The 276922-nt window shown below is 32.0% G+C and overlaps 5 protein-coding genes and 1 long non-coding RNA gene across 27 annotated transcripts in view; 4 read left to right on the forward strand and 2 right to left on the reverse strand.

Annotated features, from left to right (window-relative positions):
• LOC139514480 (leucine-rich repeat and calponin homology domain-containing protein 1-like) overlaps positions 1-37656 on the forward strand; it is a 55048-nt gene extending 17392 nt beyond the window's left edge. Inside the window, exons 3-20 of one of the 13 annotated variants that reach the window (XM_071303787.1) lie at positions 7560-7689; positions 9054-9159; positions 10362-10498; positions 11004-11134; positions 12207-12333; positions 13830-14633; positions 15921-16123; positions 18451-18600; positions 19776-19817; positions 20704-20787; positions 22163-22300; positions 23349-23664; positions 24599-24697; positions 25740-25806; positions 26493-26614; positions 27035-27172; positions 27881-27958; positions 35881-37656. In XM_071303787.1, the coding sequence (XP_071159888.1) occupies positions 7560-7689; positions 9054-9159; positions 10362-10498; positions 11004-11134; positions 12207-12333; positions 13830-14633; positions 15921-16123; positions 18451-18600; positions 19776-19817; positions 20704-20787; positions 22163-22300; positions 23349-23664; positions 24599-24697; positions 25740-25806; positions 26493-26614; positions 27035-27172; positions 27881-27958; positions 35881-35997 (2989 nt within the window). In that variant the 3' untranslated portion in view covers positions 35998-37656. The remainder of the gene's footprint in view (positions 1-7559; positions 7690-9053; positions 9160-10361; positions 10499-11003; positions 11135-12206; positions 12334-13829; positions 14634-15920; positions 16124-18450; positions 18601-19775; positions 19818-20703; positions 20788-22162; positions 22301-23348; positions 23665-24598; positions 24698-25739; positions 25807-26492; positions 26615-27034; positions 27173-27880; positions 27959-35880) is intronic. The other 12 variants (XM_071303792.1, XM_071303789.1, XM_071303788.1 and 9 more) reach the window with 12 other exon arrangements.
• Positions 37657-53479: 15823 nt separating this feature from the next.
• On the forward strand, positions 53480-59516 carry LOC139517552 (rhodanese domain-containing protein CG4456-like). Its single transcript, XM_071308756.1, has 4 exons — positions 53480-53659; positions 54545-54703; positions 58533-58692; positions 59104-59516. The coding sequence occupies exons 1-4, from the start codon at positions 53494-53496 to the stop codon at positions 59177-59179; spliced, it is 561 nt and encodes a 186-aa protein (XP_071164857.1). The 5' UTR covers positions 53480-53493; the 3' UTR covers positions 59180-59516.
• A 1027-nt stretch (positions 59517-60543) lies between these two features.
• Positions 60544-74396, reverse strand: LOC139517553 (putative ankyrin repeat protein RF_0580). 3 transcript variants are annotated; one of them, XM_071308757.1, is made up of 2 exons: positions 74295-74396; positions 60544-61815 (listed from the first exon to the last, which is right to left on the reverse strand). In XM_071308757.1, exon 2 carries the CDS (start codon positions 61782-61784, stop codon positions 60774-60776), a length of 1011 nt encoding a protein of 336 aa, XP_071164858.1. In that variant the 5' UTR covers positions 61785-61815; positions 74295-74396; the 3' UTR covers positions 60544-60773. The 3 variants fall into 3 exon arrangements, with proteins under 3 accessions (XP_071164858.1, XP_071164860.1, XP_071164859.1); XM_071308759.1 differs by lacking the exon at positions 74295-74396 and adding an exon at positions 73069-73174; XM_071308758.1 differs by lacking the exon at positions 74295-74396 and adding an exon at positions 64169-64307.
• Positions 74397-75072: 676 nt separating this feature from the next.
• LOC139517554 (uncharacterized) lies at positions 75073-77068 on the reverse strand. Its single transcript, XM_071308760.1, has 3 exons — positions 76669-77068; positions 75854-76017; positions 75073-75491 (listed from the first exon to the last, which is right to left on the reverse strand). The coding sequence occupies exons 1-3, from the start codon at positions 76998-77000 to the stop codon at positions 75121-75123; spliced, it is 867 nt and encodes a 288-aa protein (XP_071164861.1). The 5' UTR covers positions 77001-77068; the 3' UTR covers positions 75073-75120.
• Positions 77069-96765: 19697 nt separating this feature from the next.
• Positions 96766-205987, forward strand: LOC139517557 (uncharacterized). Of its 8 annotated transcripts, none has more exons than XR_011663154.1 (6): positions 96766-97138; positions 108716-108930; positions 180116-180200; positions 198903-199021; positions 204690-204892; positions 205578-205987. It is a non-coding gene; the product is annotated as an uncharacterized lncRNA (long non-coding RNA). The 8 variants fall into 8 exon arrangements; XR_011663155.1 differs by lacking the exon at positions 96766-97138 and adding an exon at positions 105480-105590; XR_011663157.1 differs by lacking the exon at positions 180116-180200.
• Positions 184655-187913, forward strand: LOC139517555 (transcription factor Sox-2-like). The gene has a single exon (XM_071308761.1). The coding sequence runs from the start codon at positions 186098-186100 to the stop codon at positions 187058-187060; it is 963 nt and encodes a 320-aa protein (XP_071164862.1). The 5' UTR covers positions 184655-186097; the 3' UTR covers positions 187061-187913.
• Positions 205988-276922: the final 70935 nt, after the last annotated feature.

Below are 276922 nucleotides of genomic sequence, written 5' to 3' on the forward strand. Positions count from 1 at the left end.
CCCGACCATCATCCCAGATGGCCTCTATTGTGAAAAGACCTACCTATTGTATTTATTGTGAACTTGTTCTCTTCCTGAATATGCATGAAATATTTGCCACTGGATGTTAAGCAACCAACAATCAATCAATCAATCAATTATTCATCATGCTACATTTGCAAAAGTGGAGAGGGGTAGGACCCCCCCCCCCCCCCCTCCCTCCTTTTTTTTTTGGACAATCAATGCATTTCAATGGTGACATATAGTTGGAACCACTCCTTTATCCTGGGTTGGGAACCCCCTTTTAAAAATGTCTGGATCTGCCCGTGATTTGTTTGGTACCAATTGAGGTCTACCAGTAAACTGATCTTAATTTGTTATACTGATAATTGTTCTATCATTATTTCAGCAGTCATTCTGATCAGTAATGGAGTTAGAAGGGTGCCTGCACCTTTAGGTCCTTAGAATAGGGGAAACAAATATTTAGTCAATTTTGTGTAAAAATAAGGTCCTCTAATTCCTATAGGATAGGATTCCTAGCCCTGTTGGTGTCAGCCTAATTATAATAGTATGCAATGATAGTTATCCCATTTCCCTCAGAAACATCCTTCAGCACTTGTGTATTCATACAATCTCAAGACATTGCAAGAGACCATTGTCTCTCAAATATTTTTTAGACAACTAAGAGTGTAAACTATCAGAAATCAAGATAATTCAATATGTGCATCTCAAGAAATGATCTGAATGGTGATATGAGTCAGACAGCTAATTTTTGTATAAATCAATAGTAAAAACTACATCTACAGAACAGAAATGATGGGTTGAACTTTTGTTCAGAATCTGTTTAATTATAGGGGGAATACAAAGGGTAAACCACATGAAGTCAGATCATACATTGTTATGTCATTTTTTGCTGAAAGCTATGGTTATCTATATAACCATTGCTTGTTTATCTAGACTTAAAATCTTATAGATTAACTCAAAACAATATCATTACATAGTTAAATATATCTACTCCTTGAAGTTAAGTCTTAAAATTTATTGAAATATATTTTGACTTGTACAATGCTTTATTAGATAAAGAAGAAGATGAGGTTTGAATGTCTCATTAGCATTTTTACTTCATATGTACATTCTGTAGTTAAGATAAAAAGAACAAGTGATCATGAACAGTCATCAAGTTCCCATAACCAGACAATTGAAAATGATGAGTCAGCTAAAAATAACAGATGAATCCAACTTAATTAGTCAAATGTATTTGGCATATAACAGAAACTAATATTGCAATGTTATGAATTAAGTTAATAGCATTTCAGCAAAAGAGTATTACATTTGGGAAGTTGCAGTTGATAAAGTGTTTTTTTTTCCATATATTTAGTAAAAACTCTCATGTAGCTAATTATTATACCAAACAAGTAGAATGAAGTTGGGGAGTATATTGCTTCTGACTCATTTTCTGTGAAATATTTTCAGACAATAATAAGAGTCAGACTTGGATATATGGTTTAATACAGTGCATAAATAAGTCAAGGTCATACATACTAAAATTAATAATTTTACAAAATATGGATTTTTATATTATTAGATATATGGAACCAGGTCTTATTAAAACAGTATTGGTGTGAATTTTGATTTTGGAGGCTTTGATTAATTTTAAATTTCATAAAGACATCTTCTGAGGAGGTCAACTTTGCTATAGTAATGAAAGATTTGGAAAAGTTTAAGGTGGAATATCTCATGCAAGAAACTCTACTTCTCTTTCTGTAATTTGGCTGTTCGTCCACTGGCAAACAGTTATATATTAAATTGTAATTCATATCAGATAAAGGAATGATACCTTTTCTGCAAAATAAACATTTTATAATAGTGAGTAATTAGGGTAGATTGAGACTGTTAACATAACACTGAAGCAAGTTAGTGGAGTTTTAGGGGGTTTGTTTGAAAAGTATGGATTTATATAGGAAAATGAAAAAAATGTTTTCTTTAAATCAGATTGATAAGAGTCCAGCCTCAAACATGAGTCTACTAGACAGAATGATATGTCTTCCTGTAGAGTTTTAACTTCTGAAAAAGATGGATCAGTGTATCAATCTAGTACATTTAATGGTCATGTACATGGTGACAGTTACCATTAAATGATAACATTCCCTCTATTAAATTTGAATGATATTTTGAGAGTTTTTAAATACGTATATACATTTTTAATTTCCAAATTTGAATATCTTTACTAAACACTTGTGTGAAAAATATAATTTCAACAGATTAGAAAACCATTACTTTTTCCACTAGGGGGTAATAAAATAAAAAGTGTAACTATTTCAACAAGGATAGTTCCCTACCTTCTCTACACAAATATTTGATCAAAGAGTGATTACCTACATGAAATATGCCAAGTATGTTTTTAAAACAATCATAGGAAGTAAAACAGGACATCCTTTGTTGGTTAAACACAGGTGTTTTATTTACTATACAGATATTTGGTGGGATCATTACATTTTATCAAGACATTTCAGTCTAGAAAATAAGATATAAATAACACGTCACAAGTGAAGGGCTGAATTTAATATGGAAATTATTAAAAAGTAGCAACAAATTAAGTTGACATTGAGAAAATGTTTTATGCATGCATATATAGGTTTTATGGGATGAGAAATAGGGACAACATAAAACAGGAAAGGATCTTTGGACTTGATTGAATAAAGTAGACAAACTGATCTCTGTCTCAGATCTAGAACATCCTGCAGTTAGAAAATTTATTCAGCAACTAAAATAGCCATAATACTTGTTCATGATTCCATTGAATTCTCTAAGTAAACAACATAATCAATCCTAAAAAATATTTGTTGACATATGTACAGTTTATAAATATGGAAATAGTTTGAATTCTTGATGATCTTTTTTAACAATTTTGAAAGAGGTACGATCTTACATCCAGCTTGGTTGGACAAAGTATATACTGGGGATAGGGATGGGGGTATTATAAATCATTTAAAGGTCAAGCTAACATTTATAATTTATTAGTATAACAAAACATAAACTTTGTATCCAGTCTTTATTTATTCTTTCATGCAATGAATGTGTAAGTCTTAATTTATGCTGCCAACTGTTTTATATTACACTCTGGAAAGAAATATAAACATCCAGTCTTGTATCACAATTTGTCCACAACTTTGCCATATTGAATGCTTCAACTATACATCCAATTTTATAGTCAGATTCAAAAGGTCAAGAGAACTACATGTCTAAAGAGATTATGATTGCAGTCATTGTTGATCTCTGATCTGAGGGATAGTGTAACATGACTGGTTATCTGTTTGTCATTAATATAAGAATAAGGAGTTGTGGTATGATTGCTAAAGAAGTAACTATCCACCCAAGGTTAAATGACAAGTATGTGAACAAAATTAATACAGGTTGCTGAGTTCCTAAACCCAGCAAGAAAATCCTGCCCTGAATGGTGTGCTTCAGATTGTCCATAAACAATGTATACAATGAAATGTAATAATTAAGTATAATGATATATAAAGACAAGGATTAATTGTACATGTTGTACACATGGTTAAATTCATCCTAGAATAATTAAATATAATGATATATAAAGACAATTCTAACATGACTTCCTTCAAACGCTTTGAGTACACACCCGTGGTAAAATATGAATATATTGCCAGTGCTGTTCCGATTGTACTCCCACGTCATATGCTTTTTTTTTAATGAGATACCCGACGTCATAGAATAATGACGTTAGAATGTAAGCATTTTACGGGAAAATACACGCTTGTGAATCCGAAAATCATCACAAGGAAACATACACAAATGATGCTAAAATGTGGCAAAAGCCCTTTATTGTACATCATATAAGACATATAAAAAAATTATCATTCAAATTCATCCAAAACTGTCTAAATACATTATTTTAAATAGTTTAAACATGTCACTAATGCAGTTTGCTCCGTTCTTTTACGCTAGTTTATTAGTGCGTTTATTTATGGGAACGGCAAATATTTGCCTACACCTAGAGCGCTTCGATCCAAAAGAATTGCCGTATGTGTCCTATCAGAATCGAAATAATTCATGGGGGCTTGAATATATCTAGATTTTACCACAGGTTGTCCCTTTATGCCGATATTTTACCCCTCGCTATCGCTCAGGGGTAAAATATTTGTCATAAAGGGCCAACCCGTGGTAAAATCACGATATATTCAAGCCCCCATGAATTATTTCTTAAGTATTACATGTACCTGATGGTTATATACAATGTACAATTCTTATTCAGTGTTTTACATAATACATGGTATCTATTTTGACCTAAAGGTGTTGTTGATACACAAGGTTAATCAGTGAAGGTGATGGTTGATAAAGTGCTAATGGAAAGGTTGATAATTTATAGATGATTGTTTTTCTGTGTTACATTCTAAGTGTGAAGGATGTTTTCATGTCAGTCGAAAGGTGTTAATTAAACCTAATGTTTATATACGATTACATGTCACATATAAATATTGTTCCTGATATAGTGTATTTTATCAATATTTATCAGACAGACATTATAAGAAATGGTATTGCTCTTCAAAGTAAATTTAAATATCAATCTACTGTCTTAGAGGAAATGGTCATTCTGGATATTTTTTATAGCCTGGCAACAAAATTTTAGCCATAATAGTTTTATCTTAAGTTTAAATATATTTATTTATAGTGGATTGGGAAACAAGTTTTTGCAACTTATATTAATTCGCGGGTGCGAGTGCTGCCTTGTTGCCTCGTTTCCTCAAGACCATACTCGCAAATGGTGTCAAGTCCCTGAAATTTTCATCCCGAACAGGAATCGAACCAGGAACCTTTGTGTTAGTAGTCTGATGCACTAACCACTACACCACGACTCTCAGTTTTATCTTTGTCTGTCATTCCTTTATTCCATCATTAGCTAATTTCGTCATTCTGTCATTCTGCCATTCTGCAACTAACTGTTATACAGGTTTTTCAGAACATCTTTACATATTGAGCAGATTTTTCGTATGTCAGTCTACTATGATCAGTTACAGAAAGAGGTTATGTTTGGTTGACATACATGGATTTTTGCTGAAATTACAGATTTTTAAATTTTTATTAAAAAACAGTTGTACAGACCTTCATTTTAAAATTACCACTCCTAAAAGGTGCAAACAGATATGTGTCCTTCTGACACATCTAGTTTTTTATACGACTACAAAAATAATTTGCGTCGTATAATGCTATCATGTCGTCGTCGTCCAAAGACACATTTAGTTTCTGGACAATAACTTTAGTTTTAGTGAATTGATCTCTATAAATTTTTACCAGAAGGTTCATTACCACTAAAGGAAGGTTGGGATTGATTCTGGGGGTTATGGTCCCAATAGTTAAGTAATAAGGGGCCAAAAAGGGGGCCCAAAGTGAGCATTTTTGCAGTTTTCAAACAATAACTTGTGTTTAAGTGTATGAATCTCTCCAGTTTCCAGACCATGAAGGGATGGTTAGTATTGACTACGGGGGGTTATGGCTCAAAATGTTTTGGAGTTAGGGACAAAAAAGAGTTAGGGACAAAAAAGGGGGGAAAACTAGGTTTTTATGGTCAATGGACAATTAAGACAATTTAACACAGTCTAAGGGAGGTAAATCAAAAACATTTAACATACGATGTTGGGTATGTTCAGATATACCTCCCTTACACTACTTGTTAATTATGTATAAAGGAATGTCAGTTTTTGGACTAATTGCGAAAAAAGGGGGGTGGTAGTAGTTTTCAATTTTTTTCTTCAAATTTCTCAAATTCCTAATTTTTGAAAAGTTTAAATAAGAAATCTTTAATTGCACAATACTGCGCAATAGATTTGTAAGATCTTGACATTTATTTTGTGTCAGAAACTCATATTATGTCAAAAAATTTATCACAATCCAAATTCAGAGCTGTATCAAGCTTGAATGTTGTGTCCATACTTGCCCCAATTGTTCAGGGTTCAACATCTGGGGTTGTTTAAAGCTGCGCCCTGCAGAGCACCTGGTTAAAATAAAAATAGTATCTATGAAATTTTTCAATGGATTAATGAAACTGTTGAAAGTTAAGAAATTGTTAATTAATCAGCCAAAAACTGGATCTTGCTCAACATTTTTATGCCCCACCTACGATAGTAGATGGGCATTATGTTTTCTGGTCTGTGCCTCCATTCGTCCGTCTGTGCGTCCTTCCGTTCGCTTCAGGTTAAAGTTTTTGGAGAAGTTGAAGTCCAATCAACTTGAAACTTAGTACACATGTTCCCCATGATATGATCTTTCTAATTTTAATGCCAAATTATAGTTTTGACCCCAATTTCATGGTCCACTGAACATAGAAAATGATAATGCGAAGTTCAGGTTAAAGTTTTTGGTCAAGGTAGTTTTTGATGAAGTTAAAGTTACATCAACTTGAAACTTAGTACACATGTTCCCTATGATATGATCTTTATAATTATAATTCCAAATTATAATTTTGACCCTAATTTCAAGTTCCACTGAACATAGAAAATGATAGTGCGAGTGGGGCATCCGTGTACTATGGACACATTCTTGTTCCTATCTCATTTGAGTCATTTTTGTCTGGAAGAAATTTATTGGTAATTTAAGATGCTGGTGCAAAAATTAGCTAAAGCAAAGTTAATCTGTTCTATTTGTATATGATTTTGTTATTTTCTTATAAACCATTATCTTTGAGATATCAGAATGAAATTGACAGATGAAGTTTCCATTGATTTCTTAACCTCAGTCTCGTGCTACATTAAGATTTAGAATCAAGATTCTGCCTTGGAGGATTTGTTACTGTCATATATGGAATAAAACATTGTTAACAATAATCAAATTTTGTGCATCAGCTATGTACTTAGCTGGTCTTCTACTTCTTTCAAAATTAACTTGTGATTTCAATGGTATGTGACAAAGACAAGTTTTCTAATAGATTGTTTTTGACTGCAAGATATGTGGTCACTTTTGAACTGTTTAGGTTCTGAATGATAAAGCAATTGCAGCTTATTCCAATTATGGGTGACTACCTCTGTGGAGTACTGGAACTACAGCACTACATCATTACCAGGATGTTATGGATCTATTCCCTGACTATCTGAACAAATGATCTTAATACTTTAAATCTTTAGTATCTTTACCATGAAGAAGTCAACTCTAAGCATGGTGAAAGATTGTCCTCACTACTGTTATCAATTGTAATCAATTCAAACTCAATAACATAAATACTAAACCTAGTATTTTATTTTGAACAGAATTTTTGTTGATATCATTATATGTTGATTAGTCCTCGCATTTTGTGGATTGAGACATCTAATGTATAAGTCAACCAGTTTGAGACACACGATTGTTGTTCTTTGTATGATTATGAATAACTTTATAGTCTAAAATTAATGGTGTTGTGAAGACAGACGTGCAAGGTCTTGTTTCTACATTCCTCCTTTTCAGTACTTGTACTTACTCCTAATCAAGTACCTAATACATGTATCATCTAAAAAAAGGTGTAACAGACATTATTTTGACAGTCTTTTATTTTTGGTTTCACTCATTTGCAATATTTTTTTCTTTTTCAGTCGAAACCAGTTAGTAGTTATACCTCCATTTATTTGTGAGCTTGTGTCTTTAGAAGTGTTGATAGCTAGTCATAATAAATTGATATCATTACCTGAAGAAATGGGTGTTTTAGACAAATTAATGGAAATTGTAAGTACTCATATTGTAATTTAAATTTAAAGAAATGTAATTGAAGTTGTACCTAAAACAGGTATGTTGGGGGGAAAAAATCAGGACTTTTATTATTCTTCAATTCTTTACTTGTCCTATGTCTTAAGCCAATAGAATCTAACAAAAAAATCAGATAGTTGTAAGAGTAAATGATTAACAGAGACTGATTTTGATGATAGAAGTAAATTAGATTATTATCATTATTATAGTACATGTATAAGGATGTTGGGTAGGCCTGGACAAGTCGCTACCAAGTAATATTGTATTTAACTAGTCATACAGTTTTCAACCCAGATACCAGAATCTTCACAGAAAAATTGCGCACCTTCTATTAAGGAATTGTTTGCGGAATATGTCCAGACTTAGGAATTATTGATTTTGGGGTCCATAGGTCAAAGGTCAATGTTATTATTACTAATTTCTTTTTTCTTTTAAGATAAAAAAAACTCAGGTTTGAAGTGATGGAAAGTATTAATTTTCCCCTAGCATATTTGAACTGATTTTCATTACATGCTATACTGCTATAAAAAGGTAATCAGTTTCTAAAATAAAGAAATTGATTTTCCGTTTCACAAGGTTGTCCAGTGCTAGATTAAATACTGTATCACTTTAGCCACTTAATGGTCCTAATCCCAATGACAAGTGTTTATTAGAATCAAAGGTAATGGAACAACAAATTTTATTAAAATTTCATGTTTCTTTGACATTCCTGTTTGTACAAGTAAGCTACAGGTACATTTTGTATTTGAATGAAGTATTATTAATATTGACAAAAGACTGGATTTTTTTCTTAACATCAATGTAGATATTAAAATATGCATGAAACACTACAATGACGTAAGTACTGCGGTATACATGATAAATTGGAAGTTCTGTGGACCCCGGGTATACATGATATTATCAATCTTACCAATAATGTTACTGAAGGCAAGCTATTGGTATGATTATCTGAAAGCAGCAATGATGGAAACAATGTAAAAGTATGAAAAATAAGGATATGTTATTAATCAGGGTCAATTTTAGCCTTGCAAAAGTCCACTATTGACCCTTTGAAGAGTTGCTGCAGGGTTATTAAAGCGAAAGTGCCTGGTACTGTGTACACCAGCCATTGGATTTGTCCACTTTCTGGTCAGACATTGCTGCACATTTATACATCCAGAACAGCCAAACAATTTCCCCACTTTAGCAGATTAGTATCATTTATAAGTTTTGATTATCATGATTAATTGATCACTTTTAAGTTTCACTATCGGCTACATTTTCACTTTGTTGACGTATTTTAAGTTTTATGCTCATCGTTCAGATGCTAAGTTATTTATAATCAAAATGTTTTCTTTTAACAGGATGTTAGTTGCAATGAAATATCCCAACTCCCCCCTCAGATTGGTGATCTCAAATCATTAAAGTCATTAAATGTTCGGAGAAATATGTTAATAGAATTACCCATAGGTAAGATATAGATTATAAATGTTCACATTTCATGTTAAATGATATGTATTAACATCACTTTTGATAACATGTTTAAAGGTTAAGAAAACAGGAATAATGGAATAAACAAACAAATAATAGATGCACATGGAATAACATAAAACCACATACAGTATCAAAAATTTTATGAAAAAGTAACAACATAATTTTGTCATTGGAGAATAAAGATATCTAACTCATAGATCAAAGCAAGAGATATCTAGTACATGGATCAGGACAAAAGATATCTAATATATAGATCAGAACAAGAGATATCTAATACATGGTTCAGAATAAAAGATATCTAACACACATAGATCAGAACAAGCGATATCTAACACACATAGATCAGAACAAGCGATATCTAATACACATAGATCAGAACAAGCGATATCTAACACACATAGATCAGAACAAGAGATATCTAACACACATAGATCAGAACAAGCGATATCTAACACACATAGATCAGAACAAGCGATATCTAACACACATAGATCAGAACAAGCGATATCTAACACACATAGATCAGAACAAGCGATATCTAACACACATAGATCAGAACAAGCGATATCTAACACACATAGATCAGAACAAGCGATATCTAACACACATAGATCAGAACAAGCGATATCTAACACACATAGATCAGAACAAGCGATATCTAACACACATAGATCAGAACAAGCGATATCTAACACACATAGATCAGAACAAGCGATATCTAACACACATAGATCAGAACAAGAGATATCTAATACATAGATAAGGACAAAAGATATCTAATATATATAGATCAGAACAAGAGATATCTAATACATTGATTAGGACAAAAGATATCTAATATATAGAACTGACGGCACAAAAGGTATATAGCACATAGATCAAGGACAAGAAATATCTAATACAAGGATCAGGACAAAAGAAATCTTGTACAAGGATCAGGACAAAAGATACATTATACCTAAATCTACACAAAAATACATATGAAGTCGAAAACTAAATTTACCTATTCTGATATCTCAATTTGTACTACACAATACAATGTAGGTAATTTCATGAATAAAAAACATATTGATAAACAACCTTTAAAAAATACTTATACAGATATTTAATGTTATTTTGAATTCCTGATATCATGTTTTAGAGTCATATAATGAATATATATTTTGATATTGTTGCAGAACTCAGCAAATTAAGTTTACGAAAATTAGATTTTTCAAATAATAGAATATCAGTAATACCAACAGCATTTAGGAAAATTGAAACATTAGAGGAAATTCTGTTGGATAGTAACCCATTAACTATGCCACCAGCACATGTAAGTATATCAAACTTAGTGAACAAAAAATGTTCGCAATAGTTTTATTTTATGCATCAATTATTACCTTCCGTTTATCTAAATCGGGTACATAATAAAATGATGTGTGTTATAGATTATAATTCAACTTACAAAATTACTGTATAAAACATCCATTCAACTTTCTAAAAATGTGTCCTCCCAGGAAATGAGTAATTTTCCAAATTCCTAATAAAGTTTTCCCTCTTCTTTTGAATGATATACAATGTATTGGGGAAAGGGGTGCTATTCTACATTTTAGTTTGGAAAATCATAGATGTCACACTGTTGTAAAAAAAATAAAAAAAATATATCTATAACATATTCAGAAAAAGGAATTATGATAAAAGGCAAGAATATGAAAGTCTAGTTCTTTACAATGCTCTACCTGACAATGAGTAAAAATGTACAGTTAGATCTTGGTTTCACAGAACTTGTGGATTGTGATCTCATATAATATCAAAATATATCAAATTTTAAATTACAGTTATGTACAAAAGGAAAGAAACACATTATGAAATACTTACAAATAGAAGCAATAAAAGAAGACCGTAGAAGAGGTGTTCTAAATGAAGCAGAAATGAAACGTCTCGTCAGAAAGTCTCTTCCAGTATCACAGTAAGTTTCTCAGGAAGATTAAGAAATCTACACATTTCACTTAGACATTTCTTTTACTTAATATATATTGCCTTGAAGTTATATAGATAATACAAAATTAAAATGGCAGAAAAATATAAAATGTTGATTTTTAAATTCATATAAAAATAATAAGACGTGATATGATTGCCAATGAGACAACTCTCCACATGAGACCTAATGACACAGAAATTAACAATAATAGATCACGGTACAGCATTCAACATGAATGTCAATTTTTATAAAATCCTTTTTATAGTCTCACTATTATCAAGAAGTTAACTTTCTTTGAACCTTTATACAGATGTTTTAAAAAAATGACCATGATTTTTTTCAAATATAATTTTTTGTATCATTAAATTACACTGGGCAAAGAAAACCACAACATGTACTTTATTAATTGAATGATTTGACCATGCTGGGTAAACTAATGACCTTTATTACCAATATAGCTCATACCTAGGTGTTTAAATCAATCATTTAAGTAGATATGGTTTTGCATTGATTTATTTACTGGAAATGTTTGTTTTCACTGGATTTATAAAGCTCTGATCAATCAATATTCTAGGAAATCAAATTTTATGTTGGTTCAATGTCACTGGGTGTAATTGCATTCGTATATATAAATAAAAGGAGATGTGGGGAAAACATCAATGTTATTGATAAATCAAACCAACACTGCAAACTTAAAAAATTATCTCAAGGTATACAAATGGTCTTTAATGATAGACAGAGGTGTCTTTGTAAAATGTCAAGCCCATCTTTTTACTAGATAAATTATTAATGAATTGAAAACAGAATTCCAAATTTCTAAATTTAACAAAAAGAAAAACACACAAAGCTACAACCATCTGATGATACTGCTTATTATAGAGAGGGACATTATTGTGACGTTATGCCAACTATTTCCACCTTCCAATCTTTATATCAATCATTTACATTAGAATTTGAATATTGAGTTGTAACTATATATGTATATATAAAACCATGTTACAAGTTACTAACTACAGCTGTTTGTATTTTTATACTATAAATGTTTGTTTTAATATTACAGAACATCAGATGAATTCCGAAACATCTTGGAATCTCCTGAGAAATGGAAACGTCATACAGTTCTGAGTAGTGATTCTGGCTACAGTACAACAGATAGTATAGAGAAATGTGGATGGTCAGCCTCAGATGTATGTACAAAATGGAAACAAAAGAAAATATTATATATACATTCAGCTGCCAAAATAATTGTAATTTACAAAACTGCTACTTCTACTCTCTAACAAATTAAAAAAGAGATGCTTCACATCCTGTATAAAAATCAGTGAAAATGATGTGCATGGTCACATAGGCAGCTTCTTGTCATCACAAGCAATGGTGCAGCAAAACTACAATTATCAACTACTTTCATCTTAAAAAGAATATGAGATAGTAGTAAATACAAATTCAAAATGATCTCTCAGTTTGCATGACTATTAGTTCTTTTCAAGCATGTTATTGTGTTATTGTTCTTTGTTGAATGTTACTTCAAAAGTATAATAAAAATAGATATCTTTATATATAAAGCCGCATAAAATAAATAGACAAATTCACTTATTTAACATCAAATTCAAAAATAATTTCCATTAGAAAAGCATGGTAAGACTCACTTTGCCTTGAGTATGCACATCTGTAATACACCATTCTAAAAAAAATTAATGGAAAAACAACCCATGTTTTGAAGTATACTTGTAAGAAATCATTTAAAATGAAATTAGTTGAAAGCTTTCATTAATGGTATCTTCTCTTGGTAAGGTATAGTGTATTACTGTTTGAAAAGTAATACACAGTTATTTACAAACCAAAGTTCCTGAAAATATTTTTTGAAAGGTTTTCAATATATCAACCTCAAAGCTAATGATTTTAAGAAATAATGTCTAGTAAAGATTTAAGACTTTAGACTTAGGGTGCCAGGCTTTACATCATGATAGCATCTTAAATTTGAGAAATGACATTTAGTTGGTAGTTGTTAAGCACCTCTGTATATATATTACCATTGTAAATATACCAAAGGTTCAGTAATCTCAAGCAAGATATAACTAAAAAGAATAAAAATTCTGGGTGTTAAAAAGCTTAATAACATATCAATATCTATACTTGGATAGTAATACAATGCTATGTGGTGGATAATGTTGATGCAAATATTTTTTTTTAAAAACTACCTGTAAATGGTGTCTTCAATATTGTAAACAAATATACATATAAATTTGTTATAAATGCTGTGCAGTTAGCTTTTCATTGTTGTGACTGGAAAAGTATTCATTTATGAAAAGTTTGTAAATTAAAAATTTTGAAGGTAATAAGTAAATTAAAGACTGAAGTATGAATATTCAAAAAAACTAAAAGTGGGGAGCTGTAGGCAATCTTAATTTTGGTTTAGGACTCAATGTATGGTAAGGATAGAGTTCCAATAGAAAATACTCCTCACTTAAAGTGCTTTTCAACCTAGCATATGTATTTTCTTTTCTGAAACTTATTCTTGCATAATATAATTTCCTGAAAGATGAATAGAAATTTCATAAGCGTATTCAACTTCAAGTAGAGAGTTAAACTTTGCCATGAATGAATACCTTTTCAGTGTTGTATTTGATGTAGCTTTTCATTCTGTGTATGCATGCTTCTTTATTTCTACTTGTTCCTCTAACAGGCTAACAGTGATTTGGAAAGAGCCAATATGCTTGCCTTACGTTCAGCTGAAATGCTTAAGGATCACAGAGTTCCAATTAATGGTCACATGCAGTCGCCTCCACAGGTGTATCCTAGAAAATCAGAAAATAGCCCATTGTCAAACCCAGAACAAGTGAAAACAAGTGTTCCTCAAAATACCTATGGGCAATACAGCAATAATTATACAGACAGTACTGGTCATTATAACAATACAGATTATCAAAGCAATAACATGAATGGATCAGTTATGTACCGATCCAATTCAAATTCATCAAATGAAAATCAAAATTATAGCCAGAATACCTATAATAACTCTCCAGTTTATTCACAGTCTAGTGCTATTTATTCACAGAATAATGAAGTTACAAGTCCAACTTCGACTAGACAGCAACCTCAATACTCTTCCCAATCACCCAATAACCAACAGCAGTATGGACAGTATACGACTAACAATGGCCAGCGCTCAGAATCAAAATATACACCACTGTCTCCTACACAAAGTAGATATACCAACTCACCAAACACCTTTCAGTACACATCACAATTAAATTTGGGACAGAATGTTAACTATAGGGTGAAACCGTCTCCTGTTGTCACTAATCAACAGTATAGTCCAGAAGCCAGTCCTACTTCTCCAAGGACACCAAAAACTCCAACGCCAGGATATTATCAATCTGGACAAGTGTATTCTCCAACCTATGGAGGTTACTCAACTGGATCCAATTCACCGAATGCACCAATAACACCAGGGACTCCTAAAGACATGGAGAATGAAATATCAAGGGTCAGTGTGCCTTTTTTGTATAAATTCATGCTGATTTGCATTGAATAGTATATCGAGGAAACACATTTGAATAAATACTCAAGTTTGCTTTATGTTTCACTACTGATATTATGATTAACACTTGATGTAATTATCAAATTTACTGGAATGTTTAAAATCATAAAATAAGGAATTTTGTAAATACTAAAACTATGAATAGTGGTAAAATCTGCTTTGTTGGTTTGTATTTATTTCTTAAATGTTGACTTAAAATTTGATATTGGAAATGTCAAGTAGCCAAAAAATAAAGAATTAGATAAATGGATAAATTGGTTGAAGAATTATTTATCGATGATCTCTCCATATATCGATATGGTCACTAGATCTAGTAACAAAATTGTCAGTTCATATTTTTGGGGTATTTTCATATATTTTTATAGTTCATGTCCGACATTGAAACAAACAAGAGCTGGTTTACAAGAGAACTGCTTAAAGAAATACACATAATTATTGTTTGCAAGTATGAGTTTGTTTGCATGGCTGGTATCTTTAATATCAAATTTTGCATCACTATTATTCTTTTGAGTTCTTTTTCTTTACATTTTCCTACTTTTAAGTTGTTTGCTAATATTGAATTTGTTGACTATATATTTCTCTTGGTCAAAGATAAGGTGGTGAGTATAGTTACAACACATTAGATATAAGTTTTGAAGTCACTAAATGTGTCATATATGGAAGTATGATATTACTGCTCCTTTGTTTGTTTCTGATATTCTAAATAAACACAATGACTTGTTTGTAAGCACTTGTTTAAGGTTCATTGTGTGTTTAAACTGGTCACAGCAGAGCTTTTTAAAACCATGCAAGGATAAAACAAAAAAATAATAAATGCAAAATCTGAAAATTGCAAAATTTGTATTCAATATAAACAGTAATATTATATGTCAAGTTTAAAAAAGCAGTATTACAACATTGAATGGATTTTCTTTCTGTAATTGAAATATGAAATATGGGTGTTTCACTTACATATTAAGAGAATGAGATGAACATCTTGTTCACATATTGACTATTTGGTAGAGTTTTTCTATGAAAGTTGACTTGTAAATTCTATTACACTTTGAATGTATGTAAAAAGATAAACCTAATTGAAAAGAATTAATGATTTTTTACCATTGAAAGCTTTACCCAATTATCTGAGAAATTGTTTTAAGTTACCCAACTGAAAAGTTCTACTATATCCAACCTGTAAGTTTCAGACTATAGATAGACTCCCAACAGACCCTATACCTATATTTAATTTCTCACTAGGAACTGCAAAGACAACAGGCTGACTATAACAGGAAGAAACAACAAGCAGAACAAATAAGAATGCAACATGAAGAAGAATGTAGAAGACAAGAAGAGGAAGAAGACAAAGAAAAAAGAAGACGTGCGGCCCACAGAGTACAGGAAGAACAAAGAATGTTATTAGAAAGACAAATGGAAGAAGAGAGACAGAGGGAGGAATCAAGGTTTGTAGAGAAAAAGACAACAAATTGTTAAAACATTTTTGATGTGAAAATTCTATTTTTTATGTCTTTTAAAAAGAGATGTAAAAATTAAACCTGTAAATAAAAAGGTTAACATCATCCTTATTGCAGATGAATTTTGAATAATAAGTGTTCTTCAAATATTTTCAGAGAATTTATTTGGCCTGGAAATGTAGATGATATTGAAAATCATCTCTTGTTTGTACAATTCTCATCAGAGTCGAATGAATTTTGTTTGAATGGTTTTACATTAGTCATTTTGGGGCCCAAAAAAACTTGCTGATCGGTGTGAACCAAGGCTCTGTGTTGAAAGCAGTACTTTGACCTATAATCATTTAATTTTTATGCCCCACCTACGATAGTAGAGGGGCATTATGTTTTCTGGTCTGTGGGTCTGTTCGTCCTTCCGTCCGTTCGTTGGTTCCTCCTGCTTCAGGTTAAAGTTTTTGGTCAAGGTAGTTTTTGATGAAGTTGATGTCCAATCAACTTGAAACTTAGTACACATGTTTCCTATGATATTATGTTCTTTCTAATTTTAATGCCAAACTAGAGTTTTTGGAAAGATTAGAACTTGTTCTAAATCTTTACTTAGGCACCGGCCTCCCTAACAACAGGACAGGTTAGCTACTGTTACTAAATGTATTCACACTGAAATATAGTTCCCTATGGTTCTCATGTATGTGCACATACTACACATATAAACTGAAAGAAACTGGGTATATTATTGGGACAGTTCATTCAAAAATGTATGTCATTAAGGTGTGTTGATGTGCAGGCTTTTTAAAAAACATTTTGATTAGGTAACTGGGTATTGATTCAACTAGTATGATTGACAACTGTCATCATCAGTAAACAATCAGAGACAAGGTGGACCTTAAATTACAATGCCCCACCTCCTAAACTGCCAATCAAATTGACCACATTACCTATCAACCTCAGTCTTACATAATTATATAGAACACTCAATATACATATAATTCTTAATACACAAGTATTTGACCTCATAATTGAATACACAAATGTGTATATTAGATGTTTGGTATTTATAAGGATGATAGATTTATTTATTGCCAATTACTTTTGATCTACATTACATAAAGTGATTCTGTAAATTATATCTGAAAGATAAATGATTAATGGATTAACAAGATCTTAAAAAAAAAATGAAATATGAATATAAATATGAGTAAATGAAAGGTATTTAAGTAAGGCCTATAATTTACTTGATAAATTTCCAATAATCACCTGTAATTAATCAACAATTAAATTAGTACAATTTTTTTTTATCAGGAATTGGCTTGAAACAGTTTAAAAATTTTAAAACTTTTAATTATAACAAACCATTGTTTATAAGTTTATTTTCCATCAATCAATAAGTCTATTTTAGAAGTGAATATATATTTTTGCAATCAAGAAAGAATCCACATTTCAATAAGATAAGTTTTTCAATGCCCTGTGTTGAAAAATACTTTAAAAATTGATAAATAGGCACTCTAAAACTTTTAATCTTCAATGCCATATAACCTCTGTTTCAACTTACAAAATGCCCCAAAACATCATTTTTCATTTTGTTTTTTGTTGACACTTTAAAGTTTTAAGCTGTTGGTCCAGATTTATGTCTTACAAGGATAGTTGGTAACATTTACTAGAAGAATTTTTGCATTTTTTGTTTTTTGAAACATGTTCAGAACCGGCAACATAATTTCGATAAGATATAAACTGCAGTTTAAATAAAATAGTGCAAATTAAGAGACCCATAGTATTTAATTGAGCTCATTTTATCCTCATCCTGGAAAAGCAAGTTTCCTTCTAAAGACCTGCTGTAAATGCAATTTTCAGCAATAGTGCTTTATAAATGTTCATTTTCCCCCACCATACCTTAATATGAAATTATTCAAACTACTCTTCTAATCTTTCCATGAGTGATATCCATCACTTTGATTACCTCAATTTCACGGTCCACTGAACACAGAAAATGATAGTGCGAGTGGGGCATCCGTGTACTTGGGACACATTATGGTTCACATTGTAACTTGGAGGGAGAGTTGTCTCTATGGCACTCATACCACATCTTTTTATTCTGTTTGTGCAGATGAGTTTATATATTATTGTCAATGGACATTGGCTACATGAAGCATTATTATTTTCAATTATATTTGAATAATTGAACATAATTCATACTTGGTAAATAGCCCTATTTACAATAGATTTCACTGCAAGCAGCACCCATTGAAAAATAAGTATAACATAATTTGATTTGAATATTTCTATAATGTATACCACTTTAAATACAATTTTATCTTTCTCAGATTACAAGAAGAAAGAAGACAGCAGGAAGAAGCTCACCGAAAAGAGGAACACAGGAAAAGAGAAGAAATTAGATCATTGGAAGACCAAAAGAGAAAAGAAGAAGAACATAAACAAAAACAAGAGGCCCAACAATACAAAGTGGAAAATAAGTATGTTCAAATCTCCACTTCATTTTGTTTTCATTTTATACCATGTTAAGACAAACACAACATTTTAAATTTATGAATGTAAGGGAACTAAAATTTAAATAGACATATTTGTGATAGTAATTTCATTTTGCAGAAATTTGAAAGAATGCATTCTTTTCTATCTGCAATGGCCTGCCTCTTGTGCCTTTGTAAAGCTTTTGAATACTAATCCACTGATTAACTGAAACAGTTTGTCTGTATAACATATGAAAAATTACATGAAACACCTTAAACACAAATTTCATTGTTGTATTCCTGTTATATAAATGTAATGTCATAACTTCATGGAAAAGTATAATGATTTGATAATTTTGCAAGAATGTGTATTTATTATATGACTTTTGTCTGTCAGTCATGTCAGTAACACATTGCATGTCATGTTTTCTTTTTCCTAAATTCATAGAAACATGAGATTGAAGTATGAATTCATTATTACTAATTTACATCATCCTAGTGCAAGTTTCAGCAATGCTTGCATGAAATTAAATGAAGAAAAAAATGTTGGCTTAAATAAATTGCTTTTGTATCTAGGTATAACTCGCTATACATCATGGACAGCTTTAATGCATGGCTTAGGTAAACACAAAAGTGTGAATTTGCATTGAAAAAAATCATGTGTTTGCACAAAAGATAGAAAACAACCTATATATTTTCACTCCTTTTATTTTCTCTTCAAAGGATTATTAGCAAAAATTGAACTACCTTAAATTCTGGTGTGAAATCACACAGATTAATTGTAAGACTTTGGGTTGTCCTGAATTAATTTTGTTTAGAAAATGACCATTTCAAAGTTTCATATTTCTTGTTTGGAAAAAAATACATTTGCTGTGACATGATTGATATGGTCCTTGCCTCGAGAAGACTGACAGTTAATGCAGGTTAATTCATACTCCACATGCTGTTAGGTCTAATTGATGAAAAGTTTACAGGAATTGTGTGTTTAGAATTGACATGAAGTCTTAAAAGCAATTCTAAACATCCTGTCAGTGGTTATTTATTGGACTTTATTGTCCATCACTTTTGAGGGAATCTGTCCTTTGAGCAGACAGTAGGGTATTTAAAGCTTTGAATGCTGTTTTGATTTTGTGTGCTGAAATGCAATCTGCTTCAATCATTTTGTTTTTCACATCTGCAAGGAAATTGAAACCACGCTCAAGAACACTAGACAATGTTACAAGGTATGATTTGTAGATGGAATGGCTTAACACACAAGTTGGGTTTAGATAACAGCTTTGTTTCTGCATGTGTTTCCTTCACGTTGGTTAATTGGTAACATTGTAGTATCATTTCCATTGGTCATTCATATTTCATTCTCATTGTTTGCAGATAGACTTAATTTATATCACTTGCATAACATTTTTGTCTGAGTATCTAAAAGTTAGATTTTTTTCTGTCTTTCAAATGAAGCACAAGTATGTGAACTTGCTTTTGAAAAAAAGAGTGAAAATATGGTAATTTCATTAAAAAAATCTCTTTTCAGATGGACCTTAATGAACTTCTTCAAGAAGGCTAATGAAAATTAAACTTATATCTTCTCTCCTTGTACAGATAATTCTCCTATTTAATATATATTTTATGTGCAAAAGTGCATTGTGGTTATAACTTCAAAGATTGTAAATACTTGTATATAAGGAATCATTAATATATCAGTGTGGCTGTCCAGTTCTTGCTTTAGACTTTCCCTTAAATAACTGGCTGTCTAGTTCTTGCTTTAGACTATCCCTTAAATAACCTATGTCAAGTTCTTGATCCTGGTATATTTTGATAAGTAAGGTGAGTTATCAATATAAGTCAGTTTCCATGTAAACCATTAATACTTATACATACTGTTGATTTTTTCATCACTGCCAATCATACCTTGTGTGAAGGGTGCCAATTCTCTGAAATTTACAAAGACCATCGACCCTTCTCAAAATTCAGGAAATAATAAATGATTTAATCTCATTTTGATTTTTTTGGACCATAGTATTTTAAAGAGAATTGGCACCAACCTATTTGACAGGAGCCATCTGCTTGCTAGTATCTATTGTTGCATGAGGACTGTAGCATGCTGTTTATTTACAGTTATGGGCATAACCAAGGTTGGCATGACAGACCAGGGATCAGATATAATGGACATACTGCAGAATCCTTTGGCATGCAATATAGGTACTGTGTCTGAGGAGGGTTTCAATTAATTGCAAAAATACTTATGAATAGATCTATAGGTTTTGTCTACAGATGCTGTATTGCTGAATCAAACAAAAACTTATTTTCCCCTGAATAGTATTGAAAGGTTTCAAGGCTTTGATACATATTTATATATTTCTTAGATTTCACAAATTTTCATAGTAAACTAAATGCATTAGTGCAGCGTCTGTACATGATTAAGATGTCCTTGTGCCTGCTAGAATATATATATTAACTGTCCACTCAGTGACTAATTTGTGTGTGCGTGTGATCAACTCATAATTTATTATAACCTTGTTATAGAAACTTGAATGGTTTTAATTTTGATGAAGATATGATTACAAAGACACCATATTGTTTCTTGCATTTGTGCATTTACACGTAACTAACAGAGAATGTTTATAAATGAAATAACATCTGAGTAAGGTAATTACTTAGAATATTAACTTCCCTCTAGATTAAATGTTTGACTTATTATGTCAGAATGCAGCAAGTTGTAATAAAACTACTTAATATAACTCATTCTTTATTAACATTTTCATGTTGTACGACTAAAAGATATAAGTTTGCTTTGTTTCTATTGATGTTGTTATCTTGATTATATGTGTATTTAAGTTTTCTCTTTTTGGTTGTTTTCACTCTTATACTAATTATTTTTCAGTTCTTACTATTTAGTTCTTGCCTCCTTCACTGAGTGATTTGACTTGCTTCTTTATGCTATGTAAACCACCCTGGATGCCTGCCCACTTAATACAGCTGTTGCTTTGCTTAAGCTTCAATTCAGAATACAAATTTCTGCATTATATTTAGCAGTTTCACTCAGAAAAGATTGATAAAGAGGATCTTTATGTTATAAATTAAGTGGAATTTTTGGATATTTATTGTACTTTCAAAAATTAGTATAGTAGATGCATTTGTTTCCAAAATGTTCATTGAAAATAATTATGCCAAATATATTGAGATTATAAAAATTGAGATAGCTATACATGCTATATAACAAACCATGAAGTTTCAGTTGATAAGAACTTATCTGTTCATGTAAAATCATATTATTTAGTTTTTATTCAGCAAGTCAATAAACCACAATCACAAACTTTTTTTTTTTGAGACACCTAAGTAGAAGTGGAATAAGATAAGCCTATCTGTGATACAAGTTTTGAAATATTACCACTTTTGAAAGTATTAAGCATATGGTTATATATAATTGGATAATAAATTTTCTGATGAATTAAGCATTTAATTTTAACATTTTGTGGTGTTTGAGAATTTAACACAATTTTGCATGCTATGTTTTTGGTAATGGATAACCAAGACCGTATTTGGATGGTCCATGATTGTTGGTTGTATCTTGCAGAAAACCAGGTATCAAAACGTCAAGTCTCAACAAGGAGGACAAGAAACCTTCAAATTCTACTCAGTACCGGAGAACTGTCTCGGACACAGCCAAAAAACTTCAACAGCCTGCTATTAAAAAATCAAACGTTGTAAAAAAGTAAATACCAACATTCAGTTCATTGATTGAAACTTGCTGTAATGGTGTAATCACTTGGTGGAATACCTGAATTAGATTTCTTATATTTCAAAAAGATCCATACTGAAAAGGGTGTTCCGGATGCTCTCAAGAAAGTGGTTGCGATCAAGGAAACATAAATTTAACATACATAAACTAGGGTCATTTTTGAGTAAGAGTTGTTAAAAAAAAAAGAAATGTGTGAATCAAAATTAAAAATTTGAAGTCATTATTTTAATCCAACAAAAATCTATGTTTTAGGCATTCATTAAAGTACTTGTATGGCACTGTATAAAAATGTCTGCAACGGCAAATAAGAAAGTAGTGAGTTCAGATGATTTCAACAGTTATAAAATTAAAAATAATTGGTTACCATATTTTTCTAACAATTGGTTAATGAGTAAGAAAGAAAAATTGAGGCTGGTTTGCCAAAAGGTTTTTGAACAGCATTGTAGTTTGGTTTTTTAGTTTCACTCAAGATATCAGCAGCAAGTTTCAAGTAAAAGTATATGTGTCATCCAATATTAACAAAGAAGTTCCAGGGTGGTCAAATGTGTGATTTTCACTTGCTTCCTTTAACAGCTAGGAGTGCATTCTAATACATTGGTTTGATTTAACTAGATAGACTACATATATAGTTCAGTCTGATAGAATACACAACAAAATTAGTAGTAGTTAAGCCAGATATATCACAAAATTATAGTCAAAACATTTATGGCAAATGAAAGATAATGGAATGGATACCTAATAAGTTAAAGAATTTGAAAATGGAATGGTATTTTTAGTATAGGTTTTATAATCTTAACTACATTTTATACCTTTCAGTTATTATTTTGGGAAGTTTTACTATTTTTTGCTTGTTGTAATTTTTAATTATCCAAATTTTTATTCTTTTTCACTCCCTAATATTATTTCCTCTTTTAGTTTCTTCAGTTCTTTTAACACTGTTGTCTTTGGTTTACATGTTTTATGATCTTTAATAGTACACATTTTGTTGTAAAAATAGCTATTTGACATATTTCATTTGCAGTGGACCACTTAGCCCTTCTTCATCGAGTCCTTCTACACCATTGATATCACCAAGTCCAAGCCCAAGGTCATCAGTTAGTTCTGCAGGACCAAGTCCAGCCTCTTCAATAACTTCTTTGAATAAGGACCCTAAGAGTGCTGGTGGTTCTATACCAAGAAGGCCTAGAACAATTGATAAAAATCCTGCTCCATCCACACGGCCATCACATGGAAATGTGTCTCGACCGTCTACAACGTCAACATTGCAATCTAGTCGTACAACATCCCGGACAACAGGAGTGACAAATAGTGCTGTGAAAAAGAATCATGTGACACCTGTTAGTAATATTACTTTCAGTACCAATATTTACAATCTGTTGAAAATAAAAAAAGTATGTTTAGAATGCATGACAGAAAAATATTTGACTAACAGTTAGTTTCTCCTGTGTTTGTATAGGCATGTCCCTTGAAATTTGCCTCAAGGCATATTTTACTTTCTGTTTTGGTATCTTCTTACTTTTGTGTAAAAACAAAATTGATTATAAAGTACAAACATGTGGTGCAAATGTTTTACTGCATACAAATTTCTTTGAAATGATAATTGGGAATCCTTCTATTAGAGTTGTCTTTGGTTCTGATAAGTTGATTTAAAGCTGATGAATTAAGAGTGTAAATTGGCATTTCATTCATAGAAGCAGGTTTTGAACTTTTTAATTATTTATTATTGTTTATTAGTAGCTGTGTAATCTAGTATACTGATATTGTTATTATTATAGTCACTGATTTGTCCTTTAGGGAGTTTGGTGTTTATTGCACATCTTTCATAGACTCAGTTTAATTTATTTATAATTTTTGTGGACCTACTGCAAGTAAGAACTTAATGTTTTGTGGTTATGTCTATTGATTTATTATGTTTGTCTAACATCTTTTAAATTTGATTGATTGATTTGTGTTAAACACCACTTTCAGCACTTGTGTGCTATTTCTTCATGGTCAGTTTGTTCTGTTGGAGATGGCCGGAGTGCCAGGAGAACGGTAGAACTTTGTTAGGCAAACTTAAAATTCTAGTCAACAAGATTTGAGTCGAGCATACCTGCCATGTGCAGGATTCAAACTCAAAACCTCAGTTGAACTACATTTGAACTTTTGTGGATAGATGTTTCATTTGCAATCAATCCATATCTCCTAATTTTTATAGACAATACAAGTAGAAAGGGTTTTGATGATCGATCAATATGGAACCTAAAAATTCATCATATATTACTATTGCAGGAAGAAGAGTTCCGACAGAAACACCAACAAATGAAAACACAAACACAAGTGGAATCCCAGAAAGCCAAAAGTCAATTAGAATCGTCAACATCTAGACCGGTAAGGTATAATTGTTTTAGGAAAATTGGCACTGAAAATATTTGAAAGATAAATATTTAGGACACATCAGTATAGCAGTATAGTATGAAAATCAAAACATACTGTATACATCAATTGTGAAAACAGAACTTAGACAAAGGTTTAAAGATCAAATTAAAAGTCAGTTAAAAAAAGAAATATAAAACTGTTGACTCTAACACATTAATATTTCAGCTATGAAAGAGTTGTTTTGCGGAACTAATTTTTGTAAAGTATAAGATGAAAAAATAAAACATTCATTTTATTCCTTGGTTTTCAATAATATTAATGCTACCAATTACATCTTTAAAGTGCTGTTAAGATGTGTGTTCATATGTATGATATTTAGAGTGAGGGACCCATATTCGCTGCATAATTCATTCATTTCCACTTACATACGACCTACATTCGAAAATTTGGAACTTTTTATGTAGGTTTCAGAAATTTAACTATATGAAAAAAATGTTTGATAAAGGAATTATCTTCAAAACATTGGTTAATTGTTCCAAAAACGAACACAAACACCAGAGGAAATCAAGTTGTTCGTGTACCATGGGGGACTCATTTTCGCCGCAATGTATGATATGACCAACCTCATTACCCTGCTATATTATAAAAACAAATGTTTGCAATTACATGAATAAGCTTGAGAGATCATTCCTGTACGATTTTTTCTCACAAATATTTTACTTTAAGACTGCGCATGATTGCCATATAAATCTTGCATAATTGCCAAAATCGTTGAAAAACAATTGCGTATTTTTTTATATGTGCAAATAGCCTTGAAAATGGGGTAAAGAGGAATATCAACAGCTTGAACATTACAAGCAGCCTTTACCATCTATTTAGGCAAGTATTGGGTAAAGGCACACAAATTTTACAGAAAAAAATAGCAAAACGGCGAAAATGTGTCCAAGGGGAATATGCGCCACCCACTCTACACAAGCCTTTTTTATTTAACAGAAGAAAAAAATACAAAAGAATAAAACATGTATAAATAATTGTATTTTATTCTTATTTCCAGAGAACTTCAATGTCAACTACAGTGCCAAGGTCTACAAACTCGACTCTCAGTAAAAGAGGTGGAACAGGTATATACATTGTATTAATGAGATATGTCTTTTCGGGTATGAGTGAGAATGCTGTTGTATAATACTATGTCTTTTCATTGTGATTATCTATAGAGATAAGGAATTATGGAGTTGCGGGTAATAAATGAGAATGTGGTTATGATTAGATGGTAAACATGATAATATTATATCATTTTGATTATTGTCCCTGATATCAGCTTTTAATATATATTACTGCAGACAATATTGAAAAAAAGAACTTTTATTCATATCATATGATAAATAATAACATAGATATAAAAAGATGCGGTTTGAGTGATGAGACAACTCTCGATCCAAATCACAATTTTTAAAAAGTTAACAATTATAGGTCAAAGTACCACCAGCAAATGAAGCCTTGGCTCACACCAAACAGCAAGCTATAAAGGGCCCACAAAATGACTAATGTAAAACAATTCAAACAGGAAAACCAACGGTCTAATATATATAAAAAAAACAAGAAATGAGAAACACATATGAACCACATCAACAAACAACAACCACTGAACAACAGGTTCCTGACTTTGGATAGGTGCAAACAAATGCAGCGAGTTTTAACATTGAATGAATGAATGTTTTACAATATTAAGACAGTTTCATTTTATTTTACCATTCAATTAACAACAAATTTGAAATTAACATGATGTTTTTATATTTTTGCTTTACAGTTTTAACAAACAGTGCAATAAAGCAAATGGAGAGTTATAAAGATTCTGACCCTAATTATACAATACGACGTCAGATGGAATATGAACATGGAGAAGCTAAACAAATTGATTGTCTGCGGCGGGTATATATTATTTCATTTCTTATATTTTGTTTCAATCAAACCCTTTTAAATACTAAAATAGTTTTGAACACTGTATAAACAAGTGTAATTTTTAATGTCAAAAGGTTGCACATAATTTCCATTGAAAACTGACAGGAAATAGATTTTGTTTGTTTCTCTGAAACTGCTTCGCCAATCTAAATTAATCTTGGCAGGGTAAAAAACATGTGCCTTGTTTTCTGTATGACTATGAGTCTGCCCAAAGAATAGCAAAGCTATTCAAATCAAAATTTAAATTTAAATTAAGTTGTCTTCTTTGTTCAGTGGTTAGTAAATAAATAACCTTTAATGTGCATATGTATTGCTGTTAGCAACAATTATGTCTGCTCTCTTCTAAACCTTTTTCTCAATGACTTCTGACATGATCCTTTATATTTTTAGACCATAGAAAGCAGATTAAAAGTGACACTGCCTGATAACTTGCCAGAAACCTTACGTGATGGAGTACTTTTATGTCAGTTAGCCAATAGTATACGACCGAGATCTGTCACCAGTATACATGTTCCCTCACCTGCTGTGGTATGTACAGATAAACCAACAGTTAAAAAGAAATTATAATGTTTTAAATCTAGAGGACTGTACAAGAGGGAGGCAACTAGAAAAACAAAAGCCTAGCATACAATTATAGTAGAAACAAATGAACATACACACAATTGGGTTATGAAACTAATCAAGAGAATTTATTGACATCAAATTACAAAAGCTTGCACTTGTTATTACGATATGCTGCTCTTCACAGGAAAAGGGGTATACTGGTTTATTTCTGTTAGTCAAGCTGCCAGTCTGTGTGTCTGTCTGGTAGAAACACATTTCTGTCAAAATTCTCTTAGCAGCTTCAACTCAATTACCTCCTGATATTGTATGGCACCAGGTTTTATCTGTATGCCATACCATAGTACATGCTTTCAGTTCCTTTGATGTTCTATTTCCTATTGAGGGGTAGAAAAATCATGTAGATATATATAATTTTGTTCACATTTTTCTTATCAACTACGAGTCATTCCTTTTTAACATAAGAGGGGTTAATATTATGGAGCAATAACTAGCATTTCGTTTGGTTTGGTTTAAACCAAATATTTTTATATAATATCAAATTTTAAAAAATAGTGATTTTAGACAAAATGTTGTAGGACATTAATACAAACTTCTGCTTATAATGTTTTTATGTTAAGAAAACAAAAATTATTGAAATTCATCACCAACATAATGAATGTTAATTTTTTTCAGCCAAAACTGACACTGGCTAAATGTCGGAAAAATGTTGAGAATTTCTTAGAAGCGTGTCGGAAACTAGGAGTACATAGGGTAAGTGAGAGGACCATCACCACACACTTATAATTATATTTCTATAAAGTCAAATTATGAAAAAACACATAGCCTATTTATTTTATACTGTATTTTAGTTATACAACACAATAATACAAAGTGCATGTTGGACTGAATATGCACTATTTTTGTATAGAACAGTGGCAGCTTGATTTTATCATAATATTTCATTAATTTATAGAATATTTGTTTGTTTTCTTATTCTTTTATGGTTTTAGTTTTTGTTGCAGAATTTATCTTATCGACAGCAGGAAAGATAGAAACAATCGTGAACATGGCTAATTGTCGCACAGTGTTAGGTTATCCAAAGCATGAATGTTTAGTATTTTATTTAATAATATCAATTATTTACAGCATGAATCATAATCAACCTTTGAAAATCATTAAACTAACTTCTAAATCAATTTTGTTTTAATTATCTTAATTTGGGATTCTGCAACATTTGACCTATTTTAAACATCCCACAACCTTTCTCTTGTGTCATCAACATATTATGGGAATGGTCTATGATATCCTTTATAAACAGGGACAATTATAAAAAGGTGAATTATATTCGTGTAATTATTTTTGAATTTTCAAAGGTTGAAATTTATAAGCATGCAGAAATTGAAATGTCAAACCTTTCTTTAAAATGTGAAAATAGAAATAAAATTTAATCAGAATTTAATTGGGTTCAGGTTAACTACTAATTGAAAGGTTTGACTGTTTATTGCTTCAGCATGCTTGTGGTAACAAGGGAACATTTATATAGCTTAAATAATCCTAGCTAAAACATCACAAAATGTATGGGGCTGTACACTATATAGAGCACATCACATATACTAAACTGAATGATACAATATAATTCATAGTGGCTAATATAATATATTCTAAATTCTAAATTTAAATAGATCATTCTACATGAATTTGGTGAAATAATTCATTTTTATTTGTTTCAGTTTAATACTCATTCTTTTATTATTCAAGCAAATTAATAAATATGAAATAACGTTGTGATTTTTTTTCTTTATATGTGCTATGTTTTAATGCAGATGACAATTTAAACAATTAAAAAAAAAAAGGCATTTACAAAATCTTTCATTTAAAATAACTGATAAGATATGTGTTGAGTAACCTCTTCCCCACACTTGTAGAGCTTGATATGCACGGTTTACTAACACAATATCCCTCTATTGCAGGACAACCTCTGTGCATGTGAGGATATTGTGGAGAATTTACGACCAGCTCGGGTCGCCTTAACTGTGCAACAATTAGCCATGTGTCGCAGAATAACAACAACAGATTATTATGTCACTTATTTCTGTATCTTTATATTCTGTACTGCCTTTGCCCTTTTATGTCTTTATAGAGTTTAAAAACTGAACAAATTGTGATGTGTATCCATTTTAATTTTGAAACATAATTCAAGAAATACGCTTTACTGTGAAACATGTTTTTTTTTTATGAGGGATGAGTTTAAATTCATTTATCAGAACTAATATTTAATCTTTTGCTAATTGGAATAGGATAACTTGAAATTCTTGTAGGTATAATAATCAATGTCAAGCATTTGTGAAAAAAGATCTGCAGAGAGTATTAACATGTTTTGAAATATTTTGATCTAATTATTGGCATTGTCTGAAGCTAGACAAATTGTAATGATTTTTTGGATACATTTTGCTTTTATAACTTTTCCTATGAAAGAACAATTTTCATTTTGGTTTCATTAACCTTGTCCCCAAAAATAAGAATCAACAGCATATTGATAATTCAAAAATGCCTTTCTCTCTTAATGTCTGTTTTGGTGATGGTTCTCTTAATTATATGAGTGCAGCAGAGAAGATGTTGTAATATTCAAACATCACACTTTGAGTTTTGTGAATATGACTCATGATATAATACATAACATATTAATAGCAGAGTTTTATTGAAGAACACATATTCAACGTTTAATTCTGCAACTTAAAAAAAGTCAAAATCAAATAGGCCAGATTCAATCTACAAAATAAACCACATCCCCTATCCGCATGCCAGTTAGGAAAAAAATGGGCCAGGAAGATTTTCCAAATAAGGGGTCTCACTAGCCACGTAAGTTTGAAGAAATTTTATGAAATTGCAAGTCAACAAGTATTTTAATGTTTTTTGTACTTCATTTATCCTCCCTCTAATAAGCTCCTTTCCTCTGCATTTTTGTTTAAACAAAAATATGCCCTTTCTTGGTAAAATCTCCAGTAGAAGCTCCTAAATTAACTCTTAAACCTAAACTAGTACATTTGAAGGTATTCCGATTAATATAACTCCAGGACTAATTAGTATTTGAACCAATCTTGGATATATGGTAGCATAAATGGTTGGGTAGATTTCTTTTGATTTTAAGGTCAATATGTCCAAGGAAATGATGTCAGTAACTAGAAATGGAGTGAAATTTTTTAACCTTAGGAACATTACCATACAGTGGCAGAAGATATCTATCTTATATAACATTGAATTAAAAACAATTAACATACAAACAATGACATTACAGGAATGGATAATACCTTTATTATATGGTATTAGTTTTCTGTTCTGGTTTTTCCAATCGTATTGTGTTGTAAAATGATGCCCTTTATGGGTTCTTGATTAGATTAATAAAATTCTTATCTTATCTTATTTACCCTCTTTTGAGGAGAAAAACATTTTTATTAAACCAATAAGCTATTGCTTGCTAGAAAAAAAGTTTGTAGAGAGTTTTTGCAAGCTTGCTCACTTCAGGTTCATTAATTATTATTGCAATTTGTTGTATTACAGTTTTGAATATAGCTTTAAATACTAATACATTTGGATTTTTAGAGATGCTGTTGTGCAAAATTTATTTTAAATGGATACAAATGGTGTATTGATATATAAGTAATCAATCTGAACAAAATTAATTGTTTATAAGTGATCATTTATTATATCAATGTTTATAGTGAATGATGGACTTGTAATTCCTAGAACATTGAATGAATATTGAATATTCCCCAAAGATTATATGTTATTATTGGCTAGAGGTGTAATACCACCATTGATTTTCCCCTATTAGTCTTTGTTAAATTGGCACTTTTAAAAAATATGTACAGTATTTACCTTTATTTCAACCAAAGAAATACTTTGCATGAATAAAGTTTAATCCTTTCCAGTGCTACAGTGAAAATTTCACACTACATTTCATTGCATATAAGAAAGTAACCAGCACCGGAAGTAAACAACTCAATTTTTACACTATTATTTACTGGTTACCTGCTTTGGTAACTATGTAACCTTAACTTTCCAAAATATTTTATAAGACCATCAAATAAACAAAGAATGATGCTTTCAGACACCCAACATACATGTTTATGACTCAGAAAAAATTAAGTGCATTGAAATGCAGGGTTAATTTTCTACAACTGTCAAATTCAAGGGAATATTTTTTTAGACCTACTTTCGTATGCAACCGGATGTGCCGTATCATGATTTGGTGGTATTACACCTAAAGAACACCTAAATGTCAAATAAACTTAATGTAATTTTTTTCCCTCCAATTGCAAGTTATTTCAAGCATGACTGCCAAGTTTTGTTTCAGTCAGATCTATAGTTTCAGAGAAAATCACTATAATGTAAGGCCATATCCTACGGCGATTTCAGTCTTATTTCTTCGAAAAATCCTTTTTTCAGTGTATCATTATAAAATGCAGTGTTGACTAATATCTGATCATATACTCATGATCTAAGCATTCAAACAATTATATAGGATACAAAAGACAACTTTAAGATGATATACAATTTTATTGCACCTTTTAGAGTTCATTTGAAGGTCTGTTTTGGTCTGTTTTGGTCCATTTTCCTTCTTCCTTCTTTTTCATCAAAACTTGATATCTTTTGCCTAAAAAATAAAGCAAATGTAATTATTTTCCCAGAAAAAATGAAAGAAATGTAATGTCTAATCAACAATTAAAGTGTTTTAGCTGAAAGAACTGTCTCTATAAATGTTAACAGTCTCCACCGAAGTTTCTATAAGCCCTTATGTGTAACTTGAGTTTTTGGTGTGTTCCCCTAATGTGACAAATAACGGTTCCCTTTCAGTCAATCATAATTGTTACTGATATCAAAATCATTTCATTTATTTATTGCAGTATATTTCTAATAGATTTACACCTAAAAAGTCCACTTTCTTGTATTTTATATTAGAAAATGAGAAGAAAGAGTAATAAAAAATACATCAAAATGGTTTTAAAAAGGGTTATGTCCCTTTGAATGCTGGTAAAAAGAAAATTGGTACGAATTATGAAATTTAAGTATGTGAGACTGGATTCTGATGTGTATAAATCCAAGGCAAGTGTTTAGATGATGTTTTGTCGGTGCAAAATACAGATGGCACAATGGCAAATTGTAAACTTTTGCGGCCAAAACAAAAATAAAACATGACATTAGTTGATACATACCTCAATGCTAAAGTGTCATCTGCAGACCAATTCACATATAAGATTTTTCAACAGAATGCTTGTCAGATTCTTGGTTAACACTGAAATGAAAAATCACATGTTGTATAAACAAAACTGTAAAGGTGATTTAAAATTTGACACAGAGGCTCACTTAAAATGGGGATTAGCATGGCAAGCTATAAGAAAGGTCTCAATGTAATATATGTATGTTGATTCAAAAGTGTATTTCATAAATTAAATTATATCATATGAAGAAAAATAAGACTTCTCTTTAAAACCATTATTGTTTTACCATTTTAAATCAAACAGTCTTTGTAGGGTTTGTGTTTTCGACACCTTGTTGGGTGTGTACCACGACAAACTTGGCGGTCTTGGTTAATATGAGGCGGCTCGAAAGACAAGTGCTCAGGGTTAATGCATCTCTTCTGATGACACAGATGAGACACATCAAATTCCTCTGATAGGTCAAATTTCTCAGTGTGCAACATGTATGCAAATCTGTGACCATACAAGGTTCTTTTTTTTCTGTCCCAAGGAAACCTAACACTATACACTGAATACAGCCTTGTCTGTCCACCCATTTGACTTAGCAAACACCCGTAATCCCCCATTTCAATGCAATTTTCCCTCAAACGTGCTTTCTGTGTCTCAATCCATTCCGAATAGTCCATTTTTACAACGTATAAACTAGTTTAGTAATAATTTTTAAAAATGAAAGTACAATAAGGTCATCAGTGCACGTGTAGTTTCCCTAAATAGGTGTAATACCACCATTGATTTTCCCCTATTAGTCTTTGTTAAATTGGCACTTTTAAAAAATATGTACATTATTTACCTTTATTTCAACCAAAGAAATACTTTGCATGAATAAAGTTTAATCCTTTCCAGTGCTACAGTGAAAATTTCACACTACATTTCATTGCATATAAGAAAGTAACCAGCACCGGAAGTAAACAACTCAATTTTTACACTATTATTTACTGGTTACCTGCTTTGGTAACTATGTAACCTTAACTTTCCAAAATATTTTATAAGACCATCAAATAAACAAAGAATGATGCTTTCAGACACCCAACATACATGTTTATGACTCAGAAAAAATTAAGTGCATTGAAATGCAGGGTTAATTTTCTACAACTGTCAAATTCAAGGGAATATTTTTTTAGACCTACTTTCGTATGCAACCGGATGTGCCGTATCATGATTTGGTGGTATTACACCTAGATAAAGAACTGTGTGGACAATATACAGTATCTACTGTGATGAAAGCTTGTTAGCAATATAAACTAAAGATAATAAACATTAGGTGGCTTCAGTTGTTTACAGGCTGATACCTTTTCTTTATTTATTTATTGACATTATTATGCAAGGCAATTTTATATTTGTTATAATTTAGTATAGGAGTTTAGATCTGTTTTATACATCATTCTGCTGATATTACATCTATATATGTTTCATCCTATATAGCATAGATTCAATTTTGAGGTTGTTACTGACAACTGTTAAAACATATGTTAAATTTAAACGTAACTTTTTTTTCATTTATCAATATGGAGTACATGTATTGGGAAATGTTTTCGTACATTGAATGATTTTTTTTGTGTTTGAATATAGTTTAAGATGCATTCTAGTCCAATCTTTAAAAAGTTTTTTGATAGTTTTATATAATTTGTTTTTGTTAGTACAATGTATCCATCAGATATTTGTTAGATCCTCACAGTTTAAAGAGGGCTCTATGAAGGAACCGGATTAAAAGATGAATGTGTTTATTTCCTAGAACATGTGATCTAAGACTACTATGTGTATGTGTCAGCCATGATGCTTATTTCATATATACACCAGTTCTCCATTTACTCCTTGTAAAGATCAGTCATATTAATGAGAGGTTAAATTTACCACTTCGCAAAAGAATTATTTTCAACACTGATATTAATGTCTGGTTTATTTAATTTATTAAAGCTACTATTAAACACTGAATGAGGTAGATTCCCTGAAAAAAAGAGTTGGAAACCTTTTTAGTTTTCAGGAGATAACTAGGAAGAAAGTTACAGTAGATAATTCATTTTCATTTGCTTCTTTTCAAGTATATGTAGGGCTAGTATAAATCTGAGCTAACTCTTTAAGGCTTTTTAGCTTTGAGAATTGGAAAGTGGACACTTTGTTTCTCAGGATTTAAAAAAAATCCAGTGCATTCGGCTAATGAACTTGTAGTATTTTATTTAGGTAGGAATGGAATGCATCTTAACTCTGTTGCTTGTAAAGTGCTCCATGAAGAAGTGTTGTAGAATTGATAATTGTACCACCTCATTAATGATGCTTTAATGTAAAAGTCTTTCATTTGATATTTATAATTTAATTTTCCTGTGATAATTGTGTTCATGAGATATTTAGTAGGGGTTATTTCCCATAGATTGGTATATTTATTGTATATTATAAGCTGAGTGTAATAACTGTGATATATTGCTGATATATGTTGTTATCTTGTTGATGTTGTTAAAAATTAAAAAAAATTTGTTCATTAAAGTTAATTTATATCTCTTATAAGAATAGTAGCAAAAATATAAATATATATTTTGGATGAGCTCTCATTGAGTGAGCAGTCTCAATAACAAATAATTTAGCAGCTCTATGACTCAACTGGTATCAACGTTTTTACTATAACAAAAAGGTTCAGTAGAATTTAGAAAGAATTGTATTGCAAAGGCCCTTTCATGTAATAACAGATCATTGACTGTTTCTGTTTAAGTAATTTACAACTTTATGATGCATTTGTATGATCACCTGTCTAATATTGACTATATTTTGACCTATAGCTATGTTCTGATTCTTATTGTGTAATTTGGTTGCCCTCTCTTTGACATACCTCACATCTTTTTTACATTCATAGGGTAGATTTATATGTAATGGAATCAAATTATGGCATTAAGCAAGTAGCAAGCCATTGTGCTGAACCCACCCAGTTTATTTTACCCTTATTTTATTATTGAAGACTTTGTGGCACACACTAGAGTTTCATTTCTTGTAACCTATTATCATCAGTAAACTTTCAATTTAAATAAATTGCCAAGCACTGTGTTTAAATTCCTTTTACTGTAATTTTGTGGTATTTTATTTCTGCATATAACTTTGGTAATCTGTATATATATGGGGGAAGGGGGGTGGGGGTGGATTTCAGAAAAATTGTGTTTCATGGAAAACAGAGGACTTAAGGCATGAAAGCTTCTTTATGTGCCAATGAAGAGGTCATATTTAAATATAGAAGACAAACAAACAACACATTTACTAGACAAAGATTAAATGAAGGTTGAGGAGAAAAGGGTGAGTTACTGCTTTTGGTACTTAGACAATAGATATATTGTTGTATATTTGTTTTAGTGAAGAAAAAAATAACCAATATTTCTGACAGTTGAGGGAACTCTTGACTAGAGAGTTGAATAATGCTCTGAATGTTGATAATGAGGTGTTTTATGTGTATTTCAGGAACAAATATGTGGTGCTCAAGATATCTTAGAAGAAAAGGGTGTAACAAGGCTTGCTGTGACTACATCTGCTCTAATTGCTGTCTCATCAACTAATCCAAGATCTTCAGCTGTATGAAACTACTAAAACATGATGTTATCAAAGACTTGAAAGCTGATAGCGTGTAACTACAGATCCTGTTGTTTGACAAAGGACAATTGTCTGGATCATGCCACTTACAGACCAACTAATGCTTCTTTAACTTCATTAACTATAACAGGGTGATACCTTTGGTCCTAGACTATAAATGAAGGGTTCAGAAAATACATCTGTTGTAGAATATGTAAATGATTGTTCTCCTTGTAACTGAATTATTAGTATCATTGTAACTAGAAAAACTGTGAACTACTTGTCATTAAAAAGGAGTAATGTTATAATGAATAAAAAATTAAAATTAAAATTAAAATATAAAAAGAAAAGGAAACAATGTAATAAATAATGTATCATCATATCTTCTATAGAAACTGTGATCATTAGTAATCATCAGTAACGAGGCTTGAAAATGAGGGACAAAATGCAATTATTCATAAAATGATTAGTTTTCATTGTTCTTAAAACATAAGTGATATCTTTGAAATATGAAATATGTGTTTTCAAATTGAGACCATGAAAATATTGTATGTTTGGTAAAATTTTTAAATTTTTGAAAAATAGTCTATTTTGTATTATTTTTAAGATGCTAGAATAATTAATTTTATGATGCTAGAACAATTAGTATGTCCATTATGCAAAATTATGTATGCTTTGGATTGTCATAATTTCTATCAAGTTCCTGAAAATTTTCAAGCCTTGTATTAATTCAGCTGTTAATAATAAATCATTGTTAAACCATATCACTTGTATATCTTGTACAATATATATAATATCAAATATACTAGAATAGGCTAAGGCTAATTAAGGAAATAGTGCAAGGATTTATAAAGCACTTTGTCATGAAATGAATTATATCCTAGTAAGTGAGAATATTCACTTGATTATATTCTTATTGGTCTGCTATAAGCTTAACTGCTAATCAGAATTTATATCCTCATCATTCTCTATGTTAACTGAACAGGAATTGTTATAATCATATGTCGCATTTAATATGTGTTAAACTGTTCATGACAAAAATATCATTTGTTGCTAAGCTATATGAAAGTTTTTTTCTTCAAATCTTCAGTAAATACTTTTGATATCATGTTATGTAAATAAATTGGCTTAAGATGGGAGCCTTCTTTGATGAGAAAAATTATTCCCTAAAACTTGTGGTTTTTTTATGTCTGTGTATTGCTGTCTCATTAACAATTCCTTTTTATGCATATATAATTAAGAGAACTAGTAAATATATATACAATCATTCACCAGTCACTATATAAATAAATTTAGTGGATAGAATGATAAGTATCATCATCATTGATGCAAATCATACATGTAATTTATTTTGATTGATTTATACCGTGATTTAATGCTCAGATGTCTTGATCATGTTGGTTAAAGTTTGGTTTTTTTTCCAGATAATATAGATGGAGATGTATTATCAACTACGGTTTTGTTGGACAATTTTCTATTTGTTTTCCTTTATTAAAAGTCTAAAATGACTGGTCATTTATATTACAGACACTGGTCATTTATATTACAGACATTTTAGAAATAAACCTTTATCTAGCTTTACCTTCTTGCAACAAAACTGCTTGGATATTAATTTTTTTTTTCTTCTTTTTATTCATTTGATGAATTAAATTAAATTCAAACAATCTTTTTAAATTGTTATGTTACTTAAAACGCCAAAGTCTGAAGAAGTTATTTTGTATTGTTTGCATAATGATGTAATTTAAATGTGTTTAAACTAAACTGCAATTAACAGGCCTGATTACTCAACAGAGTTCAAGTTGAATGTTACTTGCAGTAGCACACGACAAATCTACTCATAAATGCTATTCCAATGCAGCAGTAGTTTAAAAAACTGAGGGTTTTGTTTTGTCTTAAGTTGTCTTTCAACAAGTATAATTAGGTAAAGGAATTATGTTATTATATGTTCACGCCTTAATTTGAATGATAAACTACATTTCCACTCAAAAATTTCCTTGCCACAGGGTTATTATTATTTTCTCTCTCCATATATTTAGTTAACCTTTTTTTTGTGGTTGCCCTGTACAAATATACAAGTCTAAACTATTTAAAGACAGGACTCCTTGTCATTTCTGTTAAAGGTACGAGACAAAGAATGACAAACCTCATCAGAAACCTTTTCTTACTATCTTTCCTGCATTAGATTCTCAATCCCTGTTTTAACATAGGCAACATAAATGATCACTTACATAAATTACTTGAAAAATCAAGGCAAATACCACAATTTCAGCAATTCTGGAATTGTATATGTGAATCTTTTCCTACACCAGACGTTTCTGGTTAAATAATCAAAACTTGATCAGATTAATTTCGGAACAAAATTTTCGTGGTAAGAAAAGGTTAATGCAGATACATTTAAGATAGAGGTGGAATGAAATTGATAAGTTGCCCAAAATAAGAGATGAATTAAATGATTGTTAATTACCTACTGGGAAAAACAAATATTGGGTTTTTTTTGGAATGCTATTTTTTTGCAAGAAATCAAATTTGCAGTGGGTTTGATCTAATGCAATTATTCATTCTCACCTTCCACCCATCAACCCTGTTCATGATGGTATCTTTAAGTGGCATAGACGTCAATATATGTTTTTCAAAAGGATACTTTTTTCAAATGCTTATAGATTTTGATAATGTATACCTTAAATTACATTGTCAGATTACATCCCTCCTTTTCCATCATATTGAGTACAATTCATATAATATGTAGAAAAACTACAATATATTATTATGCACTTATTAGAGAGTATTTGGATTTGATTTTGTTATTTTATCACATAATTGTTTCACCTGTTACAATAGTCACAGGATGCAAGACATAGGACTGCTTATCCGATGCTGACAAACTATTTGTTTTAAGCTTTATATGTAAGAGGGTAGTAGAGTTGAATTATCAATAACTTGTACAGATGCCTTATTGTTTGTAATACTCTTGTCTTGTACCTTCTTACAATTCAGTAAGTGCTTAAACTACTTTTCTATCACTTGATTTTTTTCATTTGTTTTAAGTAAAAGGACACATTTATTTGGTATATAAAATCAATGCAAGGTCTGCATGTCCATCATATAGAGTTCATCCGACATCTATCTACTTCAATGATCATGGTTCCCTGATCAATGTTTATTGTTTGTGATCAGGACTGTCAACAGATACTATTAGGAAATAAGATAGATAAATTCTACATATTTAATGATTACAGGGTTGACTTGTCTCTTTGACAGGGTTCATTTGACATCGACCTTATTTTTATTGATCATTAATAATGTGCAAATGATTAAAAATCTCTAGTACGACCTCTATCTAAAGATTTCCTACAACAATTCAATAATAATTAGAATGCAGGCGGCAGAGGCGGATTTATAGGGGGGGCCCAGGGGGCCCGGGCCCCCCCTTTTTGGGAAAAAATTTGGTTGCTTATATAGGGAATCACTGAAGCGTGACTGGAGCGGGCCCCCACTTATGAAAATTTCTGGATCCGCCACTGGGCGGGGCATTTTAGTGTCTACAGTCTTGTTTTTGTTGGGAGGGTTGATGTATTGTTATTTTTTCCCTATTTTACTAGCAATGTCTCCTGCTGTGCACTTTTATTTTTATTATTTCTTTTAATATATTATGTCTGCTTCTTTGTTGATCTTCCTTAATTAACTGTGATATATAATTCAGACAAAACCATTCAGTGTCATAAAGCTTTTTATTCATGTAGACTCATATGTATTAAGACATATAAAAGTGTACATATATGTATAAATTATTTGTTTTTAAGTATGCTTTATTTAGAAAAAATATAAAACATATAAATGCCTTTTGCACATAAAAACTTGTGTCATTTCTGAACTTTCCATGCCGATATTCATTTTAATCCATGCAGGGATTAATTTAAAGATCCCCTGATTGCCTATACCTTTTATCAAGTAGAATTTTTATCTAGGATTTTTTTGAAAAAAGTCGACCCAGTTGGTGCTAAAGGATGTTAAAGGGTCTAAATGAAATGTTCACACATTGTGTAAATACTATTGTTCTAAAGCTGTATTCATTGATTATGTAAAATTGTTTTGAGAAAAAGATAAAAACAATGCCTTAGCCACAGCTTTGGCAAAAGTAATCCTTTTAAGTTAAGTCAGGAAGTGCACAGGAGAAATACATTTCAAAACTTGAATTGATAAAGCCCCATGAGTTGAAAAGAATGTATAGGTCACATTAGCAATTAGTAGACTAAAACTGAATCAAAATCTGGCAACCCAGGTGATATGTTACTTCTACAAAAAAAGAGTAAAATCACAAAAATACCATACTCTGAGGAAAATTAAAAACGAAAAGTTCCTAAGCAAACGGCAAAAACAAAAGATCAAACTCATATAACGAATGAATAACAACTGTCATATTCCTGACTTGGCACAGGTATTTTCTTATGAAGAAAAATATATTGTAAATACTATTTTTAATTTAAGATAGTGTTTTGGGGTCAGATTATAAACCGGACTATCATAAAAATAGTGAACAGTAAAATAGATCTCACTTTACACCAATAACCTGCTGCATTGGACAAAAACTTACTTAGAAACAATGAAAAACATGTCTAGGTAGAATGGCTTTGTACAGGCACAAAATGTGGAATGCGTTTTACCATTAAAATAATCACTATAAAAAAATGCTGTCCAGCTACCAACAGGATCCTCACAAAGATAGCACATAAATTCGAAGGCAAACCACATGTACAAAACTGCACTACAAACACTTATACTTGGGTAAAAATACCAAATTTCTAACATCTTTCGATTTATTTCAAATATCTATTAATCTCTACTTGCATCAGACAATTAGGACATGGACAGCCCTGCTTGTTATTTAGGTATTTTTTAAGTGAACTATCTGTTTCCACTTATTTTCCACTACTTCGCGGTTTTGTTTTTATCCATACAATTTTACAATAACTGTAGTCCATGTGGGAAGCCTTAAAGTCTTTTACAAAGTGTTGGTGAATTAATCCACATCAATTAGGGGATGATGAACGTTCTCTCCGATTTTGAGTGGGGACTATTAAAATAAAACGTCTTTCAATGTTTTCCATGTTTTATGTGTTCTTCGAATCTATTTTGCTCTCATGCATACCATCTTGCAGGCACCCCAGTCCACTAGTTCAAATATTGATGAATTGTGCTAGAATTTTGTTTCCTTGCATCATTTGAACCAAATGTTAAACCGTCACACAAGACGACTTGCAAATGCCCCTTGGTAAGAACATGATCACTTTCGTTTTGTGTATCAGTAGTGCGAAGATCGATGTTACTGTCCTTTCATGAAGACATTTTTTTTGGGAGAAGATTTGTTTCCTGTCAATATCATGCGAGTCAATAATCAGCTCTTAACTATTTGTTGGTGTGTAGTATGTTTTGGTCACTATCAGCAGCAATTAATAGGAATGCTCAATTTTTTGGTTCTGACTTCATTTGATAAAAACATACAAATCACAAAGAAAACTAGACTCCACCAAACTTTCAGGGTGATCTCAGATGCTCCATCAGGTTAATCATATCCTGCTTCATATGTGGCACTCGTCAAGTTGCTCATGTAAGTCGGATGATAAGTTTCATTCGGTAGGTTATAAACGTGGAAAAGGAGGACGGGATTGTCGTTATGACGATTGGAACATATCCTTTGCTATCTGTAAAACAGATATTCCATAACGTTTAACCATCTTGATTTTTGAAGGAAGGATTTCAACTTCATTACTTTAAACTCTTGGTAGTATAGCTTCCTTATGAGCAGCAACCCTCTTATTAATGAAATTACATATATGATTGAAACTTAACCCCAGAAATATCGTATTAAATGGGAAATATATACTCCTAATGCAGGCGCTGGAAAGTTGATACATGGAAACGAAGAGTTTACAATTGGGAAACTGTAATAATCTCTTTTTGTCGTTAAGTTTTGTTCCCAAACGACCTTCATTGTCAAGGAATGAGACAGCTATAAATGTATCTGTAGTATCCATTATTTGGTAGGGATTGATGCATTCAACATAGTCACAAGACTTTGAATTATTTAGTAAGAGGTCATCATCTAAATATTGGAAAGTGAAGTTAAAGGATACTGCTAGCTTCTTTAAACTCTTCACATGAAACACCTGTATGAAGTCAGCCTTATATGATTAAAGAAACAAGTCGGCATGCATATGGGCATAGTGAGGTCCCATAGGAATACCGACTGTTTATCGAAAAACACGTCCTCCAAACGCAACAAATATATTTGTCAATTAAGAAAACATGCATCTTCACTGTGTCTAAACCACACCGGCAAAATTTGTTCGGACTCGATGGTATCTAACATCCGGCACAATGACGGAACATTAATAGACAGAAGAAAGATAGGTTTCTCCTTATTTTCTTATTTTTTTTATGATATTGAAGAATATAAATACACATACAACTATTTTCTATTGTGATATGCAATATTTTCTACAACCGTTCTATATTAATGGAGAAATAAGTAAAAATGCACGTCAAAATGACGAATTGAGTGAACCTTGCCTCGAAATTGTTTAATTTCTCGTTAAATTGTTCACATTGTACGGAAAGAAAGGTACGGGAAGATAGATATTGACACGGAGATTGCAAATTTAGTTATTATGAGCATCTCAATAATTGTAACTCTGTGTATGGAACGAAAGAAATGGGTCATGTCAAAATGGAACTGGCCGGTTTCGTCAATGTATACAACCCGGTTTCGTCATAGATTTCAAAATGCATAACCCGGTTTGGTCAAATAAAAAAAATCATAATCGCATTACATTATAATTGATTATTTAACTTCAGCGTTCAAAAGGAGTTTTGTGGGTCGTTCGAAAACAAGTTCGTTCACCGGACAGCGGCTTATTATTTATATGAGTCTCAGATTCAAATAAATAATAAGCAAATTCCTACTCTTATAGAACACAAATATTTTAATTTTACTTTGCATTCCGAACTTTTTTAACAGCATATTGAGATTAAAGCTCTCTAAATATGCGTTTTCTATATGAGTTATGGGAAAATATGTTGAACATGTTTAAACTTGAAATTAAAGTTTACGGTCTTAAAAATCGAAACACACAATTGATATGTGATTTTCTCGCACAAAAGAATGGACACCTTTATAAGTAATCTAATCATTCCATGTATGTAATCTTTTCTACCATCGTAAAAAATAAATCTTCTTAAGGATAAACGTTGATAATAAGACAAATGTATATGCATGCATGCATAATCAACATAGAAAATGAATGTAGGATTACAACTACCGTGCATTAAAATAAAATTTATTTATCACTAATTGTACCTATACTGCTATGTACAAATTAGTATAATAGTCTCAGGTCATCGATAAAATTCAATAATAATTATTTTGTTAACATTATTAAAAAAACCGAGTCTGTACTGTCGCCATTGTGTTATGATGATCGTACACTGACGTTGGTCAATATATTTTGACAATATATACGGACAGACGGATTCAGTTTATTTCAAAGTGGGCGTATTTCGAACAACTTTTAAATACCGCCGAGCGTAGCGAGTCGAACAATATTTTGATTATTTTTTGCTTTACAAAATCGTTAAATACAGGAATTAATATAGTTTTGGCAACCGAAGGTGGGTTCGGGGCGTGCAACCTATACGTCATCTAGATTCGCCACTTATCTTATAAAGTGTATACCGAATTAAAATATTGTAAGAAATGAGAAAACAGGGACACCCGGGAAATCGGATTATGTGAGTTGGATTATGTTTATTATAATAAATGCCGAATATCAAGTTCTTTTTATCGATTTCTATACATTTTTCTCAAATATATATAAAAGTTATATAGGAAAATGATAAGGCAGACAAATATACAAATAAATCGACTTGGCCGATATCCTAATAAAACTTATTGACCTTTAATTACGATTTGTTTTTCATTTCTTTGCGTTTTTACACGCCCGTCCCAATTTTGACAGGACGTATTATTGTATACACCCGTCTGTCCGTCCGTCCTTCCATCCGTCCGTTCCTCCATCTATCAGTCATTCGGTCCGTCCGTCCGTACGTCCGTCTAGCTATCCGTCTATCTTTCTGTCCAGCGTAAACATGTTGCACTGTAACTTGAGAACAGCTTATCTAGTTTTCATGAAACTTAACAAAGTTATTTCTTGAAATGGTCAAACGATTTGTAAACCTTTTAGTGAAAATCAAATTAAATCTTTTTGAGTTACAGAACTTTGTAAGTAAAACAGGAGTGTGGTTTTTTTTAACATGTCGCGCCATATCTCAAAATGATTTATCATTATTGCATCAAACTTTACACACTTCTTAGTAATATAAATCTTAACTTCTGCATACTTTAAGGTGATGTTTTAAATTTTGTTTTTTAAGCGTTAATTAGGTTTTCTTTGTAAAAAAAAAAAGGGGGTCACATACTGCGATGTATCTCAAAACCTATATAAAAAAATTATCATAATGTTAATGTTAAAAAAATAATTAGATATCAGTGTTTGCTATTGAGTATTTATATTCCATTTAAAATTAGTTTGAAGATCAGTGAAATAACGGATACGACTTTCATAAGGAAAATGTGTAGTACTATAATTATCTAGTATGTAAATAAATGTAAACACGCCAAGTTTACTTTATAATACATATATATTTAAATTCTTTCGAAAGACAATGTTCAGATCTGTGTTAACGTTGCTTTTCATAAATTGTTGGTTTTAAAAAAATATAAAAAACCGGGTGATATATATAGACGAAACCGGGTGTTGTGTAGTAAACAACAATGACGAAACCGGTGTATTTTTATTTGACATGACCCATTTCTTTCGTTCCATACACATAAATACAAGTATTGAGATGCTCATAATGACTAGTTTTGCAATCTCTGTGTCAGTATCTATCTTCCCGTACCTTTCTTTCCGTACAATGTGAACAATTTAAAGAGAAATTAAACAATTTCGAGGCAAAGTTCACTCAATTCGTCATTTTGACATGCATTTTGACTTATTTCTCCGTTAATATAGAACGGTTGTAGAAAATATTGCATCTCACAATAGAAAATAGTTGTATATGTATATATATTCTTCGATATCATTAAAAAAAATAAGAAAATAAGGAGAAACCTATCTTTCTTCTGTATATTGATGTTCCGTCATTGTGCCGGATGTTAGATACCATCGAGTCCGCTCAAATTCTGCCGGTGTGGTTTAGACACAGTGATCTTGATAATGTCAGTTTTAGATAAAAAAAAAAAAATGTTTGATACACAATGATTTTAACAAAGCACGATTTTTTTTAGAAACGATACAGGATCAACTCGCTCAGTATGTCTTTTAGGTGGGATGGGTATTTCATGTGTAAAGTGCACAAAACTTTAATAATTTAATACAATTTCGAGAGTATGAACATTAAAAGATATTTGGAATTTTAACTATCCGCATCTGATTCACGTCGCCATTGAATAGGTAGTTTTAAAATACGTTGACTGCTGATAAAATAGATGTTAATAATTCAGAAAAAGGTTTCGTTGAACCCTTAGAAAATCATCAATAGAGCTTTCTTACAAATTGACGAAAGGTACGAACGAACGCAAAGGGAGCACGTATTTCATTTCTACAATAACAGTTAAAAGAGTCTTTATTTTATCCAGTAAAACAGCATTCTTTTCTAAATCAAGTTTATTTAAAAATTAAAAATAATATCGCAAATAATACACCATTTTAATATAATTAAACAGAGAAATAGTGTCAAATATTATACACTTACGTCCGATACGTTACTTACGTAAACCACGAGTACACACATTTCCGCGGGAATATTTTAAGCACGAGTTGCACGATTAACATTTCAATGACATTATTAAAGTACGTTACTTTAAGATTTAACGACAAGATTCACATTTATTTGTATTTGTTACAGTACACTTTCAGCAAATTGACAAAGTGGAATATCGAGATTTGCTAAAAACAAAATTGAGATTTGCTAAAAAAACGCTACAATGTTTTTAAAAAGAAAAGTTGAACAAATCTAGAAAAAAGTCTTAAGACTTTGTATATCAAGAAAAGAAATCTACAATTTTGCACCATATATATTGTGGATTTTATAATGACGATTTAACATTACACATGTTTGGAAGATAGACGCGAAGTTGTCACTTATCGTCCAGTGGCTAATATTTTATGAATGTTCAGGACTATAGGCAAAACGCAGTTATACGCTAAAATAGCCGTCCATTGCTCCGGTGTATCATATATACACATTTAGGGGGCAATGAATATTACCAGGGGAGAGGCGATGATTCAAACGTTATGAAACGAGCAACAGCATATGGCATATAGTATGAAGATCATCTTTTTTTCTTCATTTTCATTTTAAGTTATTTTGAGCGTTGCAAATTTTGAATCAAGGAAGTATTTGTGTTTTTGTTGGGGAATAAGACAATGTATTTTCTTTGACATTTTCTTAGGTTAAACAGTGCAACATTGTAATATTGACTTGAAGAGTTGGAGAGGGGCCGGTTTTTAGTCTTCTAGGGGCATTTTTTTCGTCTGACTACTCTTTATTTAGAATATTTTGTAGTGTTATCCCCTCCGACCTGGTGGTATCAATAATCATATTCTAACCTATCGTACGTCCCGAAATCATAAATATATCTTGAGAAAAATCCAATTTTATAAGTGTCGTTGCATACACGATAATTGTCCGAAGTTCCACGACTATTATTTAAATATGTCAAAATAAAGGATCCCTAAAACGAGTCTTACGTACGATTCGTCAAGCATACGTACCTTTCGTCAATTTGTAAGAAAGCTCTAATATAACGTTAACTGAAAGGACACTTATGTAATTTAGGTATCAGATAAAGTGAAGGAAGAATCAGTTATTCATCTTTGTTTAAAATTCCAAACAGACCTATCTCAATCAAGGATTTCCTCCTTGGTAAGTGCCTTGGGACATGGGCGGATCCAGGGGGGATTGGTTAATAATATAGGGAACCACTAGAGCGTGACTGGAGCGCGACCCCCATTATAAAAAGTTCTTGATCCACCACTGCGTTGTGGTATATGTTGAGTTTCCAAGTGAATTATCAATACACAATTCATTTGGCAAGCAGTTTATGTAATTTAATTTACACACAAACTCTGTTTTACTATGGGCTTTATGCGCTTTTATGCGCGAAGACAACAACATACTTGTCATGGGAGTAGGACATGTGCTTTGCAATATTTATTCCTTAAAAGACAAATGAAGCTTGTGTTTTCATAGACACCTCCAGGTTTTTAATTCGGATTTTTATCAACGACTTCAAAGTATCTACTCTTTTTTCCCGCGTTAAATCCAATCATTGCCTGGCAATATCCTCGATTGAATCTATTAGTTTTTTGAAGTTATGTTTTCAATTGATTTTTTTAATATATGTATGGGAATGTTAATTTAAGTGTGTACTGTTTGTTGCTAAATGTCTTCATAGACCCGATATCACAAGGTTTGTCGGTATTCGTCTGTTTTCGGTCCAGATTCATCCTCAACACAGTGCTTTGCAACTGAGGTATCATTTCTGAATTCACAAGGGTAGCATATTTCATGCGCACAACCATCTTTGGTGTACCTACCTATTATCATAACGTTCTTGCATAGTTATGTCCAGAATATCGGTGTCATAAACATAACATTTCCCACTAATATCAATCATTTCATCTATCTCTTTGCTCCTGTAAATGTGCAATTTCCCTTATTTTACTATTGCATGTTCGTAAATGTGTATTCGGTACATTCCTACATTCATTTTTGCTCAATTGTTAGAAGCTTTCATCGTGTGTTTTTTTGTAGCAGTTTGGTGTTTCTGTTGTTCCAATGTTTTCTTTTATAGGTGATATGTCTTTCCCTCGATTTTAGTTAGTAACCTGGAATTGTTATTGCTCAATCGATTTTAGACTTTTGAACAGCGGTATACTACTGTTGCTTTCATTCACTTTCCTTAATGTCATATTCATGCAATTTGCAGACCATCATCTTTCTGTACAATTTTTTCTCGTAGTAAATATTTATTCTTTATCAAATAATTGTGTATTTGGAATAGAACGTTGAGGTGTGGCGCGCAATGGTTCTTGCCATGCACGTAACATAGCAATGTTTTTGTTGTATCCTTTCAGTTCACCATCTCAAGTGGCACCTAGTATGCTTTGTGCGTTTTTCAATATCTGTTAACTTACAACCTTGATAAATTTACTTTTCTTTTGATAGGGTTGAAACTTTATTGATCTCTTTTACTTTAATTGAAAGTTTTATATTTGTATTCTTTTTTTTTATTATCATTTTTTTTAAATATAAATAATATCTATATGTTAATAGAGGAAATAGGTGAAATTTGGCATCAATTAATTAAGCTTCAATCCTAGGCAATAAGCTAACGCAAGTCTGTGCGTTAGCTTATTGCCTAGGATTTATTTAGTATATTACCTTATGTTCGGCATTATAGTTAAATCCTGAAAATTAAGTTTAGGCATTACTTTTCATGCCTAAATGAAAATAAGAGTAAATGAAAAATAATTCATTCAAAGTTAAACAACATTTGTACATAATAAAAGAATAAGAACTGAAGTTTAAATGTCAATTACATAAAATAAAATCATAAGTAAAATATTGATATTACAACTCATTGAATAACCATCTAAACATAAATGTCAACTTGTAGTTGGGTAGTTGTTTCATCGGCAATCATACTACATCTCCTTGTTTCTATATTGAGAGAAAATTGCATTGAAATTTATGTGTTACCAATCTGTGCAGAGGTATGGAACAGACTATTTCCTAGTTTCATTTTTTTCTATCATTTGTATACTTGGTGGTCGTCTAATACCTTCATAATATAGAGCAGAATTCTTTTGTATATGAACGTATTTTATTCTGCCTGGCCACGGTTAATTCGTTGATCCTCATCCATGCAGTAAACTTGTCATGAATATTTCAGTTTGATTCCTCAATAATACTCTATTGGATATGCATCGGCTTTCCGTGAACAATAACTAGTTCTGGCCACATTAGTATTAATTAAGATATGACCTTAGCTGTTAATCCATGACCTGTGTCATTTTGCTGTTTGTGAGGCACATCAAATATTGTGAAAACATAGACCAAATAAGAAGCAATTTTTGAAGCACTTGTTGACGAAAGACCTGTAGAAACATACTTATTGGTACACTATCTTTGTTTGATAATCGATCAGATCAACTTGTTCTTTCTGCAAAACTCTTTGGATAAACGGGTTGTACCCCTATAATGACATTGTTACCTATTATGTCTGTTTGCTTTGTTCACACATCGTTACCAGTGGATTTTATGTGACTGTCACACAAGTGAGAGGTTTAGCTAGCTATAAAACCAGGTTTAATCCGCCATTTTCTACATAAGAAAATGTCTACACCAAGTCGGCATAACGACAGTTGTTATTCATTTGTTTGATTTGATTTTGCTTTTGCCATTTTGAATTTAAAGTCATATGAAACGAGTGAGTGGTGAAAAATAATGTTTTTCCAATTCTTGAACCAATGCATGTATATATCACAAAATAAGTCCTCTGTGCACGATTTTATCATTATTTACGCAAATATATCGTATAATCGTCAATTTTTTTTCTCTCTGTGTTATGATTTAACAAATATGGCTGCTCATTAAATGCCGTGTTTTGAAGCCGAAGTTTACCGATTGTCACCTTATAGTAAATAAATTACAAAAAGCATGGGTATTGAGCACGTGCTTAACATGTACAATCAGATAATTGTTTATTTTAATGACAGATTCATGCGTATTGCGATCACCGGATTTTTACGAGGAGGGTTACGCTCAGGTCACTATGCATACGGAAAATATGTCGGCGAATTGCTTCCTGGAAGCAAGCAATTAAAAATAAGTAAACTTCTTCTAAATGTGGACAAATTAAAGAATTTTCCTCAGAAAAAAGTATATGTACAAAAGTTTTATAATGAAAACTATCCATTTAGTTATAAAAAACAGATGCATATTATTTTTTAATTTGAGGTTTCATATGACTTTAATCGGAGTTCAGTATTTTTAATTTTATTGTTACTACTACTCGCTTTCCTATTTGATCATGTTACAATTTTCACAAAATGGAAGAAAAGTACATTTGGATGTGGGAAATTGCTTGCAAAGCCATTATTAATTTGTTTAATTTTTTATAATAATATAATAATGCCGCTCTGACATATTTCTTGTGCATTATTCTCAAAATACCACATATTAACAGTTTTTCTAGAAAAACATAAACTTTTAAATATCTCTCATCATTCTCTCTTACTTAAATCTTTGTGTTTCAAACCTCCAATGGTAAAATATGGTCATACTATTTCAAATTGTAATAGTGTATAATTGCCTTATTTTCTGATTATAAGTTTAATCTTGGCCAAATGATTACTGTACCTTTTCCTTGGGTATAGGAATTTATATTCCACAAAGATTAAAGAATGTTTCTGTTTCTTTCATGTTAATACTCCAGATTAAGATATGAAAAGACAAAATGAGTATTAAGAAAATTTACATACCTAATAAAAACAGATGGAAAGATGATCAGACAAGCAAAGTTTCATATCTCCAGTTGTCCATTTTTAACTAACTGAAATATGCTCGACAAAAGATGAAGATCTTTAAATCAGTATATATTAATTTTTGGAATATATTTTTTTTAATAGTTTTTATTAAGAATATTTCACATAATTAACTAGCATTTGGACCAAGAACAAAAATCTCAAAATTAAATTATTGCCTGAAATGATGTTTGGCAAAAGGTTGAATAATCATCATCAGATTTCAGGAAATAAGTTCAATGCCTTGACATTTCAGGCAATAGCGAAATACCTAGGCGTTTTCTTATTGCCTAGAATATAAGCTTAATGCCTGATTTCACTTGTTGCCGCTAGCATTTATATAATTACCACGTAAAATTGAAATGAGTTGATCCCTGAAAAATGAAAGTCTATTGTGGCTATATCTGCTCCCTTTCAAATTCCTGCATTTTGCATTTTTATGTTTTACGTTGATCTTTCTTTTTCTTTTGGCTTCAAGATTTTGTTTCATGGCTTTATTATTATTTTGTTTGTAGATATTTATAATGTCTCTGTTAGCTTGGTCTGTTTTGTGAGGCAATGGTCAGCATTCATTGCTTTTAAACTGGTCGAAGAAAAATAACTAAAATTCAATACTTACCGGTTTGGTGAATGGAGCTGACCGTCGTAGTAGGTTCTGCTGTCACTGATGTACACATTCACACCAGTATAGAAAGGTGTTATATAAGCATACAGCTAATATATACATAAATTGTTTTCTTTCGACTTACTAAAAATATCATTATAGTTCTTGATGATGGTGGTCGTCGTGAGCTTTCAAAATGTCCACTGGTTCCAAGAATTAAGTGAAGATGAAAATGACACTTTTTAATTCATATAAATTTCCCGCGCCTGAAGCGGATTCTGTATTGCCTCTCATTGGGAACAGTATAATCCAAACATTCGGAATAAAAGCAACAGAAGTATACCGCTGTTCAAAATTCATATATCGATTGATAGAACACAAATCCGGGTTACAAACTAAAACCGAGGGAAACACATCAACTATAAGAGGAAAACAACGAAACAACAGAAACACTGATGTGCAAACAAAAAACAAACGATAATGCAACATATGTATAGATACGAACTATAAGATAACAACTGCCAAATTCCTGACTTGGTACAAGACATTTTTAAGAAAAAATGGTGGGTTGGACCTGGTTTTGTTGCTAGTAGCCAAACCTCGCGCTTTATGGCAAAGTATATATAGTATTACCTCTAAAATGACAACATTACATTAGCCAGGGATACATTAATACGTATTAACTATAGGAGCTAAATATATACGGCATACACACATAGTTAAATACATCTACGGGTAACATTGTCAGAGGAGTTGCAACAAATAATTTTCCTAGTTAATTCCCAATCAAACAACGGTTTAATCTAAAGAAACTATTTTACATGTTATAAATCATGTCAGTATCGAAGCACTGATTTCTAAGCCCTTGGGAACTTACTTAGTGGGTATTATGCTGTCAACCAAGTTTTAAACAAACTTTTGTATACTTCTTCTACTTAGTACAGAAAACTAACAGTTTGCCGGGCTATAATTATAGTATATTGTTTTCTGTAAATGCTAAATACTATATTAAACATAATATAGGGACTCGAAATAAACATTGTAACATCAAGCTATAAATAAACATTGTAACATCAAGCTATAAATAAACATTGTAACATCAAGCTATAAATAAACATTGTAACATCAAGCTATAAATAAACATTGTAACATCAAGCTATAAATAAACATTGTAACATCAAGCTATAAATAAACATTGTAACATCAAGCTATAAATAAACATTGTGACATCAAGCTATAAATAAACATTATAACATCAAGCTATAAATAAACATTGTAACATCAAGCTATAAATAAACATTGTAACATCAAGCTATAAATAAACATTGTAACATCAAGCTATAAATAAACATTGTGACATCAAGCTATAAATAAACATTGTAACATCAAGCTATAAATAAACATTGTAACATCAAGCTATAAAAAAGAGAGACGATACCTTAAAACACATTCTTACTTACACAACACAGAATTTAATTATTTAAGCTATTTTCTGCCAAATTTTTTTGCATAGTTTCAGTTCTATAAGATTAATGCTGATGGTCTAAGATCGTTCCGTCGCGGTTCTTCAAACGTGTACAACATTTATTTCTAAAAGCCAAAATTAAAAAAATTCCAAAGAAAAATTCTGATCGGAAAGTCCCTTATCAAATGTCAAAATCAAAAGCTCCCATTGGGGTTCGTGTTGTTTATTCTTTAGTTTTCTATGTTGTGTCATGTGTACTATTGTTTTTCTGTTTGTCTTTTTTCATTTTTAGCCATGGCGTTGTCAGTTTGTTTTAGATTTATGAGTTTGACTGTCCCTTTGGTATCTTTCGTCCCTCTTTTAAACGAATGGAAAACAACTGTCATATTCCTGACTTGGAATGTGCATTTTCTCATCTCAGTTTCTCATGTAGAAATGGTGGATTAAATCTGGTTTTATAGATAGCTTAACCTTTCACTTGTATGACCTTCGCATAAAATTCCATTATATTTACAACAATATGTGAACAAAATATTCATATATGATAGGAAGAACTATCAAAAATAGGGGTACAGCAGTCAACATAGTGCTATAACTATAATGTTAATCACTATGAAAATACAAATATGTCAACAAAGACAACGAAAAGGCATATAGACAAAGCACAGAAGCAAAAAAACGAAAAAAAGAATACATTATTCAATTTTATCGTTTTTCATTACAAAAATGTGACTAGACAAATTAAATATTGATTTTTGATGGAACAAGGGAGAATACTGTGTTAAGATATGCTTTCAAATTTAGCATGGCTGAGAATTTCTCCGATCTGTGTAAATTATGCTCGCAGATTTGTCAATACATTGCCTTTGCCGAAATATATCAAATCAAGACATTACATAGGTTATAGGAATCACCTGAATATTGTTACGTCAAATAGATGTACTTTATTTAACGGTAAGTTCAACATTTATGTGTCGATAATGCATGTCCTTTAAACAGTGACACGACTTGATCCATATCTTATTTGACTGGAAATGTTTGTTTTGTTTACATACCAGCTGTTGTCCTGTAAATATTTATTTTCAACACCATACGTCTTTTGGGACTTGAAAAATCAAACTACGCATTTTAGCACATATTGAGCGGACCCATTGACGAAGCAGGTTACAGCTGTTAACTAAGCACACGGTGTTAAGATACTACCATCTTGGGAAAGGTGGGGTAGAGGAATTCTGTGACAGAATTTCAATGTTTACATGTTGTTAGGCCAGCTTATTACCCATTTCATAGCTGCCAGAGTGGTTTTTGAATTCAATAGGCACAATTATTTCTTGCATTTTATTTGTGTACTAAATATTCATTTTCATCTTTTAACATTTAAAAGCCAGGGATCCGTAAATTCGTATCAACATTAGGGCTACATGAGTAAAATTGGGCATCTAATATAAAATTTGCCAGATAGAGTTGAAACCCCTGTTTCTTTAAAATTAGTAAAGTATTTTTCTTTATTTATCTGAACGGTGAATTTTAGTAAAATTTTTATAAATTCATCAACAAAGAGTGGTATCGACCCAGTGGTAGTAAATAGAGGAAACAAAAAACACTTTATAGAAATGCTAGCTCAAGAACTCAATAAAAGAATATGTCTTTATTATAGAAAATCAAGGACAAACCCTTAAACAACCGTTAATTGTTAGTATCATGCCATCATTACCTATACTAGAAGAACATAACCCGTATGAGTGAATCAATAGCAATTCAAGTATACTGAATCGCTGTTATCCTTCTGCATCCACTTGTAAAATAGTGTGCTTTGGCATTGAACTTTTTTTATTTCAGTTAAAAACTATTCACAAAGAACAGCTGACACACCAAACGTGGAATATGATCAGCTGCTTTCTGGTTTAAGGGACGGTAGTATTGTACTTATAGATGTCCGAGATGCATATGAACTAGACAAATTTGGACGGTTTTATCACAACACAATAAATATACCACGTAAGTTAACAACATAACAGTTGTCATTATAATATGTACCCCCAAATATAATCAACTGGTAAAGCTCGGTAAACGATGTATCCATTTTAATTATTGGTATGTGCACTGATTAAAGTTCTTACCAAGAATAATCTGTGGAAGCAGTAGTTACGTTTTACATTTACGACAGATCAGTTAACTTCGTATGAATATTAAGCATAATATGGATTCATTAACACGACAAATTGCTTGCTTAAAATCCAGTGGTAAAGAGTCCAGGCATATTCTGGATGAGAACAAAACAAAAACAATAGATAGGTTTTGCATAGTGGGTCAACTGGAATACATGGTTGATTGGAAATTTGACTGACTATGATAAGGGTGAATTTGCCTTACAACAGGACACATTCGGATCCCTTATTGAGTTGTACCGAGGGCAGTACATAATAAGATAAAATAAGCAAAAAGATGTAGAAAATATCAAAGGACAATCAGAAACCCACTTCGAATAAAAACCAATAACATGACCAAAAAGATAGAATTGACGGGTATTAAAATCTGATAAATTGATTTAGAAGATACGAATAAAAAACTGAGTAACTCGCACGAATTTGAATCCGAGCGAAACTGGGTGCGTCGACAGGATTTGTGTTGCAACCAAACTGACGAGTCTTTTGTAGACGAAACGTACGGTTGTCGTACACATTTTATTCCTGGTATCTAAGGTGAGCCTATTTACAAGCACTGGGTCGATACAACTGCTGGTGGCGGTTTCCTTTTATAGGGTATCACAAGCCCATGCATATGATGATAATTATAAACTGAGTGTTTACAAAACTTTGTTTCTTGAAATTCCAAGAATTTGCTGCCCCAGGAATAGATGACATTAGCTTCATTTCGCTAAACCTTTCGGAATTTTTGGTCCTCAATACTCTTCAACTACGTACTTTATTTTAGACGAACATAAGTTTAATCTTGGTATCTATGATGAGGTTAATTACAACCACTGGGTCGATACCTATGCTGGTGGCGATATCAGCGGGGGAAACCACAATACTTATGTTGGTAATAATACTGAATCATTTACCTTTAACTTGTTTGTCATCGGCTACCGTAAACATTTTATTCCTGGTATGTATGGTGAGCCTATTTACAACCACTGGGTCGATACCACTGCTGGTGGAGGTTTTTTCTCAGAAGGTATGACTTTCATCAGCCTATGCATAAGGTGATAATACTGAATCATTTACCCTTAACTTTTTTGTCATCGGCACCCGATAACAGAGATTTTACGCTCACTCAATCTGTTAGAGGCCTTTCAATGGGGATTTAAATAGATTGATTGATTGATTGATTGATTGTTGGTTGCTTAACGTCCAGTGGCAAATATTTCATGCATATTCAGGACGAGAACAAGTTCACAATAAATACAATAGGTAGGTTGATACGATGAGGCCATCCGGGATGATGGTCGGGGAAATTTGGACTACCACTGGAAAATGAGGGTATTTTGGATAGGGACAGAAATTTTGCCTTGCAACAGGACACCTACGGACCCCTCAAAAGAGTTGTTGCAAGGGTTCTTAACGTGCAAACAGCGTGGCACTCTCTTTACACGAGGCATCGGATTTAACGTCCCCCTTCTGACCGGACGTGACTGCGAACTTGATACATCCCGCACAGCCAAACGGACGCCCCACTTCGGCAAGCGTTTTACTGCCGGTCGGGAGAAGACCAAGTGACCATATTTCTATACCCCAGTCACCCTTGGGGATTTAAATAGAATAAAAGAGTAAATTACATGCAGGTGCATAAGAAGAAAATATGAAATTTAATTTTTCAACATCTTAAAAATCAACACACTGTGCTAGTTATTCGTATTATTTGATTTAGGCGAATAGAACATTTGGCGACCCCAATGTTTAAATGTCTATAACACGTACGATATGACAAGTGCGGGCGTCACAGAAGACCGTTCACATAATCTGACCCTGTCAATTAATAACCTGAGCGCGCCAAGAAATGCTGGTCTGGTCCACGCTGTTATGAAGATGATTCTATTTTGTCCATAAAAAAGATCCATCACTTTGATAGTGCCATCTTCAGGGTATATTTCTATCCATGTTGCATAATTGGTTTTTGTGGCACTTCAGTGTTTCTGTAGTTTCGTTGTTTTCCTCTTATAGTTGATGTGTTTTTCTCTTATAGTTGATGTTCTTTCCTCGGTTTTTAGTTTGTTACCCGGATTTGTTTTCTCTCAATAGATTTGTAACTTTTGAACAACGGTATACCACTGTTGCCTTAATATATTTGTTGTTTAAATACATTTTTCATCAAGTAAGATTTTTCATGTCTTAAACAAAGAATTTGTATCTTCATCTTTACTTTTAAAAGGCCCTATTATATTTGACAATGTAGTCGGTCTTTATATTGATCATAAGGGAGAATTAAGCATACAGAAATCAAAAATTGTGATATTTCTGTAGAATTGTGAAGATTTAGGCGTAGATCTTGAAAATTGTTAACAATGCACATCTGATTGTCACCGCTGTTTCAATATACTTCATAACAATATTTTTGAATGACATATTTTACTCTAGAATATTGATGATAAGAACTTTGGAAAAAAATATGCGGAACTTCTTTCATTTGCGGTAATAAATCGTTCTACATACGGATTCTTATAAATTGTTGTATTCAGTATTAAGACTAGAGATTTTCCTCGTCATTTATTTTATGTTAATACAAAGGGAGAGTATGAAAAACTTGTGATTTTCTCAAATCTCTTCTTTCGTGAAGATGTTCATGGGGGTAAATTTTATATTCCAAATGGTATATTTGCGTTTAAAAACAGAATTGTATGAGGCTTTGTCACCTAGAACAAAATCTGTTTGTCACAAAGAGAGGATCTCGGGTTTTTTAAATGGCTTAGAAATCTTTGTGCTCATCATATATTTAATTGCGCGTCTGAGTGCAGGACTAAACAACTTTTTCTGGCATAACCATCAGTAACTTGGACTTATAGTTGATTATCTGAAATGTTCGTTGTTTCGAACCTTTGGCTAACAACACAATAAGTTGTTTTTAATGTCTCAAACTGACATATTTCTGGTTAAAAAAATCCCTACCTTTTCCATCATCTGTGATAAACTTGTCATGTGTTTGAATAGCTTGTGGTAAGATTTATGCACCATCATAATTTTATCTTTGTGCTCTATGCTCTCAATATTGGCTCCATTAGTTAATGAATTGGGCACAGGGTTCCACTAATAGGATTCACGACTCCAATGATAGGACTTTTAAATCCATTTTAAAATATATCCCCAAGATAGAGACATAAAAGAAACAACATCGTTGTAATTATAATTTAAATTGATGCGACTGTCATACAAGTGAAAGGTTTAGCGCTATAAAACCAGGTTCAATCCACCATTTTCTACATTTGAAAATGCCTGTACCAAGTCAGGAATATGACAGTTGGTGTCCATTCGTTTGATGTGTTTTATCATTTGATTTTGCCATTAACTTTGATTTTCCTCGGAGTTCAGTATTTTTGTGATTTTACTTTACGTAGAGATCCCGACGCGTAAGGAACTGAATCCTGTGTTACAATCTTAGCAGATATAATAGTGTATATCATCGATTACCAATATTCACATTTGTTAACAAAATCTTATTTGTTGATATCAGTACCCTTGTGATTAAAAAAAAATATGTATATATAAAAAATTGGATAAAGTTATGTTTGTTGGCTTTCCAATGTTTTGTTTCTTCTTTGACGAAGGAAATGTACGTGGATCGAGGAATCATTAAATTCGGAACAATTTACTTCGTTGAACATATTTTGCAGTTGACCAATTACCAGAAGCATTCAATATGTCACCTGAGCATTTTAAAGTGTTATATGGATATGATTTACCGGAACTGGAAGACAATATAGTGTTTGTTTGTCGTAGTGGTGAACGAAGTAGTAGTGCTGTAGAAATGGCGATAGAATACGGGTATGAAAAGTAAGTAGTACATATTTGTAATAATTGTCTTGCTTTTGTTTCCAGAAGTAATCTCATCCCAACTATTTCGTATAAGAATTGAAGAACGAGACAATGCATCTGACACGCAAACGCCTTCCTAACTCAAAACTTATTTGACAGATGTATAATACAGTTTGATGAATTCAAAGAAGAACTAAAATAAAATTGCAAAAATTGCCTTATTTAACTTTCAACGAGCTCGATAACTTAGTTATTGATTGTTGACTGCATGCCTTGTTATAAGTCCGAGTTTGGAAACGATTTTCATCTTACAGTATAACTTTGTAAACAAAATCATTTTACAAGTAAACCTGAACAAAGGTATTGACTGCTTATATCAATGCATTGTGTATTATGTTTTTTAACTGATTGTTACTGTGTTGATTTTAGTGCAAAGCATTTTCCGGGTGGATTATCTGAATGGCAGAAAGGAAAAGCTTCATTGCAGAGTTCAGGAGATGTATAGGGCTGTGTCTTCCTTTAATAAGGTAGAGTTGAGACCAGTCTACAAGGTCGTTTGTGGGAATGTTTGATTGTGTAATGAACAATAAATGTATTGTATTTTTATTGTTTCTTCAACTAGATGACCATTATGTGTATTACATGAATAATGTACAAGCTTCAATCGTATATCGTCGAAATAGAAAAAAACTCACATCAGACGTTTTTATCCATTAGGGCCCTGCGTTGCACAGAATTGTGAAAAAACAATAATAAGAACAAATTATTGCAATTGCGTATTTTCAGAAAACAAAAACGCTAATTTTATAGGTATTGAAGTTCCTTTCAAACAAAATAAGAAATTGTAATATTCATGGCAACTCCATCTAGATTTGGATACTATATAAACAGACTATTATATTGAATAAACCAACTGGGACAAATTTTTGAGAATAATTATACATACATCCAGACATGCCTTGCCTCTGAATTATTAGCATGTTCGTAGTTATTTCAAAAAAGTTGGAATTCTATGGAACGCCATAGCTGTCTTCCGTTGTTCATATTTAGTATATGCTGTGATCATTTAATTATTTTCAGCGGTTTTTTTCTCGATTATGAGTGCCCTTTTCATTATGTTCAGTAGTATAACAATTATGTTGAGCAGTAACAACATAATGATCAGAAGAATAATCATTATATTGTGCAGATCTGGTATTATATACAGCACTTTAATCAATATACTTAGCAGTTTTGGCTTTATGTTCAGTAGGTAAATTATTCTATTGAGTAGATTTGTCTTTATATTCAGTACTTTTGAAAATATCTTCTGTTAACATATTTTTATATTATGTAGTATAATATTTTTTGAACCAAACATAAAACATTTTGACCACTGATCATAAAGTTGTTTGTACTGAACATAATATTTATTTTACAGAACATAATGATCAGTCTACAGAACATAATATTTATTTCACTCAACATAATGATAACAGTACTGATTATAAAGTGTGTTTGACCACTGAATATTTCGGTTTCTGTAGTCAACATAATGAGAAATCTACATAATATAAAAATATGTTGACAGAAGATATTTTCAAAAGTACTGAATATAAAGACAAATCTACTCAATAGAATGATTTACCTACTGAACATAAAGCCAAACTGCTAAGATTAAAGTGCTGAATATAATACCAGATCTGCACAATATAATGATTATTCTACTGATCATTATGATGTTACTGCTCAACATAATTGTTATACTACTGAACATAATGAAAAGGGCACTCATAATCGAAAAAAAAAAACGCTGAAAATAATTAAATGATCACAGCATATACTAAATATGAACAACGGAAGACAGCTATGGCGTTCCATAGAATTCTGTTTTATTTGATCAATTAAGCACGCTTTTATTGACACTGACCATATATAAAAATCATTGCAATGCAAAATCCTGGCGAATTATAATATCTTTCTATGAACAGGGACCATTCGATATAATAAAAACTTTATCTTTAATTTTATTCATTATTATTGTGTAGTTCGTACCATATATTATAATAATTTCTGTATTTTATTGTTAATAAAAAAAATCAACCATGAGCGTTCCTGTATCATTGTGTAGTTAAATCAGATGCAGAATGGATCGTACAAAGTCTTTTCCCACTCGGAATACTGGGTAGTCTCGTGCGAAATCTGAATATATCTTGGTCTTCTTCATCTTCCACTATGCGTGCATTGTCTTTGAAAAGAGGAGTTAAAGCGCGTCGTAATTTTCTAGGACTACCTACCCAGCTAATATCGTATGTTTGGTGCGTCCGATTAATACTAGTGTGATCCGATCTTGCGCTTCGTGGCGTATCTTCTGCGTAAGAATTACTTCCGATTTGTCGTACGACATCGGGAGTTGGGTTGGAACATCTTCGAGGTGATGAAGATGAGGATAACGTCGAAGAAGTCGAAGATCTTCCAAAAGACTTTGGCAAAGACAGCGTCTGAAATTCATTGCGCACAAAACTGTGTTCTCTACCATTATAGTCAATCTCTTTGCCCAACAGAATTCTGAGTCCTTTTAAATCCTTTGTATGTTTCATATCTACACATCCGTTTTGTACGAGAACTTTGCAGCATTCTCCCATTTTTAATTTGATTGCGACTTCTAAAGCAGTTAGGCCTTGGTCGTTCTGTATATCTAGATTAATGTTTGACCGCGTTGCAGACGACGTAACAAGAATATACACAGCTGCGTGATTTGAAGCAAGGACTGCGTGCATAAGTGAAGTATTGAGATTATTATCTTGAATATTAGGATCACAATTTCCTTTCTTTGTAAGCAGTCTAGTAACGTCCTCACTTCCTGTGTCCATACATGAATACATCAGTGCTGTGCGACCATACATATCTTGTCTATTGACTTCACAACCGTGACGTAACAACGTTCTCACCATATGTGTTCTGATGTCGTCCTTTCCATCATAGCACACGGCGCACATTAGAAGTGTCTTCCCTGAGGCATCTTCAAAGTCAATATTTATGTCCGTACCTTCACTGAAAAAGTTTGTAAGTTTCCTTATGTTTCCATTTTGAATTAGATGAAATAGTTTTTCTTGGTCTTGGTCTTCCATGTCAACCGTGTTGTTTTTAATATGACGTTATCTGAAAAACATCAATTAAGGTATATTTCTTTTCGTTTTCAATGAGCATGTGACTTCCTCAGACTGATATTTAACTGTCTTGGTAAAGTCTTGAAAATATTTTTTTAAACGTGATGCGTACGGTTTTGTCAAGAAAGATTTTGAACACGTGTTCTAAGATGCAATTAGATTCCAAAACAATCAATTTCTGATGTATTTCTAGAAATAAAACATTGATTTTTTTCTAATCCGAACCTCTCTAGAAGTTCGATTCTAAACTTAAACTACTTGAAGCTTCCTATAAAGTTAAAGAATAAATACTATCGATCTTCGTTTCATCCAAATTTTATTTAGCTGACAACCAACGGGTCTTCTTTTCACAGTCTGTTTAACAACGTTTTCGTGTTTAGCTTCAGATATGACAATGATGTCGCAAAAGAAATATTTGCTCATATAATTATTACTTAAGTTGTACGACAATCAGGATTTTAAACTGATTGAATTACGGGACATTTGTAGAAATTGGACGCATATCAAATTTGATTTTTTCATGTGTGTATTATTATAATTTCGAGAACATCTCTAATTACTATGCTTGTATTTAAATAATTTATACAGTATGAAAAATCAATTTTTAATTTTAACTTTTCTTTATAGAAAGCAGATTTCTTAAATACAATAATATACAAACATCTAAATGGGACATTTTAATGCAAATTATAGAAAGTTATCAACGACAGGGTATTTTCAATACTTACAAAAATTCTGACGTAGATAAATGAAAAATTTGAAAAAAATGGATAGGGGCAGCCAGAAACGGTGAGATCATAGAGATAATACTAATCAGTGGGAGTTTGCTTCCATACTGGTATATATGCTTTATAAAAAATAACACAGAATAACGAGCACCAGAACAGTCTAGGAAAGAATATATGAAAGATTATAAATAAAAAGACGTGGTATGAGTGCCAATGAGCCAACTCTCCGTCCAAGTCACAACGTATAAAAAGATAACAATTATAGGTCTTGGTGCGACCTTCAACACGGAGCCTTGGTTCACACTGAACAGAAAGCTATAAAGGGCCTCAAAATGACTAAAATAAAACAATTCTATCTGAAAAACCAACGGTCTAATTTATATATAAAACCAGAAACTAGGAACACCTATGAACCCCACGAACGAATGACAATTAGTATTACTGTATGTTTTATTCCCTAACCACCCCAGTACAATTGGTATATAGAAACAGAATTCATATGGGTTCTCGATTCTGAAGTGTTCTCCTGTCCCTCATTAATTTGGCCTCATGAACTCACGTTATAACGTGAAGACTTTAAAGACATATCTAAATATTCTGCCTCAAAGTTTACCAATGTATGCATTAGTATGTGATCAACTTTCCTTTAGATTGAAATATTGTACGCGTTTCTTCTACAAAAGACTCATCAATGACTCTGAAATTGAAAAGTTAAAAAGTCCAAATTAAGTATGAAGTTGTAGAGCATTGAGTACCAAACAATTGCGAAAGATTTTGCCAAATACCGTTAAGGTTCCTGGGGCATAGATATCATGATGAAATTACCTCCAGTATAAATTCATCACAAAACTGACAATTCTTTAGACACTTAGAGCACGAATTTCCCTCCAAGTACAAACATCGATTTAGTAACTCTTAAAACTTCAGTTTTCCCTCTTACATGTTATTCTATATGTCCTCGAAAGTATAAAACGGATTCTTTACTAATCACTTGTTTGTTTGTTCATAATACTTATTTACAGTACGATTTGGTTAATCGTATTATCAAATTTAGAAAAAAAAACAATTTTCTCTTTAAAGATTAAATAGAAAATAGTACTGTATCAAAATACAGGTGCATATTATGTTCTATATTTAGAGTAGCTGACCAAACGCACACATGTTCAACCACAATAAAATTGATCAAAATTGTTAGGAAAAATGATACCTTTCTGAAAAGTTATATATCTTTAAAACAAATCCTGAAAAATCGAATATTATCTTCTTTGTAACATATTTATAAACCTTTGGTTTTGGGTTAGAAAAGAATTTGATGAAGGTTATTCCAGAAACACTTGTTTCCTAAATCTGTATCAAACAGTTCTCTTCTTTTGTCATTTTAATATTTTCGTTATTATAATAGTATTAAAGACAACATTTAAATTCAAACATCCTTTTTGGAAGTTCTGGAATTATAGAAAGTTATTAGTCATTGAATGCCAGATTTAGCAAAAAATGCGTTGTTCAATTTTGTGAAACTTTTGTTTGCATCTACGCTGCTGCAAATGCAAATATTTTTGTCGAAATTTGCTTTATGTTTTTAATTAGAGAAAAGACAAATGAGACAAAACATCTTACCTGACACAATAGGCAAAATGCACCAAGTTAAGTCACCATACTAAATATCAAAAATAATTTAGCAGCATGGCAAACTTCATATACATCGTCAAGACTCAATCAATATAAGCAACCTCTAATCAAATATTTAAATACAATATTCTCACATCAACATGTAACGAACAGGTCAAATCAATACCAATGCATAACAAAATACCTAGCTATGGTCATAGACGGTATCATCTTATGTCTCGTTTCATCAAGTTCAACAGATGTGTTTTTCACCAATTAGTAGGAAACATAAAGTTTTCAATGATCTTTTAGTATGTACTTCTTTCACTCCAATTAAAAAAACTATAATAAAGACCTTTAGGAAATGCCATTTTTAAAGAAAAAATTGTCAGTTATTACTCTTCGTTTAAACAGAAATAAACCTACCTTCTATTTTTCGTCATTTATTTCCAATAATTTTTAAGGATGTTATGTACTAATTAATATTTAAACTTTTATTGGTATCGATTTCGGGAGAACCATTTATCTGGATAAATAAGTTTAATAGGTACCATGATTATCTATGATCCGGTTACAGACCAATATTGAATTTTGCCTTTTTACAATAACAGTAGTCAATCTTTTTGTTTATCAATAATAATTTGATCCGATTAAAACTTATCAATCATTAAAATCGTCAGATTTAAAATTTGAAGGTCTACCATAAGTTGACCTTGCATGACTGAAATATTGAAAATAAGATTTTTGTTCTTTTAAGGTTCATCCGTTTAAGGGAAGGTTAATGAAAAATTAATTCAAGGCGGATCCAGGTTTCTTTTAGGATTGAAGGACATCACCGATTTCGAGAATGTTTATTTTGTAAGAGTGATATAAAATAAAAATATATTCCTTAAGTGGGTAGCTATAAAGTAAATTATCGGGTGAGTAAAAGGATGTCTTCCTCTTCTTTATATACAGAAAACATCAACTGCATGTTGACGATTACTTTCTGGCGTATGCCTGGTTTAACAGTATTATTAATAATTAAAAATCTATATTTTTTTATATTTCATTATAATTTTTTAATTTTGTATATATGTAAGTAACATTTTTTATTTTTTATTTTTTATTCCTTGGTATAAGATAAAAACAAGATACAGATTAAGCATGTAGGTACTCCACACTAAAATTTACGACAAAATGGACGATTTTTCGTTCCCTATTGTTAATTTGCCATTTTTAGATGGTGATGTTCCTTTGGCACCATTTTACGGTGTTTATATTTCATAGCTCGTTCGCTATATCCGTGTCTGTCGTGATGTTTTCGATTTTAACGAACGTAATCTATGTATTACTGGTAAATTATTAAGCCAGGGATTTCGTTACCGTAAATTACTTAAAACCTTTACTAATTTTTTCCATAGAAATAAAGATTTGGTTTTAAAGTTTAGTTGTACCTGTAAACTATTTCTAACGGGATAGTACATCCTTATTTTTACGGTTATGTTGTTAACCGTGCCCGAAAATTTAGAAACGATCCTGGTAAACTTGTCGATCCTTTAAATAAACTTATTCTAAAAGGTTACCTATTCAACACTGTAATAAGATCATTGAATATTGTGTTAATTGGTTTAAGCCCCAGTCCCACTAGACCACGATCGCACCACGCTCATCGCGATCTAAAACAAATTCAGATCGTGGTGAGGTCGCGGTATGAGCGGCATGATTGATAATGTAAATTTTCGTTGCTTTCACAGGATGCTACTACGTCCTCATTACGCTTCTACAACGATCCCGCTACGATTATACCACGTTCTCACAGCGCTTATTCTGCGACCTCACTACGCTTATCCAGATCTTTCTACGCTCATCACGTTCTAAATACGACCATACCACGAGTTATCCGATTGCAACACGATCTTACCACGCTTCTAATTGGATTATAGCACGTTCTTACCACGATTATACTACGTTCATACCGCGATCTTACTACGTTCTCAGCAATAACGTCAACATCGTGTTCCATATCGATACAGTTCCAATCCTTCTGTTTCTGATTAGTACGTAGATTTCTCGGAAACAATAGTCATGCCACCAAAATCTACTAGCACACGCGAGCTTGGTGGGAGGGGTTGGTGTAGAGGCAGAGGGAGCTCTGGTACTAACGAATCCTGATTAAGCAGAGATGTCGGACCGACCAATCCAACCTAAATTACAACCTATTGCTGGTCCATAAAGCTCAAATGACGATATTTAAGTTAACGATAGCAGAGATGACACAGATATGTCAATAGATATATAGGAAGATGTGGTATGAGTGCCAATGAGACAACTCTCCATCCAAGTAACAATTTATAAAAGTAAACCATTATAGGCCAAGGTACGGCCTTCAACACGGAGCCTTGGCTCACACCGAACAGCAAGCTATTAAGGGCCCCAAAAATTACTAGTGTAAAACCATTCAAACGGAAAAACCAACGGTCTAATCTATATAAATACGAGAATATCGTCATTTGAGTTTTATGGACCAGCAATAGGTTGTAATTCAGGTTTGATTGGTCGTTCCGACATCTATTGATGACAAGTCTGGAGCTGGCATGTCAGTTAACTGCTAGTAGTCTGTTGTTATTTATGTATTATTGTCATTTTGTTTATTTTCTTTAGTCACATCTTCTGACATCAGACTCGGACTTCTCTTGAACTGAATTTTAATGTGCGTATTGTATGCGTTTACTTTTCTTCATTGGCTAGAGGTATAGGGGGAGGGTTGAGATCTCACAAACATGTTTAAACCCACTATTTTTTGCGCCTGTCCCAAGTCAGGAGCCTCTGGCCTTTGTTAGTCTTGTACTATTTTTAATTTTAGTTTCTTGTGCACTATTTGGAGTTTAGTATGACGTTCATACTTTGCTCCCTCTGCCTCTACATCAACCCCTACCACCACGCCCACGTGTTCTAGTAAATTTTGGTGGCATGACTGTATTGTTTCCGAGAAATCAGAAATCAGAAATAGAAGGAATGGAACTATATTGATACACGATATTGACGGTATTGCTGAGAACGTAGTAAGATCGCGGTATGAACGTAGTATAATCGTGGTAAGAACGTGCTATAATCGAAGTAAGATCGTGTTGCAATCAGATAACTCGTGGTATGGTCGCAGTGAGAACGTGAAGAGCGTAGAAAGATCTGTATAAGCGTAGTGAGGTCGCAGAATAAGCGCGGTGAGAACGTGGTTTAATCGTAGCGGGATCGTTGTAGAAGCGTAATTAGGACGTAGTAGCATCGTGAAAGCAACGAAAATTAACATTTTCATGTCGCTCATACCGCGACCTCACCACGATCTAAATTTATTTTAGATCGCGGTGAGCGTGGTGCGATCGTGGTCTAGTGGGACTGGGGCTTTAGAGAAAATGGACAAGAAGTCCTAATTACATACAAACAAAACCTTGAGAGATTTAATTTATTTTATGTGAAAATGATAATGAGAATGATGATCGTAGTATAAACGTAGTCAGGTCGTAATAAGAGCGTGATGAGGACGGCAAGGGCGTGCTAGAATCGTACTATGGTCGTGAACAGCGTGGTATAGTCGTAGTGGAAGCGTAGTTGGGTCGCGTTGAGAACGTGATGGTCGTAGTGAGGTCGTAATAACGTCGCTGTGAGATCGTAGTGCAGTCTCTCTGAATAAAATCACGCTTTCGCTACGACGGTACAGCGACCTTTGCGATCTTACTGCGATCTTAGTGCGCTCTCAGTACGCTTCTACTACAACCTGATTTCGCCACGACCGCACCACGATTGTTTTTAACATGTTCAAAGTTGGCCACGCTCATCAAGATCTTGAAGACCTCACCACGACCTTGATACGACCTTACTGTGATCTACACGCTCGTACTACGATCATCAAATTTTTTTTCACAGATCGTAGTTCGATCGTGGCCTAGTGGGACTGCGGTATAAGCTTGAACAAGAGCTGGATTACCGACCGTGCAAGGGCTGTATAGCCAGTCAAGGTCATTAAAAATTTCCATTTGTTGTTGATCGCAAAATATCGAACCTCTCCTTAATAGGTTAGTTAATGACTTGTAAAAGTTAAAATAAAACTTTGAAAATAAATATACTTGATATACATGAATTTAGAGTTATTTTTGGAAAGTATTTTGCTGTTTTAATATTTAGAAATTAATTGAAAATGTGTATCTACTTTTATTATTGTTCTTCTTTTTGTTTTATCGTTCAGATTGTATTTTATCTTGTATTGTTTATTCTTTTTTTTTTTATTAATAAAAAATGCGAACCTCTCCTTAATAGGTGTCAGTCGATTCCAGCCTTTTTCTACTTCAGCGACAGCAATGCCTTAAACAATCATATGCATTGTCCACGGCTAGTCTCCCCGAACATTTAAAGATCCAGACCCAGATCTCACAGAAGTAGTTCTTCTGTTGAGAGTCTGAGGGAAAATTCATTAGAATTCCTCTCATGATTGCAAGGGTCTAATTTGCTTATGTTGTTTATGCGTTGGATATGCATACGTCAATGAGAGAGGAACACAACAACAAATACAAGAAGAGTTCTAGTCTTCAAATCTTACCGAGGTCTATACAATATGCGAAGCCATCTACATCGTACTGTGGGTCTATAAACGAAGAGAATAAATAAAACAGAAACAATCAAAGATCAGTCACCAACAACAAATTCTCCCCAGTGTAAAGCAACAACAACAAAAAAGTCAATGGCGTACAAGGAGAGTAAGAGGAAAGTAGATATTAATATCACTTTATATAACCACTGACAAAGTTCTTGACCTAGGACATTTACCCGGTTACAAGACTTACCGTGGACGAACATTCTTGATTATTGGAAATCTTCTATATATATATATATATATATATATCTTTATTCTCATAAAGCCAATGCATTACATCGGTACAGAGATAACAGATACAACAATAAATATTTACAATATGTACAAAACAAGCGAGAGAGGTTACAAAAGTTACAAGCCAGGAGTACAAACACTAGTATTTATATTTTTTATAAAAGAACAAAGCTTTTTCAGAACTGGTTTTCTTGTACTTGACATAAGTTCAGAGAATTTAACTGTATTTTGCCGTTTTGTAAAATATTCAGTTAAAAACTCTTTGCGTTTTTGATGGAAAAAATTGCGTTCAAATATAAAATGATATTCGTCACCTATTTGTCGATTGTTACATAGACTGCAAAAGCGGTTTTCTCTGATCACGTTTTGCCATCTTCCTGTTTCAATCGGCAGCTTAGTATTAGTCGTTCTAAATCGACAAAAAACAATAGCGTCTTTGAAGTCCAAAATATTAAAATATTCTAAAAGCCATTCATGGCAGCTCGTACCGTTTCCAATTGGTTAACATTTTGTAGTATTTAGGCATCAAATATTGTGAAAACTTCATACCACCTACTCGATCAATTTTTTTCAAGAAATATTTTGTAAAAATACCTATTCTGAAACCCAAAAGTGCGCTTGGTGTATTTTTTTCAGACATTTTTTTCTCGATTGTGGCGGTTTTGGGCCATTTTCTATTCCTTTAATTTTTCACTAAAATTTGTGCAAACGAATTGGATGCCAAAATAAGATATATATAGATGGTTTGAAGTATTATCTTTTCAAAATGTTTTTAGATTAGATAATATCCCTTTAAATTTTAACTATATCATAATTCAAATCTCTATATTTTTAAATCATAATGGATCACATACTAAACTGTATTCTTTTGATTTACTAATGAGAAGAAGATCTCATTACTGCAATATATTTCTCATATCATTGACCTAAAAACAATTAGGTTTACAAAGTTGTATGTTTTGCAGACACGCATGTAAAATATCAATTTGAAGGAAAGAGATTTTGCATGATTGCCATTGACACAGCTACCCACAAACATCACAAAACAAAGGTGTGAGCGACTATAGCTAACCGTACAGTCTTCAAAAATGATTAAAAAAGCGTATAGTTAATTTGAAAGGCTATGATATGACAAAAATTAATTAATTCAAAAGAGTAAACGAACGGTCAGATAAATGCTACAAAAATAGACGAATAACAAACGGAGCCGACATGTAATACGATAACCACTGCTTTACAGGCTCCTTACTCGAGACAGGTTCATACAGAATGTGGCGTACGACGCTCTCAATCGTCCCTTAAGCTGAGACTTTGGTGTAACAGCACAACATAAGAAAAGGTCTGATTCATCAGATCGCAACAATGCACACAAATAATCTTATACAATATAATACATCGATATAACATTTTTCGCATTAACTGAAAGCTATATCAACAATGATCAAGGCCAATTTAAACTAATCAATAAACCTCATTTTTACATATTAAAAATTCCAGTCAAAGTTGTTATGTTATGACGAATTTGAATTGCATACTACTAATCATTCTAATTTGTTTATCCTGAATCACATCGGTTCATGTTCTTCTCACTAAGTACAGTCTGAGAAGCCAGTACATATAGTAAAGTGGAACACAGAAATAGTTCCCACGATGAGAATACCCTGGAGTATGTACGAAAATGTGCACATGCATGTACGAAAGGAACATAGGAATAGTACCCTAAATAGATGTGATATTTCCAGTCAATATATATGCAAGTAAAGAACTTACACAAAAGATGTTACCTTGCATATACTTGTATATATTAAAAGACCCTCTTGGCATTACATACAGGAGGATACCTTGAAGTTAACACATATTTATAAGTATAGAAAATATTGACAACACTATTAGTATTATAAAAGAAAAATAGCAGAAACATAAAGAAGACTATAGTGACATGATATACATAAGCAAAAGTCGATGCTGACAGAACTCATAATAGAGGACACACTCGACTGTGTAAATTTAATAGAGTAATTAAATACAGCACACACAAGATCATTTACATATCTAAAAGTAAAACTAAATAACAGTGTCCATGCACGATAGAGAGCATCCTCTGACATATATATATGTACATATGCTAGAGTAGTACTAAAAGACAAAACACATAGTGTAGACACCCTCGACAAAAAGATGTAAGAGTAGCACTAAATGATAGTGCACATAATAGAGACCCTAAACCAAACATGTAAGAGTAGCTTCAAATGACAGTGTACATAATAGATGACACCATAGCGCATATAAATGTGTTAGGGAAGCACTAAATGACAATGCACATACACGATGACACCTTCGAGCATACGCATCTGTTAGAGTAGCACTAAAGGACAGTGCATATAATATTAACAGATGTCACCTTCGAGCATAAACATATTTTAGAGTAGCACTTACTGACGGCTCATAGAAGATAAGATTCTATAACATAAACTTAATTATGTTAAAGTAGCTTAAAAAGATAAAGCACGTAATATATGACACATGCCGCATATTGATATGGTAAATTAGCACTAAATGACAGTGCACATGCATTATAAATGACACCCTATAGCATACACACATGTAAGAGTAGCACTAAATGCCAGAGCACATAAAAGATACACACGAGCACATACATATATTAGAGTAGACTGTAGCTCTAAAATAAAAGTACCCATAATAGATGACACTCTAAAGCATATAAGTATTTTCTAGAGTAGCACTATATGCCGGTGCCCAACGTAGAGGAAACCCTCGATGATAACCATATGTAAGAGTAGCACTAAATGACAGTGCACATAATATATGACATCATTGAGCCAAGAGAAGAACTAAATTATAGTAAACATAAAAGATGTCATTTTCGAGCACAAGCATGTGTTAGAGTAGCACCAAATGACAGTGCACATACTAGATACTTAAAGCAAAGCATGTAGAAATAAATGACATTGTGCATAAATGAAATCACCTTATAGCATAATCATATGTCAAATAGCTTTAAAAGAAAATGGACATGATAATTGACACTATTATCATATACCTATGCAAGAGTAGCACAAAATTACAGTGCACATAACAGACGACACATTAGAGCATATAAATATCTTAAAGTAGCACTAATTGACAATGCATATGATTTATACTTTATAGCATATGCATATATTAGAGTATCATTAAATGAAAGTACACATCATAGATGAAACCCTAGAGCATTAACGATGTAAATATTTCACTAGATAGCAGTGCCCAAGATAGAAGACACCCTCGAGTATAACCATATGTTAGAGAAATACCTTATGGCAGTGACCATAAAGGATGACACCATAGAGCATAATCATATAATAGAAAAGTACAAATTGACAAGTTCCATTACCATTGATTACCCAGATAATATACATGCGGAAGAATATCACTAAATGACAATACCTATGAGAGGATAACTAATATAATTTTTGTTCTTCCTTCATCGGCATTCAAATCTGCATTTGAGACATCATTGCAACAACGCCTGTACTGTGTTCAGCGCCCTAGGCAACTAGACCAACTAGGCTATAAAATAATGCTTTCGTTAGTCGAGTAATGCGTTTCCTCGTTGGCGTTATCCAAGAGTATGACACATAACATGATGTGTAGTGGCACATAGATGGTAAACCTTACAGATCAGCTGTTTTTTGTCTGTCGCAAACTTTACGGGATGATAATTTTAATAACCATGCATTCACATCAATTTTTTAAATTTAATTGTAATCGTCAACTTACGAAAGCTATATTCTATAGCCTAGTTGGTAGTCCTGAGAGCGCTCTAAGCGCTAAAAAGTGCAGGCCATGTAGTTACGGTATCTCAGATGAAGGGATTCGAATCTCGCAGAGAAAAGAAACAAAACTTGCCGTTATCTATCGTTGTTTGACTAAACTTGAGACGAAGTATATATATTTATATTTTAAATCATTTCATTATACAAATTGTGTTGCTGTTGCTATTTTCTGACGTAAACAGGAATAAAAAAAGAGAAAGTTGTCAGCTTACCCACTAATTGTCTATTCCATGATCATATATAACCCCGACATGGTGTTACTTATACTGTAACAGCGTTATCGTACAATACAGTTCATATTCAAAAAGCAAATATTTACACAGCTATAGCCGACCATATGTTTCTCAAATTGACCGCGAATAATTGATATTTATGAATACCATTCTTTAAAATGAACATTTAAATGAAAATATTTCCGATGACGGGATCAGAATTATTATCCTTTGTATACTATTAATATTTATTTCATAACAGTAATCGGTATTGACTTTTACACTGACGATTCCTTTCCGACTAGTTCTTACAATAGAATTACACTGTCGCTAAATAAGTAGACTAAATCGTTATAAAAAAAAAACACTCTCCTAGTTACATCAACAAATATCTTTTAAGTTGCTGCACATGCATGAACTGGACCAACACTTTTATGTCTCATTATAATATCATTTGCATGCTTACATTACTCATATCAAATTTAATGTTTTACAAAGTTTTACTCCTATTTGTTTCCCATTTAATGTACAGACTTTGGTTTATAGTATACTTATGCAACTAATCATGGACGAAATAAGGCTATGGGTAACATTTTTGTATAACTCAAAATGTGTCCACTGTCAAATTCCAACTTTCTAATACGTGTGCTTTAATCTTGACTTCCTATTAAAGTGCAAATAACAAGGTTATGTGTTCTCGATTTGTTTGTATGGGAAGTTATATACTCACTTATAGAAGCTGAGAAATTTACAGAAAGATATATATTTACAAATTTCCCATGCGTAATATATAAAGTCCATTTCTAGGGGAAAGCTACAAATAGGCGATTTTTGCGTCGCTAGGCAAACTAAATTTTGCGACAGTAAAATTAACGTTTGACGAAGACGCGGCAAGCTAAAAAATACCACACAGTTAACTTCAAATTTTAAAAATTATTTCAAATTGTGTTTTATCCTATTATCAAACTGATTTTTACAAAAACAGTTTTATCTACTTTAAACGTTGCCATGTCAGGGGAGCGAACTCTGATAATGGTACTTTTACAACGAGTCCCGTGTCCTCAATTTTTCTTTCCCTGTTCCGAAAGCTCATTAGAAGAACGAACTGCATATTCAGGACGAGAACATCTTAATGTAATATGAATGTTAACCTCGCTTTGTACTAGACTAAAACGCTGACCCGGACTATTAACGTGTTAGTTCACAAAGAAGACATGTCACCTTACCGTCCCAGACACTTTATTTTGACATCGACCCGACCAGTCTTTGCTTTTACTCCTAAATGCCACGTGCTTAGTCGAGATGCAGAAAATACCATTTTTAAAGTCTTTGGTTAACCCGGTGGGTGTTCCGGCGAACCCACGACCTTTGGCACTCGAAGCAAAAACGCTACCACAAAACTGCTTTTTTATAACATCGTAATAACTCAATCTAATCAAACCACTGGATTAAAATTGAGGCGACAGATGCCAAAGGGATATTCAAACTCAAGTCGAAATAAACTGACAACAACTTGGCCAAAAAAAAGTGTATTCAAAACCCCAACATAGAAAACTAAAAACTCAGCAACACGAACCCACACTAAAACCGATGGTGATCCGAGGTGTTCCAGAAAGGGTTAGTGGATCATGCTCAACATGTGTCACCCGCCGTAAGTATGATAAATGAGATTCGATAGATCAGTCACATTCACTAACAATTGAAATGTGATATATTGCTCAACAATGACACAACTGAGACAGGAGAATTTCGGAAATGAATATTCGGTCCTTTTTAGAAAGAAAAAAATACCAGAATGTCACTGATTTTTCGTAAAAATTTGACTGTAGTAAAAATTGTGATGATACATTTTATATTCACCTAAAATCAGGAAAGGATAAGTTTATTGTTTTTATTAATACCTAATTGAAAACTGATATCTTTGAGATGGTCATAGATTTTCTAACGAAGATAATAAATCATTTTCGTGCCAATTAGTGTTGCCTTAGTATTGGAAAAACAGTATGAAGTGTATAACTCAGTTTATTTGAGAAGAGTGGTTTTTTTTTCTATTCATATCGTTGATTCGAGTAAAGGTACAAACAAAGGGTTTGGAATGGCGGGATGTGTCTCTTCTTTTTCTTCTTCCTGAGTATTATTTTGGCTCTCTTGACTTGAATCACTAGCAAATGTATTGTGTCTAAAATGACGAAACCAGTTTTCGAGCCCACTCCGAATAACTGCAGTGTTTTCTGGCTTGTCTGCTTTATGTGCGATGGACCAGTATTTCTTAAAAGTGAGGATCTCCAAAGTTTTTAATGCTTTCTGTCTCTGTCTGATCATTGTCAGTACATTTTTGGCGTCTACTACCGTCTTGATATTGGAGTATCGCTTGTAACAAATAACTTCTTTCTTCCTAATATCACTTTCTGATTCAGGTGTAACTGCAATAATAATTGAGAAAATAATACATAAGTTAATCTTGCGATTAATGGAAAGAATCATATTATTTAAAATTTATCTACACTAAAGAACAAAATAAATCAAATACACTACACACCGAATCTTTAGTTCTCCTCATACATCGTTCGTAATACTAGTAGTAACAGAATACTATTTTTCCAATTAGCAATACCACTCTCATCCAGATCATATGTCCATGTTTCGCTTGCAGAACTTGTAAGCAACATGTACTTCGTTCAGATCGTTTTGAATTAAACAAAAAATATCCGTTTTGTGACTGAACAATTAGACGATAGTAAATATAATAGAAAAAAGCCAACGAATACGAGGTGAAATCACTTACTGAATGATGTTATGGCTAACATTTCCAACTTTTTGCTATTAAATTCCTCGTGCAGAGATTCCATACTGACTTCATTGCTCTTCACAGCCTGCATGAGATTTTCTATTTCACTTTCCATTTGAACTATTTCAATCGTTTTTCGTCGTAATTTCTTTTCTGTTTTTCTAAAACAAAACAAAAAAAAATATGGTTTTTATTAGGGACTTTTTATATGGAGTTAGTTTTCCGTGAATTTGAGGGTCGTTATATTTTCGATCAAGTCTAAACTAATACTAAAATAAATTATTTACGAAAGGCCTTTGTTCACTAAAAATTATGAAACCATACTATATCGTTCCCTTTGATTCCGATTTAAAAAGCTATCCGAGATAATTTCCAAAAGTGTGGCTACTTTGAGGTCCATTATAGCTGCTGAACCGTATCACTTTTTATATTGGTTTACTGACTGGTCTGTAAATATAATAAGTATCATTACTGATTAGAGTTACGGCTTTGCAGCTATAGGGGTCCACGTTCTTAAGTTAATGGTTCATTTATGGTAATTGTTTTCTCCAGGGTTGAGTAAGCTGTTAGAATTAGAGCAAGACTGAGTGTAAGGGTAAAGTATGGATAAGAAAAGTGTTAGGATTGTGGCATTTACCATAGCTATTTGGGCTGGCACTGCTAAGGTCAAAGGGCAAATGTTGGTGTTATGTATGGGTCAGAGTAGGGTTTAGGGTTAATGCAAGTTTATTATAGGTTTATATGGGCACCCATAAAGTATGATAAAAGGCCTACACTTCTTTGTGGTCCGAGAGTGTATTTACTTTTCTTACCTGTATTTCCTGAGAGTAGAGTTTAACTTTCGTCTAGTTTTCCTAACATTTTGATTTATGGACGCATCAGAGTTTGATGATGACGAAGACGTTGATTTAATCACATCGCTTCCTTTCTCTGCATTTATCTCTGATTGGTCTGTTTCAGAATCGAGTAAACCGTCGGTCGATACTTCCTTCAAAGTGGCAGTCACCACACTTTCGTTCAGACTTTCGTTCAGATGTGAATGTTTCATCTTGTTTCGACGGAACAATTTCTGTATTAAGGACATTCCAACAATGCAAGTTCCAATACCGAGAAATGTTAACAACAGAGTATTATTATCTGTCATAGATTTTCATCGGCATGTTCATCTAATGATATTGTCTATTCACTATTGTCAGCTATTTTTTCACTGATGTCATGAATCCGCGAAACAAACGTCCAGTAAAGTTTGCCAAAATGTAATAAATTTAGGCAGCGTAATACATTTTTTATATATAGTCTGTTTCCCGGCCGTTATTGAAATCCTTGACACTACTTAATATTTGTATTTCCGAAGGCATACTGGATATTTTGCGGAGGGGACCAACCTACATAATACATAGAATAAATAAGGTAATTAGTACTTTTTACGACTTTCTTTTATTCATTTAAAAAAAGGGAAATTTGCGAATACAACCATTTTTCAACGAACCGATAAAAAATTGCAACGCTTGTATGACAGCCATTCCAAAGCTTTTATTTGCGCGTAGAAATCTTTTCCTTTTCACTATAGAGAAACAACTATGGTCAGCATATGGCGACTGAGAGAAGTTTTAACGTTACAATAGTCTGTATAAGGAAACAGTGAAAAGTATAAAACCCCATTTCCTCCTATATTTTATCAAAAATATATTTGTTCACTATGATTTGTCATACAACCTGGAAGTTTTGATAAGTAAAAGACCCGTGCACTGTTATTGTTCGAATTAGGCAGATGATCTCCCTTCTTATTTGATGTTTATATTTAGTATGCAATCGCAATATGTAAAATCGGATATTACAGACTTAAGTTCGAATTAGACATATTCTATAGATAAGATAAGAATTTTATTAATCTAATCAAGAACCCATAAAGGGCATCATTTTACAACACAGTATGATTGGAAAAAGCAAAACAGAAAACTAATACCTACTATAACTTATGGACAGGATCAGAGTCTAACACAACATGTGTTTTATATAACTATTATATTAAATCTATAACAATAAAATATAAAATTATTTCATATATTTTGTTTACATCTGGATCTTATTTCTAAACCTTTAATAAGGTAATTTCCTAGGCACATGAGAGTTGGTAAATGCTCATTTGTGAACAGCCAGAAATATTTCTTATCATTAGGTAGTTTTTTAAAATTAGTACAAAAAGTGATAACTTTATCAAATAATAATTTCCTCTGTTCATCATATAATGGACAATTTACTGTAAAATGGGTCTCATCTTCAATAGAATTTGATCCATGTGATAAGCAGTGACGACATAGACGTTGAGTTCTCTCTTTGTATTTTTTACTATATCTATCTTTCTCAATTCTAAGATCATGAGCACTTATTCTCATTCTACATTTTTACATATAGCTCTTCTTATACTAAAATCTTTAATTGATAAATAAGCCTCCTTTACAACGTCAGTCTTGAGGTTGAAATAATTTTCTAATTTACTATTACCTTGTGATAAGGTTTCAGATCTTTTGACCAACCAAAATGATTTAAAACTATTACAAAGTTTACCTTTTACAAATTTAATTAATTTATTGAGCTTTGTATCTAAATTTTGTATATCAAGTGATTGAAGTACATATTTCATAGATGAATACCAACAATTAATGTTTTCTGCATCTTAAATTTTATTACAAACATAAGCATCATAAAGTAACCATGTGTCAAACTTGTTAAGCCTGTGTACATAGTTTACCATAGATATAATGACAGAAAAATAAGGAGGAAATCTTGCAATCTATATATATCCTGATAGAGTTATGTCCCTTGATATATCAAATTTTAGGTATCGGGTTAAAAATTTAGTGCACTCCGTCACACCATACTGATTTCAATTTTCTTCCAATTTTTATCTGAAGTTTCCACCTTAATAAATCATTGAATAAAAAGATAAATAAATTTAATAGTAAGATGATTGATTTTGTAAATCTCCCCTTTCAATTCATAAAAAGAAAAGTTGAAAATGTATCACTTTGTGCACCCCAAAACTGCAAAATAAGACATGAATTTCTTGATAAAAAAATATTCCGAAGCCGTGATATAGCCATATTTCCTAAGAGTATAGAAGATCATAGAAGTTATGTGACATCAATCGTTGAAATAAGTTCTAAATTTACACCCAAAAAAATGTACCAATCACAGGTAAAATTATTCAAACTAAATTCTTTCGCTGTTATTTATCTCAAAATAAATAAATACATACATATAGTGTTTAAACAGTTTCAAAAGAGAAAGGGAAAGCTTATGGAGGAGATCAGTGATTCAGTCTAGCAGTATTGAACAGTGACTATGATGGACGTAAAGTTAGCCTTTGATCATTTCCATAAATAAGGAAGTTTCTATTGAAGGTATTGTTCCGTCAGGACATTTCCATACTAGATACAATAGTCCTTTATCCAATGTTTCACCAGCGCTATAAATTATGGAATAGTTCAATAATAGCCGACTGTAGACGTTCAACACTTTAGTTATATCTTTCTATAGTTTCATCTAATAAAGATTGACGTTTTGTTGGTGAGATAAAGAAAATTCATTCGTTCATAGATTATTTTGCACAAATTTTTATACCAAGTTAGACTAGTATACAAAAGGCTGAATTCCCATGATAGCCCTTAAACCGAAATTGCCAATGCTTCCATTGTTATAAAATTCACAATTATAAAATTTGTATCAATTCATTATGCAAATTCGAGGAAAAGGTTTTGTTCCACGCCAGAGTAAATTACCCACTTAGCCCATTGCTGTTTCATTTAACAATGTTAAAACTGCTTATATGAAACTGATGTTGCTTTGGATTTGTTATTGTGGGCGACATACTAAATGAGACAAATGTCATGCATTTTTAAAGGTAGTTAAGAGAAATAATTGAGTAAAGATAATATTATTAGAAGATTTGATATCATAAATAAAATATGAAAGGAAAGTTGAAAACATGACAATGGGGGAAAACTGACGGAAAACTAAAGGTAAGTTCTGACAAATTTTTATTACTAAAAGTACTTAAGAAGTCGAATAGAGCAATAGAGCTTGAACTAGATATGCAGAAATGCTGGAAATATACAATAATTTCAATATATGATACATGTATATAAAAAAGGAGAGTTCAAACAAATATAACACAAAATCCAGATACAGACAAAATATGCAGTATATGTACGTTGCCTGACCAAACGTTAACTTTTAAACTATCCTCACGACTTAACTTCTGTGACCCGATTAATTTTTTTCAAAAATCAGATAGGCAAATAAAACCAAACTTTATCACTCGAGAATGTCTACATAAAAATGAATATGATTTTTCTGTTGACCAACTAACAAGACCACCGTTACTTTCAAAAAAAAAATTGTAACTACTATTTTAGCATTTATATAAGTGTCTTATAGATAGCTGTATTCCTGTTGATCCAATTTTGACAATAAATCATAAAAATAACACTTCCTTGTTATACTGAATAGTCATCGAAGATCAATTTCGTTTTGACTGACTTAACCAATTACTTGAATATTCGCTATTCTGTTTCAAAATAACAAGCGTTTTCAAAGACTGTTTAAATTGATAGTATTATTTATCTTAAGAAGCAGAAACAAATGAAGGGTCCGTGTGCTCGTTTTTGAGATATAAGCCATTGAGAATTTGGCGGGATTTTTTTTCTCTCTAGATTTATCATCGTTTAACATTAGTAAAATTGAGAAAGGAAATGGGGAATATGTCAAAGCGACAACAACCATAGAGCAGACAACAGCCGAAAGCCACCAATGGGTCTTCAATGTAGCGAGAAACCCCCGTATCCGGAGGCGTCCTTCAGCTGGCCCCTAAACTAATATGTATACTAATTCGGTGATAATGGACGTCATACTAAACTCCAAATTATACACAAGAAACTAAAATTAGAAATCATACAAAACTAACAAAGGCCAGAGGCTCCTTACTTGGGACAGGCGCAAAATTGCGGAGTACCTTTTTTTTCTGTTAAAAACGTCGAAAAATTAACAAGGATTTTATAAGATTTTCTAAGATAACATTTTAAACTATATGTACTCAAATTCTGGAAAGAAAAGTAGGGCTTAATGGGCAAAAAAATGGGTTATTACGCTTCAGGTTCGAGTAAATATGAGGCCATTCATATTGTAAATGATAATCAAAGTTCTAGGTCATTGTGATCTTTTCAACCAAGACCAATTCTCCTAATACAGAAACAAAATCAATATTTGTTATGCTCTGTATGAGAGGACACACCCAATCCCCGACATACGGAAGCGATAAAGCCTCAATGAATACTCAGTACAAACCTATATGTATAGTCTTTAGTTATACTATTATATAACGTTCATGTCAAGTGACCTTGGTAAAGTCAAAGGTTACAGGTTAACTAACTTAAGACATCATCAAAGACTGTTCAATTATTAATGGACCTTTGGTTTTAATTTTCTTTTCTTTCTTAATTAACTCAATCAATAGTTTATCTTTTATCATGTTTATATTGGCTTGACTAATTCAGGACTAGTAAAATGTATATATACTACAGTATATATTATATGAACAGTATGATAACAGTTGTGCTATGGATAGATACGCATGTCTGAAAATGTTTAGTATAAAATGTAAACTGTGAATTGTGCTATTTGATCAATTGTTTCTAATTTGTGTTTGTTGTGTAAAACTTTCTTTCTAAAGTTGTAACTATGGTAAGTGGGTTTTTTTATTGGCTGATTTTAAATTGCACTTTTCTCTGTATCCTTTGTTATTCCTCTGATCGAGAAGATAAGAATTTAAAATAACCTTTATTAACCTCATCAAGTGTATAGGAATTGTCATAATGTGTAAAGTTTGTCAAAGCTTGTTATTCTTTCTACGGTTGTTTTCTCATCGAAAAATGTTGTACTGGCCTATCCAAACATTGGCGATCAGTTAAAATGAACCTTTGGTGTGTCCGACAAACGCTTGTCCGTATATTGACCGCTAGATTTTTTTCTTGATCTTTTGGTTCACTGTTTTTTTTTTCATTTGTGAGACCACATTTTTGAATACAAAGATATAGGATTTTCTAGGTTTGAATAGTATAAAGCAGAACTTGACAACCTACGATAAACCAGACACCATCTTTGTTAGTCTTAGATTTAGCAGCTGAGCATTTAAAAAGTCTTTAGAAAATCAACAATGATCACATCAAGCTTTTGGAGATGTTGATTTTTCGCCATTTTAGGCATCGAAATTTCATTTCCGTGATGATAAAAAGCCTTAGAATTTGCGTACAATACATGATGTCCTTAAATCACATGAGCTCCATCTTTCTCTAATTAATTCCATTCACTAGATCTGTAGACTTGTACATTTCGCAAATGAGATTACATTATAGAAAAGAATTCTAGGGATTTTATGTATAGTTCTTTTTTAAAATTGTCTTTTGAAATATTAGTGATTTCTGCTTGAAGAAAATCTAGATTTGTTTCCTTTCATATCTATTGAATTGGTGACCAATTCCCAATTAACATTAAACATTGAATATATCACTAAGCATGCTCCAACAGTATTAGTTTTGCAACAAAATTAGTGTCAGCACAATATTTCTGTAAAGCTGGGATTATCGGTCACCAAGGTTCTGTGCATGACTTAAATAGAACAGTATAATCCAACAACAGATGCGAACCCAATCATTTTGGAAATAAAGGGGGTAACAACCCTCAGAGCACCATGCAACGTTTACATAATAAAATAAAATCGAAACAGGAGGAGGGAGGGGTCTTACCTCACCAGTAATACAAATAAACATTCCATGTTCGGTCACATTTTACCGAGCATTGTTTGCGTTATTTCTCTGTCAGGTAACGATACAACGTGAATGATAAGATTTCCATCCACACTATGACAATAAGGGGACGACTATTCATTTGGGGGAGGGGATATGTTTATTTTCCCTTTTGTACAAAATGTTTTTCCTGCATTTTGCATTTTTTTTTAGCTTATTTGTACACCTAATCGAAGTATTCATGTTCACAGGATTTCGATTTGGATTTTTTTCAAACATTTGTTCATTCCTTTGTACAAAAAGTTAAAAAGAAAAAAGACGGTTAGATATTCACAAAAACTTGCAGTTGGACTGCATTTCCTTCTCACTTGCTTTATAATTAAAAACAGACTTTTGTACAGTTTAATGTTCCTAATGCAATACATTAGATTTTTTAGTATTGCTAAATATTTGATCAATACCAGGAAGTTGAACTTGGTGACCACCAGAAATAGAAAGTTCAACTTGTCGACATATAAACCTGGAGAGTTAACTAATATTAACTCATCAGATCAATAAAAAGCAGGAAAAAAACAACTTCTATGTAACAAAAACACAGCCTTGACGTAGACGTCGCGAGGTATTTGTACTTATACCCTAAAAACAAAAAAGACAAAAAGTACAAATGTGAGAGTACTCCAGTAACTGACTGCTAGTTCAAAGCCAAAAAACAACTAATTCAAACAATCATGTATTTTAAAAGACTAATGTAACAAAATTAAGGAGATGTGGTATGATTGCCAATGACACAACTATCCGCCAAACCTTCAACAAAGAGAAAACTCATACTGTATAGTCGGTTATAGAAGTCCCAGACATAACACATATGGGTCATTATAAAAAAAACCTTGCAAAACTATGTTATTTGGTTTGTTTCAGTCAAAAGACATGAAAATATATCAAAATGTATCAAAATAACACTTGCATATGTTAGATATGAATGTTTTGTGATACAATATACAGTTTACAGTATGAAATGTTATAAAAACATCCTTAATGTTTTGTTAAACCCTTTGACATAGCCAGAATCAACTGTTATTTTTTTACTATTAATCCTTTCAGACCTGTAATAGGACTATTATTCATATCATTTGTTGGTAACACCATTGACACGATTCTATGAAAGGATGACCTAAAAATGTAAAAATTGAAGGAACTCTTCATTTTTCCCATTGCATATTTCTGAATATCGTTGCTACAATACTATAGAATAGAGGGACACATTTTAATGTTTTAACCAATGACATCTTTTTTAAAAATATTACCTCATAGAAATTTGCATTTTTTTTATAATGACCCATATGTGACATTTAAATTGGGAAAACTTTAGCCTCGGTCACACCTTACCGGATAGCTCGAACAGACGCCTAACGGATAACTTTTTTTCAATCCGTTCATGTCCGTTAGACGTCCGTCCATATCCGTTGCATGTCCGTTAAGCGTACGTTTTATCCGTCGACGTCCGTTCTGTCCGGTGGAAAATTTTGAGCATGTTTAAAACTTTGAACGGACGTCCAACGGATAAAATGTCCGTTGAACGTCCGTTAGGCGTCCGTTTTTTACGGTACTCGTCCGTTTCGTTTCCGTTTTGTATCCGTTACGTGTCCGTTATACATCCGTTGGAGGTCTGGAAGATAAATTCACCAACGGACTTCTACCGGACGTTTAACGGATAAAACGGATGAGAAACGGACTTCTACTGGACGTATAACGGATGATGAACGGATCTGAAACGGATAAATGCCAATTGAAATTTCGCGTCAGAAATGCCAATTATTGGTATGTCAGATTTCTTAAGGTTCGTGAATTCTTATTTTCATAATCGATCTTAGAGTATAGGCACGTCTTCACAATCAAGCAGTTCTTATTCAGGCCAGACACTGCCCTTTGGCGGAATTTTTGAAGAACAAACCAAAACCAGTTACACAGAAACATTTTGAATATTTATTCGATTTACATGTACTTTTATTGTCGCCTATGATTTTTCCGTACATCTTGTTCATCCGTTTTATCCGGTACGCTTCCGTTAGGTGTCCGTTTGGGCGTATGACAATTGCGCCGATTTTGAAAATTTTCATTCTTTCATTTGCGCCGATTTTATATTTTTTCCTAATTGGATTTACAGGTAATTACAGGTAAGTTAATACTTTTACATTGGCTGAGCACAGAGTATAAAGACAAATCAAGTAACCTTGCAATTGGTTAATGGCTATCCAAATGTTATGGGTAACCATTCCTTTCCCTAAATGAAATCGATGACTGCTTCACGATTGACATTGTCTGACGCTCCGCTCCTTCTGGTGACAAATGTCATACATTCTTAGACAACGTACAAGTACACATTCCATAACCGTCAACCAATTCGTGATGACGTCCATAAAATTAACGAAGGGATGATTTCAACTTCACCATTTGGAACTCTTGGTTTAATAGCTTCCTTGTGAGAAAATGCGAACTCTAGAAATGCCCCCACCAGTACGTATGCCAGACAAAGAAAAGATGGCCTTCGTTATCGACAATTACGCCAAATATAGAAGAGACGAAATCATAAGAAAGGAATATATTAGATGTGTTGCCTATCCATACTCGGCAAGAACAGAATTATGATTTGAATGTATTCCGTTTTTATGGATTTGAATGCTGTACATATATTTTTAATTCGTCATTTTAGTATAAACAAAGTGCTTTTATCTTAGGTTTTTACTTCTTGATTTTAAGCAGGAGACAACAGTTATATACATGTTATGATTGACAATTCATAACATATGTACAACTGGCTAACGGAAGAGGTCTTTAATGATAAATGAAAATAACATTACTGGTATGGAGAGTTGTCTCATTGGCACTCATACCACATCTTCTTATATCATTTCACCTGTAATTTACCTGTTATTTACCTTTAAAAAAATCGGCGCAAATGAAAGAGCAAATACAAAACGCCGGTCCGTTTTATGCGGTACTCGTCCGTTGGATGTACGTTCGACATCCGTTCTGTCCGGTACGTGTCCGTTTCTCGTACGTTGCATATCCGGTGTGTGTCCGTTATGCATCCGCTACACGTCCGTTTTATTCGGTCAGTACATCAACGTACTCCCAACGGATAACAATTTTGTCAACGTACAACTTTTATTTTCGTCCGTTAGTCGTCCGTTCGTGCTATCCGGTAAGGTGTGACCGAGGCTTAATAAAGGTCTAATTTATAACAAAACATATTTAGGAAATATGAAATACATAACCCAACGGCAACCACTGAACTACAGACTCCTGACTTGGGACTTATAAGGTTATTTACGACATGAAGACTTTTCACTAGCTTTTTCATGGTTTTGTCGTTGGGTTGCTGTCTCATTGACGTACCTCTAGAACTCTTTTTTTTTTGTTCGCAGATGTTTTTTACACGAGTACGCTTTTTAACACACACACTGGTTGCAATAGCTGTACTGTATATTGTAAAATGAAAGTTGATTTCAAAATCAGACAAGAGTTATTACCTCTGAGAAACGTAAATTTCAGAAATTGAGAATAAAATAAGGTGTATATACAGTGTGATTTGATCCCGTTGTAATCCAATAGAATTATCCAATGATATACAATGTCCATCGATTCACAATACCAGTAAGCCCGAGTCTAAAAGTCGTTTCCGCGAATATTTCAAAAGAATATTGTATTTGCTGGTGAATTATAGGATTCGGTCTCTCTCTCGAATAAATGCTACGAGACCGTTACGTCGTATAAATAAAAGAAACCCTTGATTTATGGCGAATTATTTAATAGAGAATATCTGCATTCTTCCATTGATGCCCGTTATCGCTGTATTCAGAGCTGGCTTTCCCTTTCAATGTTAATAATACAGCTTATCCGATTAATATCTTTTTCTTCGTTTAATTTCAATATCCATTCTTTGATAAAGAGTGATCATTAATGATCGGAGGACATAAAGTATCTTTACTAATTTGAAAATCTTTTCATTTCGAATCAATGTGACGTGACAATCAAAGTCAAAAGAGGAAGACTGAATCAGAAGGGTAATTAATAGACGACACACAATTTCAAAACTTTAGAACTTCAACCGAGCTGGAGGATTTAACATATGATCAAAGACTAGTGGAATATATATGTTCGATAGGTCGGACAAGTAAAAAATATAAATGGTTTAAGGAAGATCGGAATATGGAAATAAAGGTAAGGAGAAGTTTATAAACCATAGACACATAATACAAAATCGATTCTAAATTATACTTACTTTTTTTACATCTTTTTGTGCATATAATTTATTCTACACAACGTGGTGTTTTAACTGAAAACTAACTAAACCAAAGGAAAAAAACATAGGAAACTCTTCCATATTTTAACAGACCTCGGTGTATTGAAGGACATCAATATCAATAGATAAATTGGTATATGAAAAAAAAAAAACATAGATCTTCTTTAGGTTTACTTTTTCAGTTTGATTGCAATGTCGTTCTTATTCATTTTCTTCGATTAACACTTACAGACTGTCGTAAGTGTGCCAAAATTGCAATTTTAATGACATCTAGTTGGAAAGAAAAATTTAAGTAAAATATTTGATTAAGTAATTGTACAAGGTGTATTCAATATATAGCATATATTGAAAATATATGTTTCTAAACATAAGACTTCTCTATCCTTTACCTAGATATTCCTCATTATTGTCTTAAAGAAAAATAAAAAAAATAAGTCAAACTTTGTTTCATAAAAGTTTCCATTTAAGATACACATGTCTTGTATAAGGAACGGGCAATTATATATTGGAAAAAATGATTAACACACGAAGTTGCTATGCTTGATTTTTTTTGTAGACGAAACTTTTGTTACCTTTGGAAGTCGTCTTTTCAACAGACCGTTGACATTTTTATGGGAACCAAATTTGCTCTTCTTCTATTGGAAATATTCCTTTATTCATATCAAAAAGATCAATAGTTCACCAAGTTATAATCTATCCATGTCGTCTTGGGTAACCCTAATCGCATACAGTATATTATGACTATTATGACATAGCTGATCTTAAACTTCAGTATCATTGAGTCTATAAACAAATATGTTAAAGGTGTTCATGCTGTTTTCTTAAATCATGATTTGAATACCAAGTAGTATGAAATTCAAAACAGTGTAGCTGTGGCCATTGATTGACCCATCAAAATCATCCATTGACTGGGACAATTTACGTGAACGTTTGTCTGTAACAACCACTGTTCATGACGTACCTACGATAGACATTTAAACTGTGGGGTCAACAAAGGTTTCTTAACGCCTTTAATTATAAAATAATTCGAAAAATTAATCAGGAATAACCTTTGTGTTTTGATTTATATAATTGATATAAATCAAAATATCGTGTTATTTCTGATTAATTTTTCGAATTACTTTATTTAGGTGTTGAGAACCTTTGGTGACCCCATAGTTTAAGTGTCTTTAAAAAGTACATTAAGTGAGCATTGGTCGTTACATACAAACGTTCACCTAAATTGTCCCAGTCACACGGCCGACACTCGGCTAACCGAGAGATTGGTCGGTTAATCTATATTGAGAATGCGGCTATATGGGCGATTGGTCTGTTAATAGGGTTGGTTATACGTCTGTTAAGAGTAAAACGCTTAATTTAATGTTAAACTCTATTAAATATACAGATTTTTGACATGTTATAAGAACAAAATCAAAAAAAGAAAAGTGTCTGACAAAATGATATCTATCATAGAACATTTTGCACTTGTAAAAACATTTCTTAGTCTGCGCAGTTTTCAGTAAAACTAAAAGGCGTCGCGCAAGTATGTAGTATCTATGCTTATACGCATAGCAATTTTTTTAATAACAGGCGAAACAAACACATTTAGATATCATTTAAAGGACAAAAAATAGTACTGTGATCTTAAAAAATAAATTGACAGTAGTAAATATTTCGTAATTGTGAAATAACGTGAATAATACCACGTTTTGGTGAAAATTATGGGAATAAAGTCTGTTAATGGGTTGGACAATTGAAATTGTGCCAGTTAAGAGTTATTTAGCCACGACAATAATTTTGCTACCTTTATATTTTCCCCTTAAAAAATTTAAGAATGAGATGTTCCTGAGTAAACAGGAATGACATGACGGTGCCACAGTACCCTAGAAAGAGCATTTTTATTTTGACTTTCTTTGCATATTATTGAAGGGTGTGTCACTTCAATATAAAGTGATATGGATTGGCCTCTGGAATATGCATGAATTTTTTATTGACATTTTCAATCAGCCTTACTTTTTGTGTCTGTTCGAAGTAGCACGTTGTCAATTCCGACTGAAAGTGTCTTTCTAATACAAGACAGGGTACATATAACGTGTTCTCGTTCACATTTGAACATGATATTCGTCACTGGACGTTAAACCATAATTCGTCAGCATCATCCAATTGGTTCTTTTCTTCTATTACTTAATCATATGTTGTTTACAAATCACTCTAAAGAAGTAAACGGAAAGGAGCGAATGCAGCTACATTTGGTTATTTTAAGTTTCAATTCATTTTATTCCGTTTAGTTCCTTTCTACATAAGTGCGGAGGAGAACTACAGTTGTCTATTGTGGCCGGTGAAGTCCATTTCGCGTTTTCGCGATTTCGCCTTTCATATTCTATAGGGCGAAAACGCAAAATCGCGAAAAGTGAAATCGCGAAGTCGAAAACGCGTAAACGCGAAGTCGAAAACGAGAAATCCGTTTCGCGTTTTCGACTTCGCAATTTCGCGTTTTTGCCATATAGAATATGTAAGGCGAAAACGCTAAAACGCAAAATGGCACTAACCTGCCACCATAGGTGTCCGCATGTAAACTTCTAGAATTTGTCACCAATATAAGTACATCGCAATCCGTTACTGTTTCAAAAGCCATCGGTGTTTCATGTGTGTATTCTTAAACAAGTATTATTTTTCTCTAGTTTTTAGCAATGAATCACTCTCTACTGTCCTTATATATTATTCTATATTCTTCGTTTCCATCCAGAGTCTCGTGTATACCATGAGGGTCCGGATTGGGGGTATTGTTTATTTCTATATTCTTTAAATTGTTATGTAATTTTTTTCTACATTTTATTTATCTTACTCATTATTCTTTCTTTATTTTTCATATTTTGTCATCCCAATATATTTTACTTACTGATGTTTAGTTACATTACGACGTTTATCTCTGATTTATATACTGGTTACCAATGTAGATGACAAATTAGTGTCATTCAATGAAAATTAAACAGAATCAACATGACATATGCGATCATTCTTGTATAAAATTAATATTACTTCAATATTACACTTTTTGAAACCATTTTTATCAATTTTCAATTTCATGTGTTGTTTCCGTATATGTAATGTTTCATTGCTCATGTGTTGTTTTCGTATATTTTAGCCGCTCGTCTTGAGCCTACTCATTTGATGCGATAACACCCCATATAGCAATAAAATTATACTTTTATTGCCATTCATAACTCTTAACAGACCAACTAACAGACCGGGTTTTATACATCCGACCCATTAACAGACCAGGTTTTAAATAAAGATTGATTTATGTCACCAAAATACAGATTTTCGTGTAGATTTTTTACATAATGATATCAATATGGTTAACAAACATAATACCTTTCTTTTTTCGATGTTCAAAATACTGAATGCAAGTAAATTTAATCAATGTGTCATTTTGTGTACATTTTATGTGTGTAAAATGTGTATAAATTTATAGATGAGTAACCCGCCTTTTCATTTTATAGATCGTACATCGAAGCTAGAAAAATAATAATTACACCATTGAATTCAGTACATTGAATTGTTTTGTTAGACATAAATACTTTTTATGATGAAAATATATTTAGAAAGATATACAATGAAACATGCTGAACTTTCAATGTTTTTCTCGATAACACCTGATTAACAGACTTTAGCCAACCCGATTAACAGACCAACCGCCGATATAGCCGCATACTCAATATAGATTAACCGACCAATCTCTCGGTTAGCCGAGTGTCGGCCGTGAGTCAATGAATGATTTTAATGTGTCAATCAATGGCCACAGCTACACTGTTTTGAATTTCATACTATTAAAATTCTAGTGTTGCTGTATAGTTACATTTAAAAATGTCATTGTGGTTATTCATCTCAAAAGTTCATCAAACCTTTCAACAAACTTGTTCAGAAGTGATATAGTTACGATAATGTTGTCAGATCTTTGAAGATGTCATTTTTTGAATTGGTATTGTTACTCTCATGCATCAGAAATAAACAAATTTAATCTAAAACCATTTTTTGATATAATGCGAGTTGTATTCTTCTAGTATATTTTGTGTTTGTATAATACTAAACCCCTAACGGGAGGGATCATATGTGATGAAGACATAATCTTTCAATTAGTGTAATGGAGGTCTGGAGCTGGCATGTCAGTTACTGTTAGTAGTCATTTGTTAATTTATGTATCTTGATCATTTTGCTTAGTTACTTCGGTAACCTATTCTAATATCGGACTCGAACTCTTTAACTGAGTTTTACTGTGACTTTTGCTGTGTGTTTGTTTATACTACATTGGCTAGAGGTGTAAAAGGGAGTGAGGTGTTGTGATATCACAAAACATGTGCAACCCCGCTGCATTTTTCGCCTGTCCCAAGTCAGGAGACTCCGACCTTTGTTATACTTTTTGTTCATTTATATATGTTTGGAAGTTTAGTGTAACGTCCATTTTCACTAGTTCACATTTTTTAAGGGGCCAGCTGAAGCCCGCCTCCGGTTGCGGGTTTTCTCGCTGTGTTGCAGGCCTTGGACAGTTTTCTGCTCTTTGGTCTGGTTATTTTCTCTTTGAGACATTCCCCGTTTTCATTCTCAATTCTATTGAAAACAATCATAATTTTTATCAAGATTTTTCATAGACAAAAACTTTATAACAGTATGTTTACCATTAAAGCCCTTTGCTGGACAAACTCCTTTTTGGATCTTTAGTTGCTGTGTATAAATACGCAGCAACGTCCGGTCGGAAATAAAACTTTAAACCTAAAGAATCGTGCACAAAGTGTCACACTCTTGTTACATGGAAGTTCTATCCGGAGTCCGAATGTGGCCTCTTGGAGGGTTAAGCTTTTTGTTTATTGTCTTACATGGCTTTCACGTGAGTTCTCTTATCCAGTTACAGTCTTAATGCTTGTCGATCATCTTGGACGACCAACTCAGTCTGAAGAACTTTTATAAGTGGATTATTGTTCATTTATTTTAGTCCTGGATATGCTTCAAATATTTGTCACTGGACGAAAAGCAGATTTATTCCAAATTTTGACTTTTTACATTAGAAAATTTGATAATGCTGAAACCTGTTGTGAGACCCCAGTTTCGATTTTGATATACTCATTCCCAAACCGGAGTATGCTAATTTAGGTATTGACAGACACCCAAAGTGTAAATCGCTTGCCTCAATAGATTTATAGGTGAAGCTACACTACTGATTTAATTTTAAATGTTTGGAAAAAGGACATAATTTTGCCATATCATACAAGAAGTTTTGATACCACCATGAAAATGTTTTAAATCTTGAGAAGTTTGGTGATAAGAAGATCACCTCAATTGAAGGTTTCTAGTTCAACATTCATATATAGTAGCAGACATCATGGCATTGATGGTACTTTGTCCACCCTGTCCTTTTACTTTGAAACTTCGTGGCCGATTTAACTTTGATATTCAGGAATAGTGATCTAGCGGTCTTCTATACATACATGATCGTCGTCACGTGATCGTCGTTTTGGTTCCGTCCGATTGGATGAAAACATGACTGCATGAGAAGATCTTTGAAACTGATCGGCAAATTATTAGAGAGTCATCTACAAATGATGGCCATTTTGTTTTAGTCAGGTGACTTCAATGATAAACGTCTATGTGAAATCATGTTTTCCTCTTTTTCTCTGAAACTGTGTGGCAAATATAAATCTTTGCTTGGAATTTTGTATCAAACTTAAAAGGATGATATACGTAGATCCTTTAAAATGTTTTCAATTAATTTCTTCATTATAATAACTTGTTTTTATCTGAAGCTACCAAATCTTTAAAATATTACTGCAATTAAAATTGAAATGCATTCCATGATTTATTGTCAGGTTGAAGGGTGATCAAGTGGCAAGAATATTGACAATGTTCACATATAGTACCACCGAAAACTAAAAGAAATTAACTTTTTATCGTTTTGCGTAAGTGAAACAAAGCGTGCACGTATAGTTTGTATGCAAGGTACTATACATGAATCATGCCAATTGAAGATAAAAAAACACATATTTTGGTAGTCTTTAATGTCTTTTGTTTGAGACCGTATTTCGACCATTTAATATCACTAGTTTTTGTCGAGCCTACGACTTCTGTCGCAGAAAGCTCGACATAGGGATAGTGATTCTGTGGCGGCGGCGGCGTCGTTGGCTAACTTCTGAAAAGGTTTATATTTTAGAGGATGGAAGACCTGAATGCTTCATACTTTGTATATAGATGCCTCATGTTACGAAGCTTCAGTCAGTCACGTGTTCAATATCCTTGACCTTATTTTCATGGTTCAGTGACTACTTGAAAAAAAGCTCTTATTAAAAGTAATAGGATAACTATGTTTGGTATGTGTGTACATTACAAGGTCCTCATGCCTGTCAGACAGTTTTAACTTGACCTCGACCTCATTTCATGGATCAGTGAACAAGGTTAAGTTTTGGTGGTCAAGTCCATATCTCAGATAATATAAGCAATAGGTCTAGTATATTCGGTGTATGTAAAGACTGTAAGGTGTACATGTCCAACTGGCAGGTGTCAAATGACCTTGACCTAATTTTCATGGTTCAGCGGTCAAAGTAAAGTTTTTGAGTTTTAATTTTTTTTTCCTAATATTAGTACAATATGCAGGTCAACTGGTGGATGCTAATATTTTATGATCTATTATATGTCAGTCGCGCAGGTTTTATTTGAACTTGACCTCATTTTAACGGTTCATTGCTCAGTGTTATTTTTGTGTGTTCCTGTCTGTTTTTCTTAATGCCCGTGTCACACTGTCCCGATTTTTATATACGATGGACACCCGAATGCGAAAATTGTAAGTTCGTACGAAGTTGGTCCCGATCTCGTTAAAATACCAAAAAGTGACCGAAGCAAGTACGATGAATAACGAAGTCTATACGATGGTGCCGAAATTATATACGATAGCAAAAGATGGACATACGAAGGTTAACCGAAGACGGGTACTTAAGCTTCATATCTCAGCCGAAGCCTACACGATGGATCACGAAGGCTACACGATGGATTACAAAGGCTACACGATGGATTACGATGGCCATACGATGTCTAAAAGACGTCGTGTACAGCTTACGATGCATTTAAATTATATTCCTAAGGCATCACGCGTTTTAATTTGTTTGATCAATATTGAATATATATTATATTGTACATTTCATTTCTGGTTTAATCATAAGACGGTGTTACTCGTTAAGAATATCTTAAGCGCTATTGACTTTAAAGTTCAAAAGGTCAAGGTCACAGTGGCAGTTGTAATACAAGGCAATATCACCCTTGTGGACACTCTAAAACCAATATGCTTCAAAAGATTTTAACCACATTTGGTATATTGTTCCTCCTTGTAATGATCTGACATTTTTTACGTTCAAGGCCAAAGGTCAAGGTCATGCAGATGGACTTGTTTTTTCTCCTTGAAATAGCATAATACACAGGAAATTGGTTGCTCATTTTTTTACCTCCTGGTTCTAAAGCCAATATTAAAGGTATTTCCAGTTACTGAATGTTTTGGTTGATTTCTAAAAAAATAGTTTATGTGTCAAATATGCATATTCAATTTACCATTTTCTGCATGTGCCATATACACATATAGTGTCCATATTTGTCCCCAATATGTTACATACGAGGGGATGCCACGCTCGGCATTGCCTTGTTTGAACTGTAAGATGTGTGCACTAGTCTGAATAATCACCCATAATTATGCCCATGTTTACTGATCTATCTTAAAGGTAAGGTAATGGGTTCGTTGATCCCTTTTTATTCAAAAAGAGCTCTTTCCAGGAGAATATCATACTAATATAAACAAAAGGAAGGATGTGGGGAAAGCAACAAATGCGTCAAAATATGACATATAGAAAACAAAATGGTTATGGAGTAAACATTCGTGTTACAACAACTCAGACGATACATAAAAAATCAGAATAATGAAGAAAAGGTTGGTTTCCCTATATACGTGTACCTGCAGTGTTGGTGTAAGAGGCGCGTTTATGATTTTCATTATGTTACTTGATATGAAAAATTGACAAAAAAAATTATTTTACTTGTAAAAGTAAATCCTGAGCCTGTAATAGCTGCTCTTCTTGTTCAGTTTGAATTAATAGAATCAATGCTGTCGCCTTTCTTGTTCTCATAGAATCATATGATATGAGCTCCATGTTTTGTGAACGTCTTTCTTAACTGTCGTATTAGACTGACCAGTGCATATCGCGCATGGCACTTTAAATGTATTTTAGCGCGAAAATTAACTTACATTTAGCTGGATTTATTGCCGTCGTAGTTCCATCTTGTCGCCGTCGTACTTTTATTCGATGGCAACACGACGGGATTACGAGGTCTTCACGAAGTCGTGTTGCCATCGTAAGACCTTCGGGTAGCTTCGTGATTCATTCGTGTAGACATCGTAATGTCAAAACTGCCCGATGGAAATGATGGAAACACGAATGCAATACGATGTTCAAAGATGCATGCCCGGTGACATTACGATGGTGAGGATGGTGATACGAACTCAACACGAACCCTGAACATCGGACGCACCTTCGGGGATTTTTTAACATGTTAAAAAATTTAGAACCCTTCCCGAAGTTGTCCCCGAAGGCTAGAAAAAGTGGCCAATGGTTCTACGATGGTTAAAGATGGCACTACGAATAGCCCGATCTGGATACGATCAGTCCCGATTTTGAAAATTTACATAATCGTGTTGCCATCGGCGTAAAAATCGGGACAGTGTGACGCGGGCAACTATAAGTAATAAGTTTTAGCTGTACATGTCTGCCTGGCATGGTTCATCTGACCTTGACCTCATTTTCATGGTTCATTGGTCAATGTTTAGTTTTCTTGGTTAATGTTAAGTTTATGTGACAGTTGTAATAATGCTTTATAATTAGGACTATCAACATAATATCAATGATTAGTAAAGAAGGCGAGACATTTCAGTGTGTGCATTCTTGTATTAGACATAAGAAGATGTGGTATGAGTGCCAATAAGACACTTTTTTGTTTGTTAGATTTATGTCTCATTGATTTAAGCCTACATCTATTTGTTTATGTAAAAAGAAGGAATCATGCGCATTTTCTTTTAAAATGGTAAACTCTTTATGAGAATTGATTTTATTTAATATCAGATCGAGGCAAAATTTATTTCATTTATACAAGGAAAACCTCATTTGAATGCGTTTGTGCAATTGGTTCTATTCAGCTTCCAGCTATGAAATAAACTCATGTAAAATCTATCTTTATTATAAAGACTACAAAATCTAGTTTGGTTGTTTTGTATTTGTTCAAAGCAAAATTTATTCAAAAAGCAATTAATTATAGTTCTGTGACAGAATTGCATTGAATGTCGTTTGATCCAATTGTTTCTTTGGTTTCCAACGTATGCAAATCCACTTTGGAATCCAGTTTTAACTACTTATTCACGTAGTAAATCACAAGCGCTTTGGATTGAAATCAACATAGGCAGAAAATACAATCCCCAGTAATGATTTTCTTCTATTGACAGACTACAATCACAAGCTTTTATTCTTTGCTATAACACTCTTTTATAAATATATTTCATAAATACCTTTTTAGTTTATTCATTAAGTTTCAATACTCTTTGAAAGACCCTTTTCACAGTCACGAAATATACTTAATTGGTCTTTATGAATGAGCTTTATAAAGGTAATTTGAAATAAAGAAATTAAATGTTTGTAACGAACAATATGCTTTGTTTTTTAAGCAATACGATTTGATAAAAGCCTTTGTGCAATCGTTTCATTATTGTATGTGAAATAAAAGCGACTGCATGGTATAATTTAGACGTTATTTGTTTCTAGCATAGTTGTGTTCGTTTATTGTGTTTTCATCTTTTTCCATTGTTCACACTAACAAATATTCTTTGAGAATATGCAGCCTTCACATGACGTGTTTTTACCATACAAAAATCATTGTACAGGAATCGGGTTACCACCATACACGATCATCTGTTTTTTGCAGAGTTTCGTGTAAAATAGAACTGAGTTAAGAAATTCTACCCTGAGATTTATGAAACAGTCTTATGTATCGGCTTCCAATGGTAATTGATTAATCCATAATGAGGAAATTCAAATTTGGTTTATGTAGTGTAGGTGGGAAGAGTTTTTAAGGCATCAAAAGTTATGCTGCAGGGATAGACTATTACTGTCACCAATAAAGGTAGGATATGGTGAATTTTTTTAATGAATCACTAAAACATATGAAAGGAATTTGTATCTATTTATTATCAAGTTATGTAAATGTATTTGTTCACTCATTTCAAAAATGTAAAAATGAAATAAAATTTTAGAAAACCCAAAACTAAACGGATTGTTCTTATACAATGCTATAATTCATATTTGTATAATAAGGGGGGATAATATCTGATGAAACTAACAAGGTGGATAAGAGAGTGTCTCTTCAATTCTCACTCCTTTTTTCTTCGTTTTTGATTTTTTTAAGCAATCGTCGACAGTATTGGTTCTAAACTCAGAGAGCCTGTTACTGAAGTTGAAAGTGGTTATTTTACCAGGATATAACATGTTTCCGCTAAGGTTGCATAATTAGCATGATGTATATCGGAAGTCTTTGTGACATAGTCACTACAAAGCTTATATAATTAACGTATAATTAATGAAAACCCGAACACAATTTGCAATTTTTTACTGTTTTTATCACAAAGTTTTGTTATTAGACACATCAATATTCAGAAGTCAATTAAGTGTAATATGATTAAACGCTGTGATAGTATCACCATTAACGATAATGTATTGAGGATTATCGAAACGTGTAAAAAAGCAGGATACAGAGTTAAAGGATAGTAGCGGTTCCCTCGTAACCTCTTTTGAACTTACATGCGGATGATGATAGGTTATATCTGGTTTAAAATACTATTCAATACTCGACAGTATTTAACACATTTGCAAACACGAACTCTTTATTGGTGGATGATTTACTAAGCCGAATATTGATAAAATGTTTTATATTCGATTTTTGATAAGAGTTCTCTTTTGAAATCAACAAAAGTGAAACCTTTCAACTACTCCGTGTTTCGCTGAGATATTACTGTTACATTAAAGTCTACGGGGAAATTTATTATCCATTTGAAAAAGAACTTATTAAATGCATTTAGTCAGAAAATCCACACTCACTGATTCTATTGTAAATCTTGCAAATAAAAACTTTTAAAATTCTCGAGCGAATTGGTGTAAATGGTTAAATGTTATTAAAATGTTCTATCAGCGTGTCCAAAAAAACAAAAGCTACCACGCCAAACGCATAGATGCCATAGAATATACAAGAAAGAAACGTTTCATGTTAACATGTGTAAATTAGCATCAAAATGATCAGGGATTTACTTCAATGATATTTTTAAAAAATTTATTTCTGGTAAAAAGACCACACTGAAAGTGAAATGGAATTTATAAAGAGGTAAGTGAATTAGAATCTGCAAAAGACTGACATTTTTTTTTATAAATGATATTGGTTTTAACCTGAGAAATGTTTAGGAATAATGATTTGATGATTTCGGGGACCATCTTTTAAAGTCTTTATCAATGACTTTAAATTTAAATGAGGGTGCGGAAGTATCCGGACTGGTTCTAGTCATTTAAATTAGATAAAGGGTGAGGCTATTCATAGAGGGTCAGGGGGAAATAAAACCTTATGTTTTAACTTTTGTGTTGTTGTTTTTGTTTGCATTAGTATTCTGATTTATGTTTTTTTTTTAATAAATTATCTTCATGTTTCATCTTTTTTGATTCATTACATTTGTAAATGTGTTCTTGGTTTACTTTTTAAATTGTTATTTGTATGGAGAGTTGTCTCATTGGCACTCACACCACATCTTCCTATATCTTGTTCTTATTCATATGACAGTTGCAATAACCAATGTTTATTTATGGTGTCCTCCATTCTTATTTTCCACAGAGGGACTGGATATATAAACCGCTTTTATTGTAATGTCTTTCCAATAGAAGCAAGAACACATTGAATAAATTAAGATATGAAAAACATTTACCTAAAAAATTAGTGGAAATTGTTTTTTAAAACGGGGGTCCATACCCCAATCACCTGGTTGTCCACTATAAAGGTTTATGCTGGTTTATATTGAAGCTTCTAGTTTAACGAAAAAGATAGACAGAAGGCAGTTTGGTGTAGCTTTAAGGTCTACCGGGACAAACAGGATATGTTGGTAGAAAAAAGTTAAACATACATATGTACATTTGTATATCAAAGTCCAAAAGTTTGAAACCTCGTTAGATCATCGTGTTTCACTTTTCCTTTAAGAAGATTTTATATTGTTTGCAGCTCTTTGAAAGTTCAAAATGTTTGTAGACTCGGTGCGATTTAGAGCTTGTCAAAGATTGAAGACACTTGTTCCGATGGAAGCAGCAGCTTGAAGGAAAGTGTTGAATACCCATTATCTAGTATTTCTGTTTTGTGAACTGTATACCAATTCTGAAATTTATTGAATAAAACCTATATACACATTGATATGGGTTAGAAAAAAATTGCACTTTCGAATGAATGAAAGCAAATAGTTAGTTGCATAATATAAGAATAAAAAACGAATAGGGTAACAATCATTCAGAGGGTTAGACCTAGATTTCACTCAATATTCCCTGCACTTCACACCCCCCCCCCCCCCCCCTCCAAAAAAAAAACCCCCGCCTGACACCACTCAATGTCGAATGTGTAAGTAGAAGTACAGTCTATTTCTGTTTTTATCACATTCCTTTGACGCAAATAAATCTACTTCTGCTTTGTTCGATGATCTTTTGAACAGCTACAACTTTGTACAATTATGTAAGGAAAATCAAAAACTATTTTCTAGTCCTTTATATTCAGAAGTCATTTACACATGCATTTCAAACGAGTTGATCAATATTTATCTCTTCATTAAAAGTGCATTTTCGTTTTCCGGATCTATTAGCAAGAGAATTTGTATAGATTCAGACGAAACAATTTAACGGTTGAGATAAAAAAGAAGAAATGTTACCATGATTAACAAATTAATATTTACATTTCTATATAATGTGTAATTTATTTCCTTCCAATCACCGTGTGTTATGTATATTACTATAGAATTAAAATACCGACAGTTGAAATTGTTATCGGTTATTATATCATTTACCGATATCAGAATAATGGACATGTTTGCATTCAGTGTGTGTGTGTTTGTGTGAGAGAAGGAGAAAAATCAAATATAAGTCGATTTTTCATGAAAAATAACTTATATTTTGGACTTAGTCTATCGCTTTCCTTTCTCAAAGTATCTATAATACTAAAATTACGAGGTCCAATTTTTAGCTGTATTTGGCATAACATTTAGGAGTTTTGGTCCTTAATGCTCTTCAACTTCGTACTGTATTTGACCTTTTTAACTTTTTTGGATTCGAGCGTCACTGATGAGTCTTTTGTAGACGAAACGCGCGTCTGGCGTATATACAAAATTTAGTCCTGGTATCTATGATGAGTTTATTTACAACCACTGGGTCGATGCCACTGCTGGTGGAGATTTATTTCTCCGAGGGTATCACCAGCCCAGTAGTCAGCACTTTTTGTGCTGACATAAATTATCATCGATATGGTTATATTTATAAATTAACTGTTTACAAAATTTTGAATTTTTGAAAAACTAAGGCTTTTCTACCTCAGGCATAGATTACCTTAGCTGTATTTGGCATAACATTTAGGAATTTTGGTCCTTAATACTCTTCAAATTCGTTCTTTATTTGGCCTTTTTAACTTTTTTGGATTCGAGCGTCACTGATGAGTCTTTTGTAGACGAAACGCGTGTCTGGCGTATATTCAAAATTTAGTCCTGTTATCTATGATGAGTTTATTTATCAGCCGTCATGGGGTAAACGACAAACCAAAGAATCCAACTTTATATAAAACTAATATATAGGACAATGGTGTTAATTAAAAATTACACCACTCCAGACCCTTTTGTTTTCCACATAATTAATATTGCCAATAATTAACAAGTTCCGGGTCGAATCCGATACCGATACCAAGAGTTTAGGTGTCATACCACCAATTACTCCCTCCAATCATGGAAGTATTATATTGTCAATATAATACTTCCATGCTCCAATTTAGAAAGTAGGCCTACTCGGACAAAAAATAGTGCATTTGATGTCATTGTTTACTTAAACTAACCAACAAATTGGCAGAAATGAAACTTTCGGCGAAAGAGAAATATATAAAGACCATTTTGAGCTAAAATTTACTTGTTTATGAGTTTGCATTCAAAACTGAGGATTAATGCACTCCATAGTATACTAGTTTAAGATTTCCAGTATGATGACAATACAAATACTAAAAATCTGGACTCAAAATAAGGCGTATAGGTACAGTTTTCAATTTGAAAGGCGACATGACATAAAACAGCTAATTAAGGATCCAACTTTATCTATATCTAAAATATGACAATGCTGTTGATTAAAAAATACTTCATTCCAGGCCCTTTTGTTTTCCAAATAATTAATATTACCAATAATTGATTTGTTCCAGTGCATCTTAATGACTTAATCAGATGACAATACCCATACTAAAATAAGGCTTACGCATAGTTATATACCTTAATTCAGTCACGGACCCGCGATATCACGGGTGTGTTCTAATAATAATAATAGTACTAAATGGGGGAAATTTCTTAGAATTGATACATATGGAAATTCTCATATAATCAATAAAATAATCTTTCACGGACCTTTCTAAAGAATGTAATTATTTTTACTCTAAAATCTACTTTCAGATGATATAAAATTTAGTTGATTTAAAAAAATGCTATTATTTGACTCTGATAAATCACTGTTTGAATGCAGAGCTTACACATTGTAAAACCAAAAGGTTGACTAGGGTATGTAAATATGGGTTTTATCTAACTTATTCCACACTGAGGTAAAACTTCTGCCAATGTAAGCTTTCTGTTTGGATGTGAGGGCTGTAAAAATATAAACCACTTTCGGTAATATTAATATTTTAATTAAATTGAATGTTTGCCCCTATCAAAATTACCCCCATTTCACAGTGTCAGTCCCATATATTACAGTAGACCTTCTTTGTAGAACCTATCGAATATAGGGTAATATATACATGTCATTTATCTTTGCTTCAAATAAAAAAAAACATGGCATTGATAACGTTTCATTTTGTCAAGTACTGCAGTGAAAATATAAGGCAACATTTCATTCTACCTAAGAAAACAACTAGCACCAGATGTAAACAAAGCAGCTGTTCATCACTTTTGTTTCCAATTTACCAGCTTTAACGGGTCACCTAAAGTAAACAAAAAATTAAGCAATACCAAATAAGAACGTTGCTTAGGAAAAAAACCCGAGATATATATTTATGATTAAGAACACAATTCTACAATGAAATACAGTGGTACTTTCCTGTTTGTCTATTTTTTTTAGCCATGGCGTTAATTTTCGATCTATAAGTTTGACTGTTCCTTTGGTATCTTTTGCCCCTCTTTCTACTGCCGTTAAATTCACGAAACATTTTTTCCATCCTATATGAACATGAAGCTGGTTGTGACGTACATTGTTTATGTCACATAACACCTATCCACTGTATTTATCAAAATTTATTCCTGTCCTTAGAATCAATGAAATAACATATGTCATGTGCATTTCAAAGAGGTGACAATATAGAAACCATAAAGGTTGACTGTGTGGGTATTTATTGGAAAGAGGTTTTCATGCAGCTAGTTTACGGGATTCACAAATACGCAACCACGTACAAAAGTCATCAAAGACACGAGGCTTTTAAGGTGTAACACCACTAATTCGGGCCCGCCCAGAAAGCACATACCAGAAAGTAGTACATATTTAACACAAAATAGTTCCTACGCATGAGTGTAACTTTCTAAATATGTAGAACATTTATTGTAATTTTGGATATTTAAAAAACTGCACCAAATTTTAAAAAGAGGTTACATTTTGCCTCTTTGTCAGATCTGAAGTACCTGTTTTGGTATATCCGAAGTTCCGGGTGTGTCTGCTTGAAATTGAGGAATTTAACATAGAAAGCAATGGGGCCGTGAATTAGGGGTGTACGTCCTTAGCATTGGTCATGTGCATTTCGTCTACATTTGATTTATAGGTGGCACTCGAATTGCACCATTGTCAGAAGGCCAAAACAAGTACTATATTGAAAAGGATTGAAAACCCAAAATTTTAAATTGTTCCAAATACGACTAAAGCCTTTTAGCCTGGGATAGAAAACTCTTAAGTATTTCAAAATTTACGGAAAATGGCTGTCGCATGTCAACACAGAATTACTGACCACTGTACTGGTGCCATGATTAAACGTCCATCAGCAATTATAAAGACTCAAAAAATATACCAGGGTTAAAATTTGTTGTGCTAGACGTGCGATTTAATCTTCAAGACTCATAAGAAACGAACGAATAACAATCTAACGAGAGTGCCAGTAAAAGATGTACCGATATTTAAAACAGCGAACCTTTTTTTTCAAATGACAGCAAGAAAAATATTTTGGCTACTTCACTCGTTCATATGCTTATATTTTATTTAACATTTTACAATGTATGTTGAATCAAACTGAAGCCCGCCTCCGCACTCATGAAGATGACCTATCAAGTTCATATAGAAAAACACTAATAGCAGTGGCATTTAAAGTAAGGCTATATATTTAGAAATGGGCTTCTAATGGGTAGTAAATATAAAAATAAAACCAAGAACAGTTTTAGGTCACTGTACGATATTAACTATGAAAAACACAAATACGGTATGTAAGCCATAAAAGGCCCGGTATACTAACATTTGAAACAAATCAAAAGAAAAAACACAACTGCCCTAACACAATAAGCAAAAGCAAATATGATAGGCAGCAACGTAACATTGGACTGGCATGAAGAATGTGACAGGATTTAATTTAGTAAGCGTTCAGATAACTCGACTCTGAAAACAATCAATCAAAACAATATCTAGATTTTTGTTTAAAGTAGTTCTGCCAAAAACATGGCCTTTTGCTTGAAAATGGTTTTTTTAACAAAAGGCGAATTATCCTCCAAAAATAGGTAAAAATAGGTTTTATGGTTTATTACAACAGTTTTTCTATAGATAAGTCTATTTACATAAACTGTGACCTTGACCTTTGACCTGTTGACTCCAAAATCTGACGGGTTTGTTCTGTCCAAGGGCAAAATCCAGCGCAATTTTGTGTAGGTGTGATATGCAGCTCAAAAGATAAAATCCGGTAACTTCATTTTTCAGTCTTCTTATTACTGCTTTGGTCATCGCGTTGACCTTGACCTTGGCCCAGTGATATCAAAATCAATAAAAGGTCTCATTATAAACTCATTATAAAAATCAAGTTTGGCTAAAGTTGGACATATGTGCCAAATATAAGATCAGAAAACAAATTTGTAGTGTAGTAACAGATGCTGTTACCGCGACCTTTTATTTGCAGAAACCAAAAGCTATAAAGTGTATTCTAGCTTCATAGGGTATTTTTTTAGTCAAATATCTTTAATTTATATATTTCTGATTCAAAGGATTTTTTTCTAGGAATCGGTATTTTGACGTCCAGAAAACTCTAACTTGAATTGGTTGGTGGAGACTGTTATACTGACCAATATTTTTGTAACCCTATTTTTTTCTTTTTGATATATCATTGACGGTTAATTGAAAAGAGATACTTATCGGTAATGATAGATCGCAAGTTAAGACAAACTCTTTTGGTAACCAAAAACATGTCGTGCATATCGGCCGCTATAAAGTCTTTAGAGTTTTTTTTACCCTTCCACCAAAATATATGTATATTTAATAGAATAAGAAAAAAACCCAAACAAACAAATAACGAAATAACGAAAACACATAAAAAATATAAAGTTGACCAAGTTTGAGCTATATATACTCTACTCTAAATACAAATTACCATAGCAACCATATACACCAAATATGTTTATACATATTTATTAATCTATTAATAAACAACCACATTGTAAACACCAAGGCGTGCCAGCGGATGGCGTCTTCAAAATCACAAACATATACATTTGAAAAGTTTTTGAATAGAAGCTTTTAGCCATTTGCTTTAAATGTACGCAATTTTATGAAATACAATTAAATAAAACGAACAAAGATGAACTACTATTACACGATAATTTTTCTCCCATGTTTTATCGTTATGTCCTATTGTAAACGACCGAGAATTCTTAACAGTCAGTGATTTTCAACAAAAAAGGTTTTTACATTGCATTTTGAAAGAAAACTTATAAGGATTTCGATACAAGTAAGAAATGAAAAGAAACAAGTTTTGCCTATGTTATCTCTTATAGTATCTTAATGGAAAAGTTAAATTTAATTTACATCTAAATTTTCGATGAATTAATTCGAGAAGTAACTACCTACTCAAGTCTTATACAAAAGACTCTTTATACGGACAGAGTAAGTCCACGGTGAAAGAAAAAGGATTAAATTTTCCCGTATAATAACCTATTTACAAAATCATTTGAGATTTATCAAAGCTATTGTGTAAGATTTGTAAAGAATTGATACAAATTGCTTTAAAGACATGTTTTGCTTTATTGAAAGTCGCTTTTGATAACTGGTAGGATGTTTTCAAATGATTTTTTAGTGACGCGATAATGGTAAGTTTTTATCTAACATATTTATATATAATTCTTTTGACAGTTACTTATATTTTTTCTTATTACTAAATTCCTTTATATACCGAGTATATATGATTTTGAGTGAGGAATGTTACTAAATGTTAAAGAATGCATACGTACTCAAAAGACTTTATATGTACAAGTGATGACACACCATATAGTATCCGATGTGACAGAACGTCCATAGTATGCCATACATTGAGCTTCACTAACCGAACATATTCGTATATGTCACTCACAAGCACCTTGTGCATCGACTCTTTTCTTTTCTTTTTCATTGTGTGTGTGTGGGGGGGGGGGGGGGGGGGGGTGGGGGGGGGGGTAAGATTTTCAAAATCTATGTTCTCCAATTAAAACTTTTGAATTTGTAGGACTTTTTTAAAATAGTTTATGCTTTGAACATTCCGAGTCTACAGTCTGTTCCAGTTTGACTTCTATCTATAGGTATAAAAAAATGGACTTTACGAAAAGTTCAGCTACTGAGGAGTGAAGTTTAAATATTTTGAATAAAATTTAATGCAAAAATCTTTAACACAAAAAGGGGCGTATGCTGTCTATGTCGCTAAACAAGGAGGGAGGGGGTCGATGCCCTAAGCGCATGTTGACTATGTCGTAAAAGCCAGTCGATGTACGGGAAGCAAAGAAAACAACATCATCGCCAAGTTCACTGAGTTTTCAATAAGGCTGTCACCAAAAAGTCTACATTAATGTATTCCAGCACCGCGGAGTTCACTAGATCCGACAGAGCTAGATCAAAAAGAAGCGTCAAGAACACATATCAAAATTGTTTGTGCAAGCAGTACTCAAATCTTCCAACTTTAGTATATCAGAGTCTTTAAAGTAATTTTATAACAAAATGTCAGAATACTAAATGTTTTTAATTCCTAAGGAAAGATAGTTTTCTATATATTGACCATTCAGACGGATTGGTGGATCTTGACATTACTTTCCCAATGCAATGGATGGGTTTATACCTTTCCTTCATGCATTAAAAGTCAAATGATTTTATAAAGATAATTAAGTTCTATTCCTTAAAGTGATAAATTGTCAAACAATGGAATACTTTCATTTTCAATGTCCCAGCGGATCTCATTGATTTCTCTTGCATTCACGGAAATATGTATGATATATGATTTGATCGAATCAAAACAAACCCGCCAGTAATACTCGAAATACGCATGTATAGCAATCGCGTTCACAAAAGATATCGTTGATGCGCCAATGCATGGAATGTAATAAAAAAGGACAAACGTTTTTTTTTTTTTATATATATAACACACCCCTGACTAGAGTAGTAAGACAAGGAGAATGTATGAACTACTTAGCAGAAACTATTGCACACCAATGACCCCTTTACATGCATGGATTTTACTTATTAGTTCTCACGGATCGCACAAATTCACGGATCCTTAAGATTTGGCAACTAAAACGACCGATTTGAGAGTTATTACGAGCCATCAACAGTACATTAAGGATTATTACGAGTTATTACGATGTATTTAAGGCAAAATTCCACGTTTGACAAGTGTCAATGATAACTACGAGCAGCGTACGGGCATTTTACGGGCGTTAAACGGATTGTAACAAATATATTAGAATAATACTATTCATTAAAGCTTTAGAGTGTAAATTATGACCTGTATTCGTATTATTACGAATGGTTACGATTCCCTTACGATTTTTGCAGGTATTATACTTATTCTCTAATCGTAAAAAATACGTATATATATTTGTAAAGTACCCGTAACTACACCACATCGTAAATTGTTCTTATTTACTCATTCTAATTAACTCACTCGACGTAACAATCCGTCAAGCCATCGTAACACGACCCGTTTGAAATCGTAAACAACGCATATGCACTCGTAATAATTCGTTAAACAAATTTGGTTCGACTAGAACGTAACAAATCGATTTAAAAGTAGTTATTATTTACGTATATTTGCGATTGACTACGAGTTGACGGTCCATAAGGGCTCATATAAAAAATTCGTGTATGTGAACCGGGCATACGTGATTTGATCCCTTGATGCAAACATTCTTTGTATTGCATACATTCATCTTGATACAAAACATTTTCATATACCCCGGTATAATATTTCTGCGGGAGTTTTTTTGGGGGGTATTTCGAGACGACTATATCTATTGGATTTACTATAGATTTGTCCTCGTCATGAATATGTATGAAACATTTGTCACTGGATGTTCACTAATAATCTAATTTTTCGGTTTGTTTGTAATTATGTGTTTTTAAATCAGTTAACTGATGAGTTTTCTTCATGAAACTCTGTTCTCATCCTAAAACTCGTTGTTATTCGGGATTAATATCAAACTTTATATCTTAATAGCTGAAATCTGTTAAAAAAGAAATTGAAGACGTTGAATTTATTTTACGCTTGTAAAATCTGATCTCATCTAACTTTTATTGTAAAATTTGAATTTTTATAATCCTACAAAAAGTATCCCTTTTCCTTATGTATCGGATACAGAAATTTAACAAAAGTTTCCCTTGCATCAAATTCTTTTGTATCTCGGGCGATTGTATACTTCTTTTGTATCATTGAATGCATTCGTTTTCAATAGAGTCAGTTTATTATTGTTATGAATGAAAGGAACACTTAAATTTACTAACAATAGGAAAGGATTCTTTACCCGGTCATTACGAAACTTTGGATACAATGTCGTATGTTTTATTTTCAATCTTGATGAAAAGAATAGAAAATTGATCCCTTCCAGCATGCCTCTCCTTTATATTGTGTTGGTCGTGCGTTATATCTACACGAATACTTTTCATAGTAGATGTTAAAATAGGTAAAGACACATTTATGCTTTCTCTGAGATTTTCACTTTCGGCTTTTTTAAAGATTGCAAGGTGAAGGTGAAAATGAATGGGGTCGCTGAAAGTAAGATTAATCTTGCAAACGCTCGTCTGCATTTTAACTTGTTATGCATAGGACATAGTTAAATGCGTAATTAAACGTCAAATGCCTTCTAAATTTCAAAGAGACCCTGATCGTGAAAAGGGGTTCACTGTAGAAATTTTCATTCTGTTTGCGACCTAACATGGATTAAACGATTGACATTTGGTTTTTCTTCTATTTTAGGAGTTATTATTTCAATTGGATTTTAAAGTATGGATTTACTTCATCAGTTCTTTATGGAATAAATAGATTACCGAAGATGAATTATGAAATATTAATTTGAAGTGATGCATGAGTGATGATAAGAGGAAATTATTCGTAATTAGCTTAAAATTGATGTGAAATTTTATTCAAAGGATGTAACATTTAAATGGAAGTCTTCAAACGTCTGATACAAGGTAGGTTATATTCTTTGTTAATATATGAAACTTGTTAAAAGCATAATTTGAAATATTTACTTGGTTTATTTTGTTGAATAACTCCGATAAACAACACTTATATCTAATGGTTTTCTCATTTTTATATGTATAACATTGAAAGTCATTTAGAATTGCTAGCCTATGTCACGTATATTAGATTTTTTTAAATTCCTCCTCCCTTGAGCTGTGAGAAACGCATAGTGAATACCCGTCTAAAATGAAAATAAACGCATCGTCATTGTAAAAAATTGTCGTGATGTAGTAACTTTTAAAGTAGGAGATTTCCTCATGAATACAATTTATATCAAGGTTATACGTTTTATTTGTCAATTTGCTGGGTTTTTTTTTTGTAAATTTAAATGAAATTAATGGTTACATTCCCTGGTATACTTGTATATTTTCTGATCTGTGTCTCAATGCTTTTATTTTTGGGGGGAATTTATCATGTTTATTCCTGAAATCAATTATGTGCAAAATTTTAAGCATTTCTGTTTATGTCTAGGATTTTTTCACTACCTCAGGACAAAACATTATGAGGACAATATCATATACGGTTCAATAGTCAGCAAAGCATCTATCCATTATCTTTTCAAATGAAAGACATTCCTTCTGTAGCAATACATGAAAGTTAAACATAATTATTGTAAACATATGATGATCAAGTGGGCGGAACCAGAATTAAACCTCAAACTTATATAAAGTGCCGTTTAATTTAAAATAAATATATGTAACAATTGAGAATGATAGTAAAAAATGAAATTAAAAAACAATGCCGGTTGTCCTTAGCTCAGTTGGTGGTCGCTAGAGAAACAAATGTAATAATGGTAATAATGCATGGTTTGTGTCCGCTAGTAAAGGAAACATCACTATCCATGTCACAATTAGTGTTTGTTTGTAAAAAAAAGTACGACATGTGTATTTGAGATCTTCTGAAGACCAAATGATTTTGAAATTTGAAACGAAAATATTCGTTTGAGAGCATTAATATGGAAAGGGCCAACGAAACAGCCTAAATGTCACCAAAATACTTGGCTTATTACAATTCAGTGCGCCACATGAGCGTTTTGAAAACAAAAGAAGCTTACACTAAGTGGATGTACTCTCAGATCTGTACTTTGTGTCTTTTGTGTAATTGCTATATGTACTTGGGGACAGGAAATTTTTTTTCAGTCCGCCCCTTTTTCACCAATTTGGTACGCCACACGCGCTTTTTGAATACAAAAGAAGCTGCCACTTACTGCGAGCACTCTCAGATCTGTACTTTGTGTCTTTTGTGTATTGGCGTAGGTACTTGCATGGGGACAGGACAATTTTGTTCAGCCCTCCCCCTTTTTTCACCAAATTGGTACGTCACACGCGGTTTTTGAATAAAAAAAAAAGAAGCTTCCACTAACTGCGAGTACTCTCAGACCTGTACTTTGTGTCTTTTATGACATGTATACTAGTTTTTTTTATTGTCATAGGTACTTGAGGACAGGACAATTGTTTCAGCCTTCCCCTTTTTTCACCAAATCTGTTATTGTTTTTTGTTTTCTAATAACTTTAAAAATAGGGGGAGGGCAGAAATAAATTGCCCTGTTCCCAAGTACATATATTATTGTTATTGTATTTTTTCTATATAATTCTGATGAAACCCCGTCATATTCTGTATGTGCCAGTCCCAAAATAGGCGCCTGTATTTCATTGTTTTACGTTTTGTTATGTGCATATTTTAAGTCGTTAGTTTTCAAGTTTAATGGATTAATATTTTATTATTATTCATTTCGGGGCCCTATGGAGTTTTATTATTGCTTATTAATGAAGGCCGAATGGTAACCTTTAGTATCTAACCTTCTACGTCATTTTGGGTCTCTTGTGGACAGTTGTCTCATTGACAATCATACCACATCTTCTTTTTTTATATACAAATTACCAAAAAGACAAAGTACTGTTTTAAGAGAATACGCAGTTATTTAAAGCTATAGTGCAAAGCCAATTAATAAACCATGCTACTCTATACTAAAAAATAAATGAGTACATCTCCAACGGATTTAGTGTGATTCTGAGATATACGTGAACTTGTCATTGCTTCTTCTTCCATTAAAGTACAGTCCTCCTAGGAGAGTATCTTCAGTCTGTTGACATACTCGATGCGAGGAAAGCTTTGTAGAACACGTGCATATGGACAGTGCAGTTTTGTTTCAATAACTGTTTAGCAATGCATATTTAGCTACATATGGTTTATGTTAAATGACTTAGTAAATCATTCAGTGGTATATAAATTCTCTTCATATCCTTTCTTTTCTTAAAAAAAACCACTTCAAGTGCATGTCCCAAATGGAGAAGGGTATGTTTTGACAACATTTAGGCTTGGAACTCATCGTACATGTCCCAAATGGAGAAGGGTATGTTTTGACAACATTAAGGCTTGGGACTCATCGTGCATGTCCCAAATGGAGAAGGGTATGACAACATTAAGGGACTCATCGAAACTATTTACCTTTTGCAGTTTTATCAAATGTTGTATATGTATTTTGATTATTTTGTTAAGTCGTCGACGTATTCGGAAATAATGAACAATTTAAAATAGTTAGTATTGAATAAATGTTGCTTTAGAAAGAGTACAACAAAGGCCGTTTATTCAGTATTTTTATTAACAAATGTACGGAACGTTTGATCAAAATTAAGACTGTAGTTCTTTTTATCAGCTATATTATGATCTAATACCCTGGAACATTAATATTTTTATACAATTTTTATCTGTTGATATCTGTATAGAATTCTGATATAAAAATTACAAAAGCTAGCGGCACGTATTCACAACGAATAACAATACCTCCGTATTAATTTTATGAGGGACTAACAAAAAAGATTGAAGTAAACACAAACACGCGCCTTGTTAAATATTACATTGGATACGATTGTACAAAAAGTTAATATAGCGAGCTATTGACTGGCCTTATTGTATTCTCTTGTTTTCCCCTTTGAATAACATATTGCCTCGTTTGAATGTTTTGTGTATCATATTTCTTATGTTAAAGAATGTCATTTTATATCAATAGATTTAATTCAATCTGCATACATTGCCTGTATACATGGAAAGAAAAGGTCTTAAGTTTATAATAAAGAAACTAAAGAGTCTAAAATCCTATTCAACGTGCTTTATAATTGTCCTTTTATGTTCAGGCCTTAAAGGACGAAAAACACAATACACCGATCATAAATAAACCTGACTAGCGATATATTTATTTCTGATATGAAAATGTTAAACTGCGACTTGATGACTGGTTATTTTAAAGGAAACAAAACCTTTCGTTTTTGTGTTGAAAACATTTTGAATTCTCTTTTTTCTTCAATGAATGGAGTCATACGATAGGGCCCATTGCTAGCTGAAACGATTGAAACTTACATGAAAAGAACATTGTAACAACTTTGGCATAGCTCTGCAAAGACTGAAAAGAGATTCGTTTACAAGGCGGATTTTTATCTTGATCACTGATAGTTACTTTTATGTCAAGATGAAAAGTTATAATGGCATTCAACTACATGCATAAAAGGTTTTTACCATGTGGGGATATAATGATATCCAATCATAAATTGAATTGGTAGTAAAACTCCATTTAGTTCGGAGAGACAGTGCTTGTAATGAGGATTTTCTGTGGATATAAAATCCAGGAAAAGTGTTAGAAATAGCTAAAAGGAAAGCAAATATGTGTCTTAATTTGAGTTCATTGGAATATTTATTTCATTGAAAAGGATTTATCTCCAACACAGCATGAAGGTATGGTAATTTGTTAATCTCTCTTTTTAAGATTTTCCCTCTTTTGTCTTCTATACATGTATATGAAATGAGCTGCACTTTAAATACAGATGTGAGGTCAATGAAACAGATATATTATATGCTTATTAAATATAAAATATAAATATAAAAGCTAAACATCTTTAATAAAGTTTAAAATATATAATGGCATGAAACAGTATTTTAATTATTGAAATTAAAAAATAAGATTTGTTTATTGTCAAATTAAAACATAAAGAGGATCAGTATAGCCACGACATTTTTATGTCTGATCAATGTTATAAGACGATGGACTTGTCCAACTTCTTTTCCTCAAACAAAGAACTAGTCTGAATGAACGTAAAGTGAACGCCAATGCAATCTTAAGCAAATGTGATGTTTACTCTGATCTAGGTAAAACTGTCTCTGGTCAAAAAGCTACAATTCCGTGAATGTGTATGTCTTTTAAATGCAGCTTTTTGTTTAAGAAATATCTAAATTTTTGTTACCCTCTAAAGTTGTTTATAAAGTATATTGACATCACCATTGCCGTCCGTCTATCCGTATTTCTATTGGTCTGTCCATGTTTACCATGTATATATATCATCCTAAACGGTTAGACAGATATTAATGAAATATACACAGGTGTAAACACTAGGCCTTCCTGGGAATTTATATCACAGTACAAAATGTTAAAGGGGAGGTAATCAAATTTACTTTCTTCAATATTGCCTGATATGAAGTAATTGTCTCTAGTAAACGGAATTTTGTTAAGGGAGTTCGCTTCTCAGTTTCAAAGTAATTAACTTTTCAAAACACTAGTTTATATTGATAAGGAATTAATCAAGGAATCCAATGAGCAAAAAAATTATAAAGGTCACCGTGCTTGTTTTCGATATATGAGCCATTGAAATTTTGGCGGGAAAATATTCTTTCTTGACTTTTCATAGCTTTATCATTGACAAGTTAAAGTTCTCAAAAACTGTTAAAAAGTAATTAAAATTTTATAAGACTTTTACAAATGGCTTATCATTATACATGTTAAAGAATTTCAAAAAGAAAAATGGGGGTCACCGGGCAAATTTTTTCAAGGCATTCAAATGGATAAAACCAGAGGATTTCGAAAATCTGATAAAAAAATCCAAAACTTGACAAGCCAGCTCCCTTAAGCAGCTAGTCAAATATTGATGAATGTTTTAAAACACCAATTTAGGATGTGCATAAGGAAATCCAATCGCAGTTCATTATGTCTGTCGGGAGCTTATTGAATTTAATAACATCTTGTAAAAGCCACTCCTAAACGGCTAAACGGATGTTGTTTAAATTTTACACTGGTGTTACGCTACCTGAGAGTGTGTAAAACGGAATTCAATTAAAAGGATGCATAATCGAACATACTCAAATATTGTTATAGGTCGGTAATATTCTGTCGTAAGCGTACTAGATGGTACATGTGCGTAAAGAAATATTATTCCTGTCAAACATGTTAAAAGAGGCTCGGTCTCGTTAAAGACTGCAAAGCATATACAAATGTGTTGTTATGTTTGAAAGCTCAAATTACTGATATGTCATATTCGCCTTCTTATACCTATCAGTACAATTGTTATTAAAGGATCTGTGTTCTTTATTGTATTAAATTCAAAGCCATTTTTCGGCTAACGTTTAGTACAGCACATTTGTGTTTGCCGTTCCGATTTCCATTACAAAAGAATCGATTTTTCAATCGTATACATCAGAATTTGATCTTTCTACAATACCGATATTCAATAATAGGGTGGGATATTTCTGCTTTGCAAAGTAAGAAACATGACTCAAGGAGACCATTATAATATACACTATTACACATTCTAAATTGTAAAACATCCTAAGAGCTGTTTCAATGTACTCAAAACAATACATTAGCCCATTTGGACTATGGGCTATATTGCAGTGTCCAGCTTTAATTCATGTACACAACAACTGATTGACAATCTTTCGAAATCCAAGTCCTTTCTTACATCGATTTATCAGGAATTGCATATTCTGTAAACAGCACAAAATGATCAACAGAACAATCTCTTCAAAGAGACTAAATGATTTTAACCAGCAAGTAAATCCTGTTGCCTTTGAGTAACAATATTATAACAATTAAAGGTTTACCTATTATCTTGAAAACATGATAGATAGAGAGAAACTGTATCTAAGAGGTTCTCCTGAGCCCGAATCTATAATCTAGCACCAAAGTAGATACTTGTGAATCACAATCTCTTTAAGACCCCCCTATGAAATCATAGTTCAAAGGTGCAGGCCAGTTTTGTTTTTTTTAAACTGCAGGAGTTATTCTTGTTGCTTTTTAGACATGATCAAATATGTTTAGAAGAAGTACATACTCCATTCTATGGATGGATGGTGACCAACAATGGTGCTAGTCTGTCTTGTAGAGTCGGATAAGACAATTTAAAAGCATTTTCTGGGAAATTATACAAAAAAAAGTGATGTATTATTGTTGAAAATTAAGGTTTTAATTTCAGTAGGGTCGTGTCGATTTTGTATTATGTTATTTGCTGATCATTTTAGATGTCTGCAGTTATCTCTATTTGCTATAAATATAATGCCACCAAAAACGTTCGAAAAATGATAATAATATAAACTAAAAGGAAATAACTAATAAACTAAAAATTTCGGATGACTTGTTTGTATAGTTCTTGTCTATAAAATCATTTATGCTGTCCAAATTTTGTATTAAACTATCTCTTTTTTATCGTTTATATGACCGTCGGCAGTCTTCGGAGGTCAACTCGGTTAGTTAACTAGATGGCGTCTTTGCTATAACACACACGAAACGATTGTACATATTATCGAGTCCATGCTCTGTAAATTGTTTATTTTAGACTCTAAATAATTTTGAGTTTTGAATATACGTTTTATTATGATATAAATCAAATATGAGAATCTAAGTTTAATCGATGAACACGAATTTGACAGCTAATGCCACTTTAATTGAAGATCTTGTCTTGCTGCTTACATTACAATTTAAAGTTTCACTCTATCAATTATAGTTTTCAATGAAATAGCAGAACTAACGATAAAAAATACTAGTAGTCATTCAAGGATAATAAATCTTATAAGGAGTCGGCTGGTTCATTTGACGATCTTGTCTTGCTGGACCTACAGAAGTTCTCTATCAACTATAAATTAAAGAAAAGACCCTCACAAATGATTAAAAATTGTCAATTAAGAGCAAATACTTCTAAGATAAGTAATCTGACAATTTGATGTCTAAGTTAATGTTTTGTACGTAGATCTAAGCAATCTGAGAATTTTATCTGTCGGAGTTTCTATTTATATGTACAGTAAGGATGTCTTATGCATGTGGTATGATTGCCAACAGTATGACTTTCCAGCAGCGTCCAAAATGAAGCGTGTTGAAGATTTTATATGTCCCCGTCAATGAGAAAATTAAACCTCTACCTATACCGTATACTTTAATAGTCAGCTATAAAAGGAACCCATCATGACAAAATGTAAAACAATTCAAACGAGAAAAAAAAACCGGCCGGGTTTATGACAAATGAACGAAACACAATATATCAGACAACAACCAACGACAGCCAGGAGTTACAGGCTTCTAACTTGGGACAGGCACATGTACAATGTTGTGGTGTTAAACATGTATGTAAGCTCCACTCGCTCAACTGACCTTGGACAGTGGTACATACGTTACAATAACTGTTTCTAAGACGACGATTACTTTATTTAACCCTTTTATTCTGTCTTTAGACAGGGTGACAAGTTTTGAGCAACGGCAGAAGGCATAATGGACACCATTTTTATGACCGAAACTTTTAATTGACCTTTAATGGAGTTATTGTTTTTTAATTTTACCCTTTCCTACATGTTATTACTTCACTTTTGAAACTACTGAATCAGATTAAATAAAACTTGACGTAAATAATCCTTGGTGTGTTTAGAATTTAAACTTTATTACGATCTATAAACCAACATGTATGTCATAATGCAACGACTTAATATCTCGGAAATTGTTGATCTAACGAGGTAAAAAGTAACCTAATATAAATCTATATCAAAAACTGCCAGACGATTTCTTCACTGTAGTACAAGTTATTGCTCTTTAATGACAAATTTCATGAACTTAAAGCTTGCTTTAAAAAAAAAAGAAGAGAGACACTGTACACAGCAAATCTGACAATCAGGCACACTGTACACAGTAAATCTGACAATCAGGCACACTGTACACAGTAAATCTGACAATCAGGCACACTGTACACAGCAAATCTGACAATCAGGCACACTGTACACAGTAAATCTGACAATCAGGCACACTGTACACAGCAAATCTGACAATCAGGCACACTACACAGTAAATCTGACAATCAGGCACACTGTACACAGCAAAACTGACAATCGGGCAAATTAGGATCTACAAATTAGTTCATTGGTGACGTCGTTAATGGGTAGGAGGGGAAGAGGAGGGTGCATTTTATTTTTACTAAGGAAGATTTTTTTGGAGGTGAATGTTAAAACGCTGACCAACATTTCTAACCTCTTTGCAAGTTCAAGACGGTGCCTGGTAATAGTTTTAGCGGAATTATTTGCACATTTTCGATAACGCCACAACGTTCACAAACAATATTAACATTTAGGCAACCACGGAACATAAACGTATATGTTACACTTGGTAGGCATAAAAACGTATATATGTATAGGGCAAATAATTCGTGTACACTTTTTAGATGTAACACCACTAACTCTGGCAACTCTGTCACGGTCTAACTCTGGCAACTCTGTCACGGTAAAAAAATAGGTAATGGTAATCAGATTCAAAACAAAATAGTTCATATGTAAACTTAAAAGTAGAATGTGCATTGGTAATTTAAGTATCCATTTCTATTTAATATTTTACAAAAAAAGTCTTCATGTAGACAACGGGAGGCAACTCCAAAATTCCATACGGCATATTCAGTACTTCATGGATTATATAGCCAACATGTAGACGACGGGAGGCAACTCAAAGATTCCGTGTAGACTCTTTTTCTTTGAGGAAATATACGATTTTATAAGCTTCAATTTATATGAATAATGGTTTCTCTAATATTTAAAACAGTTTCAACAAGTAACTTGTTTTTAATAATCTTTGTAGGTCAATATGATTTACTATTTAAAAATACATATTTATATTCCAAGGGTTTGTGGTTTTAGATCTGTGGCGAATGTTACTTGAACCTTAATAAATTGGTGAATTATAACAACTAAATTATATTGGTCGGTATTACATTTAAATTGACTGTCAAAGTCTAAAGTCATTTGTGTATCTTAGGACACAGCAGTGTTGGAGTCTGTGACATTTTGAAGATTTTCTGTCTGGACAAGCCCCCTTCCCCATAGACAATTCCGATTTCATTAGGAAAATATATTCTACGAACATTGATGCAGTCATAAATTTCCACTTGGACTAACACGGGCATACTACAGTGCATATTGCGGATTATACCTGGTCTTAAGGTGTCAGACCACCAAAATCCCCATCTGTTTAACCCAAATTTTGTATTTTAACAAATCAAATCAAATCAAATCAAATCAAATATTTTATTGTCATATAAACTTTACAGTTTGTGACCAACATATATTAACACAATAAACACAATAAACATACATATTAAACATACACAATAGCAACAGCATCAAAAATATTTTTTTAACAACAAACAAGTTGTTAAGAGTCCCCTGCCCTCAGTTCTAATGACTTTTTCAAAAAGGATCCTAACTTATTAGTTTGTAAAGGCGATGATGGATTTAGTAAATATTGAATTTTTTCTTCTTCATTTAAAATATTAAAGTTATTATTTTCAGTACATATGTGATGAAAAAAATCATTTCTTATAGTTTTATTATACTCACAATAGAGTAAAAAATGTTTTAACAGCCTATGTTCAAACACTTTTAAGAAAGACCTAACTTTCGGAAGACAAGTACTACTAAAAAAAACCCCATAGCTTTCTGGAAATCTTAAATTAGTATACTATAGGGTGCATTAATCCTCAATGTTTAATGCAAACTCATAGACAATTTAACTTTAGGCTGAACATGGTCTAAATATATTTCTATTTCGCCAAACGTTTCTTTTCTGGATTGATTACTTTATATCAAAAGCACCATTTTGTGTCAGAGTAGGGATACTTTTGCATACATTCTGTATTGATTGGAGTGAATTGGTGGTCTTGCACCTTAATCTTGATTCAAACCAAGCAATAGTTGCTCCTAGACTGACTTTGGGGTTGCGAGCTTAAAACGGTTTATACTTTTTTAAATGTCATTTGGTTTTTTCCAGCAAGGGATCGATCAACTTGGTAATAGAAGAGCACGCTACCACGAAACCACTGCGTATTTGTTTGTTTTTATTTATAAATGTTAAACGCCACTTTCAGCAGCGACTTTTGGTATTTCATGTCAGACATCCAGTTTTTAAAGTCGAAATAGCCACCGACCTTCGGCGGGAAACTGACACTACTTGAAGTTGATTATAGCTCTACCCTCAAAGTTAACGGGCTAGCAATCATTTCATATTATTGAACTATTGTTTGACAACTGAAGAGGTGTTTGTGTTACCGATCGTTTACATTGAAAAACTGAAGATAAACCTAAGGAGAACAACTTCCATCGGTGATATCTGTGATATCCGGGTCTAGAATAAGACTGGGTTTGAAATAATACTTAGAAAAGGAGAAGTCAAATTTTGGTTTCAATAATTTAAAACAAAGAGTTAGAACAATAGAAGAATTGATAAATGCGGTATATCATGCATGGCCATACTTCCTTTTGTTCCTTGCATGAAATTTACAGAACAATCTGTCTAAACTGTAACGAAAGTGTGCAATGGACTATACTGAACATTTCCTTTTTTTATGTTCATATTGGAGTATTTTTATCTATTGATTATAGCATATGCAATTTAAACTTGACAAACACTAGCTAAACTATACATTCATGAAGCGCTGTATCCTAAATATGTGATCAAAACAACTGAAGGACTTAAATTGTCATTTAAAACTAAATTTAATCCATTTTCCACTTCTCTACAACTGGCCAGAACCATAACCACTGCACGAATAAAGTGTGACTGTCTGGTTTTTACCGGAATCATTTCGGTCGATTTATACATTAGTATGAAAAGGGAGATAAATCATGGATGATGCAATAGTCCTATTAGAGTTGTCTTTCTTTTAGCGCGTTCAGACAACAAAGTCGTTCATAAAATAATTCAGCTTGGATCGGATTCGATAATCTTATCTTATTCTTATTGCCGATGTTTTTTTAATTTTTTTTTATTGAATTCCAAATATAATTTCATTTTATAACCCATATGCATGACTAGCTAAATGTTTATCTTTAAGGGAAGGCATATTCGTTACTGTATTTTCAATAGTTGTGTTGTATGTTACCCAGAGTTTCAATTAAAATACTTTTTAAGGTTCAATAAATAATTTTAATTCCAGTTTTAACAATAGAATCATTGCATTACAGCAAACAGTTAAAACAATAAAATTGATAAAATTTTGGACTTTCGTGAAAGTCTGACATTTGAATGATTTAGAATGCAAGAAAAATATAACTTCAAAAACGAAGCTTTGTTAGTAACACACTCATCATAAACCAGACCAATTTTAATCGATAAATTATTTTATTTTGAGTTTAGGAGAATATTCTCTGGGTATTGATTTACAGGTTAAAATATTTTTTAAACGATTTTGAATCTTTTCAAATATTCACATCTTCATCCGTTACTGCTTTGGCATCATTTAGTTATAATGTATATCATACGGCTATTAAGAAATGTTTTTTTTAGAATTTTGAAAATTTTAACATTGAAAATTCAGCAATTGATTTTTATCTTAAATAAACTGTGTGTATTTGTACATTTTCCAAGCACGAATCACTCAGTTTTCTTATTTTTATTTCAAATGTTAAATTTGCTATTTCTAAAGGTAAATATGTTAGAAAAGTTTCATAGGAGTTGAGGTTTATAATTAAGTGCGGTCTCCTTATCTCTGTTTCTGTTGTGTTCAAGGAATACCGAGTCACTTTTGCTTCATTACAGGTCTATCGAGGAATACAGAAAATCTACGATCTAACAAATTCAAAAAATCAAATTGGTTATGGTGAACTGTAGCTGAAAAATTAAAAGAAAGGTGAAGTTTGTCTAATGTTTTTTTAAAAATTATAAGTATATGCTCTGAAAAGACCTGCAACTAAACATAGATATACAGAAAATAAAATACAAACGTTTTCAAAATTTCTTTAAATGCTCCTTTCCTCGAAAAAATACATCATATCATTTACTCTTAAAATTATTATATGGTGTTTCCAAATAAAATTTCCGGTTTCATAAATTCTTGAATAATTATTGGGTGATCGAGTTTGATTTAGTTTATAAAGTAATCAAAGGTTAAAATGTTGGCGAAAAAAATACCAGCAGACGTTAAGATGAATTGAACGCTTGAAGCTGTGCAGCCAAAATGGTTTCTTTGAAATCTGTTTTGCACGGTATTCAGTTAAGAATTGTTTGTTAATCTTAAAACGAATACCTCCACCCAATGATGATAACTATTGAATGACATTGAAACAAAAATTAGTTTATTAAATGATATAATTTTATTTTTTATGGAGAAATAGTCATTAAAAAAATGATAAAACCTTCCTTTTATTATTTTCTTATTAATCCTGTACAGCTCCGTGTATTCTGTGAGTTTTCACGGAGAGGGGGGGGGGGGGGGGGAGGTGTTGAGTGTGAGGGGGTATTATTTTTGGATCAATTCATCTTACATTAAGAATATACAGTTTTGAAAATCCTTTCAATATATTAAATATAGGTCTGATAAAATAAGCGTACAAATAATCCTTGATAAAATTACTGTAGAAATAATCCTTGATAAAATTAGATTTATCAGCACACCTGTTAATTAAACGTGTGAATCAACATACCTGCAATTGTCACTTGTTAAATGTACATATTTCTTAATTGAATTTTTTTCAATTAAATCATAGATTGAATTAGCACCCAGAGTATGTATCAAAAGAACCCGATTACTACGTGTTAAAATTGTCCAATTATTGTGGGCTATTAACGCAGATTTACGTAACATAACGGTCACTAGTGGCCATTTTCTCGCTTTTATCTGATCGAAATGACCATTAGAGTGGACAACAAATAATAACAATAACGGGTGATAATGAAAATATAGGAAGCAAATACATTTGGAAAAACTCTTGTCACGAATCTGAAATATAAGTGCCTTTAATGTGAATGCACGCACCTAGCCTGTCATAGATTCTGGCGCAAACGTTCACAATTATTGAAGAATTATATTAGAATCAAAAGAAGAACCCAAACAGAAAAATTACATCAACAAAGCATTTCTTGAATTAAAAATATACTACGGAAAATAATAAGCGATACACTTTGTATATATTTTAAGTAATATGACTTGCATTATTTTTTATAAGCTTATATGCTAACATGTTATAAGAAAAATCTGTATTGGATTATACAAATTGTACAAAAAATATAACCAACCATCCATTTTCACTGAATGAACAGTATTTTTTTTTTTTACAGAAGTGTACTTCTAACATTAAAAATAATGTACATTTACTTAACCATTAATGGAGTTCAAAATAGCCATTAAAATTATTAAAATTACACATCTCATATTTTCATTAAACATCAAAGTGTGCAAATATTATTTTAACGGTGTGTTTTTCCGCACTTCTATTTTACGGAACATTAAAACAAGCAGAGATTGAACAGAGGCAGTTTCGCATAATTTATCTTACCTCATATTAATATTTCATTTTGATGAATTTTCAAATAATGAACGTGATATATGAAATGTGAAAATCATAAAGGAGTTAAATATTAAATTGTTTTATTTCTATAATTCCTTTTTTTTACTCTTTGAAATGAGAACTAAGTTTTAAAATTTTTATGCATGTGTAATTTATATAAAATTCTTTGATCAAACTAATTATTAAATTCTAATGTATGAAATAATGTGCAGCAATGTAAAAAAATTGGACATGCATAAAATAAAGTATGTTCGTACAAGTTATTTTTTTTTTTAATATTGAGAGTGAGAAACAACTACAGATTTCCTTGATAACTGTCGCGTTGATTTTAATGTGCTGCACTGGTATATTATAATATTCCATTTTAATCGGTAGTTATGATCCAAAATACAAAGAAATATTTAGTTATTGTGTTTTATTTACTTAATACTTGGTTTTAAATTAAAGAGGACGAAATCATAAAATCTTCTTACACATAATAGGGGACAAGGAAATTGTAGATTTTGTTCAAAAACCCCACAGGGGTAATCATTTTCCATCTTGTACAATATATAAAAGAAAATAATTATTTACCCAAATGCAAATAATACAAACTGTTGAGTTTTAGTAAACAAATAGTAAAAGTTATTATTCGATCTTTGGTGAAAAATTCAGTTGATTCAAAGTCTTTTCAAAGGGCGTTGAAAAATGTCATAAAACGATTCGGTTCGGCACTCGGCGACAATTCGCTTTTGTAAAGAGTTTATTTATTTTTCAAGTTCTCGATGTAATTTTCCCATATCTTGCTGTGTTGATGAATTAAAATTCTATTGGTTTATTCAGCATTTATTGTAAGTCCAACGCTGACTCCACTGCCTGCGGGAAACCAAGGTCGGATAGGTTTCGTTGGTTTTATGTTTACTCATCGTTTCTACAAAAAAAAAACCTTCATGCCAAAAAGTGTTCTCCAGCATATTAAGATCAATTAAGATTTCTTTTGTATGTAATAGTCAGCAAGCGAAGTTTTAGACTACTTGTGTCACAAAAATAGTAAAGATTAATCAGTTCTCATTGTGAGATAAAAATATATATGAAATTTTGAAATAATTTATAAAACTTGACTTCCCAAATAAAACAAAAGTTGTTTTCAAAATACTCCCAAAATAAAACAAAAACGGTTTTTAAATTATCAGTTACAGACGTTCAAATTTGTATTATAATTTTGTATGTGTACTAGTATTTTTCTCATCTATATGCGATTCGAACTCACACACATACACACACCTGTATGTTTCTTTTCTCTATGCGCCAAACATGTGCACACACTTTTTGAGGTTGCTCATCTTGTTGTCTTCAAATGCTAAAACGTCCATTGTTATTCATGAAACCAATAAACAAATTAATATATTTTTATCTTAATTTTCGAAAACCTGATGAAAATCGGTAGTTACACATCAAGCTACCAAGAACAAAGAAAGTCGACATTAGTGAAATAAATAAATAAATTGTAAAGCAATCAGACGTCTTTTAATTTGAGAAAAAAATTCGGTTGAAACTGAAAAGAAATACCCTATATGGCTGATAAGTTATCTACATGGTATATTTACATGCATGTAAATGTGCTATAGAAAAAAAGCAAATAAAACATATTTTCATTTAAAAAAAGGTTTGCTTTGTACAATATGAAGAAAAAATAATATATGAAGTAAATAATTTTGAAATCAGATTTTGTAAAGTATAAGACTTAATTTCTCGTGTCAAAAAAATATTTATTAAATAATTGAATGATTTCATCAAGATTATTTTTTAATATCTTTAATTCGTACACCGAAATATGCTTATTTTTTCAATAATTTTAATATTTATAGAAGAAGTGATCATTACATTTTGTCTATATTATTCAGAATACAAGCATGATTAGATTTCTTGATGAGAAACACAGATCGAGATTTTGCATTTCATTGAATGAATTCAAAAACAGCTTAAGAAAATCCTATTTCTATATTCCTATCACGATTTTTCAGTATCTGCGTTCTATTAAAATATCATACAGCACTGTTATCATTTATAGCAAAGAGAACAAAAGACGAGGCGATTTATCGTAAAGCTTTTGTCAGTCAGAACAATGCTCTCGCTCAAGTCTTAGAAGAGTTTGATATAAAACCTTCGATGGCACGGTTCGTGCTTGCAGCAGTCTATTATTTCTAAGATATGACAATTCCTTGGGGAATACATCATTTTTAAGGATTGGGAATGTTGCCGTAATGTGTTGCATTTTATATCAATGTCCGCAACAAGTCTCTAGTCAGTCGTCAGCTCAAGACAATGATCTATTTTATGTCGAATACTTTGGTGAAACAAGACCGTATCTAGTTCTTTAAGAAATTATCATTGTGAGTTGTTTCTCTCATGCTAACAATTGATATAAGGTATGACAATAAACTTGTATTCTAATGGTGATAGGTATCACATTCATAGGGACACTGTCAGGGTTATAACACTTGTAGACACACTAACAATTGATATAAGGTATGACAATAAACTTGTATTCTACTGGTGATATAAGGTATGACAATAAACTTGTATTCTAATGGTGATAGGTATCACATTCATAGGGACACTGTCAGGGTTATAACACTTGTAGACACACTAACAATTGATATAAGGTATGACAATAAACTTGTATTCTAATGGTGATAGGTATCACATTCATAGGGACACTGTCAGGGTTATAACACTTGTAGACACACTACCAATTGATATAAGGTATGACAATAAACTTGTATTCTAATGGTGATAGATATCACATTCATAGGGACACTGTCAGGGTTATAACACTTGTAGACACACTAACAATTGATATAAGGTATGACAATAAACTTGTATTCTAATGGTGATAGATATCACATTCATAGGGACACTGTCAGAGTTATAACACTTGTAGACACACTACCAATTGATATAAGGTATGACAATAAACTTGTATTCTAATGGTGATAGGTATCACATTCATAGGGACACTGTCAGAGTTATAACACTTGTAGACACACTACCAATTGATATAAGGTATGACAATAAACTTGTATTCTAATGGTGATAGGTATCACATTCATAGGGACACTGTCAGAGTTATAACACTTGTAGACACACTACCAATTGATATAAGGTATGACAATAAACTTGTATTCTAATGGTGATAGGTATCACATTCATAGGGACACTGTCAGGGTTATAACACTTGTAGACACACTAACAATTGATATAAGGTATGACAATAAACTTGTATTCTAATGGTGATAGGTATCACATTCATAGGGACACTGTCAGAGTTATAACACTTGTAGACACACTACCAATTGATATAAGGTATGACAATAAACTTGTATTCTAATGGTGATAGGTATCACATTCATAGGGACACTGTCAGGGTTATAACACTTGTAGACACACTACCAATTGATATAAGGTATGACAATAAACTTGTATTCTAATGGTGATAGGTATCACATTCATAGGGACACTGTCAGAGTTATAACACTTGTAGACACACTACCAATTGATATAAGGTATGACAATAAACTTGTATTCTACTGGTGATAGGTATCACATTCATAGGGACACTGTCAGAGTTATAACACTTGTAGACACACTACCAATTGATATAAGGTATGACAATAAACTTGTATTCTAATGGTGATAGGTATCACATTCATAGGGACACTGTCAGGGTTATAACACTTGTAGACACACTACCAATTGATATAAGGTATGACAATAAACTTGTATTCTAATGGTGATAGGTATCACATTCATAGGGACACTGTCAGAGTTATAACACTTGTAGACACACTACCAATTGATATAAGGTATGACAATAAACTTGTATTCTAATGGTGATAGGTATCACTTGTAGACACACTAACAATTGATATAAGGTATGACAATAAACTTGTATTCTACTGGTGATAGGTATCACATTCATAGGGACACTGTCAGGGTTATAACACTTGTAGACACACTAACAATTGATATAAGGTATGACAATAAACTTGTATTCTAATGGTGATAGGTATCACATTCATAGGGACACTGTCAGGGTTATAACACTTGTAGACACACTACCAATTGATATAAGGTATGACAATAAACTTGTATTCTAATGGTGATAGGTATCACATTCATAGGGACACTGTCAGGGTTATAACACTTGTAGACACACTACCAATTGATATAAGGTATGACAATAAACTTGTATTCTAATGGTGATAGATATCACATTCATAGGGACACTGTCAGAGTTATAACACTTGTAGACACACTAACAATTGATATAAGGTATGACAATAAACTTGTATTCTAATGGTGATAGGTATCACATTCATAGGGACACTGTCAGGGTTATAACACTTGTAGACACACTAACAATTGATATAAGGTATGACAATAAACTTGTATTCTACTGGTGATAGGTATCACATTCATAGGGACACTGTCAGAGTTATAACACTTGTAGACACACTACCAATTGATATAAGGTATGACAATAAACTTGTATTCTAATGGTGATAGGTATCACATTCATAGGGACACTGTCAGAGTTATAACACTTGTAGACACACTACCAATTGATATAAGGTATGACAATAAACTTGTATTCTAATGGTGATAGGTATCACATTCATAGGGACACTGTCAGAGTTATAACACTTGTAGACACACTACCAATTGATATAAGGTATGACAATAAACTTGTATTCTAATGGTGATAGGTATCACATTCATAGGGACACTGTCAGAGTTATAACACTTGTAGACACACTAACAATTGATATAAGGTATGACAATAAACTTGTATTCTAATGGTGATAGGTATCACATTCATAGGGACACTGTCAGAGTTATAACACTTGTAGACACACTAACAATTGATATAAGGTATGACAATAAACTTGTATTCTAATGGTGATAGGTATCACATTCATAGGGACACTGTCAGGGTTATAACACTTGTAGACACACTACCAATTGATATAAGGTATGACAATAAACTTGTATTCTACTGGTGATAGGTATCACATTCATAGGGACACTGTCAGGGTTATAACACTTGTAGACACACTACCAATTGATATAAGGTATGACAATAAACTTGTATTCTAATGGTGATAGGTATCACATTCATAGGGACACTGTCAGGGTTATAACACTTGTAGACACACTAACAATTGATATAAGGTATGACAATAAACTTGTATTCTAATGGTGATAGGTATCACATTCATAGGGACACTGTCAGGGTTATAACACTTGTAGACACACTAACAATTGATATAAGGTATGACAATAAACTTGTATTCTAATGGTGATATAAGGTATGACAATAAACTTGTATTCTAATGGTGATATAAGGTATGACAATAAACTTGTATTCTAATGGTGATATAAGGTATGACAATAAACTTGTATTCTAATGGTGATATAAGGTATGACAATAAACTTGTATTCTAATGGTGATAGGTATCACATTCATAGGGACACTGTCAGGGTTATAACACTTGTAGACACACTACCAATAAAATGGACCGTATATGAAGGAGAACATATATATTTAGATTGTAAAGGAAACAGAACATTCTATTGATATACAGAGACTGTTTAATCCCGATCTTTCGCTCATCTTGTAATCAAATAATCATTACTTGTAACTTCAAACATAGTTTGATGTTCAGGGACATATTGCAATAAAAAGTTACTTACCAAATATTAAAGTGACCTATTAAAATTCTAGTATGACCTGCAAAATCCATTCATAACAATTAGTTTTGCCATCAAGTATTGCAGACTTTTGTCTGCCAATCTATTGCACTAAACAGATTGCCATCTTGTACATATTATCTATATGTACTACTACTGCTGTACTGAAAGCCGGTAATAGGGTGTACTATCATATGTATTACTGCTGTACTGACAGCCGGTAATAGGATACTATAGTTGTACTACTGTTGTACCGACAGCCAGTAATATGATGTACTATCATATGCACTACTGTTGCAGCGACAGTCGGTGATAGGGTGTACGGTAATATGGTGTACTATAATATGTTTCGGCTGTACTGACAGACGGTAATAGGGTGTACTATTATATGTACCCGTGATAGGGTGTATTAATGTTTAAACTACTGTTGAACTGTCAACCGGTACTAGGGTGTACTATTATATGTGCTTCGGCTGTACAAACAATTGGTAAAAGGGTGTACTAGTATATGTGCTTCGGCTGTAAACCGGTAATAGGGTGTACTATTATATGTACTTATGCTGTACTGAGAGTCGTTAAAAGGGTGTACTATTATATATATGTACTTATGCTGAACTGACTGTTGGTTATAGGGTGTACTATTATATGTACTTATGCTGAACTGACTGTCGGTTATAGGGTGTACTATTATATGCACTACTGTTTTATCGACAGCCAGTAATAGGGTGTACTATTATATGTACTACTGCTGTACTGACAGCCGGTAAGGGAGTGTATTAATGTAAATAATACTGTTGTACTGACAGCCGGTAATATGGTGTTCTATTATATGTAATTATACTGTACTGACAGTTGGTAATAGGGTGTACTATTATATATACTACTGCTTTACTGACAGCCGGTTATATGATGTACTATTACATGTACTACTTTTGTACTGACAGCCGGTAATGTGATGTACTATGATATGTACTACTGCTGTACTGACAGCCGGTTATAAGGTGTACTATGATATGTACTTATACTGTACTGAGAGTCGGTTATAGGGTGTACTATTATATATACTACTGCTTTACTGACAGCCGGTTATATGGTGTACTATTATATGTACTACATCTGTACTGACAGCCGGTAATGTGATGTACTATGATATGTACTACTGCTGTACTGACAGCCGGTTATATGGTGTACTATTATATGTACTTATACTATACTGAGAGTCGGTAATAGGGTGTACTATTATATGTACTTATACTGTACTGACAGCCGGTAATAGGGTGTACTATTATATGTACTACTGATGTACTGACAGCCTGCAATAAAGTGTACAGTAATATCTACAACTGCTGTACTGACAGCCGGTAATAGGATGTACTATTATATGTACTACTACGGTGCCGACAGCCGATAATCATGGTGCACTATTATATTTACTACTGCTGTACCGACAGCCGATAACATGGTGAACTATTATATGTACTACTGCTGTACCGACAGCCAATAACATGGTGTACTAATATATGTACTACTGTCTGCTGTACCGACAGCCGATAACATGATGTACAATTGTATGTACTACTGCAGTACTGACAGTAGGAAATTGAGTGTATACTACTTTATGTTACAAAATATGCATTTCAATTTTCAGAATTATACGTGTATACTATGTGGTATTCATTTCATTATTCTAAATGAAATGAATCCAGAACGAAATACTTAATTGAAGATTTAGTATTTATGTTAATCTACATGTTTTATGAAAGCATAAAAAATATAGAAATTGCCATGATAATCCACATGATCTGCTCAGCAATATGGACATCCTGCTCCGTACGAAAAGACCTCATAAATATAGCACTTTTAAGTCGTGTGGGAATTATATAATTTAAATTTAGAGTGCTAAAATTCTAATCGTCTTTAAAAGGTTTTAAAATAAAACCATCTTACTTTTCCTGTCGGTAATTATAAAATTTGTGTTTTTTATCCCGATTTTACATCATCCAAATATTTTGCACTACAATATTACTACTGATGCTTCTTAATTAAGAAGAAAATTTCAATAATTAAACCCATTTCCAAAGCCAGTTATTAGCTGTCAAGCTCTGAAACAATCTCCTCTCACCTGTGTTTACCTGAACAGGTAATTACGAACGACGGCTAATGGAATGCTAGGTACATCATTCCGGCCGATTAATCTTCAGATCAGGTTCTCAAATCTCATTAAAATACCGCCGATATTCTCATTTACTATAAAACTGTAGGTGGGAAAGAGACTTTAATAACACATTCTTCGCATGTGATTCATGTCCAAGATTTTATATATACATAAATAAGATGCAGAGCTCAAGTGGTTTAAGCAAACATGTATTTGAAGCTAAGACAACAGACTCGAGATGAAAACAATTTCCCCCGTACAATGCAGTACAATTCAAGTCGGTTTGGGTCGTCGGTTATGAAAAGTTTGCTTAAATTAGGTTCACAAAATTAACTTTAAGTCATCTGATAGACACCTGTTTTAATAAGTAGCAGGCTTGAATTACTTCTTAGATTATTTCATATATAAAAAAAAGAGAGCCTATATTTGCTGCATGTTTAATTCGATTGAGCACCTGCATAAACCATTTCGCATGTTTATAGTGTTGTTATGCATAAATAAAAAAGGGAAATTACGTTTTACAGGGACGTAACTCTAGTCTAATATCACGTTTAAAGTTTTTTGTCGTACATAAAACACCGTCTTCTTTTACATGTTATTTTCAATTCCTGTGTTGACCTGGTAAATACATAAATATATATATTTTATATAATTTATAATTTATTCGGACTTTGAACAAGAAATGATGAGCATTAAACATATTTAAAAAATCGCTACTTTCTTTTCCTTTAAAAGTATTCTGTAATACTTTTCACTGCACTCATAGCAACAAGGAACTTTAACTGGAGGATAACTTGCCTTGCGTTTATCAATTAATTTATGAGTGAGTACAGTTCCTGTATATTGTACTTGGTATATCTTATTACAATCACACAAGGTGTATAATACTACAGATTTTTAGATATCTTATAGGTGCATGTTTCAATGTCATTATTTCATCGTCAGATTTTGTTTAAATCGGATGATTTCACGAAAAGAGAGAAGTGAAATTTTAAGTCTCAATTTGTCAAACGGTTAGATTCCATCAATTTTTTTCTTATTTAATAACAACGGGACACCAATGTAAAATCCAATTTAAATGGGATAACGTTAGACCTAGAGGCTATTGCGGCCTTTATTATGGCCATTGTTCCCAGATTGCAATCATAACACAGTACCCGGTTATTTAACCGACAACATTTCTGAAGTAGTCAAATCCGTGTTACATAATTTTTGAATGAAAAGGGGAGGGACATCCGGTCCGGAACAAGGTAAAAAGGGCACATACATCAATCATTTTCTCCATAAGTCCGAAATAATCACCTGATTACGGAGGGTCTCGCCGGGCGGTGTCAATTACACACCTTCTATCATGGCGTTGACATGGCAGAACAGACATACCTGATCGATTTGAAGAACTCCCTGACAAATGCACATTATTGTAAATTCCTTATGAAAATATTCAGATCTCGTAATATGTGAAATGTTATATTCACTTTGATGTACGATAGAATTTCTTAAATTAAATTACCTGATGATTTGTTGCGTTCTAAACCAGTTCGATAATAATTATATTCTCCTAATTCAAGGAAAAATTGAATAAATAGATCCATGAACATAGAAAGGTTGACCTTGTTTATGTTAAAAAAAAAAGAAGGGGATATCATGCTTCGAATCCTGTTCGATAGCGGTTCTGGGTGCTTGAGTGAGAATCTTGGATAATCAGAGATGCAGTTTTTACAAAAAGAATAAAGTTAATGTCCAATATATTTCAGAATGTTATATTCGGACTCGGAACTTTGTCCTAGTTAATGGTTAAAATTCTTGTTATTATGGAACGTTTACGATGCATATCTTCTAATATCCTTGCAAAATATAAAGTCTGAACCCTCGATTTCGGCCTTCGATATGCCTTATTTTATATTTCATATTAGTTTCATGACGGACAACAATCATGCCAAGTTTTTGACAAATAAGAAAGGAATCTACACGCAAGCCCGAGTTGATTACCCCTATTAACCAGAACATATTATACCATAAGTATATAGTACAATTACAGACCTTAGCTAGTTCTAGCTAAGTTTATTTCTATAATTATAAATAAGGATTGGACTGATAAGACGGTCACGGTCTTTATGAGTTCCCTGAGTCCAGTCATAAATATCAGTTTCTAAATACATGTATGGATGGTATTGGGTACAAACGTACACGAAATCATTAATCTTTCAGCATGAAATTTTTCTAAAAAATTTAACAAGGACGAAAAATGTCTTCTTCATTTTGATATTAGTTTAATACGAATATACATAACAGTGATGGGTCATTTATCTCATCATTATGTCGAATTCATTTAGCCAAATGAGATAGATATCTTATAAGGTATAACAAAATTGGTTGTTTCTCTCATAAGAGTAATAGTATTTTTGTGTATCCGTTTAAAGATACCTTTACTAAGTAGTCGATTACTGTTTGGAACAAATGAATACAATATCGGAATTTTGTGTATTTGCTTAGAAAATGTTTGTATTCTGTTGTAGTTTATACATTATCTCTTTTATAGACCTCAAACTTCGAGTTAATGATCACCTGAAATATTACAAAAACCAACATATTTCTAGTTTCAGGATTTCAGGACCCCAAATAAATATACGGTCTAATTGATCAGTCATGAAATATTTCTGGGCTTTTATAATATTCTTCTAAGATCTCGCAAAATCTCTATATCTCTATGAATGACTGATTGCTCGATTCATTGGTGATTGCTTAAAGTTCATGAAGACAGAATAATACTGTATTACTTCATTCTATTTTAAAAACGAATTGAATATCTCTCATTTTCAAAAATGATAAAATGTGTCCTACCGGTAACTAAATACGACTGATCACCTCACATGGGGTATAACCATAGTAGTGGTTAATCTAGCCGTATCTCAATCATAAGAGGTATAGCCATTACACTGGTTAATCTGGAGGTATCTCAATCTTCATTTGTAAATGCTATCATATATTGGTAAATCTGGTCGTATTTCAATCATAAGGGTCCATATTTCCTTATTTCCATATTTCAGACCTTACTTTTTATGATATTTTTAGTCTCTTCAAATCGAATTTAGAGAAGAAAGTATGACAAAAACACTGAACTCCAAGGCAAATTCAAAAAGGGAATTTATATGACATTGGAGTGAAATGAGTATGCGAGGTGATCAGTCGTATTTAGGACACATTTGATCATTGCACCAACAGATCACTCGAAGAGTTGTTGCAAGGGTTCTTGATTATCGTGTAGATATATATATAGAAGGCACAGTCTCTACTCGAGGCATCAGATTCAACGTCCTCGTTCTGATCGTGCGTGGTTGCGTACTTATACATCCTGCACAAAAAAGAGGAGGCATTTTGACAAGAGTTTTACTGCTTGTCCAAAAAGACCAAAGTGATCATAATTCTATTCCCATTCACCTTTGAGGAACTTTACAGTGAAAAATCTATCCGTATCTCAATAACCATATATATGACCTATAATGGTTTACTTTTACAAATTTTGACTTGGATGGAGAGTTGTCTCATTGGCACTCATACCACATCTTCTTATATCTATCATATAAATTTATTTACCATTATAATAGTTATACCTGTGACAATTTGGATATGGCCAGATTTGCCATTATAATGGTTTTTCTTTGACTATTTAGATACAGATGGATTTACCACTATAATGGCTATACCCATGAAAATTGAGATACGGTCAGATTTGCCATGATAATGGTGTGTCAATGACTATTGAGATACAGATAGATTTACCACTATAAAGCCTGATTAAGCCATATAATGGTTATATCCCTTTCGATTGAGATCAAGTTATATAAATATCTACTACTATTCATGGATATATACCCACAATGATTGATATACCCTAGATTAACCAGTATAGTGCATGGTTAGACATTGTCGATTGAGATCTGGACTTTCCGTTTTGAATTTTCCTCGGAGTTCAGTATTTTTGTTATTTTTACTTTTTTACAATGACGATTGAGATGCTGCCAGAGTTACCCCTATAATGGTTATACCCCTTACAATTGATATAGTTATAACCATAATAACATAATAATGGTAAATCTGATCTGTCATCAATTACAGCAATAATTTGGGCACCAAAAAGACATAGAAGATGGTATGAGTGCCAATGAGACAACTCTCCATCCAAGTCACAATTTATTAAAGTTAACCATTATAGGTCAAAGTACGGTCTTCAACACGGTGCCTTGTCTCATACCGAACATCCAGCTATAAAGGGCCATGCTTATTTGTTTCGTAACCTCTGATATCCTTTAAGGCATGTGATTTTAGTGATGTTCTTTTAAATGTTGGGCTTTTTTTTTTTTACAATATATACATTTTGGGCTATATGATCTGTCATCAATATAATATTCTAAAATTCGGTTCCAAGTTTTTCCAACTGACAGGAATAACTGTTCCTTTTACTTTTGACTACAGGTGTCGTTGTCACAGAGATGATCGCGCCAAGACTTTTTTCTGTGTTTCCAATTACGTCAGTCTATTAGTTGTCAGAGCGATGTAAAGCTACAGTTCGGGGAGCTTAATAATCGTCTTACAAGCACTTAATTAAAATGTCTGCTACAAGTGAACGTTTTGACATTCTGTTTTCTGAAATAGTTTTATCAGATAATGGTCCAGGGTTCGCAAATTATAAAAATATGGACAGTGATTATTAAAGCCTTTCAGTAAATGTCATTTCTTCAATTATTATAAAGTCCTAATTACAGAAATTCAACAGAAGATTTTTTTCTCTTTCTAATAAAATCTGTCGATAATACTTTGCAAAACACTCCGTCTTTTTATACTTGCAAATTGTTTTTGGTATTGCCCCCTTTTGGCCACACACACACACATCTATAACTTAAGCACATCAATTATGAATACATCACTTTAATAAATTTTGTAAATTATGACAATGAAAACTGAAACCTGCATTATCGTATATTATTTTGTTTTGTCATACAACTTTGCATTAAATTGCCCAGAAAATACCTCTTTTCAAATGCAACAAGGCTGAACTAAGTTAGAAAAAGAATGGGCAGTCCATACATGAATACGAGGAGAATAAAGTAGTCTGTGTTGAATGTGATATATATTGTGTAAGCCAATTTAACATTAAATGATTGCCTTTAAAATTGGATGATTTAAATGATATAATCCAAATTATTTTTCATTTAGGTTAGGAGGGTAGCATGAAATTGTGAATTAATTCTGTAATAGAGCAATCATATTTATTCTCAGACATTCAATATTTTGGCATTTTTATGACATGTTTAGATAATATTTTGGAATTTCATTAAAGAGGGGAAAATAAGATTTTGGAATTTATCAGCTATTTTGGGGGAAAGCGTCAAATAAAAATAAACCGAATTAAAACAAACTTTATATGAATTGGTTAAAGTCAAGAAACAAAATGTAATGGTAAATTTCGAAAACTTTTGGGGGAAATCGTTTAAGTTTAATTCTACACTAATATTTGAACAAAACAACGTACATGTGAAAGGCTTCTCGTGAGGTGTTAAAAACTTCATTTAAGTATTTTTACCATAGACAACAACAAATAAAACCCACTTAATAGACATTATTTTTACATTATATTTTAGTATTTTATTTGTCAGTCTTAGCTGTAATTTTCTATAAGATTGCCAAAAATTGTTTTATTCAATTTAAACAAGTGTGCTACAGAAGCGATAAATTAAAACAAGAATGACAGAAAAATTTATCAGATGAGCGCTAAATGGGTAGGTTTTATGAGGTATATATTTCTAAAAACTGACAAAAAAAACATTTTTTGCATTTGAGTTTTTATCTTTCTACACTATCCCTACAGTTAATATCGTGATAAAAATTGAGGAAATTTCACATGCTTGCATTTCCAATCGTTCATTTATCATTTATAACATGACTACTAGTTCTGTGGAAGTGATTAATTATGGATCACTTAGAACTAACGGTAAACATAAACTAAAAAGCCAAGATCTGAAAATAGATAATAATTAGTGCTAGATCATATTACTTACAAACGTAGATATGTCATCTCTGTTCTATTGTTTTGGCACCAGTCACTATTTTTATTTGCTAACAAATGAAATAAAATACCGTAATCAAGATGAGACAACTCTAACTGATCTTTATCTCAGTGGGTAAGCGGAAAAAATCTTTTGTTTTAAAATATTTTACCTTTAAAGTCACGAGATGATATACTTGTGGTAATTGGACTTTGTGTATCTATACTTTTTAAAGTTTTAACTTGAATTTTCAATTGTTACAGACCTGGCACGAATGATTAAGACATAGATAAACAATTTTAAAATCCTTTGTTAAAAGTTTCAAAATTTTACCAGAGATAACTATAGATTAGCCATGCTAATAGAAAGGTTGTTTTTATCACTGCACGGTCTTGTATTTGTATCTTTTTCGACACAACTTCAGTCAGAATTTTGGTATTTAAGTGGTTTTTGAAGACTTGCATCCCACAAATTTCGACCGTCTGTAAACATTTAGGCAGATAAAGCAAAGCATCTACAGCATTGACAACAGTGAAGAGAGAGAGAGAGAGAGAGAGAGAGAGGGAAATCCGATTAAGACATGATTTGTTTTATCAAATTTCACACTTCCATCCAATGCTCATTTCCATTTTGCTATACCTGTTGATTTGTGAAATTATTTTAATATATGACCATATTAGACACCTGCGAGCATCACTTTGATGTGTTGCCCCGTCTGAAAAATCAGTCTGGCGTTAATAAATAGCGGAAATAAATTCACCTTTTATGTATGTGGTTGAAATTCAAATTTTGGTACTTCTCAAAAATATTGTGTTCTAATGCTTTCATTAATCACCAGTCTGTCAGCAATCCTCAAGAAAATGACCTATGAGAAATGAAATACCCATTACACGGTCCCGTGTTCCGAGAAATATCCCAATAAAATTCTACCTGAAGATCATTTAATGATTTTAGTATTAATCGAGGGTGTTGCTGTTCGAAGGTGAATTTGGGGAAAAGTTCATAGTCAAATACCAGAAAAAGTAATTAGCAAACTTACAATATATTTCTACAGATATGGCTATTATTTTTTTATGAAACCTAACTACTGAAAAGATTCAACAAGTAGTCCTGTACTTGTCATTGTGGTTAGAGCCTTGTTTTGTAACCTCTGGGATTTTTTGTATAGTGGGAAAAGCTGGGTTAGTCCAAATTGAAACCAATTAAACATGGCATCAAACAAATTGATCACCTGGGCCTAACCTGTAAGACCATGTACTATGATATCTTTATTGATTTCAAGTAGTTAAAAACAATTCCCTTTGTAGGATGGCTTACCAAGGGAATTGGCTACAAATAATTTGTTCGCGACATCGTTAATTTTTCATTCTTTTTCTCTGTCCCTAGATATCTTCTTTTTACCATGTCATTCAATTCCTTTGTACTTTATTAATAGAATTTCAATTGCAACAGATAAATAAAAGCAATGGAACTATTCTTCTGAGCAATTAAAGGAACATATACCAGTTGTTTGTAAATCGTAGTTAACTTTACATTATGAGAAATTAAACAGAAAGTCATTAAATATTAATATTTTTTGTATTTGAACAATAACAAACATTGAAACAGGATTCTATCAGACTCAATAAAACTAGACCGTTTAACTCGTAAAATCCATTGCTTCATTAAGTTAAAAGTCAACCTTATTCTTCATGATTTATTCGCTTATTTTTTTAATAATCCTTGACAAATCTATTCTGTTTTATGACCCTTTATAAGTAGATGTATGTTAAGATTTCAAAATATCCAATCATTCGTAGCAGCACAAAGTAATCTAGCTTTACATAAAAAAAATACCAAATGTTTTCATTCTAACACAAACACCATGTTATAAAGTTACAGAAGTGCATTCTATTATCTATAGAATAAGATTACAAAATAACTGTCTATTCCTGACTTGGTACATTCTTGAATTGACAATTTCTTTGATTTTTGTGAATTTCAGTTTATAAAATTTTGACTCGGCATTTGAATTGCTTTTTATTGAATTGTCGAAGGATAGTTTCTATTGAATGAATTACAAACCTTGGAGAATGAACATAAGAAAAGTATATGACGAATCTAAGTATAAACTCTTTATGATGTGGGCTGATTGGGGTAGATAAATATATCATACATTAAGAATGCATTACTATAAAAATGAAGAGATTTTGTATGATTGACAATGAGATAACTGTCTTATGCTGTTTGCACTTTTTGAGACATTCTGCATTCTGCATTTTGACATTTTATAACCGCAAATAAACCACTACTAGGATTTTTTTTAACGAAATTGACAATTTTTAGTCAATATCAACCACTCCGTCCCTAGGAGATCTGTGTGTTTAAATCTTTGTTCCAAGACATTTTAGGTCTAAATACTTGACCGCCAGTTGCCTTTGTTTAGGTTTTAATGTTTTGAGTTTTTAAATGATATGCTATGGACACAGAATTTCCGATTTATTTAAATGAAATTCTGAATTCGCGAAAAAAAAGTGGCTGAATATATGTGTTTTAACTACTTAAATTCAGTTCCACATACTCTAGATATATTCCAAATTTTAGAAAAATCCTAGAGATCGCTCAATGACATAGATGTTTCCTTTTCAAATAAGTATGGTAACCTAGACCTAATATATTTGCTTACAAAATATCACCTCACTTCTCACCTATCCTCTTCATGCCGGTCGGCATTTAAGGGCATAGGCCCCCAAAATACAAAATATACAAATAGTTAATTAAGAGCGAACTGTGTAAAAGAAATCTTGTTATATTTGTTGTGATGCAGGAAAGTATTTGTGTTATATAGATAGGCGTGTAAAGTCTTCAATTGAATGACATCGTGTGCGTTTACAATGGTTTTAGATAGGCGTGTAAAGTAATGACATCGTGTGCGTTTACAATGGTTTTTAAAATCGACCTATGGCAATTAGTTAGACAATTACCAAACGAAAACCTCACAATTACAAAATCTAGATTACTCAAATAATTGCCTTCTCCAATTAATCATAATTTCCTGTCTGATAAGGAACCTTCATAATAACTTTACTCTTAGGACAGCATAATTACCCAATGTCATACATAAAAATATAATTCAGTTTTCAAAAATTCCATCGATAGGCCTAATTACATGTTATAATTTTTTAATTAGAAAATTTCTACTTGTTTAGCTTGTTAAGTTTTGTTTTTAAAGATAACTTGTGGAATTTCTAGTCTTGGATAAAGTACTGTAGCCTCTAATAATTTAGAAGTCCGTTATTTCAGCATCTTGGAAACAAATCCACCAGACTATTAGACCAATCATTGAATTTAGTTATGGTTACATCCGTAGATAATAAGGTTTTGTTAACTTAAGGAATCGGTAAAGGTATGATACGAACGAAATGTGTCATAATTGTCATTCCATAGACTGGTTTCAGCCCTGTAATATATGTTTTTATCAAAAGTTATTTTCGACATTGATATCCATTAAATTAAAGTAGAAAAGCAACAAAACCTTCGATTTGGAACGCTGAGCTCACTTCATATCATTTAACAAAGGTGTGCTCTTTCATCTGGTGCATTTTCACTGAAACGACTTTAAATACTATATAATTTATTTAAAAAGCAGTATTTAGACGAAAATATATAGTCTGAATAAAAGGCAGATTTCATTCAACATGTAACATATCAACGTCTTTATTATTCCCCCACAAAAGGTATTTTGATACTATCTTGTACTCTTACATTAGAAACCCCTTTTATAAATCCAAACGACCCACTGACCCACTGTTTCTTCACAATAGCTGTGTATTTCGTTCTTTTTAATAGTTTTCTGTGGTATTTCATTCATAAATTCTTAACACTCTATTATTGTGAAAGTTTCTATGTATTTATTGTTAACTTTTGCGACCATTTCAAGCCTATTAGATGGAATGAATTGATCTCTCCGTTATAAAATTTAACAATAGTAAATGATTACACCACTGGATTAATGGTTGAATTACAGATAACATATACATTTTAGTAGGCATTTAACACCAAAACATTTTACAGACTTAAATTTTAGTCACTAGTATATGTGTACTAGGAACATCTTTAAATAAGGTTTATCTCTATAGTCTGCTTATTTTCACTCATTTGTTTAAGGTGTTCGATCTAAAAATAGGCTTTACGTATAGTGGCTTACATCCGCGTCATTTAGTCCTTGGTGGATAATTGTCTCATTGAAAATCTTACCACATCCCATAAAAAAAATTAAACAAATATCTAAACTGCAAAAAAAAAAGAATTTTACAAATTGTGCACTGTTTCAAGGAAGTAATTTTTAAAGTTTGTCTAGTTGAACCGTAGCTATTTTCGAATATATGATTATTGTAAAAACTTCCTGTTTCTGGTTAATATATGCGACCTGAATACTCAAAAGACGATAGAGTTTAAAGGAAGGCTTGGAATATTATATATACATCAATTTTCTTCTTCAAGTGTATAATTATCGTTTTGAAGACCTTTATCAAAGTAAATATGCACAGACTTATGACACTTTGGTACAGATTCTTAAATTCTTCGTTACATGCTTTGGAGTCTTTGAATACTGAATCGAGGTGTTCCCTACGGGAATAGGCTAGACGATTTTTGAAAGTAACTACGATTATGCAAGACAGTGAAAAATGATTAATTAAACTCATGATTTTTTGCTAAATGACCTGATTTGCATCATAAGAATATAGATTTACGAATACCGTTATGATTTCGGGATGTTGCTTTCGCCAATCGAATAAGAACTAACTAATATTGCATGCATGATTTGTCCGATTTTTTCCCCACATCAATATGGCGATTACGAAACAATATCGTTATTGTTTTATTGATAAAATGAATGTTGTTTGAAACTATATATATTTCAAATTGATTCACCATTATAATTGGTTTCCTGAAAAATTAATGATTCACTTTGGAACCCATCAATGGAAACTGTAAATTATAAATAAGTTTTATTTTGCACCGTTTGAATGTTTCACATAAACCAAATGGAGTTTGAAGTGTCTAAAACAATGCTCTCCGTTTTTTATGACATTTCTCCCCCCTTTGTATGAGTAAATATCAAAGTAATAGGACAAATCACCACAGGAATATCCAGATCGGTAACTAAAAAAACAACAGGATGGTGTTTATATTTTCTCTACGAATATAACCATCAATAGAATGATTTGATTTTGTATGGAAAAGTTGTTACAGAACTTTACATTCATTTTCTGTGAAAAAAAACTAGAATCAGTCATTGTTTTTCTACTTATATATAATGAATTTCAAAGTTTGAGCGAAAATGAAATTTTTGATAAAATTTTTGTTTTGTCTTTTTCTTGGATCAATGCCTTCTCTTATTCTTGGATCATTGTCTTCTCTTATTCTTGGATCAGTGTCCTCTCTTATTCTTGAATCATTGTCTTCTCTTATTCTTAGATCATTGCCTTCGCTTATTCTTGGACCTTTGTCATCTCTTATTCTTGGATCTTTGTCTTCTCTTATTCTTGGATCACTGTCTTCTCGTATTCTTGGCTCATTGCCTTCTCGTATTCTTGGATCATTGTCTTCTCGTATTCTTGGATTATTGTCTACTCGTATTCTTGGATCATTGCCTTCTCGTATTCTTGGATAATTGTCTTCTCGTATTCTTGGATTATTGTCTTCTCGTATTCTTGGATCATTGTCTTCTCGTATTCTTGGATTATTGTCTTCTCGTATTCTTGGATCATTGTCTTCTCGTATTCTTGGATCATTGCCTTCTTGTATTCTTGGACCTTTGTCTTCTCTAAATCTTGGATTATTGTCATCTCTTATTCTTGGATCGTTGTCTTCTCTTATTCTTGGACCTTTGTCTTCTCTAATTATTGGATCATTGTCTTCTCTTATTCTTGGACCTTTGTCTTGTCTAATTTTTGGATTATTGTCATATCTTATTCTTGGATCGTTGTCTTCTCTTATTCTTGGATCACTGTCTTCTCGTATTCTTGGACCTTTGTCTTCTCTAATTATTGGATTATTGTCTTCTCTTATTCTTGGATCACTGTCTTCTCGTATTCTTGGACCTTTGTCTTCTCTTATTCTTGGATCATTGTCTTCTCGTATTCTTGGATTATTGTCTTCTCGTATTCTTGGATCATTGTCTTCTCGTATTCTTGGATCATTGCCTTCTTGTATTCTTGGACCTTTGTCATCTCTTATTCTTGGATCGTTGTCTTCTCTTATTCTTGGATTATTGTCTTCTCTTATTCTTGGATCATTGTCCTCTCTTATTCTTGAATCATTGTCTTCTCTTATTCTTAGATCATTGCCTTCTCTTATTCTTGGACCTTTGTCATCTCTTATTCTTGGATCATTGTCTTCTCTTATTCTTGGATCACTGTCTTCTCGTATTCTTGGATTATTGTCTTCTCGTATTCTTGGATCATTGTCTTCTCGTATTCTTAGATCATTGCCTTCTCTTATTCTTGGACCTTTGTCATCTCTTATTCTTGGATCATTGTCTTCTCTTATTCTTGGATCACTGTCTTCTCGTATTCTTGGATTATTGTCTTCTCGTATTCTTGGATCATTGTCTTTTCGTATTCTTGGATCATTGCCTCTTGTATTCTTGGACCTTTTTCTTCTCTAATTCTTGGATTATTGTCATCTCTTATTCTTGGATCGTTGTCTTCTCTTATTCTTGGATCATTGTCATCTCTTATTCTTGGACCTTTGTCTTCTCTAATTCTTGGATTATTGTCATCCCTTATTTTTGGATCGTTGTCTTCTCTTATTCTTGGATCACTGCCTTCTCGTATTCTTGGACCTTTGTCTTCTCTACTTATTGGATTATTGTCATCTCTTATTCTTGGATCATTGTCTTCTCTTATTCTCGGATCATTGTCATCTCTTATTCTTGGACCTTTGTCTTCTCTAATTATTGGATCATTGTCTTCTCTTATTCTTGGATTATTGTCTTCTCTTATTCTTGGATTATTGTCTTCTCGTATTCTTGGATCATTGTCCTCTCTTATTCTTGGATTATTGTCTTCTCGTATTCTTTGATCATTGTCTTCTCTTATTCTTGGATCGTTGTCTTCACTTATTCTTGGATCATTGTCTTCTCTTAATCTTGGATCATTGTCTTTTCATATTCTTGGATACTTGCTTTCTCGTATTCTTCGATCATTGTCTTCTCTTATTCTTGAATCATTGTCTGATCGTATTCTTGGATCATTGTCTTTTCGTATTCTTGGATCACTGTCTTCTCTTATTCTTGGATTATTGTCTTCTCGTATTCTTGGATTATTGTCTTCTCTTATTCTTGGATCACTGTCTTCTCTAATTCTTGGATCGTTGTCTTCTCTTATTCTTGGATCATTGTCTTCTCTTAATCTTGGATCATTGTCTTTTCATATTCTTGAATACCTGCCTTCTCGTATTCTTCGATCATTGTCTTCTCTTATTCTTGAATCATTGTCTGCTCGTATTCTTGGGTCATTGTCTTTTCGTATTCTTGGATCATTGCATTCTCTTATTCTTGGATCATTGTCTTCTCATATTCTTGGATCATTGTCTTCTCGTATTCTTGGATCATCGCTTCTCTTATTCTTGGACCTTTATCTTCTCTTATTCTTGGACGTTTGTCCTCTCTTATTGTTGAATTATTGTCCTCTCTTTTTCTTGGATCATTGTCTTCTCTTATTCTTGGATCACATACTCAGTTGTTACATGTTTTGAAATAATGTTTTTACAACCTCAACTTTAAGCATAATATTGAAAAAATAGATTGTAAGTTGACATATCAGCAACATTGAAACAACACCTTGTACTTTATCAATTAACTTAAAGATGGAAATATTAAAATATTACCACTTTAATATATATTTGCAAATAAATGCCATTAAAGTTGTGTTGAATGCATCAACCATGAAATTACAAACTGATAGCTGCATCACTTTTGTTCTTACATATTGAGAGAAAAAAATAAATTGGTATATAGTTTAGCTATAAAATACATTTAGCTATCCATGTGTGTTTTATATATGTTTAAATGTCAATAAATTCAAGGTTTGCATGCTTCTATGGTATAATTAATGTTTTGGAACCTGAGCCGCGATGTTATCTCTCTGTATTATATCTGTATATCGTTCTTCATCAGTGCTTTAGTAAATTTCTCACGCTTATCCTCGTTTGACGTGGACACCTACCAGTTCCTCGGAATATCCGTTTTAGCGGGGGACCAATGTATAAGTCCTAGGTTTTACAGTACAGTCTCCTGCACCCAGCCAATATTACTTAATGACCCGATTTTTCACCGCTGTGTATTATAAACTATACTCGTTCACGTGTCTCCGACATATATGAGAAAGATATTGAATTAATTATTTCAAAATAATATTAATTTTAAATCTATCAATATATATCACATTAATGCATTTGTTTTTAATAACTTTTTATATTTTGGATTGTCACATGTCTACAGAAATTTCTTGAAATGAATTTAAAATCCCTAATTTCTAACCCGTTATCTATATTTAGTATGTATCATACCATACATTATAAAATGACAGCTTCAAGAAAGATTTTTAATATTTAATCCCTGTGTGAATTTGAAAAAAAGCTTTCCGTGATGCAGATATTAGGAAATCTTAATCATAATTCTCTTCTTCCTTCTAACTTTTAAGAAATGATTTACTTGTGGGCTCGGGGAACTCTTCCTGTGGTATCGTTTACCATAATTAACATACAGTTACTACGTATCATCACCACCAGTTCACATGTTCACTACCCGGACTCCCATAATTTTAAGATATGCCAATCAGAAAATGACTAGACTGAAATCAAGTTACAGCTATTCAGCTTGACACCAAAATTTTATGGAACGAGGGTATAAATGGGTTCTACTTAACTAAATTCTTTGATTTGTGTTATAATTGACTTATCCCTTTCTAAACGACACAAATGTCCAATCTTTTAAAATACGGTTATATTCTTTAGTTTTCTATGCTGTGTGTCATTTGTACTATTGTTTGTCTGTTTGTCTTTTTCATTTTTCGCCATGGCGTTGCCAGTTTATTTTCGATTTATGAGTTTGACTGTCCCTCTGGTATCTTTCGTCCCCCTTTGATATACATATATATGCGTTGGATGTAATAAGAAAACAGAGGCAATGAGGTCGAATCTAACCGATATTAAATAGACCACGTAAAATCATATAACTTCCGTATAAACATATATGAATCAGATATGACTATTTTAGGGTCTATTAGATATAACCTTAATTTTTAATTTTTCATTTCTTGTAAGTTTCAACGGATTGTCTAAATAGTTAAAAACAACAACGAATTAGATTGGCATGTAGCTTCCCATCTCCTCGTATTTATCGACTTGTTTATATTTGTTGTTAATCGAACGAAAATTATATAATAACATAAAAGTTATTAGGCTTGCATTTAAATGTATTAACATAAAACACAAACAGTAAACAAATTTGATATACAGTATATGAATTCATAGTGCATTTTGAGGTTACTTTTTTCTTTATTCTGCCGAGTCATATACAATTTCACTGCAGATACTTTCGCATGATTGTAGGTGTTTAACGGATGCAATTTTGTTTTATCATTAAACAAGATATATGATATTAAAAAGTAAACAGAGATTCACGTTGTTAAAAAGGGAATGTGACACCCCAAAAAGCTGTGTTTTGTGTAACAAGTCTCAATTTACTATTTTAATATGTTCACTGTTAATCAACTTTGTTATAATAATTAATGAACTCATGATGTCTCTCTGCCATTCCAAAACCAATGCAATCAAACTTGAGTTCCATAATTTAATGTTGATGAATGGAGTGTATATTTTTGTTACAATTTTTATTTCATTTAACAACAGTGTTCAAATTTATGAAAACTCCATAATGACATTCAGGCAAGATTATCAAAATGTCCCACACGGTTGAAACATTTGATTGCGATTGCATATCTGCAGTACATTCGTGTACATGGTAGAGCAGTAAATGAATGTTTACAGTTCAAAAATTGCCTTTAAGACTAACTTAAAATTGCAAGGTCTTTAACAAGCCCTTGATAACTAAGCTGTGCTACACATCAAGTTAAATACCTCTGTTTGGATGTGTTTATTCTGATTGGACAATGGTGATTTATTCCATGTAATGGTTTTACAATAAGGCCATCGGAGATAGGACAATATGTATGAAATATTTATCAGTCTATGTTTTTAAGGTACTGGGAAGAGTTTTTTTTTAACTTCGCTCAGGGGTGGATAATAATCTCCGCCTGAAACTATCGCTAAACAAAAAATGACGTATTCAAATATATATAGGAAAAAGTATCTTTGTTTTCTTAAAAATATTACGAGGGCTCCATTGCTTGTGAACATTTGCCAGAAACCTGGGATTAAGTCAATGACTAAGATTTTTTTAATAGTATTGGAAAGCATTCATATAGAGCCTCTGTTGACACCTCATTTGTTTTTAACGGGTCGTCATTTTGGTTGATTACTTTGGGGTAGCCGAGATAGAATTTCTACATGAGTGATCAACGAAGTTTTAAAACTGACACACCTTAACACAAAAGTGTTTATCATTTTAATAGATTTTGTGTGCACTTTAACATAAAACAGGGATAAAGTTTCCACTATATCAACTCAGTAGTTTCAAATGCATAAATATTTAAGCTCTTGTATACATCTGGAATATTAAGTAAAGTGTTGTAGGAATACATGACATATAATGTATAGTCATTTTCCACGTTTCATTCGGTCCGATGATTGTGTCAAGAAAACTGTATTAATTTGTATTAGACTTTATTTAGAGTACTTGAAATTCAATAATAATCCTCTCAATTGATAAAAAAAGAAGGAATTTAGGTACATCTTCACAGTTTTTTTCCTCATGTAGTTTGTACATGAAATGAAAATTCTCTTAGGTTACAAAAGAAGTATAGGGAAAGTTATCTGTCATTACAAGGGGGGTCATAAAATATTCGATCATATCAAAGGAGTCATTGAACATGGTATGCTTGTTCCAATGACTGTTTCATCTCCAGGTATTTGCAACTACATGCTTTTATGCGGATATATAACATGCATGCCGTTTCCACCAGGTGTCTTGAGAGGCATTGAAAGTAATAATTGGAAAACGCCTTCCGTCAAAACTGCAAAAGCTGTACTTGGAAAGCTTAAAAACACAAAAAATGGAGATCAAATAAGTGCATTTACAGAAAATGGCGATTTACACAAAAGATCGAGTTATTTGAAAACAAATAATAATGTATTTATTAGTTTATTTTTTTAAATACTTTGGCCAAATACTACATTAAGAATAGTGTTGAATCATGGTAGAATACAATTGGGTTTAATATGTTTGGATGAAATTGCCATGTTACATAACCATTTCCTACCCATATTTGGGAATAAACCAGACATTAATATTACGTTAAAAAAGGGTTTATATCGTGAAGTGAATATTCACTTCACTGCATATGAATAACATTGTCATAATTCTTCTGTTTCGATGAAATATTTTGAAAAGTTATCGAACATTTTAAGTTCACCCTCATACATCAAAATATACTATCGGAATTTGTTAATCTTTATGCTGACAGTGCTACTATAATTTATCAAAATTAAAGTGATTTCAATCTAGACCCACACAGTAACATAAAATGTACCAAGATGGTGGAGTGATACATTTTGATGTCACATGAATATTTCCTCAGATATTATCGGAGCCTTGACAACGCCTGTAACTAATCGGGTCATCAGGGGTCAGTTAACAAAAACAATAAGTAGTTATAAGTTCCTTGTTTTTTCGGTATGATTAAGTTATATTTGAAGTTGATACCATTTTCCTTGTTTCAAGATTGTATCGAAACAAGAATGTTTTTAGTTATTAAATACAAGTTTTTTGAGGCAATATTGTCGGGATGTGCCGGGAAAAAACAGAAAGGAGCAAAAATGCACGAAGACTCGTACATTTATTTGTTCAAAGATTAGAACTATTCATAAAATATACTATTTCATTTGGTTGATTGTCTGGTTTTGTTACAAATTCCTTAAGTTAGTGGTCAACATTTACATAGCCCTCAAATATGGGTCGAAAAGAATTATTTTACTTTGATTTCTTTTCAGTTAGGCCTACAGAAATAACTGGAAAAAATAACGAACAACATTTTGATATAAAAAAAATGATCAAGAAATAGAATTGCTTTCGTAACTGCTTTAGTCATAAACAATTTAAAAAAATGAAATAATTTTGGTAATTTTGGTAATTTAATGAGAAAATTCTATTATAATTTGACAACCAGTCTTGTTTGCACAGCTTGAACATTGAGTGGAGCCAAAAACCTCTGTCAATAAAGTCAAACAAATGAAGCATAGTTTGTTATTTTTAATTGTATCATTCGGCTTTTGTAACTTTATGCTTAAAAGATAACTATTTGTGAAGAGAAACGAATTGCCTAACAAACCACTGACCTCTATACTTTTAAATCTGACTGCCTTCGTTTCAGATATTATGTTTTTATCAATCAGCTGTCCAAAAGCCAAGGGGAACGAAGACAATTTTAATATTCCATCCCAATACATGTTTTCGTTTGATTTATTGTTTTGTTACATTTTTGGCTAATCAAATCAAAATTTATAGGAAATATACAGTCCATTAGATTCCATCAATAGTGGTTTTATTGCTTCTTTGTTACTTGTTCATATGTACAGCTTGTATCATTACACTGTTAGAAAATATTAATATTGAGATTAAATTAAAACACACCATCACATTTACTCTGTTCTGTCATTATTCATAACACATTAATTAGAACAATCTACAAATGAAATAGTATTATATGTGGTGAACACGGTTGATGGGAATAAGAAAAACAATATCTCAAAATCATCTAAAAAACCTCAAACCACTAATATTTAAGTCATTATGAACTAAAAAAAAACAACGTAAAAATGCTTCTGTATATAACAAAATTGAAGGTCAAAGTACCAGCAACAGATTTGGAGTATATTTTCCATTTAACCCTCTTTGATTAAAAGTTTGTTTTTTGAGCGTCTCGTTTTGTTCCGTCTTAGAATAGCATTGCTGATTTATGACGAAGAAAATAGACCGTCACTAAAACATTAAAATTTTGAACATTTTACATCAAACGAATTTGTTAGATATGCATGTAATTTATCATAATAATATTCAAGGCTTTAAGCATTCTAATGATGTTGATAATTTTTAACAACCTAACTTATTGAAATTAAGAGAAGTATATAAATCTTAAATATAATTTCAATGTCTTTCAAATGCATAGTTACCCTGATTTACTACTAGATCATGAATCAAAACCATAACTATGTTTGAATTTAATGAAAATTAGTTCTGCCAATTGGTTTGTTTCTTATCTGGTCTCGTTTTAAAATTATAAATCATTAAATCTTTGATGGAATCACATCTTTAAAGCCAATGAGACGGTTAAATTAATAGCCATGATGTATAAATGTTGATATTAATGGACATAAAAGGCCATTTAAAACATGGTACCATTGAGTTAAGAATACCATATAAAGACATTTTCTCAATCTTAAGAAAGATGTGAAAAACATGTATTGAAAGAAAAGTTAACTGATAAATTTTATACTTATAATTAAAGCAGAACATTTTTTCGGAGGGTCAATTATCATTTCTCGAACCAATAAACCATTTCAATTAACACAGCAAAATGGTCTTACTACCGTTTGTAAATGAAATGAAATGAGATAAAATATGGAAGAGGGATATCTAAAATAATGAATATATGTTGATTCATTGCTGCTTATCTAGAACGTCCAGCGGAAACATTCCATGCATATTCAGGACGTTTTCGTCTGCGAACTTATTTCGTTCGAAAACATTTTCCAGATCATTCCTTATTGTGTCAACGGTTGCTGTTATCTAAGCTATGCGAATTGTACTAAACGTTGTATTATATATTGGTTCATCGTTGAACTTGGTGTCGATGTATTAACTTATGCCATTAATATATGTATTCATATTTTGCTAAATATTCTTCCGCCGTTAAGCTTGCTTCCTTAAGTGAGCTCTATGTCTGACCAGTATTTAGAATACATCATTTTATGAATTATTGTCTCATGGTAGAGGTTGTTCTGTTAACTGAGCTATTTATACACGACTTTAAAATTGTATGCACTGATTCGGTCGCGTTGCTAAGTTTTATTTTTTTTATATCTGCTCTAGAACTTATCTATTGTACCAAAATTGTGTGAGAACATATTGTCTAATAGTTCAACTTGCATTATTATTGCGTGAGCTATTTTAAATCGAAAGCTTTTAAGCTTTCATTGTTACAGAAACTGCAATTTGTTTCACATGTTTGAATTTTCTTATATTTATCCATATTTTGTTTATTTCAGGTAAGTAAAGATAAAGATATTTTCAAGTAATGGTAAATACTTTTTTTTCATATTAAGTTATCATTTCAAAAACTCTCTTTTTGAGAGTTGCTTCATAAATCTAACACCAATTGGCCGTTACACGACATAGCTTCCATTCATTTTATTACTTAATTCCCCTAGTGATTAATTCATTAATGCCTGTTCGTCTTTTCTTTCCATCAGTATTATTATTTTGCCTGGAAAATTAATCTGTTATAGAATACAAAATATATTACTAAATCAATCAGTCAGCGGGATCTTCCATCCCTCTGACCCTAACTTTTTATTATCAGAGTAATCTACCCTTTTCCAACTCTTTGATCATCGAGGAATGAAAGTTAATATTGGTCTCAGGGAACTATGAAGTCTGAAATAATTTCCTTGTACGATATGGTGGTGAAAAATAAATAAAATGATCAACATGTTACACCTTTAAAACGAAATCTTAAATTGAAAATTTTCATTTCATTAACTTCTTAAAGACTATATTAAGAATAGATTTTGGTGTATCTACAAACAGACTGTGTTATTGCGACGGAGTGTGGTAACGCTACAAAAGAACCATTTTTTTTATTGATGACATCTGGTCTTTATTTTAATATATACAACATATTTAATCTGATAAACTGAATAGAAATCATCTATCTTACAAAACAACAATTTATTTAATAATGATAAATCGGTGTTGAAGCATGCCAAACTGCAAAATGTCACAGATAGTTTGCTTTGCATCCATTTAATAGAATTTAGGATGAAACAATTAGAAACCAGTAACACGTAAACTTCTTATCAGAATGAAAGAATGCATTTCTGTATTTTTGTTTTTGTGTTTAACAGCGAACACAAAAAATAAAACGATTGAAATCTTGTAGTATTTGCTAAATACTGGAAATAGTCACAACTCAACGTTTTTAAACGCATGTAAAACTATAAAAGATGGATTGCATTCTTTAAATTACATCTTTCATTTACATGTTTTAACTATCGAGGGATATTCTATGCAGAAGTATGTATATTCAGCGTATATCAAATACAAAAAATTGACAGATACCTACGATACACGAAACGCTCAAATTCACCGTGAGTATAGAAAAAATAGGAAAAATTGTGAATGGTATTAGCAGCAGCAATCAATGATCTGCCAACAACACTAAATTTGATGAAAAAATAAACAACAAAATGTAATTATAAAAAACAACCACACAAGGGACATTCATCACCAGCCCAGTAGTCAGCACTTCTGTGTTGACTTGAGTTATCATAGATATGTTCATAATTATAAATTAACTGTTAACAAAACTTTGAAGTTTAAAATAGTAAGACTTTTCTACCTTAGGAATAGACTGCCTAAGCTGTATTTGGCAAAACTTTTAGGAATTTTTGGTACTCAATGCTCTTCGTACTTTAGTTGGCCTTTTTAACATTAATTTTTTTTCGAGAGTCACTGATGAGTCTTTTGTAGACGAAACGCGAGTCTGCCGTAATTATAAATTTCAATCCTGGTATCTATGATGAGTTTATTCACGTATAGTTATGACAGGGTTATACTAATTATTTGAGTATTACCTCGATACATTGGATTTATAAAGGTGTATAGAAGAATACGCAATAAGAAAGTCTATAATGCTTTCATAATAGACAAATCCCAAGTCAGGAGCCTGTAATTTAATGGTTGCCGTTTGTTTATGTGTTACATATATTTGTTTTTCGTTCATTTTTTGTACATAAATAAGGCCGTTATTTTTCTCGTTTGAATTGTTTTTCATTGTCATTTCAATGCCTTTTATAGCTGACTATGCGGTATGGGCTTTGTTCATTGTTGAAGGCCGTACAGTGACCTATAGTTGTTAATTTCTGTGTCATTTTTGTCTCTTGTGGACAGTTGTCTCATTGGCAATCCTACCACATCTTGTTTTTTTTTTATAAATACTACCACAATAAAAAAAAAACTGTTTTATGTAACACAGACCATATTACTTATCCTAGTTTACTTAAAAATTATGTTGTACTTCCCTCTAAATCGGAGACAATACTCCAAAGAATAGGTTTGCCGTTTGTTGTTTATTCTTCTCGACTTGTTTACATATGTTGCTGTTAAACACAACGGAAGATGTTTTTTTCTGTCATACAAATATACGGAGCGTTTGGAAAAGTTGAAACATTTCCGTCTGCAATGACACAAATAAAAAGTAGAATTGATAAAACCACCGAACTCCAGCCTACTTCAACATATGATACAATGTTTTCGTACTACTACGAGTATGACTACGGACCAAACATGTAAATCCTTCATTGTGAGGTGGTTTGCATATTTCAAACACTTTACCGGGTCATACGCTTAGGGGTATAATTTTGCAGACGTATATTCAATAGTTATATATATATATATATGAAAGCTCATTGGACGTTATAAGCCTTAAAAAGGTTCAGTTGCCAGTAGAACTTCTGAAAAGTTCCAACTCCTCTGGGGAAAATTGTACTTGCATGTTCAAATAGGGTTGTACTGTTTTCTTTTTTTCTCGTACGCACATCGAATTTGGGTGTAAAATGTTATACCATTCGGCGTACATATGCATGTTGCGCATTACCGTTAGTATGCCCTTAGTCACTTACTTCATATATATCCATATTATTAAGAAGTGTAGTATGTGCACTTTTAAGCTATTTACACTTTTGTCAGTCTGAAATCGTAAAAAAATAAACAAGGACGGGCGTATAATGTGTTCATGTCTCAGCAGGTTAACTTTTAGTTCTTTTTTATATTTCTTTGACCCTTTATCAAAAGTGTGTTCTTGGCACAATTTAACTATTTTGGTTCATTGGAAATTCATTCCTGAAATTTTGGCATATAGTCAGTACTTCTGTCAATTCCATAAACTAGTACATGTAATATCATTTACTCACAAGTCAAACCGTTTAATTAGTTGTTGAGCAAACCATTGGCTTAATAATAAGTCATTCTGTTTAATTGTCAATGAAATCATTTGTTCGACAGTCAGTGCTATAGTTAAATTACCACTAATGTCTTGAGCTTACTGTTCGCTAATTCCTGTGGATGCCCGTTGTCGAGTGTTGTGTCTGATGACTGTTTTTTTCTTTCTTGATGATATTATTGGCTTGGTGGTCAGTGTTTATGTTCTGTTGTCTGTTTATTTCTGCTGATATTATCGACTCATTGGTCATATATCGGATCCGTGGATTGTAAATTTCTGAGGATATTATCGACTCAGCAGTAGTCTTGTATGGGTTCTGTGATCTTTCAAATCGAGAGATATGATCGACACAGTAGTCAGTGTTTCTGGTCTGTGGACTACTAGCATTGAATCCTGATGATATGATCGACACAGTAGTCAGTGTTTCTGGTCTGTGGACTACTAGCATTGAATCCTGATGATATGATCGACCCAGTAGTCAGTGTTTCTGTTCTGTGAACAGTTAATTCCTAATATTATCGACTCAGTAGTCAATGTTTCTGTTCTGTGAACTGTTAATTCCTGATATTATCGAGTCAGTAGTCAATGTTTCTGTTCTGTGAACTGTTAATTGCTGATATAATCGACTTAGTAGTCAATGTTTCTATTCTGTAAACGGTTGGGGAATTCCTGATATTATCGACTCAAAATCAATGTTTCTATTCTGTGAACTGTTAATTCCTGATATTATCGACTCAGTAGTCAATGTTTCTATTCTGTGAACTGTTAATTCCTGATATTATCGACTCATTGGTCATATATCGGATCCGTGGATTGTAAATTTCTGAGGATATTATCGACTCAGCAGTAGTCTTGTATGGGTTTTGTGATTCTTTCAAATCGAGAGATATGATCGACACAGTAGTAAGTGTTTCTGGTCTGTGGACTACTAGCATTGAATCCTGATGATATGATCGACACAGTAGTCAGTGTTTCTGGTCTGTGGACTACTAGCATTGAATCCTGATGATATGATCGACCCAGTAGTCAGTGTTTCTGTTCTGTGAACAGTTAATTCCTAATATTATCGACTCAGTAGTCAATGTTTCTGTTCTGTGAACTGTTAATTCCTGATATTATCGAGTCAGTAGTCAATGTTTCTGTTCTGTGAACTGTTAATTGCTGATATAATCGACTTAGTAGTCAATGTTGTTATTCTGTAAACGGTTGGGGAATTCCTGATATTATCGACTCAAAATCAATGTTTCTATTCTGTGAACTGTTAATTCCTGATATTATCGACTCAGTAGTCAATGTTTCTATTCTGTGAACTGTTAATTCCTGATATTATCGACTCAGTAGTCAACGTTTCTATTATGTGAACTGTTAATTCCTGATATTATCGACTCAGTAGTCAATGTTTCTGTTCTGTGAACTGTTAATTCCTGAGGATATATTATCGACTCAGTAGTCATGTACCGGTTGTGTGAACTGTTAAATCATGAGAACACCATCAACTCCGTAGTAAGTGTTTTTTTTCTTTGAACTGCATGTAAATTTCTGAGAATATTTTCGACTGAGAAGTCAGTGTTTAATTTTTGGACTGTAAATTCCTGATGATATTATCGACTCAGTAATCAATGTTTCTATTCTGTAAACTGTTAATTCCTGATGGTATAATGAAATCAGAAGTAATATATTCGTGTGTGGAATGTCTATTTCTGAGGATATCATCGACTTAGAAGTCAGTTTCTCTTCGTTTTTTTACTTTTAATTTCTAAGGATACAGTTGATCTTTATTTCAGATATTTGGAAAAATCAATGTCTTTAGTTGCCAGTCCTCTGTAGTTTTAAAAAGGTGCACAAATAAAAATCGTTTAATGAATCCCGAATTTTGGATTTTTATTCTTGAAATGAAATGTAACAAATTCTGATGTATTATTCAATGGCTATAATTGGTCGGTATAAGACAGACTGATTGCAGTTTTTGTTTCAATTACACGAAGAGTAATATTCTTGTACATGGATTTGAATCGTCATTTTATTACCATTAGGGGACAAAAGAATGGAAAAAATAATTCCATTATAGTGGTTTTCATCAATTCATATTCAGTTGATCTGTAACGATGATAGTGAAATAGGATACCAGTAAAAATGGAGCAAGCTGGAGCATGACGAGGTTAAAACTTCAAAAGGTTTTCAATCAACCTTTCTGTCGTCCCTATATTACAAGTAATAAGAACACAGTTTTATATTAGTATATACGTAGTTCCGTATGCATATATATGGAAATAGAATACAAGTAACTGTTTGATATATAATACTTTGCAAATTATATGAACAGTGGGTTCAAGTACACGCATGATAGCTGTAGCTAAATTATGCAAACCATTTTTATGTCGATGTTGTTGTTTCGTTGTATTCCTTAGATTTGATTCATATCTATAAACTGTGTTTTTCGAAATTATCTAAGTTTAATATAAAATATATTAAAAAAAGTAAAATCACAAAAATACTGAACTCCGCGAGGAAAATGCAAAAAGAAAGTCCCTAATCAAATGGCAAAATCAAAAAGTGTGCTGTAACTTCTCTTTTAGTACTATGCTTGTTAGTTATACAGATAACAGGGGCCAGTTTCTTCAGAGAAACTGAATTAATTACAAATAAAAAAAAGTCATCATGAACGAGATATTATCTAAAGCATGTGACAGACGACACTACAACATAGGGTGTGATGTTTGTTTCGGGTCACTAAGGGTCATACGAAGAAAATAATATTCCTTTGAATTTTTTAATATCACAGGTGGGAATCCATGCGATAAGCGATTACAGAATATTATGTGATGTTCTTTAGAGATAGAAAAATATCATAAAATATAATTTTCCATTATAAATTTCACCTGTTTTCCAAGTTGGCGCTGTGTATGTTGTAATATAAGTCGACAAAATTTCTGCCATGATACCAACCACTGCCGAGCACTTTTATTGGATGTAGCATATAGCTCTTTCATTAATTGGTTCTCATATTTCTATCATTTCGATGCTAGTGGCTTTGTTCATGTATGCAGACTGTTATATTTCGCGGAGACAGTTCATTTGTCTGCTAATTAGCGCTTTATAGCTAGCTCTTTGCTATTCACCACAACTACAGATATCAGATGTAGATAACGCGTTATTGTGCGTGATTTTACAGAGATTCCTGTAATAATGCGATTCATCAGCAGCTATAAAACCCAGAATAAACACTTGTTCACTTTATTAAAAGATTTTAAAATTGTCATAATACCAATTAGTTGGTTCATCTTGTATTTATTGTCCTATTAATCTTTCCAATGAATGTTATCGTATTCACTTCATATTGTCAGCTTCTGTTGAAGTCGATGTAGAATATATATCTATACAACTGGATTGTTTGGCTTTATTTTAGGAATGGTGTTTAGGTTTTTTATAATGTTTATTTCTTTGAACTTTGAAGGCTTTTTTATTTTCATTTGGAACTCTTTTTTTTATGTATTTCTCTGGTGTTGGAGGTAACCAAACACATGAAGGTATAGTAAGTACACACAACATACACACATAACTGTATGGCTGAAGTGGTTGCCAACTTAGTGTTTCTAAACAAGCAGTATCTCTTACAGTTTCATTGTGACTTTACAGATTACATTTGTATAGCACAATGTATATACAAGTATACTTAGGTTGAATGTATTGTATGAATAGTGCATATTTTCGTTGTAAAGTTGACAGTCCATTCAGATTTTGTGTATAGGACGTATTTTCATGATAGCACTATGAAAAGTCTAATTCGAATTGCTAGCATGTGAATAGTACATAGTGCCATTGTAAAGTCTCAAAAGGTCAATTTAGCTTTTTGGGAATGGTACCCAGTGTCATTAAAGTTATGAAAAGTCTTTTCAGATTTTAGAATTGGTAATTGTATATGCATTACAATTCTTTTAATTGTTTTATGTATTTTTTGTGAATCGTGGTGAAACTATATAAAACTATTGAATCTTAATCTATTTGTGTTATAACTTGGTATTTGAATTGTAAACTATAGTTTGCACTCTGGCTAACTGTAAAAGTCGAACATTTAAATGATGTCATTGACATTGCCAAAAATTGCAGATGAAAGGTTTCGTATATTATGTTTGTGCTTAACACTACAGGAAGCAACCTTGAATTAAATAATCAAAAACCTTAAATGCGGAAATTGTCATAAAAGACGTTCCGCAAACACAATTAGATGTATTTTTCTATAATGAAAAAGAAATTTCAAACAAACGCATCATCTACATTAATGTCCGTTGCTCGATATCTTAATGAAATTCATGCGAATAAATAAGACATATCGCTACAGATTTCTTTGAATGGTGATAAAACGGCGAAGAAAAGAATGAAAACAAATACGGATCAATAATGCATACACATTGAGTATCATGCTGGGTAAAGAAATGAATATTTCTAGGTAGGTCCAAAGTATCCCATCGACATGGAAAAGTTCATAAAATACATATGACACCTTTTCATGCTGTGTTTATACTAATGAAAAATGTATAAATAATCTGTAAATTATGTATTTATAATTTCTTGATAATGTGAAAAGTCAATGCTTCAATGAATTTGGGTTTGTAATCATATACGTCCATCCATTTTTAAACAAGCTATTTACAGTTAAAAAAAAATCTGAAATCAATTTCATGATACTTTAAAATATTAATTTAAATTTTGTGGATGATTTTATTTTGTTTTTTTGTTTTAGTTGAAGTATAAAAGTATCAAGAACGTCCAAATCCCATTAGAAATGATAAAACAATTTTACCAATTCACATACATACAATTTGTTGTCTGCTAAATTTGTAAGTAATTTTCAATAAAGCTTTGACTATACGGCAAGTAAAAAAGAGTGAAAATTAGTGACTCAAAATATTGCCCTTCCAAAAAGAAACCTTCGGTTTTTAGCTTGATATGTGCCACAAGCAGTCGAAAACCAGGTTGAAATAGAACAAAAGAATCGAAGCTCTCTATTAGAGAAGGCGATAAATGTTTACTGTATTGTTTACTATAGTGACAAATTTTTAAAAAGTTAATAGAAACAAACAAAACTGCAATTTTCTTCTCAATTACGAGGTGTTTTATTTCAAAAACACCATTTGCATAAGTTTTCAATTTATCTAGTACATAGTTAAGCAGAACAATTAGATATCAAGTCGACGACATGGGTATCTTTCAAGTTGGATGACAAAAATGCATAACCTCCGATTTTTTTGAAAAAATTACCACGGACGGAAAAGATATCAATCTATTAGTTCAGTAATTTTCGTGTCTGCCCTTCCATTATGTGACTGAAGAAAAAATTCCAAAAAATAGGTGACAATTGTATCGAAAAGAGAAAATCGAGTGCACCTTTTTATGTTAGGGCGTGTTTGAGTTGAGTATTTTGTCTTGATATCGTTCAAAGTAAGAATATTTCATACATCGTCTCGCTTCAGATTCTATCATTTTTATAAATTAAAGCTACAGGTTGACTTTATAACACAAACAAATAACAGTACTAAAAGATGAAATATATGGGTCAAGTGAAATACCTATCTAATGAGTCACACAAACAGGGAAGGTGTTTTCGAATAGCTATTTTTTTACTGAAAGTACTTGACGACAGTCTTACAAGTTGGATGATGAAAATGCATATCTTCGAAAAATTCTAATTTTTTGTGTGTGATAACTAGGGTTTATAGTCTTCATACACTAAAAAAATCTAGTCTGCCCTTCCACGAAATATTTAATTAGATTTTTTTTAAATGTTTATGATTTTTCGAAAATTCCACCTAACAACCGATCAGACAATAGTTTTAAGTTGAATCAATGCAGACAAGATCATTAACTGATGCTCATTAGCTAGTTGATACATTTGTCTTTTAAAATATAACTGACATATAAGGATCGTATTGGTGCAATGTGGATAAATTTATCGGTTAATTGGTAGCGCGTCATCGCTACAATGGCTTCCATTTTTACGATTGTGAAAATGAACTGGCGTAATGGGGAGATAATTTTGACGAAGTAGGATCCTGACTGCAAGGACACTATTGGTTGTATAAATTCGCAAGAAAACGTAAAAAAATAATGAAATAAATAAGTATAAAACAGAGCTAAATAGTATCAACCCCAAGACACCTTTCCCGCTGTAGATTACATTCGAAAGAAACAAAAGTTTCTGTAATTTAATGTAAAACAGGATTGTAATGCTGCTATGCTATGCAGTTCCTAAAAAAAAAAAAACTCAAATCATTCTTTTTTCTTCTTGTCCTGACAATATAAGTCACAGGAACTCCGTATTTGCACGAAGCTAGACAATAGAAGTTAAAGAAAAAAACCTCCGACCTTAATTATAATAACCAACAAAGATTAATTAAGTCACTAAGGTTAATCTTAAAGTACTTTATTTAGACAAATGTTTAATAGTACTGCGAATGTATCGAGAAGATCACTCATACATGAGCTTGGAGCATTTTGGGTTTTCGGTAAATTGTACATATGTGGTTCATGGAACTATCAGGCGCACCCTGAATGTTTTGAGAATGGAATGCACTTTGCATTACTTTTCCGATACTTTTATTTCTGGAAGGATATCATCTTATCATATCAGAGAAAGAGGCAAATCTTTAAAAGTTTCTTCTTAAATTATACACATTTTGTTTTCTTCGGGACTGTTTAAATTATGGCATATTGTAAAGACTCCTGTATATTACGTCAAAGACTGTATACGTTGCCCTTTAAGTGGCTTTTACTATTTTTCTCTCGCTTTGTAGATGTCATTCTCTACTAACCAGTTATCACTCCGAGTATGGTTTATCTTTGTACTTACCAACTTCCGATAAAACATAGCAAATACTGACAATATTAAAACAGAAGCTGATAAGAACTAATTCGGTTGGTGCTTTTCTAGACAATTGAAATTTCAGTGGAGCTCAAAAGTATGATTTTTGGTACTTTTACATTTCTAAGAGCGTATCAACCTTGAAATCACTTTACTATAGTAAGTTTAGTTTCTACTGCTGTTAGCTTTTAGAACTATAGACATTGGTTTCAAGTTATTTGAGTGCAGAACAGTGTGAAGGACCGGTATCACCAAGAATACATAAATGCATTAAATAAAACAGCAAACACGAGGAAACAATATCCAACAATTACTCTGTCAGTTTGAATTTAAAATTCATTATCATTTATTTTAATATGAAATTGGACAAGATAATCGCTTGTTATTATTGATGGCATCTTTTGCTTGTCATCATATTAAATGACCGAAACCATGTCGAGATATTATCAATTAAAATTATAATTTCTTTCAGGACGCGCACCTGACGTTAATTCGAATTAAAAAAAAAATTATCTAATTTTATTGATAATACATTGTCTAATTTCATCGTGTTTTCTTCTTTGTATTTTGTCGCATAATAAAAGCATAAAATGCTCCATTGTCTGATCGCTGTTGTTTACATGTGAGTGATATTTAACAACTTTAAAACAGCTCTCTCGTGCTTCGACAGTTGCCGCCTTTGTAAATGAAAAATAGATCGCCAAGTTAAGCATAAGTAACAGTGATAATACTTAACAATTAGTCTTTAATAGTTTGTGTTCAAAAAGTACAAAAGGAAAGAAATATCCGTAATATTCGGAGAGTTCTTGATTGGAAATTGTCATGTATATTCCAAAAGCTTATTCCAACGAATCACACCAGATTATCCAAAAAGTTATCATCAAACTTGTACTGCTGCACTATCATTATCAAAATAGACTGCAGTTTTTAGAGGAGTTTATTTGCCCCGTTTTCAACAATGGTTTAAAGGCGAAACTTCATTCGACCGGTCATCATGAAAAAATTGATCTCATTGTCATTGATGGAGTTTTAGGTAGCAATAAAATTTTGGCATTTATTTAGTATTTGCCTGTCTGCATCAAATCATATACAATTGTAGCCTCATTAAAATAACTGCTAAAGCAAAGACTTGATATCATAACAAGTGTCTAACATTTGTTCTACGGCTTCTGATTTAGATTGTGCCATGAATGCAATTATAAACTGTCTACCCTATTTGGACTTTTATATGGTCATTGCGAGTAAGAAAGCTAGGCAAGGAGGTAAACATGCAACACACATTCCAAAGTTGTTGACAATGAAATGTGGCGTTTTACTGGAGCATTAAATGCTTGATACACTCTCTGTATACAGACATGGGAAACTATTATTATGGTCAGTTAGATGTTTTATGTTTTATTTTGCGAAAATGACATGACGGTAAAATATTGTTATTGTTGAACAGATTGGCCATAATCATGTATCTCTTAAATTAAAATTCTTGTTTTTTTCTAATTAGATAAAGATATTAAATCAACATTTTCCAATTAATAGAGACTACTGAAGAAGATAGAACGTTTCCCTCCTACTTCGAATAAACACCCAAATTATATGGTTTTACGTAAATTTGATTTTCATCTTCATTTCCATAAACTCTGCGTTTCTTTTGTTATGCGGCAGAAAACATGTATTATATTATAGAACTCTTCAGGTGGTAATTGTTACTATGGGTATACTTTTCAGCATCACTCCGCACCTGTCGGATCACTGTTTCATACAATTACTAGCATATTGCCCCAAACTAATAAAAAACTCAACCCTTCTTACAATCTCCAGCGTAATTATTACTTGTAAATTTAACGCTGAACAATGTCTTTGATTTTCTTCTTTGTTGCAAAATTTAAAAAGAAAATTTGTAACTTTGCATAATAGATTAGTCGAGGTCGGGATCATCAATTTTGAGACTTGGTTTTAAGTGGATCTTGTTACAGGCAGCGTTTTGTTGTGGGGACGTTAATGGGTTTTGGAATAATACGAAGACGCGTGGCACGGTGAAAACCATGAATACATAACGGAAAATTTGTGGTCATTGGCACATTATAAAAATGAATTGGATATACTCCACATTAATTCTCAGTTTGAGACTAGAAAAAAGAGGTTATTCTTTTTCGTTGATAAGCACTTCGGACCTTTATAGAATGGTGCCCTTAAACATTATGATAAAGTATATGCATATCCGTATAGAAATGTATTTTCAAATCGAGTTATCTCATTAGAAACCTTAACATAGTGTTGATGAAATATTTGAAGTAGACGTCAGCTATTTTACTATTCAGTTATGAAGAGTAAAAAATAGTAAAGAAATTGAGTGAAACCGAACATGATTGGGGATGGGTATCTGATATTTATTTCCGAACTTAACATTCGTGAAATTAAATTTTCTATGAAAAAAAGATATTAGATCACGAAAAAAAAATCACATTATCAAAACGAAGATAAGAAAAATTGAATAATCCATTAATAATTTAAGGCAATCATATAGATATATTTCAACTCCACTAACAAATCAGTCTCAGCAATTAATCACTCGTGGACCAAAAAAACCCAGTTTATATAACATAAGAATAAAACCAACCTCCCAAAATGAAATGGAACCAATTTTTACAAAATTTAACATAAATTGTATCCGAAGGAACTTCAAATAAAGCACATCACGTATACAGTTTGCTTCAAATCTGGCTTAATTCTAGAAATTGACAATGAGGGTCATTTGAGAACAAAACTTTATGACAACAGAGTTGATCTCAGTTTCCAAATTGTGCACTTTTTATTCATGTGTATCAACATTCAGTAGCGCCTGTTTATTGGGTATATATCAACAATATTTAGAGCTTGCGTTTCCTAACATGTTTTTCCTTGATTTTTAAAACGGAGCTATTTAACCGAGGTTTAAAAGTGGTAATGTTGAAAAAGCCTTTCGAAAATTACGAAAATAACCAATAGTTGGTCGACCGTTAGATAGTATCTCTTTCATAGAAAGCGACGGATATATTAAAATTGTCGTAACCACAATTCCATTATCATTTCTTCAAATGTAATATCACTGAATGTGGCTTATTATCAAATATGAACGTACACTAGCAAAACGACGGTGCTACATGTGAAGCAGTGTTTGTCTACTCTTTCTGGACATTTTATATCACCCCGGTAGTTTGTGAGGTTCGTGTTGATCATTCTCTAGTTGACGATGTTGTGTTATTACGCTGCTGTGATGTTCGTGTTGATCAGTCTCTAGTTGACGATGTTGTGTTGTTACGCTGCTGTGAAGTTCGTGTTGATCGTTCTCTAGTTGACGATGTTGTGTTATTACGCTGCTGTGATGTTCGTGTTGATCAGTCTCTAGTTGACGATGTTGTGTTGTTACGCTGCTGTGAGGTTCGTGTTGATCATTCTCTAGTTGACGATGTTGTGTTGCTACGCTGCTGTGAGGTTCGTGTTGATCAGTCTTTAGTTGACGATGTTACAGGTGTTGTTACGCTGCTGGGAGGTTCGTGTTGATCAGTCTCTAGTTGTCGATGTTGTGTTGTTACGCTGCTGTGAGGTTCGTGTTGATCAGTCTCTAGTTGTCGGTGTTGTGTTTTTACGTGTTGATCAGTCTCTAGTTGTCGGTGTTGTGTTTTTACGTGCTGATCAGTCTTTAGTTCACGATGTTGTGTTTTTACGTGTTGATCAGTCTCTAGTTGTTGGTGTTGTGTTTTTACGTGTTGATCAGTCTCTAGTTGTCGATATTGTGTGTTTACGTGTTTATCAGTCTCTAGTTGTCGGTGTTGTGTTTTTACGTGTTGATCAGTCTCTAGTTGTCGATGTTGTGTTTTTACGTGTTGATCAGTCTCTAGTTGTCGGTGTTGTGTTTTTACGTGTTGATCAGTCTCTAGTTGTCGATGTTATGTTTTACGTGCTGATCAGTCTCTAGTTGTCGATGTTATGTTTTACGTGTTGATCAGTCTCTAGTTGTCGATGTTGTGTTTTTACGCTGCTGTTTGTCTTTTCGTCGTTTTCATATTTTATTGTTTACCATAACGTTGTCAGTTAGTTATTGCATGCCTGTCTATTGCTTACTTTGTATTAATTAATGGATGTGCATCTTTTTGTAGTCTGCACCGTATGACGCCTTGAAGTTAATCCAATGCAGGAATACTGATTGATATTTGGTCTGAGGAAAACATGGTCTATTTATTACTATGGTAGTGTAAATTGGGCTTTGAATTGGCTCTGTTGAGTCTATCCCCTTTTCAAATGATATTTACAGTTTTTTTTTCAATTATTACAACACTGTCAAATGATAGGGAGTCTTGAGCGCGCATATATATGTTTAGTCGCTTAAGGATTTGCTGTTGTTTTGCATCCATTTCCTTTGGTCTTTGGTAGAGAGTTGTCGCGTGGGTTATCGTACCACATCTCCTTATACTTATATCATATGGTTATCTACGTGCTTCTAACTTTTAAATAAATCATCCTCATTCGAAAAATTATTAAACATTTTAAAAACTTTTTGCACTTTAAAGTTTTCTGTGAAGTTTGATTATGAGTTAGTTGTCACAATCACATAACTATTAAGTCTATTAGAAATTTATTAAAATTCACTTAACGACCATTTTTCTTTGGCATGAAGAATACATGGATATTATATTGCACGGTTCATTATATTCACGAAGACCGTAATTTATTACGCATTTGACGTAATTCTAATGTTTTTACTTGTCTTTCAAAGGCCCCATTAAAGAAAAAATCTGGACCAGGCTTTGCCTTTCATCTCTCGTTTCAATTTCTGTCTTGTCACATTAAATTCATATTAACATAATAATTAAAGTTATCGTTCAAGTTCAAAGTTTTATTTCAAAATTTAAAAAAAAATGGAATTTTCTGTAAGCAAAATGACATTTATTCGTAATTTGATGAATTTTATATTTTGTTAGCTGTATCTCACAAAAACTTGAATTTAATTAATAACTATACTTATTACGTAAAAAGAAAAATGGACGGTTAAAGGTGTCTTCATCGAAGCATCCAATTTGGGGGAAAAATGAAAATGTGCATCACTTGTGACGTGCATCCTTAGAAAAAAAATTCTGCAACGTATATAACTTCATAATTTATTAAATGAGATTTTCAAAGATCATTAGGTCAGTTTTATTTGCACCAATAAGGAAAACTGAAAATAAACGGTAATTTTGAGCATAGATTTTGTTAACATTAACAATATAAAACAGTCATACTCTAAAATACTCAAATTAATATATTTGTATATGAAATAGTTTTGGGTAAGGCTATAACTTGTCACTTATCTGATGGATGTTCAATCGTTTTGAGTTTTGAACTCAATTGGCTCTCAATAAGTATATAGACTTTTCATACCTTCTCATTTTGCAGTCAGTATGTTGCAATGAGTGTAAAATTGTTATTCATGAAGACTAACGGTAAAAGAAGTGATGAGTTACAGGCCACCGTATGACCTTCTACAATACAAGAAAGGAGAGATGTGGCGTGCTATGATTACCAATAAGACAACTATATATCCACCAAAGTCCTGATAATGTTAACATAAGCAACAAATGTCAACGTATTCACTTCAATAATAACCAAATTTATATCGAATGGTCAGCTATAAAATGCACCGACATGATAGATTGTGAAACATTCCAAATGATAAAAAAACAAACGGCTTCATTTATAATAAAGCAAATAAAGAAATAACCAATATGACAGACTTAACGAAACGGCAACCACTACATTCCCTGGTATCTATGATGAGTTTAATTACAACCACTGGGTCGATGCCACTGCTGGTGGAGTATTTATACTCCGATGGTTTCATCAGTCCAGTAGTCAGCACTTTTGTGTTGAAGTGAATTATCATTGAAATGGTAATAATTACAAACTATAACTGTTTACAAAGTTTTGAATTTTTGAATTACTTAGACCTTTCTACCTCAGAAATAGATAACCTTAGCTGTATTAGACAAAACTTTTAGGAATTTCTGGTCCTCAATGCTCTACAATTTCGTACTTTATTTGGCCGTTTCTACATTTATTTCGTGTTGTAGTTGAGTCTTTTATATACAAAACGAACGTCTGACGCATGTAAAATAAATTCAATCCTGGTATCTATGATGGGTTTAATTACAACCAATGGGTCGATGCCACTGATGATGGGGTATTTATTCCCCGAGGGTATCGATAGCCCAGTAGTCAGCACTTCTGTGTTGACATGAATTATCATTGATATGGTTATACTATATTAAAACTGTTTACATACAAACTTTGAGTTTCTGAAATACTAAGGCTTTTTTCTGCCTCAGGAATAGTTTAGATTAGCTGTATTTGGAAAAATTTTTAAGAATGTTTGGAACTCAATGCTCTTGAACTTCGTACTTTTTTTGGCCTTTAACTTAATTGATTCGAGTGTCAATGATGAGTCTTTCGTATTCCTTACGTCGTAACTACAACCCCCTTCCCTTTCATAAATGTGACCTACCGAATTAGACTATTTACCGGATTTTATATCTCATAAGCAACACGACGGGGGCCACATGTGGAGTAGGATCTGCTTACCCTTCCGGAGCACCTGAGATCACCCCTAGATTTTGGTGGGGTTCGTGTTGTTTATTCTTTAGTTTTTTATGTTGTGTCGTGTGTACTATTGTTTGTCTGTTTGTCCTTTTCATTTTTAGCCATGGCGTTGTCAGTTTATTTTCGATTTATGAGTTTGACTGTCTGTCCCTCTTTTGTAGACGAAACGCGCGTCTGATGCAATTACAAAATAACAATCCTGGTAACTATAATGAGATTAATTACAACCACTTGGGAGATGCCACTGCTGGTGGAGTATTTATTCCACGATGGTATCACTAGCCCAGTAATCAGCATCTCTGTTGGCAATGTTTTATCATTGATATAGTAATTATTATAAATTAACTGTTTACCAAACTTTGAATTTTTGAATTACTCAGGCTTTTCCACCTCAGGAATAGATTACCTTAGCTGTATTTGGCAAAACGTTTAGGAATGTTTGGTTCTCAATGCTCTTAAATTTCGTACTTTATTGTGGCCTTTTTTTTTTCTTTTTTTTTTTTTTTTTAACTTTTTCTGATGAGTATTTTGTAAACGAAACGCGCGTCTGGCGCAAATACAAACTTTCAATCCTGGTATATATGATGAGTTTAATTACAGTCTCCAAACTTGATACAGGAACTCAAAGTATGTGACGAGTTTTAAACTGTAAAAACTAGTTGGAAATGACTTAACTCAATAAATCGGTATGGTAACATAAAAACAAAAATATCTTCTATGGTTGTATTATTTACTTTTTGAAATAGTTCTCGTCATCAGCATATATAACTGTTTGATTAACAGAAAACAGCCTTTTGTGATGAGTGGCAATGGTTAAAGATCATTCATGTACAACTTTGTCGAACCAATTTAGTCGGTTGGTATCAATGTTGATATAATCTGTGTAATTTCAAGGATATAATCAAATTTAATTGTTTAAATTATTACCACTGGCAAAATTTGAGACAGATTTATTGAACGATATATGAGATTTCTTGTTATTAATTTTTATATTTCACCGAATGTTTAATATCTTCTTAAATTACAACTAAAATAAAAATGAGACATCTTTAAATTTCAGATCTACTAGTAGTAAATTTGACAGAAATTTACGTTGTTAGGCGACAGATAAAATACAAGTAATTAACAGAATGATTGGGAACTTGACATAACAGCCTTGTCTCTGAATGAGATATTCCGATAGCAAATGAGCCTTGAGAACCTTTCAATGCACTCTTTTGTCCAGAAGGAAATTTTAAAACTTCTAAATTTCAATTCGTCCTTGAATTTTTTCATTAAAGTTTTACTCGAATGACTGATAGCATGTTTGTCACTCAACACACACACATATATAGTATTTGTATGTAGTTTGGAATTGAAGATTGCTTGTCAAATATCGCGTTAACACGCTTGAACGAGATTTCCAATAGGATTTTCTGTCGTCTGTATGGTCGCTGAGGGATCACTATTGTTCTCCATTATTGCATTGCCTAGATGTCTTTTCACAATTTTACTCTCTGAACTGCTCTACATAATAGAAACAGAATTGGACTGCTGAGATGATTTCAGTTTCAATAAATACAAAAAATTAGTAGATGCGGTCTTGCATTATCCTATTATGAGGCTCTCTACATTATTAAGGTTCTTTTGCTGAGATTTTATTCCCATCAAATGAAAACAGGTGTTGCTGAACAGTGAGAGAAAATGTTAAAGATATATATATATTGAGTTGATTGTCTTGCCTAAAAATATGTTAAGTAGTGTTTTGCTTTGAATATATGCAAGTTTGGTGTCTATATTCCTGGAGGATTGTAAAATAGTGTTCAGTATAAGTATGCTTATAATAGCAAGACGGTGTGTCGATTAAGAGACAATCTCTCTCTATATATATTTTTAGAGTTAAACAACACTATAGGGCATATACTTGTAGCTGTTACTTCACGGATTTTATAGATTTTATTTTACAGCATTGCTTATATTATTGAATCTTCGAGGTGTTTTTTCACAAAACTGTTTCTTCTCAAATATTTTTTTCACACTGCATCATATATGGTTAAATGAGTCCACGCTTTGTGTTGTTTCGCTGTTTTGATAAGGATTTCATTCTAAAGCATTCAAGAAATTATCCTACTACAAATACTTCTTATATGAGGGTTTTTATTTGAAATGGTTGAAACCACTGTTTTTACTTTTTGTCAAATGATTGAAACATTTATCAAATGATTGAAACCATTATCAAATGATTGAAACCACTTTTTTTACTTTTTGTCAAATGGTTGAAACAACTGTTTTACTATTTATCAAATGGTTGAAACAACTGTTTTACTATTTATCAAATGGTTGAAACCACTGTTTTACTTTTTGTCCTGTCTTGATAGTTGCAATGTTCTGTTCTTTTCACTTTTTCGCCCTTGTTTGCAGATATTTGCAGCGTAAACGGTTTGTTTATTGCATGCTATTTTGTTGTACATTATCAGGTTAAATAATATTACCGTTTTGCATTATCTCAGGGGTAAATGTTCTATTGTACTGAACATGGTTAATAAATATATTCATTTCAGTAATGACTCCACTTTCACTGAAATCTTTCCATTTGTGTGCTCTAGTGTCACTTAAATCTTTTCACGTTTTTGCTCCAGTTTCACTGCAATCTCTCCAAGTCTGTGTGTTAGTGTCACGTCAATCGTTTCAAGTTTTGGCTCCAATGTGACTTCAATCTTTTCAGGTTTTGGCTCTAGTGACAATTCAACCTTTTCACGTTTTGGCTCAAGCGTCACTGCAATCTTTTCACATTTTGGCTCCAGTATCTTTTCAATCTTTTCAATTTTGGCTTCATTGCCACTACAATCTTTTCAGGTTTTGGCTCCAGTGTCATTTCAATATTTTCATGTATTGGCTTCAGTTTATCTGCAATCTTTTCACGTTTTGGCTCCAGTGTCGATTCAATCTTTTCAGGTTTTGGCTTCAGTTTCACTTCAATCTTTTCACGTTGTGGCTTCATTTTTATTTTAGATTTTGGTTCCATTTTACTGCATTCTTTCCAAGACTGTGGTCCAGTTTCACTCTATTGTTTTCTAGTTAAGACGCAATTTCAACTTTCCAAGTATGAGGTCAATTTTCAGGTGTTATGCTCTTTTTCTTTGCATTGACTATGGGTGCATCTTTTGGAAGTTTAAGATTCTGTTACAAAACAGTTTCTTTAAAATAACCAATATTTTTAGTATCTTTTTATATGTCGATGAAACCACGACACTGTATCACATTTAAACTCTAGATGAATTATGTCAAACTATTATATATGGATGTATATATTTTTTCAAAGAGAAGAACAAGATTTATCGGATAACATGCCATTGGTTGAATTAACCGAAACTGTGGACGAGCTCTATGAATACGTCTGCAATCAAACCGCAATATTCTGTAAACTGAAATGGCATTAATTGTGTCCTGAGAAATCAACAAATGCATTCCATCAGACCCTCACGGTATTTCTAATCATGAAAATGTAAAAACATTAATTAACTAATATCAAATGTTTATAATTAGAAATTGTCCATAAGTACAGAAAAGTAGATTGGAAATGGGAAAAATTCAAAATCTGTTTTAATCTTGAATTTCTTATTAATCGTGCGAGTGCATTGCAAAAGAAATGAATTTATTTCACTCAAAGTTATTAAATTATTAAACATCAAAAGCTGATGTTGAAACTATGAAACTGGGAAGATAAATGATTAAATTACAATAAAAATTTCAAGTTGTTTAAGTTTTATACTTTTTTATGTCTTAGTATACATAGATCGATTGCCGTTGCTAGTATCATTGCGATAGCGCTTTCATTAGCGTATATGTATTGTATGTCTGAATGCAATCTGTGTATAACCATTGTATACAGACTTGCATATCATATGAAAACTGGAAAATAACAGAATCGAATGCATTTGTTCAAGGAATTCAAGGAATTATAAATCACTAACATTCGTATCTCTTGAAATTAACAAAACTTACCCTTTTTGGTGGGGTGAGGCGAATTTCAACACCGGCTTTTATTATAAAAGTGATATTTTGGGTGGATGGGGAAAGTGGGAACCAAATTTGGGTTATTCTCCTACAGTTTCCAATCGAAATCCCTGAAATTTCACAGGAAGATTGCACACATTTTGAAGTTGTGCACTTGCTGATTATGAAATTGATTGAGTATTTCCAGCCTTCGGAACTTTTTTGGGGATTTAAACAAAGGTTGAGGAGACTTACATGGATATAGATTTGTAAATTTAACTGACATGTTTTGGTGGAAGAGACGGGCATGTATGCATGCAAAATGTGCACATTCGGCTGCTTATTTATATTCATCGGACAGTCTTAAAAAAGGCAACCATACATTGTTTATATTCTAAAGGTATACACAAATAAACATGAGGTCAAATCCAACTCTTCGATGAAAGAGACAAACTTGAAAGATAACTGAGAATTTACGTGGATGAGCAAAACACCTGAATACATTTTAGCCATAGTTTTCAGCCATGAAATATTTGCTATTGGACATTAAGGAAGCAACAATAAATCAATCTGCATTGGCTTTTGTACGTGATTAATTGACCTATAGAAACGTAATATCTGAGATGCTATGTGGGGTATTGTGTTATGGGTACAAACACATTAAAACAGACGTGTGTGTGTGTGTGTGTGTGTGTTTCAATAATACCTTTCATTCCAGTTGACATTCTTAATTCTCAGTACATTCGTTCATCTCTGTACAGATATGTTTATGAACAGATTTTTGTATATGTTATAATAACTCTCCGGAGCGTAGCAGTAATATTGCCCCAGGACTTTAAAACATCCATGATACTATCTATGTAGTTGCATTTCTTCATGTGTTCTGCACTTAAAGTATTAAATTCATATTAGATCAAATTATGCGACTGTGTTGTAATACAATTTGAAGTTTCTTGAGTACAGCAGTTATTTTATTTATCATGTACCTTCTTAAAGCGTCTAACATACAAACAGTCTTCGTCTGCATCTTTTTGAAAATTCGACTGAGTGTGTTGAACTTTTATAAAACAAAAATCCGAAAAAGAAATAAACAAATCTACCTCGTTCAAATAAAACTAGATATAAACGATTGGTATTTACAGTTGCTAAGCTTAGCTAGACCAGATGATTAAATCCTGTTCGAAGCTTGATAAGCCTGTTTTATTAATGTATTTTATCATTCTTTGGCAGATCATTAAGACGGCTGGTTAAAACAATATCACTTTTTCACTTTTACAAGGTGTGCCAGTTTATTTGTTTAAACATCAAGTAAAAATTCATTCGAATCTCCATTTTATACCTATACATATACCGTAAAACGTATACATATATATCACCATGACCTGAATTGCAGGATTATGAATCTTCTCTACAGAAAACCTTATATACCAATCGTTCGGTCAATACGTGTTTGGTAAAGAGGTAGCGGTAGAGTCATTTTCATTGTACATATATATATATATATATATATAGTATACATAAGATAAGAATAAGATAAGATAAGAAAACTTTATTTTGATTTAGCATAAGTACAAATAAGCAACACAAGCTCCAAGGAGCTTTTGGCCGAATATAAAACATATAAATAACATAAAAACAGTGCATTTTGACATATAAAACAACCTGTATTTGAAGATTGAAGATGACATGATAGCATTTTCGACCATTTTAATTTTGTCAATTATCTCTAATTTTTATTCAGCATTAAATATTGCTGTTGGAGGCATTGTGATATAAATCTATAAATTGCACATGGTGTTTTTTGTTGCAATCAAATGACTTCCCTAACCAAATTACCAATTTGTTTCCACCAGACAATTTATGATTTCGTACCAAATGATTGTTTTTGGTTTAGGTAAAGAACGATGTTGTATATTCTGGTGAGGGATAGTCAACTGCCAAGCTCTTTCAAAATTGCGGTTTGGTACTATCTTCAGGCGTTACAAGTATTTGATCTGTTGAGCAAAAAGTCATTAAAATATAGAACCTCACAGAATGCACATGATACTATGAATTTAAGTAAAGATAAGAACACTATTGAAAATGTCCCTGGTATGTCAGATATAAGCAAATTTGGGCCCTGTTCCTTTTTGTTCTTGTCCTTTTTTCTTCGACTCGTTTGTTTACTTGCACTGGGCGAGCCACAGTTCTGTGCAATCTTCTTGGTATATGCGTGTCCTTTAAAAATAATGTCTATACTCAGAGTTATAAGAAATATTACTACAATTTGCTTTGTGTAAATTGCGTTCATGATAAATCATATTTGATATACATGACATTTGAAATGGGTTTCAACACTAGTTTTAAAAATAAGCACATACAAGTGTTGTGCAGGGTCGTCATTTGAGTGGAGATCATCGCTTTCTCTTATAAGCAGCGGTTGATATCACGGATTTTAAGGAAATATTGCGTGCATTGAGAGCAAGTAAAACTGCATGTGAATATCGAAAAATTATATGCTAGTATTATATTATAAAGTATCTTAAACATCCTGTATATATAGATATATACAAACATATTTTTTTAATTTAATAGGCGATCACCGAATTCAGTTTTTTTTCTGTAGAAATCATTCCAGTGTCCATGTCTTATCGTTCCTATACTTTGCGGTAACGATAGAATTTGATATTATACGATGGCCCCTTCAAATATCCCGTATTACATAATATTATATGTATTGAAGTTTTCCTAAATTTAATGGAGAGATAATCAAGAAAAAGAATAACATTTTGGACGTCACTGAATTCCAAAATAGTGTGCTGGGATTGGGATAATTCCTCATGTAGAAGTGCCTACAAAATGCATTTTAAAATATGTGCGAAAAGGTTAATTTTTGTAAGAGAACGTTCTAAATGCGAATGGTACATGTACAGTCATAACGATATCTCTGTGGTGCGTTTTCTGGAAAAAAAATTATCTGACAAAGATCTTGGGTGAGATACAAGAGAGTACTCAAAGTATATGCTTATCACGAAATTCGTTGTATGTATTTCACTTGTATTTATTACAATGTCGTGTCAGTTGAATTTATGAAAACGAAATTAATTTCAGTTGCAAAGTTGAATGATGATAATAGCATAGTTTTAAAACAATTTAGTGTTGCGTAATTGACAAAAAGACTACAAGCAAGTAAATATATTAGATAAAATATATCACTAATATATATAGCTTCTCAAACTCACAAGGTAGGAAATAAAATTCAATGTCACATTACTTCCGTATAATAAAAGCATAAAGACAAAATAGACAAAATAGTGTAATGGATATATGTAGAATGTGACTTCAGATCATGCATTTTTGTTTTGCTTTTTTCTTCTGCACATGAAAATTGTGAGCAGACCTACTAAGCAGAATATGTACTTTTTATGAGGCACGAGTTAGCGACTGGCGTGATGCACATGAAGAAATGTGCGCATTATTATTATTATTACTGTACACTTATAATTTTCATCTGAGTTACAAAGTTATAGTAGCACATGAAACAGGAAGTTTTGAAGCCGTGTTATTATAAAGCAAATGGTGGACCTGGTCACATTGTTAAATCATACGATATTAGTTGACCTGCATGGGTCTCAATGATTATACCCTTATGTATAGGTATTATTTTGGTTTATTTGTTATACTTTTCAGATTTAAATGACTATTATTATCGTAGGTGTACTGAAATTATGGAAATATTCTGACCAAAACTTTATTCGCTTTGTTATCTGATACTTTCCACTAGAAAAAAATCGTCATAGAAAATTTGCCTCCAGTTTTGTTGTGTAACGTTCGTTTACGAAATCTTGTTTCTTACTTTTGATAAAATGAAATTCATGTTTTAGCAATAACGGCAATTTCAGTTCTTGGTAGCACGCTCTCCGGAAGTAAATTTAAGGCAATATTGCGCGTTTGATGTTTCGACTTCTGTCAAAATGATTTCTCAATTCTTTGGCTCAAAATTTAAAGTTGACATTGTCATTGTTTGAAGATTCCAATACTTTGCATACTAATAAAAACAGAATTAAAATTCCGTGGTATGGTGATCACAGAAAATTATTTGCTTCAGTGAATGAATGTTCCTGAAGTTCAGATTGTCTGCTTTCTCTGACAGAACGTCTTCAGAGATATAAAAATTTAAGAATGTGTCGAAAACAATGAACATGTCAGTATACCGTATGAAATCTTGTAGAAACTGACAAGCAAGAGACGTTCTGATGGCTGAAACTGTCAAATACCGTATAATTGCATGTAATTGAATGATAGCGACTGAAATTCACCGATGGGTATAGGAGATATTTTTATTAATCAAGATACAACTTTGTGAACATTTTATTTACTCATCAAGATTCACGGGTAAACAGTTAAAGCTGACATATAACTGTTATAAGGGTATATAGATGTCGTTATCAGGATAATCTATACAAGGCTTCAGGTATACAAGGAATTGTGTCGGACATTACGTTATCTTGTTTATTTTGTTGTACACACTTTGGCCAATCTCATTGCTGAAATTGAGTTAGGTGTGAGGTACAGTTGTCAGAACACTTACCCGGTTTTCGACTATCAATGTGTTGACTGGTTAATCAGCAGACTATAAGTAATACCTTGACCAAAAGGCAAACACACAAGACAACAATGAAAAGAGAAAAGACTCGGCAGCACAAACCCAACAATCAACCGTATGTGACTTCAAGTACTCCGGAAATGTGAGCTGGTCGAGCTTCACTCGATTCAACACCCAATACAACTCCTCTTTTTACTTACATATAAACTAACAAAGCTGTATCATTAACCAATAAATAAGTCGGCTGCGCAATAGACTAGTGTTAGCATAGGAGATAAAGACCATAGTATTGGTTTTATAATACGTATATATTGCCTCACCTGCATGGAGCTGGACTGAAACCTGTACCTTTTTTGTCACATTTCTACTGCAAAACACGTCCGACATTGCACATACGTATATAAATATACATTCATTCGAAGTTACCTCATTAAATTTGTAACAAGGTTTTTATATATAATGTATAATATAAATATAAAACGTCTCTGTATAAACTTATTTTATGATAAAACAATTTGAATTGTGAAAATAGAAAAGGGAATGAAAGGGAAAAGTTTATTTGGATTACAGACAGTGTCTTCTCACTTAGCTGAAGTGGATATGTCCGAATTAACTACTGTATTAAAGGAAAAGTTTTACCACTTTGAGACATATCAGATGATTTTTATGGATACTATTCTGGTTAAACAGTTGCACTTTATACATGTATACGGATTTCTGACGTTCTCAATATATTAAAAACGTGTAGCCGCGTGTGGGAGTGGTTTTTTTTTGTGGGGTGGGGATAGATGGCTACTGGATAATCTGCAGTTAATTCTATATTTATTCAATTAAGTTTTATGTATAGGTTATATATTTTCTAATTGTCTCTATCAACACCATTTCCTACTGGGGCAAATCAGTAGTAAATAAATTTATGGTCAAATAAACAAAAATTGTTTGTGTTCCTTCTAAACAACGTACGTTAAGTGTTACTAATGTACAAATCAGAAACCCGATTTAAATAGTTACAATTTTGACAATGCTTGATAAATTACAGGGTATGGACGGGTCGTTACGATCGAAAAATACTTAATCATACGAATGGTCTCATTTCTGTCGCGGCCGTACAACACGTCGTTCGGTAACCCCGCTAGAACTATTTACGAATTCCAATGCAGACACCGAATCACGATGGAGAAATAAGTAAAACCGGTATAAGAAGCTATCTGTTTCACTAAAGATAAAGGGTTTCCCCTGATCAAAGTAAATTATTATCCGTCCAATTATAATACATTCACAAGAATCGCGTTAATATTTAATAAGACAAGCCTTTGTTTTGGTAAACTTACAGTATTAGGTGATAAAGGGTATAGGCCCAGATAAGCGGATGGCAGTTGTGATTGAAGATGACCATCAGAAGTGTGCCGAAGTGCTTGTCTCTAGTTAACCAGGGTATGTCTCAGTCATCAAGGAATTATACGGGATTTCTAACGGGATCAAAAATAAATACCGATAAATGGACTTTCCATTTCCACTTTTAAATTAAATCTGTTGTCATTTTCGCGCCAACTGCTTTCTTTCTTTGAATTAATATATTAATAAAAGCATTTTAAAATACTCCAGTATAAACTTATAGAACTTTATACTGGAATAATAGTATGATGTAGAATATTGTGATTGTTTTTGGTGCTTCACGTCCAGTAGCAAGTATTTTATGCATATTCAGCATGGAAACAACTGAATACGCCATAAATCGACCAAGGAAGGTCAACCCGGATAACTGAAATAGACAATTTAGGCTATCACTTGAAAAGGGATGGTTCATTTTGGCAGATTTTAAATACATTCTGGGACTGATACTATATCTAATAATCCCAGGCTAATTATACTATTTTTTTTTACGTCTTGCATTTATGTGTAACTGTGTTTTACCACTTAAGTTCTATATATCTATAAATCGTTTGCTTGGAGGTGTACTGTAAATAGAAGATCCCATTTCAATCCTGGCATGGGCTGTTATCGCGATTGTTTCGTGTAGATGGTTATAGTTTTAATATTTTTAAAATTATTTATAAAAAATACTCTCAGCTACTTGGCATTTTAAATGAATAAATATTTCATGTTATATAAACCTTTCATCTTAGAACAAAATACTCAGCATGCATTTAAACCCAGCACTTAAGATCGTTTGTTTTACCATTAGTCGGTCATTAGTTAAATTTGATTAAAACAAAATAATTCTTTGAGAGCTTGTGACAATATTGGTTCAGTCGCTATTTCTGATTCTTATGAAAACAATATTTGTGTCAACAATTCCTTTTGTCCATATGGCTAAAATAATAGACGAAAGTGCAAGAATTTCAATTAAAACTTAAACCGATAATTAAATTCATTAATTAATGCAAGTAAAGTGATCAAAGTCGGAATAATTACAGTTTGGTGACACAGGTGTCAAAGCCCAAGGGTGACAGTGGCATTTTCTCACCTGAAATGGTGTTTTAGAGACACAACCGTGTCAGGTCAAAGTAATGCTGTCCAGGTAGCCTGGATTACCTGGGGCACACTAATGAGAGGATTAAAGAACAAACGCTTGGGCTGCTAATAACTTAAAACAATTTATTTAATCCCTTAAACACACACAGAGTATGCTGAACTAATTTTGTACTTGTAAACACAAGTTTTATAATATGGGATTAAATTATCTGGTTGTTTTACTTTCCCCAAATTATATGTTATAGATGAGGTTTTTAGGATCAAATACTAACAAGAAAGAAATGGCCTACCTTAAAGTTTTCCTATATTTCAAGAAGAAAATCTAAATTACAATCTTAATTTATAAAATAGACATATGTAACAGATTAATTTTATGGGTTTAAAACTGGAAATTCGTTGGAAAATTATTGAATAATAAATTCAGAATTGGATTTACATAGTAAAAGCATTCTGTAAAAAATATAATATAAGCCTTTTAGATTTTCTATTCTTTCAAATTCAAATTTCTTTGTTGTCTTCTTGCTACCATTATGGTTGACTCGATATCAAGAAATTTCTCAACACTTGATATTCTTTTTTATATCGATTTCTTTGCTTTGCTCATTGTTGAAGGTCGTACGGTGACCAACAATTGTTAATTTCTATGTCATTTGGTCTCTTGTGATGAGGTGTCTCAATGGCAATTATACATTTTCTTTTACATATCCTCTTTTATAGGGATTTTTTGGCTTTGCTCATTGTTGAAGGTCGTACGGTGACCTATAACTGTTAATTTCCGTGTCATTTGGTCTCTTTGTGATGAGTTGTCTCAATGGCAATCTTACCACATTTTCTTTTTCGTGTTCTTACTTAAATTTTATGTCGAAAAATGTAAAAATGTACTATACGTTGCTTACTTCGATAAAATGGTTGACTTTATGCTCTCTCATTGCTTAGATTGTAACCCGTTGGTATTCAAAATAAAGTGATAATTAAAAAACAATTATTTATTTTTTTGAGAAACTGTTGTTGGTAAAACGTTTCAATAGTTATGGTAAACTTTTTTTTTTGGTCTCTCACATTTTCACGATCGAAGAGATAATATGAATTTAAAAGGTAATTTAAAATAAATTATATTTGATCTTTTATCCAGATAAACATCACCACAATTTTACTAGAAGTCCATATTTTATGTCAACATTGCTAACAGCGAATAAACAGCCTCGCAGTTTTAGCTAAATATCATCGATCCAGAATATTGGGTTTAATTTGTTCTCATTTGCTTGCGCACAAATAGTCGCAAATTGCTACAAATTAAATAGTTTCATAACTTAATACGCTTTTTGTTATAGAGTCATTAAATATCATATTCATTGGAACTCATATAGGCCAAATTAACGGCTAGATTGCGCACTATCAATTGTTCGGCGGTTAAAGCTATTCATAGTCTCTCTACACGTATATTGTTCGGACCGTGAAAATCTATAGTAGTTGCTATACACAACATAATGGTATATTGAAAAGAATTTGTTACTATTATCTCTGAATACAAAATATATTGTTAGAAATTTGAAAGAGACTTTTCTTATCCTGTTACATATTATATTGCCTAAGAGAACAGTCTCCATTTAAAATAAAGTTTATTGATAGGGGCATGAGAGTTTATATTGAGTTTTATTTCTGAACTAGCAAGTAGTTTGTTTTTGAGGGATGTTACTGTTAAAATCTTTTTAATTATAGGAAATACTGTTTGTTTGTTTTAGGATACAAAAGATAAAATGTGATATGCTTTTATAAAATCTAATGTTAAAATGGAGAATGAGGAAAATTTAATGATTTGAACTCTTGGTAAGTTTTATAATTAGATGTTTACTTTTCCTGTCGTGATTGAAATCGATATTAGCTCAATCAGAAACTGACATTCGCCTTAGAGTATGTTTTTTTACATCTTGGCACCAGGTGTGAAATCTGACATTGGTGTACATGTCTCGATATAAATCGCAACGCTGCAAGAAAAACTGTCACCGTGTGCATGTAAACTGATACTCTAGAACTAATCAGTTTATTTTTTTGATTTTTTTTTAACACGGTAGAATTTACTATGCCATGAGAGTGAAGCTTGCATAAGAGCAACCGTGTTTACATCAGGAAACAAGTCCCAGAATTTCCGTATAAAATAATCACTTTCATGCATATAGTGGACATCAGTAAAGCGATATGATGCATTTGGTTTATAATTACCCTAGAGATGTTGAAAATTAAATTTAAGAATGTTCAAAACTTTAGTTTATTTTGTTGATCCAAGATGGCGACGATAAATTTGCTGGCTTAACCTTTTACGTAGTATTTCACGGACGACTGCTTTGCTTTGTATCTATTTGGAAAAATACTTAACTATGTTTGTACATGTCATTACAGAAGCGTTTAAATTTCTTCTTTCTGTCTAGAATATTTGTTAAATATAAGCCATTTTTGAATTTGAACATACAAAAGTACTCTTCTATTTTGATACTTTCGTTGAAGATAAGACCTTACATTTCAATACATTTGTTAAAATGTTATCATTCTATCAAAAAGTACACTTATAATACACACTTTAAAATATATGTGATTTGAAAAAAGTTCACCATCTAAGGGTTGTGTATAAATCTTATAAGCTATTTATATTTAGTACTCTCATACCAAAATAGAGCAAATTTATATATATAAAAAAAAATATAGGGCTATCAGTTATTGAAAGAATTCTATATTTACTGCGTTAATTTTTGTAAACTTAAAATATTTGTAAAAGACATTTTCGTATATATTTTTTTTTTACAAATTGTGTATATATATATATATATATATATAAATGTTTAATCCCGTGAGCAATGCATTACCCGGTACAGAGAAAAACACATTTTTATAAGTTTTACATCAGTTTTCGTTAATGAATGTATATTGTATTTATATTAAAAAGAAGTCTGCCAGATATGAGGCAATTTTGAAATAATTAAGCATATCTTAATTAATTCGCGACAACTGTCTATACTATATATGAGTATTATTTTCTGGAAGTAATTTTTGATTCTTGGCAATAATTTTCAGATGTTTAATAATTATGTAAACAACTCGGACCCGTGTCATGTAACTTTTCGGTGTACATTTTGTTTTATCAGAACAATCAAGCAATCGTTTGAACAGAAAAACTTAATTAGATTCCAATCTCAGATTTGTCACCTTGTTTATATGAGAACCACTGGAAGGTAGAAAAATAGTGTAAAATAAAGAGAAAAAATGCCGTTAGTTGTGAATGATAATTTAGTTCTTTTCTACTTCCAATTAAATTGTACCTCACACCTATGAAAATAGACATATACTCTACGACCTGGAATTCAATTAATTTTCACCCTGTTTGTTTCCTGTCATTCATTAATTTGATAATTGAAGGAACTTTTTACCTTAATTTTCCGGGGGGTTCCTACCGAGATGTACCCGTTAATTAGACTAAATCAATTAATCGCATCCGCTTTCTACTATTGTCATATATAATTCCATTTTCACTTTCCGTTTATATGACAAAACGAGGATGTCAAGCGATTATCACTGAAAATAAAGATTATTTGGCTTGGCACATACATCAAGATGTCGCCAATTTATAAAATTCAAACTTAAAAATCAAAAAAGAAATGGAACTGTTTTGATATGGCCGATCATATATTAATCCTCAATATACACGATTCACATTGTACCTTCATATTACACGATTAGAAAATAATATGTCGCAGTAATATTTAAATAAATTCCACACTCTCCATAGCAATAATTTTAAAGCTTCTAAAGGAAGCAAGAAACAAAAAACAAAACCAGAAGAAAAACAACTTCTTTGATTCAAATACAATGTGCTTCTTTAATATATAAGGAGAATTTTAGGGGGAAAATGAAGTAAACGGACGAAAAAGTTAGAAGTATGAATTTTAATTGATATAATTAATCTAAATGATATTGAATAGTCTAGATAATAATTAAATAAGTATCATATTCATATAATGCATGTCACTGGAAAAAACCATCCGCCTCTAATCAAATAACTACATAGGTTAGATGATAAACTAAGGGAAAACTCATTTAGAATGAACAAATGAATAAAATACTGCTTCTGGGAAAATCATAGTGTTTTAAGAATTATGAAATATCGTTTAAACAGAATTACAGTATAGGTTAAATTATGATGATCATTTGGTATTTTCTGTTATTACAAATTTATGACATACAAGTATTTCCAGGTTTAACAACACCAAAAGTAGATGAAAACTGATCGGTTGTGTTTTATTATTTATTTTACCTCTTTTCTAACAAATCAAAATAAATTAAAGTTGTTTTTATGATTATTCCAAAATAAAACTTTACGATTGTTTAAATGTTGTTAAATTTAGATTGTTTTTGATTTAATGAAAAATACCAAGATTGTCACGAAAAACAATAAAATCTTGTATTTGACACTACCTATAATACTAAAATTAAGGTCCAATTCTTCAGGTGTGGAATGTATTACACAGTTTATACTTATTGCCGATTCTTTGATCTCAATTTTCACATATGAAAAGGAAAAGTTTCTCAGCTGACTCACTTTTAGTTGACCGAAGTAATTAACGAACATTGTGTTTAGATCCCCCATTTCTTTATATCTCGTTGACAACGCACGATGCCTAGGATTTAAGAACAATGTAAAGGATAAAACCCTTAATCCTCTGCTTTCTCTACTTGGCGATGGGGGTAAATTTCATAAACTATTGATAAAACTATTCTATAACACGTGCAAATGTTTGTTTCAACTTATTCTTACTTACCATATACAGCTGAATTATTTATATAGCAAATACAAAGTAGAAATAAAGTCAAAATATAATATTTGATAAATATTTTAGGATTATATTTTGAAGTTTCATTTTCTTATGTTTACCCCTATAAATGCAGAACTCTTATTGCAAATATTTCATTTTTGTTACGTTTACCCCAATATATGCAGAACTCTTATTGCAAACATTTCTTTTTTGTTATGTTTTACCACAATATATACGGAACTCTTATTGCAAACATTACATTTTTGTTATGTTTTACCACAATATATGCGGAACTGTTATTGCAAATATTTCATTTTTGTTAAGTTTTACCCCAATATATGCGGAACTCTTATTGCAAACATTTCATTTTTGTTATGTTTTACCACAATATATGTGGTACTCTTATTGCAAACATTTCATTTTCGTATGTTTTATCTGAATATATGTGGTACTCTTATTGCAAACAATTAAGATCAAAGCTGGTACGCATTTCAACAAGTAGATCATAACACACACGTCCTAAACTAAGGTAAAAAGCCCGTGTAAATGTTTATATTTTTAAATGTGGGTCAATTCCTTAATTTTTAATTGTATCATTGTCCTCACGGCCAAGGTCAGAGTAGAACTAGACGTTTTTGATTCCTCTTTTGACCAAATTACAATGGCCATTCAATGTTCTATTGTTTGCCTTTCTCAATACTATAGATATAAAATACAATACAAAAATGTAATTGAAACCTTTTATAACATGTATACAAATGTATATCAAAAGAAATAAATACTTTATCCCTTTTACTCTTATATAAAGAGTTACTTTTGTATACATCGAATGATATTTATATTTGCGGGCAATTAAACACGCTGTTTATAAAAGCAGTAAACAAATTTACCGTTACCGTCTTTAAATGAATAGAACAATTCCAAAGAAAGAGAAATCTGTTACAAAATATTTAAAAAGCAGGTAAGAGATTTTTTTTTGCATGTAGAAATTTGAAAAATTGCAGCTTTTAGTGATAATACTATATCTTTTAAAAAGAGGTCAGTTGGCCGTAATTTGGAAAGAAACCAGAGATGTTTTTAACAAATGTAAAGTCACGCGTATAGCAGCATTTCTGTTTGTGATGTTTGTGATGTTTGTTACATTATGAATTATACAGGACATTATACAATAATGTTAGAATGGTGGTTACAGATGTAACAACATGTTAAAAGATTTACTTATAGAAATGATAAAAACCTAGGTTTAGTCTGCCATGCATGGCTTTGTTTTGGTTAGATGCTACACACATAAGACTTGTCAATGTTTCTCCCGTACTGGTAAAAAATATCTACGTTTTAGTAGAATCGCTTCTGTCTTTTATATCATTTGTTAGATTTTTAAGTTACAGATTTGAAACAAATTTACAAATTTAGGGGTCTGAGGTTTATGGCACATACTGCGCAAGTCCCCTTCGTTCTAAAATAGAGATAATAATGATAATAATAAAACAATAATGTGAATGATAATAAATTAAAAAAAAGATGTTTGTTTATGTTTTCAAAAAAGTTTATCGTAAACAGTGGACCTGATTTGATTCTGCAAAACTTTGGGGGGGGGGGATCAAATTTACACTACTGTCTTAATTCAACGGTGGTTGAGTTAACCATATTAATTTATAGTGGTTTGGGGAAAAAGTTATTGAAACTTATATAAATCCCTTCCCACTTTGCGGGTGCAAGTGCTGCCTTGTTGCGACATAGCCTGCTCTATTCTGAAATCTACAACGCTGGTTTTGCCTCCATATCACTGAAAATTTAAATAAACAACAAAATAACAAAACAAATTCAATGCAATTCTTTTTTTAAAATTTGTTATTTTTTTTTCTAGTCTGTTTAATTGTCTTTCATTTTATACTGTATAGATAACATGCTTCTCCGCCACCCGTCCGCAAGAGCTTCCAACACGCTTCTGGGTAAGAATAAGATGATGTTTATTTTCTATCAATCAGGGCGCAAAATACAATAAGAATTCAAATCTAGATTCTTCATAATAAATTAGTATTTTATAATCAGATGCTGATTTTTTTTTTTACATCAATACTAACTGCTGAAATTTTAATTATCGACAGATAAGCTGTTAGTCCTTGCTTGCTATAAAAGTGTCTGTATCGCCAACTGAAGTGAGATTTCTTATTAAAGAGTCTCTGCCCCCCTTTTTATCTCGGTTTTCAATTTGAAACCATAAAACTATAATTAGAAGAAAAAGGGCTCTTTTCATTATTTATTTTATCATTATGAATTTTTTTTTAATATAATGACATTGGACAGAGATTGGACTGTTGTACTATTTCAGGTCCACGTTTAAATGCGTTAGAAAAAATACAATTATTCCCAAATCATTACACAAAATTTTATTATTTTTTTAATGAGTAACTTGAATTTTATATTTATTAAAATATTTTGAAATGTAATGAAATATAAAAATAACAACACCTGTAAAAAAAATTCTAACGGATAATTTTTCATCTGCATGTCAATATTAGACCATGCCCACTTTTCACGACATGAGCGATTCTCAACATGATTGAATTCACTCAATTGTTTGGATACGACAATAAACTTTACCTGCGAAGTCCCGCCCACTTTTTAATATTACCGTGAATAACTCGCCAAAACCAAGAAAGAACTAATTTGATTGGACGGGGCAGTGTCTATTTTTCACTGACGAATCGATATCCCTTGTTTAGTAAACCGTATTAGCCAAAAGAATAAGAAGAAGTCGAAATTATAAGACCTGTTTTATAGTTTGGTAGTGAAAGCCGTATTGAGATTTATCATTTATTGGACTTGAACTTATTCAAAAGCTATTGACTATCTTCAGTTATTATAATCAGTGTATTGGACTTGTATAAAGCACGTGGAACACTGTTCAAATTTTATAGTATGGATAGTGACTTATCTAAACAGGGACCAACTACAACTTTACCACCAGCATCACAAGGAATGCATGTGCCAGTTACTGGAGGTATGAACATGCATCAACATCCATCGCAACAACAAGTACATTCTCCTCCATCTCCGGACATGAATGGACAACACAACAATAACAACAATGGTCTTGGTAACAAGAAAGCTGACGATCGTGTGAAAAGGCCCATGAACGCTTTTATGGTGTGGTCTCGTGGTCAGCGAAGGAAAATGGCCCAGGAAAATCCTAAAATGCATAATTCTGAAATTAGTAAGAGACTTGGTGCTGAATGGAAATTGTTATCCGAATCCGAAAAGCGTCCGTTCATAGATGAAGCTAAACGTCTTCGAGCAATTCACATGAAGGATCATCCTGATTACAAGTACAGACCGCGCAGGAAAACAAAGACCCTCATGAAGAAAGACAAGTACGCTTTACCCGGTATGCCCGGCAGTGGAGGACAGCTGCAGTCTGATCCAAACAGAATGTATCCCGGAATGAATGGATATATGCCGAATGGATATCCTATGAACATGATGCACGATCCAAATGCCTATCATATGGCAAATCAAATGGGACTAGCTCAGTATGGCAATTATTCTATTCCAGCTCAACAAATGTCTGCTAATCAGATGACATCCGCATCATATATGAATGGGACCTCAAACTACACAATGTCCGTAGGAATGAATCCGTATTCTATGTCTCCATCACAGGTTCCTCCGTCCGTAAAAAGGGAACCAAATCAACCACAAGTTCCAGGACAACCCCGTCAAGCAGGAGATTTACGGGAAATGATTAGTATGTATTTACCGGGAGATGCCAACGATCCAAATAGTGCCGCTGCTCACCATAGACTTATGCAACAACATTATCAGCAAACGGCGTCATCGGAAGCTGCAGGGGTAAATAACACTGTGCCACTGACACATATGTAATATTTTCTGTTTTTTTAATTTGTTTTACAAATTTGTGCTGCGAGAGAAAACATTATATTTCCCATTATATATATATTGTTTATCATTTTTACATTGTTGAATGAATGAACGTCGAAATCCATGACATTTGTAAGACTGTATAGCATGTTTGAAAAGCAGACAAATCGAATGAGACGAGCGCGTGCGTGTGTGAATGTTTATTTGAGTTATATGGTGCGAATTTTGCAAAAAAAATGTGCTGAAATTATTGAAAATAGATCTATATAATTTTATTACAATCATTACAGAAGTGAACAACTTATTTATACACGAACTGTTGAAACGAGATAATTTTGTAGAATATATTTAGCATAATAAGTCGGATTCGAAATTCGCCAAACAAATTTAGGGAAATTTTCCACACATATATATATTTGCTCACGGTAAATTCAATTTTCTTGAAGTAGGTTTGTAAGTATGATTAGATTTTGTTTTGTTTATGTATTAAATCGTGGTAATGTTCCGTATATATTTTTATGTTTAAAATTTAATTTTTAAATATATTTCAACTTTATGTGGCTCTAGGTTTATATGGTAAAATGATTTTGTTTGAACTAAACCAAACTACTTAGTTTTTTGTTAAACTTTTATTTCATTCTGTATATTTTTGAGTAGAACGCGGAATTGGAACAAAGTTTATACACGTATTTTATATATACATATAATTCGAATGTTCGGTCCGGATATATATAGTCTCTGCTAATTCTATTTGTTTACTATTTAAATTTATTTGCATTTTTTTGTATATAAAGATAATGTTTATTTTGAATTGAAAATGCAAAACAAGAAGAATTAAATGATCTGAAAACAGAAATATGTCTTAATTTCATTTATTATTGTCATTCCGGTCTTGAAAAAGGTATGATATTTTTGTTTTAGTTTAAAAACTCAAGTTTTACAATGTATTTGGAAACGAGCAGCCCACGCTTAACGGTCCCAATTTCTTGAATGTTTAGAAATACAAACGTACAGGTTTGGAATGTTCACAGTTGTTTTATTAGATTTGAATGGCATGTTTAATAGTTTTTAACGCAACTTCTCAATTCTTGAGGGTCTTGTGTTTTAGGTCTGAGTGTTTTTTCAAATTTGTCTTTCCAATACAATGACAAATTATAACCTAATTTGGAATGTTGAGTTTACATTGTATGACGGGGATACATTATGAAACAAAAACGTGCCGTGAAATGCCACTTCAGGCAGTTGTATCATTATTATCAAAATTATTTTAACGTTAAAAATTGTAAACTTTAATTCTTGCATATATTTTAAATGTTTTTCTTTATTCTATATTAATATTTTATTAATTTTAAATCAATTTGAAATTTAGTTATACAACTGCGTGCGTTGTCATTTACACAGGCTTTCACTTATTGGGCTATAATTACAATCAGAATACATCGCAATGAAATGTCATGCGGAATTTAATCGTTTTAAACCAGGAATTTGATTTTTCCCATAAAATTTCAATGTAGTTGATCGTCTCAAAAGTACCCAAACATATTTTCTCACCCAATACATTCACACCTTTTACACAAAACCATTTAGATCTCTTTATTTTTATGTTTCCTATTTGTAATAAATATCCACACTTTACCGCAAATTTCGTTGAAATCGACATGAAAGAATGTTCAAATTAAGATGCATCATTAATGATGAAAATTACTGAAACATGAAAACAATAAAATGCGTAAGGGATTCTAGAATACTAAATCATACTTGGACTTTCTCAGGATCATTTCATGATCTAATTAGACGGTTACTATTTCGCATATTGTATATGACCCCTCCAGTAAATTGTTTTAGCTAATTTTCTTGCAATCTATCATGCTTGCCCAATAAATTACAGTCACCACTAAGCAGCATTATCGCTTGGGCGACAAAATCATTTGCCGACCATTTCTAATGTGTAATCCTGGGATCAAACAGTTTCAGTTAAACAAGATTTATGATATCACTATCATCTTTAATGAGATTACGATATTAGTATTGTCTTCACAGTTTTATCACCAAATGGTAACATTTCGGTGAAGATTTTACTCCGGATTCCACTTAAATAATATATTAAGAATGTTGACGAACAACAGTAATATTAAGAATACTTAACAAATAAAAAATAAAACAAAAATACGCCTTAATTAGTAAAAACTTTAAACCCGGGACCAGTACCCAACATGTAATCTTTTTCTGTTTTCTGTTTTAAGTTTTAATACACAATTAAAGGAATATATTTTGTTTGTCCGTAATAAACGTTTATTAGAACACGAAATCGACAATATCTAATACACCTCACTAGGTCTTTTGAAGTTTTCGTTTGAAATGTATATTTAGTCATTAAAATCGTCCAATTCAGTAATACTTGCTAAAATAATATGGACGAAAAACCTATAAAATTTTCAGCTCAAGAAAGCGCCTGGCATGTTATTATTTTACCAAGGTGAACTTAATCACAAAATTCACACCAGGTGGAAAGAAAGAACTAGTCATGCGTTCATACTACCTAATGTCGTTTCGGTAGGGCCAAGTAATTTTTAGATTGTCCTAGGTTTAAAATTACTTGATCTACCAGTTTTTCTCATATGCTGTATTTGTGTTTGCTCGACCGATTTAATAGGTTTGGTTGCAATGTTTAAATTAAACGTAAAACAACAGGACTTGAATAATGGCCGTCTACCCGTATCGACCATATAATTTACGCTTTAACGCTTTTCACCATAATTAAAGGTTCCTAGCCCATTATTTCAGTTTGTTTTTGGTTATGAAAACGAAATAATTCTTTGTTATAAGCATCTGAGGATTGAACATTCTTCATTTTGATTTTACCCACCGTCTCAACTCGACACAAAAAAACAAACAAAAATGAAAACTCAACGAAGAATTCCGTGTAGTACATAGCAATATCGTCCTTACTCCAATGCCTAACTGATAAGGAACAAGAACAGATGACCCTACTCGAGCACCCACGTTGACCTCCTGTAATGAGTAGATTTCGTGTTGCTTGGTCATTAGTAATGTTAGCGGTCATTTTTTTTTATGGTGAGAAGGCATGGTTATTCTGAGATAGTGGTATGAATGCCACTGTGAGTGAAGGTCAAAATAACATGAAATAGAAGTTCCGACATTAAAACAGTTCCAAGTGGAAGAAATATTCTGTTATATAATTTTCATTGGAACAGATATTACACTATGTGTTCCTCACGAAATCAGGGCATAGAATAGTAGTTCAAACAGGAACAGGTATAATGGCATTGTTTATAACATAGTTTCCTTGTGAACTCCTGTTTCAAGGAACACATGTATAACAAAAAGTTCTCGTTAGGGTGATAGAACACAATGAGTCATAATGGTTTTGCCGGCTTCATTTTATTGTCTTTGAAAGGCTGTTTTGCTTGGAATACAACACAAAATTCACCCAGAATAAAAGGACATTTAGTTTTTCCTAATCCCGACACAAAAAAATGCTACACTACTAATCAATTGACAGGTTTGAGTAGTGTGCTGTTTTCCTTGGTCTTTAGTTGTACCTCTATAGGACATTTATGCAAGGCGAGATGTGGATTTCAGAGTATTAAATTTTTAGTGTCTTCGTAAATTCCAATTTGATTTACGTGTTAATTACCAAGAGAAAACTACATACATTTTTGACGTAGCACACACCAAAGGCTCGGTTATTTTTAAATTTCCCGACTTTATCACTGGAAAATGTTGAACTTCATTTTAGTATTGAGAATACAAGTACATTCTTATAATGATTGTCGGGAGTATTGTTATAGACTATCAGTATACTTTGTCGGAGTATTATTATAGACTATCAGTATACTTTGCTACAATTTGGTAATATTTGCAAGATAACAAACACAAAGAAACAATCATAGCAGCTTAAAACATTTTAAACATGAAGAAACTTGCCTTATACAATTAAAAATTACAAGCCTAACAAAAATATACGTAACGTTTCAAACATATTCAACTAATATAAAAAGAGAAGCTACCCGAACAAAGAGTAAAAAAACAACAAAAACAAACCTCATCTCATGGACTTAATGTATGGAAGTGCATTGAGATGGACACAGTTGTCGTAATTTCAAATTCTAGCTATATATAATGTAATATATGATTACTTGTAGTCAAAAGGGTCACATGAGTAGAGGTGAACAGTCTTGCTTTATCATTCCAGTTCGAAAACTTGAAGTTCAGATAAACATATTGCGTCCAATGCTCCTCATAGTGTAAGTTCAAACAGGAAGGGTGAAGACGTGTACATCTGTATTCTAACTTCTAAATAAATGGGTTCAGATAAAGTATGTTTTATGCACCACCTAGAGGCATTGTGTTTTTCGGTCCTCCCGTCCGTACGTCTGTTCCACTTTTAGTTTTTGATCAAAGTAGAGTTTTGACCCCAATACCACTAAATATAGACAAGAATAGTGCGAATGGGGCATCCGTGTAATATGAACACATTTGTATTTATTTGTTAAGGTGCTTTCAAAATTTATTCTTATATCTACTGAGTACTGCTTAATGCACACACATTTTAAATGCATTTGTGTAAGTGTTGCATTTTTTTTTTGTATACGTCCATCTTTTTAAATCTTGCCTACTGTTATAAAGCGTTGACATGCAACTTGATTTCAAAATATTTACAGGTTTTCTTATTTTCTGAACACAGATAAAAAGGCTACTGATGGTCATGCAGCTGTTAAACAAAATAGAGACGGGAACTTGTATGCATTTATCAGAAGATTGTTGCTGTGACCTTATTTCACAGTTTAATGATCTAGGCTGAAATTGTGCACTCAAGAAATCTTTATATACCAAGGATTCTATGCCCTTAAAGTGGCGGATCTAGAAATTTTCATAAGGGGAGCCCATTGATTGACTTAGAGGGGCCCGCTCCCGTCATGCTACTGTGATTCCCTATATAATCAATTTTTTTCCAGAAAGGGGGGGGGGGGGTGCTGAAAAACCCTCTTAATCCCCGTCTGCTTAATTTATGACTATTAAAGTTAAGTTAACTGATGGATAGAGGTTATAGATTATAGTGGGTGTTGTGTTGTATTGACGTGGCATAAACCTAAATTGTATAAAATACATGACGCACACACATGTGCATTACTATATATAATTTTTTTTTAAATAAGATATATGATACTATAGTCAACGATCTTTCGTAAAAGGGCACTGGATCGTTATGAGCAACGATACCAAATACTTTACCATACTTTACCAAATAAATAGATTATATATACGCCTTAAAAGTGTTAAAAAACCCAACCAATATTAAAAAAAGGAAACTGTAAATATAAGTATCAGTGTGCATACAATATATCTCTCAAATGATCGGATACTTCGAGGTCGGACGTCTGTAGAACATTGCTCTATATTTAAATGAGACTTCATATCTCAGATCAGGAACATATATAGTATATATACTGTTCCCAGCTTAGATGTTATATTAATGTTTATCTTCACAGACTAAGGAAGAATAAAAAAGCATATATACGATGTAGATGTAACAAGAATGTGCGCTTTATACATGAAATTAAACATCTTATTTTAGTATTCTGGAGAAAACTATGCTAAGAGATTTTCTGATCGATTGTTAATATTAGAGGCATATTCAAAACGCTATAATGTTGAATGAGATATAAAAATACTCTACTTTGTAATAGACCAACACACTGTTATGTTTTTAAGATTAACTATGCAATAGTCCATAAAGAGACATATGGCCACAAGCCAGTCTGTGTTTAATCTCCTAACTTCCACGTGGAGGAGAAGCATCAACTATACCAATTTTTAAAGTATGCATGATCTTTGACCCAGAAGGGAATCGAACCAACCGGACTTTTAGCGCTCAAAGCGACCACGCTAATGCTAGGTGGGTTCAAGTAAATGTCTCTAAATTTTGTTGTTGATGTCAGAACTGCAAGTTTTGTTCAACGTTTGAGACTGTATTGGAAAATTCATGTGTCAATATAAGTGAATGTCATATTGCTATGTTGCTGTCTCTATGAACGTCTCACTACATATCCTGTAGGTGCATGACTATTTCTTTTAATGCAATAGTTCTATTCAAGGGGAATGATTTTTGAAACATAGAATCGGTCAGTTAACAAATACCGTCAATCTTCGTGTAAAACTAAAGTATAAAAAAGATGCATTTTGAAAATTGTCGATCTTCTGCATGAATATTGTAGTTTTGATTGATATGTATGAATCGGGGTATACATATGTTGGTTAGAAGGGAAACAAATTACAGCAGATTATTGGGAAAACAATGAAAAATGATTGTACTCTACATATCTTTTAAAGCACACCTGTTGATTCCTATGATGAAGTGGTCAAGAATTCGAAGGTAATGGAATGGGGTCATATTTTATCTTTCCAAATAAACCAGTGATGTGAGGGATTTTCTAGCTCTCTATATCTTCATGGATTCTATCTGACAATTCGTTGTTAGCCTGTACAAGTTATACATTCATACACGGTATGATTGAATTTGGCCGAGGTTTGATTACATTTCCTCTGATATAGCTCTTAATCGTATAAGCTTCTGATAGAAAACGGTAGCCAGTCGACTTTTATCAAATTTAGTATGATCTATGATTTGGGTACAGTAAACAAAAAGAACCACATAGGGACAGAAAGACGTATATAACGTTTGTTAATTATGTGTGTGTGTATTTGTAAATTATTAAAGGTGTGCAGTCAGACATTTGATTTCGATTTTTATAGATTCTTTTATTAATAATATAACATCAGTATATTACCGAAATATTTATGTTGGTCTCTCAGAGTAAAAAGTATTAGTATTAGATAAATATAATGTTATCAAAACTAAACCCTGTCACTCTGCTGATATTTACGATGTAATATGTGATAGCGAAAGCATGCAAGAAAAAAGTTCACAAATATTTTGTATAGTGGTAATACATATTGTTTTAAGTTAGATACTGAACCTATCTCAAGGTGTATTTCTAATAAACGGAGTTTTTATTTCATATTGTCAATTTAAACTCATATCTCATCTCGTATGCAGACAGTAAATCTAAGTTTACAATTTCAAATAATGATTTATAACCCGTTTGCTTAATTTTTCTTTAAATTGACAAGATAAAGTTTACATGTTTAGGATAATGTGTACTTTCGTTGTCAATTTCGACTGATGTTGACACAAGCTTCTAGCCAATACATATCACACACGGTCTTCCGGTTGTGGCGTCCTCGCAGGTCACAAACAAAACTAGATATACTGTTCTTAACACGGATTTGTCTCCTACTGGTTTTCATGTAACGTATAACTTAGAATACTAATCCAAATCAAATAAAAACACATTCAAGATTGGAACGTGTAAACGATGATTGTCTTCTGTACAACTCCATGTAAATAGTCAGTTATGATGTTTGTGTCATAAATGCAAACAACGACTGTCACAATAGTAAATTCAAAAGAGACAGCGTAAATGGTTAGTGTAACACGACTTGTAGACGGTTGGATTTCACCACATTCAAGTTTTCTGTCAATTGTTCTAACTCATTTGACATAAAACTCGAAGAATTTCTATTTGTTTGTATTTGGAATGTATTTGTGTTGGCATTTTCCCTCTCGGTGCCATTTCATGTCGCAAAAATGTCATTGCAGATAATTAGAACGGAGAAACATGTTTCTCTATGGAATAGTTTTCAATTCTTTTAGTGCTTAGCGGGACCCTTTCAGAATGAAAGAACTATATGTAAAATATCAATTTTCAATTAAACTTCGTCACCTCATCGAACTACAAGCTTGGAAAAGGTTTCTTGGTACTTTTCCTCGACGATAGTAACGTCATCCTGCGGACCACAGGCGAAGATGATTTCCGGTGTCTCTGTGGAATGGAATACGGATTCAAGTCTTTTATCAATCTCGCAGTACGCGGTCCAATCTTGCTTTCTGTTTAACATTTTTACAGTAGATAATTATATGTTCAATCTGGTTATACATATCCACGGATTATTGTGCAATCGATTTATTCCCCCTTCAGTTTTACATCAAGTAATGTTTTAATCATTAAAATTTCATAGGAAAATGAAACTGAGTTAACGGTCTACGCGTTGAAAATATTTTCCCCTACCGTTCCCATTAAAACCTTCACCCATCCATAAACTTCAACAAATTGACAACATCCGCGAAATATTAGTGTTTCTTGGGAAACTATGTGGTGGAGTTCTCATATCAAACAGAACATAACATTTTATGATCAATGTAAATTTTGATTTGTTACATAAAAAATAATAATAAACAAATATTAATGGTAGGAAGGAGTGCTAAATATTTAAGAATGAAAAATGATTTTCTTTTTTAAAGGAGCCGAATCTGTACATGCATGCCTTCATATTTTTATTGGTTTTTCTTTGTCGTTTCGTTGCTGTCTCGTTAATGTACAACACATTTCTTAGTCAAACGTGTATATACAATTTCTTTCTTTGCTTGAAAAATACGTTATTTCAAAATATGTTATTGCTTTCCTTTTTTCCTTTTTTAATACAAAAACTGAATAGAGAGAAAGCTAACTGGTGATTCGAAACATATATCTGATGATATTAAATCAGTTTTTTCGTTCATATTTTATTGCATTTTTTTATTTGAATTTTTATGTTTAAAGTAAACTGTGAAAAAAATAATTGACTTACACTATATTCATTCATTTATTCAGTTGAAGTTCAATCTATTTCCAATTTACTGATTAGTTCAAGTTGTACGTCTTCTTTTTGTATGTATTTACATGGTGTGTTATTATTTACTAAATAGTCGTCCTAATTAAATCCCAAGTATACAAATTAAATTTTCAAAAGACCTTTTATTCAGTAGATCTGAAAGGCAGTTTATCCTTAAATGAACTTCTTTCATTCACCAGACTTTATTTTCACTCACTAGGTCAGTAATACAGTTACATACAATAGTATCATAATCTTTTATTAGGATCAATTTGTACACTTGGTTAGCAAATATTCATAAGAGAAGCATTTATAAGATGTGAACAAAAGCAACACATTATGTCGTTTTATTGTAAAACGCATTAACTGATACAAGCCGTACAATAGAATTTTCACCTTCATTTGAATGACAATTTTTCACATTCTACTTGTAATGGCTTTGAATATACACACAGTGGTTGTTTACAACACCATAAAACGCTTTTCTAAATTTGTCTATATATCTTAACAATAGCCTCGCAATGGAAGCCGTCATTACGACGGATGCACTACTACAATACAGAAACAGATCGGTTTACGGCAGAAGCGCTTACGAGAGCGACAACCAACAAAAGGATGTGCTATAGTAGAATTAACCAATTGTCCCTTGGTTGTATGATAGATTTTATTGGAAGGGGATCTTTTAAGGCAGAAATTGTATTTAATTATATTAATAAAGTTGAACTATATAAAAGCATTAAGGAAATGAAAAGCAGGAAATATGAATGTAATTCGAAAATGACAAGATATTGTTGACAGTGTAAAATTTAAATTAAGAAGATATATTTGAAAAGTGGAGTATTTATAAAAAGACTTAAATAAAATGCGACATGTTGCTACTCCAAAACTTAAAAGCCTTTGCACATATTAATTTACACCGTATGTACACACAGTACTACTGAACAAACAAATCTTAGTTGAAGGTTATATTATGTAAATATATGACGAATACCAAGTAAACTTGAAACTAAAATTTAAAACAAAACTTAATTCCCGAATATATAAAACTTAAATATATGACGTGTCTAGAAAGGGATCACATAAGAGGTGTATCAATCAGATAGTCATAGAGAAGACGGATTAGAATCACCAGGATGGGGTTTTATCACAGGTGCGAGGCGGTAGACAACAGTCATCCACATTTTAAAAGCATTTAAAAATCACAAATGTAATAAAAAATGAAGAAGAAAAGTTCGCAATCATCAACCTGGAAATTGTTCTTTTGTTTTTAAACATCTACACACTTGTTTGTGTGATGTAATATATATTTTAAGAAATTCAAAAATATCTTCTGGGAATTGTCAAGAGATTTCTCATGTAATTGTTTAATTAACATTTTTTCTCTTTACCTAGATATGAAGTTATCGTGACAAATTTAAACAATGACTACCTTCAACATATCACGACGTCAGAAAACGTTGATTTTAAAGATATTTTGGAAACTTGATATTTTCTTCTGTCGTTTAAGACGGATTATTTCAGATCGAAGGTCACTGATACCTTCCGAACGTCCTTGCATGGAAAGGTTTCAGGAGTATCTAATGGTTTTCCGCTTGCTTGCTTTAACTGACCTCCAACGTTTAGCCGTCAAAATGTCGCCGTGGTTAAAATTGTAATCACTGAATTTTGTCAAAAATGTTTCGGTTACGCCATTAAATAAAGTAACGTACATCATCATGATGACCCGTCTTATTTCCTTTGTTAGTAACTATGGGTAAAATAGTATAAAATCATTGAAGAAGTCTTACCAATTTTTAGATTGGCCATAGATGGTAATTTTACTTTATAAAACACTAATTTGTGTCAAAGCCGATTGATAATAATACCACTTTCATTTTTCTCATTTTTTTTTATGTTAATCATTTTTCCATATCTTTTGGTATTTTCATTTCAAAAGCGAAACCAACACCTATATTGTGGTTAAAAAAAACACCATTGTAATTGTTTATCTGTGAAGAATCTCAGTGAAAAAACTAAAATTTACACAAATTGATATTAGAAGATGTGATATGAGTGCCAATGAGATAACTCTCTATCCAAGTCACAATTTGTTAAAGAAAAAGCCTTCTTTCTTGTTGAAGGCCGTACGGTGACCTATAGTTGTTAATTTCTGTGTCATTTTGGTCTCTTGTGGGGAGCTGTCTCATTCATACCACATCTACTTTTTTATATTCTAGAGCCTTTTTTCTTCTCTATCTAAATTTCAGAGAGAAAACACTGTAATTGCTCTTCAGATTGACAAAAACATTGCTACATATTATCGCTGATTCTCTCATATTGAACCAACCATTTGGTTGCTTAGGCTATCAGATACACATCTGATCATTAATAACACCAGTCAACGAACATAATCCAAGTTTATTAAGTGTTTCGTCCTCACCGATCAATTCATTTGTAGAGTTGTCTTCCCTCAAGCCCGATAATTAATTGATGATAAAACAATGATTGAAATTGACATGCTTAGATCGTAATTACCGTGTTAGGCGAGATTGGAATCAATTTCATCCTCCAATCTGTAGCAATAAGGGCCTATCATTAAGATTTAATTGTACGCTAATTGGTTGAATAGGATGCTGGTCGGGAAATAAGGCGGATAACTCAAATTATTGCAGAATCAATTGTTCTTGTCAATTTCCTAGAGAATGAATTATTGTCATCGGTTTAATTGTCAAAGACAAGTTTTAAAATAATGAAATAATATAATTCTTATGTATAAAATACAGACTTTGATCAAAATGTAAAAATTACTACAAACCAAAAAAAAAAAAAAATTAACCAAATTACTATGAATGAACAAAGTACTATGGCAAGAGTAATTTGGCATGGATTCTTTGATGTCACAAAATTTCAAAGATACATAGAATAACTGTGTGGAAATATGGCAGTTGACGTCATAAATATGGGTTTGGTCATATGTATGGGTGTAAGAACTCATAACTTGCATTTTCTTTAGTATTTTTACCAATACAGTGTTTATTTGATCCCATAAAAAAGATAAATAGCTGGATGCTCTTTTAACATATTTTTTTAACAAGTGTTGGAATTATAAGATTTTATTTTTAATTCACAGGTCTGCTTCTTCGTGCTTCCTTGAAACTAAAGATGCTGGAGTTACCTAAATGGAAAAGGGCATCAGAGATGTGTAAAGAGATTAAAAAGCGATACCAGTTAAGATGCTTTTATTTTGAAGTAGGTTTAAGATTTAAATAACATTGTGTTATTTGTTGCATGCATGTACTAACAATAAAGTTTATAGAAATAAGAGGAACAAGAGACAAAAATACAAATACTATATCAATCGAATTCAAAGAAAACACCAATTGAAACTAACCAAAATATGTTTCCTTTTTATGTAAAATAAGTGTAAAAAATAACACGGAATGAATAATAAACATAATTTTTTTGTAAGTTATGTTTGTAGGAGTTATAATATCTAGAATATCAGTGGAATTTTATGGTTTTGTGGGAACACGTTAAGTCGCCATTATTATCTGTACAAAAATCGACAGACCAGGATACAATATATCCCATTTCAAGTCTTTCCCAAATCGGAAGGTATTTCTTTTGTTTTAAATCAGTTGGGTATTTCAAATTTATGAGAGATAGCTCAAAATGTTAAAATCTTCACGGTTTGAATATCCACAATGACACCTTTGTTTTACTGACACAAGTACAAACCCGTAAAAGCCTATCTTTATTTGTACAAAATATTAATTTTCGCCACCCTTTTGTTATTCTACACTAATGTTTTAAAATTCAAAATCGTACATTGAAGTTAAATAAACCGTAATTTATTAAGTGTTTCCCTATTAGTGCGTGATGTTATATATTTAAAAAAATGCTAGATCTTGTTTTCAGTTAAATATTTAATTTGCATCTGCAGCTAAATAATTCATTGAGAATATCGAATGTTAAATTAAAATCTATTTCTGCATATATAAATAATAGCAAGAATTAAATAACAAATTTTGTTTTTCGTCTGGTAATAACTTATTATACATAAAAAAAAATTCTTTTGCGTTTTTCTTATTATTTTGAAATTGTAGTTATAGAGCAAACAAATTATTCTTTAAACATCATTATACAACACTCTACGAAGTGTCAGGGTTAATTTGGACAGTCCATGTGAATTATGGTTTTTGAAAGATAACTGGACATCATACTTTGAAAATCCATTTTTTGGGGGTCTGACATATATGCTATGATCAAGACATTTATAAATTTAAGGCCACCATTTTGGAGTTCGAGGTCACACATAATAAACATATTCGAGGTTGTTCAGAAAAAGGAGTTCCGGAGAAATCATGAAAACCATTTTTTATAAACAAATTCCCGATGACCGCACTGGAACCTGACAAGAGATTGGAAGAGAATACTAGTATATTATTATAGGTTACATACGAAGAGAACATCAACATAGTTTGGGGTCATTACCTCCATGGTCAAGGTCGCGAATGCTATTAGTATAATAGACATTTATGAGTGCTGAATAGTGAAGACCAAAGTAATAGTACATCTAATAAGAGGACATGCTTTTTGGTTGATAGGGAAAGAGTCTTACTTGCTTGGAATTTTGGTATATGGTTACACTAAGAAAACGATTCTAATGAGTTTTGGGGTAAAAGCTTCTGACGTAAGGTCGTCGTAGATTTCTAAAAATCGACTGACATCTGTACAGAGATATTTTTGTTGTTCTTAAAATACCAAGAAACGTATTTTAGATTGAAATCAAATTGTATATACTGCAATCTGATATATTAAAGAACAATAGGGATTGCTTGGCAAAGTTTATAAACAATGCATAAGAAAAAACTAAAGATGGCTAACAAAGTTTAGAGACGCGTGTGCATCTTTAAGTTATAGACACGTGTCCCCGTACTAATACCTCTAATAAAAAATTAAAATTAAAATTACTGTACAATCCTGTATGAAATTTAAAATCATGTGAGTCATCTCCCCTTATAAGGCTTAATTATTATTTAATCAACAAAAATATTCAGTTTTTGTGAAAATGGTCGTTATAATAAGATGAAATCAGATAACTTTCTTCATTAAGATGAAACGCTTACAAATGAATTGCCACCTGCCTCAAAATTTCCTTTTTTAAATAAAAATCCAGTCAATTGTTTTCTGCTTTTTACGATCTAAGATTGCGGAAGACACCCATACTATTTGTGCTTAGCTGCATAAAGTTGAAATGTTATCCAGCAATATACATCGCTGCTGAAGATACTTATAGATACGATATTGCAAACTCTACACGTTTATATGAAATTGACTTCATAGAATATCTTTGATAGTTTTACTTCCGAAACAATTTTTGTTTGGATAATCCTGATACACACAAAAAAAATATACTAAAATAAATAAAAACGCAGGAGAGTAATTCGTTTATCTATTTGGAAATGTGAAATATAATGTTGTTACTACCCCAAACGACATATACACTGGAAATGTTAGTGCATATTGAACGACTTTTTTTAAACTTGCGTGGTTGTAGAATTAATTCAGGGGAATTTGGCTCTACATCTCTAAAAAAAACTTGAAAAGAAGTGCCATTAGCATCACGAAAAATGCAAATAAATCGATGTACCAGACCATTCCGTTTTTTATTGGATCCAAAAGTGATACTATAATTGCATGCTAAGGTCTTCAAACAGCTAAATATACTAAAGAAATTTTGCTGCGAGTTACACCTTTTGTATGAATGTTGCCCTCTTCTTGACCATGCAGCCATGTTCGCGTGATTACATTTTGCAAAACATTGGTTTTTATGGTATTTTAAGGACATATCATGAAAATAACTATATTCATGTCATGAAAATATCCATTGTACAGCAGTTTCACCTGAGTGTGTGGCTTTCACTACCACAAAACCTTTGAACGGAAAACTAGTCTGTAATTATTCGAGGTTTTTATGAAGACTATACATAGGAAGAACTGGAAGCTTTTTCAGTACCGAGAATGACCGTTCTGTTATATAACATTTAGACAAAGAGGACATGAGAGCGACATGTGTTTTTTTTTTTTTTAGACTTCAGTAATATAAACAATCTAAAAAACGGTGTATTTAAAATAAAAACTAAAAATAATGGTCCGATATAGAAATGCTTATTTTGCATGTCATGTATACATTATAATTTTTGTCCGTTACGTAAAACGTAACAATACTGACGATATGTTTAGGTCGCAGAGGTTTTGTTTTCTGTAAATGATGCCCACTGGTTATGTTGATCAAAAGTAACATATAGGTGTAGTGTTGTACATTTTAATATGGGAGAGCCTATTTTTGATGGTGATTTTAATTTAGTTCGAAGATGATGCGGGAATTCTTTCTAACCTATATATATCTATAATGTAACAAAGCCAGTCCCATAGAAAGTTATGAAAGAATGCACCTCGTTAAACATTCCTTTATGCCAGGTAAACGAAGCACGAGAAAAATAATATAACTGAAATTCAATCATGCAATGAAAGTTATGACAGCTAATGTAGAATTTAATTGTTGTGTTACGTCGTCAGTTAATAGTCCCTTGATAGTTTGTTTACAATTAACGCTATCTCCAGTGGGTAAAAACCTGAAACAACTGGGTATCGAACTCTTGAATCTACCCTTTTATGTTTCCAGATATACATCATTTCTAACAATAAATGGTTTGAAAATCTGATATCTATTTGAGAATAAAGAAGAAAGTACTCGATATTGACGGTTTGTGTATCAACCCGAGTCGTTCATCAAACATGTCGCTATTACGTTTGTTTATTCAATTCAGCAACTAGAAAGGCATTAGCGATTAATGTAACAATACCCTATAAAACAGATCGACAGATAGGTAAATGAAAAGAGTAATGGTGTTATATGCTATTTGATCGGGTATTTCAAATTGAACAAATTTGTTGACCTTAAATCATTTAACGACTGCCGTAAGTGGGTATTGTCATATCCCGACAATCAATGCCGAGCTTACTTCCGGTAATATATCACAAGTTCCAAGACGGTTCTGGTTAGGTATAGTCTGGAAAAATGGCAATTGATCTTGTTTCAAACAATTTCTGGTAGCAATATAAGCGGCATATTTGTCATTTAAGTATATTGCTGCGGTCGGAAGGACAATATATCAATAAAGGCGAGCTGTTTGCCATAAAAGCGTGTCTACCATGTAGCCACACTTCAATGCAATTATACTAATTGTATTTAATAGGTAAACTGACAAATTGATGGGATCCTTTGCTGTTTCGACAATACAGCACCATAATGTTTGACGATTTGCTATTAATCACCTTCCTGATTTATGGAATTGAAGGGGATTTCTTTCTAAAATTGGCATAATTGAGATTAGTAGAAGTCTAAGATGTCGTATAAAATTTTGAAACTGCTAGTAAAGAATATTTATTGTAATGATTGATGAAGAGGTTCATGTTTGTTTCATTTTTTTACTAGTGGCAAGGGCATAACACTGCAAAGATAAACAATCTAACTAAAGGCAACTCTGTATTTTCCCAGAATTAATTTTGCACTTTTGTTTTGGTTTAACGTATAACAAAGAAATTGACAAAGTAATATGATTATTACTTTTTTAAGTTGCTTTTTGTTTAATTGATTGGTGCCGTATTTTCCTCATACAATTAGCTTGATAAAGTCTATGAGACCTCAAGGTTAAAACAGTTATTAGGTCTGTAAGTTGAAATTTAAGTCCTGCTTGACTAAGTCTTGCAGAAGTCCTCTGCTTTTAAGATACTTTATAATTTCTCGAAAATACCGTATCCCTAATAAATGCCTTAAATTTTGTATAAACAGTTTTAAAAAAAACCATATATCATACTTGCCTCAAATCAAGAACCTGTTATTCAGTGCATGGTTATCTTTTGTTGCTTGATATCATGAACTCGTTTTTCGTTTGTTGTAAGTTTGTAAAATTTGCGTTTGTGTTGTGCTGTTGTACTACTGGTAAGGCACATGTTAAACCACCCCACATACTGTATGAATCTGTCCCAAGTCAGGAACCTGACATAACTAGTAATATTTTGTAAAAGTAAACCATTTTAGGTCAAAGTACGGTCTTCAAATACGTAGCATTGGCTCACACCGATCATCTAGCTTTAAAGGGTCCCCAAAAGGACTAGTGTAAAACCATTCAAAAAGGAAAACCAACGGACTAATCTTATCTAAAGTATTGATGCATCTCTTGGTTTAAAGGTTTTTGGTTGTTCAGCATTCCTGGTGTAGGCGAATCCTGTTAATACCATCGTAGCTACCCGAGTTTAAAAGTAATTTCTATGGAATTTTTAACCACAGAAAGTTAAACGAAAAAAGAAAACAAGAGAACATACTTTGTATTACACACCAAACTATTGACTACCCAAACACCAAACTATTGACTACCCAAACACCAAACTATTGACTACCCAAACACCAAACTATTGACTACCCAAACACCAAACTATTGACTACCCAAACACCAAACTATTGACTACCCAAACACCAAACTGTTGACTACCCAAACACCAAAATGTTGACTACCCAAACACCAAACTATTGACTACCCAAACACCAAACTGTTGACTACCCAAACACCAAACTATTGACTACCCAAACACCAAACTATTGACTACCCAAACACCAAACTATTGACTACCCAAACACCAAACTGTTGACTACCCAAACACCAAACTGTTGACTACCCAAACACCAAACTGTTGACTACCCAAACACCAAACTATTGACTACCCAAACACCAAACTATTGACTACCCAAACACCAAACTATTGACTACCCGAACACAAAATTTACAAGCAAAACAACTGACAGAAGGGGAAAATATCAAACTCACCACTAATTTTTAAATTTTCTTTACAGATAACGTAAACGAAATGCATTTGTTCGTAACTTACTTAACCAGAGTTGAAGATGCTGTCTTGTATTCCTGCAGTATATACTTGTAAAACAACGAGCTGAAATAGCTTTTAAAAGCAGAAGATAATGAAGAATGAAACAAGTCGTAGATAATTGGATTAACTTTTAGAAGCAGAAGATAATACAGAAGACAATCAAAGTGACAGGTAAGTGTATCAAAATAAATAAAAAAAACAAACAATTATATAAACTGATAGCCTTGAGAAACTTGATAAGAAATAAGTTCTTCAACTTCAAGAAATTAAGAAAAGGAAGAGGTTAAGTCATCAAAAAATATAGGCTTGGTTGATCGTATTAACTGCATTTTAGTGGTGTTTCAGAGATTTCTCGCGTTAAGTTTTTACAAGGATATATGTTATAAGGTAAATATATTATATTTTGGTCGTGCATATCTGGAAGTTGCCCGTCTCTTGTTTATCGTAAACACGAATTTGCAAAGGACATGTACTTAATTTTCTTACGACAAAAAGATGTAAATATGGCTTGTAGCTAGAAATAGTTCTAAGTAGACTGTTTTTCTTAAGTCATAGAAATGCAACAACAAAAAATGATTAAATTAAATGCTTGTTAAAAAAAGGTATATTAATTCCGAATAACACAATAATAGGAATAAATCGAATAAAATGACATGTAATATCCTGAATCAGTTGCATATAAACACGAAAAGTAAAATCTTACGAAATGACAAGTAAAACGAAATAAGTTTGAAAGTTTTCAAAAAAACAAATGAACTATTTATGTAGTAACGGATACGTATAACAATGCTGAGTTTTAATATAAAATATTGATGCAGGCAGATTTATAATTAAGCAACCTTTCCATTCATTTCAGACAATTAAAATATTGTGGTTAAACCGCTGATAGAATATGAAGTCCGGCCATTGTTCTGTGGATTTACCGGGTACATTAATATGAAACCGAGGTCAAACAGATCATCAGAATGATTTTTTCTCAGGAGCTGGAGCAGTCATGCATAGAGGGGTTAATAATTAGGTCAAGAGAACCGGTCACTCAGAAGCACTTTACAGTTGAACATTTCAATTTATTTCTAATTAGTGACCAGAACATTATTTGTGTCAACGTTTGATGGTGTTGACATTTTATATTGCAGGTGTATAGGGATTTTCATTATTTGTTTTAGCCGTGATTCATAACTCTGGATTGTTTGTAACAGAAAAACCGAGAAAAAACAATTGATAACGAAATTAAACAAATGTATTAAATAACAAATACTTATTAAATGTGTCTTTCGTAATGATTTTGCCACAGTTTGGTTCGCAAAGATGTATTTATTTGATCAGAAAAATATTTTTGTAAGTGATGTTATCAAGCATAAAACGATTGGAAGATGAATTTGAATTTTTATGGAAAATTACATATCCGAAATTTTCCAGACACAAATTTATGTTTTACAATAAATACATTGCAATTTATACTTGGTCCGGAGTGGCACAGTGGCACAGAACTTCTTGAATTACTTCAAGCTCTTTTAAGGTTGATTGACTTTTTGAGCGCGTTTAAAAGTATTTTTTCCTCATAATTTCATAATCTAAAGTGTTATTTTTTTCTAAATTTCTAAGCTTTTCAAATTTATGAACATTTTGATGCTTTACACATTTCTTGCAGTCACCAAAGTCTGTCAAAGACATTTTTGTTATCGTAAACTGCAGTATCCACACAAGGAAAGGGTTAAAAAAATTATAATGCAAAAATTTGTCGTTAAAAAAAACACAAATAACAGACGCTGAATAGTGTTTTTAGGCATACCAAATAAAAAAATGATTTACTTCCCGAACAAGGAAGATGTGCAGAACTTCCAACATGCGTTTCGTTTAGATGTAAGGCGTACAAAGTTCCAGGTTTCATTTGTTTGTAGTACTATATATGCACTTTAGGCATGGACTAACAAGCATGTTATAGAATACTTAATACAACCGAATAAACTGTAATAATTTCACTTAACTATCATATCCTACCAGTTAATTGTAGAAAGTCATCAGGTACAATTAATGTCAGTCTCAAAAGAACAGCAAAATATTATTGGATGGCACTTCCTGAAAACAACAGGTTTCTTTCAAATGGTTAAGAAATAATATGCAATTCTACTTTTGTGGAAATAGAAACGTGCTGCAATGTCTTTGTGTTTTATACAATGGCGTCACAGTCTACATTCTGTATATGCAATGTAATAAAAAATATAAAATGACATGATCGAAAACTGATGTCACAGGGTATAATAGCCATAAATTGTTTTGGATTTTCCTGAGTTATAACCATCCATAGAAACGCCAACACAGAGGAACTAGTGGAGTTGAAATATTTTTTCTCTGTTTTGCTTACCATGCATAGTTCAGAAAGTGAGAGAAAATAGTGATGTATGCCAGCAGTATAATATATTTTTTTTTTTGGTCATCTATGAAATTGTTTTGTTTTGTCTATTCTATTTTGTATATTCGTTGATAAAACATTCATATTCAAGATTGGTCAGGGCTTTTAAAAAATATTTTGATCATTTGTAAATTTGTAGGGAAACAATAACTTTTACATTGAAACATTCAAAGAGCTCTTTGCATCTGAAAATAGTATTTAACAATTGTCTGTGTTACTCCTAAAATCGCCTAACGCATTTTTTATTTATCAATTTTCCATATGGGTGTCTAAACTGGCAGTTCCATTTGCCATATGCTATTTTCAGTCAAATTTCCATATTGGATTTGTTTGTTTGTAATAAGATTAAAAAGATAGAAAAATAAAATAAAATTTGAAGGTGTCATTACAGTTTCAGGTTTATCAGGAAAATAAATTCTGCATTTTGTAAGTTAATCAGATGAAATTATATTGTGACAAAGGCTATAAGATATCTTCATTTTTTTTGTCAATATGTGAAATTGTGAATAAACGGAGATGTTGGACATGCATACGTCAAACAGACAGCAGACGAAACGACTAACAAATCAAAATATATCTAAAATTAGCTACCAGTAAAAAATTCCATCCTATGGAGTAAGTTTATTTTTAATACAAAACCAAATATTCTTTTTGACAAACTTCATGATGAATTATTTGTGTATCTGGGGATTATACATTAAAGTTTTCCTTTTTTCCCCGGTTAATGGTTTTGTTTTAGACTTACATTGCCATCTTGTCTATAGTATATATTTGTCGTTAATGGCACAGGTACAACTCTATTTTTTTTTACCTTTATACTTGGTATAAAAGTTGTTTTTTCAGAGACAAGTGCCTGTCGTTGATTTTTTGTTGTTGTTGTAGAACTTTCTTTAGTTTCTGTTTAATTGAGTAACAACTTTTGTGTAGAATTAGAACCATTAAGCATATTGATGTAATGTAATTGTTGAAGATCCTATATTGACCTATCGTCTTTGCTATTGCATTTGGGTTCTGAAAATTGGAATATTCTAAGGAAGGATATAAACCAGGTACATTTACAATGGATACGTCGCAATTAGGACGAATCTGGTTTTCAATTCCATTTTTGGCAATGCCATTTCTAAATATAAAATAGTATAAATCAACAATTCCAGACATATATATTAATTTTAATAAATATCAAGAACATTTCAATACATCTCAATTTTAATGTGTTCACGTATTAGACATAGCGTGGAGTCCCAGATACCAAAGTAATAAAACGTATCAAAGACTGTCAATCAAACATAAAGAATGTCGTTTTCATTTTGTCTAATGGAATAAGCTATCCACTTTTTGTTAATAAACACTCTTCATGGAGAAATCCCAATGTTTTAAACTAATTATTTTGCATCGACAGCAAATCCTTACCTGTCCACATTAAAGTTGTGTTGCTAGTCTTACGAGTGTTTATTTTCGTAGTATTTACTGTTATTGAGTAAAGTTATCGATCGACAGGGTGATAAATTTTGATAATGCCCCCACAACGATAATATATGTTTTCGCAAAGATAAAATATACCATTTACCGTTGTGACATTCATGTTATTTAGATCATAAGCTAAAAGGAAACGACATAAATCACGTCTGTAAAGATACACCCTTGGAATAGACACTGGGTACGTTTTTTTTTCTTGAACTCTGGACTAGGATGGACTAGTTATAAATTTGAGTTTTATGAATCGTATGGGATTATGGCTGCACACAAATAATACTGATAACCATCCTAATCTTGATGATAATTTATTGTTTTGTTCTTTTTTAGTTATTAGGTATATACCATAAATAAAAATACATATCCTATCAACTCCTCATCATATGCCAAAAGTATGTCGAAGTAAAAGAGTACAACAGACCCAACATATGAAATGCATCAACCCGTTTATGCATCCACACATAGTCGACAGAATAGGGGGTAACAGTCCCTCCCCCTAAATTTTCAACCTATTTTTGTTTAAAGTTAAACCAAAAATCGAAAAACTATTTTTTGAACGATAAAAATTTTAAATATTCTATAGCACCCCTCTTTTAATAGTCATTTACTGGTGAATCGTAGAACAAACATTTCCTTCAAATATTTCACGCCTTTGATGAATCAACACAATTAGATATATTTAGTGTACACATTTGTTTAATATTCACTTGTAGTACGTATATATTCATGATTTTAAGTGCAGCATAATTCCTCAATCGTTCAATAAGTGCACCTTATATAAAAATAAAGATGAACATGCTTTGGCTATGATCTGAGATTTTTGAATTAAATTAAAATTAAGTGATCTTTTCTTTCAAAAACTTGCTGAATTTGTTGCATCACATAGAAAAGAAACATACGTGTTAAGAACCTGTAAAAATATTCGTCTTACGGGTCAAATGTTACTTCTGAACAAGATTCATCGAAAAAGTTTACATATGCTTCATACATCATTGCTAATGGACCTTAAGAAATACAAGGTTTTTCTTAAAAGCTTTCTCTCGCACAAACATGATTAGTTTTTCAACAAATATTCAGTAAAGCCGTTCTAATGCAATTCAAATCCTCACCTTATTAACGGAATAAGTATAACTCATTAGCGCTACATAATACTGGCTTTTACCGTTTAATGAAAAGGATTGGAATTAAGAGGGTTGTAGTGGCGGTTTATGGAGATTAAGGTGGGTTCGGAAAGATAATGTTGTTCATCTTAACCAAAACTCTTTCCTGACATCGCCCGAGTTTGACGGATATAAGAAAGTGACACTTGTTCAGTTCAATTGAAATATATGCATTTATAATGAGTTTTGAGGAAACTGAAAATGTGCACCTGTTCAAAAGTAAATTTATGTATTTGCAAAAATGTCGAAAAGGATAAAAACTAATTATATGTATGTTTATTTTCATTCAGTTTTTGAAGAGAATTATTTACGCAGTGATTTGATTGAATATATTGTACACTTTGTATTTGTCTAAGCCTTGAAAGTCGGACACTTGAGCTAACTTAAACTTTGATTGTAAAGTAGGGAAGTGAATTAAATGGTGCCAATAATAAAAGAGTCATATTGTACTTGTCAAATACCTCTCCATAAAAATACTTATATGTACTTTTCTGACTTTTTATTGTTTCAAAGGTGTCTTTGTGCTTCTGGAAAGAAATTCACATGTAACGATCAGTAACTAAAGAGACCCTCAATTTACAAAATGTTCCACCTAAAAAGACACTCAATTTACAAAGTAATAGACCACAAAAGACCCTCAATTTACAAAATATTAGGCCTATAAAAACCCTCAATTTACAGAAAATAATGACTAAATAGACCCTTCATAAAGGCATTTACAAATTATTGGGACTAACACACCTAAAATGTGGCAGAAATAGGCTATGAATTATCTGTAGACCACAAAATTTCACTTTTTTCGTGAATAATTCGTTTCTTTTTAATTTCGGACAAAACCAATTATAACAATACCATAATGAGACGGAAATTATATAACAGAAAACAACATAGAAAGAACGCAGCTGAAGAAAAGTTTTATTTGTCGCTTGGTGTAACACTCGAAACGGAAATACCATACACCTCAACTAGATCGCAACCGTAACTAATTCTTTAAAACTACCCCTAGGCTTAAAATAATCGGTTTGCGACACCAAGATTTGACCTCAGTTAAGCAATAGCCTACAGGTCAACCATATAATAATGTCTTATTTACCAATTTGTAAATCGTGAAATTTATATTGCTTACCTTCTAGTCAAATTCATCGCTAGTTTCAATGATTTGAGACATGGAACTTTGGGTTAATTTTGCAATCAAATTTATTCGAACAAAAGATTTTGCATAACGGTACATTTATTCACAATACAAATTTAAACGTATATTTAAATTAAGTTGTTAATTCCTTTGTCAAAATGCCCTCTCTAAAGCGACAGGAACGCTAAGATGGGTAAAATTGCGATAAGTGTTTAACTAGTTTTGTTCGAGTTGTCATTTCAGAAGTGTCCAGGTAAATAAAAGAAGTTGTATTCCCCAACTGAAAAAATACCAGAAAAGTATAAATAAAAAAATGAACATTGAAAGACTCCAAGGACCAATAGTTATTAAGTTTTGATGGCGGTCAATCGTTTCCCCCACGTTGGTAAGACATTGGTATGAAATAAATCTTTTCTAATGATAAAGGATAAACATGTTATTCAATTGTTTGAAAGGCGAACGTCTACTTATACAAAAGCAATGTCAATAAAAAATAACAATTATAGAATAATAAACCATATAACTAAACCATGATAAACCAAAAACATATTTAAAAAAAATTACCTTTTTTCTAAATCTATAAGTAGAGGGAGATAATTCAAGTAGAAATTTTAATTACATTTCACCTTTCAATATCTACATGTAGCTTTTATTTGAATGTTTGTTTGTGTAGAAATGTTTGTTAGTATTGCATTTTTGAATATTTGTGAGTATTGAATTTGCATGTGAAGATCCTGTATTTGTTTTTTTAAAAGCCAGAATACATGATTTGATTTATAAATTAATAAATGGGTTTGGCAATAAAATTAAAGATGAACCGAGGAAATATATTTATTAATTAATATGTAACATATATACTAGAATTTGCATCTTCTTTCTCTTGATTAGATTTATTGATAATAATGACAAGATTTTAATTCAGTCTAAATGCGTTGTAATATTGGCTATTTGACACTCAATAATTGAAACGCAATTGCCCAATGATGCTCAAACATTGAAAATTCAATGAAAATTTACCGTCACCTTATTGGCGTCGGAGTCTATAGATTATTCCATCTGCCCGACCTTGTATTGCTGATAATAGCTAAGGGATGAAGTCGGATTACCTTTTAAAGAAATATAAAAGTAAAAAGATATTTCTGCTTGATTTGATCATATATCAAATGATTTGCAAATACATTTACAACTTGGATGTCAACACGCGGTTATTAAGTGCAATTTACATTTTACACTCAAATAGAATAAGTATATTTATTTCAGAATCAATACCAGCATGTCGGGTGTTGGGAGATTGATAGCTGTCAATCAAAGAGACATTCTGAATATGTGATGAGAGGTAATTTTTGGCCATGTTTGTAAAGAGAAAAGGCTGCAGTCGTCTAGCAATACTATAGAATTAAGAAAAGGGTTAAAATAAGTAAATAAAAAAATGTTATAAGACCAGCCAACGTTTCTGTATGTTTTCCATATATAACTACTTTGGGTTCGAATAAGAATTCCGAGGAAACGAAAGCTTGATTATGAAATGTTCTAGGAATCTACCTCGCTTTTGAGAAGTTTTACGTCAAGTGTTATTGGTGAAATGTGAAATAGTATAATTTTATGAAATTTGTGCAAAATGGCATGACATCAAGTACTGATCAAGAATACTATCCCTGAATAGGCTCAAAATATACTGAATTGTCTGTGTCTTTTATTAACTCTGCCTGTCACTGTGAAATCATTTATATGGGAAACCTCTCGGTGTTTTGCTTTTGCGGCAATTGTCATTTCATTTGCGCCAAAATAAGCCATTCCATTTACGCAAACTACAGATTTATTCAAAATTGACTTTAAATGATAAATTTATAACAGTTTTTGTTTGCATAATAAAACGTATTCACCCGAAATCAGTCATCTTAGTCATAACGAAAGCACTATACACTGATAAGTTCTTAAAATGAGACATTTAATTATAATGTTAAAACGCAGTTCTGTTATAAATTAATGTGATCATTTTACCTCAAAGATGGCACTTTACACTGAAGTAAAATAATGATTCTAATATGACGTCCTTATAACGCTTTGTAAACAAAGCCGTGTTCTAATGAGCACAAAATATGTTTGACACATGCGCACGAACTTACTGTTTAAATTAACGTTATTTCCATCGTTATCCTTTGAAATATATACATTTAATTAGCTAACATAAACTTTTATTATATATTTTTATAAAACAACATATATTTACCCTGCTCGTAGTTTTTAAACTTATTAAATATGAAATGCAATGAACAGACTCCTCGAGGAGGAAACGGAAACATTTTTACGGTAATTTCGTACGCTTCGAGCTATAAAAATACTGTATTTGTCCTATTCGAATCGAAATAATTCCTTCATGTCATGCTCTATCTCATTTTAACATGGGTAGGCATTATATTTGACAAAATTTTACACCTCGCTAACGCTCAGTGTAAAATATCAACAAATATAATGCCTACCCATGTTAAAATGAGCATAGAGCATGACATGAAGGAATTATTTCTTAAGTCATTTCTAAGCACTGTGCACTAAAGTTAAACCAAAATTTTGTTTTGGCACAAGACTTGTAAGCACCGGTCAGGATGAACTCATATTTTCCCTTTCTTTCTTTCTTTCTTTCTTTCTTGGTTCTGTTATTATTTTTAAGTATTTTCAATTTAGTTAAATTCGATATTTATTCGATAGAAGTTGGATGCCATTAAAAGTGCATTTCATTGGCCAAGATCAGTTCAACACTATGTTATGACGATTACCATTCCGAATTTAGACTGTAATGGAATATGTATCTGACAGGTAAATATATATGAATATCTACTGTGTAGTTTTAGTAAAAAATCCCATATACTCTATCAACATAGTATACCTTCATTGACAACGTGAATTTTATATGCCTGCAGCTCTTTTAGGAACACACAGGTTGTTTTGGTGCTGATTTTAGTACGATGTGTATGTCAAATAAATACAAATACTCCAGGTTTTAGAAGGTTTTAGCAGGTTTAAATACGTTCATTTTCTGTTTCAAATTGCCTATGTATTAGCATGTTTTCTTTTTTTATTTTATGTTTGTTCATCGAAGAGATATTTTAGTTATTAAAAGCATCTTTATGGATACCAAAATTTAATTTTTACTCAAATTTAATTAGGAAGTACGCTAGATTATCATATTTTGAACTGATCAAACATTGCTGCATGCAATTTACTTGGAAGTTCAGTCGCTGGTTTTAGAGTGAAAACTATAGGAAGGCGGCATGGCATGACTTCCATAAAAGCAAATTAAGAAGGTGTATTTCAAAGATTGAAGACCAATCGAGGATTTAAATGGTAATAACCTGTCCAGTTCGGAAGTTTGCGCCGGTACTTGATTGTTCAAAGAATTATTTGCAATGATATTAAAGTTTAAATGATTGGGTAGTGCAATGCTAATAAATTCAGTTCTGTACTTTGTTCGTCTTATATAGCTACGGTTGAACATTGATTTGAGGTAGTTTGAAAAAAGGATACTGAATGAACTACATTGTTGTATTTAGTCATGTATTAGCATTGATAGACCGCTGCACGTACATGAATTTCTACTCATACAACCATCACATGGTACTAAACAGATGACAACTTTCACAGAACTAAACATTATACAAAATAATGTCGTTGAGGGAGTTTTTGTGGGTGTTAATATGAAGGAACACTGTAAATAATTTCTTATTTTTATGTAGTCAATACTTATTTATTAAGCAATACAAAAGAAAGAAGAAATACGTATCTAAACCATTAGATCTGTGTAACAACCAAACATATAAGGTCTAGAAAAGTGCGAACAAGAGGTACGTGTTTTCTAGATTTGTACAATAAACACCAAACTCCCTAAAAGACAAGCCAGTAAGATATGATTACAAGATACATTAGACAATTGGCGGGATTATATTGTTTTCTTCCCCCCTTCCCCCCTGGCAACTAAAAATAGGGGGGATATTGTTTTACCCCTGTCCGTCCGTCCGTCTGTCTGTCTTTCCATCCGTCCTTCCGCCCGTACGTCTCATTATGGGTACATAGTTATTCCGCATATTAAACATCTATAATTTGAAGCCTAGGAAGTTTTCACTTTGCTGTCTATTTGTTCATATATTGAAGGTGTACATTTGATCAGGGTTCTGATTTTTATAATAGTTGCTCTTTTAGGGAGATAGTTGAACTTTGTCTAATTTTTGTTTATAATCGATTAAATGGTTTAGTTATTTTGAAAATAACACTTAATATTTAGCATCTGCGGGGACATCAATTGTGTCTCCCAGACACAATAATATCTCAAAGAAAGTCCTATATTGACTTTGTTATACTACAGTTACTTCAACGTGGAGTGCGGTGGCATCACTTTGTCTAGTTTTGTAAGGAAATCAACATCCAATTTTTAACATCAGACCAGTGGAATAATAGTATGTATCTTTGACGAGTTTATGTACACTAAATATCAGTGCAAAAAAGGCTTTCGCCTTTTGTATCGGTTTCGTCATCATCTTATTTCTATAGAGCATCGCAGGTATTATTTACACAATGCATGATAGTAATTAGGCCTGTATACATAATATTTTAAACGAAGTTTCGTCTAATCTCAATTAATAACGGTTGCAGCTATGTTTGATGGTGTGTCGCGTTATCATCAGTATGTCCTGCATGTGAGCATAACTATATCATTTCCTTCAAGTTTGATAGCAGCTTGTCTTATATGTTAAACAATATTCAGTAACCACTTTAGCAATGTTAAATAACAGTAGGGTCATCAACTAAAACTTCATCAAGATATAATCATTATCATTTTCTTGCCACTTTTATGATTTTAAATGAATTTTTATGAAAGCTAATAAGAGATTTTATTTGATTTTTCAGTTTTCTTATGTTCTATTTTTAGCAATATAGGCAATGTTGGAAAATATTCCAGAAGAATACCCATCACTTTTAAAACAAAGCACACCCAAAGATGAGTGTTGCTATTATTTCTAAGTTTAGTTTAATTTTAGATTTTTAAGAAAAAGCACAAAAGCTTACGATGTCAAGTCATTAGAAATGCTCGTGCAATTCGCGCAAACTTTAAAGGCTTTTGTTTAAGATAGTGTACCATGAAGTAAAAGACAAATCCATTTGAAATTGAATTCACATGAGCACATTTTTGGCAACTTGCGGTTCACAGACTAGGGAATTGTACCTGATGCAAGTTTAGTTAAAGGTTGTTTATCATGAATTTGAGCTCGCATCAACTTGAAACTTAGAAAACATGTACATTGCAATGTGAAGTATTTAAAATATATACCAAATTATTTGATGGTTCTGACCAAGATTTCGATATTGACTGAACATGTAAATGTGAATGTGTGAAAGGATGTGTTCTATAGACTATCGTCTATTAATGAAACTAGCTAATGTTACTTTAAGCACGAACTATTGATTTGATTGAATGTTGGTGTTAAAAGGGCACTTTTATCACATTTGGCTTTTTCATTGGCACCAAGTTTAATTGGTGGAGGAAGCCAGAGTATCCAGAGAAAATATCCGACCTTCAATCGGAAAATTGACAATTCAGGCTAGTTAAGCCGAACGAAAGAACACAATCGGCGTTTAAACGTACAACCTCAGTGCTATCAGTCTAGTGATCATACGCAAGGTGAAATACTGATACCACTCGGGTCACCGAAGTACCGCAAACTTACTAGTTTGAGAAGTCTATAGGTCATAAGATCAAGCCAACGGTACATTACCACCAAAAAACGAAAATAATAAACGGTAAAATTCTTCAAGTTAATAGTTTTGATTAAGAGTCAGGTTGCCTATTTTAGGACACGTTGATATGACACTGCTTAGATTTGGATGAGACCAAATTGCAGTTTTTAATTAACATGCATACCTTGAGCAAATTCATTTTTTTTATAGAACCTTTTCACATTTAAAAACAAATTAGGAAACGTAGTGGGATTGCCACTGAAACAATAATCTAACAGACTAAATGACTGGGATATAAACAACTATAAGTTAGCTTTCGACCTTCAACAATGAGGAAAACTTGTACTGTCAAGTGAGCTATATAAGACCACTAATTGACAAAACGTAAACTACTGCAATAGGAAAACAATAATGGCCTTATATATGTAAATAACAACAAATGAAACACAAAAGTGACAAACGGCAACCACTGAATGACAAGCCACAGAGTTGAATCAGGCGGATAGTTGTCTTATTCGCAAATATACTACATTTCCTTATTTTCCTACATTGAGAAATTTGCTGACTGAAACATGAATGTGAGTGTTTAACCCCCTAACCTGAGATGTCACAAAACAACATTAACAAAATAGTTGGAAAGAGCTTGACTCATTAGATCGACACAAAAGCAAAACACTACAAACAAAATTGACAAAAGACACAAAATGCTGATATTATGGTACACTCAGTTTCTGAAAGCTAGTTCAAACACAATTTCAACTAATAAACCCAATCATGTCTTCTTTAACTAAAGGTTCCATCAGTACTATCCAATGGATTTAGTGAAAAAACGTCATGTACAAACATGAGGCCCAGGAGCCTGTGTCGCTCACCTGATATTTTTATTTACAATTGTTTCATGAAATAATGCAACCGTTATGCTATTGCTTTAGTTTCAGAGATATAAGTCAAAACTGCATTTTCCTCATATGTTCTATTTTAGCCATGTCTGCCATGTTGGTTGGCAGGCGAGGTCATCGGACACATTTAAAAAAAAACTAAATACCCTAAAGCTGATTGTGGCGAAGTTTGGTTAAATTTGTCTCAGTTGATTCAGGAGAAGACTTTTGTAATAGATTACAAAAATTTACGAAAAACTGTAAAATTTGACTTTGATGGGCAATAACGCCTTATATGGTCAATTGAACACATTGGTCATGTTGACTTATTTGTAAATAGGTCTTACTTTGCTGAACATTATTGCTGTTGCTATCGCCATAAAAAGTTTTCTACAGGTACAGCTTAATAATTTACCCGTTATGTACATCATTATTGAAATCTAGAACGTCATTATAGACACAACACTGAATAAAAATGAGTATGAATATATAAAACACATACCATAAAAAAGAGCACCATCGTCCAAAAATGGAAAGTTTAACAATATGGAAAGAATCGTTTCTTTTGTCGTGAGTGTTTGTAATGGTTTCCCGTTGTAAACTTGACTATTCAAATCTAGAAAAGAACAAGATTTTTTTACGAAACATGTATGTCAGTTCCCTCGGGTAACTTGCCGAGGTAAAATTACAGAATTTTTGACTATTTACAGCCAAACTTGAATCAAGGTAGCGGTGAGTGTTTGGACCTTTCCCTCTACCAAATGGACTTAACATGGATATCAAGTTGAGCCTGGCCAAATGAGGCAATTCATAACAACGCAGGAACAATCCTACTATATAAAAAGGCGCAATTGGTGCCCATAGGAATTCTCAAAACTTGTCGATAAACTTGACTGCTTAAAATAACAAAGATTTTGTTACGGAGAAACTTGCAGCTTTTATGATAACATAACAGTATTGAGCGTTCCTGTTGATTGTTGATATTGGACGCGTTTTTTTTTTGTGTGTAGTTTATGTATAGCCACTATATAGCAGATACCTTCAAATGCCCAGAAGATGCTTTCAGCTTAAATGTGGGAATGATAGCATCGCCTCCCAACAGACTCTATGTGTGGCGCAAGTTTTTGTATGTTTTTGCTTGTCTTTTTTTATTCAACGTTCTAGACTTTATTTCAGATTTTCCAAGACTCTTTTTTATACTACCATTAAAGAAATATATAAAAATTTAATATAATAGGTAGCCAATTCATCACGTGATGAAAACAATCAAGGGGATTATTCTTGGTGCAAATATATTGATAGCGGAAATAAAAGTTGGTAGGACATTTGACATAACTCCATGACCATCAATAAATCTATACTACAGACGTCTGTTCTAGAAAGCTGACAAGGATTGGTGCCATTTTAGACATGCAGAGATTTTCTTTTATGACTAGTTGGAATTTGACTTGTGTGAATATAACATGAGTACAATTTTAATAACACTTCTACCTTCTAAGTTGTTGAATTTATCAATGATAGCTAGATAACAACGATTTAATTATAGGGTTAATTGATTGATTGATTGTTTTTAAGTTAATGTCCAGTGGTCAATATTTCTTTCATATATTCAGGACCAGAACAAATAACAATAATCTTGATAGATATGTTCTTCTTATTCGGACATCTTGATTTACGAGAAATTCTTCTTAACTTCTTGCGTAACACTGAGACTGCAAAATATATAATGTAGTCAGTCAGTCATACACATACTCATAATAACATAATTGATTATGAACAGCTGTTGTAAAAAAATGTTTTTATTAATTATCATATAAAAAAAAAAATCAAAGACCATTTATCATAGTACAATCTCACCATGAAATAAAAATATAACCTTCTTTATGAAGTATAGGAAAAGCAAGGATCTTAAGATACATAATATTACAAGAAATATGGGCGAAATGACGCAATCCGGCCGTGCTGTGATGTGTGTGTAGTATGGTTTAAAAATCATTCTCCTTTTAAAATATGCATCGCTTTCAGTTAAATGTATTTGCAGGGTTTTCGTATTTGACGAAAGACTGCGGAATGACTATTTGATTATTTGCTTCTCCATTTTTTCAATTTTATTGGCAGTTGTACTTTTTTCGAAAACGAAAAAAAAATATAATGGAAAAAGTGTTTTTTTATGTAAATTGAAAAAAGATAATGGAAAAGCATCATATAAATATCGTGAATACATATTTATACTTTCATTTTCTCATACAGGCATGGAAAACACCAACCGGCATTGGCAGTTTGTTCTAAATCTGTTGGTTGATGTGTGACCCAAAAGGTTTACTGTTATTTATTTGTTGAAATCAGTTCGTTGGGGATCTCTTTTAAATTGTTTCTCTTTTTCATGACGGTTATTTTGTGTTTAAGCTTACTATAAAGTGTGAGTTTTGTTTATTGTTTAATGCCGTAAAATAAACCTATAGTAACTTGGTAACGTCTTTTGTGGATATCTGTTCCGTTTGCAATCACGAGTTGGTTGACCGTTATGGAATATCCGTTTCACAGATGATATCGGATATGTTCCTTATGTCGTAACTACAATCCCGTTCCCTTTTCACGAATGTGACCTACCGAATTAGACTATATACCCCTATTTGTGACATTTTTGCCTATTGTTTTTGTTTGTTTTGTTCACATATTGTGTCAATATAATGGAATTCAAGTATATGCGACTGTCATACAAGTGAGAGGTTTAGCTAGCTTTAAAACCAGGTTCAATCCACCATTTTCTGCATTAGAAAATGCCTGTACCAAGTCAGGAATATGACAGTTGTTATCCATTCGTTTAATGTGTTTGGACTTTTGATTTTGCCTTTTGATTTTGGACTTTCCTTTTTGAATTTTCCTCGGAGTTCAGTGTTTTTGTGTTTTTACCATTTAACTACTTCTCTGTATTCTAATATTGATAAGCACGATATGTTGCTTGTGTAGTGTGTATCAACTATAATTCATTCCACTGCATGCTTGCGGTGTATATATTTAGTAAACGTAAAAAAAATCAAAAAGAAATAAACATTTTGATCATCATTTAGATTATACATCAATATAGATAATATTGCTTCTTCAGCACGAGATTACGGAACATCGAAGTTAAGATATGCTCCCTATGATGGGGTTATTACAGTGGATCTCAACATCGTTCCAAACCTAGCCGTTATAAAGACTGAAAAGGAACCTAATAAATGTCGTCCTCTATCGAAAACAAATTGAGGAGAGTGTCGTCAGGTCAAAGTGAAGATGTTCTTTTAGCATACTGTAAAGAATGGTGTTAACAGGAGAATTTTGATAAAATATAATTTATTCTTATTCGAATATAGGAAATATTCACATTTTGCCAAACAAATAGAAATTGATTAACACGCCATTACATGTATTCATAATTAATAACTAACTAAAAAAACGCTTAAATCGTTTGGACTTCACGATATCACACACCATGCAGCTTAATGCCTCCTCTGAACATTTGATTTGAAACAAACCATCTGAAATTACCCGTTTATAGATTTAAAATTATACAGTAACTACGGTTTCAACTCCCTCATGCATGAACAGTTGATCTAAGATAGATTTGGCTTTTTTGTATGTCCTTTTTGGTTTATAGCTCTTCAACCGACAACTTTTTCAGTTCTTATACATCCTTGGCTTTCGAATATTTGGCTTTTAGTGTTCCGCGTGAAGGTTAATCCAGGAAAGCGTTCCGCGTGAAGGTTAATCCAGGAAAGCGCTTCAAACACATGCAATTTATAATGTGTTGTTTTTATGTTTACAGCGCTGAGTCGATACCTCTGCTGGTTGACTATCAGTCCCTGATGGTATCATCAATTTAGTTGTTATTTCGGTACTGACATGATTTATAACAAATCATCTGAAATTCCCCGTTTATACATTTTGAAATTATTCAGAAACTAAGGTTTTGACACCCTCAGTCAAAGTTGGTCTTAAATAGATTTGGATTTTTTTGTTTTTGTCCTTTTGGATTTATAGCTCTTTTATGTTTTCGGTCCTTGCACATCCTTGGCTTTCAAATATTTTGCTTTGAGCGTTCCTGATGAAGGTAAATCCAGAAAACCGCTTCGAACGCATGCAATTTATATTCGTGTTGTTTTTCTTTTATGAAGGTCCTTCCTAAGTACTGGCTAATTTTACTTAACAAAAAAAAAACGCTGTCCAATATTTTTTCATCTCGGCTATAGTAAATCATGTTCTACACATATTTTTTTGTTTGTTAAAACTTCCAATTGTTCCTTGTAGTTTGGCATTGCAAAATGTAATACGTTTCCGATCTGTTTATTAGTGTTACCACTAAACCGGTTGGATGTCTACTGATTAATATTTTAGTCATTTAAGAAAAAATGACTTGTACACTAGTTGTGTAATCTTTGTATGATTGCCAAAGAGACAACTGTCCACTCAGAGTCCAATTAGATGTGTTCGCCTACAGGTCACAGACTGGCCTTAAACAAAGGGCAAACTCACACTGTATAATAAGATATGGAAGGCCACCAAATTATATGACTAAATGTGAAACAACTCAAACGAAAAAAAAACAACGTCCTGAAATTTTCATTTTGTCATGTCGGGGCCTTTTATAGCTGACTTTACGGTTTTGGTTTTGCTCATTGTTGAAAGCCATGCGGTATACCTTTAGTTGATTTCATGAACGTCATTTGGACTTTGTGAATAGTTGTTTCATTACAATCATTACACACCTCCGTATTTACCTACAAGTATGTTACATAGAAAATGAGCTTGAATTTTAAAGATAATCAAAATGTACAGCTCATATTATAAAAATCACGTTCAGTATTCAGGGAGAAAATAATTTGGTAATTTGTTTGTGCTATTACTGATTTTATTCCTTAATGATAAAATTATCTATTTTACCCTCCAAGAAATATATACAATAGATCTTATGAATTTAGAAAGATTTTCATTCAGGACGGGATAAGAATCAAGAGTATTAATTTGTGTTCTCCATTATAGTTCCGAAGTGAATTAAGCAAAACCTGCCAGTGTGATGTATCTACTCGAAAATGAATGAAAAGGATACAAGAAAATTAATCCCTTCAATCAGGTAAAATGATAATTTTAGTTGTAGACCATTATCCAGCGTGTTAATTGAAATCCAAAAACGAGCAGCGGAAACAATGGAAAGAAAAAAATAAATTTAACACCTTTTCGGCTGCTCAATGCATACCACACGCAACGTCTTTCTTCTAGCACCCAATGTCCTTTTGTGTTTTTACTTGGCGACTGAATGGCGTATCGAATTAGTTACGATCAAATTATAATATAGCACAAGAACGAACAGTTTCCGTTCCTTAAAGAAATATAATCGACTAAATAGAGATATATTTGGTAGATAAAAAGAAAATGGTTGAACTGAATTTAATATACTGCAGAAAATTACAATACTGATGTTCCAGATAAAAATGTACAAATTTGATATTTCCCTTTGCATTTTTTTCACACGCCTTTTCTATTAAAGATAAAAAAAAAAAAAAAAATGAAATACATATTTGATAATGGTTTACGGATTCATTACTTGTTTGAATGTCGTCTAACCCAATTACAAGATTGTACAATTGAGCAATTAAGCCACACGAGGCAGGAAATATTTACCCTTCAAATGCACTTGATATTACTTTATTCTTGATAATTTCTTGATAATTTCACAATTTGCAATGTAAATCCCGCACAAAAAAGTAACACCATCCACTGTTTTCAGAAAAAAAATCGCCATATTTGGGTTTCTTCGAAAACACCATTGGAGCAAACGGATTGTGAGAATCTTTGTATGGCATTGCTTTAGTATTCAATGTTGTTTTGTTTATGTTTTCTGTATCTGTTTTATTATGGCCCTACGTTGATACGGTCTTACATTATATTTTTTAAGAATTGTATTTTTTTTATAATTAATTCATCGCGTCGCTTTCATTTGTTTTTAATTTGACCTCTGAAAAGTAAGAGAAATCACCAATTCCATGTTTCGCTCTATTAAGGACATACGATACAGTTTTGATCCTGTATTTACAAGTTGATGAAAATTTGCATGTAGGCTATTTTAAATCTGATCAAATCAAATTATGAAATATGTTATAAAAAATATACCTTCATGTGCTACTTTTTGAGTAAACTGAGGTTCAAATTTCAGATATTTCCTCAAAATACGGATTTGTGGACATATTTTTCCTTTCGATAGAAATACATAACTTTTTTGTTTTAAAAGATAAACACGATCTGTTTTTTGTTAAATTATTTGTAATTTGTGTGTTATATAAATATTGTATAAATTTGCACATTTTATTTTTTACAAATAACTCAAATTTATGAAATGATCATGATTGTAAGAAAAAGACGTAATTTTTGGCTGTATATTTATCAAATTTAAAAAAAATTGCAATATTTACTATTTATTGAAAATTGGTACACATAATCTTCTTGAGTAATCAAACCAAATGCCATTTTAAAAAAGGGGGGTCCATGAACTCGTTTTCAAGTTAAGGATGTACTTAGGTGAGGTTTTGGAATTTGTGTCAAATGTTCAGACTCCTTGGTGTTTTTCCATACAATACAATGTAAAATATTTTGCCCCATAACACCCATTTATTTTTTCATATAAGACTTAATAGCTCATGAAAGGTCATTTACCAAAATTTTAGAAGATTCTTAATTTTCTTTCTTTGGTTTTGAGAACTAATAATACCAATGCAAATATAAGGAAGAAGTCCGAGTCAGCCTTTTCCCGCCATATTTTAAATCTCAAATATTTCGAAAAGGAGGTCCATGACCTGTCAATATTTTTAGCTTATTTTTATCCTTAATTGATGCTCTACCAGTTTATAGTATCAATTTTAACTTCTTAATTTATTAATTTTCACCTAACCTCACCTAAGTACATCCTTAAATCAGTTTGAATGCTACAAAATAGCCGAAAACTGCATCTTTTCCCCGATAAGTCACCGTTTGACGTCGCGAAAATAACAATTTACGTTAGCAACGTCATTACCTCCCCTGTAACTGTATCGTATGCCCTTAAGGTGTAATACCACCAAATCATGGTACGTCACATCCGGTTGTATACGAAAATAGGTCGAAAAAAAAATTCCCTTGAATTTGGCAGTTGTAGGTATTTAATCCTACATTTTATTTCAGTAAAAGATTTCTGTTTCATAAACATATGTCTTCGATATTACAAAGCACCATAATTTTTTTATTTGGGATTTCTATAGAATATTTGGCAATCTTGAGGTTACATGGTGACTAAACCTTGTACACAGATAAAATAAGGGGAGAAATTTGATTGGTTAACTTCCAGTGATGGTTATTTTCTTATATGCAATGAAATGTTATGTAATTTTTTTCAATAGTACTGGACAGGATAAAGCTTTACTCATGCCAAGTATTTCTTTATTTGAAACAAAGATAAATTCTACAGATTTTTTTTGAAAAGTGCAAATTTAACAAAGACTTATAGGGGAAAATCAATGGTGGTATTACACCTTAAACTATAAATTAAGTAAAAGCATAATAAACATTGCCAGAAGGACCAGTTATTTAAAGTCTAATATTTTCTTCGACATTTTTACTGTAACTTAGTGATAAAATTTTCAGTTTTTTTTTTTTATTATTAAACACTGATGTCTACCCCATCGGATATTCTATACGCACATTTTGGCATAAGTCAGAAAGTTGTTTTTCTCTTTTGAACTGTTTTACATTATGTCATTCTGCAGCCTTTTATAGCTTTGGTATGCTCATTGTGAAGTGTGACTACAGGTTCTTACTTCTTCGTCTCTTTTTTACATTTTACAGTATGGGAAAACAGTGGAATATTCAAACTCAAACATGACAAACTGACGTTATGGCAACAGTACGAAAATCGATGAAAACTAAAAACTGATCAACGTATCCGAATTGGAGTTGTAAACAGTAAGCCCATACTTATGATACTCACGAGCATATTTGATCGTTTAGCTTCTTGAAACTAGTAGAGTGAGTTTACTGCTGATTGTAATTTATTGAGTTTTTTCATTAAGAATAAGGAATTCAGTAAATGGAAATGTTTTATATCCACAGCGACAACCGAAAGGAAAAACTGGTACCAGAAGATAAATAACGTAGAAACAATGAGACTTTAAGACCAAACAAGTTCTATATATTTGAACTACAAAACCAAAATAATACAATGAACTTTCTGAACGAGGATTACAGTAATACATATTGTTAAATTGATGTGGCGTCGTGGTATGCCCAAAGTGACTCTTTTTGTTATAACACTATATGATCTAACATGTCCCTTGCTTGTACTCTGTTTTATTCATTTAGACTTAGCTGTTGTTAGGTTTTTTTTCTTTAATTGACCATTCTACATTTTGTTGATAGTATTATTAGAGTTAACTTTATTTCTTTTTATTCATTTTGAGTTTAGACACTTGTTTCTTAAGCTGTAGTTGTTTAATGTGCCAAAACATTTATTAAACAAGAGGAAATTAAAACGTCCATTTCATAAAATAAATACTTGGAAGAAACTCCTTTTTCTGGTTGAGATTTGTTCCGTACTAACGATCAAATACTAATTAAGATAATCCAATTTTGTTTCTTTGAAGAAATGATGAGCTCTCCAGGTAACATGTGCGAGGTGCTGGTTTCTATTTCAGCAAATTACATTTTATTTACGGCTGACTGGATTTAATTATTTTATAAAGAAGTGGAGATACCATGTCTGTAGAAAAAAACCAGCACACTTAGTTTCGTTTACTTTATTTTGAGTTCATCGAGTTTTTTTTCTGTATCCATGGACCGGAAGTGAACGAAAGCCAGACTTAATCAGGATATATTAATTAATTTTCTATACTTTGTTTAATGCCTGCCAACTTAAAAAAAATTTATGTTTTACTCAAAATTGAAATAAAAAATTACGAAATATAGTTTTCTTTCTTACACTCACTCTTATTTTTATTTTGCTAATTCCAAAATAAAAAGTGACATTCGGCTACAAAGATTGGAAATAAAACATCCGAATGTTTTTTTTTTCATTTAAAAGCCAAAAGTTAAAACTTAATCTGAAATTGGAGGTTCAAGTTCGAAAACATATATACGAATTCAAAACTTGAGTTTTGAAACACCCGAAACAACAAACCAACCAACCAACATACCCTTTTTACAGGTGTTAGTGATAAAACTTATTCTTTAGGGTTTATGCACTAATATTGAGGAATAATGTACTTGCAGTGTATCATATTATACGGGCTCACAAAAAAACAACCATAAGACAAACAATGGTATACAAAACACCAACATAGAAAACTAAAGCCCGAGCAACACGAACCCCACATAAAACTGAGGGTGCTCCGGAAGGGTAAGTAGATCCTGTTCCATATGTGTGTGACAAATCCAGTGATTAGCGAAAACGGTAAGACACTTTGGAGAATATTCCTCAATATCAGTGCCTTTTTATAATTTAGTGATAAATATTTAGCATCAATGAAGGTACTTCGTCCAATTTCTGCAGCTCTGATACCTGCCGGATGCAATCTGTTTCCGCCATCTTGTTTATCTTCCATCTGCCTAGTGCCAATATAGTTTTATTCGGAACCTCTCTTGTGCGACTCAAACTTTAGAAGAAAATATGCAATATCAGTTAATTTTCTATAATTTTAACTCATCTGAAAACAATACTTCGTAGTCTTATTTAGAAAAGAAGATCAGTAAATACTTGAAAATAGTTATTTTTTTATTTTGTAAAGACATCTACACGAAATATTTAATACTATTCCATAAGGTCAAACATATATATGTTAATGAATTCTAGAGACATAAAACTTAGTTAAAATTCATAGACGTATTAAAATGCTGACACCATACAGATATAAGTCGTCATGGAGGTGATTACACAGAGGTATCAATATGATGTTTAAAGAAAAATCCGATAAATAGGGTATGACGGATTTTCGTTCGCATAATGTTTTCTATTAATAGTATTTGTATTACTTCATTCGTTGACATGCTCCGTTCTTACGTTAGATTTCCTTTCACTTCCTCTCTACCGCCATTGACATTCGTCTTCTGTCGTTTGATACTTGAGAATATCTGCATCGTGAATAAGGTCATTGAGCGCCGTTTCCTATGAAAATTGAATTTTAGTTATTTTTTTAATTAAACATCGTCAGCAATCGGGATTTTGTTATAAGTTATCACTTTTATTTTAAATCTATTAAAACACCATATTCAAGCATTCATAAGTTGGTGACGTGATTGGTGTTAGAACCCCTACCTACACTTAATGAATGTTTAAGAAGTAACATTTATCGGAAACGACACCGATGTGAATCAAATTCTAAATACACATCCCAAAATACAATATAAAAACAACATAAACACTTAGCAAATTCACACCAATGCTAGACTGACTTGACCTCAAAATATTTCTGTCATGTGGACTGTTGTTGCTCAGCATAAACAAACTTCGTTAACATGTTCTCCCTCGAAATATGAATTCAAAACTTCCACTGAACATAAATCATAAGATCGATTCATCCATCTGTTCCATTTCAAGTTAAATGCTTGTCAAATAGTTAGTTTCTATGTATGTTGGATTTCGCATTTGTTGCACTTCGGTGTTTCTGTTGTTCCTTTGTTTTCCCCTTGTGGTTGATGTGTTTTCCTCTGTTTTGGTTTGTAGCCCAGATTTCATTTCTTTCAATCGATTTATACTATACTGTTGCATTTATTTGTATACTAATATGAAACTATATCGAAACTGTAGAGTCGGACCTTTTACTGATACATAGTCAATTTTCATTTGCCAAAGTTAAAAAACTGCTTTTCTTCCTTTTCGTGATTTATTGTTAGATTTTATCAAAAGTAATCGTGTTGGAGCCACATATTACCATGCCGGAACATTTTGGTGAATAATGTTTTTAAAAGTGGTGTTCGTGTTACTCAGTCTTGATGCTCTGACGATCTTCTGTTATCTGTTTTGTTTTGTTATGTTTCTGTTTGTTTATATAGTTCTTCGATTTACTGTTGTCGATTTTCGTTGCTGATATCTTCAAAATATTTAGAGAATATATATGTATAGCACATATTAGTCAATTTTTTTTCAAAAACTTTTGAATAACGAAGGAAGTATTTTATATTGTCAGTTTTCTATTGTCATTTTTTCGTGAATGTCAATGGTCAAATCGTGTATAATTTATAAAAACCAATTTTTTAAACAGTCGAAATATTTACAGATGAATAAGAATCCAGTATGGCACATGTATGTTTTTAAAAGTAACATTGTTTTAAGATGATAAAAAATACTGTATCGAGCATGCGACATGTGTATAAGCCAATGGACTATGTAAATCAGGACACTTTAGTTGAATATAGTTATATAAATGGAAGCATTTTCGTTTCGCTTTGAAAGTACAATGAAACTTTGCAATATATTGAGTGTCTTATCCCATTTGGTCATTATCAAAACGGTGTCGGACTGATTTTTAAATTTTTGATACCGAAGCACACAAGAGTCAATTTTGCTTTTTCCATCCCGAGGTGCCATAGTATGCTTTTGTTATCGTTTAATGTGTCCTTCATTTCTCTTTCGTTCATTTACTTTTTGCATTTTCATTTTCTGATTTGAAACTATTTTTTTTTAATTAAGTAGATGGTAGAATAGCCATCATGCAACGAGACAAATTATAGAACACAGAACGAGATAAACAAATGTCCAGGCTCAGCTCAGGTTTGATAGAAATGAGGTATGATATTTTTAAAACTTTTTGATTAGATGAATATGTTTTCTTCTTGTACTTTCTATCAAAACAGGAATGCCAATACAAGTATAAGCTTATTAAAGAAGCTTGCTTCACAGTTGCAAATGCGTCATATTGTTATTGTGTAAGTAATGTTGTAAGAAGCATAAAATAAATATGTGCTAGATTTCTGTATTGCTTATTCCTTTATGTTGGTAAAAAAATAAAACACAAATCTGATGAACAAATTTAAGGTAAGGCAAGAAAAAGGTATCTTGCCCGATGTGGTTTTGCTAAAAGTGGAAGAGGTCTTTAGCAAGATATTAATAAAAAAAACCAACAACAATTCGAAGTTTATTTAAAAACAAAACTTTACGACAAAAGAGATGATTTCAGCTTTCCAATTGTGAACTTTCCATTTCTAAGTAGCAACATTCCAGCAGCACCTGCATACGGGGTATATATCTCCCAATTTATACGATATTCCCGTGCTTGCATTTCCTATCATGACTTTCTTAATAGAGGTTTGCTGCTCACAAGGAAGCTATTAAACCAAGAGTTCCAAATGGTGAAGTTGAAATCATCCCTTCGTAAATTTTACGGACGCCATCACGAGTTGGTTGACCGTTATGGAATAACCGTTTCACAAATGATATCGGATATGTTCCTTACGTCGTAACTACAATCCCCTTCCCTTTCATGAATATGACCTACCAAATTAGACTATTTACCGGATTTGTAATCACATAAGCAACACGACGGGTGCCACATGTGGAGCAGGATCTGCTTACCCTTCCGGAGCACCTGAGATCACCCCTAGTTTTTGGTGGGGTTCGTGTTGTTTATTCTTTAGTTTTCTATGTTGTGTCGTGTGTACTATTGTTTTTCTGATAGTCTTTTTCATTTTTAGCCATGGCGTTGTCAGTTTGTTTTAGATTTATGAGTTTGACTGTCCCTTTGGTATCTTTCGTCCCTCTTTTATAGAGAACAAGTTAAGTTAAAGCTACACAAACGCAACCTAAATAAACTCATCATACATACCAGGCTTGATATTTTGTATTTGCGCCAGACGCGCGTTTCGTCTAAAAAAGACTCATCAGTGACGCTCGAATAAAAAAAAGTTCAAAAAAGTTCATATAAAGTACGAAGTTGAAGAGCATTGAGTAATCATTCTGTGAAATGTTAACTTCCTGCTCCACCAGGTAAACAAATAAAGTGAAACTGTGATGATATCTCGCATTCTGTGATGTCATAATCTAGGAAAACATTTACATCTACAGGTGACCTACCGAATTAGACTATTTACCGGATTTAATATCACATAAGCAACACGACGGGTGCCACATGTGGAGCAGGATCTGCTTACCCTTCCGGAGCACCTGAGATCACCCCTAGTTTTTTGGTGGGGTTCGTGTTGTTTATTCTTTAGTTTTCTATGTTGTGTCGTGTGTGCTCTTGTTTGTTTGTCCTTTTCATTTTTAGCCATGGCGTTGTCAGTTTGTTTTAGATTTATGAGTTTGACTGTCCCTTTGGTATCTTTCGTCCCTCTTTTTGAAGATTAATAGAGGTCACATGCTAGGGAATCTAAAATCTTAACATTTTTGAAATTAATTTCAAAAACATAAATGTATATATACTTTAGTATTTTATTATCAATACAAAATAAATTGGACTATAGATGCTCCAGACTGGAAACATACACATTGCGATGTTTCTCTATTTTATAAATCTTGGATACACACAAAATGACTATTCTTTAGTTTGCAGACGACAATGGTTGAAAATTATGAAATATGGAAAGTCGTCAGTTTATAAAAATATATATCATTACCACATACATATGGAAAACCTCTCAGCACATAGATATTTAACAATCAGATGAACCATACCTTACATAGTAACTAACGAATCTTTAGATACACATGTAGCGCTGTTTCGGCGATGATCTATTTCATTTAATTATGAACAGTGCCCATTACAGGTCAGGGTACTCTTACAGCGTATTAATTCATGAAATAAAATACTAGTACCTTAAAATACGATAATCTTCAGATTGAGCTTAAGTTCAAAACGATCCTTAGCACCGGTAAGAGCGATATTCTTTGCTAAATGTGGATAACGATACAAACAGCTAGGCATCGAGGAACACATCTGCGGATTAATATCAACAAATATACAACTAACTTAAATTAAACTGACAAAAAGTTAAAAAAAAAAAATATCATAAATATTGCAGACAAATTCATCGCCTTCCCTCCGAACACACAGAAACAGTAAAACATGCTGACAACCATTGGCACAGCAAGTATAACCTCATAGGATATAATGTAGGAATAGAGCAAGTAAATCGTTGAACTCCGTTACGATAAATAAACAAGACAGAAGAGATACAGAGGAGTATAAACACATATACGAAAATTTAACATGTGTTTAAAATTTATTCTAAAACCTTTTCATATCTTTGCTATTGCCTTCAAACTGAAATCAGACTATTTTTATATTTTAAGCCTTTAATAGATTGCTATGGGTATGGGGTTTTGTTTATTGTTAAGGACCGTAGAGTAGTTGCCAACTTCTTCGTCATTTGGTCTCTGGAATAGACCTATCTAATAGACAATCATACCACATCTCCTTATTTATATTATATAAGATACATCTATGACTAAATATTTGTAGTAGCATTAATTACGTCTGACTATTATTCTTTGTTGAATCATCAAATGTGACTTTTTACCGCTTTTTCTTGTCATGAGCAACATGACGTGTGTCACTAGTGGAGCAGGAAGTACTTGCTCAGAAACAGGAGCATCATATAAAGGGTTGGTGTTACTTAATCTCAAGTTTTCTGTGGAGTGTGTGCGGACTGTTGTTTGTCTATTATTTTTAACTTTTAGCATGTTATTGTCTGTCTTCTTTAATTGTGGTTTCTGATTGTCCTCTTGGTGTCTTCTTCCTTTTTTCAAATAATATTATTGCATAAAGTATGATCACAAATGAAAAAATGTGAAAAAATAAACCATTGTGAAAAATTTACGTGTTTGTGTCGGAATAATAGCATTTTGTTTAGTTTATATATTCTAAAAGTAGTTAGGCTATTTTGACATTGTTAATTAAAAGCAATAACAGGATAATTATTATTTTCTCTAAGAATATTAAGAAACTAATTAAGAGTCTAGAACGGAAATAAATCATGCTGTAGTAAAAAGTTTAATTAGAGTTTCATCTGTCTTCAAGAAATTCTCACCCACTTAAGGCAATGAGTTGATGATATTAACCTCAAATGGAAAGATTCTCCCTCGTAACAGCCTAATTATTACACTATTTCTACACAGTGTCGTGTAGCTGGAGTCAGCCATGCTGCTTGGTTGACAGGAAGTATACTCTGTAAAGGACAGCTTAATTAGCCGCGTGCCGCTAGAGCACGAGATCTCATAGCGGAAATTAACACTGGGGTTTAGAGAACACCTGAAGATGACAATGGAAATGAACAAGCTATGTATAGCTGCAGGTCATATTTCTGAAAATCAGAAAGAAAATTAAAATTGGATACCTCCCGAAATTAATCAGTAATGGAATTTCCTACCTGCATGTAATAACACATGAAAATATCGTCATTACATACTATTTTCAATACACATATACTTCAATAGATAGACTATATCAGGGTAATTAGTGTATGTAGATAAGAAATAGAGCACATCATTTTTAGTAGAAATCATTGGTTTCAGTTTCTGAGTAGATTTTACTTTGAAAAAGTAACGTTTATATTTGGCACAATAATTTGAGTTTTTTCAGTGTTATTTTTACCATTATTTTTTATCATTATATTGACATTTTTGACTTTGGTTTTTTTTTGGGGGAATTGTTCATAGTATTGTCGATATCTCACTAAAAGATTCTATTTCTTGGAAAATCCTCCAAAATACGAAGCTTGTTTTTTAGACATTGCAGATCATACTATTAAGCACATCTAAATGATGTGCGGTAATAATATAAAAAAGCGAAAAGTTTAAAAATCAATCAAATTATTGAACCTTTTTTCTTAAGCTCACTGTGATAGAGTTAATGCTCAATAAATGTCTACACATTTTTCTATAATTCTAACCCAGGAACAGTAATTCAAGTGACGTTTGTGACCTATTCTTCAAACTCTTTTTTTTTTTTTTTTTTTTTTTTTAAATTTAACTGGTGTTTATCGAATATTTAAAAAAAGGTGTAGTGAAGAGCATTAAAATCTATACGTCGAAGAAAGACAGTCAGTCATTGCGTTACTATGTTTTCATTTTCTTCAAAAAGCTTCTCATGGTGTATTATGTATTTTTTGCTATTTATACATAATATTCTTCTATTTATCCAACTAAAATAATTAAAAGATAAGACATAGTTAAGTCTAAGATTTCATCTTCCAAATTGTAAACTTTCAATAACCATGTAGCAACAGACCAGCAGCACCTGCATATCGAGTACAAACCTTCCAGTTGACACGATATTAATGTATGTTGCAGTGTCGTTTGTTTTTGTTGCACTTCAGTGTTCTGTTGTTTCGTTGTTTTCCTCTCATAGTTGATGTGTTTCCTTCGGTTTTAGTTTGTAAACCTGATTAGTTTTCTCTTAATCAATTTATGACTTTTGAACACGGGTATACAACAGTTGACTTTATTCAGAGCTTGTATTTCCTGAATTGAAAGATGGTTCTGCGTACAAGGAAGCTTTAAAACCAAGGGTTCCAAGTCGTAAAAATTATTCAAGTTTTCTATTCGGAATTTTACGGACGTCATCACGAATTGTTTTACCATTATGAAATAAGTTATTCACATATGAAGACAGCTATGTTCCAATTGTCGTAACCACGATCCAGTAATCTTTTTCTCGAATATTACATCTCTGAATTATACCTATCACCTTTGGTGTCCTTGCTTACGCAACACAACGGGTGCCACATATGGAGCAGGATCTGCTTAGCCTACTGTTGTACCTAGTATCACCCCTGTTCTTTGATTGATTTCGTCTTGCTCATTTTCTATTTTGTGTTTTGTAGACACGGTTGTGTGTCTTCAACTCATATGAGTTTGAATATCCCTTTGGTGTCTTTCGCCTCACTTTTATATCTTGATGTGCGTTTTATTAGTCAAAATGATTGTTAATTTGTTTCTGTATGTTACCACGAAATTGTTGGAAACATGACAATATTTGTTACATAACTTTACCCGTTCGTCTGAAGTTTATTGATATTATACACATTTATGTACACATTCAATGTACACATGTTTTTTCTCTCGACATTCAACATATAATTCCGCTAAAAATGGTCCTAAGTGATCTTACAGTGATGTTCGATCCCTTGTTCGGTTTAAGGGCTTCACCACGACATTCAGACGGAGAACAGCAATAAAATCGTTGTATCCTTGCCCCTAGTCTTGAAAGATGACAGAAGAATACGTCGGTTGCTCATGGAAAAGAAAATTCGGGGACAAGTCGTATTCTTATATATCAAAAACAAGGAATGGAGGACAAAATTGTGGATAACTTTCAATAGAAAAATATATAATTTTATTAATTTATAAGATATTTCAAATTGGCAAGCCAAATAATGATGCGTCTGGAAACGCAAAAAAAAGAGACTTTACCAGTGAGAACCCTTCGTTCAATCACTTTCTTATAACAACAGTCCACTCTATCAAGAAACCATTGTACGAAATACTATCCCATAAATATTATTTCAACTGAGAACGATATATTCTTGAATGTGCTATGGAATGTTGCTAAATGGAAAGTTCACTTTGAGAAAATCAAAATCCTTTGTTTTAAGTACAATGGAAAGTATTTCTCTGATCTGAATGTTTAGTATTTTCGATCCCAATTACTACAGACAATAAAAATACTAATAATAATTACAATAATTATCAAATGTGAAAGATTTCAACAGTAATTTATGAAAAACAGACTTGACGTTTAACCCAAATAATGTAATGGAGCAGGAAAAAATAATTTCGAGCAGATAACCCATTTCTAAAGCTTGAAAATTTTACGAACATAAGTACAACAACCAAAGAATGAACTTGATAAATGACAAACATTTTAACTTCTATGAACATATATTACCCTTTCAAAACATGATTCCCTTAACTGAATGACTTAAACTTTGTTAAAAGGAAGTTACTAAAACCTTGACATATCTTGTTAAAAAGTTGGTAATGAGAACACTGGACAATGCTGGACATCTCAATTACATTAAAATTCCTTTTTAAAATCAGAATATCACCTGATGTAATGGAGAGCTCTTCTTTGTAAAAGTAAGATTAATTTCCGTTCAGATGACTGAGAGGTAACGAAGAAAATAATCGAACTCTTCAGTTTGTATTCTTCTCTGAACAATAGTGTCCAGATTCTCCATCCCTCTGAAGAACCTATTATATAATGGGTCCTCCATTTACAAGTTTTGTTATTGTCCCTATCTGTAAAGTCCCCACTTGAAAATATATCAACTAGCGACGTCACATCAAATATTTAAACAGATTTTAATCCTCCGTCGAGTCAAACTGTGAAGATTTTCATTAATATTGATGTGCCTGTCAGCCCCTAGGATTATTAATTGAATATTTAATCAGCCTTTACTTCACTTGCACTCAAATGGTTCAAACCTTGATTAATTTATTTTCGTGACGACACCTTTGGTTTCATACCAAGAAAAAAACCTTAAAACTTTTCGAGATAAAAATAGTATTTCGTCTAAATATACTTTACACTTCTTGAACTGGAAGCCTTACTGTGCTTGCTTGGAGTGTGACTCGAAAATTGTCTATAGAAATATATACTTATTTAATTTTGGACAATATAAATTCATTAAGCAAACGTCCTGTTTCCAGACGAATCAATTTTCTAAATTTGATACAATTATTATAAAAACTACAACTAACGTAAACCCCCTACTACATAGTTTTTATCAACAAATCCGACACAGCTTTCTTTAACATGATACATTTGAAATCATACAACAATGTGAAGAAATTGTCTCTCTGTTTCACCATCTAAAGTTCATTTCAGTTGTCTCAAACATATGTGAAAATAATGGCCATCTCTGCATTAATATCGACCTCTATAATTACCGAGTGCAAGCTGTTACGACCTATTTGATTGGTCGATGATTAAAACGTTGTAGCAAACACAATATTTAACACTCTGTTTCATTCAAAAAGAATCGCCTGCAGTTACAGCAGCAATGAAATTAAAGATTCAATTGGATGGAAAAGGAGAATTGTAACATTCTTTTAATTTTATCACATATGTTAATATTATCTAGTTGTTTAAAATACTATTTGAATTCAAGATCAATATTAGTAAATAACGAAAGATGAAGAAACAAATGTTCTTAGGAAAATTGATGTTTATCAAAGGATAGAAACAGATTGAGGAAGAATATCAAATGAACCGATTTTTTGACAAAAAAGTTATTGTTTGTTTCAGTCTTTAGCTACTTGAAATGACATTTAAAAGTCAGTTTGAATCATTTAAAAACTTATTTTCTTTTATATGAATTAACAAATTGTATCTAGGTGTCTTATAAGCTTTTTATATATGATGACTTATTGTATAGCCTGTTATCCAGACCCGCAAAAACGATTGTTACCGGACAGCAAGTGAATATGTCATATGTTTTATAGCCAATGTATTTATTTTTAACTTAGTGATGTTCTATCCTTTAGAACATATGATCATGCTAATTATAATTAAAACAGCTTAATCTATTTCATATCAGTTTGTATAAAAGATAGACGTACTGAATTTTTTGTGTTGATATTATATTTTGTTAGGTAGATTTTAGACATTACCATTGCTTGTCGCATGTCTTTTTTGTCCCCCCCCCCTTTTGCATTATCTTTCTCTCTATCGGCCTCAATATATTCCTATATATATATATATATGTCTGAAAATTACACCCACAGTGTTAGAATTAGATTTTTATGCTGACAAATTTTGTCCCCAAACGGGATTCGAACATTCAACTCACACTTTTGATACACTACAGCACCAATCGCTTAGCCTCATGTCATATCTATATTTACTTATATGTGAATGTGTGTTCCTTTACTATTATAAATAACATAAATGTTTATAAAAATACTTACTATTCAATTTGATGAATAATTACATTTTCTATGCATATGTTAAGTACACCGCTGTGATAAGACTTTGATTGTTGTTCTCAGTAACATATTGTAGTGAATAAAAAAGTAGAGATAATGAATATATTTCAACGCCAATTTATAACATGATGTTACATATAAATATATATTATATTTATAAGTTCATATCAACTTTTATTGATATACAGTGAAACAAGACTTATACATTCGGAAACCTTGTATTATTGTCTTAAAAGGAGAGCTCTATTCGGGTTCCTGATATTGAAAAAAGTAAAATAATTACTTTAATCCTTTCAAAATAATATTTATTTGTTTAATGTAAAGTGAATGGGATAACATAACATGATCATTGTAAGTACAGAAATTTCAGTTGTGATTTCATTATGATGTCCTAGACAAGTTTGAAATAAATATTTGACCAAACTTTGGTATTTTATCAAACTTTTGGGGCAACACTCGAAATTTGATTAAAGCAGCAGTTAAATCCAAATTCGCATTTTACTTATATGAAAATCTATTTATGTACACGTTAAGAACACATCTTTTGAGGTAAGAGTGTTGCTCACTTCTAATTGTTATCAATATAAGACTCTTTTTTTTGGGCTGTTTTGAATAAATGCACTACGTTTAATTATGTCAGACAAATTCAAAAATACCGGTAGACATATGTCTTGTGAACATATAAAGTAAAATAACAAAATACTGAACTCCGAGGATAATTCAAAACGGAAAATTCATAATGTATGTTTTATGACAAATTTTGAATACCTTTTGGTTTCGAATTCAAGGGGTCAAAACGTGACTTTATGATGAATTGCATATTTCTATTGTGTGGAGTACATGTCGGACTTGCTGTTGTTTGGTTTGTTTTAGATAAATTCATACTTAGAGGAAGTTGAAATGATATGTATAACGAGTATTGATACCTATCCAAATAAGGAGGAAACATAAAATTAAAAAAATCTTACAACTGTTCACTTTTTACTTTTATTCGTCTATTATAGTCAAACTGAGAGCTTCAATTTATGGTATACATTTTGGTAATCTTTATTGTGTTTTGAACATTCATAGATGAATTCATAATTAAATTTATATATGTGTATCTTGTTTCTTTGTGTTTCATGGTCCAATCGACTGATTGTTGTTTGGTTTACGTCCAATATTTGCTAGACATCATTTAACCATTGCTGCTACATATGTCAGTTACCTTACTGTTTCTTTGGCTGTATACTTCCATCTTTCCTTGTAAATTATTTAAAACTTGGTCCGGTCCTTCTATTTTAGTATACTCTCGGTGGGATCTGATGAGTTTGTCAATTGTGAAACTATTTGTATTTTTTTTTAATTTTTCATTTATAGCAAGTTCAACAATGTTGATGTTTAAGAGCTTATCTGTTTATGTGTATACCATGTGATGAATATAACAGTTGTTATCCATTCGTTTGATGTTTTTGAGCTTTTGATTTTGCCGTTTGATTAGGGACTGTCGTTTTTGAATTTCTTCGGAGTTCAGTATTTTTGTAATTTTACTTTATGATATCAATACTTCGTTCCTTATCTTTATATGTTGTAGATCTTCAGCTGGTGTCGAATTGTAAAGTAAAACCAACTTGTTACATGATCAGTAGTAAAACCATGTTAGATGGATAACTAAATCTGAACACAAAGAAAATAAATGTCATGAACATTTATATTTATGTAGTTCGTAATCATGAAGCTAGTTAAAATCTCCCTAAATTTACCTATTATGTCTATTATAGGATTTTTTTCACACATCGCTGTCAATATAATGAAATTTGATGCGACTGTCATACAAGTGAGAGGTTTAGCTAGATTAAAAACCAGGTTTAATCCACCATGTTCTACATAATAAAATTCCTGTACCAAGTCAGGAATATGACAGTTGTTATCCATTCATTTGGTGTGTTTCCTTCCCTTCCTCAGAGTTCAGTATTTTTGTGATTTAAGTTTTCGTTTATTTATTTAATAATTCCTAAAATTTACTATTTAACAAGTCAGAGTCTTTATCGTTTATGCTCCAAGAGGAAGCTCGAATCTAACTCCAAAATCTGCAAAACATATATATCACTGTCGTTTCGTCCCCTTTTATATGCAATTTATATTTGTTCTTTTTCATTCTAGACAACATGTGATATTTTCCATGGTTGCACTTTTCAATAGGAAGTAAAAACTAACATTTTGTAGATTAAACGTAATTAGTTCTAAACGTTTTTAAAGCATATGTAAAACACCTTGTCAGGGTTAACAGTTGGTAAACTTAACTTTTGTTCAAACATTTCTTACATTGCTATTTTTTTTACTGAAATAACAAAAGTACGTAATTATTATGTAAAAATGATTTATTCTTTCTTCTAATTTGAGAAATTCGAATCATCATCTTATGCAATAGGTTTAATGTTAATTTAATGGAAGCATTATTTAAATTCAGTACTCCTTTGCTTGATTTAATAAAGAGATTTGTTTCAACTAAAATCTCTAATGTAATGCAAATATTTATTTGATTTTATTGCGTTAACTATTGCATGATCCATTTACAATTCTATATTTTTATAAGCTTCATTAATTTTCTGCACATTTGCCTTAATTTCTTTTTCTATTCGATATTACCATATTTTTTTCATGCCTTATTTAATAATTATTTCTGCTCGGAACTGTGTATTTGTTATTGTAATTCAATTAGATGTCGGGCCACATTGTACACCCATATTTTTGAAAGAATAGAATTAATGTGTATAATGTAATTTAGCTGTTACAGTTCTTTAAAGTACAAACAATTAAACTTCTACTTTTCATAAAAAAAAATTCGAAGAGAAAATTTCCAATTTGTTTTTCAACCATTTTACCATACATGATTCCGTACATCTTTCGAACGGAATTACGAAGCACATTTTTGAATTTTAACACTTCCTGATTTGTGATGTTCTCGTCTTTAGATCTTAAGAAGATCAGTTTCTTCAAAAACATAAGTTAATAGCTTCTTTGTTCAGGACTTGCAAGACATTTGTGAAAATGACTACAGAACATTCCAGAATATTAACGACGAACATAAATAGAATATGTTTCAAATCCAGATTTTTTGTTGTCACTCATAATTTTAGGCAAAGTACTTTTATATTTGGAACTATTGAGAGAAGTTTTTCCCCAAAAATCACCATTTGTCGATGTCGCTTCACGTTTTTGTTTGTTTATTATTTCAGTATATAGAGGGCCACTGTAGAGGTATACTATATTTTGCAGGGGGTTATTGGGCTTTTATTCTCATTTTTTGTTCATATAGTTTAGTTCAGGTTAAGAATGAAATCAAAATATGTAAACGTCGGTATAAAGTCACCAACACATAACATATTTATAAAACAACCAACTAAATATAAAATGTATTTTGTCAAACGAAAACTTTGTTGAGTCAGTTGATTTTTAAGGATAAGAATAAAATGCATTTTTGGGATTGCAGAAATTTACCCTTTTTAGGAGTATATTTGAGTATTTTTTATCAGGTTAACATTGTTTTCAAAGCAAATATTCCTTCTTTTAAAATAAAATATATTAACAAAATAATATATAGCTTAAATGATCAATATAGCTAGCTATATTCTATTATCTGTATAACATGGAAACATGGAAACGCTTAAAGTCGACATTATTCATATACTATAGTAAATAAATATCTAAATATACCTTTCATTACAATATTTCAAAATGTCTGCTTGCAATAAAAGATTTTTTTTTATTTTCTATTCCACATTTACCAATTTATTATACCAGTGGTGTCAACCCTGTTTTGTATTTCCTAATTTGATACATTAGACAAATTGAAGATGTGAACAAAACATTCATATTTCACATGCTTCATGAAGCATTATGTCATCAAGGATACATCTTCATCCTCGTCGGTGAAATGTTTCCGTGCACCAGAAGTGCCTCGAGAACATAATAGAATAGAAACAATTCAGAAGCACTTGGTCATTATCCCCTTGAGAGTCCTCTCTGAGCGCTCTAACTCTGTAGTACAGCCAAGATTACTCCTTAATTGGCAAGACTTAATGAAATCACGGCGATATAAAAGCATTTAAATAGAATTTTGCGTGTCGATTATGAAAATAAAGTAAGTTAGCTCCGACCCATATCGCTGTTACTGTGTCTTTTATTTATTTCATTTGCCTTCATTTGTAGCTTATTCATTTCATATTTAAAGATAATTCATTCACCGGTCAACTGATGACAACATTTTCTCTTGTCGTATTTGCTGGCAACTTTATTTTCCTGGGATCACGAAACACGTACTCCAATTAGGATTTACGACATTATTTTATTATCTGCTGTAATGAAAGAATGCTTCCTTCTACATATTATTAAACATGGTAGAAATATTCCATGGAAACAGACGAGTTAAATTATGTCAATCTTTTGTGATTATATATTGACTAGTATGCATGTATGCCGATGTAAACATGCAGTTTTAAGAGTAAAAATAAAAATGTTGTATTTCATTTTGAGCCTATTATAATGCTATGTATAATATTGGAATATTTTATTCTTTCAAGGAATCTCTTCGAAACATATGGTCTACCAAAATCACATAGTGTCTAGAAGACATAACCACCACCTTATTTGAATAAAACTGCATGTTTCATTCAAGACCATCGTAAATATTATCACCCAACACGGGAACATTATTTTGACTTAAAGAAGACACGCCTTTGCTTTAACTATAAATGTTGCGTACCTATAGTACCAAAATTTTGAAGTCTACGTATAAATCGACTGGGGATTGAACAAATGAACGTTCGCACTCATGGAGCGCACTCTACTACGAAACCAACGAGGCAATAGTTAAGAAATGATTTTTATTGAGTATAAGGTGTGTTTTTAAGCAATAGGTATGCTAGCTTAAAGAGAGACATTGAAAGTATCACATTCTATGTATAAGTTAAGCATTAACAAGGAGGCAGAAACAAACGTTTCTTTTCGTTTACATTCTACAATTCAGAACCATCGATAACTAAAAGATATTTTACAACACTTAGGTCATAGTTATTCTGTTTTTTATTCTTTTGTTTTGTCATAGAAAACAATGATAACATAGTAAGAGCTTAGATTTAATTTTAGACACCTAACCAAAATGCTTATTTTATACAGATAAAAGCCATATTTGTAATGCAAGAGTAACGAACTACATTTGGATGTGTTGACAGTGACGAGTTGAAATATTTTTTTCTTTATAGGCTTTGCCCTTTTATTAGATAAAAAGCATTTTTATTCTAAAATTACTTTAAAATGTATTATAAATAACTGATCTAAAATAAAGCACTTTACTAATTTGATAGGAATTTCAGAATGATATTGGCGTAATTACATAATTATATATTACAGTTCAGTGGCTTTTTCTTCTCATTAGCTGATATCCAATTTGTAACAAGACGTTTATCAAAGATCATCATATTTCATCCAACATCATTTCATTTTCAGCCACATCATTAGTTCAATAATGCCCTAATACTGACCTCCGTCAATTAGAATGACTAAATTACATCTTTATTGCAGCTAGCGTTCACTGATTTTGAATAAGTGAAACGATTTTTTTAACTGTAAATATTTGATAAACAGTGTCTTTGATGATACATGATTTCAGTACAATGTGTGTATTAATTTGCTTGAAAATAAATTATTCTTTTTGTACACTTTTTGGAGGTCGTGTAGACAAAACAATAATAATATCAATAATACAATGGTACATTTAGGATGATACAACAAGTTTACAATCCATACAGATTCAAAAAGACAATGCATTGATGGAATGACTGATTTGTATTCGTCAATATCTACAACATTTGTTATTATTATTTTTTTTAATTCATACACTCCAATATCAATTGATCCTGTGTCCTAAAATAAATGACTAAATATAAAAATATTAAAAACAAACAACCTTGAATCTAAGCAATAGACAATACACAATAATGTGTGTTCTTATGAACGTAAGACCATGGCAAGATCGTAATTGTATTTCGAAGAAAGAAAATACTGAAAAATCTACAAAATATATGAAATATGAGATTTATTGTTCATCGACCCTCTGAATTACATGTCAATCATCTTAAGACTGTGGAATTATAAAGAAGCTAATTTTATATGAAAAATTATGTAAAAACAGAGACTTTTCTCCTAGGAGATTAATAAAAAAAAGTAGCAAACCTGACACACTGTATAATCGGATTTACCCAGCTTACATGATAGGTACTATAATTGATTAGAGATGTCGCTGATAGAAAATGGTAATCCAGTACAATAGTTACAGACCATGGAACACCATGTTGTGTTATATATATTCATGAGTACATTTTCTGCAATCTCATAAATGTATATTTACAAGTACATTGACATGATTATTTTTCTATCTAAATATTCTAAACATGGTATTCAAATATTTAAAAATTGTATTATTTATAGTTGAATTTGTTGCCTTGCATTCTTTCCATGGCTGTTATGGTTGCAGAATAATTTGACATTTTAATGACGATTATATAAATGTCAGGTTCAACTAGTTCGCTATTATTGCCTGTTCTATGTTATCATTATCTCAATGTTTCTGGTGTACAAGTTAATGGCAGAACAACAGTTTATTCGAAGGAGCATTATAAGTATCTTTGACATAAAGTTATTCAACAATATATTATTGTCACATCTGAGGCAAATAGAAAAGCATATATAAATATATGAAATTGAATATAGAATCAATTTCATATATTTATATTTCAGACACAAAACTGAAAATTTTATATCGAAAACAATCTTTTAAGATATGCTTTTCTATTTGCCTCAGATGTGACAATAATAAATTGTTGAAGAATAATTGGTCGTAAGCTTGTCTTTCTATTGTACCATCATATTCTAACATACAACAATCAATGAGCAAATTAATTTCTCGTAATATAAAGAATAATATTGCATAACATGAAATATTTATATGATGTTCAACAATGTGTATGTTTTGAAAGCTTAATCGTTTTATTGAACACCAGCGATAATTATCTTACTATTGGATATCTGTCAAAACTTCAACGACAGTTCTTTTTATCATTTCAACATAAATTTTATGGTTGACAAAATTCAAAAAGGATTTATTCTCAAATCCTTGACACCATAAAGAAGCATTCAGGTGTTCGGCTCATTTTGTCCGTAATCAGTTAAGCAGACTTCAACAAAGTGGAGATAAAATTTGGTTTTTTTAATAGAAAAACAATTAGTTTCAGAATTGTATTATTTCTTCGTAGATGTGATATTGAATTGAACTATTGAAATTATAGACATTTGCTTGTTTTATGACATGTATTTGTCTTATCTTTTCGTATTGCATCATTTATTAAAATCAATAATTACAATTTTAACAGAAAACAGTAAAAAATATATAATTGCTGTCAATTTCCCACGTCTTAATATCTGCCTATAAATATCTGACATGTAATACTCGAACTTATGAAATGCATTTTTTTAATGGTTTTTTCCAATTTATTAGTAATAAATTATACATCTGTATGTCTTGGATGACAACACTACTTTTACAAATCTCAATATTTACAAAATTTTAACAATCTTAAATAGTGCTACCTCCCTGAATATCTGATTCAAATGATATATAATGAGTAGATATATTAGAAATAAATTTGATATCTTTATTTATCATTTTTGAATATGAGATAAATAAGATGTATGTTTGGAAATCAAAAAATTACAAATTATATATACTAGTAAATAAAAAAAAAATACAGAGTCCCTAATGAAATATACAGGCAAGTTTCTACATAAATATGCCTTTTTAGAACAGTGTGTTACCTTCTATTTATGTGAAAGTGGTTAAAAAAAAATAGTAAAGAGACTTCCTTTACACGAGATACTTAACAAAACGTTTATTATTGAAACAAAATAGAAAAATGGTACTTACATTAAATAAAAAACCTACAAGAAGATCGTAAAAAAAAACTCATTATAAAAGGACATCACAAAAAAGGACGGAGTAATACAAAGTCAAGAAACACATTTAAAATGTCTTAACATTTTAAAATGTACTTAACCCAAAGATCGTATTGAAGTTGGAAGTCTAAAATCATAAAAAAAACCTTCTGAAACAAAACCTAGAATATATAGTGTTGGTCATGTAAAAAGTTGAAAAATGATGGACCTTTTCTTTACATCACAAGGAAATGTCATGTTAAACCTGGACGTATGAGACATAATCCGCTTATAACATAGTTTTTAGGCCATGCTATAGTCGAAATTACCGATACACTACAAAAATTATCACAAACTCGTGTACACTGACAATAATAGTTATCAACGATACCAGGATTATAATTTAGTAGGTCAGACGCACGTTTCGTCTACATAAGACTCATCAGTGACGCTCACATCAAAATATTTATAAAGCGAAACAGGTACAAAGTTGAAGAGCATTGTATCATAGACTGTATTGCAAAACGCAATGTACATATATACTGTAAACTATTTATGTCAAAACAGTTACTAGTTCTCTTTTTTGTTCCATAATTTATGCTAATTGATTAGGAATAATATGCCCATATTAATGTTATCAGCCTCAGTTTTAAACTCTACTTATTTTGAACTGGTTTCATTATCAAAAAATTTTGCATATAGAAAAACAATAGAAATAATTCATATTATCTATAACTAGTATATTAGCTTTGTATCCATACTTTTATTGCTGATGTTTTTAATCTTACAGTTTTAATGCAAATCCAATTGCCCTCCCCTATATCTTGATGGTACTTTTAGAGCAAATAAAGTAAAATATATAGTGATAAATTTGGCATTTGAAAAAAGAATACAGACCGATATTTTATTAGTGTTTTACAAAATAATAAATCAATTATATATTCAACGTTTAATTTGAAATTCTAAACAGAGAATAATCCGATGTCATTATTTACCAATAAAGATTTATAATATTTGAACTTTGACAGGTCGCAAAAATTTCAAAAACAATTTAATGACTCCGCGGGACTGCTGATCAACCTTTGTTCAGAAGGATTCTCACCAAATTACCCGAGACAGGGGTTTGCCTCCTGCATTCTTTCTTGGTCGATCTTGATTCACCATAGCGACGACATTTTAATTTAGGGATAACTAACAAGCGTGATCGGCTGAAAATGACAACCGGAAGTACTATAACGTTGACATTGATAGTTAATAAGTCATTTAGATAGCTTCAAATTGTTTTCTGTCGCAGTAAATCTGCCGATCCCGTGCTTGCTTAAAATATTCATAAATAAAATAAAGTCTCTAAAATACTATCATTATTCCTCCATCAGCATAAATTGATATTGTTAATCTTCAATCTTTTCAACTTTGTATTTATTTTGTTTGTTTTATTTTTTTCTTGTTCTATTCGTTTGTGTGTAAACATTTATATGTATACTGTTTATATTTGTCATCATTTGTTTATAATATGTATTTGTATATAAAACCAAGTTAAGTACGCATTAATTTTGTATCCGTCAGTTAACCAAAACTGAAAGTATTACAGAAAAGAGCAAGGTTATCTTTTTTTATCGTTTGCAGTGTAATTTGTATATATGAATAAAAGGATATCCCCCAATGGAAAAGCAACTCATATCTTAAAAACAAACCAAACAAACAAACACAAACAATCAACATCTTGAGGTCCCCATGACGTGTATCGATTTCGTACATGTATATAAATGGTAAATTTGAATGTAATAGCATTTCATGTTACGACTATGCAACACTCTTTATCTGACTTTTACCAAGAGTTGGTAAAAAATGTCTTTGAAAATAAGAAACTGCTAACATGTCTTCAGTCGCTTGGTCATCATAAGTATCTGTAATGTTGGTTAAGCTCTTCTTTTGGATCTTATTTTGCGCGATTTTTATAGATTTTTCCATAATGTTATAACAAAAATATAAAGAAATTGAAAAGATAAGAAGTGACGCCCAAACTGTTTCTTCATCTCTTGATAGATTAACGTCATATGTTGTATGCATATATTTATAGAACCTTATCAAATTGCAAAGGATTGATTGTGTAGGAGGATACTATTATCAGATCATTTCTCCTGGAAACTTGTTTTCTGTTGTTGTTTCGAACTCGTCGATTTGTATCATTTAGGAACAACTATTGTCCTTAAATGTTTGTCAATCCTTCTTAACGAAAGACTTCTTTTTATAAAGGTATATTTTATGTTTAACTTTTCCTTGTCGAACTTTCAGTGCGCTGTGGTATTGAATTCATGACTTTGTATTACTGTAAAGAGTCGACAGTAATGGCATATGGTGTGGTTCAATGTTGTTGAAACGTTGTTCATTTAATTGTTATTCCATTTGATTTGGTAGTTATACCTTTTTTATTTTAACTTTATTTTATTAACGTTTGGTGTGTTGATTGATATTTAAAAAAAATAGTAACAATATATCAAAACAATAGTATGCATTCTTCCTTTTGCATGAACGGTCCCTTAAAAATTATAATAAAGTAGTAAGTAAGAAGATGTCATTTTACTGTTCTTTACAGCTACAAACATCATATTTGATATTTGTTTCAGCCATGAATGTTTTCCTTGGATTGGCTGTCTCTTATATAACATAATATTACTATTCTATATCCTCTAAACTTCACATAAACTGCCTTTTTAATGTTTTTTTATGCGAAGAAATCCTTTATGAAAACTCTAGTTCCTCTATGTTCTACTCACAGACAAAGGCAGATTTGGCAAAACCTTATGGTTTATTTGGTTTCCATGATCTTCAACTTTGCAATTGATGTAGCCTCCAAACAGTTTTGAGTCAGGTGTCATTGCTGGGTCTTATGTAGACGAATTTGGCGTACCAAGTTAATAAATCAAGTATCTCTAATGAGTATTGTTCTATTGTGTGATATATCCGTCACAATATTTTGTAAATGAAACTTCATGTTCACAAGGATAAATAGCTTCAGTAAATAATAGTTATGAAAAATGAATTCATAAAACGTATTGTTAATTTTTCTTTAATTATATTCGATTTAAGGAAATAAAACTTGATATCTTTCGTGCGATTTTCTGAACTTAGCTTCATTAGAAAATTGAAGCCTAATCATTTGAAAACCACGACTGTATAAATATGTTAAAACTTTTGGAGCTATATAACAAAAGGGACAGAAAAATGGTAGTCATCCAAGGTCTACTTTGTCAGAGAGACTTTCTGAATTTCAGTTTTTAAGAACAGTGGATTCTAACATCTGATGTATGAAATATGAATATGAATTGACTACTATAATAATGACCTGATTCAAGCAATGTCTAAGAGTAATAACTGACTTAACCAGACTACAGTGCCAAATTTAATAAGACTTTTAAAAAAGCAAATTAATATATTATCTCCAAAATAAATTTGAATAGTACCGATTTGGACGAATCAGATGGATTTCTTGATGGACACAGGACGTTTTCGCTTCAGTACCTGTTGCACGAAAGGACACAATACTTTCTTTGAATTTAAACTTAAAACAAACACTAAAGAACTGAAACAAAAGAAAAGACTGAAGAGGAAAAAAAAAGATGGTCAATGAATCAGTGTTAGGAAGAACACAAGTTCGTGTTTCAAAATGAAACTGTCGATTTTTATTACTACAAATTTTGATAAAGCAATATCTTTATTGTCATTTGACCACTAAGTGCTGAAATAATAAGAGCACATTATTTGAAAACGTTAATACAAGATAAATAACATTAAATAGTTGTCTTTATATTATATATTATAAAAAAAATTAATCAGAAATACTAATGATAAATAAAGAAATACTAATAATAGATATAGAAGATTGAAAACCACTTTTAAAAAGTAAAGTATGACAGCCGATCGTCAATTGAGTCAACTAAGTTAAAGATTTGGGAATTTCTAACCAAAATTGTCTAGTGGTTAATCGAAAAATTAATATTTAACAACGTTTGGTAATTTTGATTTCCCCTAATTCTTAAAGAATTTATTCCAAAAATTCGAATTTAGGATTTTGTTTTATTTTGCTAGTAATTCCATAAAATTAACGTTTTCGTGTTACCTTATAAATAAATGCTATTTAATTAAAGGTGCATGTCACTTGAGTATAAGGGAAGCCACATTCTTTTTCGACAAGCATGTTAAATTTATAAGGTATTCTTGTTTCTATGGATGGTTATGATTGAATATTTTAAATGAATCAAAGAGCTCAACATACACAAATGTTTGCTGTTTTGTGATTTTAAGATATTCAATGAAATGACAGAGGGATGTAGGAAACAACTGAAAATGCGAAGCTATAAATTTACTTTTACAAATACTATATTTATGAAAGAAAGGCAATAAAAACCCTTTCAAATTTTAAGGAAAGTATTTGCCAAAATCCCTTATTCAGATCCGTCACAGAAAAGTCCACTAAATTAAAATAATCTTTAATTTGAAAAACCGTTTCGATGAGGATGAACTATTATCTATGAATAGTGTTTTCTGAAACAAAACAGTTGGAAGGTACTTTTAAAATCAATGTTGAATTTCAAATTTTTTCTTTGACTTTAGTTTAAAAAACAGTTGAATAAGGAGATAAAAAAAATGCCATACATATGTTTCATAATAATAGAATTATGTCACTAAATGGGAGCAAAGAGGGAAATTGGATAATTGCTTAATCAAAAAAGATCTATGATGCCGAGATTTCACCATAAAGGGAAAAAAATCTTTGTTTAGGACAAGTGATTAGCCCTGTTAGCAAGATCGCATAAAACCCAAGGGATAAAGTTATTGATTAAGAACATTCATCATTTTGTTTTGATTTTTTTCAATTCATTATTATTTGGTATTATGATGTCTGTTATAATACATTAAGACATTGATCGTGTACACTAAATTGATGTAGTGTCGAAATATGTTGTTAACATAGTACATAGTATTATGAAATTAAAAAAAAGCATTATTGTTGACCACGTGCAGAAAATGTTGAATCGTTTTGTCAAATACAATTTTTAAAACATGATTAATATAAAGTTCAAGATGTTATCTAATTTATGATTTATGTTATAGTTCGGTTTTCGTTTTGCAAGAAGAAAATGCCGTTCATAAAACTCATATTCCAAACGTCTGTCTGTACGAAAGATAAAGACCTTGAAAGGAAATTTAATTCTGTTGTGACTGCCAATAGGTAAATCTGATTGCACACAAAACCACTTTAACCATAATATAGCAATGGAATAATTGCTCTAATTATCCAAATTTTATATAATTCTTAACTTAAACTCGTACCTAAGAATTTTCACATGATTGAAATGTAAATTAGGAAGAAGTAAAAAAGGTGCATACTGCAATTAAGAACAAACCACAAACAGAAGCTGGTTTTAAGATGATAATATTCGCAAGATGATTTTAGAAATAAAACTTAAAATTTATAATGTTTAAAGTAATAATGTTGTTTTTACAGTTAACATGCAATGCATTTGAATAAGTAATTGAACATGACTTTTAAGTATAATTTTCCCCCATTTCAGAATTTTTAATAGTTTTATCTTTTCAGCATAGCAGAAGAAGCGCAAAGACATAGGTACATTGACTGAATAAAAATGGTGTGTCATCATCGAAAATAAAAACAGCTGAACCCAATAAAAGACTTAAAAATAAAGGTATGCATAAAGAGAGGTGTTGATAGTAGGTCAAGGAGAGAGCAACCCAGAAACACAAAAAAAGAACATAGTAAGAATTTTGTTAGTTTAGACAAATGCCTTTTCCGCTTAAAAGGATATTTTTTTTTATCTAGATACAAATTTAGACAAAAACTTAAATATGTCATCACTTGGGAAACACATATGCATATGGCAGGACTAAACTACATTTTTATCCAAACATTCTACATTGTATACCTTAATCTCAATAATAATAATAAACAAAGGGATATAGTAGAATATTAAATTTAAGTCATCCAGAGAAGAACTAAAGACTAGTATGTTCCCGATTTTATAGAATATTATCAGCTTAGTAGTAAGTGCTTTTGTACCGATGTGATTTATAACATACCTTTTCTCATTTCCCCCTTATTAAACCACAGTATGCTAAGAAACTTTTGTTCACACGCCCTCAGGCAAAATTGGCCTTTTGTGTATTTTTTATGCCATTTTTTGTCATATAGTTTAAAACTATTTCGCTATACATATAGCATTGGCTATTGAATTATTTGGTTCAACGTTTAAAAATGTAAATCCAGAATGCGCTCAGGATGCACCAAATTATAAAGCGTTATTGTCTTTTTATATTTAACAAAGATAGAAGTACTGATAAAACATGCCTAACTAATACCGTTCAAGACATGCTCACGGTTTCCGAAATCAACCGCAAAGCAAATATTATTGCTTAGCTCTGGTAGTCAGTTAGGTGAGTACGCTTGGTTTCATTTAGGTTCTTAATGTACCTTCAAGATGAAGAACATCAATGAAAAAGCTGTGAAGTTGTTTTTGATGTGTGAAGTGCGCGTAGGAGTTTTGAATTTAAAAGTCCTTATTCTGTTGATTTGGAAATCATACACTCCTATGGATATACTTTAGAATGGATTTCATACAGCTACGAATCGAACAGTCAATGAAGCCGAGAAATTGTAAAATTGCATTAGGTAAATTAGTATGGGATTTCAACTATAAATATGCAAATTGGTACTAGATATCAAAATATTGTATTTAATACTTAAACAACGAAAGTAAAGTCACAGTGAACCAATTTATTTATCAAGGCAATAGTGGTGTACAGATGCTCAAATTTAAGTAAAAAAACCCAACAAATTCGTGAAATGTAAAACAAATATATGAGTAAATTGCATAAACTCTCAGCCATAAACCATGTTATTGAGGAATGAAATTTTGAGGAACAATCTTTTAATTAATATTCATAATAATGCTAGTTTTAATTCCTTAATCTATATTTATTACAAAGCTTTTATTGATAAATAAATAGCGACTTGAATAACAATATTTTGGCCAGTCTATTGTACATATTACAATTAAATGACATTATTTTTTTTGGATGCAGTTATTTACTATCGAGTGTTGATTTTCTTCAGAATTTAAATTTCTAGTCAACACAACAGACTTTTAAAATTCATTTGTTATTTAGCAAAACTGAAAATCATATTTTTCATAAACATTTTTATGAATAATCTTATCAAATATGCAAATCACGACTGTAATGAAGACTTGTCTACATATTCAAACACTAAGAGTTGTTAAAAATCATTGAGACTCAGTAAGAAAAGGTTTATGTATCGACATTGCTAAGATTTGATCTTTATATAAGATTATCCGGTTTGACAAATGTTAGTTTGGAACATATGGTAGGAATTACAGTCACCAACTACTGGTAAAAGTAAATGACAAATACAAACATATTTATTTACCGATGTTTAAACCTTTTTGTTCACATTCAAAAACGTTCACATATGAGTAATTAAACAGTAATGTGACACGGTTGTAATACCATCAATGGAAGAAATATTTATTCAAACTGTTCAATAAGTCTTGTTGAAATAGAATCGTTTTATCAATGTATCTCTTTAAAATTGCGTTATTATTCTATAGAAAAAGACACAGATTTATATACACCATTTGATTCAATAAGTAGAATAGGAAAAACATTGTGTTGTAACTATATTACTTACCAATTTAAAGTTTTGATAATGAATTTTTAACTTTTGATTGCAATTTGAGTTACATTGAAGACTCTTTTTTTAAAACAAAAACAAAAATCAGAAAAAAAACCCTTCAAATGGCTGAACAAACCCTTTAAGAATAAGAATTGAAAAAAAACCAGTATGGGTAAATTTTGCATTAGTGAGCTGATTATTCTGTTTTTATCAACACTACACTTTGTGTTAAGTACTTTCTTAAAATTTTCATCTACGCATAAGTTTGTTATCCTTGAACTGGTTTTTTTCTGATAAATGTTTAGTAATTGACGTAGAATAATAAATTATTTTAATATAGATAAAAAAAATAAATGCAATGGTCATAAATTTTCTTCGTATGAAGATGTACAGTTATTATGTCAATTTTATTGTAAACGTTCTAAAGAATTATCATAGTCATGCTCTCTTCAAATAAAACTTCCAAGGCCTAGTTGCATTTCGCGTACTTTTTCAAAAAAATTTGCATTTGAAATACATTTTCTTTTTTTTGAATATATTAATATTTTCACATAAATATTAGAAAATATTTATACATAAAGATAAAATTCTGAATTTAAACCTTCAATTATTATAATATTTTTACCTCTCTGAATTCGTAGTAATGGAGGAAATTTCGAAATCGTAAATATAAAAATATCATTTGTTTAAAAAAAAAAGATATTAATATGTACACCCCCTATATTATAACTTGAGTAGTAGGCTTTTAAAAGGATGCATTAAGGTAAAAAAAAATATTGTTATAGGATTTCAAATACATGCTTCGATCAAAAAAAATTTGAACATTTTAAACTATCAATGATGACACTTTTAACAAAATGAAAAATATTTACAAAACATAATTAGCGGAAATTACCGAAATATGTACAACAGATAATAACGTTATACACCTCCAAGATTGGCATTGATCAATGTCTGTATCAATCGCATGATGCTGATTACAGGTAATGAATACAAGAAAATTAAGTCGAAATACAATTCAATTTGTGTGACAATGTTGACAGCTAAAGTCCCCAACATCTATCTTAATTAATGCCTCTACGGGTAAAAGATGTTAATTCTCTATTTCTATAATTAGAGTTCAATAATTTGTGAACCTTTGTGATAATACCTAGTCTAGCGGCTGATTTAGCGCCTCTAAATGTGATAATTATAATTATTTTCTAAAATCAATCCCTACCGCGTAAAGCATGTTTTAGGGTATTAATATATTATCTTGTTGGAAAACACTTAATTTGTACTAATCTGTAATTTTGATTATATTGGTTTAGAATTAATGCCGTTGAAGATTACTACAAAATATGTTTATCTATTGAAAACTTTACTCTAATATTAAGATGTGGCGCGCAAGAACAAGAGTTATTGTAGAATGAAAAAAGGCCCAACATTTATAAACGAGAACGCTAAATGTGTTCATGCTGTTTATACATTAGTTGTTAAATCTTGTATACCAATCTCGTATGGAAAATGCAACTTAAAAGAATGAATCAGATAAGATATAAACTTGTGTAAACGACTTGAATATATATATGTATATATATATATAAATGACAACCAAAAATGTACATACATTTAGTTTATCTATAGTAAGGTTGCTAGATATTTTGTTTTATGCTTTTCTTGTATCAAAGAAAATCACAAAATGAAAGAAATCACGAAGAAATTCATCTATAAGAAGAAAATGCTCTTGTCAATGTTAATTCATATCAATTGTACAATATATCTTTGTGTGGTGACAAAAATAACAGACAAAAATTGAGAAATAATTGTTTAATTTATGGGTAATTACACCATATAACATAACTTCATTAGTTTATCCCCCGGTTCAATTTCTGATAAAAGATTCATTTTATAAGACCACATTAAGAATCAAAGGATACCAGGGTCAACCAACAAAGTTAATCAGAGACACTATTTGCCTTTTGGCAATGTTTTCAGATTTTTTGTATCCAAAGAATGATTGTGCTTTACCAATCAACCCTATGTCAACACCATGATGCATTTTATTAAAATGTATCGTTTTGTGAAATTTCCCCACCTAATGACTTATGGTTAAGAAGCAATGATCAGTAATAAGGACATTTGATGAAATCTTGTCCAGATCAAATATATGACACGATCAGATTTCGCCTTCTTTGTTAAAGAGCGTCATTTACCCTATTCAATGCTGAATATTATCCGGGATTTGAATAGTATAATTTTCCAAATAACGGTGGACACAAAGGCCATAGGCGAGATAATCTTGGTGGTTTTATCGTCACAATAAAACCTCAGTGATAGATAGATGTATGGAATTCATAATAAGCGATTTTCATCAGTTCCTGGCATCTATTTAGCTGATTAGAAACGTTCGTCTTTTATGATGGAAAGATCATGTTTGATGAAATCTTACATCTCAATTATAGAAAGTATCAATCAGGACCCAACAGTTAATCATACCTCAAAATAATTTTTGTTGGACAAAATATGTATGACAGATATAATAAAAATAATAAATATTTGTTACGATGATTCTAATGTTTACAACTTTATAAATTTGTATTATTTTAGAAAAAAAAATCTATTTCACTTTTTAATTTAAGGAAAACAAGAATATTAACATAATTGAATAAACCCTGAAAACTTTAAAAATATTTTATAATTGTCGACAGATAATGGAAATACCGCTCTGAAATAAACTAACTTAATAATTTAAAAAATATTTTAGATCCTTGAAAAGTTTGAATTATGAATTGAGTTTATAACCGTCTATAAGCATATTTTCTTCTTCTTTTTTCACAAAAAAAAAAGAATTATAACTATATTTCAAAAGAAAGAAATGTTATAAAATTCTAATATAATAAATAATGCTTCTCAGGATTTTGTCAGATAGTTCTTTAATTTTACAAATATAAAAGTTTAAGTTAATTGTATAATAAAAAAATAATATAAACGAGCACTAAAATTTTTAGTGACAACAGAAATATATAAATTCACTGCGGTCGTGTTAAAAGTAAACATTGATATTTTGAATAAAGAAAACGATATATGCAGATGCAGTGAAAAGTTTTGTAAATTTTCACTTTGCATGTTGTAAAGATATTTGTTATTACAAGTTAATCGTTTCGAAACAAGAATAAAAATTACATAAATTGGAATGCATAAATTTATATATTGAATTGACCTTATCACCAAATAAACAATTTTAGATAAAAATTATTACTTTCAAATTTTCATCTACTGACATAAATCTGAATAAAAAAAAATAATAATTAAAACTAATGAAAAAAGGTTGCGATAATTTTAAGCCTGGTAGTTGAATTAATGTGTAAATGGGTAAATTTGATGAACGTTTCTTTAACCTACCCCCCCTTTCCACCCCCCAAAACCAACACCCAACAAAAACTAATAAAAAACAAACAAATATCAAAACAAACAAACGACAAACAACAAACAATAAACAAAGACAAACAGACAAAACAAAAACAAACAAAAACAAAAAAACAACAACAAAAATTATAGCGTAAATTCAAATTAAAGAAACACATGTTTAATTACTATGACATATTTCATTTCTATTATTGCATTTTAATTCCTGTTCGGTAAATCAACTTTTGTCTATGTGTTTGTGGAGGGGGAGTATTCTGGTATATCCTTACATTTAAAGGAATCGTTTGTTTTATTTGTATCTTTGAAAGAAAAAAACAACCGAGAAAAACATTACAAAACATCGACATGCATTACATTTGTACACTAAAAGAAGGTGTTGATATCAGTTTAGTTTTACATGCACGTATGATATATATTAAATGGGTTATACATATTAATATTCATCTTGTATATATACATAAAATATATATATATATATGAGGACATTCCGCCAAAAAAAATTATGACAAAAAATTAAAGCAAGATTTTGAGTTTATATCTTAGACAGACATATGCCAGAACTAGTGTACGGACAAAACCGGGAAATTTCATCTTTGGTGGTTTCTTTCTACTTGAATACATAATTTGTACACCAATGTATAGAAACAACCTCAGTTGAAATCAGCAGCAGTCAATTCTTATTCAGTGAAGCGTGTTGTGGATGACGTCAGGAAATTATACCCCACACCAAATGTACCCGATAACAAAATGTGTGCGTACATACATTTGAGTCGTTCAAGCAATCAGAGAAAAAAACCAAAAAACAGTACAACTTTATAATGTAATTGAAAAATAATGATACATACATACATTTTACATAGATCTTTCCGATCAATTTGGTCGAAAATGTTTTTGTTTTAAGAGTTTTTGACAGTCGGTTTCGAAACCTGGTTATAGTAATGCGTAGAATTACATGAGGTATGTCTTTCAGTCTTACCACAACTTTTGTCTGTTGAAACACACAATTCACATTCTACGAGATAAATTGTACATCCGAAATAACACAAAACACTAAAATAAGAATTTGAAAAAACAAGGGAAAATCCAGTTAAATAATTCCATTCCTTATAACCAGAAGTGTGGCTATCGAATGAAAACGATAAAGTTAGACGACTTAAACTTATCAATAGAAAAACTAGGATTCGATCGAAAGATTTGAAAAAACGGATTTAGCTTTTCAGCTGTAATGAAAGGGCTATTATAGTAGAAAACCTCATCAAAAGCTATATGGGCATGTATAGTATAGAACTAAGGATTTCCTTTCATTGTGACTGTCGCTTGTTCAATTGAAGCATAATCACGGTTTGTATGACAAATAAAAACCCAGCTGACGTTTGCCAGCAGGTTTAAGTCTAAAGCAGAATTAAATCTTCCAATGAAATTACAACCTATTTATGCCTACACACAATAATTCATTCAGATAACGCACACAGCGAACTGAAGTTTTTTTCTCATGACAATAACTCCCATCGCTCTGTAAATTCATTATCTGATTGAAATTATTGGCTGATCCACAATGGTTGCTATGGTCTTTCTGATCGCTATTATTCTCTCTCATGTCGTGTATCCATTCAATCAAGCCGATGCAATATACATTCATATCCATAAAAAATAGGCAACCGACCATTTCTAATGGTCATATTTCAATTTCATAAAATAATGTATTCTAAAACCACACATTAAGACGCTGTGCAATACACCACCAAGTTTGATGAGGGTAAAATATGATACCATAAGTACAGGAAATAAACATAGTAATGAAGTATACCTACAACAGCAAACTCTATTTTCAAGAGGCGGAAAATAATTTTTCTTCGTATTAGCAAAGATTTTTAAATCTATGGTGGAAATAAAAATATCTTTCGTGATCTTACATGAGAAGAACATGATAAAAAAGGAGATATAAACCTATAAATAGAAAAAAGGAAGACAACCCCATACATTGCAAACGTAACAAATCTGTTAATTTTACGATATTTATAGAAATAAAAATCGTGTTTTCTGTTGGTATGTAAAACATGCAGAAAATATACAAATTTACGATCAAGTGCAATACATTAAATATACAAATGATTGGCATTATTATATGTATTTGAAATGAAAATCCGCTTAACGCGAAATGTTCATAACAAATATTATTCAAATGAATAAATAAGTTGTATATTGTACAAATACAGGCAGATGGGATAAAACTTTTGCACATTGACATGTTATTAAACAAGTAAAACATACAGAATGAAATGATTCAAGCATAAACACACACAAACATATACAGGGCAAGAAGGAAAGTTTCGGTACTTTGACACACTTTAATGTAACATTTTGAAGACTATGAAAAGGTATCGCGGTGTTTTGGTGCGGTCTCTTATGCCATATGTTTATGATTGTAATAGTAAAAGTCTGAATAATCAAAATAGATATATTTGAGTTACTAAAAGTCTTGAAACAGGTAGGTACGTCTATAAGAGTTCACAACAAAAAAAACATCCGTTCTACACATGGTGGCTGAATCATCAATCATCTGACCTTTAAAAAAACCTTGTAACTTAATTGTGATTAGAAGTTAGTTTTATGCGTGCCATCTAAATCGCACAATTGGTTAAGTGTATCCTCTATGATGAATTCGAGTGTCTTATGTCCCTCTCATTCCATAAAAAAGTTACTGTTTCAAACGCTATTGCCTTCGGGCAAAGTGTACCCGACGTAAAAATTTAAACTTTCAAGTGTGTCAACAACTCTGCGCTATCTCACCAGGAGAATATAATTACACTTTTTATCAAAGAAATTGGAATACGTCTAACAAAGAACCACTCATGCTCCACCCCAGGAAATTTTTAATAATTAGAGTATGTCGCTTTTAGCAAGTCATGGAAGAAATTCGATGTTTTTATTCTCATTTCCGCATTTTAATTAAAAACTAAATGACTATATACGAGGATTTAAACCGAAAAAGAAAACATCAACTGAGTGCAAAATTTCGATCCCATAAATTAGATCATTTGTTTTTCTAATTATTTAAATTGAAATGAAGTGTTCTTTGATGTTTAAACTTGACCACCAAATATGTTATGCCACACAAGGCAAGGAATCATATTTTCCTGAGAAAATAAAATCTTTCAGTATTGTGGTGTATTTAGTATTTGGTATTAATCAGCATTCCAAAGGATATTTTGACCTCATCTGGTAAATATTTCGGAAAGCAAAATATACATGTACTAATACAGTAAATATGCAGTGTTTTGTTGGGGTCTCTGTTGTCATGTATATATGTTTATAAAAGCAAAAGTCTAATTCGTCTAAAATCAAGATGGTGACTCCAAATGATGCGAATAGGGTGTTGAAATATCAAAGAAACTCCTACGTTCTGACACAAAACTCCTTGTTAAAGGTTATCACAGAAACCCCTACGTTCAGGCACAAAACTCCTTGTTAAAGTTCGGCGCCCGTTTTGCTTTCTAGGATGTGTAAATATCACAGCCCTTCCGGTCGAAATGTGGACGTAAAATCCGATGTCTCGTGAAGAGAGAGTTTAACGATATAGAAAGATATCAAAATAAGGAGAAGAAACACATATTCTTCAGAGAACAGTGGACGAGGTGGGCATCGTAACAATGAGTAAAACCCATACCGTATAGTAATTAAGCTAAAACGAATTCCCTAGCATAACCAACTGTGAAACATCTTAAAAAAAAAGAAAACATTACAAACTGACTGAAAAAATGAATCTATTGCTCATAGAAATATTGTCATGAATAAATACAACAAATTCCCTCTTTGAACTTGACCATCATATACATTGAGTTTGAGTCGAGCTCCTGTTGTCTGTTTAACCTTTTATCAATACATATCGTTTATTGAATACAGGAAGAAGATCTGATCGAAGAGTTTAACCTTACTTCCTTAAGCGTTTGTGATAGGCAGATAATTTGATGTTTTTTAAAAAATCAAATGAAATGGGTTTGAAATAATCTATGATACGAGCAACACGACACATGTGGAGCAGCATCTGCTTACCCTTCCCGAGCACATGAGATTTTCCCAGTTTCTAGTTGGTTCGTGTTGCTCAGTCTTTGGTTTTCTATGTTGTGTTTTTTGTACTGTGTTTTTTCAGTTTCCTTTTTCTTTTTTTAGGAATGACGTTTGTCTGTTAACCGTCGACTTGCGAGTTTGAAAGTTCCTTTGCAAGCTTTTACCTTTGTTTCATGACCAACTCAATTATTAGTTCACTCCTTCCTGAAATGACATCAGTTAGAACCTATAAACATGGTACATATTCAAAAATAATTCATAACTAAACATACATAACTTATTAGACTCATCGAAGTCCTTTTGCCCTTTTTTCATTTGCTTAGCAGATAAAAGACAACATGTCACATGCGTTTATGAGGTAATAAGTTCATTCTGATGTAATTATGATAAGTATTCACATCATCAATTGTTTATGATGATAACCATGTGCAGGGTAATTATCCATGTTTTATTTACATCTGTTCATACCTGCAATTTACAATGCAGGTCGGTTTACATGCTCAAAATCAACCATCTATTCTGCACGATGAAAAGGAAAAATTAAACGGATTTGTTTACAACAGCAGCTTACATAGAATTAAGAAGACGTTCATAATCTAATACAGTCATAATTCAGTTACAGAGTACATAGTAAAACAATAGAATGTATAAGGAAATCAAAATAAAAGTAATTATTTTTTTGCGTGGGGGTAAAACATTTTTGGCTAAGATCAAATAACAAAAATATTTCTTTTAATTAAAATTTAACAACTTCTTTTTTTCGTTACACAACTTTACAAGTAATCTGTTGATAAATGATAATTAGAAATCAAAAGATATCTTATTTCCTGCGGTTAAAGTGCTATTCTGAATAAAACCCCATAGAGAACGTTTTCAGTGCTAACAGTTTGAATTGTCAAAAGATTAAAATTAATATACGGAGAAAAACAATACCAAAAAGAACCCATCAAACATGTTTACGAGGATTCACTTTCGATGGGAGATAATTTTATTTGACCTGCAAACTTATACTGATCATTACACATAACATTTATTTTACGAACCCTAATATAATTTTTTTAATTAAACATGTATGTTGTACATAATGTGTTTTTAAAAGTTAGAAAAAATAAGTCCAATAACTTAAGAAATGTAAATTACCAGATAAAATCAAAGATTTTCCACGATATTCTTATCGTAAAAATAATAACCTAGATAGTTTATTAATTCAGTAACATTTTTCATATTGATTCTCATAACAAATAATTATATTCCTTTGATATATTTTCAATAAAGAACACGAATTTTGATAGTAAATAAAACTGATAAATGGATATAGATAACTGGACAACATAAGGCAACGGTATTAAGTATGTAACACATGGTTGGAATCGACTTTCCCGTCTCATAATTGATTTTACTAATCAATTACATCTTTTTCTAACAAGCTTACTTCATAATATCATATTTCTTAATCGCAAAAATTCAAAGAGAGAGAGAGAGAGAGAGAGAGAGAGCAAACACTTTAAAATATAAGGTCAGCCAGAAGGAAATTATATGTGATATTTTCACTAATCACTATACAATTATTATACAAAATATCAGTTCTTCTGAAAAAAGAGGAGGAAGCTTTCATGAATATGATTCAAGATTTTCTTGGTAATATTTATAACCAAACTTTTTTAGGAAGGGATGATGTTTGATTTCCTATTGTTATTTTTCTTTTCCTTTATGGTGACGTGATATTCAATATCATTAACAGGGTATGGTCCAGAATAAAGATACAAAAAACGACCAAAAAGAAAAACTAAATCTTATAGACAACAAGATCTTTTAACGAATTACTTTCTAAACAACAAAGCAGAACAATAATTTTTCTATGGAAAGAAAAAAATAACACACCTGCAAATTGTATAATGCGATAACTTACAATGCAACACACTGAACACTGTAAAGATTTCAAATCGTCACACAAAGTTAGAAGGTTGACTACGGCATTGAAATTTGGTTATCTGGACATCTTCTGTGGAGAAGCGACAGTTTGGCTACTCAAGATGCCTAAAAATGAAACTTTTTAAAGGGCTATGTATATATATGTACTGTTCAGTACAGCACATATATACATAGCCCTTAAACAACAGCTCAGGCAACAGAGGTTTATCAATGTTCAAATTTATTTTTGACATACAAATTAGGAAATAAATAAATGACGGAAATTGATTTCGTGCTTCTTAAGCGCTTTTCTTGATTTACCTTTACCAGGAATATATACCTAAAGAGCCCAGAGGATAATTCGGGTATTTTTAGATCTAAGACTGCTTAAACATGCATCTCGTGATGGTGACCGTAAAATCATAGTGGTAAATATTTATACAAATGTTAAAACTATACTGCTGTGAAATCTGTGAATTACGGATCAAAACACGACTTCTTTTTTTTCTATTCTAAAAGTTGATACAATATTCAACTTTTGAATTGCATAACATACTACTATGTATATCTACACAATTCGAAACGTTGTTATTCGAAAATATCGATATTAAGTGCAGAAAGGAATGAATTTTGTATTTGAAAATCAGGTCAATCCCTGGCATTCGGTGGGACACCACATATTAACCTCCACACGATTTTAACGTATATCTAGCAGAGTTGTGCATTGAGGAAGCACACACACTGTTACTTTATAGAGGCTTTGACAGTCTCTGTTCGACATTGAACCATAAAGGGGACACATGGTAAAAACATGTGTGTGTTATATGAATGAATGTGTTTGGGTAATACATTGAGTTGTAAACTCATTGACGCACAACCAACAAGAAATTGTTCAATAACTCGTAATTTTGGGCAACACATCGATAAAGAGGAGATTTTTTGCATAATTTGGCAAAGTGTAGGACTTGTATCTAATTTTTAGGCAACAGCATGGATGATTTGTTTCTGATTTGACAGGCAACCACATTGATGACTTGTGACTGATTGTATAAAGTCAACAACAAGGATGATTTGTTCCTGATTTTTTATTTAATCACTCAGACACATCACATACGTGTAACAAGAGGCAAATAAGCTATTGATTTGTTCCTGATTTAACAGGTAACCACACGACTTTTTTTTTTATATATTTTAGCTGGTTGGCATACCCACAGGTGACTTTTCCCCGATTTCAAATAATTGATTCCGAGCACCATTGATGAGAGCCTAATATAGGAAATGTGCATTTGACGTATCTTGTATTTTTGTAAATACAAATTCCAGGTTTTGTATACCCAAAAACGTCATACGAGGATGAAATTGACTTACGCTATTAGATGCAGTGGTATCTGCTGAAACAACAGATCAAAGCATGTATTACCCATGATTTATGTATATTGGACCAGTTACAATACTAGGTATAACACAGTTGTCCAAATAAGAAAAGTCATGAGTCTCCGAAAGTAAGAGGTTTGGTAAACTATCCATCATTGTTCCGAAAGAAGAAAGGGTCTTTATAAATTTACTAATCGCAAGGAAGTCAAGTCGGTGAAATGAAAGGAACTTTTCAATCCAATAGAACTGATTCAAATGTATCGAAGAAAAGAACTTTGTCACAAAATACACAAATCAACATAGATACATAAAGAAGCTTAACAAAATCTGATTTTCTTGGATAAATATTCGGTCTTTAATCAGAAATTGTTCAAATACTGAAAAATAAAAAGAACCAAATATTTGATGAGTTTTGTCACTGTGGAACAATGCATAATAGAATAACTGACAAACATTTGAAAATCTCACCATTTTTTTATTTTCTTTCGTTCAAAAGCAAAGAATAGTTGAAAATTATACTATTCACATTCTATTGTTAATAATTCTAACGAGTAGATCTCGTTTGAATGAGAATTAGTTAACGAGTAAATATATTCGTTTAAGTAATGATTACTTTATCTTGAAAGGAAAAGAATTGTGTGTGAATTGTCGGTGATTAAAAATAAACACTTGTTCCCAAAGATGTGTTGGTTTTTACAGTTAGAGTGTTTTGACTCTTACAAATCTAATAGGTGTCTGAAGTAAGATTAAGACTGTAAATAAAATATAAATAAATACATTATGCAATAAGTACTTACTGTATTATTTATTTTGTAAGTAAATATCACTTGATTTTCTTACATTGTGTAATTTTAATATTACATGTATAGATTATGAGACATATAGAAGGTCTGGTTGCTAACCTAGAAAAGATTTGATAATGTCGAAATTGCAAAAAACAAATATATGTTTACAAAATATGAAACCACTTACCAAACTCGTTTCATTAGAAACGTTTTATTTCTGCATTAAGTTTACCTAGTTATGCTAAGAGAAAACGTTTGGAAACTAAAGAGGGAGCACGTTATTGCATAGAATCTTTAAAACAACAGCTAAAATCTAAAAAATAACCTCAATATCAATCAAATCAATATGATTAGCAAAATCGATTCCTAATTTTGAAAATTGAAAATAGATTTTTATCTTTAATTTGTAAAGATAGTCCAATTTACATATGTATTTCGTTTATGTTTTAAATATGTTGAAAATCCGAAAGAGTTATTATATATATATATATATGTCTATTATAATGCCCCTTTTAACATAATATTTATTTAGTTTGTAGAATTCATTTTACATAGTTTTGTAATTTTATTTTTAAATTTAGGGAGATGGATTTATATAAGTACAAGAGCACTGCTTATGTTTCCTAATCCCATTTTATAATTAATTGTTTACTTCTTATTTATTTTTACAGTTATACATGTATGGCGAATCATTTATAATAAAATATAGTTTAAACTATTAGCATTATCTTTGACACAACTTTATATGGAAATACAGCAGTTTTCTAAACATTTTTGTATCCTAATGGTTATAAATATCCAACAAAAAACACTGAAATAATTAATCTGAAGATTATAAGTTAATTATTTCAGCCAAATGGGTTATAATACAAAAGGAACACTCTAATTTGAAAGAAGAAAAAAAAACCAAACACCTAAAAACCAAGAGTATTGAAATAAATAGAATTCTATGAAAAGCGATATACCATACGAATCTATTTTGTCAGTATTCTACATTGCATTACTATATATATATATATATTCAGGGTGACATCGATTGATTGTTGTTTGCTTGATACCCAGTGGCAAATATTTCATGAATGTTCACGGGAAAATCTGAGAAAAAAACAGAATATAAATGTTGATATGTAGATTTATTTCTAAAGGGTAAAAGAGAAGAAGAAAGAACTATGATTGTATCATATTTTTCAATGTTTACTTATTAATGGTAGAGTTACTTTAAGAGAAACATATTCGCTAGCGCTGGTGAGCTTGTTGCATCCATATCCAATATTAATGTGTACAAAATCTTTTTGAGGTCATAACAAGTTACTTGAACGAGTAAGTAATCAATCTTGTGGTTAACTGGTTAAGTAGAAGAAGCTCACTTTGTACAGAGCTTAATCTTTAAAACTAATGTGCATGTATCCACAGGTGTAAAAATGATCATTAAGTTAAACAAAAAGGGTGCGTATGGAATTTCATCATTTACTTTACACGGGTATCAGCTAACGAGATATTCAAACACCAGGTGTTAATTACGTTAAATTCAGGCTTCTAACGGACGGACTTTTTAGTGTTGAGGAGGTTGTGTCAATATTTGGTCTATGTAAACAAAACGCTTGTATCCTTTGGCGAGTTTGGCTTGTTCTTGAAAACAAATATTAACAATTCTTTTAAATAAGGAATATTCCATTAGTTTCTGTCATAATGTCAATATCACAACGCTTCATTGCTTGTCAATTTACTATTTATATATTTACCGATTAATAGTAAGTGACAATTTTAGAGTAGGAAGATTCAGGTCAAACAACTTTTGGCGGGAGTGGTATAATTTCTTCACACATACTTTTACTAAGCTTTTATAAACTTTTAAAATTGATAGGTTTTAAAAACCTAATAATAGAAACGATAATAATGATAAAAATAAAGAAAATATAGACACTATAATTGAAGATCGAATAGTTGTCCTATTTTTGTTTTTGAATCAATTATTTTTCACATCATGATCTGTTTAACAAAACATAACTTGAAACTTGCAGATTGAAAAAGTTAAGTATTTAGAAGTTCAAATATTTATTTTCGAATGCATTTATTTCAAGTAGATGAGTCTATTTTCAATTTTGAATAGGCATTGTTAATTAATATCTAAATATATCTTGTCTGATGCCCAAAATTAACAATCCAGAGGGAAAGTACCAATATTATAGTGAAAGTGACTAAATTTCGTGAAATATTTCCGTCATCAGTTTTGTTGATATAAGCCATGTATCTGATCTATAATTGCAGTGAAAATTGCAGGCTTTTGGTTCCAACAGGAAGTAAACCAAATAATGCTGAAATAAATTACCGTGACAATACTTTTAGAGGGAGAGACAACCTGAATTTTTTTTTGTGTTATGAAAACAGCATTTCGCTATCCACTTTTTACAAACTTTTCTGATCGAAAAAAAAATACACGTATTTTCAAAAGTGTTTCGGTTTCAGCAAATTGTTTAGTAAAATTGCCGAAACTATACTTTCTTCTGATAACTAATGACTACTGTATGCCGAAACTATACTTTCTGCTGATAACTGATAACTATTGTATGTCGAATCTACAGTTTCTGCTGATAACTGATAACTATTGTATGTCGAATCTACAGTTTCTGCTGATAACTGATAACTATTGTATGTCGAATCTACAGTTTCTGCTGATAACTGATAACTATTGTATGTCGAAACTATACTTTCTGCTGATAACTGATGACTATTGTGTGCCGAATCTACTATTTCTGCTTACTTTGATGATGAGTTTTGCATTTAAAACGATCAGTTTTTAATCTTTTGTGTCAGCCTTTTTACTGGTCATATCCTATATACAAGTTAATATAATTATACCGATTTTAAAGCATTGTTTTATACTTCAGGTTGCAAAATTCAAATTCAAGTTTGTGAATTATATATGTGGTACAAAAATGATAATCATGGATCGTATATGTATTCTATTTTGTGCAAACGTGCTTATTTAAGGAATTAAAATATACTCCACAGAGGGTATCTATAACTCGATTCTGTACAGGTTTTCTTACATAAAACTAACCATTAACTGAGAAAAATATTTTCTATATGATGCACAAGCAGAAGCTTAAAATGTTTTGTCAGAATAACATCACCCCAACGGCGAGGGGATAGAAATATGGTCAATAAGGTGTATTCCCGACAGACAGTTAAGCCCTTTAAAAAATGGGGATGTACAAGTTCGCATTCCGTCCGGTCAGAATTGGGACGTTAATTCCGATACCTCGTTTTAAGAGAAGGATAAGAACCCTTGTAACCACTCTATGTCCTTGTCCATGATATATTCCTTTTCGAGTAACAGTCCAGAAATCCCAACGTTCATCCCGGACGGCCTCTATTACGGAAACTAGATGTTGTATTCATTTTTAATTTGTTCTCGTCATGAACGTGCAGAAAATATTTGCCACTGGACGTTAAGCAACCAACAATCAAACAATCAGAATAAAACCAATAGAACAAATCAAACTTTGAAAATAAATTTTGCCAAAGGCAGTTGCAACCTTAGTTTATGTCAAACACTTAATTTTATGAACTGGATGTAAAATAGAGAGACAGGTAACGCTGTCAGTACCAAAGCACTGACTACTATAGTGGATGGTATACTCGGTCAGTACCAAAGCACTGGCTACTATAGTGGATGGTATACTCTGTCAGTACCAAAGCACTGGCTACTATAATGGATGATATACTCTGTCAGTACCAAAGCACTGGCTACTATAGGGGATGGTATACTCGGTCAGTACCAAAGCACTGGCTACTATAGTGGATGATATACTCGGTCAGTACCAAAGCACTGGCTACTATAGTGGATGGTATACTCTGTCAGTACCAAAGCACTGGCTACTATAATGGATGATATACTCTGTCAGTACCAAAGCACTGGCTACTATAGGGGATGGTATACTCTGTCAGTACCAAAGCACTGGCTACTATAGTGGATGGTATACTCGGTCAGTACCAAAGCACTGGCTACTATAGTGGATGGTATACTCGGTAAGTACCAAAGCACTGGCTACTATAGTTGATGATATACTCTGTCAGTACCAAAGCACTGGCTACTATAGTGAATGATATACTCTGTCAGTACCAAAGCACTGGCTACTATAGTGGATGGTATACTCGGTCAGTACCAAAGCACTGGCTACTATAGTGGATGATAAACTCTGTCAGTACCAAAGCACTGGCTACTATAGTGGATGGTATACTCGGTCAGTACCAAAGCACTGGCTACTATAGTGGATGATATACTCTGTCAGTACCAAAGCACTGGCTACTATAGTGGATGATATACTCTGTCAGTACCAAAGCACTGGCTACTATAGGGGATGCTATACTCTGTCAGTACCAAAGTACTGGCTACTATAGTGGATGGTATACTCGGTCAGTACCAAAGCACTGGCTACTATAGTGGATGATATACTCTGTCAGTACAAAAGCACTGGCTACTAATGTGGATGGTATACTCGGTCAGTACCAAAACACTGGCTACTATAGTGGATGGTATACTCGGTCAGTACCAAAGCAATGGCTACTATAGTGGATGATATACTCGGTCAGTACCAAAGCACTGGCTACATTTGTTGATGGTATACTCGGTCAGTACAAAAGCACTGGCTACTATAGTGGATGGTATACTCGGTCAGTACCAAAGCACTGGCTACCATAATGGATGATATACTCGGTCAGTACCAAAGCACTGGTTACTATAGGGGATGGTATACTCGGTCAGTACCAATGCACTGGCTACTATAATGGATGATATACTCTGTCAGTACCAAAGCACTGGCTACTATAAGGGATGGTATACTCTGTCAGTACCAAAGCACTGGCTACTATAGTGAATGATATACTCTGTCAGTACCAAAGCACTGGCTACTATAGTGGATGATATACTCTGTCAGTACCAAAGCACTGGCTACTATAGTGGATGATATACTCTGTCAGTACCAAAGCACTGGCTACTATAGTGGATGATATACTCTGTCAGTACCAAAGCACTGGCTACTATAGTGGATGATATACTCTGTCAGTACCAAAGCACTGGCTACTATAGTGGATGATATACTCGGTCAGTACCAAAGCACTGGCTACTATAGTGGATGATATACTCTGTCAGTACCAAAGCACTGGCTACTATAGTGGATGATATACTCTGTCAGTACCAAAGCACTTGCTACTATAGTGGATGATATACTCGGTCAGTACCAAAGCACTGGCTACTATAATGGATGATATACTCTGTCAGTACCAAAGCACTGGCTACTATAGGGGATGATATACTCGGTCAGTACCAAAGCACTGGCTACTATAGTGGATGATATACTCTGTCAGTACCAAAGCACTAGCTACTATAATGGATGATATACTCTGTCAGTACCAAAGCACTGGCTACTATAAGTGATGGTATACTCTGTCAGTACCAAAGCACTGGCTACTATAGTGAATGATATACTCTGTCAGTACCAAAGCACTGGCTACTATAGTGGATGATATACTCTGTCAGTACCAAAGCACTGGCTACTATAGTGGATGATATACTCTGTCAGTACCAAAGCACTGGCTACTATAGTGGATGATATACTCTGTCAGTACCAAAGCACTGGCTACTATAGTGGATGATATACTCTGTCAGTACCAAAGCACTGGCTACTATAGTGGATGATATACTCTGTCAGTACCAAAGCACTGGCTACTATAGGGGATGATATACTCGGTCAGTACCAAAGCACTGGCTACTATAATGGATGATATATCGGTCAGTACCAAAGCACTGACTACTATAGTGGATGGTATACTCGGTCAGTACCAAAGCACTGGCTACTTTAGTGGATGGTATACTCTGTCAGTACCAAAGCACTGGCTACTATAATGGATGATATACTCTGTCAGTACCAAAGCACTGGCTACTATAGTGGATGATATACTCTGTCAGTACCAAAGCACTGGCTACTATAATGGATGATATACTCTGTCAGTACCAAAGCACTGGCTACTATAGGGGATGGTATACTCTGTCAGTACCAAAGCACTGGCTACTATAGGGGATGGTATACTCGGTCAGTACCAAAGCACTGGCTACTATAGTGGATGATATACTCTGTCAGTACCAAAGCACTGGCTACTATAGGGGATGATATACTCTGTCAGTACCAAAGCACTGGCTACTATAATGGATGATATACTCTGTCAGTACCAAAGCACTGGCTACTATAGTGGATGATATACTCTGTCAGTACCAAAGCACTGGCTACTATAGGGGATGATATACTCTGTCAGTACCAAAGCACTGGCTACTATAATGGATGATATACTCTGTCAGTACCAAAGCACTGGCTACTATAGTGGATCATATACTCTGTCAGTACCAAAGCACTGGCTACTATAATGGATGATATACTCTGTCAGTACCAAAGCACTGGCTACTATAGTGGATGGTATACTCGGTCAGTACCAAAGCACTGGCTACTATAGGGGATGGTATACTCTGTCAGTACCAAAGCACTGGCTACTATAGTGAATGATATACTCTGTCAGTACCAAAGCACTGGCTACTATAATGGATGATATACTCTGTCAGTACCAAAGCACTGGCTACTATAGGGGATGGTATACTCAGTCAGTACCAAAGCACTGGCTACTATAGTGGATGATATACTCTGTCAGTACCAAAGCACTGGCTACTATAGTGGATGATATACTCTGTCAGTACCAAAGCACTGGCTACTATAGGGGATGATATACTCTGTCAGTACCAAAGCACTGGCTACTATAGTGGATGGTATACTCGGTCAGTACCAAAGCATTGGCTACTATAGTGGATGATAGACTCTGTCAGTACAAAAGCACTGGCTACTAATGTGGATGGTATACTCGGTCAGTACCAAAACACTGGCTACTATAATGGATGATATACTCTGTCACTACCAAAGCACTGGCTGCTATAGTGGATGATATACTCTGTCAGTACCAAAGCACTGGCTACTATAGTGGATGATATACTCGGTCAGTACCAAAGCACTGGCTACTATAGGGGATGGTATACTCTGTCAGTACCAAAGCACTGGCTACTATAGTGGATGATATACTCTGTCAGTACCAAAGCACTGGCTACTATAGGGGATGGTATACTCTGTCAGTACCAAAGCACTGGCTGCTATAGTGGATGATATACTCTGTCAGTACCAAAGCACTGGCTACTATAGAGGATGATATACTCTGTCAGTACCAAAGCACTGGCTACTATAGGGGATGGTATACTCTGTCAGTACCAAAGCACTGGCTACTATAGTGGATGATATACTCTGTCAGTACCAAAGCACTGGCTACTATAGTGGATGATATACTCTGTCAGTACCAAAACACTGGCTACTATAGGGGATGGTATACTCTGTCAGTACCAAAGCACTGGCTACTATAGTGGATGGTATACTCTGTCAGTACCAAAGCACTGGCTACTATAGGGGATGGTATACTCGGTCAGTACCAAAGCACTGGCTACGATAGGGGATGGTATACTCTGTCAGTACCAAAGCACTGGCTACTATAGGGGATGGTATACTCTGTCAGTACCAAAGCACTGGCTACTATAATGGATGATATACTCGGTCAGTACCAAAGCACTGGTTTCTATAATGGATGATATACTCTGTCAGTACCAAAGCACTGGCTACTATAGTGGATGGTATACTCGGTCAGTACCAAAGCACTGGCTACTGTAGGGGATGGTATACTCGGTCAGTACCAAAGCACTGGCTACGATAGGGGATGGTATACTCTGTCAGTACCAAAGCACTGGCTACTATAGGGGATGGTATACTCTGTCAGTACCAAAGCACTGGCTACTATAATGGATGATATACTCGGTCAGTACCAAAGCACTGGCTACTATAGTAGATGATTTACTCTGTCAGTACCAAAGCACTGGCTACTATAGGGGATGGTATACTCTGTCAGTACCAAAGCACTGGCTACTATAGTGGATGATATACGCGGTCAGTACCAAAGCACTGGCTACTATAGGGGATGGTATACTCGGTCAGTACCAAAGCATTGGCTACTATAGGGGATGGTATACTCTGTCAGTACCAAAGCACTGGCTACTATAATGGATGGTATACTCTGTCAGTACCAAAGCACTGGCTACTATAATGGATGATATACTCGGTCAGTACCAAAGCACTGGCTACTATAGGGGATGGTATACTCGGTCAGTACCAAAGCACTGACTACTATAGGGGATGGTATTCTCTGTCAGTACCAAAGCACTGGCTACTATAATGGATGGTATACTCTGTCAGTACCAAAACACTGGCTACTATAATGGATGATATACTCGGTCAGTACCAAAGCACTGGCTACTATAGTGGATGATATACTCGGTCAGTACCAAAGCACTGGCTACTATAGTGGATGATATACTCTGTCAGTACCAAAGCACTGGCTACTATAGTGAATGATATACTCTGTCAGTACCACAGCACTGGCTACTATAGTGGATGATATACTCTGTCAGTACCAAAGCACTGGCTACTATAGGGGATGGTATACTCTGTCAGTACCAAAGCACTGGCTACTGTAGGGGATGATATACTCGGTCAGTACCAAAGCACTGCCTACTATAGTGAATGATATACTCTGTCAGTACCAAAGCACTGGCTACTATAGGGGATGGTATACTCTGTCAGTACCAAAGCACTGACTACTATAGTGGATGGTATACTCGGTCAGTACCAATGCACTGGCTACTATAGTGAATGATATACTCTGTCAGTACCAAAGCACTGGCCACTATAATGGATGATATACTCTGTCAGTACCAAAGCACTGGCTACTATAATGGATGATATACTCTGTCAGTACCAAAGCACTGGCTACTATAGTGGATGATATACTCTGTCAGTACCAAAGCACTGGCTACTAGAGGGGATGGTATACTCGGTCAGTACCAAAGCACTGGCTACTATAGTGGATGGTATACTCGGTCAGTCAGTTACATCAGCATATTCAAAACTAAAAAAAAAAACATGACACTCATATGGTCAATTATAATCTCCGTAAATCTGACCTTTTAGAATCTTGTGCCGGACAGTTATACATTATTTATTGACAGATTCATATGGTCTTGAAAAACCGAGTTATTATTTTCACTGTAATAAGGGAGATAAACCGAACATTTATATGGCCTATGATTTTTATATAAAAAAACAATGAAAAAAATGTGTCTTGCTATTATTTACTAATCTAACCAATCGAATATTGATTTATAAGCGTATTACATTATTTTCGGTCTTCCATCTCTTAGTTTGAACTAATAAAATGGATGAAAAATCGTTGACAATACAGGAAATTAATCATATGTATACTACAAAGCCTAAGAGAATATAACGAAAAAAAGACTATTTTTAATTTAGAATGAATAATTCGAGGAATAATATTGAGCTATCCATAACCATGTGACAGTGAGGAGTTTGTCCAGCCTACATAAAAGTTTATTTAGGGCAAATAAATCTTGACAAACTATCTCAATTTTCACACATATTACCCATTGTCAGTAAGAACCATTCTTTTATTGATAGGGATAAAGAACCCTCTGTACTGCACACTATTCAACCAGTGTTTAATGAGAATTTGATCCATTAAAACCATTTTCCTTTGAATTTCTACAACTTATGATTATCTAATAACTACTTCGTTTAATTGATTTTTTGAAAAAAAGTGTCTGTTCATATTAATTTCATACAAAATAAATACGAAAAAATGAGTTCTGGACGCGTTGACGTGTTCTATGTACATCATTATTATACTGAATGTTCTTTAAAGTTGGTCCTGCTTTCCTTTTGTAGTTATAAAGATTTCTAATTGAAAAAGTTTACGCCGCTACATAAAAAAAGTGGAAGAGAGTATTAAAGTTTTAAACGGGAATGACAAGCATCTACCACTGCAAATGTATATTGTTCCCACGGCGAATTCAGAATCCTAGCTTTTAATATAGATCATTGATCAAAGCTTTATTTAAAAATAATAGTACTCATTATTCTGGTGATGTCTGTATTGTCTTAGAGTAACGTGTACGCGGATGGGCTATCTGACGAATTCTTATGAAATATTGAAAGTACCGATAGCATGCTCTACTGCATATGAAAAAAAAACCCAAAAAACTATATACAATTAACTTGTATACTATCAGAGAATGAGCGAATTGAATTTTCTGTAGAAAAAAAATACAAATGTATAGGATGCACTTAAAATCGCATAAAGTACTAAACAAACTGATATAAAAATAATACTTTCCCTGAAAATCCATCCTACGAATTTTCGTTAGAAATGAAATCCTTAGTATATGATTTACTATACGTCGATATGGCCGCAAGTGTACTCCTGGTCCAACAGGATATAATTCAAGCCAGAGTTCGACATTGATAACTGCTTACTCCAGTACTTATTCTCATCAGGTAAAGTTTGTAAAGTTTGTAAAGGTTTAACAAATGAAGTTGCAACTCTTTAGTTTAAACATATTTTATTTGCTGAATTAAAGCAAAATGGATTAGACACAAGTAAATCATACTTATGAAGTCTTTTCCATAATACAATATAAAGTTACAATAATAGTATAATATAATGGACATGCATATAAAACAAACAGTTTATACAATATAATACTAGCTTTCATAGGTGAACAAAGAGGAGACAAAGTAAAAAAGGAAAAAGAAAGTTTGAAAAATCGTATACTTCTGTGACGATGACTTGTGGATTGATGGCAACGATGACGTCCTGTGTCAGCAATAATAACAGAGTTGCAACTCTTTCGGGAAATATTGTTTTTTTGGCTTTTTTGTAAGCCTTTTCCTTATCTATACAACATTCTATACTTTCCAGAATTTCGCCCTGAGCGGTCTAACTGATAGTATTGAAAGAAAATATGCACCACACGAATAAAAAAGAATGCGTTTTCTGTTAAAAATACCCTTTTCATAGATTTTGAACGCCAAAATTTTACACTATAGGAAAAATTCAGTAGTTAAGGTTGTTTGAGATGTTAAGAGATACAATAGTTTTCTTCCATAAGTAATGAATTGACAACGACAATTTTTTTATTTTAAAGGGTACTATATTGAGCTGAAAAGTTTAAAATGCACCAAACCAAATTCGATTTAAAACTGACAGATGCAAGATTAAACATATATATATATATAAATGGGAAAAAAATAATTTCAAGAAAAACAGTCTTCTAAAAAGAATGGCATAACTGAGAAAAAAGCTGCTTTCTTACGACAACAATCCAATAGCTATTAAAATTTCAATAATTGGAAATGTTGTGAGATTGCTTCCTGTTATTAACAAGATGTACAACAGAATAAGTTTATCTCACCATGTTGTTAGTGTCGCTTTAATGAACTGTATGTTTACATTTTTTTCTATAATGTTGACACATTTCGTTGGAATGATGACATTTTAGGTATTTTTAATGATTTTTTTCTTTTACACTGGGTAACCTTTTAAATTCTCTGGATTAAGTGAGTATTTTTGCGTTCGTTCCAGTAGATTTGACGAAAGTTTGATGAAGCGAAAATGTAATTAAAAAAATTTCCTCCATAGCAAACTAGGATTGGGAATTCGATGTAGAACTGCGGACTTCCGTCCAATATAAAAGTTTAATCAGAATAAATATTGTACCGGTATACACTCAGTCATACTGGGATTCAAAAGTTTACAACATATTCAGTAATAAAATCAAATGGTGTTTTTCTTCAACTATCAAAGTTTTTAAAACACGACTTTTTGTCTTGTATAATAATTATGCAATAACATATAATTGTAATACTGACTAAACATTTATGCAAGTTGGCATAAAAACAAAGACAGGCGATGTAAAAAGACCCAGCAATAACAAGTGACACAACAACAAACGATGGATTAGGTTCAACGTTCTTAGTATGGTTTTATAAAAAGGAGAAAAAAAGACAAGTTGAGGTTCTCATTACGTTCAACTATTTATCTGCGTTATAATTCGAGTCTTCATCTACATAAGACATAAACTTTCTAAAAGTAAAACGATGTTAAATGTGAATTATTAAAGACAATATTGATTAATTATAACTTCATTATTCAGGAAAAAAATCCCCAAAAAACAAAAAACGAAAGAAAGAAATGAAAGGTTTTGTGACATGGCAAGTCTATTAGATATCATTCCTATCTTACGTTCCCGTATCATTGAACTGTGAACGAGTTAA

This window comes from Mytilus edulis, chromosome 3 (genome assembly GCF_963676685.1).
Source record: "Mytilus edulis chromosome 3, xbMytEdul2.2, whole genome shotgun sequence".
NCBI classification, from domain to species: Eukaryota; Metazoa; Mollusca; class Bivalvia; order Mytilida; family Mytilidae; genus Mytilus; species Mytilus edulis.

Excerpts from the sequence above, each read along its gene's own strand:
- LOC139517552 (XM_071308756.1), top strand. The coding sequence starts at position 53,494 with ATGCTTTCAAATTTAGCATGGCTGAGAATTTCTCCGATCTGTGTAAAT. Across the intron at positions 53,660-54,544 it reads TAGATGTACTTTATTTAACG|TTAAAAACTATTCACAAAGA; the intron begins GTAAGTTCAACA and ends TTTTTATTTCAG. Across the intron at positions 58,693-59,103 it reads ATAGAATACGGGTATGAAAA|TGCAAAGCATTTTCCGGGTG; the intron begins GTAAGTAGTACA and ends TGTTGATTTTAG.
- LOC139517554 (XM_071308760.1), bottom strand. The coding sequence starts at position 77,000 with ATGACAGATAATAATACTCTGTTGTTAACATTTCTCGGTATTGGAACT. Across the intron at positions 76,018-76,668 it reads TCTACTCTCAGGAAATACAG|AAAAACAGAAAAGAAATTAC; the intron begins GTAAGAAAAGTA and ends GTTTTGTTTTAG. Across the intron at positions 75,492-75,853 it reads GTTAGCCATAACATCATTCA|TTACACCTGAATCAGAAAGT; the intron begins GTAAGTGATTTC and ends TTATTATTGCAG.
- LOC139517555 (XM_071308761.1), top strand. The coding sequence starts at position 186,098 with ATGGATAGTGACTTATCTAAACAGGGACCAACTACAACTTTACCACCA.
- LOC139517553 (XM_071308757.1), bottom strand. The coding sequence starts at position 61,784 with ATGGAAGACCAAGACCAAGAAAAACTATTTCATCTAATTCAAAATGGA.